This window comes from Aythya ferina (assembly GCF_964211825.1).
Source record: "Aythya ferina genome assembly, chromosome: W".
Classification (NCBI taxonomy): domain Eukaryota; kingdom Metazoa; phylum Chordata; class Aves; order Anseriformes; family Anatidae; genus Aythya; species Aythya ferina.
The window spans coordinates 8,809,818-9,098,175 of NC_140313.1; the positions used below are offsets into that span (position 1 = coordinate 8,809,818).

General features: G+C 44.8%; 1 protein-coding gene and 3 long non-coding RNA genes across 5 annotated transcripts; 3 read left to right on the forward strand and 1 right to left on the reverse strand.

The window, feature by feature from the left end:
* Positions 1–15,194: 15,194 nt before the first annotated feature.
* On the reverse strand, positions 15,195–128,936 carry LOC311426458. The gene is made up of 2 exons (XR_014686776.1): positions 128,821–128,936; positions 15,195–15,265 (listed from the first exon to the last, which is right to left on the reverse strand). It is a non-coding gene; the product is annotated as an uncharacterized lncRNA (long non-coding RNA).
* Positions 48,881–53,279, forward strand: LOC311426373. Its single transcript, XR_014686681.1, has 4 exons — positions 48,881–51,806; positions 51,978–52,068; positions 52,429–52,607; positions 53,036–53,279. It is a non-coding gene; the product is annotated as an uncharacterized lncRNA (long non-coding RNA).
* Positions 127,722–184,390, forward strand: LOC311426448. The gene is made up of 2 exons (XR_014686766.1): positions 127,722–128,568; positions 183,152–184,390. It is a non-coding gene; the product is annotated as an uncharacterized lncRNA (long non-coding RNA).
* Positions 184,391–190,324: 5,934 nt separating this feature from the next.
* Positions 190,325–275,785, forward strand: LOC311426332 (spindlin-Z). Of its 2 annotated transcripts, XM_084502778.1 has the most exons (7): positions 190,325–190,728; positions 230,505–230,545; positions 230,808–231,033; positions 244,260–244,308; positions 267,865–268,118; positions 268,778–269,011; positions 272,006–272,628. In XM_084502778.1, the coding sequence occupies exons 3-7, from the start codon at positions 230,982–230,984 to the stop codon at positions 272,203–272,205; spliced, it is 789 nt and encodes a 262-aa protein (XP_084358904.1). In that variant the 5' UTR covers positions 190,325–190,728; positions 230,505–230,545; positions 230,808–230,981; the 3' UTR covers positions 272,206–272,628. The 2 variants fall into 2 exon arrangements, with proteins under 2 accessions (XP_084358904.1, XP_084358903.1); XM_084502777.1 differs by lacking the exon at positions 230,505–230,545 and having other exon boundaries at positions 272,006–275,785.
* The last annotated feature ends 12,573 nt before the right edge of the window (positions 275,786–288,358 follow it).

A 288,358-nucleotide genomic window follows, 5' to 3' on the forward strand; every position in this document is an offset into this window, starting at 1 on the left:
GGTGAAGCCTCGACTGCAGAAGCTGGGAAGAGAGAGAGAGAGCATGAACAAGGTGGGGCAAGTCCAACCTGTCACAGTTGGGTGCGCTTCATGGCCTGCACCGAATGCGGTCAGTGAGCAGGGCAAACTGGTTTCCACTGCAATAGTTTGTCTGCATTGCCCTTGCAACTCTTTTTCTGCCTTCGGACCAGCTGCCCAGCTGTACTGAACGAATATCCCGCAACAGAACGCAGCGGTTGCTACCTTTGACAGCGCTCCCTCCCACAGCCAGGGAAATTGCCAGTGATAATCCAAAAGGCAAAGCCCATGCAGGCTGTCCCCAGGGCAACAGCACTGTGCTTGGCATTGCTCTTGCCTTTGTGGGCATTTCTGGTTTTGGATTACACTTTCCCAGGTCTGACCCTCTCCTGCAGAAGGGCTTTCTTCTCGAGGGAGCTGGTGGCTTGCCAAGGTGACAGCAAGGTGTGCAGGAGCCCACACCTCAGCCAGATCAAGTTCTGTCCTGCTGCCAGATTGGACTCTGCCCAGACTCACTGGAAAGCCACAGGACACGGTCGTGCGGGGGGGGGGGGGGGGGGGGGGAGAAAGAAGCGACATGCAACAGCATCTAGCCAGTCCGCAACAAGAGTGCTTACCGATCAAGCCCTCCCAGTTGTCCTCTACTTTTTTGTCCTGCCTCCCAGTGCTGAACAAGAGCATGTTGTTGCGACGCAGGCAGTGCAGCAGTTCCTCACAGTAATATGGGATGCCAGAGCTTCTTTGGATAAGGAACCTGGGCAGGAGCAGACCCAGCAGTGACCAACACCAGGGAAGTATGGTGCAACACAGTTCTGATGGGCGGGTGGCGAGTCACTCAGGCCTCACAGGGTAACCAGCCTCTTTGTCACAGCTACGGCTCACTTCAGAAGGGGGCGGTCCTCCCACTGGCTTGGGCGTTTGGGACCCCTGACCCTACACTGTTTGCTGGAGTCCAAGGGAAATGGTCGTGGGCAATGTCCAAAGCACAACACAGCAAGCCTGATCTTCCCTGTCCTCAGGAGCCCAGATCTGCTCTGGCAGCTGGCTGGACCCCTGCTCCTGGGAATCCCTACTGCAGCCTGGCTACATCGGTCAAAGCCTTTTTCACACCTCAGCCACGCTGAGGCTTGGGTACCCATCTCCCTCTGCTCTCCTCTCTCCTCTTCTCTCCCCTTTCCTCCCTGCCTTGCCCTCCCTCCTCTGCAACAGCAAAGGGCTGTCACTGCCCATGTGCTGCATCCTGGGAACTGCCTATTCTTAGCTCACACCTGCTGTGGTGAGTCTTAAGGAGAAACCCAGGTCCTTGCTGGAGTCAAGGATGCTGCCAGAAGGCCCCGTGCTTCCTTTCCTGCGGGGCGACTTCCTTCCGTGGCAGCATAGGTCCAACCCCTCCGGAAGAGCTCCATGGCCTGCAACATACCTTGCTAGATCCCTGGGGATGCTGACCACTCCAAGGTCCTGGCAGACTTTCTGCACCACAGCTGCAGGTTTCAGCTCTTCCAGATGAAGACAGCTGATTCTCTGGGACGTTGTGCTGTCTGCTGCAGCTTTGAAAAAGCTCTCTGTTCTCTTGTGGCCAGGAGCTAAGCTCATGACCATAAAGAGCGTGACGCTTTGGAGCACGGGCCACATGACAGTCCAGGAGTCAGGGTCGATGAAGTGGGCGTTGTCGATGACAAATATGCCAAATTCTCCTCCAAGGGTCTGAAAAAAGCAGATGGATCTGTGTGGAGTCTGGTGGATTCTCAAGCGTCCTCTAGGGGAGGAGATGTAGCCTCTCTCTCCGGAGACGGAGAATACTCAGAAGTCTCTCCCCAGCCGCTTCCCTCTTCAGAAGCTTACTGGCTTTTCATTTCTGCGAGACTTTAAGGCCTCCTCGAACATCACTTGCCCTTCTGAAGAAGGGAGCTTGGGCAAAGGAATGCAGAAGGCGTCAATCCTCCTCCAGGGCACATACCCTCCAACTTAACAGGAGGCGAGCTACGAGGCATATGGGGAGGTCGTGAGAGGGGCTTCTGGGAGGAGGGGCTCCTGGCCCTGAAGGGCAGTGACCCTGGCACATCGTCCTGCTGCCCACTCAGGCTGTTCTGATGTGGAGCCTGCAGCGGGCAGGGTTGTTTTCTTTCTCTGACCCAGGTAGAAGGAGGAACACTCACCTTCTGTAGCACTTTCCTACAAGTCTTCTGCAATTCCCTTTTCCTTTGAGTGTCACGCATCTTGCAAACCTTGACTGGGATGGCAAACTGGACAGGAAAGCAGAGTCAGAAAGAAACATCATCCTGCGACCAGGCATGCCTATCCACCAAGCTAGACGGCAGAGCAAAGCGCCTCTGCTTTAGCATGAGGTCAGCACAAGCCTCTCTTCACTGGCCTTTCCAGGGTGCTGACCAAGACACCTGGCACAGGCACAGGACATGAAGTCACCACAGACAAGGAGCCTCCCCGGACCCAGGAATCAGAACGAGGTGCTATGAGCGCTGCAACTCCCAGCCCAGCAGAACACCCAAACAACAACCAGACTACCTCAGGAGGCCTCCCTCTCGCTCTCACCTTGACGAGGCAGTAACTGCTCTCTTCTATCACCCCTTGGAGCTTGGCCTGCAGGGTGCGCTGCTGGTCCTCGCACGTTTCACCCGCCTGCAGTCCCAGGGCCCTGGCCACCAGCATAGGGATGGCAGAAAAGGACTGCCTCACGTTGGCCTCGGTCAGTTCCACGGTGACAACCCTGCGGTGCAAAAGCAAAAGGCACTTGAGCTGCAGAAAAGGCCCCCAGTAGTCCACGCCTGCCAAGACAGGAGAGTTAGAGACTCACGCCGCCTGGTTCTTACTGCAAAGGAACGCAGGGTGCACAGTCCCGCGGGTGGGGGCGGAGGGCCAGACACAGGGCAGAGGCATCGCAGTCTTCCACGAACGTCAGGGGACGGGCACGGGAAGGGTCTCAAAAAACCCACTTACCTGTGCCCAGTGGCCTGGCCCAGAAAGGCCAGCTCAGTAAGTAAGTGGCTCTTTCCAGAGCCCAAAATGCCTGTGTACGCCAGGATGTGCGGCTGTCCCAAAGTCTCGTAGGCCTTCAAGCTGCATTCAAAGAGGTCAATCTCCACCTCCCGACCTGTGAAGACCAACCAGGAAACAAGCTGTTGCAGCATGCTGAAAAGCAGGGCGGCATTCCTTTTTGCTGGCACGGTGGCTTCCCTCCACCCATGTCAGCAAGCCTGCCTACACCCAGGCCTCCTTCCAAGCCCCTCATCTCAGCTTTGGCACCACTGCCTTCCTTAGAGCACTAACAGAGCCGCCTGCCCGCTGGACACACAGCGCAGCTCCTAGGAGCTCTTTCCCCTCTGCTTCTCCTCCCACAGGCAACGAGATTCAGCCAGCTGGACGCAGCTCCCCACACTGATCCAGCCCAAGACTGGAGGGCACACTTTGAGGCACTGCAGGCAGCTGCGCCCAAAAGGCATGCCAAACATCTCACTGCACCCTGAGCCCCAGAGCTCTTGCCAGCACCCTGTAGCTAAGGTGGCGTCTTCAGGCCTGTTGTGGTTTTGGCTGTGATACAGCTCCTTGTTTTCACAGGAGCTTGGAGTGTGCTGTGATGTGGTGGACTTGCCACCAAAGGAATGCCGAGAACACACTGAACTCTTGCCGAGCAGTGCTGGCACAGTGTCAAGGCCTCTGCAGTTTCTCATGCTGCCCCACCAGCCAGCAGGCTAGAGGAGGGAGGAAGGGAGCGAGCGGCTGTGTGGGGCTCAGCTGCCTACCGGGGTTAACCTCCAGCAAGGCGCACAGCTTTGGGCAAAGGGAAGCAGCTGGGGTTCTGAAGAGCGAGGACTTCTCTACCTACCCAGCAAGGGGCCATAGTCCGACCTCTCCTTGGTAAGACCCATGTCAAAGATGCTAGAAGCGGGAGAAGACAAAACATGAGTTTCACTTAGTTGGTCAGAAGCCAGGGAATATAGAGCCTGCTGTGTTAGGGGAGGAGACCCTCCGCAGATAACTGCTTTTCTTTCCAGCAGCATGCTGCCCGGAGCATGCTCCCCGCCCAACATTTGAGTGGACATGCCAGGACAGCTTCAAGCATGAAGAAGGCCAGCAGCCATGGCAGGACAGCAGAAGGTGTTGGGAGTCCCTCGCCAGAGGCCAAAACCAAAGAAAGCCCAGATGGGGCAAAGAAGCCAGGGTGTGCTGTTGGCTAGTAGACTGCTCTGCCACCCTGGACAAGCAAAAGAAGCCTCTTGGAAAGGAGGACCTGTGTCACTTAGTGGCTCAGGACACCAAGCACCTGGCACCTTTGGCTCTAGTCTCTTGATAGTTTTCAAGAGACAGCAACGTTAACATCCAAAAGGTCCTCGGAAGACACTCACCACTTGTTGGTGATCCCCACATATTGATAGATAGGGCCGGGATCTGTAACACCTTTCAACTTTGTCTTCGGCAACTCCTTGAAGAGGTAACTGGGCAGGCGAGAGGCCTTGTAGGTGTCTTCATCACAGGACACCAGCCTGGGGTAGTGCACCATCAAGCGGGCACCCAAATTCACTTTATGGCCAATCACTGCCATGGAGAGAGAACACATTGACATGGTTAGGAAAGCAGCCTTGCCCCACCCTTCAAGGCCAAGGGCTACTTCCCTTTGTTGTCCATAGGTGCATGTCCATTAGTGCACTGCACCAATAAGCACACAGAGCGAAGATCTTTTAATTAAATAATTCATTATATAACTCTGCAGAGTCAGGTGCTTGGCTATCTTCCGCAAAGCCAGCACACCTCTGACTTGAATCACCGTTACTTATACACAGCAAACTTGTGAAAGCTATCTCTTTGGGTACTTTTGATTGGCTATTACAGCTCGCCTAACTTATGTCTCCTGAGTTTGCACATTACAGAGAAAGAGTGGGGGACGGGGGAGCGGGGACACACCAAATCCCACATTAGCATACGTTAGCATTTTGATGGGTATGATTTTTAATACGTTTACGACCCTTAATGAGCAAAAGCTTACTACAGATTAGTCTGGAGCTGTTGTGCTCCTCCTTGTTTTCACCTTTTATCCCTTATGTCCCTTGCTTCTGCTAGCTCAAGGCTACCTGTCTCTCTGTTCCCTTATTCTCTCACCTAAAAGACTATACAAGCTATGGAAATACTACACAAGCTACAGGCCTCCATCTATTCTTCAAGGTTTCCTTGTTTTTTTCCCAGCTTTGGGACTACACCCTCAGGCACAGGTCAGCCCCGCAGCAGGGCAAGCGGACCCAGCGGGAACCGCAAATCTCTGAGCCCATTCTCCCACCTCAGGTCGAGACCCTTGACATCTGGGCCGCTCCTGGCAGGCTGTAGCATATGTGCTTGCCCCAGCCTTCCCATCTCTTCATGACTGACATGCTTAAGCACACCCACGCCAGCCTCCCACTCTTCAGACTAAGGTGCGGTACCTGTATGTTCGGCCCTCTCCGGATGGCCACAGGGGCCGCAGAACACCGTCCCGCTGGTGACCCCAATAGACATTGCCCTGGCACACAGGGAGAGAAGTGCAAATTCAGTGGCGCCCCAGGCGCAGTCCTGCTCGCCCCGCTCTGCCACTTCCCACGTCTCCCCTTGGTACCAACCAGGGGCACCTGCTGTCCCACAGCTGGTGTGTGCCTTGGGGACTTGGAGAGCTCGGGGCACCACACAGCCCACCCACAAGAGACGTGGGGAGGGTGCATGCAAGATGGCTTGGACCCTTCCCCTGAGGCCCGATGGCTGCGACCTGCAGCAGGCCACAGCCCCTCTCACTAGTGGAGGAAAGCAGGTGCTACCCACAGAGCACCTACAATGCCAGCGACTTTGAGATCAGGCCCGAGCCCTGTTCCTGGCAGGCTCTGCTTGGAGGGACTGCGCCTGGCTGCCATGAGCTAAGCCCAGGGGCCACCTGCTGCCTCTCAGGGTGCTGCCTCAATCCTGCCAGGGACAAAGGAGGCCAAGCCAGGAGGCCACGTCTCTTGCTGGTCAGCCCCCTTGTGCTGTCCCAGGCAGCACGCATGCCCTGCAACACCGCCATACACTCACTCAAGTTTCCTCAACGACGCAGAGCACGTGCTGAAGATCTGAAGAGCGCTTTCCGAGGCACGGGTGCTCTCGTGATGCAGCTTTGCTCCAGACATTCTGAACACACAGAGGAATGTGCAGCCCTGCAGAGGACAGATGCAACACATCTGGTTACAGTGCCTATGGCCAGCAGCTAATGCCGTTCCATTGCAGTCACCAGGGAGACCAGTACAGATGCAGGTCAACACAAAGCCACAGAGGACTGATCCCACCAGCAAGGCAGAGCTGCTCCTTAGTCCCTCTCCACTAAACAGACACAGGCCACCCTCTGGGGGTGGGATTGCTCCCCCACGCTCACCTTATCAAACAGAAGGCCTTTGTTGATTTCGCCCTTGTGAGGACTGACGATTGCTGAAATCATCCTGTTGGCATCACAGAGGCCCCTCCAAAGATCCAGTAAGTTGGCCTCTGCAGAAAACTGCAGCTGGATAAAGAGGCTGGTGACTGGCTCAGACCACAGGTGCAGTGGCATATCCACGTCCAGCTGGAAGTGAAGAGCACGACAGCTTTGCCAGCCTGTTCTCCCAGCAGTTCCTCTGGGCCCGTGCCACGTACCAAGGGAGAGCAGGCATGTTGGCAATACCAGGTACTACTGGAGGAAGAGTAAGTCCACTGCTCGGTGCCAATCGCAGGCCAGCCCGCGGCAGGCAGGTCATAGCACAGTCATAGCACTGTGACCATGACAGAGGGGAATGTTCCAGCAACACTCCATCCTGTGGCAAGTACGGACGCGAGGGGCGACCCTCTGGCACGTCCCGGGGACTTGAGCAGACTCGCCCCCTTGTCCTCACCTCGTGCCCACAGCATGTCCAGAACAAGAGTCATGGAACAGACAGAAGGAAGTCCACCTCCCGCCACCCGTGCCTCTTTGAGGAGCAGCACAAAATGGGCAGTTGCCTGGCACATGCAGCACCAGTAGCCCTGGCATCAGGTCCCCTGGGTTCCCACCCCAGGGTGCTTTTTCTTCCATTTGTCTGTTTTCACGAGAGCTCCACCCATGCAATGCACACCTTCTTCTGCCCTCCCAAAATGCAGCCTCCAGCAGCAGTGGCCTTACCTTCCTGAGAGCAGCTGCTGGTATGTGCTTGTTCATCTTTGCTGCCACTGTAGGATCACTGGACATGAGCAAAGCTGGCCTTTGGTGCCCTAAGGGAAGCAAACGCAGGCCTTCACTGGCAGGACGGGACTAGAAGGGGGTTGAAAGATGGGGCTGGCACTGGGCAAAGCAGAGCAAAGATTCTTTGGTGTTTCCTCCTGCTCTCCTCTGCAGCTGCTCGGCCAGAGCTGTCCCCTGGAAGGAGGGGGTGGCTGCAACAGCCTCAGCTGAAGCACAGGAGGGACAAAGGCACGAACGCTGACTGAAAGGTGGAAGAGGGCAGGGGGAGTTCCTCCCTGGAACTCTGAAGCAGGCAGGCCCCATTTTTCCAGCCAGTCACAGAACAGGATGAAGCAGGGACTCACTTATCCTTTCCAAACGCCACATCTTCGTGTGTTGGTCAAACTGGCCCGCAGCATCTTGGCGTTCTGATCCAGACATGTGCTCCATCCTCTGAAGCTGCAGACACGCAGAACAAAAGTACTGCCACTGGCCTCCCCAAGGAGCCCCGGGAGACACAGCCTGCCCCTTCACTTTCACTTTCCAGAGAAGGGCAGAACCTCTTGGTGCAGCAAACCCACCTCTCTGGATTTTCAGCTGGGACAGAAGTGCCTCCTCAGAAGGACCAGAGCCACGCAGGCATCACCCAAGCATGCCCCAGCTCTCAAGGACAGCTGCGCGACCCACGGGGGACATTGCTGGTGGGGCCCACACCCTTCCCATGCTTCCCTCGGCCCCTCACACCAAGCAAGCACTACCCAGAGTTACCCCTGAGATGGAAGTGCGACTACTTCAGCTCTCTACCAACCCTTATAGCTACAACTCTCTCCACGTACAGCGCCTCAGCCTTCTAGCACCTGCCTCCTTCCCTCTCAGGTGTGGGTCTTCAGAGAGGCTCTAGAGGCCAACCCGTCCACCTACCTTCAGAGCCCATTTGCCACCAAGAAGCTTGGTCTGGATCTGTTCCTGCTCACACAGCTTCCAGCAGGTGGGTGAGACAATCTCTTCAGTTTTAACCGCAAGGTTTTGGGCCTCCATAACTTCATCCAGGGCCTGGCTGCAGATGAAGTACTGCTGATGGTACCTGTCTCCAGCAGCCAGTACGGTCATTTGCCCTGCGGAGGCCAATCAATGTGACCAGACACCAATTCACCCAAGGCAACAAAAATATTTACAAAGCTACATCTCTCTTCATAACTGTTTGTTGTTTACGGCTGAAACCAGTCCTGGGATAGGATATGCTACCTGGACCGAGCAAAGCCTTTGATATGGTCCCTCACCACATTCTTCTCTCTAAATTGCAGAGGTAGGGCTTTGAAGGATGGACTGTTGGGTGGATAAAGAATTGGTTGGCTGGTCGCGGCCAAAGGGTTGTGGCCAACGGCTCTATGTCTGGCCGGAGGCCGGTCACAAGTGGTATCCCTCAGGGGTCGGGCTCGGGACCGGTGCTCTTCAACATCCTTAGCAATGGCATAGACGACGGAATCGCGCAAGTTTGCAGATGACACCAAGCTGAGCGGTGCAGTCGATACAATAGAGGGAAGGGATGCCATAAGTGCAAGGCGTTGACCTTGGGCTGGGGCAATCCTAGGTATCTCTATAGGCTGGGAGAAGAAGAACTTCAGAGCAGCCCCGCGGAGAAGGACTTGGGGGTCCTGATGGACGAGAAGCTGGATGTGAGCCAGTAGCGCACGCTTGCAGCCCGGAAGGCCAACTAAGTCCTGGGCTGCATTAAAAAAGGGGTGACCAGCAGGGAGAGGGAGGAGATTCTCCCCCTCTACCCTGCTCTTGGGAGACCCCACCCGGAATACTGCGTGCAGGCCTGGGGCCCCCAGCACAAGAAGGATGTGGAGCTCTTGGAAAGGTCAGTCTCACCTCTGTCCCTGGAAAGCTGTTGGAACAGCTTGTTCCGGATGCCATCTCCAAGCCACTGGAAGAGAAGAAAGTTATGAGGAGTAGTCAGCATGGATTCACCAAGGGGAAATCGTGCTCGACCAACCTTGTAGCCTTCTATGATGGAATCACCAGCTGGGTTGATGGAGGGAGAGCAGTGGACGTCATCTACCTTGACTTTAGCAAGGCTTTTGACACTGTCTCCCACGACATCCTGCTAGCAAAGCTGAGAAAGTGTGGGATAGACAAGTGGACGGTAAGGTGGGTTGAGAACTGGCTGACTGGCCGAGCTCAGAGGGTGGCAATCGGTGGCGCAGAGTCCGGCTGGAGATCTGTGACTAGCGGTGTTCCCCAGGGGTCGGTGCTGGGTCCTGTCTTGTTCAACATCTTCATCGACGACCTTGATGAGGGAATAGTGTCCACCCTCCACAAGTACGCCGATGATACAAAGCTGGGAGGAGTGGCCGACACGCCAGAAGGCTGTGCTGCCATTCAGCGAGACCTGGGCGGGCTGGAGAGCTGGGCGGGAAGAAACCAAATGAAGTTTAACAAGAGCAAGTGTAGAGTTCTGCACCTGGGAAGGAACAACCGCATGTATCAGTACAGGCTGGGGGATGACCTGCTGGAGAGGAGCTCTGCGGAGAAGGACCTGCGGGTCCTGGTGGACGACAGGTTGACCACGAGCCAGCAGTGCGCCCTGGTGGCCAAGAAGGCCAATGGGATCCTGGCGTGCATTAAAAGGAGCGTGGCCAGCAGGTCAAGGGAGGTGATCCTCCCCCTCTACTCTGCCCTGGGCAGGCCTCACCTGGAGTACTGTGTCCACTTCTGGGCTCCCCGGTACAAAAAAAGACAGGGATCTCCTGGAAAGAGTCCAGCGGAGGGCAACAAAGATGATACGGAGCCTGGAGCATCTTCCCTATGAGCAAAGACTGAGAGACCTGGGTCTGTTCAGCCTTGAGAAGAGAAGACTGAGAGGAGATCTGTTGGTGTTTCCAAGGGGGAAAGCTGCACATCCCGTGCAGGGGATGGCAGGAAGGAATACAAAGCCTGTGCTCAGCCCTGACACATCACAACTGGGTTTCTGCTCAGCTCGGGAAGAAGCTTCTGGAAAACTAGGCAATGCCCTCCGAAGCTGCCCAAGCATGGTCCGCGGTGGCCTGCAGCCTGCTCCTGTTTGTAGGACACCCGCCATTGCAATCGCGAATAAAAATGCTCCTTCACTGAGATCCTCTCCTGAGCCTATGTTACTGGCTACAGAGTGTTTCTCACAAAACTGAGGGGTTGGCATGGATCCAGTAGCCTTCGGGGGAGCCCTGTTACCACTGCAGCAGAAAAGCATTCCCTACCGATTTCAGTGGTCTTCTGCTTTTAGGAAAGTGGTTCTTTAGAGATATGACAAGGAACTGAGACTGGTTACGAAGGGAGGATCAGTGCAAGGTAGGCACTCCGGTTTCGAGAATTGACCTGGTCACTCTGTGCACAGATCAAAGTAAGAAATACTAAGTATTGCCTTGGGGTTCAGGTAAGACTCTTGTGTGAAGTGTGATTGAGACATAATTTGTATGAAGTGAGTGTGGAATCCCAATCTGCTCCATAGCTCCTTGAGGGGTGTGGCAGGAGACGGATGAAGTGAGAGGTAGGAGGGAGAGATAGAAGTGAGAAAGGAAGAGTTCTGGGGAAAGCTGGTGTACGTCCGGTACCCCCTTGTACAGTAAAGTGCTTGGCAGTATGCCAGGGAATCTAGTTAACCCATAAATGTATGGTACCCCGTACGGGGTGTAGTGGGCTGCTGCAGGGAAAAGGTGACTCCAGCTCAGACACACACAACACACAAGGTCAGGTGCTTAGCAGTACACCCCCATTTTCTCGAACTGTAATGTTAGTGTGTGGTACCCTGCAGGAGGAAAAAATTTTGTAGCAGTACTCCGATGAGGGCTAGGAAAAATGGGAAATAAGGGTTCCAGGAGACAGGGAGATATCCCTGGGGCAGTGCCTAACGACAGTCCTTCTGGAGGAATGATAAGAAATTGGAAAAAAAATCCCCAAACCAGAAGAAATTATAGAAAATGATTAAGTACTGTGTATTAATTTGGACAAAGGAACCAATTGAGGAAACAGCAGTATTTTGGCCAAATATGGGTCTGATGAAAAATCAGGCTTTAAATTTATACATAAACGATAAGACTCCTTGTTTGGAGGAGGAGTCAAGTTATGCTCCTTGCTGGGTGCAGGGGGCAATTCAGTTTTTATTGAAAAAGGGTCAGGACCAGGAGAAAGAGGAGTCAGAGGGAAGAATGGGTCAATAGGAACCCTTGAATAAATTACCCCCTCCTTATAATCCTAATATTGCACCGGCAGCCGCAGCAGCTGCTGCAGGAAGGGAGCCAGGGACTGCAATTAACACTGTCCCTAGAGAAGGAGTACACTCTAGGCTCTGGCAAGATTTAGAACAATGTAAGAGAGACACCGAGGATTTCCCCTTCCCTGATACTAACAGTACTAACACTCCTATGTATCTTCTTAAGGAGTTCCCGGTGGGACAAGGACAAACATGTTATGTGAACTCCCCCCCCTTACCAGCAGAGAGGATAGGAGTTTTAAGAAGGAAATGAAGTCTTTAATGGAGGAGATGGGGAATGGAGGCTGCAGTTGGTCCGTGGCACTTTGTATCTGCCACTCCTTCATGGTCACTCTCTCCCCTGCTCTGGCATGGGGTCCCTCCCACGGGGTGCCATCCTTCCTGGGCTGGTCCATTGTGGACTTCTCCATAGGCGGCAGCTCTTCAAGAGCTGCTCCAGGTGTGGGTCTGTGTGGCAGGGTCCATCCATCAGGAGTGGGTTGCTCCGGCTTGGGTCTCCCACAGGCGGCAGCTCCCCCCCAATCACCTGCTCCACCATGGGCTCCTCCATGGGCTGCAGCACGGAACTCTGCTCCACCATAGTACCCATGTGCTGCAGGGGAACAGCCTGCTCCACCATGGGCCTCTCCACAGGCTTCTGGGGAACTTCTGCATCAGCGCCTGGAGCATCTTCTCCCCCTCCTTCTTCACTGACATTGGTGTCTTCAGGGCTGTTTCTCACTCCTCTCTCTTCCAGCTGCTGTTGCACAGTAGTTTTTTTCCTTTTCTTAAATATGCTGTTGTGGTTTATCCCGGCTGACAGCTAAGTACCACACAGCTGTACGCTTACCCTCCCCCCTGCATCTCTGTAATGGGGGAGAGAAATGGGAAAATAAAGCCTGTGGGTAAAGATAAAGACAGTTTGTTAGGACAGAAAATAAAGGAAAATAATAATGATAATAGTACTACTAATGTGCACAAAACAAGTCATATACAATGCAATTGCTCACCACCCGCTGACCGATGCCCATCCTATCCCCAAGCAGCCGGTCCCCCCACCCTGGCCAGCCACCCCATATTAATTGTTCAGCATGACGTCATATGGTATGGAATACCCCTTTGGCCAGTTTGGGTCAGCTGTCCTTGTTGTCCATTGTCCAGACCTTTTTGGGCCTTATAGTGCATTACTGCTACAGCTTTGGGCTTTTGCACTGCCTCCAATAACTAAAATTCTGGACCGTGCTTGATTGGTCCTCCAGATGTTGTCAGTAATCCTTGCTCTTTCCAGATGGCTCCATGGGCGTGCAAAACTCCAAAGGCATATTTAGAATCTGTGTAGACGTTGAGCGTCTTTCCTTCTGCTAATTCCAAGGCCCTAGTCAAAGTAATTAATTCAGCTTTCTGTGATGAGGTGTTATGTGGTAGTGGTTTTGCTTCTATAGTGTCCCAGGGGGTCATGACCTGCTTTACGCTGTCCCTTTTACATGAAGCTGCTGCCATCTGTAAAATACTCAAGATCTACATTAGTGATTGTTTCATCTTTAAAAGTCAGCTCGACTGGCATATGTGTGCTCAATAATACTCATACAGTCACGATGGATTTTTCCTGCCTCCTCGGTTGGAAGGGGCATAGCAAGGTTCAAGGTGCTGACCACAGATAGCTTTATGTCTCCTTGGTCTACTAATACAGCTTGATATTTAGCCTTTTGACTTGGAGATAGCCAGCAGTTTCCTTTGTCTTCCATCACAGCTAGAGCTGCATGTGGCACAAATACTGTCAAAGGTTGTCCCAGAGTTAGTTTTCTTGCTTCCTAAACTAGGAGTGCAGTCGCTGCTACTGCCCTCAAACAAGATGGACATCTTTTACTTGTTTCATCTAGCTGTTTGGAAAAGTAGGCCACAGGCCTCCTCCAGCTAATCAGCATTTGGGTCATTACCTCAGCTGCCACCCCCTTTCGTTCATGAACAAACAAGTGGAAAGGTTTTTCCATGTTTGGCAGCCTCAGGGCTGGTGCTGACATTAGGATCCTTTTTATATCATCAAATCCTTTTCATCACTCAGCAGTCCACTTCAACACATTTTCTGTCCCCTTTGTTGCTTCATACAACAGCTTTGCTATTAGTCCAAAATTTGGAATCCAGATTTGACAGAAGCCTGCCATCCCTAGGAATCCTCACACTTGCTTTTTTGTTCTGGGAACAGCAATTCAGCATATAGCTTCTTTTCACTCTGGACCTAATTCTTGTTGTCCTTGAGAAACATCAAAGCCCAGGTACCATACTTTCTGCTGGGTTATCTGAGCTTTTTTCTGGGGCACCCAGTATCCAGCTGTTCCCAGATAATTTAACAAGCTAATAGTCAACTGTAAACATATTTATTTGGTTGGGGCTCCTAGCAGCAACTCATCAATGTACTGTAATAAGGTCCCTTTATTCTTGCTTTGCCAGTTGTTTAAATCTGCCCCTAAGGAAGTCCCGAATAACGTGGGGCTATTCTTGAATCCTTGTGGTAGTACTGTCCAGCACATTTGAGTCTTTTTTCCCTGTTGTGGGATTTTCCCATTCAAAAAGCAAATATAGTCTGGCTATCAGGCTCTAGAGGTACACAAAAGAAGGCATCTTTAAGAACCAATACTGTGAAATAAGAATCTTTTTCACATAGCGTTGTTAGAAGGGTATATGGGTTTTACACTACAAGGTGGATGTCCTCGGTTATTTTGTTTATAGCTCTAAAATCTTGCACAAACCTGTATTCACTGCTATTTTATTTATTTATTTATTTTTTTTCTGGCAGTATTGGGGTGTTGAAGCTAGATTGGCATTCACGGATTAGTCTATAAGATAAGAAATTGTTTATCAGAGACTCCAGCCCCTTCCTTGCTGTAAGGCTAATTGGATATTGTGGCACCCGTACAGGTACAGCTCCTGGTTTAAGCTCAATTCAAACTGGAAGTGAGTTTTTCACTCTCCCAGGCTGTTTTCCTACCCATACAAAAAGAGTAACTGCATTCAACACCTCTGCAGGGATCTGTAGCCCTTCTTCTGCCTTTGGTTCTGTCAATAAATAAATTTGTACCTTCATTGCACCATGAACCTCGAGAGATTTTTTTGGCTTCGGTACTCTGTATTGAAACCCATATAGGATTAATTGTTGATATTGTTCTATTAATCGCTGACCCCTGCCAGCATTTGGGTCCCACTTGGGATCTTTCTTAACAGACATGTATTGTTTGTGAAGTACCGGATAGATTGTGAACCTGGATTACCCAGTCAATGGGGAAACAGGGGAGGGTCCCAGTTGTTGAGAAAAAAAAATATATAAATATATAAATATATATATATATATATATAAACCGTGTTATTAACCTAGTAGGTGCGCTCTCCTGCTTGTGGGGCGCCCGCCACTGCAGTCGCAAATAAAATTGCTACTTCACTGAGATTCTCGCCTGAGCCTAAGTTATTGGCTATGGAGTGTTTCTCACAATTTGGGGGCTCGTCTGGGATCCAGTCACCTACCGGGGAGCCCCACCGCCGCAGCAGCAGGAAAGCATGCCCCGCTGATTTCAACGGTCCTGTGCATCGACGGTGGCGGTTCTGTGGAGAGCTGACAGAGTATCTGTACTTAGGAGTATCATTCGATGACAGAGTATACGTAGATTCTATTGGGGTGCCTAGAGGAGTTTCCGATGAACAGAAAGCCAGGAATCAAATTGCTGCAGGGTTTGAGTCACTGTTCTGGTGGGTAACGATCGATAAGAATGTGGATTGGATTAATTATATTTATTCTAATCAGCGGAGAGTCATAAATTATACAAGGGATGCGATGAGAGGAATCGCTGAACAACTAGATGGCACCAGCAAAATGGCTTGGGAAAACAGAACATCATTAGATATGATGCTCGTGGAGGAAGGAGGTGGGGTGTGTGTGTGTGTGTATGTGTGTGTGAGATACTGAGCAACCATTGTTGCACTCTTACACCCAGCAATACTGCCCCAGATGGCTCAGTAACTAGAGCATTGCAAGGGCTTACCACCCTTGCCAGTGAATTGGCAGAAAAAGTAGGCATATTTACATCCTTGATCGTAGTTGTAGGAGTTTTGACAGCCATTGGTTGCTGCATTATCCCCCGTGTAAGAGGACTAGTACAGTGGTTAACTGAAACCGCACTATTGAAACAAATGACCATGGAGCCACCACCTTACTCAGATAAGGTGATAATGAGGAGATGGAAAGCAAAGAAAGCGAAGGAGAAGAAGAAATCTACCAAATTACACCTTAGAGAAAGGTTTTTCAAAAATCAACGGTTTATAAAGAAGAAAAGGGGGGAATTGTGGGAATAGAAATGTTGTTTTTGCAGAGTTCCATTGTTTAGAGGGAAGGAACAACGTGGTACTGAGATATGCTTACAGTGATAAGAAAGCTTAGCAGGCGACCTTGTAAAATGCAGACAACCAGACTTCTTAGGACAATTAGGTGAAAATCACGGTGTTAAGTCAGATAAGTGAAGAAACATTACCCCTTCAAGCAGTAAAAATGTCAAAAGAAATTTGAAATTTAACAGGCCAGCAAATGAAGGCCATGCATTGTTTGTGAAGCATCAGATAGATTGTGAACCTGGATTACCCCCTCAGTGGGGAAACAGGGGAGGGTCCTGTCATCAAAAAGCATATAAACTGTGTTTTAGAACTAGTAGGCACGCTTTCCTGCTTGTGGGGCGCCGCCATTGCAATCAATCGCGAGTAAATTACTACTTCACTGAGATCCTCGCCTGAGCCTAAGTTATTGGCTACGGAGTGTTTCTCGCAATTTGGGGGCTCGTCCGGGATCCAGTCACCTACCGGGGAGCCCCACCGCCGCAGCAGGAGGAAAGCATGCCCCGCTGATTTCAACGGTCCTGTGCATCGATGGTGGTGGTTCTGCGGAGAGCTGACAGAGGGCCCAAGACTGATTAAAGAGGTGGGATCCGTGAAGTAGTGGGGAAGGGAAGAAGGTAGGCATTCCGGGTTTTAAGAATTTATCCGGTAACTCTGTGCACAGACCAAGGTAATGATTCAAAGATCGAAGCCGAAATTCCTTTAAGTGGTATATTCTTTATTGCAGCGCTGGATGCACGGGGGATCTCTCCACCTATCGTGCATACCTAAAGCGGAAAGCAGTCTTGAATTTATACAATCAATCTATCAATATTCTACAAGCACCTATACATATGCATTACCTATCCCCGCCTTCCCTCGCTTCTTATGCTAATTAGCCTTTTGGCACCTTGCGCCTGCGTAGAGCCTTCCAAGAATTGTGGGCAGGGGTCTTTGGGACGTGGGCAGGGGTCTTTGGGAGGAAGACCCCGAGTCTTCCTCACAGTGTACTTTTCACCTTTGGTCAGGAATCTGCTGAATTGGCATGTTTCTTAATTGCGAGAGCTGGTTGTTGCCAATTCTTCCGTTTGTTGTATCTTTATAATGAATTCCAATGTCCAGTTTTGAGATTTATAGTCCTTACGTTTGTTTCTCTGTCCGTCTGCCGCTTCCTTATCATGAGTTCCAGTGTCTTGTTTCGAGATATACAGTCCATGTCTGGGGATTGTCCTTGCCTCCCCAATGCCTCCCCAATACCTCCTTAATCAATCCCCCCTTTTCTTTTCTCATGCAAATTCTTTTGCATCAGATACTTTCATTATTTACAGTAACACAACAAAGCAGGCATCTAAACAACATGCACACAAATATTCCTAATACTACTAATGCGATTAGAGCAATGAACACTTGTTTCAACCATTGAAAATTGGGCAACCAGGAGGTTAACTTATTCCATATTTCACTAAAACTCCACGAAAGATCATCTTTACTGATATCATGTAGGACCCTTGTCTGCTTCCATATTTCTTCCAGGTCGGTAGAGATCCTTCCACTCTGATCTACATACACACAACAACTTGTGTTTATTACTGTACAGACTCCCCCTTGAGCGGCCAGTAACAAGTCTAGGGCCATCCGATTTTGTAATACTACCTGTGATAAACTAGATATCTCTTCTTGTTGAGCCTTTATAGTATCCAGAGTTTTGTTTTCTAACTTCTCTATAATTGCAGAAATATTAACTATTGCCTTTTCCAATTCACTCCCTCCTAACCATGGGATAAACCATCAAACAAAACTATGAAAAGCGGTGTGTCTCTCTATCAATGGATTGTTAATTTTTTGTCTGATTCTCTGCATATGATTTCTCAAGTAACCTCGAGGCACTACATCATGTACTGTCATATTGGGGACTACCGCTCCAAGAGTGCAAGTTCCCTTCCAATTCTCAGGCAAGACCTTACAGGCTGTATCATTGCATAGCCAATACCACCCTTTTCCTTCTGGTACTGGCCAGCTGGTTGGATTTGCCCAACTGCTAGTCGTACTAATATCAATTGTTCAATTACAAGATGTCTGATTTCCCACATAAGTAGTATCCGTATTTATACAATGCTGTTTTCCTATACCCTTAGGTGGGTTACATCTTTGTACACATACATAATAGGATTCTAACGGCATGAAGCTACTCACTTCTAGTTCCAAAACTTCTTAATATTTTCGACCCCAAGATGTGTTTTCCCACAAATTAGTCCAAGATAAGTTTGCAGGCAAGGGAATCCCGATTAACGATACACCCTTATTCCCATGCTGTGGCAGATGGGTGCATACCCAACAGTTCGTCTTATTAGTTACTCGAGAAATTGTTTGTATTAAGGTCAGATGTAAGTTCTCATCCCAAGTTGCCCACCCCGAATCCGAGAACCGCACCCCTGCAATCATTAGGATCTGGAAAACCGTAATTTTGTTGGTCCAATTGGAGTGGTGGTCTATATTCTCGCCAGGACCTTCTTCACCCTTGAATTGTGGATCCAAGCTGCTTGCTTCTTAATCTTAATGGCGGTGTGTGGTGTCAGTAATACTTGGTATGGTCCCATCCACTTTCCTTCCATTTTTCCTGTAGGGGTTGTCCTGAAAAAGTCTTTATATATATATAATTCCCGAGCTTAAAGGGGTGGATTGGTTGATCCAACCCTCTAGCCCTGGTCCCTAAAACAAATTTATGTACTTTATTTAATTGTTTCTGAAGTTCAGTTATATAAGCATATAAATATTCTGATCCTAACTGCGTTAGGTCCTCTCCACTAAATAGAAATTGCTATGGCCTTCCATATAAGATTTTGAAGGGACTCAAATTCCCTTTTATTCTAGGTTTAACTCTAATTCCAAGTAATGCTAAAGGGAGGGATTGAGGCCATGACAAATTAGCTTCTTATCCAATTTTAGCTATTTATTGTTTAATTAAATGGTTCATTTTTTCTACCTGTCCATTTGCCTGTGGTCTATAAGGGGTATGCAGTTGCCAATCTATCTTTAGAATCTTACTTATCTGTTGTACCACTTGTGCACAAAAATGTGAAACTCTATCAGAAGACATTGCTCCTAGAATCCCAAAGCATGGTATTATTTCATTTAACAAGACTTTAACCACTTCTCTTGCTTTGTTTGTTCGACAGGGAAAGGCTTCAGGCCTTCCTGAAAACGTGTCAGTCAGAACCAGTAATAATGATACCCCCCTTTTCTAGGGAGTTCTGAAAAATCAATTTGCCACTGTTGCCCCGAATAATTTCCTTTACCGATTATTCCAAATTTTATTCTATCCTTGGTATTGGGGTTATTGTGTAAGCAAATGCTACATTGTTGAGTTACTTGTTTTATCATATCGTCCCACTAATGTCTGACTCAGGCTCTTATGCAGTGTGCCAGCTCCCCAATGCGTTTTATTGTGTTCTGTAAGAACTATGGGCCATGTTTTCATTTTACCTTTCAAATCTTCAATTAATTTTAAGTCTTCTTTTGTATAATTTGGATATAGTTTGGATTTTACCGTCTGGTATCAAAGACAATGCCTTCACCTCAGTTATTTCAGCTGCCTGCTTAGCCTCTGCCAATCGATTTCCAATTTCAAAATCGGTGTTCCCCTTTTGGTGTCCCTGACAATGCATGATAGCTACCTTTTCTGGTTGTTTTACAGCCTCTAACAATTTTAAAATTTCTTCAGCATACTTTGTGTTTTCACTGAGCGGTCAGCAATCCATGTTCTTTCCAAATTGCTCCATGAGCATGTACCACGCCGAATGTATATTTAGAATCTGTCCAAATATTTACCCTTTTTCCCGCTGCCAGTTCCAATGCTCTCGTGAGAGCAACTATCTCCGCCTTTTGAGCTGATGTTCCAGGGGGTAAAGGCTTAGACTCGATTACCTGCTGAGTAGTTGTTATAGCATATCCAGCTTTACGTTGTCTTTGCGTAACAAAACTGCTCCCATCCGTGAACCAAGTTTCTTCCGCATCTTCCATGGGCTCCTCCTTAAGGTCTGGTCGGCTGGAATACACAGTCTCTATAGTTTCTAAACAATCGTGAATCACAGGTTGTGCCGGAGCATCACTAAGAAAAGAGGCTAGATTCACAATATTAGTTATCACAATTTCCACGTTGTCCTGTTCTACCAATATTGCTTGATATTTCAAAATCATCAATTCTTGTTTAAGTTGTTTAAAGACTTTTTGTGCTTCTCCAGTCCAGACTAACTTTGACTGGTTAATCTTTATCAATTCACATAGAGGCTTTACCAATAGTCCATAATTATAAATCCAAAGGCGACACCAACCTGTCATTCCTAAAAAGGTTTGTAGCTCCTTTACCATTTGAGGTTCTGGAGTCTGGCAAACGACTTCCTTATGTTCAGTTCCTAGTTCTCGTTGTCCTTCCGAAATTTCAAATCCCAGATAGGTCACACTTTGTTGAGCCAGCTGGACTTTCTGTCAAGAGACTTGATATCCATTTAAACCCAGAAAATTAAGACGACTTATAGTCCATTGAATACAACTCCCTTTAGTCTCAGTAGCTATTAAGAGATCATCTACATATTGTAACAAAGCACCTTCAGTGTCCGGAGGCATCCATGTTTCGAGTTCCCTTGCTAATTGGTTTCCAAAAATAGTGGGGCTATTCTTGAATCCTTGAGGTAGTAATGTCCACGTAAGCTGCGTCTTTCTGCCTGAATCGGGATTTTCCCATTCAAAGGCAAATAGGTTTTGGCTTTCTGTGGCTAAGCCTAGGCAGAAGAAGGCGTCTTTTAAATCCAGTACGGTAAACCAGACTTGACTATTCTTTAATTTAGTCAGCAAAGTATAAGGGTTTGCCATTACTGGATGTATATCCTCAGTGATTTTATTTATGGCCCTCAAATCCTGAACTAGCCTATAGCTTTTTCATCTGCCTTTTTAATTGGCGATATGGGTGTATTGTATTCTGATTCGCATTCAATCAATAATCCATACTGTAAAAATTTATTATCTCTTTAATTCCTTTCCTATCTTCTATCCTCAAAGGATATTACTTAACCTTAACGGGTTTCTCTCCTGGCTTTAATTTAATAATTATTAAGGTCACATTTTTACCTCTTTCAGGGGTTTCAGTAGCCCAAACTCCTGGACATACTTGATCTATGATCTCTAAAGGTATTTCACTTTTAGGGCCAGTTTGTATTAGTGCCAAGCTTAACACATTTGTTAGTTGTTCTTCTCCTATACTTAATTCCATTTTCCCTTTTTCAAAGACAATTTCTGCTCCTACTTGCTCTAATAAATCTCTACCTAAGAGTGCCCATGAGGAGCTAGGCATATATAAAAATCTGTGTATGCCCCATTGTTTCCCTAACTTGTACTTCAAAGGTTCACAAAAATAAGCCTTTTCGGTTACACCTTGTCCTGGTTTCAGTTAGAACAGAGTTAATTTTCTTCCTAGTAGCTGGTGGAATGCTGTGTTTTGGCTTAGGATGAGAAGAGTGCTGATAACACCCTGATGTTTTAATTGTTAAAGAGCAGTGCCCATACCAAGCCAAGGACACCTCAGCCCCCCCCCCCGCCCCGTCCTGCCAACAGGCAGGCTGGGGGCGCAGCAAGAGCCGGGAGGGGACAGACCCAGGACAGGCGACCCAAACCAGCCAGAGGGGCATTCCATACCATCCGACGCCAGGCCAAACAATACATAGGGGTGGCTAGCCGGGGGGAGGGGGCCGGACCGCTCGGGGCCAGGCCGGGCATCGGTCAGCGGGCGGCGAGCAACCGCACCGTGCATCACTTGTTTGTACACACTACCAGTAGTGGTACTATTATCATCATTGTATTATTATTATTATTATTATTATTATTATTATTATTATTATTTTGTCTTATTAAACTGTCTTTATCTCAACTCACGGGCTTCACTTTCCATTTCTCTCCCCCGTCCCAGAGAGGGAGGGGGAGGGTGAGCAAACGGCTGTGTAGTGTTTAGCTGCCGGCCGGGTTAAACCACGACACATCTTTTACCCTAACATAATAATTCTGTGAAGGCATTAATGCTTGATTTAGAACTGAATATGTTGCCCCATATCAATAAGAAATTTCACTTCCATTCCTCCCCTAGCTTCATTATAACCAGTGGAGGATCCGCTAGGGTAGATTCCCCAGGTCCCCGTTATTCCTGTTGAAATCAGGGGTCGATTACCCTAGGAAAAGGCTAGTCAATTTGTCCTCCGAAGCCAGGTCCAAACCGTTTTGTTTTATTTATTTATTTATTTATTTATTTATTTTCATTACATTTCAGAGTTGGTCCAAAAATTCCATAGGGGTTTCTTTTAGACCTTGTTGGAAGCATATTCTCAATTCCCAATTCATCCAGGTTTTAGTATTTACTTAACCGTTCATAATTTTCAGGATGATTCGGGTCTTAGCGGGGGTCGGTCAGGGGAATGCAATTGTCCACAGTTCCCTGAGCGGTCCCATCGGCAATCTGAGCTCGCACATGAACTCAGGTTGTTTTAAGAATTAACTGCTTTTCTGTTTCTGTGACAACTCTCTCGGACCCATCATGGTCCCTTTGCCCTAAAGGGCTAACACCCGTGATTTTAAGATCTCTGCCTCGGGCAGAGGCAGAACTATTAACATTCCTACATCCTCTTTCCCTGCTCATTCAACTTCAAACACCTTTAACACTTTCAACAACCCTTTTAACACTTCCTTTATCTTTCTCCAGCCTGTACTTCTCTAATGCCAACATCAAAGGCTCAGTCAGGGGCCAACTTAATTCCGTACCTTTTCCCACCAAGATGCTGAAACATCAGTATACAACATTTCATCCTGTTCTGCTTCTCAAAAAAACAACATTAACTGTAACAAAATATTATAGTTTAAAGTTCCATTTAGGGGCCACTTTTCTCCACATTCCAGCTTATAAAGCGGCCACCACTGATTACGATATTTTATCAATGTTTTCCTGTTCACACTTCCACCGGCAGATCCTCCAATATCCTTCCAGTGACTTAAAACACATCCTAACACACTTTTCTTTAAAATTTCACTGCTTGTTTGCCCCCCCAGTTTCCAGTTTACACTTTCAGAATACACGTTACTTACAAAAGCATATCACAAAACGTATCACTCACAAAAATACGGGCACGCAATATCTTTCAGTAGCAATGTCACAAAACTACTATTACCAGCAATATTGCCAAAATCACAATAACAATAGTCAGAGTCAAATTCCACATGCGATAAGTCAGAAAACCGAACTGTGTAACACCGTAACGATATCTCTCTTATAACAATGCCACGAACCTACTATTACCACCAGAAAAATAGCCAAAATCACAGTAACAATAACCAAAGTTAAATACCATACTCCATGAGTCAGAAAACCGAAATAGACAACACAATTCCAGATGGACCTTAAAGCGAGCTCTTTCCTTAAGGTCCCCAAATATACTTATGGTGCTTACCACAAAGTATATACCAAACACTGCCTCGCAGAAGATCACCTTCTGACTTACAGACAGTTCCAGATACAGATGGACCCCAAGGTCCCCAGATATACTTGTGGTACTAACCACAAAGTATATACCAAATACTGTCCTGCAGAAGTCACCTTCCGACTTACTGGACAGTCCCAGATGACCGGTCTACCAGAAAACTAAACCAGAATAAAGAATATACTCACTTACAATGATGGGGTCCTTGTCTGCCTCCGCAGTGATCCGGTGAGTCGAGGAGTCCCTCCGGGAAATCCCGGGGGTACCCTAGGGAGTCCTGTTCCCAGCGGGTCCTGCGGTCCGGCAGAGAGGTCGTCCCATCTGGGGTGCCAGATTGATTCAAAGATCGAAGCCGAAATTCCTTTAAGTGGTATATTCTTTATTGCAGCGCTGGATGCACGGGGGATCTCTCCACCTATCGTGCATACCTAAAGCGGAAAGCAGTCTTGAATTTATACAATCAATCTATCAATATTCTACAAGCACCTATACATATGCATTACCTATCCCCGCCTTCCCTCGCTTCTTATGCTAATTAGCCTTTTGGCACCTTGCGCCTGCGTAGAGCCTTCCAAGAATTGTGGGCAGGGGTCTTTGGGACGTGGGCAGGGGTCTTTGGGAGGAAGACCCCGAGTCTTCCTCACAGTGTACTTTTCACCTTTGGTCAGGAATCTGCTGAATTGGCATGTTTCTTAATTGCGAGAGCTGGTTGTTGCCAATTCTTCCGTTTGTTGTATCTTTATAATGAATTCCAATGTCCAGTTTTGAGATTTATAGTCCTTACGTTTGTTTCTCGGTCCGTCTGCCGCTTCCTTATCATGAGTTCCAGTGTCTTGTTTCGAGATATACAGTCCATGTCTGGGGATTGTCCTTGCCTCCCCAATGCCTCCCCAATACCTCCTTAATCAGTAAGAAATGTTAAGTATTGCCTTGGGGGTCGGGTGAGATTCTGTGTGATGTGTGATTGAGACGTAGTTTTGTACGAAGCAAGTGTGGAGTCCTGATCCGCGGTTCCGTGGCTCCACGAGGGGCGCGGCCGGAGACGGACGAAGCGTAGAGATAAGGGAGAGAAAGGAAGAGTCTCGGGAAATTTGGTGTACGGTAATCCTTGCATGGGGAAGTGCTTGGAAATACACCAGGGAATCTGGTAAATTCATAGGTGTGTGGTAGCCCTTGCACGGGGAAGTGCTTGGCAGTACACCCCCATTTTCCAGAATCGGAACGTTAGTGTTGATTCGTGGAAGAACTCTACAACTCAAAGCCAATGATTTATACATGTAAAGTAGGTATGTGGTTTATTTCAGTGCCGGGCGCATGCGGAATAGCTCCCAAAGGCATGCGCACCTTAACACGGCAACTTGCTTTGGTTATATGCAGTAAAAAGTTACATATGCATGAAGTTTCCCAACATGCTTATACATATTCATAACCTGTCCCCGCGGTTTGTATTAAAATTAGCTCCAAGAAGTCATTTCCATAAACTCCTCCCATCTGCGCCTGCACAGTGCCTTCTGGTGGTGGTCGTCAGGGGGTCGTGAGGATGAACGCCAATAACTCCCCCCCTGCCTTTGCACAGACTCAGTTGCTCCTTGGCTCTTATCCAAACCACAAGGTTGGTCTCAGCTGGATTTTGAGACAGGTTCCCCATTTTTGTCAGGAAACATCTTCTGTGAGGGGCCCCGAGACTCCTTGTTTTGGTTAATTTGCACAGTAGTAAGCAAAGACACTCAGCAATATCTATTTTAATGCGATTAAGCAAGCCCCCATTCTTTCATTCCTGGCTTTAATAATTATGATTGTTTTATTTAGAAATCATTAATACGATTGTCCTGGTTTCAGTTAGAACAGAGTTAATTTTCTTCCTAGCAGCTGGTAGAATGCTATGTTTTGGCTTAGGATGAGAAGAATGCTGATAACACCCTGATGTTTTAATTGTTGTAGAGCAGTGCTTATACTAAGCCAAGGACATCTCAGCTTCTTGCTCTGTCCTGCCAACGGGCAGGCTGGGGGTTCAGTAAGAGCTGGGAGGGGACAGACCCAGGACAGGTGACCCAAACTAGCCAAAGGGGTATTCCATACTATCTGACGTCATGCTAAACAATATATAGGGGTGGCTAGCCGGGGGAGGGGGCCAGACTGCTCGGGGTTAGGCTGGGCATCGGTCAGCAGGTGGTGAGCAATTGCATTGTGCATCACTTGTTTGTACACATTATTAGTAGTAGTACTATTATCATCATTGTATTATTATTATTATTATTATTATTATTGTTATTGTTATTGTTATTGTTATTATTGCTATTATTATTTTCCTGTCTTATTAAACTGTCTTTATCTCAACTCATGGGCTTCACTTTCCATTTCTCTCCCCGTCCCAGAGGGTGAGTGAACGTCTGTGTGGTGTTGTCGTGGTTCCGCTCGAGTGGGCAGCCGAGCTCCACCACAGCCGCTCTCTCACTCCCCCTCCTCAAAGAGGAATGGGGAGAAAATATGTGAAAAGGGCTCAAGGATTGAGATAAGGATGAGAAAATCATGCAATAATTATTGTAACGGGCAAAACAGACTCGGCATAAGGAGATAGTAAGATTTACTGCCTACAACTAACAAGCGAGAGAAGTGAGAAAACAAAGGAAAAAAAAAAAACAAAAGCACCTTCCCCCCCATCCACCCTCTTCCACCTCCTCCCCCCCGAGCGGCGCAGGGGAACGGGGGAATGGGGGTTATGGTCAGTCTACAGCACTTCTTCTCTGCCGCTCCTTCTCGGTCACTCTCGTCCCCTGTGCTGTGGGGTCCCACCCACGGGATGCAGTCCTTGATGAACTGATCCGGCGTGGGCTTCCCACAGGCAGCAGCTCATCCAGAACTGCTCCAGATATGGGTCCGTACCACGGGGTCCATCCCTCAGGAGAAAACTGCTCCAACCTGGCTCCCCTACGGGCAGCAGCTCCTGCCGGGTCACCTGCTCCTGCGTGGGCTCCTCTCCACGGGCTACAGGTCCAGCCCGGAATCTGCTCCGGCAGGGGTCTTCCACAGGCGGCAGCCTCCGTCGGTGCAGGGCCACCTGCTCCACCGTGGTCTCCTCCACGGGCTGCAGCGTGGAACCCTGCTCCACCGTGGTACTCCATGGGCTGCAGGGGGACATCCTGCTTCACCATGGTCCTCACCACAGGCCGCAGGGGACTTCTGCTCCGGCGCCTGGAGCACCTCTCCCCCTCCCTCTACACTGACCTTGGCACCTGCAAGGCTGTTTCTCACTCCCTTGACTCTCCCGGCTGCTGTGTGGCGCAGCGTTTTTTCCCCTGTCTTAAATATGCTCTCACAGAGGCGCAAAACAACATCGCTTATTGGCTCAGCTCTGGAAAACAATGGGGCCCTTCCCAAACATGGGGCAGCTTCTAGATCTTTCTCACAGAAACCACTCCTATGGCCCCCTGCTACCAAAACCTTGCCACGTAAACCCACTACAGGTGTTTAGCTGCTGGCCGGGTTAAACCACGACAACGATCAAGCAAGCCCCCACTCTTTTATCCCTGGCTTCAGCCCCCCCTTTTCTAGAAGATTATTAAATTCTTTTACTCGCGGCAAAGATTCCCAACTTGGTACTGATCACTCAGTGCCATACCGTGAATGTGTGACAAAGAAGTCAGCATGGCTATCTGGTTGTTGTGGTTTAACACGGTCGGCAGCTAATCACCACACAGCCGTTCGCTCACCCTCCCCCCTCACTCTCTGGGATGGGGGAGAGAAACAGGAAAGTGAAGCCTGTGAATTGAGATAAAGATAGTTTATTAAGACAGGAAAATAATGATTCAAAGATCGAAGCCGAAATTCCTTTAAGTGGTATATTCTTTATTGCAGCGCTGGATGCACGGGGGATCTCTCCACCTATCGTGCATACCCAAAGCAAAAAGCAGTCTTGAATTTATACAATCAATCTATCAATATTCTACAAGCACCTATACATATGCATTACCTATCCCCGCCTTCCCTCGCTTCTTATGCTAATTAGCCTTTTGGCACCTTGCGCCTGCGTAGAGCCTCCCAAGAATTGTGGGCAGGGGTCTTTGGGACGTGGGCAGGGGTCTTTGGGAGGAAGACCCCGAGTCTTCCTCACAGTGTACTTTTCACCTTTGGTCAGGAATCTGCTGAATTGGCAGGTTTCTTAATTGCAAGAGCTGGTTGTTGCTAATTCTTCCATTTGTTGTATCTGTATAATGAATTCCAATGTCCAGTTTTGAGATTTATAGTCCTTACGTTTGTTTCTCTGTCCGTCTGCCGCTTCCTTATCATGAGTTCCAGTGTCTTGTTTCGAGATATACAGTCCATGTCTGGGGATTGTCCTTGCCTCCCCAATGCCTCCCCAATACCTCCTTAATCAATAATAATAACAATAATAATAATAACAATAATGATGATAATAGTACTACTATTTGAAGGTAGTAAGGAGCAAGGAGCACCTGGTATAGTCCTTCCCACTGTGGTTTCAAAGTTTTCTCTACAAGAGACTTACTTATCTCTCGGGCTTTGGCAGTTCTAGTGGGTACTGCCTCTGGCCAACCTGAAAAAGTATCCATTAATACCAAAAATACTGATACCCCCCTTTTCTTGGAAGTTCTGAAAAGTCAATCTGCCATTGTTGTCCAGGCCCATGGCCTTTCCCAATTTGGCCCAATTTCAGTTTGGGGGTATTTTTGGGGTTGGTCTGGAGGCAGAGGTCACATTGTCGGGTTACTTGTGTGACAGTAGCACATAAATTCCTAGCCATAATTTTCCCAATCAGATAGTTATATAGGAAATTTATTCCCCAATGAGTTTTCCAGTGTTCTTCCCTTACTAGTGACCATAGCAAATTAGAGGGGATGACTAATTTCCCTTTCCCTTCTTTGGTAATAGCCCATCCCTCTTGGTTATACTCGGTTATACTCTTCCTTTTGACTTTTGATTAATTTTCTGTCCTTTTTGTTATATACTGGCTTACCTTCAAGGGGAATCTGCCCATCTGGAATCAGGGCTCTGTCGCGTTAAGTGGTGAAGTCGATTAACCATTAGAGGTCCGGTCGGATTCAGGGTACTGAACTATCACAATTGCAGATTCACCAATAACGCATTAACCGCCCTTACTCTAGTCGTGTTCAGTGAGAACTATCACGGCTAGGAATGAATAATGGAGTTAAGTGCAATTTATTACAGAAACAGGTACACAGGTTCTTTGGATTGCTGGCGATAATTTACTGTCTGCAAAAGCAAGCTAGCATGCATGAAATACATAGGTGCACAGGCTGGAAATTAACACCTTAAAAGGCACAAAGACTCTATAGAGATTTCTAAGTTTCCGTGGAGACACATGGTATAACCAAGTGTTCAAATCTCACCCAAAGGCGTCCCAATGTGGGGGGAAGAGAGGCTCAGCCTGTTGACTGATCCCAGGAGTCAGGGGGTCCTCGGGATGGTGTATTCCCTCGGGATGGTGTATTCCCTGACTGTGGTATCTTCCCTAACATCCCCTCTCTCTTAGGCCAATTTATATTATTTTCTATCTTTTAGGTGGAGCTTGAGTGACTAGTCAAGCATATCTTAGTTATGATTGGTGAAAAGTTTTCCCGTCTCCATTTAAAGGTATAGGCTCCGAGAAATTCAGAGCGCATGCTCAGTGAGGGGAGGTCGCACCTTGGAGGTGGGTAGCTTTTGGGATGGAGGTGTGTTTTGGTATTATAATGATATTATAATGAGCAACATTACACTAGAGTACAGCATTAGTCAAAACATGACAGGTTGTTGGCTCAGGGTAGCAAAAAGTGTGGCTTATTGGTCTCGGTGTGCATAAGAACAATCAAGCAATCAAGTCCCCACCCAGTACAGAGCCTAGCCGTGGTGTCTCCACTCCACTCTACGCTCCATACTGTTCCTTAGAGCCAGCACACCAGGTTCCCCCAGCGTGATAGCATCTAAGGTTGGAAGCCTAGGGAGCACTCAGGTAATGCAGCTACGCCCTACCCTGAAAGCCTCTTCAATGCTGTACATTTTCTTTAAAATGTGAATGTTAGTTTTATTTTCCTAGTTACTTTAGGCAATTGCACCACAGGCTCCCTCAGTTGCTACCTCACCTTTTGCTGCTTCTTTTGCCTCTTTGTCCGCCAGATCATTTCCTTCCTCCAATTCTGAGCTCACCTTCTGGTATGCCTCAATGTGCATGATTGCTACCTTTTTAGGCAGCCGAACTGCTTCCAATAATCATTATTTCTTTTGCATGTTTGATGTTTTTCCCTTGCGAGTTCAACAGTCCTCTTTCTCTCCAGATGGCTCCATGTGCCTGTACAACCCCAAATGCATATCTTGAGTCCATATAGATGCTTATTTTCTTTCCTTTTGCTTTTTCTAAGGCATGGGTCAGAGCAATTATCTTGGCCTTTTGTGCAGAGGTATCTGTTGGCAAAGGTCCAGATTCTATTACCTCTTTGCAAGTGGTAACTGCATACCCAACATGTTGTTTTCCACTGATGACATAGCTGCTCCCGTCAGTGAACCAGATTTCCACATCATCAAAAGGAGTGTCCTTCAGATCTGGAGGGCTGGAGTAGGTAGCTTTGATGGTCTCCAAGCAGTCGTGGTGTACTGGTTCCCCTTTGGTTTCCACTGAGGAAAGAAGCTGGGTTGACAATGTTAGTTATCACTATTTCTACATCATCTACCGTGATAGCTTGGTATTTCAGGAACCTTTGTGGGGAAAGCCAGTGACCGCCTTTCACTTCTGGCACTGCGGACACTGTGTGAGACACTAGCACAGTTATTTTCTGGCCCAAGGGGAACTTGTGTGCTTCCTGGATATTTAGCACCACTGCTGCAACGGCTCTGAGGCATCCTGGCCATCCCTTGGCAGCAGCATCCAGCTGTTTAGAAAAATAAGCAACTGCCCTTTGATGTGGGCCCAGGTCCTTTGCTAGTATTCCCAGGGCAATCCCCTGTTTCTCATGGGAGAAGAGGAAGAATGGTTTATTCACATCTGGAAGTACCAGAGCTGGAGCTGACATGAGAGCCTTCTTTAGTTGGTCAAAGGCTCGCGTGGCCTCCTTTGTCCATTGGAGGTCCCTGTTCCCATTTGAAATGAGCACATACAGTGGTTTTACAAATGAACTGCAATTATAGATCCACAGTCTGCACCACCCCGTCATTCCCAAAAAGGTTTGCAGTTCTTTTATTGTCTCGGGTTTCAGGGTTTGACATATTGCTTCTTTAAGATCTTGCCCCAAGGTCCGTTGTCTGGCACTAACCTCATAACCCAGGTAGAGCTTTACCACCTGAGCCTTCTTCTTCGATACCCTGTACCCCTGGAGTCCCAGAAAGTTTAGGAGGCTTACCATCCAGGCCACACATGCTTCTTCTGTCTGGGTGGCTATTAGGAGGTAATCTACTTACTGCAACAGCCTTCCTTCTCCTGATGGGGCTTCCCAGTTCTCCAAGTCCTTTGCAAGTTGTTCTTTGAACAATGTTGGTGAGTTCTTAAAGCCCTGAGGCAACCTTGTCCATGTGAGCTGTGTTTTGTGCCCACTCTTAGGGCTTTCCCACTCAAATGCAAATATTTTCTGGCTGGCTTCATGGAGAGGGAGGCAAAAGAAGGCATCCTTCAGGTCTAAAACAGTAAACTAAGTTAGCTCTGGTGTTAAGCATGTTAATTAATTATCGGGCTAATTCCTTCTCTATCTTCCTTTTTCAAGGGGTACTGTTTAAATGCATTTTTCACCTTCCCTGGTACATTAGAAGAGCATACTCCAGAAAACACTTGACTTAGGATTTCCTCACTAATTTCCTCTTTGGTCTCAACTCAGGCACAGTACATCACAAATGTAGCACATATTAAGCAATGAGTGTTGCCTACATATTCATTCTTAATCAATCGCTCTCTAATTTCTAACCCCATGTCTCAGAAGGGCCTCCCTCAGCCACTTACCCTTAACACGACAAATGCTATGCAAACCTGTCCAATCATAGTATTGTACCAGTCCTAACTCCAACAATGATTTTCCCTCATTTCCATGCAAAGCAGGGCTTCTGGAGTGGGATAGGTGCAGGCCTTAGGTTGGCACCAGTCCTTTCTTTGTCTCCCTGAGACATTGCTCTTCTCTGGAGTTTAAGTTTTATCAGAACAGGATTTTTGGTGGTTTTGTCTGACAGCGAGTCAGAAGGACCTATGGTTCTCTTCCTGATAGAATAATAGAACAAAATTTGAAATATTTTATTATGTTTAGTTAGATAGAAGGAAGACTTGAAACTTTGTGTGTCTGATGCTACCTTACTCACTAATTAGTCAGCCTTTTCTGTAAGACCATAGAGAATTGTATCCCAGGACGAGGGAGGGGGGCAAGGTAACCCAGGCCTGGAGGATGTGCCTGTAAAGAATATCTGAGGAACTCATGGTATGCACATGTCCTTGGACGTGTAAATGACTTAGCTTAGTATGCATGGCTAAATTGGAACAAGATAAGAAAGAAGGAGATGGTCTGAGCATGTGCAGGAACTGGGTTCAAGTAGTGAACACAGTGGGGAAGACTACTGATAACTACCAGAGACCCACGAAAGACCACCAGTGGAAATGACTGTGTATGTGTCAGGGACATTTATATATTTTAATGACTTCCGGTAAATAGTATGAAGATGTTGATTACTTCTCGGAAATCTAATGAATATGTATGTTTTCATTATATACATGTATAACCCCTGTATCCTGAACAATTAGACATAAATCAGGTGGAGCGATCCCCTATGATTCCGGTGCCACAGTTAAAGAATGCCTGCTTTCTAAAACTCCAAATTGAGTTTTAAAGAGTTTCTTTGACTGACTTTTATGGTACCAGACACACATAAGCTGCTTGTCACTCCTAGTACATCCTGCAAAAGTGCTTAGGTGAGTGTTTACAGCTTTTGGTAGAAAGAAAGCAGTCACTTCCTAGCTTCTAGGTAGAACAGTTAACTCTTTCCTTGCAGAGCAAGTAATGCAGAGCAGGGCAGAGTGGTTAACCCTTTCCTCACAGTTCCCCCTTTTCTTGTGGCCATTCAGGCCTGTATCTCCTTCAATATGACAGCATAAGCACCTCAGCTGCTTGAGCACTATGTTTGGGAGAAATATGTTTTGTTATTTGCTATTAGTACCTTGTTATGGGTCACAACATCAGACCGTTATTCTCCTTCCTTCCAGTTCATAAGATGATCCATCTACAAAAGGAGTCAAGTCTGCAGTTGACGGGGTATAACTGTAAGGTTTGCTCTTACATTTTCTATATTTTGGGTTACCTCTATGCAGTCATGATGTGTTTCCCCTTCATCTGGTAATAGTAACAAGATAGCCAGGTTCAAGGTGTTGCATCTTCTCAAGAGGATGTTCTCTGCTGTCAGCCACAGAAATTCATACTTCTGGAGTCTCTGAAAACTCAACACTTGTGATGCACATTTAATTAACATCAGTTCAACATCATATGGGGTGTTTACAGTCAATGGATGTCCTAACACAATCTTCTGATGTTTTCCTCCCATCAACGCTGCTGAGGCTATTGTTCTAATACATCCCATCATCCCTTTAGTAACTGGATCCAATTAGCCTGAATAATAAGTCACTGGGTGTATTTGCTTTCCCAAAGTTTGAGCCAAGACCTCAGAGGCCATTCCTCTCTTTCAGTGGTTCTTCAGCGTCTGCTTTTGTCAAGGCCACCAATGGTATGGCTATTTCTTCAAAGGATGGTACCTAGGGTCTGTAAAATCCTACAGCTCCTAAAAATGCTCTAACCTGTTTCTTTGTTATAGGCCTAAGCATATCCTGAATGGCTTTTATTTGCTCATTAGATATTTTCCTGCCCTTTTCAGATAATACATATCCTATATATTCAACTTCTTCCTTAAAAATTGCCATTTAGCTGGGGAAACCCAGTGGCCACAAGATTTTCCCAATTTGAACTAGCAATTAGCAAATCAACATATTGAATCAGCACAGAATTATTTGGTAATTCAACACACTGCAAGTGTGTAACTAAAATATTTGAAAATATCATAGGCAATCCCACACTAGATTACCCTTGTGGTAATCTAGTCCATGTGATTTTTTGTCCCTCCCAAGTAAAGGCAAATATATATTGAGAATTCTCATGCATTGGAATATTAAAGAAAGCTGCACACAAATCAACTACAGAAAGATATTTCGCATCTGCTGGTATCAAGGTTATTATAGTCAATGGATCAGGGACTACTGGGTGGGGTATTACTGCCCATTCATTAATTGCCCTTAGGTCTATAAAAAACAACTTTCCTTCTGGGCCAGGTTTAGGTTTATTTACTGGCAATACTGGTGTGTTACAAGGAGATTCACAGGGGTTTAAAATTCACATTATTATTTTTGGAACATTTTCTACTGGAAGTTTTGAAGTTATACCTTCAGGGACACATACCAATTTTGCTTGCAATTTACACAATAAGACCCACCCCAAAAAATTTGCAGGAGCTGATTCAAATAACAAAAAGGAATGGTATGCTGACAGCAGACCTATTTGTACCATTACATCTATTTTTGAAACACTTCTCTGTTTTCCTTTTATACCTACTGCATTTACTTTTGTCCTATTACTTTTGAGCCCACTGGGAGATTGCTGAAGGGGGAATAAGTCATCCTGATATCAACTAAAAAAGAATAAACTTTATCTCCAATTTTTATATCTAATATTGGTTCTTGGGGTCTACCTGGGAGCTATATTTCTGTCTCAGTTTCTACTGCTAGCGTTTGGGGATCTGAAAACTGTCATGGCATATCTTCCTCATCTTGCCTTAAAACACAGAAATTTTGGTTTTGTTGATCATGGGGTGCTTTACTTGGCCCCGGTTTGATAACTTCAGATGGGTTCCACCTGTCTCTTAGGGGAAAACAGATACTAGCCCAGGACCAGGCAGGGCTCATTGAGAGGGCTTTAAACTAGATAAGAAGGGGGATGGGGACCAAATAAGGCCTGTTAGAGGTGTACCAGGGGGAACAATGTCAGGGCTGGGGGAGAAAGTAATGGCCCAACTGAAGTGCATCTAGACTAATGCACGCAGCATGGGCAGCAAACAGGAGGAGCTGGAAGCCATTGTGCAGCAAGCAGACTATGACTTGGTTACCATCACGGAGACGTGGTGGGACCACTCCCATGACTGGAGTGCTGCAATGACTGGCTATAGGCTCTTCAGAAGGGACAGGCAGCACAGAAGGGGTAGTGTTGTGGCACTCTATATTAGAAAGTGTTTTGATGTTGTGGAACTTGAGGCTGGGAATGATAAGGTTTAGTCCCTATTGGTTAGGATCAGCAAGAAGGCCAACAAGGCAAGCATTCTGGTGGAGGTCTGTTATAGACCGCCAAACCAGGATGAGGAGACTGATGAGGTATTCTACAAGCAGCTGGCAGAACTCATGCAATCGCCAGCACTTGTTCTCGTGGGGGACTTCAATTTCCCAGACATATCCTGGAAATACAATACAGCTCGGAGGAAGCAGTCTAGGTTTCTGGAGAGCGTGGAAGATAGCTTCCTGATGCAGCTGGTTAGTGAGCCTACCAGGGGAGGTGCTCCGCTAGACCTTCTGCTCACAAACAGAGAAGGACTGGTGGGAGATGCAGTGGTGTTGTGGTTTATCCCGGCCAGCAGATAAACACCACACCCTCCCCACTCCCTCTCTGGGATGGGGGAGAGAAACGGGAAAGTGAAGCCTGTGAGTTGAGATAAAGACAGTTTATTAAGACAGGAAAATAACAATAACTATACTACTACTACTACTACTACTACTAATAATAATAATGTGTACGAAACAAGTGATGCACAATGCAATTGCTCACCACCCGCTGACCGATGCCCAGCCTAACCCCGAGCAGCCGGCCCCCACCCCAGCTAGCCACCCCTATATATTGTTCAGCATGACGTCAGATGGTATGGAATACCCCTTTGGCTAGTCTGGGTCAGCTGTCCTGGGTCTGTCTCTTCCCAGCTTCTGCTGTACACCCAGCCTGCCCACTGGCAGGACAGAGCAAGAAGCTGATAAGTCTTTGGCTTAGTGTAAGCACTGCTCTGCAACAATTAAAACATCAGCATGTTATCAGCGCTCTTCTCATCCTAATCCAAGACATAGCACCCTACCAGCTACTAGGAGGAAAATTAACTCTGTCCTAACTGAAACCAGGACATACATGTATATCCACCCTTTATTCCATACCATTTATGTCATGCTCAAGTTACACTCTTTTCAATACATTCTAATTAATCACCATTTTCATCTAGGGTATATAGCAATCATGGTAGTGATGACATACAGTATTATGTAATAATTAACATGATACAATTCAACTCATGGGCTATTCTCACCCAGTATTAAATCCCCTTGAGGTACACACTGGACGTCCCCATTCTTTTGCATTACCCACCAAGTGCATCAAGGTCCCTGAGCAAAAGCAATTCCACGAATGGGTTTGCCTTTTCCTGAGGCAGGAGTAGCCCAGACTGTTTTACCCAGCATATTTCTTACATGCACTAAAGGAACTTTATCCCCATCTACAGTACGTAACAGGTTTGATTGGGCAGGTCCAGCTCGGTTGGCAGATCCCCTAGTATTGACTAACCAGGTGGCCTTTGCCAAATGCGTATCCCAATTTTTGAATGTCCCAGCGCCCATTGCTTTCAATGTAGTCTTTAACAGTCCATTGTATCGTTCAACTTTCCCGGAGGCTGGTGCATGATAGGGGATGTGATATACCCATTCAGTACCATGCTCTTTGGCCCAAGTGTCTATAAGGTTGTTTCGGAAATGAGTTCCATTGTCTGACTCTATTCTTTCTGGGGTGCCATGTCGCCATAGGACTTGCTTTTCAAGGCCCAGGATAGTGTTCCGGGTGGTGGCATGAGGCACAGGATATGTTTCCAGCCATCCGGTGGTTGCTTCCACCATTGTAAGTACGTGGTGCTTGCCGTTGCGAGTTTGAGGGAGTGTGATGTTGTGGTGGTTTTACCATGCTAGGCAGCTAAACACCACAACCGCTCTTCACTCCCCCCCCTTAGATGAGGAGGGGAAGAAGTAAAGTAAAGAACAACTCACGGGTTGAGATGTCCTGATGTTTCATGGGCCCATCGAGCTACAAACAGCTCACCCTTACGTCCCCAGTCCAGGTCCACCTGAGCCAATTCAGTTTTCGAAGCTTGATCCACTTCTTCATTGTTCTGATGTTCTTCAGTAGCGCGACTCTTGGGCATGTGGGCATCTACGTGACGTACTTTTACATCCAGGTTTTCTACCTGGGCAGCAATATCTTGCCACAGGGTAGCAGCCCAGATAGGTTTACCTAAGTTTATGGCTTTTACTTCTGCATACTGACTCGACTCGCCTTCCCCTACCATGGCCTACACAACTTGTCGTGTCGGACTCCACACAGCAGCTTTCAATTTCTGATGGCTCCCTACCACACAGCAGGATTCGTCAGTGAACAACACATACTGCTTTCTGTCTTCTGGCAACTCATTATATGGTGATGCCTCTTCAGCACGGGTTACCTCTTCTGTCGGCACTCCGAAATCTCTGCCTTCCGGCCAGTCCATAATCTCTTCCTGGATTCCTGGGCGATTGGGTTTTCCCATTCGAGCCCACTGTGTAATTAACTCTATCCACTTACTCCATGTAGCATCAGTTGCATGGTGTGTAGTGGGAATTTTCTCTTTGAACATCCAATGTAACACAGGTAGCCGTGGTGCCAAGAGGAGCTGTGCTTCTGTACCCACAACTTCTGAAGCACCTCATATGCCATGAGTATTTCTTTTTCAGTTGGGGTGTAATTGGCTTCTGATCCTCAATAGGCCCGGCTCCAGAAACCCAGAGGTCGACCTTGAGTTTCTTCTGGGGTTTTCTGCCAGAGGCTCCAGGTGAGGCCATGCTCCCCAGCTGCAGTGTAAAGTATGCTTTGCACAGCTGGTCTGGTATGGACAGGCCCAAGGGCTACTACACGAGCTATTTCTTGTTTGATTTGTTCAAAGGCCTGTTGTTGCTCAGGGCCCCACTCAAAATAGTTTATCTTTCGAGTCACTCGATATAGAGGACTCACAAGCTGACTATAGCCTGGCACATGCCTTCTCCAGAATCCCACAAGGCCTAGGAAAGCTTGTGTTTCTTTTTTGCTAGTTGGCAGAGACATTGCTGTTATTTTATTGATCACATCCATTGGAATATGGCGACATCCATCCTGCCATTTTACCCCCAAGAACTGGATTTCCTGTGCAGGCCCCTTGACCTTACTCTGTTTAATGGCAAAACCAGCTTTCAGGAGAATTTGGATTACTTTCTTCCCTTTCTCAAAAACTTCTTCTGCTGTGTTGCCCCACATGAGGATGTCATCAATGTACTGCAGGTGCTCAGGAGCTCCCCCTTGTTCCAGTGCAGACTGAATCAGTCCGTGGCAAATGGTAGGGCTGTGTTTCCACCCCTGGGGCAGTCGATTCCAGGTGTATTGGATGCCCCTCCAAGTGAAAGCAAACTGCAGCCTGCATGCTGCTGATAAAGGGATGGAGAAAAATGCATTAGCGATATCAACTGTGGCGTACCACTTGGCTGCCTTTGACTCTAGTTCATACTGAAGTTCTAGCATGTCCGGCACTGTAGCACTCAGTGGTGGTGTGACTTTGTTCAGGCCTCGATAGTCCACCGTTAACCTCCACTCGCCATTAGACTTTGACAACATTGGCCATATAGGACTATTAAAGGGTGAGTGAGTATTGATGATCACTCCTTGACTCTCCAGCCAGTGAACCAACTCATGGATGGGAATCAGGGAGTCTCGGTTGGTGCGATATTGCCGTCGGTGCACAGTTGTGGTAGCGATTGGCACTTGTTGTTCTTCGACCCTCAGCAACCCCACAACAGAAGGGTCTTCTGAGAGACTGGGCAAGGTAGACAACTTTTTAATGTCCTCTGTCTCTAAGGCTGCTATCCCAAAAGCCCACCAGAACCCTTTTGGGTCCTTGCAATATCCTCTTCTAAGATAGTCTATGCCAAGGATACATGGAGCATCCGGGTCAGTCACAATGCGGTGCTTTTCCCACTCATTCCCAGTCAGACTCACTTCAGACTCCAATACAGTCAACTGCTGAGATCCCCCCGTCACTCCACAAATACAGATGGGCTCTGGTCCTTTATATCTCGATGGCATTAGAGTACATTGTGCACCGGTGTCTACTAAAGCCTTATACTTCTGTGCGTCTGACGTGCCAGGCCATCGAATCCACACAGTCCAATAAACTCGATTGTCCCTTTCCTCCCCCTGGCTGGAGGCAGGGCCCCTCTAGTCCTGGTCAGAATCTTCGTTTCTGTGTTTAAAGGACTGCCTGCTGGAAGCTGGAGCAGCAAACTTCTCAGAGAACCTCTTTTTCCTGATTGTTTTCTTTTGCAACTCACGTACTCGTGCCTCTAGGGTTGTGGTCGATTTTCCATCCCATTTTCTCATGTCCTCTCCATGGTCATGTAGGTAAAACAACACGGTGTGTGTACCTACCATATCGTCTTCCTTGCATAGATGGACATTTACCCCTGATAACTGAGACACTGCTTTGTACAGGTGGGGAGGAAAATAATCTCTCTTTAAATTGGTGGACCACTTCAGAAAGTTTCTCCAAAGTATTCTGTTTTAGTTGATGGATGCTTTCAGAAAGTTTCTCCACAGCCGAGACACAGGCCTGTAAGGAAGAGGAGAGACTTTCTTCGTACTGCCGGAGTTGTTTAGCCACTTCATCACTGGGGGTTCCTCATCATCTTTCCAGGCCATTATTGCCAATGAGCTGGCATATGATGATTGTGCAAACTTCCACCAAATGGGTCATGTACACCTGACTTCATCTGGATCTGTGGTTATTTGTCCATTGTCTAGGTCCTCATAAATCACCTCCCATATAGCTAATTCCCTCAGGTACTGAATTCCCTTCTCCATAGTGGTCCACTTGCCTGGTAGACATACAAGTTCTTCCTTGAAGGGATACCTTTCCTTCACAGCTGACAAGAGATGCCTCCAGAGGTTGTAATATTGTGCTCCATCTCCAATTGCTTTGTCAATGTCTGCGTCTCTAGCAAGGGATCCCAGCCGCCTGGCTTCCCTGACCTCTAATTCCACACAATTGGCTCCAGTGTCCCAGCACCGGAGCAGCCAGGTGACAAGCTGCTCACCTATGCAGTGACCAAAATCTTTTTGCACATCTTTTCAGTCCCTATGGGTTAGGATCGGCGGGAAGGCCAACAAGGCAAGCATCCTGGTGGGGGTCTGTTATAGACCGCCAAACCAGGATGAGGAGACTGATGAGGAGTTCTACAGGCAGCTGACAAAAGTTGCAAAATCATCAGCGCTTGTTCTTGTGAGGGACTTCAACTTCCCAGACATATCCTGGAAGTACAACACAGCCCAGAGGAAGCAGTCTAGGAGGTTTCTGGAGAGCATGGAAGATAGCTTCCTGATGCAGCTGGTTAGTGAGCCTACCAGTGGAGGTGCCCCGCTAGACCTTCTCTTCACAAACAGAGAAGGACTGGTGGGAGATGTGGTGGCTGGGAACTGTCTTGGGCAGAGTGACCATGAAATGGTAGAGTTCTCTATTCTTGGAGAAGCCAGGAAGGGGACCAGTAAAAACGCTGTATTGGACTTCCGGAGGGCTGACTTTGAGCTGTTCAGGACACTGGTTGGTAGAGTCCCTTGGGAGGTGGTTCTGAATGGCAGAGGAGTCCAGGAAAGCTGGGTGTTCTTCAAGAAGGAAATCTTAATGGCTCAGGAGCGGTCTGTCCCCACATGCCCAAAGACAAGCAGGCGCAGAAGACAGGCCTGGCTAAACAGAGAATTGTGGCTTGAGATTAGGAGAAAAAAGAGGGTTTATAATCTTAGGAAAAGAGGGTGGGGCACTCGGGAGGACTATAAGGATGTTGCGAAGCTGTGCGGGGACAAAATTAGAAAGGCCAAAGCTCATCTAGAGCTCAATCTGGCTACTGCCGTTAAAGACAACAAAAAATGTTTTTACAAATACATCAACGCAAAACGGAGGACTAAGGAGAATCTCCATCCTTTACTGGATGCAGGGGAGAACTTAGTTACAAAAGATGAGGAAAAGGCTGAGGTGCTTAATGCCTTCTTTGCCTCAGTCTTTAGTGGCAAGACCAATTGTTCTCTGGGTACCCAGTCCCCTCAGCTGGTGGAAGGGGATGGGGAGCAGAATGTGGCCCTCACTATCCATGAGGAAATCGTTGGCGACCTGCTACGGCACTTGGATGTACGCAAGTCGATGGGGTTAGATGGTATCCACCCGAGGATACTGAGAGAACTGGCAGAGGAGCTGGCCAAGCCGTTTTCCATCATTTATCAACAGTCCTGGCTGTCAGGGGAGGTCCCAGTTGACTGGCGGCTAGCAGACGTGATGCCCATCTACAAGAAGGGCTGGAGAGTAGACCCGGGAAACTATAGGCCTGTCAGTTTGACCTCAGTGCCAGGGAAGCTCATGGAGCAGATTATCTTGAGAGTCATCACGCGGCACTTGCAGGGCAGGCAGGCAATCAGGCCCAGTCAGCATGGGTTTATGAAAGGCAGGTCCTGCTTGACGAGCCTGATCTCCTTCTATGACAAAGTGACGCGCTTAGTGGATGAGGGAAAGGCTGTGGATGTGGCCTACCTTGACTTCAGCAAGGCTTTTGACACCGTTTCCCACAGCATTCTCCTCAAGAAGCTGTCTGCTCGTGTCTTGGACTAGATTACACTTCGTTGGGTTAGAAACTGGCTGGGTAGCCGGGCCCAAAGAGTCGTGGTAAATGGAGTCAAATCCAGTTGGAGGCCGGTCACTAGGTGAGGCCACACCTCGAGTACTGTGTTCAGTTTTGGGCCCCTCGCTACAAGAAGGACATGGAGGTGCTTGAGCGAGTCCAGAGAAGGGCGACGAAGCTGGTGAGGGGTCTGGAGATCAAGTCTTATGAGAAGCGGCTGAGGGAGCTGGGCTTGTTCAGCCTGGAGAAAAGGAGGCTCAGGGGCGACCTTATTGCTCTCTACAGGTACCTTAAAGGAGGCTGTAGCGAGGTGGGGGTTGGTCTGTTCTCCCACGTGCCTGGTGACAGGACGAGGGGGAACGGGCTAAAGTTGCGCCAGGGTGTAGTGGGTTTACGTGGCAAGGTTTTGGTAGCAGGGGGCCATAGGAGTGGTTTCTGTGAGAAAGATCTAGAAGCTGCCCCATGTTTGGGAAGGGCCCCATTGTTTTCCAGAGCTGAGCCAATAAGCGATGTTGTTTTGCGCCTCTGTGAGAGCATATTTAAGACAGGGGAAAAAACGCTGCGCCACACAGCAGTTGGGAGGGAGAGAGCAGTGAGAAACGGCCTTGCAGATACCAAGGTCAGTGTAGAAGGAGGGGGAAGAGGTGCTCCAGGCGCCGGAGCAGAAGTCCCCTGCGGCCTGTGGTGAGGACCATGGTGAAGCAGGATGTCCCCCTGCAGCCCATGGAGTACCATGGTGGAGCAGGGTTCCACGCTGCAGCCCGTGGAGGAGACCACGGTGGAGCAGGTGGCCCTGCACCGACGGAGGCTGCAACCTGTGGAGGACCCCTGCCGGAGCAGATTCCGGGCCAGACCTGTAGCCCATGGAGAGGAGCCCACGCAGGAGCAGGTGACCTGGCAGGAGCTGCTGCCCGTAGGGGAGCCAGGTTGGAGCAGTTTTCTCCTGAGGGATGGACCCCGTGGTACGGACCCATATCTGGAGCAGTTCTGGAAGAGCTGCTGCCTGTGGGAAGCCCACGCCGGATCAGTTCATCAAGGACTGTATCCTGTGGGTGGGACCCCACAGCACAGGGGACGAGAGTGACCGAGAAGGAGCGGCAGAGAAGAAGTGCTGTAGACTGACCATAACCCCCATTCTCCTGTTCCCCTGCACCGCTTGGGGGGAGGAGGTGGAAGAGGGTGGATGGGGGGAAGGTGCTTTTGGTTTCTTTTCTTTGTTTCTCACTTCTCTAGCTTGTTAGTAATGAGCAATAAATCTTACTATCTTCTTATGCTGAGTCTGTTTTGCCCGTTACAATAATTATTGCATGATTTTCTCGTCCTTATCTCAACCCTTGAGCCCTTTTCACATATTTTCTCCCCATTTTTCTTTGAGGAGGGGGAGTGAGAGAGCGGCTGTGGTGGAGCTCGGCTGCCCAGTCGAGCGGAACCACGACACAGGGGTGTTTTAGGTTGGATATTAAGAAGAACTTCTTTACTGAGAGGGTTGTGAAGCATTGGAATGGGCTGCCCAGGGAAGTGGTGGAGTCACCATCCCTGGAGGTCTTTAAAAGATGTTTAGATGTTGAACTTAGTGATATGGTTTAGTGGAGGACTTGTTAGTGTTAGGTCAGAGGTTGGACTCAATGATCTTGAGGTCTCTTCCAACCTAGACGATTCTGTGGTTCTGTGATCTCGTAGCTCCCGCTGGTATAGGTTTCAGGTAACTACAGTTGATTTTTTGACATCCCCATCTTCCTCCTCCTGAATCCCTGATGTCCCAGCATCATCTTCTCTATACCTAGACCTAGCAGAAGTCTCTCTGCATTGTAAACGACCTGAATCTCTATACCATTTTTTCTCCTTGTCTGCAGTAGTAACTTGCACTGCTACAGCTCGTTTCTCTGACCCAGCCACAGGGTCTGCCACAGGGGTTGGAACAGCCTCTGCAGGGTCAACTTGCATTGCTACAGCTCGTTTCTCTGACCCAGCCACAGGAGCTGGAATGGCTGCAGGAGCTGGAACTGGAGTGGCTGCAGGAGCTGGAACTGGAGCAGCTGCTAACGAGCTGTAAAACTCAGTTTGGAAAACAGGCACAGCAGACTTGAGATTAAAGCAATCAACATTGTGACCAGCAACTATTAAGCAGGTCTAATACTTATACAAATTTTAGTTTAACACACTCTGGTCAGATCTGTTGTTATCTCAACCCTTCGAGCCCCATGTTGGGCGCCAAAAGGACTGTTGTGGTTTAACCCAGCCAGCAGCTAAACACCACACAGCCATTCGCTCACCCTCCCCCCTCACTCTCTGGGATGGGGGAGAGAAACGGGAAAGTGAACCCTGTGAGTTGAGATAAAGACAGTTTATTAAGACAGGAAAATAACAATAACTATAATAACAATAATAATGATAATAGTACTACTACTACTAATGTGTACAAAACAAGTGATGCACAATGCAATTGCTCACTACCCGCTGACCGATGCCCAGCCTAACCCCGAGCAGCCAGCCCCCACCCTGGCTTGCCACCCCTATATATTGTTCAGCATGATGTCAGATGGTATGGAATACCTCTTTGGCTAGTTTGGGTCAGCTGTCCTGGGTCTGTCCCCTCCCAGCTCTTACTGCACCCCCAGCCTGCTCACTGGCAGGACAAAGTGAGAAGCTGAAAAGTCCTTGGCTTAGTGTATGCACTGCTCTGCAACAATTAAAATGTCAGCATTTTATCAGCACTCTTCTCATCCTAATCCAAAACATAGCACCCAACTGCTTCTAGGAGGAAAATTAACTCTGTCCTAACTGAAACCAGGACAGGTGTTTGGGAGCTGTCTTGGGCAGAGTGCCCACGAAATGGTAGAGGTCTCTATTCTTGAATAGAGAGGTGAAGTCAGGCGGGGGATCAGTAAAACTGCTGATAAGAAGGGTCGTAAGGTGGACCCAGGGAACTACAGGCCTGTCAGCCTGACCTTGGTGCCAGGAAAAGTGATGGAACAAATCATATTAAGTGCAATCACACAATCACAAATGCAAAGCGTGTCAAGATTGGAGGAAGTACTGAGCATACAGATCAGGGCCGGGCGGAGCACTGCATCACAACCAGTGCCACAGAAAAAGAACAGAGAATCTTAGTGATCGGAGACTCCTTGCTGAGGGGCACTGAGGCTCCTATTTGTCGCCCAGATAACCTATCCAGAGAGGTGTTCTGTCTTCCTGGGGCACGTGTCAGAGAAGTTAGGAAGGCTCTGCCACAGCTCATTAAACCAGAGGACTACTATCCTCTTGTTGTCATTCAGGTTGGATCCCGGGAAGCTGCAACTAGAAAAATGAGGAATATTAAAAAGGACTTTGCCTCCCTGGAAAGGTTGTTGAAGGGATCAGGGGCACAGGTAGTGTTTTCTTCTGTCCTCCCTCTGGGTGACCAGGACCCAGAAAGAAGGAGGAGAACGGGACAGGTGAACGACTGGCTAAGGGGGTGGTGTCTGGACCAAGGATTTGGGTATTTGTCCTTAACAACAGGGATGGGCTTGTTAGGGACGTGAAGGTTGGGGGCAACTTGGGATGCAGCGACCATGAGATGTTGGAGTTCAAGATGGAACTTGGTGGAAAAAGTAAGGATTGCAACCCTGGACTTTCGGAGAGCCAACTTTGACCTCTTCCGGGACCTGCTTGGGCTAGGTTGCTAGATGGCAAGGGTGCATGTGAGAGCTGGGCTACATTTAAACAGCACTTCTTCCAAGCACAGGATCGGTGCATCCCTAAGAGTAGGAAATGGGGGAAGGGGGGCAGGAAACCTGCGTGGATGAGCAAGGAGATCATCGATAAGATCAAAAGGAAGAGGAAGGTTTATGAAATGTGGAAAAAGGGCCTGTCCTATTGGGAGGAGTATAGAAGCATTGTCAGGGCCTGCAGGGACGCGACAAGGAAGGCTAAAGCCCACCTAGAGATGAGGCTTGCAAAAGAGATAAAAGATAATAAGATGTGTTTTTTAAGTATGTAAACAGTAAAAGGAAGACTAGAGATAATGTGGGTCTCTTGCTGAATGAGGGGGGTGTCCTGGTAACGGGAGATGCTGAGAAGGTGGAGATACTGAATGGGTGCGTCTTGGTGGAGCAGAGACTACCGGCACACCCAGTGCTGTTTGCTTACCTCTATTCCTTTAATAAATTGTAAACTTTGATTATAGTCCTATTTTGAAGACTGAGCCATTTATAACACTTTCTTTGCTTCGGTCTTTGCTTCAAGGACTCCCCCCCGGAACTCATGGACCCTGGAAGGAGGAGAGAGGGTCTGGGAAATGGAGGGCTCCCCCCTGGTTGATGAGGGAGTGGTTCGGGAGCATCTGACTGAGATCAATGGACACAAATCCATGGGTCCCAATGCGATGCATCCACGTGTGCTAAGGGAGTTGGCAGAGGTGATTGCTGAACTGCTCTCTATCATCTTTGAAAGGTCCTGGAGAACAGGAGAGGTGCCTAAAGACTGGAGGATAGCCAATGTCACTCCGGTCTTCAAAAAGGGCAAGAACGAGGATCTGGGAAACTACAGGCCAGTCAGTCTCGCCTCTCTCCCTGGAAAGGTGTTGGAACAGCTTGTTCTGGATGCCATCTCCAAGCAATTGAAAAGAAGGTTATGAGGAGTAGTCAGCATGGATTCACTAAGGGGAAATCATGCTCGACCAACTTCGTTGCCTTCTATGATGGCATCATCAGCTGGGTAGATGAGGGGAGAGCAGTGGATGTCATCTACCTTGACTTTAGCAAGGCTTTTGACACTGTCTCCCACGACATCCTGCTAGCAAAGCTGAGAAAGTGTGGGATAGACAAGTGGACGGTAAGGCCGGTTGAGAACAGGCTGACTGGCCGAGCTCAGAGGGTGGCGATCGGTGGCGCAGAGTCTGTCTGGAGATCTGTGACTAGCGGTGTTCCCCAGGGGTCGGTGCTGGGTCCGGTCTTGTTCAACATCTTCATTGACGACCTTGATGAGGGAATAGTGTCCACCCTCCGCAAGTACGCCGATGATACAAAGCTGGGAGGAGTGGCCGACACGCCAGAAGGCTGTGCTGCCATTCAGCGAGACCTGGGCGGGCTGGAGAGCTGGGCGGGAAGAAACCAAATGAAGTTTAACAAGAGCAAGTGTAGAGTCCTGCACCTGGGAAGGAACAACCGCATGTATCAGTACAGGCTGGGGGATGACCTGCTGGAGAGGAGCTCTGCGGAGAAGGACCTGCGGGTCCTGGTGGACAACAGGTTGACCACGAGCCAGCAGTGTGCCCTGGTGGCCAAGAAGGCCAATGGGATCCTGGCGTGCATTAAAAGGAGCGTGGCCAGCAGGTCAAGGGAGGTGATCCTCCCCCTCTACTCTGCCCTGGGCAGGCCTCACCTGGAGTACTGTGTCCACTTCTGGGCTCCCCGGTACAAAAAAAGACAAGGATCTCCTGGAAAGAGTCCAGCGGAAGGCCACAAAGATGATACAGGGCCTGGAGCATCTTCCCTATGAGCAAAGACTGAGAGACCTGGGTCTGTTCAGCCTGGAGAAGAGAAGACTGAGGGGGGATCTCATCAATGTGTATAAATACCTGAAATGTGGGAGACAGAGGGATTTGGCCAACCTCTTTTCAGTGGTTTGTGGGGACAGGACAAGGAGTAATGGTCACAAGATAGAGCACAGGAAGTTCCGCACCAACATGCGAAAGAACTTCACGGTGTGGGTGACGGAGCACTGGAACAGGCTGCCCAGGGAGGTTGTGGAGTCTCCTTCTCTGGAGATGTTCAAGGCCCATCTGAACACCTACCTGGGCAGCCTGCTCTAAGGAACCTGCTTTGGCAGGGGGGTTGGACCCGATGATCAACAAAAAATATGAAATCACTCAAGGGTTGAGATAAGAATGGGGAGATCGCACAATAATTATTGTGATGGGCAAAACAGACTCAGCATAGGGAGACAGTAAGATTTATTGTCTATTACTAACAAGCTAGAGAAGTGAGAAACAAAGGAATGAAACCAAAAACACCTTACCCCCATCTACCCTCTTCTACCTCCTCCCCCCGAGCAGTGCAGGGGAATGGGGGAATGGGGGCTGCAGTCAGTCTATAGTACTTCATCTCCGCTGCTCCTTCTCAGTCACTCTCCCTATTCCAACGTGGGGTCCCTCCCACAGGATGCAGTCCTTCCCAAAGTGATCCTTCGTGGGCTTCCCACAGGCAGCAGCTCTTCAAGAACCACTCCAGATATGGGTCCGTACCCCGGGGTCCATCCATCAGGAGCACACTGCTCCAACCTGGGTCCCCCACGGGCAGCAGCTCCTGCCAGGTCACCTGCTCCTGCGTGGGCTCCTCTCCATGGGCTACAGGTCCGGACCGGAATCTGTTCCAGCAGGGGTCTTCCACAGGCCGCAGCCTCTGTCGGTGCAGGGCCACCTGCTCCACCGTGGTCACCTCCACAGGCTGCAGCATGGAACCCTGCTCCATTGTGGTACACCATAGTCTGCAGGGGGACAGCCTGCTTCACCATGGTCCTCACCACAGGCTGCAGGGGACTTCTGCTCCGGCGCCTGGAGCACCTCTTCCCCTCCTTCTTCACTGGCCTTGGTATCTGCAAGGCTGTTTCTCACTCCTCTCTCTCTCTCAGCTGCTGTTCCCCTTCAGTTTTTTTCCCCATCTTAAATATGCTCAAACAAAGGGGCAAACAGCATCGCTTATTGGCTTGGCTCTGGCCAGTGGTGGGGTCTTTTTCTAAATGGGGCAGCTTCTAGATTCTTCTCACAGAAGCTACCCCTATGACACCCCCACTACCAAAACCTTGCCACGTAAACCCACTACAGGTATTCCCTTTCATGGTAAAGTGCTTGACAGTACGCCAGGGAATCCGGTTAACCCAGAAGTGTACACCCATGCAGGGTAAAGTACTTGGGAGTACACCCCCATTTTCTAGAACTGGAACGTTAGTGTGTGGTACACTGCAGGAGGAAAAATTTCTGTAGCAGCACACTGACAAGGGCTACGAAAAATGGGAAATAAGGATTCCAGGAGACAGGGAGATATCCCTGGGGCAGTGCCTACTGACAATCTTTCAGGAAGAATGATAAGAAATTGGAAAAAAAATCCCCAAACCAGAGGAAATTATAAAAAGAATATGATTAAGTACTGTGTATTAATTTGGACAAAGGAACCAATTGAGGAAACAGCAGTATTTTGGCCAAATATGGGTCTGATGAAAAATCAGGCTTTAAATTTATACATAAACGATAAGACTCCTTGTTTGGAGGAGGAGTCAAGTTATGCTCCTTGCTGGGTGCAGGGGGCAATTCAGTTTTTATTGAAAAAGGGTCAGGACCAGGAGAAAGAGGAGTCAGAGGGAAGAATGGGTCAATAGGAACCCTTGAATAAATTACCCCCTCCTTATAATCCTAATATTGCACCGGCAGCCGCAGCAGCTGCTGCAGGAAGGGAGCCAGGGACTGCAATTAACACTGTCCCTAGAGAAGGAGTACACTCTAGGCTCTGGCAAGATTTAGAACAATGTAAGAGAGACACCGAGGATTTCCCCTTCCCTGATACTAACAGTACTAACACTCCTATGTATCTTCTTAAGGAGTTCCCGGTGGGACAAGGACAAAAATGTTATGTGAACTCCCCCCCCTTACCAGCAGAGAGGATAGGAGTTTTAAGAAGGAAATGAAGTCTTTAATGGAGGAGATGGGGAATGGAGGCTGCAGTTGGTCCGTGGCACTTTGTATCTGCCACTCCTTCATGGTCACTCTCTCCCCTGCTCTGGCATGGGGTCCCTCCCACGGGGTGCTGTCGTGGTTTAACCCGGCCGGCAGCTAAACACCACGCAGCCGTTCGCTCACCCTCCCCCTCCCTCTCTGGGACGGGGGAGAGAAATGGAAAGTGAAGCCCGTGAGTTGAGATAAAGACAGTTTAATAAGACAGGAAAATAATAATAACAAAAGTAATAATAACAATAATAATAATAATAATAATACAATGGTGATAATAGGAAAATAATAATAATAATATGTACAAACAAGTGATGCACAATGCAATTGCTCACCACCCGCTGACCGATGCCCAGCCTAACCCCGAGCAGTCCGGCCCCCTCCCCCCGGCTAGCCACCCCTATATATTGTTTAGCATGACGTCAGATGGTATGGAATACCCCTTTGGCTAGTTTGGGTCACCTGTCCTGGGTCTGTCCCCTCCCAGCTCTTACTGCACCCCCAGCCTGCCTGTTGGCAGGACAGAGCAAAAGGCTGAGATGTCCTTGGCTTGGTATAAGCACTGCTCTGCAACAATTAAAACATCAGGGTGTTATCAGCACTCTTCTCATCCTAAGCCAAAACACAGCATTCCACCAGCTACTAGGAAGAAAATTAATTCTGTTCTATCTGAAACTTCTGTTCTAACTGAAACCAGGACAGGTGCCATCCTTCCTGGGCTGGTCCATTGTGGACTTCTCCATAGGCGGCAGCTCTTCAAGAGCTGCTCCAGGTGTGGGTCTGTGTGACAAATTTGTCTGTGTGACAGATTTGTCTGTCTGACAAATAAATGAAGTCTTTAACTGACGACCCTACAGGACTAGTAGAATAGTTAGATCAGTTTCTAGGGCCTAATTTATACTGAGGCCAGACCAAACTTGCTTCTTGTCCCAATTTCACAATTTGCTGTTTGATTAAGTGGTTCATTTTTCTACTTGGCTACTCGACTGAGGGCAATATGTGGTATGAAGTTGCCAGTCTATACCCAAATGGCAGCTAATTTGTTGTACCACTTTTGCCCCTGTCAGAGGATATAGTTGCTGGAACTCAAAAACGTGGTATTATTTCTTGTAGTAATAGCTTAGTTACCTCCTGAGCCTTGGCTGTTCTGGTTTGAAATGCTTCTGGCCATCCTGAAAAGGTGTTAGTTAATACCAATAAATACCAGTACCCCCCTTTTCTTGGGAGTTCGATGAAATCAATCTGCCATTGTTGTCCAGGCCCATTACCTTTTCCAATTTGGCCCATTTTTGGCTTGGGAGTGTTCTTGGGATTAGTCTGGAGACAAAGATCACATTGCTGAGTTACCTGTATCCAAATTAGGCCCTATCAATTTTCTATTTAAAAACTCTTATGCTACTTCAGCTCCTCAGCATGCTTTATTATGTTCTCCAGTTACCATTCAATTTAATATGGTATCACCATTCTCCCATCATTTATTTACATTAAACCTGTAGGTAAGATTTTCCGTTTACATCTTAGAATATTCTACTTAATTTTCTAAAGCTTTTGTTAATGCCTGATTTTCTGTTCCTGGTACTAGTGCCAAAATTTGACTTTCAGATGCCCGTTCTGCCACCCCTTTGGCTCCTGCATCAGCCAATCTATTCCCCCTTTCAGTATCAGTATCCCCTGTTTGCTGTCCTTTAGTGTCAACTTTAATAGGCAGGTATACTACTCGGAGTAATTTCGGTATCTCTTCTGCATGTTTAATTGAGGAAGATAAAAGTCCTCTCTCCTTCCAAATTGCCCCATGTGTATGCACCACACCAAAGGCATATTTCAAATCTGTCCAAATGTTTGCCAGCTCAAAAGCTCTTATCAAGGTGATGATTTCCACCTTTTGGGCTGATGTTTGTTACCGCATATCCTGTGAGGCAGTGGCCAAGAAGTGACCGCATATCCTGTGAGGCAGGTGGCCAAGAAGGCCAATGGCATCCTGGCTTGTATAAGAAGCAGTGTGGCCAGCAGGGCTAGGGAAGTGATTGTCCCCCTGTACTCGGCTCTGGTGAGGCCGCACCTCGAGTACTGTGTTCAGTTTTGGGCCCCTCGCTACAAGAAGGACATGGAGGTGCTTGAGCGAGTCCAGAGAAGGGCGACGAAGCTGGTGAGGGGTCTGGAGAACAAGTCTTATGAGGAGCAGCTGAGGGAGCTGGGCTTGTTCAGCCTGGAGAAAAGGAGGCTCAGGGGCGACCTTATTGCTCTCTACAGGTACCTTAAAGGAGGCTGTAGCGAGGTGGGGGTTGGTCTGTTCTCCCATGTGCCTGGTGACAGGACGAGGGGGAACGGGCTAAAGTTGCGCCAGGGGAGTTTTAGGTTGGATGTTAGGAAGAACTTCTTTACCGAAAGGGTTGTTAGACATTGGAACACCATCCCTGGAGGTCTTTAAAAGACGTTTAGATGTAGAGCTTAGTGATATGGTTTAGTGGTTTAGTGGAGGACTTGTTAGTGTTAGGTCAGAGGTTGGACTAGGTGGTCTTGGAGGTCTCTTCCAACCTAGATGATTCTTTGTAATACCCTGTACATCTGCTAGCCCAGGCTCATGGCTATTGCTGTTATCAGTGTTCCGGGCTGGCCGCGAGGGACCGCGGAAACGACGATCTACCCCGGGCCGCACTGGGCCTTGAGGCCTTGTCATAGCCCAGTCCGAGCACTCCCTTCGGGGCTCCCACCGCGCGCCCAGCGGTGCCGCGCGGGGCACTAGGGGGCGCTGCGGCACCAGCTGCCTTGGCAGGCCCTGGCACGGCGGCCATCTCCGGCGGCGGTTTGAAAGGGTGACGGCGGCAAAGTGGGTTGTATATAGAGGCTGACAGAAAAGGATAATAGCTGTATTTGTCGCTCGGCTTCCTTTGTTTCCTGCCTTCCTCGTTGCGCTGAGCCCAGCTGGTAGCGTAGAGCGGGCCGGCCTGGTGGATCCCTTCCATTCGCTGCACCAGCGCTAGAGAGGTCGCCATTTTCATCTCCACCCTGCCTCAGACCCTCTCGGCCGGACTCGCCTCGCCGTGGAGGTAAGGCGCTCTGTCAGCGGCAGCAGGCAGTGTCTGGCGCTCAGCTGAGGCAGGAGAACCAGCCGGGAGCGCGAAAAGGGGCCTGCACCGCTCCTGCCCGTTGTCTGATCGCCCCGACATCACCAGGTTCCTCCACTGATTTCGTTTCCATCCTTCTTCACCCTTCCCCAGCGCTGCGGGGAGGGGGCACGGGGCTCACGAAAGAAGGGGAAGAAGGTGCCGAGGAGAGTCGAACAAGGAGAGGCAGCCCCAGTGGACAGCGGTGAGTGACGAGGACAGAGATTTGGATTCCCCCATCAGCCCAGTCGGGCGTTTTTACCGCTCCCTTCCTTTTACCTCCTTCCTTGTGCGCGCGGGGAGCAACCTTGCCGGCCTGCCCGCCATCAGGGGTGCTGCTGGAGTCGGGTCAGGTGGGGGGCTGCGGAGCAGGTAGCTGCAGCCAGAGGCAAGCTGGGCTGAATCGCGGGCACCAGAGCCAGTTGCTTTCTTCCCCCGGGCGGGGGGCTCGGGTTTCTGCTGTCTCCCTGCCCGTGGACCGAAGCGGAATAAAGAGGTCACCTGTCCCCGTGGAGTCTGCAGGCCGCCGGCTCCTTATTGAGGAGCCCATCGGTGTCTTCCGTAGTATGAGTCATCAGCTCTGCAACTGGGCAGTGGTGATCGAGAGCCCCCGGACGCAGCGCGCCGGGCTGGGCTGGACGAGCTCCCCGCGAACGGCGGCGGCAGGGCCGCCGAGGCCTGAGTGAGACGTTACAAGGAGAGAGCCCCCCCCTCCTTCCTGGCCGCCGCCAGCAGCGGGAGCAGGTAGGCTCTGTGTCAACATCACAGTGAGCGAGCGCACTCTCGAGGCAAAAAAAAAAAAAAGAGCGTTTTTTTTTTTTTTTTTTTTTTTTTTTTTTCCGGGGGTTGTAGATGTAAGAACAGACCGTGTTGAGGGAGGGCAGGTGGTGGCAGACCTGCGGGAGGTCAAGGCTATGTGGGGGCTCTGGGCTCAACTTGTACTGGACACAGGGTGTGGTGGCATACCGGGGATGCTGTGGTGCCTCCCTCACAAGCAGGGGGTGGGTGCCTGTGTTTATAACCTAATTTTGTACCCAAAGAACTAAACTCTTATTTTATCCTGGTGATTTGAAATGTGGGGCTTGTCTTGGATTAAGTGTTTGGTTTTTAGTCTTTTATGTAGTATATGTAACTTCGTGCTTTTACCAAAATTATAAATCTTTCTTTCTTAGGCCAGGAAAACGGCAGTTTCTGGGACTTCTAACTAAAGTCAAATGTGAAGTAGATCATAAATCTTCTGATTGTTTTTGAACTTCTATGAACTGAGTAATATTTTTATTGCCTTTTTTAAAATTACATTTTTTAGGAAGCGATTTAAACAAAACCCTAAACAGACTTTCTCACACCCATTCCAAATATCCCCCCTGTACTGTGACAACTGCTTAATAAATCCTAAAAAGTCAAAATGTTTGTAAAGTTGGTGTGTGTTTTAGTTTTATTACCTGCTTTTGTGTGTGTTGCAGGGGGTCTTATGTAATGCTCAGGAACTGACTTTTCTATTTAAATTTAAATCAGTGTATAAGGAAACCTTGGACATATAAGGTAACATATTAGTATTAGAGTTGACTGAAGTAATTGAGATTAGAATGTGTTATTGCACTCATAAGAAATGTTTAGTAACTGACATTTACTTATGTCATCTGATTTAATATTTAGCTCAGTAGAGGTATAGATGTGTTTCTGAAAGGTGCATTTTTCACTTCGCAAAAGCGTAGATACAACTTTGAAAAAATAAAATAAGTAAATTTCTATTGCAATGATTGATTTTTAGTTTGAAATTTAGTTTCTTCCATTAACTCGGGTAAGAAACTTGAATATGGATATATTTGCATGGATAACAAACATTAATTTGTTAGTGGGTAATATTTTCCGGAATATTTCTCTGGGGGAGAAATGTCAGTCTTGAGTATGTTATTCACTAGAGAAGAGCTGGGAATGATTAGGCAGGCAGCTATGCAAGAATATGAAAGAACCAACCCACCCCCTGACTGGGAGTAATTTCAATAGAGCAGAAATATCTGCTTGCAGACTGGGATAATAACAACCCACGACACAGAAATCATATGAGAAACTTAGGGTTAGAATGAGAAAGTACTCAGGGATGAGTCCTGAGGACCCGGTGACTTGTGGAAAACGGACTCCACAATCAGTAAGATTGTAAAGTAGGTATGTTTATGCACGGGGGGTAGTCCTGCCAAAGTTGTGCGCACCTGAAGCAGCAACTTGCCTTGGTTTTATGTAAGAAAGAGTTACATATGCACAAAGTTTCACAATACACCTATACATATTCATAACCTGTCCCCGCTTCATATTAAAATTAGTTCCAAGGAGTCATTTCCATAAACTCCTCCCATCTGCGCTTGCACAGTGTGTCCTGGTGGTAGTCATCGGGGGTCCTGGGGATGAAGGTTGATGACTCTTCCTCGTCACCGCTAGTTGACCTCTTGTCTCTGCGCAGACTCAGTTGCTCCTTGGCTCTTGTCCATCTGCAGGACCAGTTTCTACCAGTTTCTTAAGATAGGCTCACACTCTTATTAGGAGACTGACCTTGGTAAGGGGCCCAAGGCTTCTTGCTTTAATTAATTTGCACCATCCTAGTTTCATGCCGTCAGCACTCTATCTCTACTTGATAAGATTCCCCTAACTCCCTCTCTCAGTCCCCCCTTTTCTAAAAAGTTAGTAAATTCTTTTACTATTTCTAGATTCAATATAGTGTTTATCTATCACTCTTTCAAAATATGTTAGACTCCAGTTTCTGAGTTTGTTCTTTTCCACTCACTGTAGGAGTTTCCTGTACTCTTAAAACACCATAAGGTACATCGGATCACTACGCAAGGAACCATGGACAAAACCACAACCACGATTACTGTGATAAACAACTGTTTCATCCAGGTTAGGTTTGGCAACCAGGAAGTTAATTTTTCTACCAAGTCTGTAAATCTGATGATTTCCGCCTTTTGTGCTGATGTTTGTTACCGCATATCCTGTGAGGCAAAGTCCTTGGCGGACGAAGCTGCTGCCATCTATATACCAATCCTCCACATCTTCTAGGGTTGTATCCTTTAAGTCTGGTCAGCTGGAGTATACCATGTCTGTGGTCTTGCTGCAATCATGAATGGGTAATCTGGAAACTCTGTTACTAAGGAAAGAGGCTGGGTTCACAGTAATGGTGCCAAAAAAATGTAAACTAATAGTCTATTATACACATTCCTTTTCTTCTTCAGTAGCTATCAATTGTGTGTTGCAACAATGCCCCCTTTTCCCGAAGGGTTCTTTCAAGCTTCAAGATCACAGTTCCCGAATATGTTGGGGCTATTCTTGAACACCTGTGGTAACACTGTCCACGTAAGCTGAGTTTTCCGTCCTCTATTAGGATTTTCCCATTCAAAGACAAAGAGTTTCTGGCTTTCAGTTGCCACGGGCAGGCAGAAAAAATCTTTTAAATCCAGTACCATGAACCAAACTTGACTGTTTTTCTCAGTTTGTAATTTCAATCATTTTTCCCAATTTAAATTTCAAGCACTGCAAAAAAAACACCACGCATTTTCCTTTTGGCCAGTTGCTCCTATTACATTTACAGACTAATTAACACAGAGAAAGAAGCTCCCGTAACCAACAAAAATTTCAAGCCTCTCTCTTCGTTCCCTAGCTTTATTTCAACTAATGGACCTGCTAGGGTAGATGCTCCAGGTCCCCATCATTCCTGACTGTTGTAAGTTTATCCTGCAGCCTAAGACAATTTCTTTCTGATATCAGGGGCCGATTGCCCTAGAAAGAAGCTAGCCAATTGCCTCTGTTTTCTGAAGCCAGGTCCAATTTTTTTTTTCCATTACATTTCAAAGTTGGTCCAAAAATTCCATAGGGGTTTCTTTTGGACCTTGTTGGAACAGATTCTCAATTCCCAATTTAACCAGATTTTGGTATTTACATAACTGTTCATTATTTCCGGGGTGATTAGGGTCTCATGGGGGGGGTCGGTCAGGGGAATGCAATTGTCAACAGTTCCCTGAGCGGTCCCATCGGCAATCTGAGCTCACTCATAAACTCAGGTTGTTTTAAGAGTTAGCTGCTCTTCTGTTTCCATGACAACTCTCTCGGACCCATCATGGTCCCTCTGCCCCAAAGGGCTCACACCGGTGATTTTGAGATCTCAGCCTCAGGTTGAGGCAGAACTATTAACAGTCCTACATCCTCTTTCCTTGCTCATTCAACTTCAAACAGCTCTGTTAAATACTACATGCCACACAACCTTTAACACCTTCAACAATCCTTTTAACACTTCCTTTAACTTTCTCCAGCCTGTACCTTTCTAATGCCAACACCAAAGGCTCAGTCAGGGGCCAACTTAATTCCATACCTTTTTCCTCTAAAATGCTGTATACAACATTTCATCCAATTTTCTTTCTCTCCCCAAAAAGAACATTAATTGCAAGATAGTATTATAGTCGATTGATCCATAAAGTGGCCATTTAGCTTATGTAGTGGCCACCATTGATTGCAATACTTATTGCAATACTTAGTGAAAGTCCTCTTCCTTTCCATGCCCCCAGTTCTAACAATATCCTTCGAATGTGCCAATATGCACCCAAGGAGGCTTTCTTTAAAACGTCTTTGTTTTGGATATTACTCATTTCCTTGATTTCCTATTCCCTTTTATTTATTTATATTAGTTACTGTCCCTTGTTTCAGTTTCCACACAAACCTTTTTAATGCGGGTTTTTACCATATTTTCCTAATCTTCTTCCCAAATATCCCAATTCTCTGGGATTAAACTCTTCTTCCCACGTACAAACTTTACTATTTCAGATTCTTAATGAGCCCCGTTCCAATCATAAATCCACAGGACTTCGGGAAAACACCTTGTTATATATGGAGTGGTAATTCGTGTTGAGAAAATGGTTGATATTAATAAAGAAGGGGGAGATTTGGGAATGTGGCCATGGGGGTCAGAAAGCCCCGTGGTTGAGATAACATTAGACTTAAGAATGAGGCCATCAGGAATATAAAAGAGTTTAGAGGGAACAAAGAAGGGTGATTCAGGAGACTCCATGCAGTCTCGGGTTGCTTGTTCTCCAGCCATTAAGGCATGGATGTTTCTGGGTGTTTGCTGTTGTTGTTATATTCAAAGTTGTTTGACTAATGAAAAGTTGTTTTGAAAAGAACTGCTGTGGAGAGAAGGGTATAAGAGGGGAGCCTGTCCTCAAGATAAAGAAAAAAAAGAAGAAAAAAGGCAGCACAATGAAGTTACATCAATAAAGAAGCAGGAAAAAGAAGTGAAGAGGAACAGGCTAGCAGAACGGAGACCAGGACGGGAACAGGCACTTTGATTGCCTCATGAAGATAGGTTCGGCCAAACTCAGCAAACTGCTCAGAGAAGCTCGTACAGAAAGTCACTGGAAATAGTCGCACTGGAGCTGGAGAGAAGCTCGAGCTGAGAGAAGCGGAGTCGCGCACACAACTGCTTCTCGCTGGTAAGCAGTTGCACATTATGGGGAATCATACGTCCTTAGGAACAAAGACTGTCCTGGTAACTTTACAGCTTATTCTCTTTATTAACAATCAGACAGTTTATGATCCTGAAACATGGGACCAAACTGAGGTCAGGGTGTGGGACTCTGCAACTAAGAATGCCAAGTTTGCAGTGGGATTGCTCGGCACCTGGCGAGCAGTCTCTGAGGCCTTAAAGAGCCATGTGGGACCACAATCAGAAACATGTGGCTTGCCAGACAGTGAGGGAGCTGCGGGCTCGTCCACTGATCTGACTGCTACGCCATGGGCCCCTCTGCTGCTACAGCCATCGAAGGCTTTTGCTGTTACGCCCCCTGCTGACCTGGACGTGCTTTTTGACCTAGGCCCTATTGCCCTTGAAAAGGAGATAGATACGCTTTTCTTTGATCCGGGAAGAATGGGATACATAAGGCCTGAAGACTGAGCTGCTTGACAATTTAAAGCAAGACATATTGTTCAAAAGGAATGGAAAATGGAGACTTGTTTGTAATCAAGAAAAGGAATGGAAAACGGAGACTGTTAAGTCATGGAACTTAAAGGATTGTTTGTTACCTTTTCTGATTGTATAGGCATACTCGGGTTTAGTATGTAAAAGCAATGTTCTGTATATTTAGAATGTTTGATGTTCGTGTGTGCATGTTGGTGGAGTGTAGACTCCCCGCACACCCAGTGCTGTTTACTTGCCTTTTATACCTTTTATACCTTTTTTAAGTAAAAATATTACAAAATTCAGATTGAGTTGAGACTTCATTTATAACAACCTGAAGCACTCAGCCTTCTGTCTTCTAGACAAACATTACCACCTTTTTCACAAAATTTACATTTCAACAGGACCGAATTTCAAGCCGCATGCGAATTTTTCTCATACACTTTGTTAGTAAGCCCATACAAAACAAGGAATCACTCCGGTGTATCCTTCAGTATGGGGGTTTAAAAGGTATTGAGGCCTAAATAAATTCGCTCTCCCCCTTCTTGCCAAATTCCCATGGCTCAAGCCTGAACTACCAAAGAAGTTGTGAGAAACACTCCGTAGCCAATAAGTTAGGCTCAGGCGAGGATCTCAGTGAAGTAGTAATTTACTCGCGATTTCAATGGCGGGCGCCCCACAAGCAGGAGAGAGCGCATCTACTAGTTCCAAAACACAGTTTATATACCTTTTGATGGCAGGACCCTCCCCTGTTTCCCCACTGAGTGGGTAATCCAGGTTCTGTATATTTATAAAGTTAAAATCTAAGTGATTTAAATAAAAAAAAAAAACAAACACTTCTTTCTATCTTTCTTTTTACAGCCTGTACTTTCACCACAGTCTCAGTCAAGGGCCAACTTAATTCCATACATTTCTCCCTCCAGGATGCTAAAACAACATATCAGTATACCACATTTCATCCCATTTTCCTTCTTTCCTCCTTCTTCCACTCTGGATATTCCTATTCAAAGTGGCCAGCCTGGCCACACTTAAAACATCTTGTCAAAGCCTGTCCCTGCTAGGACTCAGGCCACAACACAGGCAGCCTTCTTTGCCTGCCATTCCTTCATCTCTCTTCTTCTCCATCCTGGCCCTGACTCCTGAAGATTTTCTTCCTCAGGTGTTATCAGCACTCTTCTCATCCTAAGCCAAAACACAGCATTCCACCAGCTACTAGGAAGAAAATTAATTCTGTTCTAACTGAAACCAGGACACTCAGAAATATTAATGAATAAATTGGCTACTACCACAAGTGATTTGACAAAATTAAAACAGCCCTTACAGTCATCCTTTTTAGCATTAGGGACTAGCCAATGGCAAGTGTCAAAAGTATTACTGAGAATGGAAGAGACTAGGGACCAAGACCATAGAGTAATAATTGATACACTCAGCATGGCTCAAGATAATGTATCTTTAGCACTCAGCTGTATACAAGCACAGTTATGGATGCAGGCAACAGCGGCTCTGATCATTAGAGAAGGGAGCAAAGGCGTCTTCCCGGTTGAAGTCCAAAAGTTTGTTTGGGATAATGTTACTGATTTTGAGAGGAAATATCAGTCCTGGTGGGCTCTAGTAAATTTTACCTATGATCCCATTGCTAATATGGCTATGGCCTTTGTGCTTACTATACGTAATGCTACAGTTTATGTTATTCATCCTATTATAGCACTGGGATTAAACCATGAGGAGATGGTGCTCTACCCTTCAGAGCATAGAGCATGGGCAAGGATGGTGAATGGGAAATGGCAAACTAAATCTGGAATCATGTGTTACCCGGGAACAATGAGGGTTCATCTGTGAAAGCAGTATGATTGATGCACAGGATGTATGTCTTGATATAGAACAAGGGGTCTGCCACTTTGAAATTCACCCAAATACTGGTCAAAAGACCATACTTGTATATATTGGGCACGGTTGTGTGTGTTTAAGAACGGTTTGCGCTCTTGTAGAAGTAGATGGAGAATTTCTCTCTCTCTAAAATCATTCTAACTTCTGTATTTGTAACTTTGTTAGGATTGTTGGATGTGATTTTCTGTATCTAGCACCGGTAGTATCCCACCAGCTGATCAAGGTGAATTATATGATGTATCATAAGTTATTACTAATACCTATTGGAATGAATCTTACGTTGGTAAGACAATTGGTTAAAACATCAAGACTTAAGATCCTAAAAGATATCCAGGAGAACAGTGAAAAGACCTTACTAACCATTCATTATGACACCAAGGAGATAAGTAGAGTTTTGCAAAGAGTGAAACAGGAGGGTGACCATCACTGGTGGAATACGTTCCTAGGATGGTACCCAGCAGCTACAGGGAACCTAAATACACTATGTCATTCAATTATCGTCTTGCTAATACTGGTTGGGGTAAGCTTGGTGCTATCACTCATGATGGAGAGAATTGAAACTGCAACCTTAGTGGGACTGTTCCGAGTGCTCCTGACTACCGAGACAACAGTAAGAACAGTTGAGAAAGGGTGGACTCGTACCTTGGTAAATCAGTTGGTACTGAGTACCTCAGTACCATCAGTTAACCCTGATACCAGAGAGACTGCATTAATAAAGACTTTTAAGGTTAAAACTGTTAAAACTATCTATTGTAAACCTTTAACTTCTCCTTAGAATAATTCTTAATGAATTAATAAGTAAAAGGGATTGAATTACACAGAATTGGAGTGTTTCCAGGGAACACTCTCTGGAAGTGGGAGAAAAAGAAAGGGGGGTGTTTAATCCCCACCAGAAGAATCCTTATTAGCTTGTGATTTTTATTGTTTTTCTTAATTATTATTTCTTAATTATTTTAGGGGTGTATATATAGAGAGAAATGATGTATTTTAAGTTTGTCTTAGTAATACCTATTCTCAATGGATTAGTGATAGGATGGAGGGAAAAATCAGCATTTCCAATTAGTCCAGAACATCTCTGGAGTTCTATCTCAAAATAATTGTTGGATTTGCACCCAGATGCCTAGAAAGACTGAAGAGGCCTTGTCCCTGATTGCTGTTTCCAGCAGCAACTGTGTCTGGATTCTCTAGATTTCTCAAAATGACGGATCGCACTCAGTCCCAGGAAGGAATAGATTTTGAAGTTGAGCTCCCTACACATAGTCCTGGCTACGATATACTGTGTTATCAAAGGTGCCTTTTAAACAACAATGATATAAAACTCGATATTACTGACCCTGGGTGTGTAAATATCCATGAAATAGGGAATAATCCATACTGTACTGAATATGGTAGCCACGGGAATGCTAATATACATAATGCACACCAGATACAACATGAGAATCCTGTAACCAGATAGCCTGTCCCAAATGGCAAGGGGTGGTGCTGGCTATATGACCATAAAACTAGGAAGGTGTTGCCCCTAGGATGGAAGGGAGCTTGCACCCTGGAGGCAATAATTCCAAATGTAACTATTACTGAAGATCCACAAAGCCAAAGCCCCTTGAGACCACATGCAGAATTAAGCAGACTTCAGATAATCCTCTAGTAAAATTCTCTATCATTCCATAGTTTTGCAAGGTGGTTTTAACCTTGCTTAAGGGTGAGTGAATTAGAAAACACTATTGTAAATATCTCAGCTATAATTGAAGAACTAGTAAATAACTTTGATAAATTTGCAAAAATAGTACTCTAGAATCAAATAGTATTAGATCGATTAATAACCTCATAAGGAGGAGCGTGCACTGTAATTAATACTAGTTGCTGTATATATGTAGATCAAATGGAATGAATTTGACTGATCTCAAAAATATTTGGGGAACAAACAAACAAACAAACAAACAACAAATAATATCCTACAAAGAGTAGCTCAAGATGACACTTCCTGGGGATTTAGAAACATATGGGAGAGAATTGGCTTGAACAACTATTTGTTGGTTTTGTAATAATAATGGCATTGTTATATATAACAATATATATAACAATATATCTGTCATCCCCCATGACATCCGAAGAAGAATATTGTGCCTTAATGTTGGAAAAACTCAAGAGTGCGGTATGTGAAGAGGTGCAAAAACAACAATAGGAGTAAGAAAAGAAGAGGGGGGAATTGTGAGAAACAAAGTTGTGTTTCTGAAGTAGAGAATTACTTTTCTGTATTCCAAGGTAGCTGTGTAGTCATAATAAGGAGAAATGCTAAGTAGGTAAGTGGACAGTAGAAGGCCTCACTGTTCCAAAATAAGGTGGAAGCTTGAGAAAAACAGGATGAGCAGTGTGAGAACAGTAAAACAAAGATCACAAGTTCTCAAAACATAAGAAAGGAGAAATTAAAGGGTAGAAAAAAAAAAGAAAAAATGTACATTTATGGTATAGAGGAGTGTCGAGTAGCTTGTGAACCTGTAGTAGTCAACCAAAGAGGAAACAGGGGAGGTGATCAGGCATCAGGTAATAGGGAATAAAAGGTTATGATTTGTTTACTGAAATGTGCTTCTGATTGACAGGACGCCCGTCATTGCAATCGTGAATAAAATAGCTTCACAGAAGATCCTGTCTGAAGAAAATTATTTGAGATTTTTCTCACATTCCCTTATCTGACTTGACTTTGTTATAAATTCCGAGTCAATTTAGCTTTATAAAATTTATTTATGGGGTTAATAAAAGGCAAGTAAACAGCACTGGGTGCGCGGGGAGTCTCTGCTCCACCAAGATGCACACCAGTTACATCAGGCAGCTGGTTTTTATGCTCCTAGGCTCCTACATATTCATTACTACTTCTAGAAAAGGCAGGGTTATTATAATTAGTTCCCGGAATCCAACCCCTCCCACTGGTGCATGCATATCAGTCTCTGGTGGTCCCTCTGGGGGTTTCTCGTGCTGAAGGCTCATAGTCTTCCTCCCAGGCTTTGTCCTTGTCCTTCTCCTTTGCCCATCTTGGCCAGATATTAGAGACTTGCGCAGCATCCCATGCAAGCTTTGTCTTTTAGTCATCCTTCAGCTTTCCCCTTCTCCTTAATCTCTTGGCCCTGATTGCATAGTTTCCCATGCAATAGTCACAATAGTTAGCAGTTATTCTGAAACCCCTTTGTTCTCTTATCCACGGATATCAGAGACTCAAGGTTTACCCTTCAAGCCCTCTATAGACACAAGTTGCTGGAACATTCCTTACAACTTGACACTGATTTTTGCCTAGTTGCACTAAAGAGTCTGGTTGTTTGCATTTTACAAGGTTGTCTGGTAAGCTTTCTTATCACTGCAAACATATCTCAACACCACATTCCTTCCTCTTAAACAATGTAACAACTCTTTGCAAAAAAAACAAAACCACTGTGTTACACCAGTGCTCAGCTCTCTGAGTGAAGATCATCTTAACCTGGTGTGGAGTAGTAACTATCAGAAGATACCCAAAGGTTAATTTCCTGCTCTCTTCCACCAGAATAGCAGTTTTGGCTACAGCCTGAACACATTCAGGCCATCCTCTGGAAACTGGGTCCAGCAGTTTAGACAAATAATCCACTGGCTGCCTCTTATCCCCCTACTCCTGTGTCAGTACTCCTAATGCTGCTCTCCGATCCACAGTAGCAGAGATAAAAAGGCTCATTTAATGCAGTAAGAGCTAAGACTGGTGCTGTGATTAAGCTCTGCTTCAATTTTTCTATTTCTTTTACTCTTCTGTCCATGCAAGTATATTAGGGTCCCCCTAGTCTCAGCTTAGGGTCCCCCTAGTCTCAGCTTAGTGTCCCCCAAAAGCGGCACTGTTATCCCAGTCCCTTCTACCCCCATCACCTTTAGGGTTTCATTAGTTACTTTAAGCCCTGATACTTTACAGGCCAGCAATGACCTAGCTGCCCCAGTGTGTTGGGTTTACATGGCAAGATTCTGGTAGCAGGGGGTTGCAGAGATGGCCCCTGTGAGAAGAATCCAGAAGCTGTCCCATGTTAGATAAGGGCCAGTTTCAGCCAGCTCCAAAGGGGCCCACTGCTGCCCAGAGCGGAGCCATGAGCAACACTGTTTGTGCCTCTGTGAGAGCATGTTATAAATGAAGTCTCAACTCAATCTGAATTTAGTAAAATTTATAAAAGGCAAGTAAACAGCGCTGGGTGCGCGGGGAGTCTGTGTTCTACCAACACGCACACACGAACATCAAACTTTATAAATATACAGAACATTGCTTTTACATACTAAACCCAAGTACGCCCGTACATATGTAAAATCAGAAAAGGTAAACATGGCAAAGTTTTCCAAATTCTGGCAAGTGTTTAACAAAAAATCCTTTAAGTCTACTACTATTAATGTCCATGACTGGGGGAGCATAGTTGGAGTTGGGAATCCTGGTTGAAGTGCTCCCAAGGCTTTTTCTGTTACTCCCCTGGGTGACCTGGATGTGCCTTTTGACCCAGGCCCTATTGCCCTTGAAAAGGAGATGGATATGCTTTTCTTCGATCCGGGAAGATTAGTATACATAAGGCCCGAAGGCTGAGTTGCTTGACAACTTAAAGCAAGACATTGTTCAAAAGGAATGGAAAATGGAGACTGTTGTTTGTAATCAAGAAAATGAATGGAAAATGGAGGCTGTTAAGTCATGGAACTTAAAGGATTGTCTGCTACCTTTTCTGATTGTACATATGTATAGGCATACTCGGGTTTAGTATGTAAAAGCAATGTTCTGTATATTTAGAAGGTTCAATGTTCATGTGTGCGTGTTGATAGAGCACAGACTCCCCACGCACCCAGTGCTGTTTACTTGCCCTTTTAGAAATATTACTAAATTCAGATTGAGCAGAGACTTCATTTATAAGAGACTGGGCCCCCACTCCCAGCAACCCCCCCCACACACACCATTCAGGACAGGGAGAGTGGATGTAGAAAGGTGCCCCTAGCTTGTTTCTTTGTTTCTCACCATTCCAGCCCATCAGCAACAGGTAATAAATTTTATTAATATCTCTATGCTAAGTCTGCTTTGCCCATGATTATAATTGCAGAGTCATCTCCCTGTCCTTATCTCAACCCTTGAGCCCTTTCTATTTATCAAGGGCTCTCAGTGGGACTAGCTTCCTGAGAAGCCCAGACTCCCCTATTCTGAAATTTATAACAGCAATCTCTCCTCCTTCTTCCACTCTGGATATTCCTATTTGAAGTGGCCGGCCTGTCCACACTTAAAACTTCTTCTCAAAGCCTGTCCCTGCTAGAATTTAGGCTGCAACAGAGGTAGCTTTCCCTGCCTGTCATTCCTTCATTTCTCTTACTCTCCCTTCCATCCTGGGCTTGACTTCCCCTGAAAGTTTTCTTCCTCTATCTCCAGCCCTCTGCCTCACTACCTGGACCACTGTGAACACCATTAGTTTTGCTCTCTGCATTTCCTTCTCATCTCCCCTCCTGTCATACACCTTCAGGGCCTCCCCCAGGAGGGTCTCCAATGACTATTCACTCCATCCTCCCACCTTCTGGAGCTTTTTCTGTGTATCTGGTCAGGCTTTAATCACACAATGAACTTTCAAGAGCCCTTGGGCTACTGGTGAGAGAGGGAGTTATGTATAGGCGTATTGTGAAACTTCATGCATATGTAACTCTTTCTTGCATATAACCAAGGAAAGTTGCTGTGTCAGGTGTGCACAACTTTGGCAGGACTACCCCCTGTGCTGCCCAGCGCTGAATAAACATAACTACTTTACAATCTTATTGATTGTGGAGTCCGTTTTCCGCAAGTTTGGAGAGCCAGGCAGGAGACACTCTGCTCAGCTGCAGGATCGACTGAGGAGCGGATGCCCCTAGGTGCACCCCGAGTATTTTCCTTGGTGGAGCCTCCACTCTCAGCCGCTCACCACAGGTGCAGACAAGGACCTCCTGAAGCTGTGGACAAACAGTATGCTTTACAGTACAGGAAGGGCCTGTAAGTCGTAAGTGTGGCCAGGGCAGCTGGTAAATCGCACAGAGACATCTGGCATGCAGCATAGTCCCTGTATGGGAGGAGGGTACCCTACAGGCTGACCGATAGAGCGGTCAAGGGGTATTTGCTGACCGATAGAATCAAGGGTGTGAGAAACACTCCGTAGCCAATAACTTAGGCTCAGGCGAGGATCTCAGTGAAGTAGTAATTTATTCGCGATTGCAATGGCGGGCGCCCCACAAGCAGGAGAGAGCGCATCTACTAGTTCCAAAACACAGTTTATATACCTTTTGATGGCAGGACCCTCCCCTGTTTCCCCACTGAGTGGGTAATCCAGATTCACAATCTATCTGATGCTTCACAAACAATGCATGGCCTTCAGTCGCTGGCCTGTTAAATTTCAAATTTCTTTTGACATTTTTACTGCTTGAAGTGGTAATGTTTCTTCACTTATCTGACTTGACTTGACACCATGATTTTCACCTAATTGTCCTAAGGAGTCTGATTGTCTGCATTTTACAAGGTCGCCTGCTAAACTTTCTTATCACTGTAAGCATATCTCAGTACCACATTCCCTCCTTCTAAACAATGTAACTCTGCAAAAACAACATTTCTATTCCCACAATTCCCCCCTTTTCTTTTTTTTATAAACTGTTGATTTTTGCAAAAACTCTTTTTATTTTTATTTATTTATTTATTGTAAGTGTAATTTGGTAAATATCTTCCTCTTCTTCACTTTCTTTGCTCTCCATTTCCTCTAATATCATTTTATCTGAGTAGGGTGGTGGATCTATGGTCATTTGTTTCAATAATGTGGTTTCAATTAACCGCTGGACAAGTCCCCTTACACAGGGGATAACGCAACAGCCAATAGCTGTCAAAACTCCTGCTACTATAATCAAGGATGTAAATATGGACATTACCATCCCTTTCCATTTACCAAACCAAGATTTCAACCATCCTGTGATGGAAGTGTCTGCTCCCGAATTTTCTGCTAATTCATTGGCAAGGGTGGTAAGCCCTTGCAATGCTCTTGTTACTGTGCCATCCGGGGCAGTATTGTTACGGATAAAAGTACAATGGTTGCCCAGCATCACGCATACACCACCCTTCTCCACAAGCATCATATCTAATGCTATCCTGTTTTCCCAAGCCATTTTGCTGATGGCATCTAGTTGTTCAGCGATTCCTCTCATCGCATCCTTGGTATAATTGATGAATCTCTGCTGATTATAATAGAAATAATTAATCCAATCCACATTTTTATTGATTGTTACCCACCAGAACAGTAACTCAAACCCTGCAGCAATTTAATTTCTGGCTTTATATTCATCCCGAACTCCTCTAGGTACCCCAACAGAATCTATGTATACTCTATCATCAAATGATATTCCTAAGCCTCCTTTACTTCTTCTGGGTATTTGTGATGTTTCTCTTTCAAATGCCAGGGTGAAGGGTATAACTGATTGAACAAGTGCACAAGTGCCTTCCCAATTAGATGGTAGGGTGGACCGTAAGATCTTCCCTCCACTGTACCACCAGAGATCTGCCCTGGGGATCTCTAGTCTTGAGCAGTTTCCCATCAAGTCCTTGGTAGCACAAGGCAAATTCTCCCAGATGCCAGGTAGCACTCACACCCTGCCGTGAGAGGCAAGCTGTATGGTTACCTATAGCTGTAGAGAATGCAGGGGGAACTGCGATATTGTTATCATGCAAGAAACAGCAAAGAGAGACTTACAGGCCTCATTTCCCCAGGCAGTCTTTTCTTGGTACAATGCAATCATACATCGCATCCCTTGGGAGTCTTTGGTCCACCCCCATGGGAAGGGCACTATCTGGGCAATCGGTCATCCCGAGGCACAAGCATAGCAGTAGCTATGATTGAGACTCTGGACAGTATATTTGACCCATTCTATCCAGGCATTCACGTCCCCATACCCTGTTTGAATCTCAAATGTTTGAACTGCCACATTTCAGAGGGCCTCCTGTTTACTCTCCTGTTTTCTCCTTGAGTTTCTCCCTTTCTCTGATGGCAATAGAGGATTGTTTCCATACAGCTATTCTCAATCTGGCTGTTGTGACTCTCCCAGTTATTTGTTCTTTCTGCTCAATTGTCATTGGGAATTTAAATCTCCACAAGCTAACACCTCACAAGCATCAAACGTGACGGCTTGTGGTACATAACCCTCTGTCACAGTCACCCATATTTTGATGGGGTATCCCGTTTTTGCTATTATCTGGTCATGCCTTTTCCAAGTTGCCAATGGAACGAGGCCTTCTCTGAGGCCTAGAATCACTAAAAACAAAATTAGTAATCGATTTTTCCCTGTCATTATTTTTAAACCTTAGGTTTCCAAATAATTATCGATACAAAAAAAAAATAAGATGTACACTACTACTATAACAACCCCCCCCCTTGGGAGCACTGCAGTTCGCTATAGGTCTGTCCTTTCTCTCAATCACAAGTCACACTTGTTAGTTACCTGTGAAAATAAAAGGTTAGTTTACAATTGTAAGCTCTTATCCTGCTCAGAGTCCACTACGAGATTTTTCTCTTCAATTTCAACTTCCAACAAGTCTTTTGTAGGAACAGCTTCCCAGGTACTAGCGTCGACAGATGCCTTCACTCGAGTATAGTGAGTCCAACCTTTTTCCGCAGTTCTTACGGCTGTTTCAGTGGTCAGTAATTGTCCTTCCCATTCAGGCCGGAGTTGACTCTTTCCAGGTCCGAATCAGGACCCATTTTCCTGGATGATGGTGGTGAATGGGGAATTCCAAAGGTGGGGTTTGAGCCAACAACCCACAGGTCCTGAGAGATGACAAAGAAGAAGACAACCCCAGAATACAGTTCTTAAGGAAACTCTCTTATTTTGAATTGTGGTACCTCATCCCTTCTGCCCAGATAGGGCAATCTGAACAGCGTCTCATATGGTGAAATTCCTATATCCTTTCTTGGTGCTGTTTAAACCTGTAGGAGTAAGCATTTTACCAAAGGAAGTTGGGTTTCTAACACTAGTTTAGTTAATTGCTTCTTTAATGTCTGATTCATTCGCTCCACCTTCCCAGAAGAGGAGGGGTGCCAGGGGCTGTGAAAATCCCACTCAATCTCTAAGGCCTGCTTTAACCCTTGCAGTAAAGCTTACACCCATCTAGTCACGTGGTCAATTAGGACAAACAAATAACTCAGTAAAGTTTACCTGTATACTTTGGAAAGGTCAAACCCCTGGCTCCCGTCCCCCTCTAGATGGGTTACAGAACACCTTTTTATTTACCTTTTGACATATGGTACATCCTCTACATATGTGCTTCCCTAAAGTGTATATTCCTACACAGACATACTTTCTTAGCACAACATCACACATTGCTTGCACCTCCTAATGACTCTTCTGATGTAAAACAGTTAATATTTGCCTCATTATCACTTTATTCAGCATTTCTCTCCCATCAGGGAGTATCGATTTTCCTTCAGACTTCATGGCTCCTGATTCCTTAAAAAAATCTTTCTTTTAAAACTTTTTAGTTCTTTCTTAATTTTCAACAATTCCCTGAATCCTCTCTGCATTTATTCTGTTTTCCTTCAGACATTAGATGCCTTAAATACCTGACTTCTCCTTCTCCATATTGTAATTTATTTATTTATTTATTTATTTATTAATACTCCCAAGCCCTGCTTTCCCAGAAAGTTGAATAGCTTGTTAGTAGCTTTCTTCACAACTCTTTTCTCCTGTCCTGACAATAGAAAACGATCCACATATTTGTTAACATTAATACCTCCTTGGGAGGTTGTAATTGCTCCAAAATCTTTTGTTATTTAAACTGACCCAAATAGATAGGTGGCCCTGTAAACCCCTGAGGTAAAATTGTCCACCTATATTGTTGCTTCCGCCCCCATTTAAGGGTCTTTCCAGTCAGAGGTGAATATACATGTATGTTTGCTCTCAGGGCCAGAGAGCACTCCATTAATAACACTGTTATTCCAGTCTAACAATTTACTATTTGAATGCCCAATTTAATCATCAAATCCCTTCCCAACAAATTAGTCCTTGCCTTGGGTACATACAATAATTACCCAGTGATCATTTTATCCCCTAGTCTCAGCTTGGTATCCCCCCCAAAGTGGCACTGTTATCCCAGCCCCACTTTTTAGGGTTTCATTAGTTAATTTAATCCCTGATACTTTACAGGTCAGTAATGACCTAGCTGTTCCCCAGTGTATTGGGTTTGATGGCAAGGTTCGGGGGCTGTGAGTAGGGGGGTGGGAAACTGCAGTGGCAGCCCCCGTGAGAAAAAAAACCCGGAAGCCTCCCCGTGGCAGATAAGGGACAATTTCATCTGGCCCTAAGGGGCCCACTGCTGCCCAGAGCCAAGCCATGAGCAATACAGTCCGTGCCTCTGTGAGAGCACATCCACGAAAACAAACAAACAAAGAAACAAACAAAAACCTGCTGCTCAACAGCAGTTGGGAGAGCGAGAAACCCCCCCGGAGACGCCAAAGTCAGTGCAGAAGGAGGGGGAGGAGGCGCTCCAGGCGCTGGAGCCGAAGCCCCCCTGCGGCCGCTGGAGAGGCCCCTGGTGGAGCAGGCTGTTCCCCCCCACCGTCCCCCTCCCCGATGCTTGGGAAACTGACCAAACACCACAGCAAATATGCAAATATACCAAAACTTCTAGACTGTTACTTAGATAATGCCTACATCCTCTTTCCCTGCTCATTCAACTTCAGACAGCTCTGTTAAATATTACATGCCACACCTTTAACACCTTCAGCAACCCTTTTAACACTTCCTTCATCTTTCTCCAGACTGTACTTTTCTAATACCAGCACCAAAGGCTCAGTCAGGGTCCAACTTAATTCCATACCTTTTCCCTCCAAGATACTGAAACAACATATCAATATAGCATATTTCATCCCATTTTCCTTCTTTCCTCCTTCTTCCACTCCAGATATTCCTATTCGAAGTGGCCAGCCTGGCCACACTTAAAACATCTTATCAAAGCCTGTCTCTGCTAGGACTCGGGCCACAACACAGGCAGCCTTCTTTGCCTGCCATTCCTTCATCTCTCTTCCTCTCCTTTCCATCCTGGCCCTGACTCCCCCTGAAGATTTTCTTCATCTTTCTCCAACCCTCTGCCTCACTACCCGCTGCACTGTCAATACCATTAGTTTCGCTCTCTGCTTTTCCTTCTCATCTCCCCTCCGGACACACACCTCCAGGGCCTCCCGCAGGAGGGTCCCCCAGTGACTGTTCACTACATCCCCCCACCTTCTGAAGCATTTTCTGCATATTTTTCCAGGCTTTAATCACACAATGAACTTTCAAGAGCCCTTGGGATACTGGGTCATCAGGTCTCATCCCCAAGTACTTTCTCATTCTGACCCCAAGTCTCTCATATGATTTCTGTGTTGCACACTATTATTATTCCAGCCAGGATTGGCAAGTGGGTATTTCTGCCCTGCCGGTATTACCCCTGGTCCTGGAGGATGATCTCTTTCCCATTCTTGTATAGCAGCTCTCCTCCTGATCATTCCCATCTCTTTCCCTGTAAACAACATACTTATAGGCATAATTCCCTTCCCCAAGAGTATAAGTCAGGTCCTAGGAACTGGTCTAATTGTTCAACTAGGCTGTTGGGGTCCTCGAATAAAGACTTCCTCTCCTTCTTAAAAGTCCTAACCTCTCTGCTGCTAAGGAGGGGGGGTAGATCAACTAAGAGGATACACCGTTAGTGTTAGTACTGTTAGTGCCAGGGAAGGCAAAATTCTCAATATATCTTCTACCTTGTTCTAATTCTTGACAGAGCCTAGAGTACGATCCTTCTTTAGGGACAGTGTTAACTACAGTCCCTGTCTCCCTTCCTGGAGTGACTGCTGCTGCCACGGGTACAATATTAGGATTATAGGGAGCATAACTTGGCTCCTTCTCCGAAAAAGGAAGCTTATTGTTTACACATAAACGTAAAGCCTGAATTTTCATCAGACCCGTATTTTGGCCAAAATACTGCTGTTTCCTTAATTGGTTCTTTTGTCCAGACTGATACACAATATTTAACCTTTTTTTTTTTTTTTTAATTATTTTTCTTTTACAATCCCTCTAATTTTGGGATTATGTTTCCAATTTCTTATCATTCTTCAGGAAGAACTATTGGTAGGCACTCTCCCAGGGATATCTCCCTGTCCCCTGGAACTCATATTTCCCATTTTTCCTAACCCTCACCAGTATGTGCTACAGAAATTTCCCTTCTGCAGTGTACCACACACCAACGTACTGAAAAATGGGGGTGTACTGCCAAGCACTTCCCCATGCAAGCATTACCGCACACCTATGAGTTTACCAGATTCCCTGGAACTCATATTTCCCATCTTTCCTAACCCTCGCCAGTATGTGCTGCAGAATTTTCCCTTCTGCAGTGTACCACACACCAACGTACTGAAAGATGGGGGTGTACCGCCAAGCACTTCCCCGTGCAAGCGTTACCGCACACCTATGAGTTTACCAGATTCCCTGTTGTACTTCCAAGCACTTCCCCGTGCAAGGATTACCGTACACCAGATTCCCCTGGTGTAGTGCCAGCACTTTCCCGTGCAAGGGCTTACCATACACCAGATCACCCGACCCCCAAGGCAATACTTAATATTTCTTACCTTGGTCTGTGCACAGAGTTACCGGATCGATTCTTAAAAACCCGGAGTGCCTACCTTCTTCCTTTCCCCACTACTTCACGGATCCTGCCTCTTTAACCAGTCTCGGGCCCTCTGTCAGCTTTCCGCAGAACCGCCACCGTCGATGCACAGGATCGCTGAAATCAGCGGGGCATGCCTTCCTGCTGCTGTGGCAGTAGGTGACTGGATCCCGGACGAGCCCCCAAATTGCGAGAAACACTCCGTAGCCAATAACTTAGGCTCAGGCGAGGATCTCAGTGAAGTAGTAATTTATTCACAATTGCAATGGCAGGCGCCCCACAAGCAGGAGAGAGTGCATCTACTAGTTCCAAAACACAGTTTATATACCTTTTGATGACAGGACCCTCCCCTGTTTCCCCACTGTCTATCTATCTGATGCTTCACAAACAATGCATGGCCTTCAGTTGCCGGCCTGTTAAATTTCAAATTTCTTTTGACATTTTTACTGCTTGAAGTGGTAATGTTTCTTCACTTATCTGACTTTACTTGACACCATGATTTTCACCTAATTGTCCTAAGGAGTCTGGTTGTCTGCATTTTACAAGGTCGCCTGCTAAGCTTTCTTATCACTGTAAGCATATCTCAGTACCACATTCCCTCCTTCTAAACAATGTAACTCTGCAAAAACAACATTTCTATTCCCACAAAGTGATTCTCCATTCTCCTGCTTTGATAATCAGTCAGCCCCCTCCCCCTCTCCAGTACTTGGGAAACTGACCAAACACCACTGTGAATATACCAAAACTTCTAAACTGTTACTTAGATAATGCTCCTGCCTTCTTCCTTGCCACACAAAAAAACGTTTAAGAACAAAAACAGGATTACAAGATGAACCGCCGGGCCCGTATATTGGGCACCACCAATCAACATCTGGATAAAACAGTACTTCCTTTCGGTCTGTCATGCACTTCATTCGTCTCCGGCCGCTCCCCTCGCGGAGAATATGGAACCGCGGATCGGAACTCCGCACTCGCTTCGCAACGACGCTGCGTCTCACTCACAGCACAATCACACAATCACACAGAAAGGCCCTTTGCACTTCTCGCTCATACCACAAGAATATATCAGTTAAAACAATAACCAAACTTGTTTGTATCCTCTCCGGCCGTGTTCCTCGTGGAGTAATTCACTTCACAACAATACTTTGTCTCAAACACATACACTTACACAAATGCTTTCAACATGAGATACCCAGATATCCACAAATAAGACATACAATTATTAACACTCCAATTAATATCCCTCCAGCAGCTGTAAATATTACCCAGATAACCTTGTCACAGTTGTGAGAGGCCCGCTTCCCCTTCTCCTGCTTCTTATACAGTCATTAGCAGGTCTGTCCTGGCTCCCAAAACTGGGATGCAGCTGTAACCTGGGATTTACTCGATCTACTCCCAAGATCGCTAGCGGCCTCTCTATTGGTCAGCAAATCCCCCTTGTGGGAATAGAAATGTTGTTTTTGCAGAGTTACATTCAGCGGTCCTGTGCATCGACGGTGGCGGTTCTGCGGAAAGCTGACAGAGGGCCCGAGACTGGTTAAAGAGGCAGGATCCGTGAAGTAGTGGGGAAAGGAAGAAGGTAGGCACTCCGGGTTTTTAAGAATCGATCCGGTAACTCTGTGCACAGACCAAGGTAAGAAATATTAAGTATTGCCTTGGGGGTCGGGTGATCTGGTGTATGGTAAGCCCTTGCACGGGGAAGTGCTGGCACTACACCAGGGGAATCTGGTGTACGGTAATCCTTGCACGGGGAAGTGCTTGGAAGTACACCAGGGAATCTGGTAAACTCAGGTGTGCGGTAACGCTGGCACGGGGAAGTGCTTGGCGGTACACCCCCATCTTTCAGTACGTTGGTGTGTGGTACACTGCAGAAGGGAAAATTCTGTAGCACATACTGGCGAGGGTTAGGAAAGATGGGAAGTACGAGTTCCAGGGAATCTGGTAAACTCATAGGTGTGCGGTAACGCTGGCACGGGGAAGTGCTTGGCGGTACACCCCCATTTTTCAGTACGTTGGTGTGTGGTACACTGCAGAAGGGAAATTTCTGTAGCACATACTGGTGAGGGTTAGGAAAAATGGGAAAATATGAGTTCCAGGGGACAGGGAGATATCCCTGGGGGAGTGCCTACTAATAGTTCTTCCTGAAAAATGATAAGAAATTGGAAACATAATCCCAAAATTAGAGGGATTGTAAAAGAAAAGTAATTAAAAAAAAAAAAAAAAAAACACAGGTTAAACATTGTGTATCAGTCTGGACGAAAGAATCAATTAAGGAAACAGCAGTATTTTGGCCAAAATACGGGTCTGATGAAAATTCAGGCTTTAAATTTATGTGTAAACAATAAGATTCCTTTTTCAGAGAAGGAGCCAAGTTATGCTCCCTATAATCTTAATATTGAACTGGTGGCAGCAGCAGTCACTCCGGGAAGGGAGACAGGGACTGTAATTAACACTGTCCCTAAAGAAGGATTGTACTCTAGGCTCTGGCAAGAATTAGAACAAGGTAGAAGATATGTTGAGAATTTTGCCTTCCCTGATACTAACAGTACTAACACTAACTGTGTATCCTCTTAGGTGAACTACCCCCTCCTCCTTACCAGCAGAGAGGTTAGGACTTTTTAAGAAGGAGAGGAAGTCTTTATTCAAGGACCCCAACAGCCTAGCTGAACAATTAGACCAGTTCCTACGACCTGATTTATACTCTTGGGGGAGGGAATTATGTCTATAAGTATGTTGTTTACAGGGAAAGAAATGGGAATGATCAGGAGGAGAGCTGCTATACAAGAATGGGAAAGAGCTCATCCTCCAGGACCAGGGGTAATACCGGCAGGGCAGAAATACCCACTTGCCAATCCTGGCTGGAATAATAATAGTGTGCAACACAGAAATCATATGAGAGACTTGGGGTCAGAATGAGAAAGTACTTGGGGATGAGACCTGATGACCCAGTATCCCAAGGGCTCTTGAAAGTTCATTGTGTGATTAAAGCCTGGAAAAATATGCAGAAAATGCTTCAGAAGGTGGGGGGATGTAGTGAACAGTCACTGGGGGACCCTCCTGCGGGAGGCCCTGGAGGTGTGTGTCCGGAGGGGAGATGAGAAGGAAAAGCAGAGAGCGAAACTAATGGTATTGACAGTGCAGCGGGTAGTGAGGCAGAGGGTTGGAGAAAGATGAAGAAAATCTTCAGGGGGAGTCAGGGCCAGGATGGAAAGGAGAGGAAGAGAGATGAAGGAATGGCAGGCAAAGAAGGCTGCCTGTGTTGTGGCCCGAGTCCTAGCAGAGACAGGCTTTGATAAGATGTTTTAAGTGTGGCCAGGCTGGCCACTTCGAATAGGAATATCTGGAGTGGAAGAAGGAGGAAAGAAGGAAAATGGGATGAAATATGCTATATTGATATGTTGTTTCAGTATCTTGGAGGGAAAAGGTATGGAATTAAGTTGGACCCTGACTGAGCCTTTGGTGCTGGTATTAGAAAAGTACAGTCTGGAGAAAGATGAAGGAAGTGTTAAAAGGGTTGCTGAAGGTGTTAAAGGTGTGGCATGTAATATTTAACAGAGCTGTCTGAAGTTGAATGAGCAGGGAAAGAGGATGTAGGCATTATCTAAGTAACAGTCTAGAAGTTTTGGTATATTTGCATATTTGCTGTGGTGTTTGGTCAGTTTCCCAAGCATCGGGGAGGGGGACGGTGGGGGGGAACAGCCTGCTCCACCAGGGGCCTCTCCAGCGGCCGCAGGGGGGCTTCGGCTCCAGCGCCTGGAGCGCCTCCTCCCCCTCCTTCTGCACTGACTTTGGCGTCTCCGGGGGGGTTTCTCGCTCTCCCAACTGCTGTTGAGCAGCAGGTTTTTGTTTGTTTCTTTGTTTGTTTGTTTTCGTGGATGTGCTCTCACAGAGGCACGGACTGTATTGCTCATGGCTTGGCTCTGGGCAGCAGTGGGCCCCTTAGGGCCAGATGAAATTGTCCCTTATCTGCCACGGGGAGGCTTCCGGGTTTTTTTTCTCACGGGGGCTGCCACTGCAGTTTCCCACCCCCCTACTCACAGCCCCCGAACCTTGCCATCAAACCCAATACACTGGGGAACAGCTAGGTCATTACTGACCTGTAAAGTATCAGGGATTAAATTAACTAATGAAACCCTAAAAAGTGGGGCTGGGATAACAGTGCCACTTTGGGGGGGATACCAAGCTGAGACTAGGGGATAAAATGATCACTGGGTAATTATTGTATGTACCCAAGGCAAGGACTAATTTGTTGGGAAGGGATTTGATGATTAAATTGGGCATTCAAATAGTAAATTGTTAGACTGGAATAACAGTGTTATTAATGGAGTGCTCTCTGGCCCTGAGAGCAAACATACATGTATATTCACCTCTGACTGGAAAGACCCTTAAATGGGGGCGGAAGCAACAATATAGGTGGACAATTTTACCTCAGGGGTTTACAGGGCCACCTATCTATTTGGGTCAGTTTAAATAACAAAAGATTTTGGAGCAATTACAACCTCCCAAGGAGGTATTAATGTTAACAAATATGTGGATCGTTTTCTATTGTCAGGACAGGAGAAAAGAGTTGTGAAGAAAGCTACTAACAAGCTATTCAACTTTCTGGGAAAGCAGGGCTTGGGAGTATTAATAAATAAATAAATAAATAAATAAATTACAATATGGAGAAGGAGAAGTCAGGTATTTAAGGCATCTAATGTCTGAAGGAAAACAGAATAAATGCAGAGAGGATTCAGGGAATTGTTGAAAATTAAGAAAGAACTAAAAAGTTTTAAAAGAAAGATTTTTTTAAGGAATCAGGAGCCATGAAGTCTGAAGGAAAATCGATACTCCCTGATGGGAGAGAAATGCTGAATAAAGTGATAATGAGGCAAATATTAACTGTTTTACATCAGAAGAGTCATTAGGAGGTGCAAGCAATGTGTGATGTTGTGCTAAGAAAGTATGTCTGTGTAGGAATATACACTTTAGGGAAGCACATATGTAGAGGATGTACCATATGTCAAAAGGTAAATAAAAAGGTGTTCTGTAACCCATCTAGAGGGGGACGGGAGCCAGGGGTTTGACCTTTCCAAAGTATACAGGTAAACTTTACTGAGTTATTTGTTTGTCCTAATTGACCACGTGACTAGATGGGTGTAAGCTTTACTGCAAGGGTTAAAGCAGGCCTTAGAGATTGAGTGGGATTTTCACAGCCCCTGGCACCCCTCCTCTTCTGGGAAGGTGGAGCGAATGAATCAGACATTAAAGAAGCAATTAACTAAACTAGTGTTAGAAACCCAACTTCCTTTGGTAAAATGCTTACTCCTACAGGTTTAAACAGCACCAAGAAAGGATATAGGAATTTCACCATATGAGACGCTGTTCAGATTGCCCTATCTGGGCAGAAGGGATGAGGTACCACAATTCAAAATAAGAGAGTTTCCTTAAGAACTGTATTCTGGGGTTGTCTTCTTCTTTGTCATCTCTCAGGACCTGTGGGTTGTTGGCTCAAACCCCACCTTTGGAATTCCCCATTCACCACCATCATCCAGGAAAATGGGTCCTGATTCGGACCTGGAAAGAGTCAACTCCGGCCTGAATGGGAAGGACAATTACTGACCACTGAAACAGCCGTAAGAACTGCGGAAAAAGGTTGGACTCACTATACTCGAGTGAAGGCATCTGTCGACGCTAGTACCTGGGAAGCTGTTCCTACAAAAGACTTGTTGGAAGTTGAAATTGAAGAGAAAAATCTCGTAGTGGACTCTGAGCAGGATAAGAGCTTACAATTGTAAACTAACCTTTTATTTTCACAGGTAACTAACAAGTGTGACTTGTGATTGAGAGAAAGGACAGACCTATAGCGAACTGCAGTGCTCCCAAGGGGGGGGGTTGTTATAGTAGTAGTGTACATCTTATTTTTTTTTTGTATCGATAATTATTTGGAAACCTAAGGTTTAAAAATAATGACAGGGAAAAATCGATTACTAATTTTGTTTTTAGTGATTCTAGGCCTCAGAGAAGGCCTCGTTCCATTGGCAACTTGGAAAAGGCATGACCAGATAATAGCAAAAACGGGATACCCCATCAAAATATGGGTGACTGTGACAGAGGGTTATGTACCACAAGCCGTCACGTTTGATGCTTGTGAGGTGTTAGCTTGTGGAGATTTAAATTCCCAATGACAATTGAGCAGAAAGAACAAATAACTGGGAGAGTCACAACAGCCAGATTGAGAATAGCTGTATGGAAACAATCCTCTATTGCCATCAGAGAAAGGGAGAAACTCAAGGAGAAAACAGGAGAGTAAACAGGAGGCCCTCTGAAATGTGGCAGTTCAAACATTTGAGATTCAAACAGGGTATGGGGACGTGAATGCCTGGATAGAATGGGTCAAATATACTGTCCAGAGTCTCAATCATAGCTACTGCTATGCTTGTGCCTCGGGATGACCGATTGCCCAGATAGTGCCCTTCCCATGGGGGTGGACCAAAGACTCCCAAGGGATGCGATGTATGATTGCATTGTACCAAGAAAAGACTGCCTGGGGAAATGAGGCCTGTAAGTCTCTCTTTGCTGTTTCTTGCATGATAACAATATCGCAGTTCCCCCTGCATTCTCTACAGCTATAGGTAACCATACAGCTTGCCTCTCACGGCAGGGTGTGAGTGCTACCTGGCATCTGGGAGAATTTGCCTTGTGCTACCAAGGACTTGATGGGAAACTGCTCAAGACTAGAGATCCCCAGGGCAGATCTCTGGTGGTACAGTGGAGGGAAGATCTTACGGTCCACCCTACCATCTAATTGGGAAGGCACTTGTGCACTTGTTCAATCAGTTATACCCTTCACCCTGGCATTTGAAAGAGAAACATCACAAATACCCAGAAGAAGTAAAGGAGGCTTAGGAATATCATTTGATGATAGAGTATACATAGATTCTGTTGGGGTACCTAGAGGAGTTCGGGATGAATATAAAGCCAGAAATTAAATTGCTGCAGGGTTTGAGTTACTGTTCTGGTGGGTAACAATCAATAAAAATGTGGATTGGATTAATTATTTCTATTATAATCAGCAGAGATTCATCAATTATACCAAGGATGCGATGAGAGGAATCGCTGAACAACTAGATGCCATCAGCAAAATGGCTTGGGAAAACAGGATAGCATTAGATATGATGCTTGTGGAGAAGGGTGGTGTATGCGTGATGCTGGGCAACCATTGTACTTTTATCCGTAACAATACTGCCCCGGATGGCACAGTAACAAGAGCATTGCAAGGGCTTACCACCCTTGCCAATGAATTAGCAGAAAATTCGGGAGCAGACACTTCCATCACAGGATGGTTGAAATCTTGGTTTGGTAAATGGAAAGGGATGGTAATGTCCATATTTACATCCTTGATTATAGTAGCAGGAGTTTTGACAGCTATTGGCTGTTGCGTTATCCCCTGTGTAAGGGGACTTGTCCAGCGGTTAATTGAAACCACATTATTGAAACAAATGACCATAGATCCACCACCCTACTCAGATAAAATGATATTAGAGGAAATGGAGAGCAAAGAAAGTGAAGAAGAGGAAGATATTTACCAAATTACACTTACAATAAATAAATAAATAAAAATAAAAAGAGTTTTTGCAAAAATCAACAGTTTATAAAAAAAAGAAAAGGGGGGAATTGTGGGAATAGAAATGTTGTTTTTGCAGAGTTACATTGTTTAGAAGGAGGGAATGTGGTACTGAGATATGCTTACAGTGATAAGAAAGTTTAGCAGGCGACCTTGTAAAATGCAGACAATCAGACTCCTTAGGACAATTAGGTGAAAATCATGGTGTCAAGTCAAGTCAGATAAGTGAAGAAACATTACCACTTCAAGCAGTAAAAATGTCAAAAGAAATTTGAAATTTAACAGGCCGGCGACTGAAGGCCATGCATTGTTTGTGAAGCATCAGATAGATTGTGAATCTGGATTACCCACTCAGTGGGGAAACAGGGGAGGGTCCTGCCATCAAAAGGTATATAAACTGTGTTTTGGAACTAGTAGATGCGCTCTCTCCTGCTTGTGGGGCGCCCGCCATTGCAATCGCGAATAAATTACTACTTCACTGAGATCCTCGCCTGAGCCTAAGTTATTGGCTACGGAGTGTTTCTCACACCCTTGATTCTATCGGTCAGCAAATACCCCTTGACCGCTCTATCGGTCAGCCTGTAGGGTACCCTCCTCCCATACAGGGACTATGCTGCATGCCAGATGTCTCTGTGCGATTTACCAGCTGCCCTGGCCACACTTACGACTTACAGGCCCTTCCTGTACTGTAAAGCATACTGTTTGTCCACAGCTTCAGGAGGTCCTTGTCTGCACCTGTGGTGAGCGGCTGAGAGTGGAGGCTCCACCAAGGAAAATACTCGGGGTGCACCTAGGGGCATCCGCTCCTCAGTCGATCCTGCAGCTGAGCAGAGTGTCTCCTGCCTGGCTCTCCAAACTTGCGGAAAACGGACTCCACAATCAATAAGATTGTAAAGTAGTTATGTTTATTCAGCGCTGGGCAGCACAGGGGGTAGTCCTGCCAAAGTTGTGCACACCTGACACAGCAACTTTCCTTGGTTATATGCAAGAAAGAGTTACATATGCATGAAGTTTCACAATACGCCTATACATAACTCCCTCTCTCACCAGTAGCCCAAGGGCTCTTGAAAGTTCATTGTGTGATTAAAGCCTGACCAGATACACAGAAAAAGCTCCAGAAGGTGGGAGGATGGAGTGAATAGTCATTGGAGACCCTCCTGGGGGAGGCCCTGAAGGTGTATGACAGGAGGGGAGATGAGAAGGAAATGCAGAGAGCAAAACTAATGGTGTTCACAGTGGTCCAGGTAGTGAGGCAGAGGGCTGGAGATAGAGGAAGAAAACTTTCAGGGGAAGTCAAGCCCAGGATGGAAGGGAGAGTAAGAGAAATGAAGGAATGACAGGCAGGGAAAGCTACCTCTGTTGCAGCCTAAATTCTAGCAGGGACAGGCTTTGAGAAGAAGTTTTAAGTGTGGACAGGCCGGCCACTTCAAATAGGAATATCCAGAGTGGAAGAAGGAGGAGAGATTGCTGTTATAAATTTCAGAATAGGGGAGTCTGGGCTTCTCAGGAAGCTAGTCCCACTGAGAGCCCTTGATAAATAGAAAGGGCTCAAGGGTTGAGATAAGGACAGGGAGATGACTCTGCAATTATAATCATGGGCAAAGCAGACTTAGCATAGAGATATTAATAAAATTTATTACCTGTTGCTGATGGGCTGGAATGGTGAGAAACAAAGAAACAAGCTAGGGGCACCTTTCTACATCCACTCTCCCTGTCCTGAATGGTGTGTGTGGGGGGGGTTGCTGGGAGTGGGGGCCCAGTCTCTTATAAATGAAGTCTCTGCTCAATCTGAATTTAGTAATATTTCTAAAAGGGCAAGTAAACAGCACTGGGTGCGTGGGGAGTCTGTGCTCTATCAACACGCACACATGAACATTGAACCTTCTAAATATACAGAACATTGCTTTTACATACTAAACCCGAGTATGCCTATACATATGTACAATCAGAAAAGGTAGCAGACAATCCTTTAAGTTCCATGACTTAACAGCCTCCATTTTCCATTCATTTTCTTGATTACAAACAACAGTCTCCATTTTCCATTCCTTTTGAACAATGTCTTGCTTTAAGTTGTCAAGCAACTCAGCCTTCGGGCCTTATGTATACTAATCTTCCCGGATCGAAGAAAAGCATATCCATCTCCTTTTCAAGGGCAATAGGGCCTGGGTCAAAAGGCACATCCAGGTCACCCAGGGGAGTAACAGAAAAAGCCTTGGGAGCACTTCAACCAGGATTCCCAACTCCAACTATGCTCCCCCAGTCATGGACATTAATAGTAGTAGACTTAAAGGATTTTTTGTTAAACACTTGCCAGAATTTGGAAAACTTTGCCATGTTTACCTTTTCTGATTTTACATATGTACGGGCGTACTTGGGTTTAGTATGTAAAAGCAATGTTCTGTATATTTATAAAGTTTGATGTTCGTGTGTGCGTGTTGGTAGAACACAGACTCCCCGCGCACCCAGCGCTGTTTACTTGCCTTTTATAAATTTTACTAAATTCAGATTGAGTTGAGACTTCATTTATAACATGCTCTCACAGAGGCACAAACAGTGTTGCTCATGGCTCCGCTCTGGGCAGCAGTGGGCCCCTTTGGAGCTGGCTGAAACTGGCCCTTATCTAACATGGGACAGCTTCTGGATTCTTCTCACAGGGGCCATCTCTGCAACCCCCTGCTACCAGAATCTTGCCATGTAAACCCAACACACTGGGGCAGCTAGGTCATTGCTGGCCTGTAAAGTATCAGGGCTTAAAGTAACTAATGAAACCCTAAAGGTGATGGGGGTAGAAGGGACTGGGATAACAGTGCCGCTTTTGGGGGACACTAAGCTGAGACTAGGGGGACCCTAAGCTGAGACTAGGGGGACCCTAATATACTTGCATGGACAGAAGAGTAAAAGAAATAGAAAAATTGAAGCAGAGCTTAATCACAGCACCAGTCTTAGCTCTTACTGCATTAAATGAGCCTTTTTATCTCTGCTACTGTGGATCGGAGAGCAGCATTAGGAGTACTGACACAGGAGTAGGGGGATAAGAGGCAGCCAGTGGATTATTTGTCTAAACTGCTGGACCCAGTTTCCAGAGGATGGCCTGAATGTGTTCAGGCTGTAGCCAAAACTGCTATTCTGGTGGAAGAGAGCAGGAAATTAACCTTTGGGTATCTTCTGATAGTTACTACTCCACACCAGGTTAAGATGATCTTCACTCAGAGAGCTGAGCACTGGTGTAACACAGTGGTTTTGTTTTTTTTGCAAAGAGTTGTTACATTGTTTAAGAGGAAGGAATGTGGTGTTGAGATATGTTTGCAGTGATAAGAAAGCTTACCAGACAACCTTGTAAAATGCAAACAACCAGACTCTTTAGTGCAACTAGGCAAAAATCAGTGTCAAGTTGTAAGGAATGTTCCAGCAACTTGTGTCTATAGAGGGCTTGAAGGGTAAACCTTGAGTCTCTGATATCCGTGGATAAGAGAACAAAGGGGTTTCAGAATAACTGCTAACTATTGTGACTATTGCATGGGAAACTATGCAATCAGGGCCAAGAGATTAAGGAGAAGGGGAAAGCTGAAGGATGACTAAAAGACAAAGCTTGCATGGGATGCTGCGCAAGTCTCTAATATCTGGCCAAGATGGGCAAAGGAGAAGGACAAGGACAAAGCCTGGGAGGAAGACTATGAGCCTTCAGCACGAGAAACCCCCAGAGGGACCACCAGAGACTGATATGCATGCACCAGTGGGAGGGGTTGGATTCCGGGAACTAATTATAATAACCCTGCCTTTTCTAGAAGTAGTAATGAATATGTAGGAGCCTAGGAGCATAAAAACCAGCTGCCTGATGTAACTGGTGTGCATCTTGGTGGAGCAGAGACTCCCCGCGCACCCAGTGCTGTTTACTTGCCTTTTATTAACCCCATAAATAAATTTTATAAAGCTAAATTGACTCGGAATTTATAACAAAGTCAAGTCAGATAAGGGAATGTGAGAAAAATCTCAAATAATTTTCTTCAGACAGGATCTTCTGTGAAGCTATTTTATTCACGATTGCAATGACGGGCGTCCTGTCAATCAGAAGCACATTTCAGTAAACAAATCATAACCTTTTATTCCCTATTACCTGATGCCTGATCACCTCCCCTGTTTCCTCTTTGGTTGACTACTACAGGTTCACAAGCTACTCGACACTCCTCTATACCATAAATGTACATTTTTTCTTTTTTTTTTCTACCCTTTAATTTCTCCTTTCTTATGTTTTGAGAACTTGTGATCTTTGTTTTACTGTTCTCACACTGCTCATCCTGTTTTTCTCAAGCTTCCACCTTATTTTGGAACAGTGAGGCCTTCTACTGTCCACTTACCTACTTAGCATTTCTCCTTATTATGACTACACAGCTACCTTGGAATACAGAAAAGTAATTCTCTACTTCAGAAACACAACTTTGTTTCTCACAATTCCCCCCTCTTCTTTTCTTACTCCTATTGTTGTTTTTGCACCTCTTCACATACCGCACTCTTGAGTTTTTCCAACATTAAGGCACAATATTCTTCTTCGGATGTCATGGGGGATGACAGATATATTGTTATATATATTGTTATATATAACAATGCCATTATTATTACAAAACCAACAAATAGTTGTTCAAGCCAATTCTCTCCCATATGTTTCTAAATCCCCAGGAAGTGTCATCTTGAGCTACTCTTTGTAGGATATTATTTGTTGTTTGTTTGTTTGTTTGTTTGTTCCCCAAATATTTTTGAGATCAGTCAAATTCATTCCATTTGATCTACATATATACAGCAACTAGTATTAATTACAGTGCACGCTCCTCCTTATGAGGTTATTAATCGATCTAATACTATTTGATTCTAGAGTACTATTTTTGCAAATTTATCAAAGTTATTTACTAGTTCTTCAATTATAGCTGAGATATTTACAATAGTGTTTTCTAATTCACTCACCCTTAAGCAAGGTTAAAACCACCTTGCAAAACTATGGAATGATAGAGAATTTTACTAGAGGATTATCTGAAGTCTGCTTAATTCTGCATGTGGTCTCAAGGGGCTTTGGCTTTGTGGATCTTCAGTAATAGTTACATTTGGAATTATTGCCTCCAGGGTGCAAGCTCCCTTCCATCCTAGGGGCAACACCTTCCTAGTTTTATGGTCATATAGCCAGCACCACCCCTTGCCATTTGGGACAGGCTATCTGGTTACAGGATTCTCATGTTGTATCTGGTGTGCATTATGTATATTAGCATTCCCGTGGCTACCATATTCAGTACAGTATGGATTATTCCCTATTTCATGGATATTTACACACCCAGGGTCAGTAATATCGAGTTTTATATCATTGTTGTTTAAAAGGCACCTTTGATAACACAGTATATCGTAGCCAGGACTATGTGTAGGGAGCTCAACTTCAAAATCTATTCCTTCCTGGGACTGAGTGCGATCCGTCATTTTGAGAAATCTAGAGAATCCAGACACAGTTGCTGCTGGAAACAGCAATCAGGGACAAGGCCTCTTCAGTCTTTCTAGGCATCTGGGTGCAAATCCAACAATTATTTTGAGATAGAACTCCAGAGATGTTCTGGACTAATTGGAAATGCTGATTTTTCCCTCCATCCTATCACTAATCCATTGAGAATAGGTATTACTAAGACAAACTTAAAATACATCATTTCTCTCTATATATACACCCCTAAAATAATTAAGAAATAATAATTAAGAAAAACAATAAAAATCACAAGCTAATAAGGATTCTTCTGGTGGGGATTAAACACCCCCCTTTCTTTTTCTCCCACTTCCAGAGAGTGTTCCCTGGAAACACTCCAATTCTGTGTAATTCAATCCCTTTTACTTATTAATTCATTAAGAATTATTCTAAGGAGAAGTTAAAGGTTTACAATAGATAGTTTTAACAGTTTTAACCTTAAAAGTCTTTATTAATGCAGTCTCTCTGGTATCAGGGTTAACTGATGGTACTGAGGTACTCAGTACCAACTGATTTACCAAGGTACGAGTCCACCCTTTCTCAACTGTTCTTACTGTTGTCTCGGTAGTCAGGAGCACTCGGAACAGTCCCACTAAGGTTGCAGTTTCAATTCTCTCCATCATGAGTGATAGCACCAAGCTTACCCCAACCAGTATTAGCAAGACGATAATTGAATGACATAGTGTATTTAGGTTCCCTGTAGCTGCTGGGTACCATCCTAGGAACGTATTCCACCAGTGATGGTCACCCTCCTGTTTCACTCTTTGCAAAACTCTACTTATCTCCTTGGTGTCATAATGAATGGTTAGTAAGGTCTTTTCACTGTTCTCCTGGATATCTTTTAGGATCTTAAGTCTTGATGTTTTAACCAATTGTCTTACCAACGTAAGATTCATTCCAATAGGTATTAGTAATAACTTATGATACATCATATAATTCACCTTGATCAGCTGGTGGGATACTACCGGTGCTAGATACAGAAAATCACATCCAACAATCCTAACAAAGTTACAAATACAGAAGTTAGAATGATTTTAGAGAGAGAGAAATTCTCCATCTACTTCTACAAGAGCGCAAACCGTTCTTAAACACACACAACCGTGCCCAATATATACAAGTATGGTCTTTTGACCAGTATTTGGGTGAATTTCAAAGTGGCAGACCCCTTGTTCTATATCAAGACATACATCCTGTGCATCAATCATACTGCTTTCACAGATGAACCCTCATTGTTCCCGGGTAACACATGATTCCAGATTTAGTTTGCCATTTCCCATTCACCATCCTTGCCCATGCTCTATGCTCTGAAGGGTAGAGCACCATCTCCTCATGGTTTAATCCCAGTGCTATAATAGGATGAATAACATAAACTGTAGCATTACGTATAGTAAGCACAAAGGCCATAGCCATATTAGCAATGGGATCATAGGTAAAATTTACTAGAGCCCACCAGGACTGATATTTCCTCTCAAAATCAGTAACATTATCCCAAACAAACTTTTGGACTTCAACCGGGAAGACGCCTTTGCTCCCTTCTCTAATGATCAGAGCCGCTGTTGCCTGCATCCATAACTGTGCTTGTATACAGCTGAGTGCTAAAGATACATTATCTTGAGCCATGCTGAGTGTATCAATTATTACTCTATGGTCTTGGTCCCTAGTCTCTTCCATTCTCAGTAATACTTTTGACACTTGCCATTGGCTAGTCCCTAATGCTAAAAAGGATGACTGTAAGGGCTGTTTTAATTTTGTCAAATCACTTGTGGTAGTAGCCAATTTATTCATTAATATTTCTGAGTGTCCTGGTTTCAGTTAGAACAGAATTAATTTTCTTCCTAGTAGCTGGTGGAATGCTGTGTTTTGGCTTAGGATGAGAAGAGTGCTGATAACACCCCGATGTTTTAATTGTTGCAGAGCAGTGCTTATACCAAGCCAAGGACATCTCAGCCTTTCGCTCTGTCCTGCCAACAGGCAGGCTGGGGGTGCAGTAAGAGCTGGGAGGGGACAGACCCAGGACAGGTGACCCAAACTAGCCAAAGGGGTATTCCATAGCATCTGACGTCATGCTAAACAATATATAGGGGTGTCTAGCTGGGGGGAGGGGGCCGGATTGCTCGGGGTTAGGCTGGGCATCGGTCAGCAGGTGGTGAGCAATTGCATTGTGCATCACTTGTTTGTACATATTATTATTACTTTCCTATTATCACCATTGTATCATTATTATTATTATTATTATTTTGTTATTATTATTTTCCTGTCTTATTAAACTGTCTTTATCTCAACTCACGGGCTTCACTTTCCATTTCTCTCCCCTGTCCCAGAGAGGGAGGGGGGAGGGTGAGCGAACGGCTGCGTGGTGTTTAGCTGCCGGCTGGGTTAAACCACGACACTGAGTCTATTCCATTTAGGACTCCCAAACCTGTACCTAGTATCCCAGTCACATCTCTCTTTCCTCTAAGGTACTTCCGTTTTTGTAACCATGCCATCCAACCATCGAATGATGTCTTTAGGAAAGGGGAGCACCTTGGTTGGATCCCCAAGATATTAGTCTGCATTTTTAATTCAACACTTTTAAGGGACCATTCCGGATTAAATAACAGTAGGTGTTGGCCTGTGTTTCTTACCACATATGGACCAATCTCTGTCCTGGTTTCAGTTAGAACAGAGTTGATTTTCTTCCTAGTAGCTGGTAGGGTGCTATGTTTTGGCTTAGGATGAGAAGAGTGCTGATAACACCCCGATGTTTTAATTGTTGCAGAGCAGTGCTTATACCAAGCTAAGGACATCTCAGCTTCTTGCTCTGTCCTGCCAACAGGCAGGCTGAGGGTGCAGTAAAAGCTGGGAGGGGACAGACCCAGGACAGCTGACCCAAACTAGCCAAAGGGGTATTCCATACCATCTGACGACATGCTGAACAATATATAGGGGTGGCTAGCCCGGGGAGGGGGCCGGACTGCTCGCGGTTAGGCTGGGCATCGGTCAGCGGGTGGTGAGCAATTGCATTGTGCATCACTTGTTTGTACACATTATTATTAGTAGTACTATTATCATCATTGTATTATTATTATTATTTTTATTTATTTTCCTGTCTTTATCTCAACTCACGGGCTTCACTTTCCATTTCTCTCCCCGTCCCAGAGAGGGAGGGGGAGGGTGAGTGAACGGCTGCGTGGTGTTTAGCTGCCAGCCGGGTTAAACCACAACACTCATAAACTTTATGCCCAGACTTAGCTGGTGCTTCGGTGGGTAGGGGGTTAGTTGAGGTAGTTAATTTGGTTGTAATATGGGGTGGAGTGGCCTTTTGAATTTATCTGAAATTGGAACGCCAACCTGCACCCTGGTCTCCCTCCACACCTCCCTGCCCACATACACCACACTAAGGTTGGTGATTCTAAGGTGAAATTCAACCAACAATCCCTCCTGGGTTGACACATTTCCCGAGTTTCCTTCCCACCCTTGGGTTTTATTGATATTTCAGAAACTGTTTGGTAGTTGGATCCATTAACTAGTCTACAACCTATTTTTATTTTTTGTCCTACTCTTCCATGAAGCTGTGGAAACCCTGTTTTATTATCCCAGCTCCATTCATTTTCTAAATAGACTTTTGTATCATGCATGACCAATGTTGACAGATTTAACTCCTTGGGTGCTGGATATCTATAATATCCATTGGCCTTTTTATATGCCTGAGTCTAAGGCCACACGTTCTGCCCCTCTTCCCCAAAGATATTCTCTGATCCTTGAATTACCAGTATGATCACCAGCCATTTGGTAACACAAATCATCCTGAGTATACTCATTTCGTGCTAGTGATCCTTAGTTTCAGCTCGTGGTCACCTGGTGTTATTTTCCAAGGGGTCTCTGGAGCTTTCTTCACTCGAGAATGGTGGATCCAAGCACTTTGTTCTCTGATCTTTATTGCAGTGTAGGTGGTAAGGAGTACTTGGTATGGTCCCTCCCACTGAGGCTCCAAAGTCTTTTCTGCAAGAGACTTAACATACACATAATCCCCAGGCTGTATATCATGCATAGGTCCATCCAACTCTCGACTCTGAGTTCCAGCCACATGTTTTTCTATTTCTCTGAGTTGTTTACTCAAGGCCACCATATAAGTAGTTAGTGTATCTTCCCCGATCTGGGAAGATATTCCCTTCTGGACCCCGTATGGTCTCCCGTACAGCATTTCAAAGGCAACAATGCTAACAGGAGAGCTTGGCGCCAGGGCAAGTTAGCTTCTTGCCCTAACCTTACAATTTGTTGTTTGATTAAATGGTTCATTTTCTCCACTTGACCACTCCACCACCAGTGTGGAGTTCCCAATCTATCCCCAAATGTCTACTAATTTGCGGTACTATTTTTGTGATAAAGTGTGGCCCTCTGTCTGAGGACATGGTGTCTGGAACTCCAAAACGTGGTATTATTTCCTGTAACAACACCTTGGTTACCTCTCAGGCTTTGGCAGTCCTGGTGGGGAAGGCCTTTGGCCATCCTGAATAAGTATCTGTTAATACTAGTAAATAACGATACCTCCCTTTTCTTGGGAGTTCTGAAAAGTCGAACTGCCACTGTTGGCCAGGCCAGTGGCCTTTCCCAATTTGACCCATCTTTGGCTTAGGGGTATTCTTGGGATTAGTCTGGAGGCAAAGGTCACATTGCCAAGTTACCTGGGTGATTGTGGCATATAAATTCCTAGCAATGATTTTCCCAATTAGATAGTTATATAAGGCCGCGGAGTGACATGGAGTGACGCGGTGTGACGCGGGACACGGTGTGACGCGGGACGCGGTATGACGTGGGACACAGTAAGACACAGAACAGAGACGCCAAGAGACGCGGAACAGAGACACAGAACAGAGATGTGGAGAGACGCAGGACGAGGTGTGACGTGGAACAGGGACCTGAGACGCAGGACATCGGTGATTGAGCCGGACCTCAAAACTTCCACAGGAGAACGGAGGAGTCGGTGAAGACGGGGGATGAGTAGTGCTGTGAGGCAAGTAGCACACAGTAGTGGGGTGGGGATCACAACCCTACAACTCATCCAGGGAAGCATTGGGGAAGAAGCAGCCTTCCAGCTTCTCTCTAGTATTCTCTCTAAGAGAGGAGTATCTTGCAATGTAAAGAAGATAAAGGACTTGGTGCATTGGGCCCAGAAGGAGGGTTTTCTGAAGAAAATTCCTCTAATGTTTAGCCCAGAAGAGCGGTGGGAGGTAGGAGATCGCTTATGGGATAAAGCCATTTCAAGTGGAAAGCTGGATAAAGAAGTGGGACGTGGCGGACAGTGATTAATGCACTGTGCGGTATGAAAGCCGAGCAGCAGGTGGTGATGGCGCAGAGAGACGCGGGACGCAGTGAGACGTGGGACACGGAGAGATGCAGAACAGAGACGCGGAGAGACGCAGGACGCGGTGAGACGCGAGACGTGGTGAGACGGGGGACATGGTGAGATGCAGAGAGACGCGGGATATGGTGAGACGTGGAGAGATGCAGAGAGATGTGGGACACACAGAGACACGGGATGCAGAGAGACGCAGGATGCGGAGAGACAAATCAAAAGAAAAAAAAAAAACTAGTACCTTTGAATATTGTATCAGACTCGCAGTATGCTGTAGGTGTTGCTCAGTGCATTGAGAGGGCACATTTGAGACATATCCAAAAGGAAAACTTGTTTCTAATATTTAAGGAGCTGTTATTTTTGGTAGAGCAGTGAGTGCACCTGTATTGTATTATTCACATGCAGAGTCACAGGAATTACATATCCTGGGAAGTGTAACAGCAACAGAATGTGTAAGGTTCAATTGCTCGTGAAAAAAACAAACCATGAAACAAATCATCAACGCCACACTTTCTCCTTGTTGAAATGCATCTCTTTGGTATAATTGTACAAAACTATAATAGCATCATTCCTTGTGCCAGAAGCCGCTCTGCTCGGCTGTGGGATCGACTGTGGAACGGACGCCCCTGGTGCACCCCGAACATTTTCCTCGGAGGGGTCTCCACTTTCAGCTGCTCACCGCAGGAGTAGACAAGGACCTCCTGAAGCCGCGGACAAATTATATTAAGTGATATTTTCTTGTGGTATGAATGCGAAGTGTAAGAGGCCTCTTTGTGTCACTGTGTGATTGTGCTATATGAATGAGATTTAGCATCGCTGTGAAGTCTCTAGCGCTTAGTGGCTTGTTGACTGATGTAGATTCTAGTAGGCACGCTACTTTACAATCGTAATTCTGCATGTGATTTTCACCCTGTTGCTTATTGTACCGTGCTTATTGCAATGTTTGTGATGATTGATAGAAAAATCTATAGAAAGCGTTTGGTTGGTTGGAAAAAAAAAAAAAAAAGGGAATAGTGGGAACTGTACAAACTTTCCTGGGTAATATTCAGTGGGTTCGGAACACTGTAGGGATTACTAATGACAACTTAGCTATACTATTACCTTTATTGCTAGGAAGAAACACAGAGCAGATTAAACTGACAAATGAGTAATGGCAGGCTCTTTCGCAAATAGTTTATAAGGTTGCAGCTGGCGCTGCTTACAGGCGTATAGCAAAAGTTGCACTCTCGTTACTAGTTAGCAATCGTGTCTCATCCGTTTGTGGTGCTTGGTCAGTGACAAAAAGAAAGGGGGTAGACAGGGGATTCATTACAAACATTGGAATTGTCAGCAGTTGTTTGGGCTTGTCGATGCTGGATGCAGGAGCCAATCAATATTGTCTCAGGCTCTCTGTATGTAGTCAACGTGGTAAAACGGATAGAGGATGCCTTGATACGGCAAACTAAGCGGGACAGATTGTTGTCATTATTTCTGCAGCTGTGAGATGCCATTCAGGGGAGAATTGCACCTTACTGTGTTATCCATACACGTAGCCATCAGTTCTCGACTGGGTTAGAGGAAGGTAATTCACAAGCAGACAAGTTGGTGAGTATAGTCACAACGGGGCCTCAGAGTGATTTTGCACATGTGCGAGTGTCGCATGAAATGTTCCATCAGAATGCAAAGGGTCTTCAGAGAATGCTTGGATTTACCTGGACAGAGGCGAAAGGAATAGTAAGAGCGTGCCCTTCTTGTAGTCACCATGGACCAGGGTTAGGTTTGGGTGTTAATCCACGGGGTATTAAAGCACTTGAGGTATGGCAAATGGATGTAACACGTGCCGGAATTTGGTACTAAAAGGTATGTGCATGTGAGTATTGATACCTTTTCAGGATTCATGTGGGAAAATGTGCAGGGGGGAGAAAAAGCACCCCATGTATGTAGACATCTGATGGTGTGTTTTGCCATTATGGGAGCGCCACAGCAAACCAAAATGGACAATGGTCCAGCATATGTTAGTGAAAAAGTTATAAAATTTATGAAAATGTGGGGAGTAAAGCATATCACAGGTATTCCATATTTTCCCACAGGCCAGGCGATTGTTGAGCAATCACATCAGGTTCTAAAGGAACAATTAATGAACTTAAAATAAGTTGTTGATGGTGATTCTAATGCTGCCAGCAGGGCTTGCGCTTGTGACCAAGATCAAGCCACGATGAAATCCGTGGGTGACATGGGCTAATCAGACTGGTATATCAGAATTTTGTCTGTCCATGGCAACGTCCACAGATCCATTCAGGACTTGCTTCATAGGTATACCTGTGTATGACCCTTCTGAGCTTGGCCAGTATGCTACCAACGATTGCCTCAGTGCCTCATCAGTAGCTGCATGTTCAGTGAAACTGATAAATTTGCTTAATGTCTCATTGCCCTGGGATCCAAAAGAGTTACAGTTACTTGGGTCTCAGAGGATCGGGAACACATCACAGAATTGGACTCAAACATGTTTTGTGTTTGGAAATTTACAGCAAAGATTAAATCCTTTTAAAAAACACAATCTAACAGGGTGGACAAATGTGACTTCAGAAGGGCCATACAGTTACAGAAATACAAATAACACCTGTGGTTACAATGACACTGCTAGGCAGGGTTTAGGGGCTTATGGCGCGGAGACAAGGGGTAACAACTATAGCGTTTGGAACAATCGTACAGCTATGGCCTTACCTCCTGATGTTTTTCTGATTTGCGGGGATAGGGCCTGGCAAGGTATCCCTGTAAATGCTATCAGATGTCCATGTTACTTAGATAAACTTACTATATTTGCTCCTAGCTTGTCGCAGTGGCGTGAGATCACCAGACATATATGGGCATTGCTTGCACCGGATTGCAATGATAATGTTGAATTGCTTGGTGTTGCAGCTAGAGTGGTATTGGCAATTTTCGTGCCAGGAGTGGCATCTGCGGCCACACGTAACAACTTAGAAAAATTGGCATGCTGGGCCAATTTTTGGATTGCTCAAAAAGAAAAAGGGGGAATTGTTGAGGAATTTTTGAAACATCAAGGAGGCCATGACTTGCTGTAGCTGAGCAAACCAAGCTACCAGGACGACTACGAGGAGTTGCCATAATGATGTTCCCTTATCACCCGACTGAGGAATTGAAAATATTGTTGCAAGCAGCTGGCACTTCCTTCAAGGACAAGATCTACATGACTGCTAATCACAAGGGGGTTGTTTTCTTTCAGGTGGGGTTGTTTTCTTGCAGTTGTTTTGTCTGAGTGCTTTAGACCAATAATCTTGTGTGAGACGCTATCCGCCCCTGCTAGATTGCTATAAGAATCAGGCTATTCGGGTAATAACAGAGCATGATCTAACCATATTGGTGCATGTCATGAATTTGGCCGTTCTTCCTGTGACATAAGGCGTCAATTCCCCAATGTGTTTTTCCATGTTCCTCCCTCACCAGTGACTACAATTAATTGGAGGGGATGACTAGCTTTTCTTCCTCAGTGATAGCCCATCCATCCTGATTATACTTTCCTTTTTGACCTTCTATTAGTTTCCTGTCCTTTTTGTTATATACAGACTTACCTTTGAGGGGAATTTGTCCGTCTGGGATCAGAGCTCCCTCAGTTGCTACCTCACCTTTTGCTGCTTCTTTTGCCTCTCCGTCCACCAGATCATTTCCTTCTTCCACTTCTGAGCTCATCTTCTGGTGTGCTCTAATATGCATAATTGCTACTTTTTCAGGCAGCTGAACTGCTTCCAATAGCCGCATGATTTCTTTTGCATGTTTAATATTCTTTCCTTGCAAGTTCAACAATCCTCTTTCTTTCCAGATGGCCCCATGTGCGTGCATAACCCCAAATTTGTATCTCAAGTCCGTGTAGATATTTACTTTCTTTCCTTCTGTTATTTCTAAGGCACGAGTCAGAGTTATTATGTCGGCCTTCTGTGCCAAGGTATTTGTTGGCAAAGGTCCAGATTCTATTACCTTTTTGGAACTGGTAACTGCATACGCAGCATGTTGTTTCCTATTAATAACGTAGCTGCTCCCATCAGTGAACCATGTTTCCACATCGTTCAAAGGGATATCCTTCAGATCTGGACAGCTGGAGTAGGTAGCTTCAATGGTCTCCAGGCAGTTGTGCTGTACTGGTTCTCCTTGGTTTCTGCTGAGGAAAGAGGCTGGATTGACAATGTTAGTTACCACTATTTCTACATCATCTTGTTCCACCATGATAGCCTGGTATTTCAAAAATCTTTGTGGGGAAAGCCAGTGGCCACCTTTCACTTCTAACACCGCAGATACTGTGTGAGATACTAGCAGTTATTTTCTGGTCCAAGGTAAACTTGTGCGCCTCCTGGATGTTTAATACCACTGCTGCAACGTCTCTGAGGCATTCCAGCCATCCCTTGGCGGTGGCATCCAATTGTTTAGAAAAATAAGCAACTGTGCTGCTATATGGGCCCAGTCTTGTGCTAATATTCCTAGAGCAATCTCCTGTTTTTCATGAGAAAAGAGGAAAAATGGTTTACTCACGTCTGGGAGTCCCAGAGCTGGAGCTGACATGAGAGCCTTCTTTAATTGATCAAAGGCTTGTGTGGCCTCCTTTGTCCACTGGAGGTCCCTGTTTCCATTGGTGATGAGCACATACAGTGGTTTCATGAGCAGGCCATAATTATAAATCCACAACCTGCACCACCCCATCATTCCCAGAAAAGTTCGCAATTCTTTTATTGTCTCAGGTTTTGGGGTTTGACATATCGCTTCTTTGTGGTCCTGCCCCAAAGTCTGCTGCCCCGCACTAACCTCATAACCCAGGTAGATCACTTTTTGCTTTACCACCTGAGCCTTCTTCTTTGAGACCCAGTACCCCTGGAGTCCCAGAAAGTTTAGGAGGCTTACCATCCAAGCCGTACAAGCTTCTTTTGTCTGGGTGGCTATTAGGATGTCATCTACGTATTGCAGCAACCTCCCTTTGCCGAGTGGAGTTTCCCATACTTCCAAATCCTTTGCAAGTTTTTCTCCAAATAGGGTGGGTGAGTTCTTAAAGCCTTGGGGCAGCCTTGTCCATGTGAGCTGCATTTTGTGCCAGCTTTTAGGGCTTTCCCATTCAAATGCAAAAAAAATCTGGCTGGCTTCATGGAGAGAGAGGGAAAAGAAGGCATACTTCAGGTTTAAAACTGTAAACCAAATTAGTTCTGGTGTTAAGCATGTTAATAAAGTATATGGATTTGCTACTAAAGAATAAAGATCCTCAGTTATTTTGTTAACAGCTCGTAGATCCTGTACAACTCTATATGATCCATCGGGTTTCAGAACAGGCAAAATGGGAGTGTTAAAGTCCAATTGACACTCTTTTAGCAGCCCTAAATGCAAAAGGTTCTCAATTATCGGGCTGATCCCTTCTCTATCTTCCATTTTTAGGGGGTATTGTTTAATTCTGACTGTCTGCTTCCCTTCCTTAAGCTTAATTTGTATTGGAGGTGCATTTTTAGCCTTCCCTTGTATGTCGGAAGCCCAAACTCAGGGGAATACCTGACTCAGAATTTCCTCATTAACTTCTTCTCCTACCTCGGTCATTGCTAACATTAGACTTAATGCCTCTACATATCTCTGATCATTTACCTCCAGACTAAAGTCCCCATTTTTAAATGAAATAGTTGCTTGTAATTTTTCCAATAAATCTCTTCCCAGGAGTGACTCTGGGGAATTAGGCATGTATAAAAATTTGTGAATACCCCATTGTTTCCCATATTTGTATTTCAATGGTTTACAGAAACAGGCCATTTCAGATTGGCCAGTTGCCCCTTTTACTACCACATAGCCATTTCCCACTGGGACTAATGTCTTATTCCAAACTGAATATGTTGCTCCTGTATCCACTTTATAACCAGTGGATCCGCTGGGGTAGATTCCCCCGGTCCCCCTCAGTCCCCTTTTACATGTGCAACTGTCTCACCCCTCTTCTGATCCTTTTTCCCATTAAGGGGCCATTTAGCTTCATCCTCTAGCTTATATAGGGGCCACCATTGATTAAAGTACTTGATGAGAGTACTTTTGCTCTCAGTACCCCCAGTCCCAACAATATCTCTCCAATGAACAAGCACACAGCCTAGGGGGGGTTTTCCCAAAAGGTTTCCCTGGTTATTTCCCATTTTATTACCCCTTTGGTCATACCCTTATTGCAAATGTCACACAACCACACAATCTCACAGCACAGTCTCACTCAGAGGCCTTTCACTCACACCACAAAAATACAGAATACAGAGCAGATATCAATGCTATCTGTCCTGGTTTCAGTTAGGACAGAGTTAATTTTCTTCCTATTAGCTGGTAGAATGCTATGTTTTGGCTTAGGATGAGAAGAGTGCTGATAACATACTGATGTTTTAATTGTTGCAAAGCAGTGCTTACATCAAGCCAAGGACATTTCAGCTTCTCACTCTGTCCTTCCAATGGGCAGGCTGGGGGTGCAGTAAGAGCTGGGAGGGGACAGACCCAGAACAGTCCATCCAGACTCTATCCCAGTCCAAACCATGACAAGGAGTCACATAGATTCATAAGTAAAAATTATATCTTTTAAAGCATTTTTTTTCATGATAAAGCAGTATTAACAATATTTTTCTTCCTTGTTCCAGTCTGATTTTTTTTTCTTTAGCAAATCATAGAGGCCTCACTAGAGTACTGACTCTAGGAATGTGTGACCTCCAAAAACCTGAAGTTTCTAACAAAACTTTTTTTTTTTTTTTTTTTTTTTTTTTTTTTGTCAGAAGATGCTAGAATACTTCACATCTCTGCTAATGTAAATTCTGGTACCTCCTTTCCATCATATACCTAAAAATGTAACCTCTTGACTTGGTCTTTGCCATTTCGAGTCAGGAATGCTAAGATTTACTTTCTGTAAGTGTTGGACAATAGCATTCATACTTTGGTGAACCATTTCCTCATTTGGGTCTCCAATTAGAATATCATCTGTATATTGTAAAACTGTTATTTCAGGTGGGAGGATGATTGATTCTTGTTCTTTAGCTAACATGGCATGAACAATTGTGGGGCTGTCTAAAACCTTGGGGTAGGTGATTAAATGTATGTCAAGTACATGTAAACTTTGTTTTGTCTTTCTCTTGTGTTGGGATCATAAAGAACATATCTTTTATATGTAACACTCCCATATATTACCACAAAAGTCAGTCAAAGAAATTTTCTAAGACTCAATTTGGAGTTTTAGAAAGCAGGTATTCTTTAATTGTGGCACTGGACGCACAGCGGATCACTCCACCTAGTGTGCGTGCCAAATTCTCCAAGCTACAGGGGTTATATACAATCAAAACATACATATTCATTGGATTTCCAAGAAATAATTAAAATATTCATACTGTTATAAATGAAGTCTCAACTCAATCTGAATTTAGTAATATTTATAAAAGGAATATTTATAAAAGGCAAGTAAACAGCGCTGGGTGTGCAGGGAGTCTATGCTCTACCAACAAGCACACACTAACATTGAACATTCTAAATATACAGAATATTGCTTTTACATACTAAACCCAAGTACACCCATACATATGTATGCCTATACATATGTACAATCAGAACAAACAATCCTTTAAGTCTATTACTATTAATGTCCATGTCTGGGGGAGCATAGTTGGAGTTGGGAATCCTGGTTGAAGTGCTCCCATATCTTCCATGATTTAAGAGTCTCCATTTTCCATTCCTTTTCTTGATTACAAATACCGGATAATTTCAGGGCTAGTCGTGGGAACAATATGTCTCACTTTAAGTTGTCAAGCAACTCGGCCTTCGGGCCTTATGTATCCTCTTCTTATTGGATTGAAGAAAAGCATATCTATCTCCTTTTCAAGGCCAATAGGGCCTAGGTCAAAAGGCACATCCAGGTCAGCAGGGGGCATAACAGCAAAGGTCTTTGATGGCTGTAGCAGCAGAGGGGCCCATGGCATAGCAGTCGGATCAGTGGACGAGCCCGCAGTTCCCTCACTATCTGGCAAGCCACATGTTTCTGATTGTGGTCCCACATGGCTCTTTAAGGCCTCAGAGACTGCTCGCCAGGTACCGAGCAATCCCACTGCAAACTTGGCATTCTTAGTTGCAGAGTCCCACACCCTGACCTCAGTTTGGTCCCATATTTCAGGATCATAAACTGTCTGATTGTTAATACAGAGAATGTTATATATGGAGTGGTAATTTGTGTCGAGAAAATGGTTGATATTAATAAAGAAGGGGGAGATTTGGGAGTGTGGCCATGGGGGTCGGAAAGCCCTGTGGTTGATGATAACATCAGACTCTTAGTGATGAGGCCATCAGGAATGTAAAAGAGTTTAGAGGGAACAAAGAAGGGTGATTCAGGAGACTCCATGCAGTCTCGGGTTGCTTGTTCTCCAGCCATTAAGGCATGGAAGTTGCTGGGTGTTTGCTGTTGTTATTATTTGCAAAGTTGTTTGACCAATGAAAAGTTGTTTTGAAAAGAACTGCTGTGGAGAGAAGGGTATAAGAGGGGAGCCTGCCCTCAAGATAAAAAAAAGGCAACATGATCTGATGAAGTTATGTCATTAGTAAAGAAGCAGAAAGAAGGAATGAAAAGAAACAGGCTAGCAGAACGGAGACCAGGACGGGAACAGGCACTTTGATCGCCTCATGAAGATAGGTTCGGCCAGACTCAGCAAACTCCCCAAGAAGCTCGTACTGAAAGTCACTGGAAATAGGCGCACTGGAGCTGGAAAGAAGCTCAAGCTGAGAGAAGCGGAGCTGTGCACACAACTTCCTCTCACTGGTAAGCAGTTGGGCATTATGGGAAATCATATGTCCTTAGGAACAAAGACTGTCCTGGTAACCTGGCTACAGCTTCCTTTAAAGTAGCTATAGAGAGCAATAAGGTTGCCCCTGAGCCTCCTCTTCTCCAGGCTGAACAAGACCAGCTTCCTCAGCCGCTCCTCGTAAGACTTGTTCTCCAGACCCCTCACCAGCTTCGCTGCCCTTCTCTGGACTCTTGAGCACCTCCATGTCCTTCTTGTAGTGAGGGGTCCAAAAGTGAACAAAGTACTCAAGGTGCGGCCTCACCAGAGCTGAGATGGGGCCGGATGGGATCCACCCGAGGATACTGAGAGAACTGGCAGAGGAGCTGGCCAAGACGCTTACCATCATTTATCAACAGTCCTGGCTATCGGGGGAGGTCCCAGTTGACTGGCGGCTAGCAAACATGACGCCCATCTACAAGAAGGGCCGTAGGGCAGACCCGGGCAACTATAGGCCTGTCAGTTTGACCTCAGTGCCAGGGAAGCTCATGGAGCAGATTATCTTGAGAGTCATCACGCGGCACTTGCAGGGCGAACAAGTGATCAGGCCCAGTCAGCATGGGTTTATGAAAGGCAGATCCTGCTTGACGAACCTGATCTCCTTCTATGACAAAGTGACGCGCTTGGTGGATGAGGGAAAGGCTGTGGATGTGGTCTACCTTGACTTCAATAAGGCTTTTGACACTGTTTCCCACAGCATTCTCCTCAAGAAACTGGCTGCTCTTGGCTTGGACTGGCGCACGCTTCGTTGGGTTAGAAACTGGCTGGGTAGCCGGGCCCAAAGAGTCGTGGTAAATGGAGTCAAATCCAGTTGGAGGCCGGTTACTAGTGGTGTTCCCCAGGGCTCGGTGCTGGGGCCAGTCCTCTTTAATATCTTCATCGATGATCTGGATGAGGGCATTGAGTGTACCCTCAGTAAGTTCGCAGATGACACCAAGTTAGGCGCATGTGTCGATCTGCTCGAGGGTAGGAAGGCTCTGCAGGAGGATCTGGATAGGCTGGACCGATGGGCTGAGGTCAACTGCATGAAGTTCAACAAGGCCAAGTGCCGGGTCCTGCACCTGGGGCGCAATAACCCCAAGCAGAGCTACAGACCGGGTGAGGAATGGTTGGAAAGCTGCCAGGCGGAGAAGGACCTGGGAGTATTGGTTGATAGTTGGCTGAATATGAGCCAGCAGTGTGCTCAGGTGGCCAAGAAGGCCAACAGCATCCTGGCTTGTATAAGAAGCAGTGTGGCCAGCAGGGCTAGGGAAGTGATCGTCCCCCCCGTACTCGGCTCTGGTGAGGCCACACCTCGAGTACTGTGTTCAGTTTTGGGCCCCTCGCTACAAGAAGGACATGGAGGTGCTTGAGAGAGTCCAGAGAAGGGCGACGAAGCTGGTGAGGGGTCTGGAGAACAAGCTGGGCTTGTTCAGTCTGGAGAAAAGGAGGCTCAGGGGCGACCTTATTGCTCTCTACAGGTACCTTAAAGGAGGCTGTAGCGAGGTGGGGGTTGGTCTGTTCTCCCACGTGCCTGGTGTCAGGATGAGGTGGAATGGGCTAAAGTTTTGCCAGGGGAGTTTTATTTTGGATGTTAGGAAGAACTTCTTTACCGAAAGGGTTTTTAAGACATTGGAACAGGCTGCCCAGGGAAGTGGTGGAGTCACCATCCCTGGAGGTCTTTAAAAGACGTTTAGATGTAGAGCTTAGGGATGTGGTTTAGCGGAGGGCTGTTAGTGTTCAGAGGTTGGACTCGATGATCTTGAGGCCTCTTCCAACCTAGAAATTCTGTGAATTCTGTGAATTCTGTGAGTACAGGGGGACAATCACTTCCCTAGTCCTGCTGGCCACACTGTTTTTTATACAAGCCAGGATGCTGTTGGCCTTCTTGGCCACCTGAGCACACTGCTGGCTTGTATTCAGCCGATGTAACTTGTAACTTCATTACTGTGTTAGCTTATAGTGATAAGATTTTATTTCTCTCTGCTAACATGTACTGTAAGTAAATATTTTTTACTTTTGAGAATTCAGTATTGAGTCTTGTCTTTCTCACTATATATGTTTGGAGGAGGGAAGTACAGATATTCTTGAGGAAGGAATGAGAAAGCAAGAAGTAGACAGGGGCAATGTTTGAAGATTGAGTCAGACTACCATAATGACCTGGAGAATGCAGGGGCAGGAGCAAGAAGCATAGCCTCCCCTCTCAACAAAACACTTAGGAATGCGAGTGAAAAGGGACTCTCTAGCAAGAACAGTGATGTTGTCCTATTAGTTGTGGTGGATTGACTTTGGCCAGCTGCCAGACACCCACCCAGCTGTGCTTTCACTCCTCAATAGGGAGGGGGGTTGAAAATAAGATGAAAAAGCTGGTGGATTGAGATAAAGACAAAGAGATCACTTGCCAGTTATAATCATGGGAAAAACATACTTGACTTGGGGAAAAAATAATTTATTAATATATATTATTGCCAATTAAACTAGATTTGGATAGTGAGAAACAAAAGACAAATTAATACACCTTCCCCCCACATGATTTTTCCCAGGTGCAACCTCTCTCCATCATTTCCAACCCCTCTCCCCTTCGTCCCTGCCTGAGAGTGGCACGGGGTGGGTAGGGAACAGTTTTTCTCTGCTGCTTCTTCCTTGCCACACTTTTCCCCTGCTCCAGAATGGGTCCTCTCCACGGGCTGCATGCTGGCCACGCTGTTTTTTATACAAGCCAGAATGCTGTTGGCCTTCTTGGCCACTTGAGCACACTGCTGGCTCATATTCAGCTGACTATCAACCAATACTCCCAGGTCCTTCTCTGCCAGGCAGCTTTCCAGGCTCTCCCAGCCTGTAACGCTGCTTGAGATTGTTGTGCCCCAGGTGCAGGACCTGGAACTTGGCCTTGTTGAACTTCATACAGTTGGCCTCAGCCCATCAGTCCAGCCTTTCCAGATCATCCTGCAAAGCCTTCCTACCCTCGAGCAGATTGACACACACACCTAACTTGGTGTCATCTGCAAACTTACTGAGGGTACACTCAATCCCCTCATCCAGATCATCGATGAAGATTTTAAAGAGAACTGGCCCTAGTACCTGAGCACTAGTGGACTCCACTAGTGACTGACCTCAAACTGGATTTAACTCCATTCACCAAGACTTTTTCGGTCCGGCTACCCAGCCAGTTTCTAACCCAACGAAGCATACACCAGTCCAAGCCACGAGCAGCCAGTTTCTTGAGGAGAATGCTGTGGGAAACAGTGTCAAAAGCCTTATTGAAGTCAAGGTAGACCACATCCACAGCCTTTCCCTCATCCACCAAGCGCGTCACTTTGTCATAGAAGGAGACCAGGTTCATCAAGCAGGACCTGCCTTTTATAAACCCATGCTGACTGGGCCTGATCACTTGTTCGCCCTGCAAGTGCCGCGTGATGACTCTCAAGATAATCTGCTCCATGAGCTTCCCTGGCACCGAAGTCAGACTGACAGGCACATAGCTTCCCGGGTCCACCCTCTGGCCCTTCTTGTAGATGGGAGTCATGTCTGCTAGCCACCAGTTGACTGGGACCTCCCCTGACAGCCAGGACTGTTGATAAATGATGGTAAGCGCCTTGGCCAGCTCCTCTGCCAGTTCTCTCAGTATCCTCAGGTGGATACCATCTAACCCCATCGACTTGCGTACATCCAAGTGCCGTAGCAGGTCGCCAACGATTTCCTCATGGATAGTGAGGGCCACATTCTGCTCCCCATCCCCTTCCACCAGCTGAGGGGACTGGGTACCCAGAGAACAATTGGTCTTGCCACTAAAGACTGAGGCAAAGAAGGCATTAAGCACCTCAGCCTTTTCCTCATCTTTTGTAACTAAGTTCTCCCCTGCATCCAGTAAAGGATGGAGATTCTCCTTAGTCCTCCGTTTTGCGTTGATGTATTTGTAAAAACATTTTTTGTTGTCTTTAACGGCAGTAGCCAGATTGAGCTCTAGATGAGCTTTGGCCTTTCTAATTTTGTCCCCGCACAGCTTCGCAACATCCTTATAGTCCTCCCGAGTGCCCCACCCTCTTTTCCTAAGATTATAAACCCTCTTTTTTCTCCTAATCTCAAGCCACAATTCTCTGTTTAGCCAGGCCTGTCTTCTGCGCCTGTGGGAATAGAAATGTTGTTTTTGCAGAGTTACATTGTTTAGAAGGAGGGAATGTGGTACTGAGATATGCTTACAGTGATAAGAAAGTTTAGCAGGCGACCTTGTAAAATGCAGACAACCAGACTTCTTAGGACAATTAGGTGAAAATCACGGTGTCAAGTCAAGTCAGATAAGTGAAGAAACATTACCACTTCAAGCAGTAAAAATGTCAAAAGAAATTTGAAATTTAACAGGCCAGCGACTGAAGGCCATGCATTGTTTGTGAAGCATCAGATAGATTGTGAATCTGGATTACCCACTCAGTGGGGAAACAGGGGAGGGTCCTGCCATCAAAAGGTATATAAACTGTGTTTTGGAACTAGTAGATGCGCTCTCTCCTGCTTGTGGGGCGCCCGCCATTGCAATCGCGAATAAATTACTACTTCACTGAGATCCTCGCCTGAGCCTAAGTTATTGGCTACGGAGTGTTTCTCACAATTTGGGGGCTCGTCCGGGATCCAGTCACCTACTGGGGAGCCCCACCGCTGCAGCAGCAGGAAGGCATGCCCCGCTGATTTCAGCGGTCCTGTGCATCGACGGTGGCGGTTCTGCGGAAAGCTGACAGAGGGCCCGAGACTGGTTAAAGAGGCAGGATCCGTGAAGTAGTGGGGAAAGGAAGAAGGTAGGCACTCCGGGTTTTTAAGAATCGATCCGGTAACTCTGTGCACAGACCAAGGTAAGAAATATTAAGTATTGCCTTGGGGGTCGGGTGATCTGGTGTATGGTAAGCCCTTGCACGGGGAAGTGCTGGCACTACACCAGGGGAATCTGGTGTACGGTAATCCTTGCACGGGGAAGTGCTTGGAAGTACACCAGGGAATCTGGTAAACTCAGGTGTGCGGTAACGCTGGCACGGGGAAGTGCTTGGCGGTACACCCCCATCTTTCAGTACGTTGGTGTGTGGTACACTGCAGAAGGGAAAATTCTGTAGCACATACTGGCGAGGGTTAGGAAAGATGGGAAGTACGAGTTCCAGGGAATCTGGTAAACTCATAGGTGTGCGGTAACGCTGGCACGGGGAAGTGCTTGGCGGTACACCCCCATTTTTCAGTACGTTGGTGTGCGGTACACTGCAGAAGGGAAATTTCTGTAGCACATACTGGCGAGGGTTAGGAAAAATGGGAAAATATGAGTTCCAGGGGACAGGGAGATATCCCTGGGGGAGTGCCTACTAATAGTTCTTCCTGAAAAATGATAAGAAATTGGAAACATAATCCCAAAATTAGAGGGATTGTAAAAGAAAAGTAATTAAAAAAAAAAAAAACACAGGTTAAACATTGTGTATCAGTCTGGACAAAAGAATCAATTAAGGAAACAGCAGTATTTTGGCCAAAATACGGGTCTGATGAAAATTCAGGCTTTAAATTTATGTGTAAACAATAAGATTCCTTTTTCAGAGAAGGAGCCAAGTTATGCTCCCTATAATCTTAATATTGAACTGGTGGCAGCAGCAGTCACTCCAGGAAGGGAGACAGGGACTGTAATTAACACTGTCCCTAAAGAAGTATTGTACTCTAGGCTCTGGCAAGAATTAGAACAAGGTAGAAGATATGTTGAGAATTTTGCCTTCCCTGATACTAACAGTACTAACACTAACTGTGTATCCTCTTAGGTGAACTACCCCCTCCTCCTTACCAGCAGAGAGGTTAGGACTTTTTAAGAAGGAGAGGAAGTCTTTATTCAAGGACCCCAACAGCCTAGCTGAACAATTAGACCAGTTCCTACGACCTGATTTATACTCTTGGGGGAGGGAATTATGTCTATAAGTATGTTGTTTACAGGGAAAGAAATGGGAATGATCAGGAGGAGAGCTGCTATACAAGAATGGGAAAGAGCTCATCCTCCAGGACCAGGGGTAATACCGGCAGGGCAGAAATACCCACTTGCCAATCCTGGCTGGAATAATAATAGTGTGCAACACAGAAATCATATGAGAGACTTGGGGTCAGAATGAGAAAGTACTTGGGGATGAGACCTGATGACCCAGTATCCCAAGGGCTCTTGAAAGTTCATTGTGTGATTAAAGCCTGGAAAAATATGCAGAAAATGCTTCAGAAGGTGGGGGGATGTAGTGAACAGTCACTGGGGGACCCTCCTGCGGGAGGCCCTGGAGGTGTGTGTCCGGAGGGGAGATGAGAAGGAAAAGCAGAGAGCGAAACTAATGGTATTGACAGTGCAGCGGGTAGTGAGGCAGAGGGTTGGAGAAAGAGGAAGAAAATCTTCAGGGGGAGTCAGGGCCAGGATGGAAAGGAGAGGAAGAGAGATGAAGGAATGGCAGGCAAAGAAGGCTGCCTGTGTTGTGGCCCGAGTCCTAGCAGAGACAGGCTTTGATAAGATGTTTTAAGTGTGGCCAGGCTGGCCACTTCGAATAGGAATATCTGGAGTGGAAGAAGGAGGAAAGAAGGAAAATGGGATGAAATATGCTATATTGATATGTTGTTTCAGTATCTTGGAGGGAAAAGGTATGGAATTAAGTTGGACCCTGACTGAGCCTTTGGTGCTGGTATTAGAAAAGTACAGTCTGGAGAAAGATGAAGGAAGTGTTAAAAGGGTTGCTGAAGGTGTTAAAGGTGTGGCATGTAATATTTAACAGAGCTGTCTGAAGTTGAATGAGCAGGGAAAGAGGATGTAGGCATTATCTAAGTAACAGTCTAGAAGTTTTGGTATATTTGCATATTTGCTGTGGTGTTTGGTCAGTTTCCCAAGCATCGGGGAGGGGGACGGTGGGGGGGAACAGCCTGCTCCACCAGGGGCCTCTCCAGCGGCCGCAGGGGGGCTTCGGCTCCAGCGCCTGGAGCGCCTCCTCCCCCTCCTTCTGCACTGACTTTGGTGTCTGCGGGGGGGTTTCTCGCTCTCCCAACTGCTGTTGAGCAGCAGGTTTTTGTTTGTTTCTTTGTTTGTTTGTTTTCGTGGATGTGCTCTCACAGAGGCACGGACTGTATTGCTCATGGCTTGGCTCTGGGCAGCAGTGGGCCCCTGTGGGGCCAGATGAAATTGTCCCTTATCTGCCACGGGGAGGTTTCTGGGTTTTTCTCACGGGGGCTGCCACTGCAGTTTCCCACCCCCCTACTCACAGCCCCCGAACCTTGCCATCAAACCCAATCCACTGGGGAACAGCTAGGTCATTACTGACCTGTAAAGTATCAGGGATTAAATTAACTAATGAAACCCTAAAAAGTGGGGCTGGGATAACAGTGCCACTTTGGGGGGGATACCAAGCTGAGACTAGGGGATAAAATGATCACTGGGTAATTATTGTATGTACCCAAGGCAAGGACTAATTTGTTGAGAAGGGATTTGATGATTAAATTGGGCATTCAAATAGTAAATTGTTAGACTGGAATAACAGTGTTATGAATGGAGTGCTCTCTGGCCCTGAGAGCAAACATACATGTATATTCACCTCTGACTGGAAAGACCCTTAAATGGGGGCGGAAGCAACAATATAGGTGGACAATTTTACCTCAGGGGTTTACAGGGACACCTATCTATTTGGGTCAGTTTAAATAACAAAAGATTTTGGAGCAATTACAACCTCCCAAGGAGGTATTAATGTTACAGATATGTGGATCGTTTTCTATTGTCAGGACAGGAGAAAAGAGTTGTGAAGAAAGCTACTAACAAGCTATTCAACTTTCTGGGAAAGCAGGGCTTGGGAGTATTAATAAATAAATAAATAAATAAATTACAATATGGAGAAAGAGAAGTCAGGTATTTAAGGCATCTAATGTCTGAAGGAAAACAGAATAAATGCAGAGAGGATTCAGGGAATTGTTGAAAATTAAGAAAGAACTAAAAAGTTTTAAAAGAAAGATTTTTTTAAGGAATCAGGAGCCATGAAGTCTGAAGGAAAATCGATACTCCCTGATGGGAGAGAAATGCTGAATAAAGTGATAATGAGGCAAATATTAACTGTTTTACATCAGAAGAGTCATTAGGAGGTGCAAGCAATGTGTGATGTTGTGCTAAGAAAGTATGTCTGTGTAGGAATATACACTTTAGGGAAGCACATATGTAGAGGATGTACCATATGTCAAAAGGTAAATAAAAAGGTGTTCTGTAACCCATCTAGAGGGGGACGGGAGCCAGGGGTTTGACCTTTCCAAAGTATACAGGTAAACTTTACTGAGTTATTTGTTTGTCCTAATTGACCACGTGACTAGATGGGTGTAAGCTTTACTGCAAGGGTTAAAGCAGGCCTTAGAGATTGAGTGGGATTTTCACAGCCCCTGGCACCCCTCCTCTTCTGGGAAGGTGGAGCGAATGAATCAGACATTAAAGAAGCAATTAACTAAACTAGTGTTAGAAACCCAACTTCCTTTGGTAAAATGCTTACTCCTACAGGTTTAAACAGCACCAAGAAAGGATATAGGAATTTCACCATATGAGATGCTGTTCAGATTGCCCTATCTGGGCAGAAGGGATGAGATACCACAATTCAAAATAAGAGAGTTTCCTTAAGAACTGCATTCTGGGGTTGTCCTCTTCTTTGTCATCTCTCAGGACCTGTGGGTTGTTGGCTCAAACCCCACCTTTGGAATTCCCCATTCACCACCATCATCCAGGAAACTGGGTCCTGATTCGGACCTGGAAAGAGTCAACTCCGGCCTGAATGGGAAGGACAATTACTGACCACTGAAACAGCCATAAGAACTGCGGAAAAAGGTTGGACTCACTATACTCGAGTGAAGGCATCTGTCGACGCTAGTACCTGGGAAGCTGTTCCTACAAAAGACTTGTTGGAAGTTGAAATTGAAGAGAAAAATCTCGTAGTGGACTCTGAGCAGGATAAGAGCTTACAATTGTAAACTAACCTTTTATTTTCACAGGTAACTAACAAGTGTGACTTGTGATTGAGAGAAAGGACAGACCTATAGCGAACTGCAGTGCTCCCAAGGGGGGGGGTTGTTATAGTAGTAGTGTACATCTTATTTTTTTTTTGTATCGATAATTATTTGGAAACCTAAGGTTTAAAAATAATGACAGGGAAAAATCGATTACTAATTTTGTTTTTAGTGATTCTAGGCCTCAGAGAAGGCCTCGTTCCATTGGCAACTTGGAAAAGGCATGACCAGATAATAGCAAAAACGGGATACCCCATCAAAATATGGGTGACTGTGACAGAGGGTTATGTACCACAAGCCGTCACATTTGATGCTTGTGAGGTGTTAGCTTGTGGAGATTTAAATGCCCAATGACAATTGAGCAGAAAGAACAAATAACTGGTTGAGACCCAACAGCCAGATTGAGAATAGCTGTATGGAAACAATCCTCTATTGCCATCAGAGAAAGGGAGAAACTCAAGGAGAAAACAGGAGAGTAAACAGGAGGCCCTCTGAAATGTGGCAGTTCAAACATTTGAGATTCAAACAGGGTATGGGGACGTGAATGCCTGGATAGAATGGGTCAAATATACTGTCCAGAGTCTCAACTGTAGCTACTGCTATGCTTGTGCCTCGGGATGACCGATTGCCCAGATAGTGCCCTTCCCATGGGGGTGGACCAAAGACTCCCAAGGGATGCGATGTATGATTGCATTGTACCAAGAAAAGACTGCCTGGGGAAATGAGGCCTGTAAGTCTCTCTTTGCTGTTTCTTGCATGATAACAATATCACAGTTCCCCCTGCATTCTCTACAGCTATAGGTAACCATACAGCTTGCCTCTCACGGCAGGGTGTGAGTGCTACCTGGCATCTGGGAGAATTTGCCTTGTGCTACCAAGGACTTGATGGGAAACTGCTCAAGACTAGAGATCCCCAGGGCAGATCTCTGGTGGTACGGTGGAGGGAAGATCTTACGGTCCACCCTACCATCTAATTGGGAAGGCACTTGTGCACTTGTTCAATCAGCTATACCCTTCACCCTGGCATTTGAAAGAGAAACATCACAAATACCCAGAAGAAGTAAAGGAGGCTTAGGAATATCATTTGATGATAGAGTATACATAGATTCTGTTGGGGTACCTAGAGGAGTTCGGGATGAATATAAAGCCAGAAATTAAATTGCTGCAGGGTTTGAGTTACTGTTCTGGTGGGTAACAATCAATAAAAATGTGGATTGGATTAATTATTTCTATTATAATCAGCAGAGATTCATCAATTATACCAAGGATGCGATGAGAGGAATCGCTGAACAACTAGATGCCATCAGCAAAATGGCTTGGGAAAACAGGATAGCATTAGATATGATGCTTGTGGAGAAGGGTGGTGTATGCGTGATGCTGGGCAACCATTGTACTTTTATCCGTAACAATACTGCCCCGGATGGCACAGTAACAAGAGCATTGCAAGGGCTTACCACCCTTGCCAATGAATTAGCAGAAAATTCGGGAGCAGACACTTCCATCACAGGATGGTTGAAATCTTGGTTTGGTAAATGGAAAGGGATGGTAATGTCCATATTTACATCCTTGATTATAGTAGCAGGAGTTTTGACAGCTATTGGCTGTTGCGTTATCCCCTGTGTAAGGGGACTTGTCCAGCGGTTAATTGAAACCACATTATTGAAACAAATGACCATAGATCCACCACCCTACTCAGATAAAATGATATTAGAGGAAATGGAGAGCAAAGAAAGTGAAGAAGAGGAAGATATTTACCAAATTACACTTAAAATAAATAAATAAATAAAAATAAAAAGAGTTTTTGCAAAAATCAACAGTTTATAAAAAAAAGAAAAGGGGGGAATTGTGGGAATAGAAATGTTGTTTTTGCAGAGTTACATTGTTTAGAAGGAGGGAATGTGGTACTGAGATATGCTTACAGTGATAAGAAAGTTTAGCAGGCGACCTTGTAAAATGCAGACAACCAGACTTCTTAGGACAATTAGGTGAAAATCACGGTGTCAAGTCAAGTCAGATAAGTGAAGAAACATTACCACTTCAAGCAGTAAAAATGTCAAAAGAAATTTGAAATTTAACAGGCCAGCGACTGAAGGCCATGCATTGTTTGTGAAGCATCAGATAGATTGTGAATCTGGATTACCCACTCAGTGGGGAAACAGGGGAGGGTCCTGCCATCAAAAGGTATATAAACTGTGTTTTGGAACTAGTAGATGCGCTCTCTCCTGCTTGTGGGGCGCCCGCCATTGCAATCGCGAATAAATTACTACTTCACTGAGATCCTCGCCTGAGCCTAAGTTATTGGCTACGGAGTGTTTCTCACACGCCTGCTTGTCTTTGGGCATGTGGGGACAGACCGCTCCTGAGCCATTAAGATTTCCTTCTTGAAGAACACCCAGCTTTCCTGGACTCCTCTGCCATTCAGAACCACCTCCCAAGGGACTCTACCAACCAGTGTCCTGAACAGCTCAAAGTCAGCCCTCCGGAAGTCCAATACAGCGTTTTTACTGGTCCCCTTCCTGGCTTCTCCAAGAATAGAGAACTCTACCATTTCATGGTCACTCTGCCCAAGACAGTTCCCAGCCACCACATCTCCCACCAGTCCTTCTCTGTTTGTGAAGAGAAGGTCTAGCGGGGCACCTCCACTGGTAGGCTCACTAACCAGCTGCATCAGGAAGCTATCTTCCATGCTCTCCAGAAACCTCCTAGACTGCTTCCTCTGGGCTGTGTTGTACTTCCAGGATATGTCTGGGAAGTTGAAGTCCCTCACAAGAACAAGTGCTGATGATTTTGCAACTTTTGTCAGCTGCCTGTAGAACTCCTCATCAGTCTCCTCATCCTGGTTTGGCGGTCTATAACAGACCCCCACCAGGATGCTTGCCTTGTTGGCCTTCTTGCTGATCCTAACCAATAGGGACTAAACCTTATCATTCCCAGCCTTGAGTTCCACAACATGAAAACACTTTCTAATATAGAATGCCACAACACTACCCCTTCTGTGCTGCCTGTCCCTTCTGAAGAGCCTATAGCCAGTCATTGCAGCACTCCAGTCATGGGAGTGGTCCCACCACGTTTCTGTGATGGCAACCAAGTCATAGTCTGCCTGCTGCACGATGGCTTCCAGCTCCTCTTGTTTGTTGCCCATGCTGCATGCATTAGTCTAGATGCACTTCAGTTGGGCCATTGCCCTCTTCCCGGGCCCTGACAGTGTTTTCTGACGGCTCATCTCTAATGAGCCTTATTGCATCCCCATCCCCCTTCTTACCTAGTTTAAAGCCCTCTCAATGAGCCTTGCCTGCTCCTGGCCTAGTATCTGTTTTCCCCTTAGAGATTGGTGGGACCAGTCTGCAGCTATCAGGCCGGGTGCTGAATAAAGCATCCCATGATCAAAAAACCACAAAATTTTTGTTTGCACCAGCCTCTGAGCCACGTGTTTATCAGGTGGGCTTTCCGGGTCCTCTCTGTACCCCTCCCGGCCACTGTATGGATGGAGGAAAACACCACCTGTACTCCCACTCCATCTACTAACCACCCCAGTCCCCTGAAGTCACATTTGATATCCTTCAGGCTTCTCTCAGAAATTTCATCACTGCCAGCCTGGACTATGAATAGAGGATAGTAATCAGAGGGGCAAACTAGGTTGGGAAGGTTTCTGGCAATGTCCCTGACCCAGGCCCCAGGGAGGCAGCAGACTTCTCTGTTCCCCTGAGAAGGGAGTCGCCTACAACGATTACCCTTCTTTCTTTCTTAGTGGAGGCAGTCTTGAGGCATGGAGTCGACTTCCTCGCCCTAGGCAACCTCCTGGGTGAACTTTCGACTACATCCTCACCCACCAGTCCCTCAAGCTCCAAGGCCTCAAACCTGTTGTGTAAGGGCACCTGGGAAGGCGAGGCTGGTAGTGAGGGGAGTCGCCTGAGACGCCAAGCAGGGACCTGTTTCCTTTCCTCCTCATCTCCTAGGTCCCCTCCCTCTGCCCAACAGCGACCGGGCAGGGGGTCCACCACTATTTGGGTTGTCTCACCCCAGTGCCTTTCTCTCAGGCCTTACAGGGAGTTGCTCCACCAGTTGCTCTCCTTCTCACACTCCCTGATAGCCCCACCTCCTCCTTGAGCGCTGCCACCAGGCTGACCAGGTCATCCACCTGCTCACACCTCACACACACGGTGTCTCTGCCACCCTCAGATGGCAACAACAGGCTCAGGCATTCCCTGCGTCCAGAGACCTGAACTGCTGCATTTTTGATCGGGCACTCCATCTGGGTGGCCACAGAATTTCTAGAAAGAGCTTTCTGCCTAGTGCAGACCAAGGTGATTTAGCTATAGGTAGACATCTGGTAGATGAGCTATTCTCCTGAGTGGGGAGGGATACTCTGCCCTGTCTGAGCGCGCCCTGCCCTCGCGAACTGCCGTGCCACACCCTGACTGCCCACACACCCTGACTGCCCATCTTGCCGTGCCACGCCCTGGTTGCTTGTGCTCCGTATGGACTGCCTTTGTACAGCCGGGGAGGGGGAGCTGCTGGCTCCTCCTATGCCTCATCAGCCTCCCTTGCGAGGGCTGCCGGGTCCTGGCAGCTCCCTTGTCTGCCTTGAGTGGCACCACTGAGACCCTAATCACCCTGGAAATTATGAACAGTTATGTAAATACCAAAATCTGATTAAATTAGGAATTGATAACTGGTTCCAAAAGCTATAAATCGTTCAAACCTGTATATTATCCAATAAGGTCCAAAAGAACCCCCTACGGAATTTTTGGACCAACTATGAAATATAATGAAAAAAAATATACCAACTTGGACCTGGCTTCAGAAGACAAATAGAGGCAATAGGCTAGCCTCTTTCTAGAGCAATCGTCCCCTGATAGCAGAAAGAAATTACAGAAATTGGAGGGACAATCCCTTTGTCTGAGAGGGATTTCACCTCACAGGGTATGCGGTAACAAACATCAGCTCAAAAGGCAGAAATCATCGCCTTGATAAGAGCTCTTGAGCTGGCAAAAGGGAAAAGAATTAACATTTGGACAGTGTCATGGTTTAACCCGGCTGGCAGCTAAACACCACGCAGCCGTTCGCTCACCCTCCCCCCTCCCTCTCTGGGACGGGGGAGAGAAATGGAAAGTGAAGCCCGTGAGTTGAGATAAAGACAGTTTAATAAGACAGGAAAATAATAATAATAATAATAATACAATGATGATAATAGTACTACTAATAATAATATGTACAAACAAGTGATGCACAATGCAATTGCTCACCACCCGCTGACCGATGCCCAGCTTAACCCCGAGCAGTCCGGCCCCCTCCCCCCGGCTAGCCACCCCTATATATTGTTTAGCATGACGTCAGATGGTATGGAATACCCCTTTGGCTAGTTCGGGTCACCTGTCCTGGGTCTGTCCCCTCCCAGCTCTTACTGCACCCCCAGCCTGCCTGTTGGCAGGACAGAGCAAAAGTCTGAGGTGTCCTTGGCTTGGTATAAGCACTGCTCTGCAACAATTAAAACATCGGGGTGTTATCAGCACTCTTCTCATCCTAAGCCAAAACACAGCATTCCACCAGCTACTAGGAAGAAAATTAATTCTGTTCTAACTGAAACCAGGACAGACAGATTTGAAATATGCCTTTGGTGTGGTGCGTGCACACACCAATTAGGAAGGAGAGAGGACTTTTATCTTCCTCAATTAAACATGCAGAAGAGATACCGAAATTACTCTGAGCAGTATATCTGCCTATTAAAGTTGACACTAAAGGACATCAAACAGGGGAAACTGATATTGGAAGAAGGAAATAGATTGGCTGATGCAGAAGCCAAAGGGGCAGCAGAACGGACATCTGAGAGTCAAATTTTGGCACTAGTACCAGGAACAGAAAACCAGGCATTAACAAAAGCCTTAGAAAATGAAGTAGAATATTCTAAGATCAATAAGCAATTAATTGAAGATGGAAATGGAAAATGTTACCTACAGGTTTAGCACAAATAAATGATGGGAGAATCGCGATACCGTACTATATTGTGTAGTAATTGGAGAACATAATAAAACATGCTGGGGAGCTGAAATTTTATAACAGTTTTTAGGTAGGACATGGATAGGACCTAATTTGTATATCATTGTCAGACAGGTATCGGAACAATGTGTCATATTGATTTGCGGAAATCAGACTCGGAACAGTTATAAATATAATAGTTATAAAGCTGGTATGTTCATTTGTTGCTGCGCACATATGCTGGATGCAAGGGAGATAGCTCCACCTAACTTGTGCACCAACGGTTACTGGCAGTGTGCTTATATTAGTGGGACAAATGCATATTCATTTAATTTCCCATAAGTCTCTTGCATATTCATCAGCTATCAGAAGAATCATTAACATAGTTTCCATCTCTATTCTTATGTGCACTGGAGTCCTTGGGTGGTCTGTCCTCTGGCATACTCTTGTGTTATTTTGGGGAAGGGAAGCTGTTAAAATATGTGGACAGTATCCTGATTGCCACCAAGACAAAGGACGCTTGCATGACTTGGATGGTGAGTCTGTTGAATTTTTTGGGGTTCCAGGGTGTTGCAGGAAGAACGGCCGAAAACACGACAGACACCAGTATGGTCAGATCATGCTCTCTCTTTATTACCCAAATAGCCTGACTTTTATAGCAAATTTAACAGGGGCGAATAGTGTCTCACACAAGATTATTGGTCAAAAGCACTCAAACAACTACAAGAAAACAACCCCACCTGCAAGAAAACAACCCCCTTGTGATTAGCAGTCACGTAGACCTTGTCCTTGAAGCCAGCTGCTGGCAACAATATTTTTTAAATTCCTCAATCAGGCGATGTGGGAACACTGTCATGGGAACTTCTCATAGTTGTCCTGGTAGCTTGGTTTGCTCAGCTGCAGCAAGTAATAGCCTCCTTGCTTTTTTTTAAAATTCTTCAACAATTCCCCCTTTTTCTTTTTGAGCAAACCAAGCCCGATGTAACAGTTTTGCAAGTAACCTTTTAACCACATTTATTACAATACAACATGCAATGATGATTAACACCACAACAAACAGAATCCTTAATCCCTCTTTGATTAATCCCAGTAACCATCTATGCATCATTTCAAACAAATCAGTGAGCCATTGATTGAAAGGATTGATATCATATTGAATCTTTCTCATGTGCTCTTTCAGGAAAGTAATGGATTTGTGAATTGACTTATTATGATCAGAAAGGTTTAAACAGCACATTCCCTCAAAGTCCTCACACCCATGCCTTTGAGCCAAAAGCAAGAAGTCAATAGCAGATCGATCCTGTAAGAGCACATGTCACAGACTATTTTGATCTGGTAACATCTCCTCAAGTATCTTTGTCGTGGCATTGGCTTGCTTCTCGGCCCAGCATGCCAATTTTTCTAAGTTGTTAAGTGCGGCCGCAGATGCCACTCCTGGCACGAAAATTGCCAATGCCACTCTAGCCGCAACACCAAGCAATTCAACATTATCATTGCAATCTGGTGTGAGCAATGCCCATTTATGTCTAGTGATCTCACGCCACTGCGACAAGCTAGGAGCAAATATAGTAAGTTTATCTAAGTAACATGGACCTCCGATAGCATTTACAGGGATACCTTGCCAGGCCCTATCCCCGCAAATCAGAAAAACATCAGGAGGTAAGGCCATAGCTGTACGATTGTTCCAAACGCTGTAGTTGTTACCCCTTGTCTCCGCGCCATACGCCCCTAAACCCTGCCTAGCAGTGTCATTGTAACCACAGGTGTTATTTGTATTTCTGTACCCGTATGGCCCTTTCCAAGTTCCTGTAGCAGGATCTCGGTAATTCATTCTTATTTGTGGTAACACATTTGGTGCTTCTCTATTTATTGTTTGAAAATGAATACTCGCAGGAGGCTCTTCTCGGTCACTAGTCAAACATAAGTGATTCAAGACAACCAATGCCTTGGACAATCGCTCATCGAAGTTCTTGATCTCTTTTAATCTCGCTAATTGTTCCTTTAAAACCTGATGTGATCGTTCAACCATCACTTGTCCCTTGGGAGAATATGGAACACCTGTGATATGCTTTACTCCCCACATTTTCATAAATTTTATAACCCTTTTGCTAGCATATGCTGGACCATTGTCCATCTTGATCTGCTGTGGCACTCTCATAATGGCAAAACACAACATCAGATGTCTACATACAAGGTGTGCTATTTCTCCCCCTGCACTGTTGCCCATATGAATCTTGAAAAAGTATCAATACTCACATTCACATATTTTTTGTACCAAATTCCGGCACATGCATTACATCCATTTGCCGTACCTGAAGTGCCTTAACACCTTGTGGATTAATATCCAAACCTAACCCTGGTCCATGATGATTGCAGGAAGGGCACGCTCTTACTATTCCTTTCGCCTCTGTCCAAGTAAATCCAAGCATTCTCTGAAGACCCTTTACATTCTGATGGAACATTTCATGCGACACTCGCACATGTGCAAAATCACTCTGAGGCCCCGTTGTGACTATACTCACCAACTTGTCTGCTTGTGAATTACCTTCCTCTAACCCAGTCGAGAACTGATGGCTACGTGTATGGATAACACAATAAGGTGCAATTCTCCCCTGAATGGCATCTCGCAGCTGCAGAAATAATGACAACAATCTGTCCCGCTTAGTTTGCCGTATCAAGGCATCCTCTATCCGTTTTACCACGTTAACTACATACAGAGAGTCTGAGATGAAATTAATTGGCTCCTGCATCCAGCACTGACAAGCCCAAACAACAGCAGACAATGCCAATGTTTGTAATGAATCCCCTGTCTCCCCCGGAATTATATATTTCTCCCAAATTCCATTCTCATACCACACACACACAGCCTTCCTACTTGCTGCACCTGCATCAGTGTATACAGTGCGATCCACCACTGGTCAGGACGAAAGCCGTGGTACTATCTGCCATTTATATGATCTTATAACTTGCCAGAGAGGCCCCTTTGGAGTTCGGGAATGTACCAATCCCGGGTAACCTAACACAGCTTCTTGTAGTGGTATGGATTGCTGTAAACACCATTCCAAATGATCCTGAGTCATTGGCAGACTAATATCTCCTGGTTCCTTCCCGCTGATCTCAATACTCCGAGAGCAACCCTCATGTACTAACTCTGCGATAGCTTCTGCCCGTGTTTGAACACTCATTTTTGTCTGAATCTGTAGGAAAATCCATTCCAGAACTCTAAATGCTGCCCTATCATTCCACCCTTGCCATCACCTGTTTCACTTATGCTATTCCTATTACCAGTGCTGTTAGTGTCAGTGGCATCCTCCTGATACTGTTTCTGTCTTTGTCTCCCTCTTTTCTTTTTGCCACTGACCAATCACCGCAAATGGATGAGACACATGATTGCTAATTAGGAAGGAGAGTGCAACTTGTGGTATGCTTGCAGAAGCAGTGCCGGCTGCAACCTTATAAACTATTTGCGAAAGAGCCTGCTGTTGGTCATTTGTTAGTGTAATCTGCGCTCCTGCCCTGCAATAAAGGTAGTAATATAGCTAAGTCGTTAGTAATCCGTACAATGTGGCAACCCCACTGAATATTATCCAGGAACATTTGTACATTTATCAAATTATGTAACAGCATAGTTATATCACCTATCTGGGGACAAATAGTAGAGTCTGATATTTTCCATCCCAAGTATAGCCATGGCTGTTTCTGTTGAACCTTCTCTGGGGCTATCTTCAACCCTTTAGCTTCCAATGTATCCCAAATAAGCTTTAAATCTGAATCCTGGAAGCATTCTGGCCTTCCAAACCGAATGTTATCCATATAATGGTAAATAATTACATCACACCACACTGTCCGAATTGGTTGTAGTGCCCAGGCCACATACAGTTGACATAATGTAGGGGAATTCCTCATCCCCTGCGGAAGCACTAGCCATTTATAGCGCTTTGCCGGGGCCTGTTTGTTAATGGAGGGTACCGTAAAAGCAAATCTCTGACAGTCCTGTGCCACCACATCTGGTTGCCTGGACTGATCAGCTCTCTGTACCCTTTCCAACATGTCCTCTACCGGTGCGGTTCTTGGCAGTGTAACTAAGATGTTTTGAGTTTTTGGGTTTGCATCATCAAATGCAAGCATTTTAAACACACTGCTTTTAGACTCCACTGTTATATCAGGATGATCAGGAATTGCTGCCCACAACTGATCGATAAATTTAGCATATGGTTCCCCAGGGGCTTGTTCTACTGATGCGAATGGAGGTGCTTTCTTTTCCCCTGGGAGACTAAGAAGAGCCCTCAGTGAGAGCTGCACAGCTGTTTGGTGAATAATCACAGGGAACTGCAACTGAATCTGGGTATTGAGATAAGGACCCATCCCCTTTAACATCTCTTCAGTAATCCCATACAGAGGGTCCCCCGGTTGACGCAGTCGACCTGCTTCCCCCTGTGCTAACTGCAACCATTCCCTTTCAAAAAATAACAATTGGGAAGGAGTTAACAATAAGCACACCGAGTTTTGACAGTCAAGTAGACACATTGGTTCTGCCTGGAAAATCCAATGAATTATCTGTCGAGCTGCCTGGGATTGTAAACCGTAGTCCTTAACTGTTTTTCAAGCTTGTTGTAAAAGCCTGCAATCATGCGACTGCCACAACCCGGTACCTTGCACAGGGTTGATAATAATAGGGCAGGCCAAGGATGTAGCATGTCTATGCCCTTCTATGATGGCATAACATATGACGTCGGAGCACCTGTCCCTCCTTGGTGCCGACGGTGGTGTAGTGACGGATAATGGAGTTGGCTCCTGTGGGGCAGACGAGAGATGAAGCTCCTCTGAATCCGTAATTTTTAAGTTCTTGAATTTCTCTAGCAGTTCTTGGAACAACTCCTCCAGTGAAGGTCGATTTTCGCAATCTGCTGCTGCACCTCTCATTGGCGAAGCATTCCGATTGGATTTATTGCTGCCTGGCAGCGGCACAGACACTGGCAGCACAGCTTCATCAAGATTTTCAGGCACGGGGGGTGGGGAGGGCAACCCCCACTCCCCATCAGCACTCTGCTCCGATAGTCCCTTAGTTATTTCTGCCGCTGATTCCTTTATTGAAGAGGTCATACCCTGAACCGGGGTGGGCACAGGAACTGATGAAAATGATCGTGCCGGCCGCATTCCTGAGGTCTCAGGTTTTATACTCGGTGTTCTGTCAGTCCCAGACGGTACTGACAAAGCCAGCTTCTGTTCGGTTTTCACCGAACAGAAAGAAATTTGCACAGCGCATTAATCACTGTGTGCCATGTCCCACTTACATCTTTATATAGCTTTCCACTTGAGATGGCGTTATCCCATAAGCGATCTCCTACGTGCCGCCACTCATCTGGGCTAAACATTAGAGGGATTTCCTTTGGAAAACCCTCCTTCTGAGCACCAAGGATTTGATCTTTTTTACATTTCAAGGTACACCTGTCTTAGAGAGAATACTAGAGAGAAGCTGGATAGCTGCTTCCTCCTCCATGGTTACATCAGACGAGCTGCAGGGTCGTGACCTCCACCCCTCTGCTATGTGCCAACTCGCCAAACGGTGGCGGTCGTCTGCCGTTTTCACTGACGCCTCCGATGTCCCATAGCAACTCGACCCCGGATGTCCCGTGTCTCACCGCAATACTTCACTTCTCCGCATCTCACCGCGACTACACTCCGCGTCTCACTGCGACAACACTCCGCGTCTCACCGCGATACTTCACTTCTCCGCGTCTCACCGCGACTCCACTCCGTGTCTCACCATGACAACACTCCGCATCTCACCGCAACAACACTCCACGTCTCACCGCGATATTTCACTTCTCCGCATCTCACCACGACTCCACTCCGTGTCTCACCGCGACAACAATCCGCGTCTCACCGCGTCTGTCCAGGTCTGTGCTCCAAGTCTCTCAGCTTCATGCATATTACCGCATCTCTGTTCCTAGTCTCTCTGCATCTCTCTGCGTCTCAGGTCTCTCAGCGTCTCTCATGTCTCTCAAGTCTCTCAGCGTCTCTCCGTGTCTCACCGGGTCTCAGCCCAGTTTCAAAAATCCCTCAACACCAGGAATACCGGGTATCCAAAAAGTAGGCTCAAGTGATGCAGTGCAAAGTGATATATCTGAGTTATGAAATCAGTGCGGGACAAAGGACTTTAGGGCAGGCCTGGAAAGAAGCAATATGCCAAACTCTGAGACCTCAAGCAGTAAAGGAATTATGAACATTCCTGGGAATGACTGGGTGGTGCTGACTATGGATCTACAACTATGGGTTGCTTGTTAAACCTCTATATGCACTAACAAACACCAAACAGAAATACCTCGAATGGGATAAGGAAATCACACAAGCCTTCGAGATGCTAAAAAAAGCCTTGATGTCGGCCCCAGCCCTAGGACTCCCAGATGTGAATAAGCCGTTTTTCTTTTTTTCCCATGAGAAGAAGGGGATTGCCCTAGGAATACTGGCACAAGATCTCAGCCCATATCAACGAGCAGTTGCCTACTTTTCCAAGCAGCTGGATGCAACTGCAAAAGGTTGGCCTGGATGTTTGCGAGTGGTTGCGGATGTAGTGTTAAACATCCAGGAAGCTTGAAAATTCACCCTGGGCCAGAAAATGACTATGTTGGTGTCCCATACAGTATCTGCGGTATTGGAAGCAAAAGGTGGACACTGACTTTCCCCACAGAGGTTCTTGAGATATCAGGTTATAATGGTAGAACAGGATGATGTAGAAATAGTAGTCACTAACATTGTCAATCCAGCCTCTTTCCTCAGTGGAAACCTAGGAGAACCAGTGCATCATGACTGTCTGGAAACCATCGAGGCAACATATTCAAGTCATTCGGACCTGAGAGACAGCCCTATGGAGAATACGGAAAACTGGTTCACTGATGGAAGCAGCTATGTCCCAAGCGTTAAAAGGCACGCTATGTCGTCACTACCAGTTGGAAGTGATAGAGTCAGGACCTTTGCCCATAAACACCTCGTCACAAAAGGCAGAAATATTTGCACTGACCCGTGCCTTGGAATTGGCCTGAGGCAAAGTTGTGAATATCTATACCGATTCGAGATATGCTTTTGGGGTTGTACATGCACATGGAGCAATCTGGAAAGAGAGAGGATTATTTAACTCACAAGGAAAAAATATCAAGCATTCAGAGGAGATCCTGAAACTATTGGAGGCAGTCCAGCTCCCTGAGAAACTGGTGATTATGTACATTAAGGCACACCAGAAAGTGAACTCAAAGTTGGAAAGAGGAAATGAGCTGGCAGACAGAGAGGCAAAACAGGTAGCCAAGGTAAAGGTAAGAACAGAAGGGACTTTGGTCCCGGATGGACGAATCTCTCTAGAAGATAAGCCAGAATACACTAAGGAAGATCAAAAGCTTATCGCAGATTTATAAGGATCATATAATAAAGAAGGGTGGGCTCACACCCCACAAGGGAAACTGATTATTCCCTCCTATTTAACATGGCCCCTGATAAGGGAAGAACATAGGAAGAGGCACTGGGGGGCAGAGGCCCTATATAAACATCTGATTAGAGACATTGTAGCTAGAAATTTATACACCACTGTGAGACAAGTGACTTGGCAGTGCAATCTTTGTCTCTAGACTAATCCCAAGAGCACCCCCAAACTGGAAATGGGCCAAATTGGGAAGGGCAATGGGCCTGGGCAACAATGGCAGATTGATTTTACAGAACTTCCAAGAAAAGGGGAAGGTATTGATATTTATTAGTATTAACTGATACCTTTTCAGGTTGGCCAGAGGCATTCTCCCCCAGGACAGCCAAGGTTCAGAAGGTAGTTAGGATATTATTACAAGAGATAATACCGCGTTTTGGGGTTCCAGCAACCATGTCTTCTGATAGAGGACCGCATTTTATCTCAAAAGTGGTAATCAGCTGCCATTTGGGCATAGACTGGCTACTTCATGCTCCATATTGCCCTCAGTTGAGTGGCCAAGTAGAAAAAATGAACCACTTAATTAAACAGCAGATTGTGAGGTTGGGGCAAGAAACTAGCTTGACCTGTCCTCAGTCCCTTCCCTTGGCTCTCTTGCGCATACGAACTAAGCCAAGAGCAAAGGAAGGACTAAGCCCTTTTGAGATCTTGTATGGGCAACCTTATGGAATATAGAAAGGAATGTCCATACAGGTTGGGGATGAAATCATGACCTCTTATATGGTGTTTTCCATATATAAGTATATATGTTCTATATAAGTATATAAGTATATAAGTTCTTCCTAATATCCAACCTAAACTTCCCCTGTCGCAACTTTAGTCAATTCCCCCTCGTCCTGTCACTGGGCACGTGGGAGAATGGATCAACCCCCACCTCACTACAGCCTCCTTTAAGATATCTATAGATATCTATAGAGTGCGATAAGGTTGCCCCTGAGCCTCCTCTTCTCCAGGCTGAACAATCCCAGCTTTCTCAGCCGCTCCTCATAAGACTTGTTCTCCAGACCCCTCACCAGCTTCGTTGCCCTTCTCTGGACTCGCTCGAGCACCTCCATGTCCTTGTAGTGAGGGGCCCAAAACTGAACACAGTATTCGAGGTGTGGCAGTCTCTTGCAGAAAAGACCCTAGAGCCACAATGGGAAGGACCATTCTAGGTAATCTTGACAACTTTTACTGCAATCAGAATTAAAGGGCAACCTGCCTGGATTCACCATTCTCGAGTTAAGAAAGCTCTTGTGTTAGGATGGGCGTCAAAACCAGCTGGGGGATTACGGCTACAATTACAGTGCTCATAGGACTGCAAGATGCCCCACAGGACTATGAAAAATGGAAAAAAAAAAACACAAGTTGAGGCAGAAAGTAGAAAATGGAGAGTATTTCTTTCAGGGACCAGGGGATAAAAATAAGTTAGTAGCAATGGAGGAAAAGAATTTCCTAAAGTAGATAGAAAAAGGGGGACTGAAGTAAGAAATGGATGCTAAAGGGATTTCTATAGATACTGTAAACTAATCAAGACAGACAGAAGGGCTCTGGAAAATAAGGAATTTCTATATGTTATAAATTCTGAGTCAATTTAGCTTTATGGCATTCCTTGGGAATACGGCATTCCGTATAACATCTCATAAGGTGAGATACCTGTTTCACTATGGGGCATAGTCCTAATATTCAATAATGCCAATGGCAAACATCTTATCCAAGACAGTTGAGTTTCAATCATTAATTTAGCCAAATGTTGTTTTAATCGTTTGATTAATTCTCTCAACTCGCCCTGAACTTTGTGGATGCCATGGAGTATGGTATTCCCATTTAATGCCTAGGGCTGTGGTTAAGTCCCATAACACCTTAGATGTGAAATGTGTCCCCTGGTCAGAGTCAATACTCCCTACTAACCCAAAAAGTGGTATTATATTTTCCATCAAAATTTTAGCTACCTTAGCGGCAGTTGCTCTCGCCACAGGGTAGGCCTCTACCCAATGGGTTAGTTGATCCACTATCACCAACAAATATTTATATCGTCCTATTTTTGGTAGCTTGATGAAATCAACCTGTACTCTTTCGAATGGCCTATATGCGATCCTCCGTCCCCCAGTAGGTGCTTGCCTCATACTTTTCTTATTTATTTTCTGACATGTTAGACACTCTTGAGTAATTTTCTGAACAATCTCATATATCCCAAGATGCCCATAAAATTTTAAAAACTGATCACTCAAAGCTCGAGTTCCCCAATGGGTTTGCAAATGCATCTGAAATAGCAGCTTCTTTGCTTGACTCTTAGGCAGTATCTCTCTGCCATCTGGCAGGATCCACTTTTCTCCCTCCTGCTCAAAAGATTGTAATAATTTTTCCAAAGTTTGTTCAAACAGGTTAGGAGACTCAGCAAACCCCCGTGGTAGTACTGTCCATCATAGCTGCTGGGTCCTTTTGCTGGGTCCTCTCATTCAAAAGCAAAATAATCCCTAGATTTTTCTTCTAATGGACATGCCCAAAAAGCATCCTTCAGGTCTATTATACTATACCAAATATGTTGTGGGGTCAAATGATTTAATAGAGTATAAGGATTTGCCACTACTGGGAATTTAGTCACCATTCTTCAATTTACAGCTCTTAGATCTTGGACCAATCGGTGTGTCCCATTAGCTTTCTTTATGGGTAATATAGACGTATTATGGGGGGACATACGTGGTTCTAAAGTCCCTCCTTGTAATAGCCGGTCTATGACTGGTTTTAATCCCTTCCTTTCTTCTAAAGGAATGGGATACTGTTCTACTCTTATAGGTTTCTGGAGTTCTGTTATTTCTACCATTAGGGGTTCCATTTCCAACTTTCCCAATTCCCCTTCCTTATACCATACTCGGGGATCTATATCGCCCTTATCTTCTTTTGTTAATGTATCTAACCGGATTTTCCCATTCTCCCCTACAAGCTTTAAGCCCATTTTGATAATCAAATCCCTCCCCAATAGCTTATATTCTGCTTCTGGAACAAGCAAGAGATCATTAAGACCCACATAGGTCTCAGATTCCACCTCAATGCTTTCTAGTATTGACACAGGGAAGGACTCCCCTTTTGTCCCTACCACAGACATTTGCTTTTTCCCTTTTTGAGTCCCCTTGGTATATTCTGAATAGTCACTCTTTTGGCCCCTGTATCTACCAGAAACCGAACTTCTTCTTGTGGGGACCTATTAATAACTTTATCAAGGGCTCTGTAGATGTTTGGGTCCCCAGAAGGTATAGCCCCTGACACACCTAATCTTATTTAAACATTTTCTAAGGTTGGTTATGTGGAGGAGGCAAATTATCAAGGGGCTCCCTCTCCTCCTTATCTTCTTCATCCTCCTTTTTGTAATTAAATTAAATATATGAGTGGCGGGTGATTCTGTTAGTCCCAACCAGGCTGCAGCATACTTGTTCTCTTCCGGATTCACGGGTATTCTACTACTAACATACATGTTCAATGCCTGACAGACCCAGTCCTCCGTGGACCCAAATATTGGCCAAAATACATGGAGTCTTAAGGGTTCTTTTGGCCATTTAACCATACAAAATTAAATCATTCTCGCCTTATGTTTAGTGCTTCTAAAACTATCACAATATCTTAACATTAGCCCTAAGGGACTATCCGGTGGAATATCTGGTAATTTTTCCCCCTTTTTAAACCAGAGGCCCCTCCTTGAACCTCCCGAGTCTAAGGATCTGCTTTGTCCCTGACCCATTCCTGGAACTTCTTTTTGTAATAAATGTCTAAGTCCCAAATAGGATTACAATCAAAGTTTACAATTTATTAAAGGAATAGAGGTAAGCAAACAGCGCTGGGTGCACTGGGAGTCTCTGCTCCACCAAGAACACACACCAGTTACATCAGGCGGCTGTTTTTTATGCTCCTAGGCTAATACATATTCATTACTACTTCTGGAAAAGTCGGGGTTATTATAATTAGTTCCCGGAATCTGAACCCTCATTCTGGCGCATGCGTATGTCTCTGGTGGTCCCTCTGGGGGTTTCTCGTGCTGAAAGCTTGTAGTCTTCCTCCCAGGCTTTGTCCTTGTCCTTCTCCTTTGTCCATCTTGGCCGGATATCAGAGACTTGTGCAGCGTTCCCTGCAAGCTTTGTCTTTTAGTTGTCCTTTGGCTTTCCCCTTCTCCTTAATCTCTTCGCCAGATATCAGAGACTTGCGTAGTGTCCCATGCAATAGTCATAATAGTTAGCAGCTATTCTGAAACTCCTTTGTTCTCTTATCCTCTATTGACACGAATTGCTGGACCATTCTTTTGCAAGATACAAGAACTATATACATTAACGACTCTGTTTTTCTTAGACTTGTGGTTATACAAGGGTATGTAAGACAGAAGGTCACATTTCATCATATCATGCAGCCTTAGCATTGTTCGATATTGACATGAATCAGATGAACACATTTCACATTTTTATACAAAAAAGTTCCGAAACTCCTGGCTGTGCCTGTATCTAAACATGTCTTGTAAGTGTTATCCCACCCACGAACACTTAGAACGATCACTTCGGTCCTTCACCGGCTGAGTCCCTTGCGTGATACCGGAACTGTGGTTAGAAGACCTCCGCACTCGCTTTGGAACTGAGTTCCGTCTCAATCACACCCTTACACACAGTCACACAACCGAATCCACCCAAACGAACGGCATACTCATGAAATGATAAATCTTCGTTTGGATCTTTGTGCGCAGAATTAAGGGTTTAAACCAGAGGAGGGGAGAGCTCTTTCTTCTTTACTTGCCTCTTATGTTCGTAATCTGTACTGATCCTGACAAAGGGCCACAACGAAACAAGGGTGGGGGCACCTCCCTTAGCCGTTCACAGCCTCGGGACCCAAGAGGATCACGTCAGGGTCACCAAATTGTTATAAATTCCGAGTCAATTTAGCTTTATAAGATTTATTTATGGGGTCAATAAAAGGCAGGTAAACAGCGCTGGGTGCACCGGGAGTCTCTGCTCCACCAAGGCACACACAAGTTAAATCAGGTGGCTGGTTTTTATGCTCCTAGGCTCCTACATATTCATTACTACTTCTAGAAAAGGCAGGGTTATTATAATTAGTTCCTGGAATCCGAACCCTCCCACTGGTGCATGTGTATCAGTCTCCTGTGGTCCCTCTGGGTGTTTCTCGTGCTGAAGGCTCGTAGTCTTCCTCCCAGGCTTTTTCTTTGTCCTTCTCCTTTGTCCATCTTGGCTGGATGTCAGAGACTTGTGTAGTGTCCCATGCAATAGTGACAATAGTTAGCAGTCATTCTGACCCCCCCCAGATATCAGAGACTCAAGGTTTACCCTTCAAGCCCTCTATTGACACGAATTGCTGAAACATTCCTTACATATAGGTATTGTGAACTAATCCGGACAGGACTGAGACAATGGAAATGATTTCCCAGAACTCATTGTAATAAAGATCACCGTTTCAGGGAGAGGTTATGAGTATGTATAGGCAATCCCTTACCTGTGTAACCCCTTCTGTATAAATGCAAGATGAACTACTGTGGTGGTGTAGTGGGTTTACGTGGCAAGGTTTTGGTAGCAGGGGGCTATAGGGGTGGTTTCTGTGAGAAAGATCTAGAAGCTGTCCCATGTTTGGGAAGGGCCCCATTGTTTTCCAGATCTGAGCCAATAAGCGATGTTGTTTTGCGCCTCTGTGAGAGCATATTTAAGACAGGGAAAAAAACGCTGCGCCACACAGCAGCCGGGAGTGAGAAACAGCCTGCACGTGCCAAGGTCAGTGTAGAAGGAGGGGGAGAGGTGCTCCAGGCGCCGGAGCAGAAGTCCCCTGCGGCCTGTGGTGAGGACCATGGTGAAGCAGGATGTCCCCCTGCAGCCCATGGAGTACCACGATGGAGCAGGGTTCCATGCTGCAGCCCGTGGAGGAGACCACGGTGGAGCAGGTGGCCCTGCACCGACGGAGGCTGCCACCTGTGGAAGACCCCTGCCGGAGCAGATTCCAGGCCAGACCTGTAGCCCATGGAGAGGAGCCCACGCAGGAGCAGGTGACCTGGCAAGAGCTGCTGCCCGTAGGGGAGCCAGGTTGGAGCAGTTTTCTCCTGAGGGATGGACCCCGTGGTACAGACCCATATCTGGAGCAGTTCTGGAAGAGCTGCTGCCTGTGGGAAGCCCACGCCGGATCAGTTCATCAAGGACTGCATCCCGTGGGTGGGACCCCACAGCACAGGGGACGAGAGTGACCGAGAAGGAGCGGCAGAGAAGAAGTGCTGTAGACTGACCATAACCCCCATTCCCCCGTTCCCCTGCGCCGCTCGGGGGGGAGGAGGTGGAAGAGGGTGGATGGGGGGAAGGTGCTTTTGTTTTTTTTTTCCTTTGTTTTCTCACTTCTCTCGCTTGTTAGTTGTAGGCAATAAATCTTACTATCTCCTTATGCCGAGTCTGTTTTGCCGGTTACAATAATTATTGCGTGATTTTCTCGTCCTTATCTCAATCCTTGAGCCCTTTTCACATATTTTCTCCCCATTCCTCTTTGAGGAGGGGGAGTGAGAGAGCGGCTGTGGTGGAGCTCGGCTGCCCACTCGAGCGGAACCACGACAGGTGGGTGCGCACGATTGTGGTGGGACTACCCCCTGTGCTGCTCAGTGCTGAATAAACATGCCTACTTTACAGCCTTACAGGTTGTGGAGTCTCTTTTCTGCAAGTCACTAGGAGGAAAATTAACTCTAACCTAGCTGAAACCAGGACACTCAGGGTAGCAAATGTGCAGCTTGTCGGCCTCAGTGTGCACAAGAACAATCAAGTTCCCATCTTGTCACAGAGCCTAGCTGTGGTGTCTCCACTCCGCTCTACACTCCGTACAGAATCACAGAATCACAGAATTTCCTAGGTTGGAAGAGACCTCAAGGTCATCGAGTCCAACCTCCAACCTAACGCTAACAGCCCTCCACTAAACCATATCCCTAAGCTCTACATCTAAACGTCTTTTGAAGACTTCCAGGGATGGTGACTCCACCACTTCCCTGGGCAGCCTGTTCCAGTGCCTCACAACCCTTTCAGTGAAGAAGTTCTTCCTAATATCTAACCTAAAACTCCCCTGGCTCAACTTAAGCCCATTCCCCCTTGTCCTGTCACCAGGCACGTGGGAGAACAGGCCAACCCCCACCTCGCTACAGCCTCCCTTGAGGTACCTAAAAAGAGCGATAAGGTCGCCCCTGAGCCTCCTCTTCTCCAGGCTGAACAAGCCCAGCTCCCTCAGCCGCTCCTCGTAGGACTTGTTCTCCAGGCCCCTCACCAGCTTCGTCGCCCTTCTCTGCACCCGCTCAAGCACCTCGATGTCCTTCTTGTAGCGAGGGGCCCAAAACTGAACACAGTACTCGAGGTGCGGCCTCACCAGAGCTGAGTACAGGGGGACGATCACCTCCCTAGCCCTGCTGGTCACACTGTTCCTGATACAAGCCAGGATGCCGTTGGCCTTCTTGGCCACCTGAGCACACTGCTGGCTCATATTCAGCCGACTATCAACCATCACTCCCAGGTCCTTCTCTGCCTGGCAGCTTTCCAACCATTCCTCTCCCAGCCTGTAGCTCTGCTTGGGGTTATTGCGCCCCAGGTGCAGGACCCGGCACTTGGCCTTGTTAAACTTCATGCAGTTGACCTCAGCCCATCGGTGCAGCCTATCCAGATCCTCCTGCAGAGCTTTCCTACCCTCAAGCAGATTGACACACGCACCTAACTTGGTGTCATCTGCGAACTTACTGAGGGTGCACTCGATGCCCTCGTCCAGATCATCGATGAAGATATTAAAGAGGACCGGCCCCAGCACCGAGCCCTGGGGGACGCCACTAGTGACTGGCCTCCAACTGGACTTGGCTCCATTCACCACGACTCTTTGGGCCCGGCTATCCAGCCAGTTTCTAACCCAACGAAGCGTGCGCCAGTCCAAGCCAAGAGCAGCCAGTTTCTTGAGGAGAATGCTGTAGGAAACAGTGTCAAAAGCCTTGCTGAAGTCAAGGTAGACCACATCCACAGCCTTTCCCTCATCCACCCAGCGTACTGTTCCTTAGAGTCAGCACACCGGGTTCCCCCAGTGCGATAGGAAAAGGAAAGACCCATTGCAGGGAGGGTGGAGCTGAGTAAGGCAGCCCGGTCTGCTCCCTTCATAACAACTGTTGAGGGATTTTTGAAACAGCAAAGATCCCGTGGCTTGCTGCAGCTGAGCAAACCAAGCTACCAGGACAACTATGAGAAGTTCCCATGACAGTGTTCCTACATCGCCCGATTGAGGAATTTAGAAAAATATTGTTACCAGCAGCTGGCTTCAAGGACAAGGTCTACGTGACTGCTAATCACAAGGGGGATGTTTTCTTGCAGGTGGGGTTGTTTTCTTGTAGTTGTTTGAGTGCTTTTGACCAATAATCTTGTGTGAGACACTATCCACCCCTGTTAAGTTCACTATAAAAGCTAGGCTATTTGGGTAATAAAGAGAGAGCATGATCTGACCATACTGGTGTCTGTCATGCTTTCGGCCATTCTTCCTGCAACAAACAACTAGTCCAAATAAGAAAAGGTAATGGGTGATAGTAGTAGGAGACTCTCTTCTGAGAGGTACAGAGGCACCCATCTGCTGACATGATCCACTCTTGAGAGAAGTCTGCTGCTTACCAGGGGCTCGTGTCAGCGATGTTACCAAGAGATTGCCAAGCCTTGTACAGCCTAAGGACTATTATCCACTGCTGCTCTTTCACATAGGCACCAGTGATGCAACCAGGAGCAATCTGAGGCGCGTCAAGAGGGATTACAGAGCCCTGGGAGCAGCAGTAAAGGACTCAGGAGCGCAGGTAGTTTTTTCATCAGACCTCCTGGTCAAAGGGAAGGGGATTGAAAGGGCCAGTTGAATCTGGCAAATCAACAGATGGATGCAGGACTGGTGTCACAGACAGGGGTTCATCTATTTAGACCATGGGACTCTCTACGGAAAAGCTGGTCTTCTGGAAGCTGATGGGGTCCACCTATCAGAGAAGGGGAAGAGCATCTTTGGTCATAGGCTTGCTGAGCTGGTGAGGAGGGCTTTAAACAAGAGTTGCTGGAGGAGGGGAACCTCAATCTCTCCTGCTCCCAATTTGACACCAGTGTCAGTCAATGATTGTTGATTGAGATGGCCAGAGCCTGGAGGAGGGTTTTGGATCATCAGCAGAGCACCTGAAGAGCAGCACAAAGGAATTCCAACCAGTAAGGCAGCTTCATCAGGGGCTCAATTTAAATGTCTCTACGCTAATGCACATAGAACGGGGAATAAATAAGAGGAGTTAGAAATGTAGGCACGTCTGCAGGGCCATGACATCATTGGTATTGCAGAGACGTGATGGGATGGCTCTCATGACTGGAGTGTTGGAATAGAAGGATACAAGCTCTTTAGGAAAGAGGAAGGGAAGATGAGGAGGGGGCATTGCCCTTTTATGTCAATGAGTAGCTGGAGTGCATGGAGCTCTGCCTGGGGATGGATGAGGAGCTGACAGAGAGTTTATGGGTTAGGATTACAGGGAAGGCAGGGACAGGTGAAAGTAGTGGGGGTCTGCTACAGGCCACCTGATCAGGAAGACCAAGCAGATGAGGTCCTCTATAGACAGACAGCAACAGCCTCATGTTCACATGCCCTGGTCCTCATGGGGGACTTCAACCACTCTGACATCTATTGGAGGGACAGCACAGCAGGGTATAGGCAATCCAGGAGGTTCCTGGAATGCATTGATGACAACTTCATTCTCCAAGTGATAGAAGAGCCAACGAGGAGAGGTGCTATGCTGGACCTCATTCTCACAAACAGGGAGGGACTGATGGGGAATGTGAAACTCAAGGGTAGCTTTGGCTGCAGTGACCATGAAATGGTGCAGTTTGGGATCCAAAGGGCAGCAAGCTTGTTACCCTGGATTTGGGAGAGCAGACTTTGCCCTCTTCAGGGATCTGCTTAGTAGAGTACCATGGGGCAAAGCTCTGGAGGGAAGAGGGGCCCAAGAAAGCTGGATATTCCAGGATCACCTCCTCAAAGTTCAGAAGCAAAGGATCCTAACAAATAGGAAGAAGATAAGAGGCAAGCTGCCTCAGTTCTAGTATCGACTCCAGCAACATATGTGGAGTCAGTGACAATGTTGATAAGACAACTCCATTTTTCAAAAACTGACTACGGCTGCTAATTCTACAATTTGTGGTGATCCTTTCACAACATGTACATCGGACTGCCACCAACCATCAGTGTCTCTCCATATTATAACTGAGTTCCCTGTTAGTCCAGATCCATCCATAAATACAGTAAGAGCATCTAGAGGGACAGGACTACATTTTGGGATGTCTTGAAGTGGCAATGGGGACTGCAGAAATTTGTAACCAGGGGTGTGAATGGAAACTGTACCTGTGAAGCCTTCCAGAGCTGTTTGGAAAAAGAGCAAGGACTGTAACAGCCATTGTAACATCTGCATGGGTAAAGGTAATATTAATGGTGATGGATCTTGACTGCTCAGCGCCAGCAACCTCTGTCTACCCTTTATGATTAATAATGCTAACAATTTGATTTTAGTAGATATGGTCTTTCCAAATTGATGAAGTAAAAAGACCCATTCAATAATTCTGAGTGGGTCTTGCACAGAGCTGTGCAACTCTTCTTCCCACTGGAATATGAGGCCATATGGTTGAAAAAATGAATCCAAGATTATTAGTTGGAATGGGTAGTCTGGGTGGTAGCGCTGAGCTTTTCTGGTTGATATTGCTGTGGCCATCTTTTGAAGGGCAGTCAGAGCCCCTGGACATAGCGACTGGGCAGATCCCAAAGCCAGATCCCCCTTCAATAGGGAAAAGAGGGTGTGTAAGTGATCCCTAATAGGGGATGAACCCAGTTTATGGTGCCTAGCAATTTTTGCATATCATTCAAAGTTTTTATATTCTGGGAGATCTTTAAATTCTGTGGGACTACACTTTGCTCCAAGATACGCCATCCCAGATAGTGCCACAGGGCAGATTTCTGCACCTTTTCAGGGGCTATAACCAAATTGAATATAGTGAGGCTGGAGACCACAATTTGCAACGTCTCCTGAATTTCAGACTCTGTCTTTGTGGCCATGAGAATAAATAATGTAATGGTATATGAGCGCCCAGGGATCTTGCTCCCTAGTGGGGCTGAGGGGCCTTGCCACAGACCATTGACAAATCATAGGGTTATTTTTCATTCCCTGCGGGAGCACCATACAGCAATATCGGGCACAAGGCTCAAAAACATCAGTGGAGGGCACTGAGAACGCAAAACGCAGTGCATCAGCAGGGTCTAGGGGAATAGTGAATAAACAATCTTTTAAATCTATAATTGTTAGATGCCAGTTCATGGCAATCATTGTGGGCGAGGGCAAGCCATGCTGTAAGGCCCCCATATTTTCCATTGCAGCATTAATCTGATGGAGGTCATGCAATAGTCTCCATTTGCTGCTTTTCTTCTGAATGACAAACACTGGTGAATTCCAGGGGCTAGTTGTTGGTACAATGTGCCTCACCAACCAGTTTTTCAATAACAAGTTTGCAGAGGTGATGCAGCTTTTCCAACGCCAGGGGCCCTTAATGGATCACCTGCTGGCTGTCCCAGATATTCCAATGCCTTTTGTTCGCAAAGCTGCTGCCACTGCCCATGCCAGAGCATATATTGGGTGGATGTGAGGGACATCTGGGATAATGTTTTACAGTCAAAATGTCATAGATTGTAACTCCTCATGATGGATCCTAACAGATTTGTGGTGTAAGGAGAGGAGAGTCCAAACTCGAGCACTCCTCTTCGCAATTCTTTAACCACCGTGAAGTTCAAAACCTCCCAGCACGGTTGTTGATTGACGTCATAGATTACTGGGTAAACACCACAAGTTTGCAGTTTGGTCAACATCTGTACATCCCCCGCCTTTTCAGCCTCTCTACGGACCTCCTGCCACACATGATGCAGATCAGGGGGAAACTTGTCCGTCTCCTTTTCTGGATCAATTGGTCCCGGATTAAAGGGGTCATCATCATCATCCCATTCCTCCTCCTTCCTCAAGTCCGCAGCTGCCACTACTGGGGGAGGGGGAGGCGTCACAGGGGGTGTCACAGGGGATGGGGGAGGCGGTGCAGTCACGGGATGGGACTTCTGGGGAATGGTCCCACTTCATGTTGGCTCCTTGGCACTGACTTGTTTTTTCAACGCTTCAAACACTACTCTCCAGGGTCCAAGGAGTCCAGCTGCCACTGCGTCAAATCTTGTGTCTGCATCCCATAACTTAACTCTGGCCTCATCCCATTTCTTGGGGATATAAATATTAGCTGAGTCTATTCCGGAGGTTTCTGCTGCAACCCACCTCAAGAGGCGCTTGAGATTGTTACCCTCTATCATCACATTATTTTTCTTTAGTATTAGCTTGAACATCCTATGCACTGCTTTCTCTTCCGCGGAAATATTAGCACCCATTGTTCCTCATTGCTCACCTCTGTCCTGCAGAGATGATGAGTGTGACATCACTCTCTTGTTTCCTTTCAGCAGCTGTGCTTTCCTGCTTCCTTTCAGCAGCTTTGAAGTTCCACAGGGCTTGCCACTGGTTTGGTCATTTCTTGGCTCCTCTATTCTGGTCCCTGATTGGGCGCCATTTGTGGCAATGAATGCACAGACTGATGCAAGTTGCAAGCGAAGGAAAGAAAAACCTTTTTATTGTCTCTACCTCTGCTCTTTTATATTTGTCCCGAGATAGCACAATACCATAGAAACCTCCTAGCGACAGAATACAGCCTACGTGCACTTTGTTACTTTCTCACTGCCCGAGGTTGGCAATCTCACGGTAGCACTTATATTACAAAAAACAGCCTTTTGATGCTTTCCCAAGTTCCTCAATCATCACGTTCCCAGGGCTTTCTGTCGACCAAAGCGACAAGACTTCATTGCCTATCCAAGTTTATATACACCTCTAGCCCCACAGACTGCATCAGTTGACAAGGCAAGACTGACCGATGTCACCTACCTGGACTTCTTCAAGGCCTCTGACACACTCTCACATGACATCCTGTTCTCCAAATTGGAGAGATGGATTTGATGTGTGGACTATTCAGTGGATAGGGAATTATCTTGAAGGTCTCACACAGAGAGTCGTGATCAGTGAATCTATGTCCAAGTGGAGGCTGGTGATGAGCGATGTACCGCAGGGGGTCTGTCCTCAGACCAGTACTGTTTAATATCTTTATCAATGACATAGTCAGTGGGATCGAATGCACCCTCAACAAGTTTGCAGATGATACCAGGCTGAGTGGTGTGGTTGATACCAAAGAAGGAAGGGATGCCATTCAAAGGGACCTGGACAAGCTTGAGAAGTGGGCCCATGTGAACCTAATGAAGTTCAACAAGTCTAAATGCAGGGTGCTGCACCTGGGCTGGGGCAGTCCCAGACATGAGTACAGACTAGGAGAATAGTTCATTGAGAGCAGCCCTGCAGAAAAGGACTTGGGAGTTCTGGTGGATGAAAAGCTTGACGTGAGTTGGCAGTGTGCGCTTGCAGCCCAGACGGCCAACTGCATCCTGGGCTGCATTAAAAGAGAAGTGGCTAGCAGGTCGAGGGAGGTGATTGTCCCCCTCTACTCTGCCCTTGTGAGGCCCCACTTGGAGTACTGCATCCAGGTCTGGAGCCCCCAGCACAAGAAGGATGTCAATCTGTTAGAATGGGTCCAGAGGAAGGCCACGAAGATGATCAAGGGGCTAGAACGCCTCTCCTACAAAGAAAGGCTGAGAGAGCTGGGGCTGTTCAGCCTGAAGAAAAGAAGTCTCCACTGTGACCTCATTGCAGCCTTTCAGTCCTTAAAGGTGTCTTATAAAAAGGATGGAGAAGGACTTGGGTAGATAATTACAGGACAAGGGGGAATAATTTTAAACTAAAAGAGGGGAAATTTAGATTAGAGATTAGAAAGAAGTTTTTTAGTCAGAGGGTAGTGAGGCACTGGAACAGGTTGCCCAGAGGGGTTGTGGGTGCCCCATCCCTGGAGGTGCTCAAGACCAGGTTAGATGAGGCCCTGAGCAACCTGATCTAGTGGGTGGCATCCCTGCCCATGGCAGGCAGGTTGGAACTAGATGATCCTTGAGGTCCCTTCTAACCCGGGCCATTGTATGATTCTATGAAGATGGAGTTCTCTGGCATTGAGAGGGTCAGGACAAATGTATTTCAAACATTCTATCAGTTTTTTCAGGATTTCACACTTATTCAGAGGTGAAGTTAAAAACCATCGGAGGGGACAACCGTCATAGGTACCTGCCCATAACACATTCTGCAGACCTAGCAATAGGAGTATGTTGGTTACCCATAGAGGGTAACTCTACTGTTACTGTGCCAGCACTGCTCAGCAGTAGGCAAATATTTGGTGTGATACTGATGCTGTTCTAGCTACAAGTGCAGAGCACAGCACTGTATGGGCCAATGCAGGGAAAGTTAACTCCATCCTAGTCAGACTCAATACAGCATCAAAGTTTGTGGATGGAGTAGAAATAACCACATTTTCTATTACCAGTGTTGGTTTAAATGTAGTGTGTTTTGCCATAATTGGATTAGCTGCAGTATCGGTAGACAGAGGTGGATTTGCAGCAGTCCCTGTCATGGAAGTTGGATTAACCTTGGTTCCAGTTTCCAGAATTGGTTGATTCACAGTGCCTATTGTTGGATTTGGATAAACCACAGGGGCTGTTGCAGGAGCTGGATTAGCTGCAGTGCCTGTCAGCAGATTTGGATTAGGCACAGTGTCTTTTACCAGAGTTAAAGAAGCCTCACTGTTTGACGCTGGAGTTGCATTAGCCACAGTGACTTGCTGGAGTTGGATTAGCCTCAGTGTCTGTTGCTGGAGTTGAATTATCCATTGTGTCCGATGCCAGAGTTGGATCAGACACAGTGCCTGTGTGGTGGTTTTACTTGGGTGGGTGGCCAAGCTCCACCACAGCCGCTCTCTCACTCCCCCTCCTCAAAGAGGAATGGGGAGAATGTTGCAGGAAGTACGGCCGAAAACACGACAGACACCAGTATGGTCAGATCATGCTCTCTCTTTATTACCCAAATAGCCTGACTTTTATAGCAAACTTAAGAGGGGCGGATAGTGTCTCACACAAGATTATTGGTCAAAAGCACTCAGACAAACAACTGCAAGAAAATAACTCCACCTGCAAGAAAACAACCCCCTTGTGATTAGCAGTCACATAGATCTCGTCCTTGAAGCCAGCTGCTGGCAACGATTTTTTTTTTTAATTCCTCAATCAGGCGATGTGGGAACATTGTCATGGGAACTTCTCAAAGTCATCCTGGTAGCTTGGTTTGCTCAGCTGAAGCAAGTCATGGCCTCCTTGCTGTTTCAAAAATCCCTCAACAGGAGAAAATGCGATGAAAGGGGCTCAAGGGTTGAGATAAGGATGAGGAGATCACACAATAATTATCATGATGGGCAAAACAGACTCAGCATAGGGAGATAGTAAGATTTATTGACTATTACTAACAAGCTAGAGAAGCGAGAAACAAAGGAAAGAAAACAAAAACACCTTCCGCCCCATTCACCCTCTTCCACCTCCTCCCCCTGAGTGGTGCAGGGGAACAGGGGAATGGGTGTTATGGTCAGTCTATAGCGCTTCTTCTCTGTCTCTCCTTCTTGATCACTCTCGTCCCCTGTGCTGTGGGGTCCCTCCCACGGGATGCAGTCCTTCCTGAACTGATCCTGCATGGGCTTCCCACAGGCAGCAGCTCTTCAAGAACTGCTCTAGATAGGGGTCCGTACCATGGGGTCCATTCCTCAGGAGCACACTGCTCCAACCTGGGTCCCCTACGGGCAGCAGCTCTTGCCAGGTCACCTGCTCCTGCGTGGGCTCCTCTCCACAGGCTACAGGTCCAGCCCGGAATCTGTTCCAGCAGGGGTCTTCCACAGGCCTCAGCCTCCGTCGGTGCAGGTCCACCTGCTCCACCGTGGTCTCCTCCACGGGCTGCAGCGTGGAACCCTGCTCCACCGTGGTACTCCATGGGCTGCAGGGGGACATCCTGCTTCACCATGGTCCTCACCACAGGCCGCAGGGGACTTCTGCTCCGGCGCCTGGAGCACCTCTCCCCCTCCTTCTATACTGACCTTGGCGTCTGCAAGGCTGTTTCTCACTCCTCTCACTCTCCCAGCTGCTGTGTGGGGCAGCCTTTTTTTTTTTCCCCTGTCTTAAATCTGCTTTTACAGAGATGCAAACAACATCGCTTATTGGCTCAGCTCTGGTCAGCAGCGGGGCACTTACTTAACATGGTGCAGCTTCTAGATTCTTCTCACAGAAGCCACCCCTATGGCCCCCTGCTATCAAAACCTTGCCATGTAAAGCCACTAGAGCCTGTTGTTGGATTTTGATTAGGTACAGTGCCTCTTGCTGGAGTTACATTAGCTACAGTGTCTGTCACCATATTTGGATTACTTGCAATGCCTTTTGTGGAAGTTGGATTAACACAGTGCCTGTTGCTCAAATTGGATTAGTCAGTGCCTGTTGCCATAGTTGGATTAATTGCAGTTCCTTTCACCTGAGCGGGATTAACTACAGTGTCTGTTGCAAGAGCTGTACCGTAGTGCTGTTGTGAGAGTTGCATTAGCCATAGTTTCTGGTGCAGGAGTTGGATTAGCCACAATGCATGTTGCCAGAGTTGGATGAGTCACAGTGACAGTTGTTAGTTACAGTGCCTGTAGCGGGATTTAAATTAGTCACGATCACTAATGCTGTAGTTGGATTAGGTGCAGTGCCTGTCACCAGAGTTAAGTTAGCCGCAGTTAAATGATTCACAGTGCTTGTTGCTGAATTTGAATTAGCCCCAGTGCCTTTTGCAGGACATAGATTACATGCAGTGCCTGTTGCTGGACTTGGATTAGACACAGTGTCTGCTGCCAGAGTTCAGTTATCCTCAGTATCTGTTTTGGGAGTTGGATTAGCTGCAGTGCCTTTTGCAAGAGTTGGATTAGCCACAGTATCTGTCGCTGGAATTGGATCAGATGCAGTGCTTGTGGATGGAGCTGTATTAGCTGCAGTGTCTTTTGACAGAGTTACATTATCTGAAGTGCCTGTTGTAGGAGTTGGAATTATCTGCAGTGCCTGTTGCTGGATTTTGAGTAGCCCCAGTGCCTGGTGTTAAAATATAATTAGCCACAGTTTCTGTCTCAGAAGTTGGATTAGCCACTGTGTGAATCAGCACAAACAGGCAGCAAGAACAACCACAGACCCACAGCTAAAATGCAAAGAGTAGATTTATTCTTGTTACCTCACCAACTGGGGGATCCCCAGAGCAACACCTGAGTAGAGGCACATGAGCGAGGATGCAGGAACAGTTAAACAGGGTCCATGCTAGAAGATAATCAGCCTGCTGTTTACACCTGTTGTGAGAAAAATCTCAATAATTTTCTTAAGACAGGATCTTCTGTGAAGCCATTTTATTCGCGATTGCAGTGGCGGGCATCCTGGAAGCAGGAGCGCACAGTAAAAGTTTATCATAACCTTATATTCCCTATTACCTGACACCTGATTTCTCCCATTTCCTCATTGGCTGAGAACTTGTGGTGGTTTTACCATGCTAGGCAGCTAAACACCACAACCGCTCTCTCACTCCCCCTCCTTAGATGAGGAGGGGAAGAAGTAAAGTAAAGAACAACTCATGGGTTGAGATAAGGATAATTGAATTAAAGGGAAAAAAATATATATTATTATTATTAAGGAAAGATTATTATTAACTAAACAATTTAACTAAAGGGAAAAAAAAAGGGAAAGGGGAAAAGGGAGGGGGAAAGGGAAAAAAGGGAGGAAAAACAAACAAACAAAACAAATAAAGGCTATGTGGAAGTGCAGAGGAAAGAAATTACTCTCTACTTCCCACAAATGAGCGATGCTTGACCACGTCCTTGAAGCAGGGCCTCAACGTGCGTAGCCGGTGTTTGGGAGGAAGACCGACGTTTTCACAACGAGAGCCCAGCCTTCCCCTCTTCTTCCTGTTTCCACCTTTTATTGCTGAGTGTGACATCATACGGTATGGAATATCCCTTTGGTTGGTTGAAGTCAGCTGCTCTGGTGATGTTTCTCTTCTCACTTTTTTGCCCACCCCCTAGGAGGGTTAGAGAGAGTCCTGATGCTGTGCCAGCGCTGCTCGGCAGTGACACAACACTGGTGTGATACCACTGCTGTTCTAGCTACAAGTGCAAAGCACAGCACTGTATGGGCTGCTGCAGGGAAAGTTAACATCCCAGCCAGACCCAGTACAGTACAAGTTCACAACCTACTCGATGCACTTCTATAACATATATGTACAATTTTATTTGCCCTGCTGTTAATTTCTCCTTTTCCCTTTTTTTCCTTCTTCTCTTGTGACTAGAGGGCCCGTGATTTTTGTTTTTACTGATTTCGTACTGCTCATCCTGTTTTTCTTATCTATCCTCCTTATTTTGGGACAGTGGGACCTTCCCCTTATCTACTTAACATACTCCCCACTGCTATATAACTGTCATGCCTGCACAATCACTTTTGAATACACAAGGTTAGTGGAATTTTCCACTGCAAAAACACAACTTTGTTTCTCACATCACCCAAAATCTGCCCCTGGCAGAAAGCACCAGGGGAGATTTGAGTTTGACCTCCAGGGTTTTGGAGCTGAGGATACAGAGGATTCATAACCTGCTGTAATCCAAATGAAAAATAGATATTGGCAGCATATGAAGGGGTTCGAACTGCTTTGGAAGTGGTTGGTAATGAAGCACAACTCCTCTTGGCAACCCGATTGCTGGTGCTGGACTGTATGTTCAAAGGAAGGGTCCCCTCTACACATCATGCAACTGATGTGACGTGGAGTAAGCCATATGCCCTGTTCACTGATGGGTCCTATCATATTGTGGGAAAGTATCAGAGGTGAAAGGCTGCTCTATGGATACCTCTACAACAAGTCACAGAAACTGATGAAGGAGAAGCTGAATAGAGCCAATTTTCAAAAGTGAAAGCCATTCAGCTGGCTTTAGATATTGCTGAATGAGAAAAGTGGCCAGTTCTCTGTCTTTATACTGATTCATGGATGGTGGCAAATGCCCTGAGGGGGGGTGGCTACAGCAAAGGAAGCACAGCAACTGGCATAACAGAGGTAAACCCATCTGGGCTGTCGCACTGTGGCAAGATATTGCTGCCCAGGTAGAAAACCTGGTTGTAAAATTACACCACATAGATGCTCACATGCCCAAGATTTAGGCCACCGAAGAACATCAAAGGGCTACAAATATGGTGAAGGGCCTAGAGGGGAAGACATATGAAGAGCAGCTGATGTCACTTGGTTTGTTCAGCCTGGAAAAGAGGAGGCTGAGGGGAGACCTCATCGCAGTCTACAGCTTCCTCGTGAAGGAGAATGCAGGGGCAGGCGCCGATCTATTCTCTTTAGTCACCAGTGATAGGATCCGAGGGAATGGAGTCAAGCTGAGACAGGGGAGGTTCAGGCTGGATATTAGGAAGAGGTTCTTCACCGAGAGGGTGGTCATATACTGGAACAGGCTCCCCAGGGACATAGTCATGCCACCAAGCCTGTCAGAGTTTAAGAAGCATTTGGACTATGCTCTTAGTCATATGATCTGAATTTTTGGGTAGACCTGTGTGGAGCAAGGAGCTGGACTCAATCCTTGTGGGTCCCTTCCAGAATCACAGAATCACAGAATTTCTAGGTTGGAAGAGACCTCAAGATCATCAAGGCCAACCTCTGACCTAACACTAACAGTCCCCTCTAAACCATATCCCTAAGCTCTACATCTAAACGTCTTTTAAAGACTTCCAGGGATGGTGACTCCACCACTTCCCTGGGCAGCCTGTTCCAATGTCTAACAACCCTTTTGGTAAAGAAGTTCTTCCTAACATCCAACCTAAAACTTTAGCCCATTCCCCCTCGTCCTGTCACCAGGCACATGGGAGAACAGGCCAACCCCCACCTCACTACAGCCTCCTTTAAGGTATCTGTAAAGAGCAATAAGGTCGCCACTGAGCCTCCTCTTCTCCAGGCTGAACAAGCCCAGCTACCTTAGCTGCTCCTCGTAGGACTTGTTCTCCAGAAGAACAGTCTTCCAGCTCGGGATATTCTATGATTGTATGATCAAAACAACCAGCAGGTAGATCAGGATACATATAGATGGGCTCATGACTGAGGGGTGGATTTGATCACAGACATTATTGCACAGATTATCCATGAATGTGAAACGTGCTGCAATCAAGCAAGCCAAGAGGTTAAAGCCTCTTTGGTATGGAGGACGATGGCTGAAATATCAATACAGGGACTCCTGGCAGATTGATTATATTGATACTGAGTCAGAAAGGCATATTGTTCTCTCCCTGATAGAATAATAGAGCCAAATATTTAATGTTTTATGAACAGATAGGCCAAACCTTTACTATTTTTAGTTAGATAGAAGGAAGTTGAGAAACCTTATATCTCTGGTGTTACCTTACTCACTAATTAGTCAGCTTTATCTGTAAGACCATACAGAATTGTATGACAGAAGGGTGTGGGGGGGGGCATGATGACATCCTGGAAGATGTGTCCAGGAAATATCCAGGGAAATAAAGTGTCCAGCAGGACTAGCAAAGTGATTGTCCCTCTGTACTCAGCTCTGGTGAGGCCACACCTCAAGTACTGTGTTCAGTTTTGGGCCCCTCACTATGATAAAGACATTGAGGTGCTGGAGCATGTCCAAAGAAGGGCAATGAAGCTGGTGAACTGTCTAGAGAAAAAGTCTTATGAGGTGCAACTGAGGGAGCTGGGGTTGTTTAGCCTGCAGAAAAGGAGGCTCAGGGAAGACCTTACTGCATTCTACAATTACCTTGAAGGAGGCTACAGTGAGGTGGGGATCAGTCTCTTTTCCCAAGTACCAAGTGCTAAGACAGGAGGAAATGGCCTGAAGTTGCACCAGGGGAGGTTTAGGTTGGATATTAGGAAAAATTTCCTCACTGAAAGGGTTATGAAGTTTTGGAACAGGCTGCCCAGAGAAGTGGTTGAGTCACTATCCCTGGAGGTCTTCAAAAAACATGTAGATGTAGAGCTTCGTGATATGGCTTAATGGTAGACTCGGCAGTGTTAGGTTAAGGGTGGAACTGGATGATCTTAGAGGTCTTTTCCAACCTCAGTAATTGTGTGATTCTGTGTGTGATTCTAGCTGAAACCAGGATAATATCCATTCCTTATTCCATACCATCTATGTTATGCTATGCGTTCTGCACTTTCTAATACATTCCAATTAATGACCACTTTTCCTGTCCATATTTATATATATACAATATATGCACACATGCAGATATCATTTTATTAGTCAATGGGCCATCCCTCTAAAATGTCCATTGAATTTGTTTAGTTCATGACTTTGGGCTCTATCTGTCATAACAGTCTTTAAGGGCAGAAGAGATCATGTGTGGTATTGGATTGTCACATGCTGAAGCCAGTTCTATCACCGCTGTACTTGTCCAATTCTATCAAAACTCATTTATCATTATCTGGGTGACTCTTACTATAATTCCATTAACATAACATATAGTAACCATAGTAGTGATGTCCATCATACAATTCAGCTCATGGGCTATTCTCACCCAATATTAAATCCCCTTAAGGTACAGATCGAACTTCCCCATCCTTCTGCATTACCCACCAAGTGTACCCAGGCCCCTGGGCAAAAGCAGTCCTATGGATGGGTTTGCCTTTGACCAAGGCAGGAATAACTCAGACCGTCTTCCCCAGCATGTTTTTTACGTGCACTACAGGGACTTTGTCCCCTTCTACTATATGTAAGAGTTTTGATGGGGCAGGAACAGATCAATTTGACAGATCCCTCAGTTTTGACTAACCAGGTTGCCTTTGCCAAATGTGTATCCCAATGTTTGAATGTCCCAGCACCCATTACATTCAGTGTAGTCTTTAACAGTCCATTGTATCGTTCAACTTTCCCGGAGGCTGATGCATGATAGGGGATGTGATACACTCACTCAATACCATGTTCTTTGGCCCAAGTGTTTTGGTTGTTTTGGAAATTAGTCCCATTGTCTGACTCTATTCTTTCTGGGGTGCCATGTAGGACTTGCTTTTCAAGGCCCAGGATAGTGTTCCGGGTGGTGGCATGGGGCACAGGATATGTTTCCAGCCATCCGGTGGTTGCTTCCACCATTGTAAGTACGTGGCGCTTGCCATTGCGGGTTTGAGGGAGTGTGATGTAATTAATCTGCCAGGCCTCTCCATATTTATATTTCAGCTATTGTCCTCCACACCAAAGAGGCTTTAAGTGTTTGGCTTGCTTGCTTGCTTGCTTGCAGCACATGTTTCACAGTCATGAATAACCTGTGCTACAGCGTCCATGGTCAGGTCCATCCCTCAATCATGAGCCCACCTGTATGTTGCATCTCTACCTTGATGGCCTGAGGTGTCATGGGCCCATCAGGCTATAAATAATTCACCCTTTTGTTGCAGGTCCAGGTCCACCTGAGCCACTTCAGTCTTACCAGCCTGATCCACCTGCAGGTTGTTCTGATGTTCTTCAGTAGCCCGATTCTTGGGCACATGAGCATCTACATGACATACTTTAACAACCAGGTTCTCTACCAGGGCAGCAATATCTTGCCACAGTTCAGCAGCTCAGATGGGTTTACCTCTATGCTGCCAGTTGTTTTGCTTCCATTGCTGTAACCACCCCCACAGGGCATTTGCTACCATCCATGACTCAGTATAAAGACAGAGAACTGGCACTTTTCTCATTCAGCAATATCTAAAGCCAGCTGGATGGCCTTCTGTTAATTGGCTTGATTCACTTTCTCCTTCAGCAGTTTTGGCAACCTCTTGTGTAGGACTCCATACAGCAGCCTTCCACCTCCGAGGCTTTCCCATAATACGACAGGACCCATCATTGAACAGGGCATATTTCTTCTCATTTCTGGTAGCTTGTTATACATTGGGGCTTCTTCAGCACGTCACGTGATATTCCAAAATATTTGCCTTCTGGCCAGTCCACAATCACTTCTAGGATTCCTGGGCAACTGGGAGCCCAGTGTGAGATTAGTGCAACCCACTTACTCCACGTAGCATTAGTTGCATGCTGTGTAGACAAGCCCTTCCTTTGAACATCCAGCCCAGTACCGGCAGTTGGGGTGCCAAGAGGAGCTGTTCTTCAGTACCAACCACTTCCAAAGCAGCTCAAAACCCTTCATAAGCTGCCCATCTCTCATTTTCAGTTGGAGTATAGCAGGCTTTGGGTCATCTGTACCGTATCCACGACTCCAAAACCCTAGGTGGCAACCTCGAGTCTCTCGTGGTACTTTCTGCAAGAGCCTCCAGGTGGGGCCATTCTCCCTGGCTACAGTGTAGCGCACTTTTTTAAAAAAATCTCTTGGACCCAAACTGGCCAAACGGCTACTGCATGAACTACCTCTCGTTTAATTTGTTCAAAGGCTTGTGGTTGCTCGGGGCCCCATTTGAAACTGTTCTTCTTCCGGGTCTCTTGATAGACAGGGCTTATAATCAGACTGTAATTGGAATGTGCATTCTCCCATGACACCTAAGAAAGCTTGTGCTTTGTTTTTGCTAGTTGGTGGAGACATACCTGTTTATTTGTTGATCACAGCCTTTGGGACCTGAAGACATCCATTTTGCCATTTTATTCCTAGAAACTGGATCTCCTGTGCAGGCCCTTTGACATTTTGTTTTATAGCAAACACAGCCTTCAGAAGGATTTGGACTATTTTCTTCCCCTTCTCAAAAGCTTCCTCTGCTGTGTCACCACACACAATGATGTCACTGATGTACTGCAGGTGTTCAGGAGCTTCCCCCTGTTCCAGCGCAGACTGGATCAGTCCATGGCAAATGGTAGGGCTGTGTTTCCACCCCTGGAGCAGTCAATTCCAGGTGTATTGGACAAGTGAAAGCAAACTGTGGCCTGCATGCTGCTGCCAAAGGGATGGAGAAAAATGCATTAGCCATATAAATTGTGGCATACCAATTGGCTGCCTTTGATTCCAGTACGTATTGGAGTTCTAACATGTCTGGCACTGTGGCGTGACTTCATTCAGGCCACAATAGTTCACTGTTAGTCTCCACTCACCATTAGACTTTCGCACTGGCCATATGGGACTATTAAAAGGTGAATGAGTCTTGCTGATCACTCCTTGGCTCTCCAATTGACGAATTAGCTTATGGATGGGAATCAGGGAGTCTCGGTTGTTGCGATATTGCCGCCGGTGCACAGTTGTGGTAGTGATTGGCACTTGCTGTTCTTTGACCCTCAGCAACCCTACAACAGAAGGGTCCTCCAAGAGACCGGGCAAGGTAGATAATTGTTTAATGTCCTCTGTCTCCAAGGCAGCTATGCCAAAAACCCACTTTCTTCATACTGCTATAGTTGGCTAGCTAATTCATGCGCTGTGAGTTCCAGGTCATTACTACCAGTGAGCTGGCATATGATGATGGTGTACTCCATACAAACTTCCATCACATGGGTCACTATGGAATAATTGCCTGAGGTGACTTAAAAATTATACTTAAATTCATATTTTAAAGAAAAGGTACAGCACTGAAGAAGCTTCCTGGGTGGAGTGTAGCTGTATTCCATAGAAGTTCCCTAGACTTCCAACCTTAGATGTTGACCACACCAGGGGAACTTGGTGTGCTGACTCTAAGAGGAACTATATGGAGGGTAGAGTGGAGTGGAGACACCGTGGCTGGGCTCCGTGATAAGATGGGAACTCGAAGGTACATCAGAACCTATAAACTGCACATTTTCTACCCTGGGCCAACAGCCTGCCATGTTTTTGACAAAATGCTGTCCTTTTGGTGAACTTTGTCAATTATAATATTGTTATAATACCAAAACACACCTCCATCCCAAAGGCTACCTGCCTCCAAGGTGTAACCACACCTCACTGAGCTTGCGCTTTAAATTTTTTCTAGTCTATACCTTTAAAAGCAAAGCGAGAAAATTTAGCACCAATCGTAACAAAGGTATGCATGACTAGAGTCACTCAAGCTCCACCTAAATGATAGAAAATGATATAAATTACCTTAAGGGACAGAGGATATGAAAGAAGATACTATCATGTAAGGAAAGATACCTTCTGACTTCTGGGATCAGTTGAGGGGCTGAGCCTCTCTTTCCCCCCACTGGGACACCTGTGGGTAAGATTTGAACACTTGGTTATGCCAAGTGTCTCCCCAGGAAACTTAGAAAACTCTATAGAGTCACTTTATATCTTTTAACACATTTGTAGCCAAGCTGTGTTACTCATACCTTTGGTATTCGTATGTGCTTTGCAGACAGTGAATTTATCACTGGCAATCCAAATAACCAGTGTATCTGTTGCTTTAATAAATTGCACTGCTCACTAAATCTGAGTGTGGTAGTTCTCACTGAATGTGACTGAACTCTTTAAGTGTGTCTGTGGTAGTTCATGGAATGTGACTACAGAGACTGTGTATTATGTTATTTGTGCATCCATAATCATGATAGTTCAGTATCCTAAGCGCGACCAGACTTATAATGACTAATTGGGCATCACTCCCAATTACTTTAACCTTTAACATAACAGTCACATGCACTGGAGTTTGGATCATCTGGATCTTTGGATATCTGTTCATTGTCTAGGACATCATAAATCTCTGCCAGCACAGCTAATTCCCTCAGATACTGGATACACCTGTCCATGGTGGCCCACTTGCCTGGTTGACATAAAGCATCTTCCTTGAAGGGATACCTTTCCTTCACTCCTGACAGGAGATGCCTCCAGAGGGTGAAGACTTGTGCTCCTTTTCCAATTGATTTGTCAATGCCCACTTCCCTAGCAATGGATTCCAGCTGCTTTAAACAGCACTTCTTCCAAGGTCAGGTTCTGTGCATCCCTAAGAGTAGGAAATCCAGGAAGGGGGGCAGGAGACCTGCGTGGATGAGCAAGGAACTCATCCACAAGATCAAAAGGGAAAAGGTCTATGAAATGTGGAAAAGGGGCCTGTCCTCTTGGGAGGAGTATAGAAGCATTGTCAGGGCCTGCAGGGACATGACGAGGAAGGCTAAAGCAAACCTGGAGATGAAGCTGGCAAAGGAGATAAAGGATAATAAGAAGGGTTTTTTTAAGTATGTAAACAGTAAAAGGAAGACTAGAGATAATGTGGGTCCCCTGCTGAATGAGGCTGTCCTGGTAATGGGGGATGATGAGAAGGCGGAGATACTGAATGCCTTCTTTCCTTCGGTCTTTACCTCAAAGACTCCTCACCATGGCCTCCTGGACCCTGGTGGGAGGAGAGAGAATCTGGGAAATGGAAAGCTCCCCTCTGGTTGAGGAGGGAGTGGTTCAGGAGCATCTGAGTGGGATCAATGCACACAAATCCATGGGCCCCAATGGGATGCATCAACGTGTGCTAAGGGAGTTAGCGGAGGTGATCACCGAACCACTATCATCTTTGAAAGGTCCTGGAGAACAGAAGAGGTGCCTGAAGACTGGAGGATAGCCAATGTCACTCTGGTCTTCAAAAAGGGCAAGAAGGAGGATCCGGGAAACTACAGGCCAGTCAGTCTCACCTCTGTCCCTGGAAAGCTGTTGGAACAGCTTGTTCTGGATGCCATCTCCAAGCCACTGGAAGAGAAGAAGGTTATGAGGAGAAGTCAGCATGGATTCACCAAGGGGAAATCGTGCTGGAACAACCTCGTTGCCTTCTATGATGGCATCACCAGCTGGGTTGATGGAGGGAGAGCAGTGGATGTCATCTACCTTGACTTTAGCAAGGCTTTTGACACTGTCTCCCACGACATCCTGCTAGCAAAGCTGAGAAAGTGTGGGATAGACAAGTGGACGGTAAGGTGGGATGAGAACTGGCTGACTGGCCGAGCTCAGAGGGTGGCGATCGGTGGTGCAGAGTCTGTCTGGAGACCTGTGACTAGCGGTGTTCCCCAGGGGTCGGTGCTGGGTCCGGTCTTGTTCAACATCTTCATCGACGACCTTGATGAGGGAATAGTGTCCACCCTCCGCAAGTACGCTGATGATACAAAGCTGGGAGGAGTGGCCGACACGCCAGAAGGCTGTGCTGCCATTCAGCGAGACCTGGGCGGGCTGGAGAGCTGGGCGGGAAGAAACCAAATGAAGTTTAACAAGAGCAAGTGTAGAGTCCTGCACCTGGGAAGGAACAACCGCATGTATCAGTACAGGCTGGGGGATGACCTGCTGGAGAGGAGCTCTGCGGAGAAGGACCTGGGGGTCCTGGTGGACGACAGGTTGACCATGAGCCAGCAGTGCGCCCTGGTGGCCAAGAAGGCCAATGGGATCCTGGCGTGCATTAAAAAGAGTGTGGCCAGCAGGTCAAGGGAGGTGATCCTCCCCCTCTACTCTGCCCTGGGCAGGCCTCACCTGGAGTACTGTGTCCAGGGATCTCCTGGAAAGAGTCCAGCGGAGGGCAACAAAGATGATACGGGGCCTGGAGCATCTTCCCTATGAGCAAAGACTGAGACACCTGGGTCTGTTCAGCCTTGAGAAGACTGAGAGGGGATCTTATCAATGTTTACAAATATCTTCAGCGTGGGAGACAGAGGGATTTGGCCAACCTCTTTGCAGTGGTTTGTGGGGACAGGACAAGGGGCAAGGGCCACAAAATGGAGCACAGGAAATTCTGCACCAATATGTGAAAGAACAGCTTCACGGTGCGGGTGACTGAGCACTGGAACAGGCTGCCCAGGGAGGTTGTGGAGTCTCCTTCTCTGGAGATATTCAAGGCCCATCTAGATGCCTACCTGGGCAGCCTGCTCTAGGGAACCTGTTTTGGCAGGGGGGTTGGACCCGATGATCTCTTGAGGTCCCTTCCAACCCCTACAATTCTGTGATTCTGTGGTTGGCTTCCTTGCTCTCTAATTCCAGAGTATTGGCCAGATATCACAATATCAGAGCAGCTGATACCGAGTCAGAAGGGCAGATGGTTCTCTCCCTGACAGAATAATAGAGCCAAATTTGAAATGTTTTATGAACAGATAGGCCAAACTTTTACTATGTTTAGTTAGATAGAAGGAAGTTTAGAAACTCTGGTGTTACCTTACTCACTAATTAGTCAGCTTTATCTGTAAGACCATACAGAACTGTATCTCAGAATGGGGTGGGGACAAGATGACCCAGGCCTGGATGATGTGTCTAAAAAGATTAGGTGAAGTACTCATGGCATGCATATGTCCTTGGATGTGTAAATGACTTAGCTTAGTATGCATGCCTAAGTTGAAACAATAAAATAAGAAAGAACATGATGGCCTGAGCATGCACAAGGTTCGCTGGTTCAACCAGGGAACATAGTGAGGAAGATTACCAATGACCACCAGAGACCCCCAAAAGACCACCACTAGAAACAATTGTGTATGCCTCAGGGACATTTACATACTTTAATGAGTTTCTGGAAATACTATGAATATGTTATTTCTTGGAAATCCAATGAATATGTAAGTTTTGATTGTACATGTATATAACCCCTGTAGCTTGAACAATTAGGCACGCATACTAGGTGGAGCGATCCCCTGTGCGTCTGGCACTGCAATTAAAGAATCCCTGCTTTCTAAATGGAGTTTAAAATGGAGTTTTAGAGAGTTTCTTTGACCGACTTTTACGGTAACAATTTTGTCACCCCAGATGGGACTCAGCTCTTGATCCTCGATAGTTCCTGGGGTCGTGGAACCTCAGCTGGCACTGAGAGATTCTTGGAGAGGACCTCAATACCTGGACCAAAGACCTCCTGAATGAAGACCACTATTTCATAAATATAAAAGCATTCCTTTGGAAAATTTGGTTACTGTAAAACACAGCAAAAGCTATGCAGGGTTTGGTTTAAGACCCTGGCTGGAGTTAGAGTCCCCATTTCATTAGAAAAAGGGCTTAGATTCCCCATTTGGTTAGGAAAAGGGCTTACAGTTCCCATTTGGTTCGGAAAAAAAGGGTTAGAGTTCCCAGCTTGGCTAACTGTCTTGATTTGATTTCTGAATTTTGGTTTGGTTATAAGAATTTGGGTATTAGAATTATGGAATTGTTTCTGTTTACCGGGATTATTTATATGTTTTACTATAGCATATAGTAAGATCATGTAGTCATCTTGCTACTCATATTTAATATGGGTGGGGGATCGTCTAAGGGATCCATCCTGAAAAATGCACCTTTGGAGTGTATCTTGAAATATTGGAAACAGATTGCTGGACCCCCAGGTTGGGTTGCAACAAGGGAAAATTTGATTAAATACTGTAATCAGTGGTGGCCGCTGTATAAACTGGATGATAGGAAAAATGGCTGTTGTGGTTTAACCCAGCCGGCAGCTAAACACCACACAGCTGTTCGCTCACCCTCCCCCCTCCCTCTCTGGGATGGGGGAGAGAAATGGGAAAGTGAAGCCTGTGAGTTGAGATAAAGACAGCTTATTAAGACAGGAAAATAATAATAATAATAATAATAATAATAATGATGATAATAGTACTACTAATAATAATGTGTACAAAACAAGTGATGCACAATGCAATTGCTCACCACCCACTGACTGATGCCCAGCCTATCCCCAAGCAGCCAGCACCCCCACCCCAGCTAGCCACCCCTACATATTGTTCAGCATGACGTCAGATGGTATGGAATACCCCTTTGGCTAGTTTGGATCACCTGTCCTGGGTCTGTCCCCTCCCAGCTCCTGCTGCACCCCCAGCCTGCCCGTTGGCAAGACAGAGCAAGAAGCTGAAATGTCCTTGGCTTGGTGTAAGCACTGCTCTGCAACAATTAAAACATCGGGGTGTTATCAGCACTCTTCTCATCCTAATCCAAAACATAGCACCCTACCAGATACTAGGAGGAAAATTAACTCTATTCTAGCTGAAACCAGGACAATGGTCTACAAATGATACTTTGGATTATAATACTCTGTTACAATTAATGTTGTTTTTAAGGAAGGAAGAAAAAAGGGATGAAGGAGTGTATGCTGATATGTTCTTTACTTTGAGGCAGTATCCTGAGTGGCAAAAGGTGTGGAATCAATTTGGCCCCCGGCTTAGCCTTTGGTGCTGGCCTTAGAATGGACAGGTGGAAGAAAGATAAAAAGGAGGTGTTTAAAAGGTGTTGTTCAGCATGTAGCATTGGAGAGAGATGTTTGTAGTTGAATGAGCAGGAAGAGGATGCAGAAATATTAGTAGCTCCAGGGTTGAGACAGAGATCTCAGAATCATGAGTGTGAGCTCTGTGGGTGGAGGGATTGGATGATGAGCCCCAGAAAGTTGTTATGGGAACGATGCCAGTGTCAGGGAAAAGTCCAGCTGGCAGGGAACTCTGTTTAAAATTATGCTGGGGGAAGATGCAACTGAAATAGAGTGTTACATAGATACAAAGAAACAGAAAGGAATGTGAATAAGGTTGATTCAACTTGATTTTGAGAACTATGAATTGTTCGCCTTTGAATGGGAGAACCCCAAGATGGTGTAAGGAATGTTCCAGCAATTTGTGTCAATAGAGGGCTTGAAGGGTAATCCTTGAGTCTCTGATATCCGGGGATAAGAGAACAAATGGGTTTCAGAATAACTGGTAACTATTGTGACTATTGCATGGGACACTACACAAGTCTCTGGCATCTGGCCAAGATGGACAAAGGAGAAGGACAAGGACAAAGCCTGGGAGGAAGACTACAAGCCTTCAGCATGAGAGACCCCCAGAGGGACCACCGGAGACTGATACGCATGTGCCAGTGGGAGGGTTTGGATTCCGGAAACTAATTATAATAACCCTGCCTTTTCTAGAAGTAGTAATGAATATGTATTAGCCTAGGAGCATAAAAACCAGCCCCCTGATGTAATGTGTGTGTATGCTGGAAGAACCCAGACTCCCCGCACACCCAGCGCTGTTTACTTGCCTTTTATTAACCCCATAAATAAACCTTATAAAGCTAAATTGACTTGGAATTTATAACAATGGAAAGGAAAACTCAGTGTACCTGGACAGTATTACCACAAGGATTTAAAAATAGTCTGATGATCTTTGGAAATCAGCTAGCAAAAGAATTAGAATTACGGAGACAAGACAACAAAACGGGAATAATACTATAATATGATGATGATATACTGCTAGCTGGCAACTCCCAGGATGAATGCCTGGAACTGACAATTAGCCTATTAAATTTCCGTGGACTCAGTGGGTATTGAGTGTTGAAGGAGAAGGCTCAAATTGCACAAGATATTGTAACATATTTAGGTTTTGAAATTTTAAAGGTACAGCGACGGTTAAGTATTAAAAGGAAGGAAGCTATTTGCCAGCTTCCAGAAGGTTGAAATAGGAGTTTTCCCGGGAATGGTGGGATGGTAAAGCATATGGATACCTAATTATGGACGGATGATGAAACCTTTATATGAACTGTTGAAGTTATCCAAGGGCATTGGTTCACTAGACCAATGAAAGACAGAGTCAGCTTAAAAGAGCCTTGATGAAAGCCCTGGCTTTATGGCTGTAGGAATAGAAATGTTGTTTTTGCAGATTTACATTGTTTAGAGGAAAGGAATGTGGTATTGAGATATGCTTACAGTGATAAGAAAGCTTATCAGGCAACCTTGTAAAATGCAGACAACTGGATTCCTTAGGACAATTAGGTGAAAATCATGGTGTTAAGTCAACACAGATAAGTGAAGAAACATTACCACTTTAAACAGTAAAAATGTCAAAAAAATTTGAAATTTAACAGGCCGGCAACTAAAGGCCATGCACTGTCTGTGAAGCATCAGATAGATTGTGAACCTGGATTACCCCCTCATTGGGGAAACAGGGGAGGATCTTGTCATCAAAAAGTATATAAACCATTTTTTGGAACTAGTAGGTGTGCTCTCTTGCTTGCGGGGGCCTCGCCATTGCAATTGCGAATAAATTACTACTTCACTGAGATCCTCGCCTGAGCCTAAGTTATTGGCTACGGAGTGTTTCTCACAATTTGGGGGCTCGTCCGGGATCCAGTCACCTACTGGGGAGCCCCACCGCCACAGCAGCAGGAAGGCATGCCCTGCTGATTTCAGCGGTCCTGTGCATCGACAGGGGTGGTTCTGCGGAGAGCTGACAGAGGACCCAAGACTGATTAAAGAGGCAGGATCTGGGAAGTAGTAGAGAAAACAGGAGGCCCTCTGAAATGTGGCAGTTCAAACATTTGAGATTCAAACAGGGTATGGGGATGTGAATGCCTGGATAGAATGGGTCAAATATACCGTCCAGAGTCTCAACCGCAGCTACTGCTATGCTTGTGCCTCGGGATGACCGATTGCCCAGATAGTGCCCTTCCCATGGGGGTGGACCAAGGATTCCCAGGGGATGCAATGTATGATTACATTGTACCAAAAATGACTGCCTGGGGAAGTGAGGCCTGTAAGTCTCTCTTTGCTGTTCCTTGCGTGATAGCAATATCGCGGTTCCCCCTGCATTCTCTACAGCTATAGGTAACCATACAGCTTGCCTCTCATGGCAGGGTGTGAATGCTACCCAGCATCTGGGAGAATTTTCTTTGTGCATGAGGACCTTGAATGTTTCCAAGGACTTGATGGGAAACTTTTCAAGACTTGAGATCCCCAGGGCAGATCTCTGGTGGTATGGTGGAGGGAAGATCTTACGGTCCACCCTACCATATAATTGGGAAGGCACTTGTGCACTTGTTCGATTATCTATACCCTTCACCCTGGCATTTGAAAGAGAAACATCACAAATACCCAGAAGAAGTTAAAGAAGCTTAGGAGTATCATTCGATGACAGAGTATACGTAGATTCTATTGGGGTGCCTAGAGGAGTTTCCGATGAACAGAAAGACAGGAATCAAATTGCTGCAGGGTTTGAGTCACTGTTCTGGTGGGTAACGATCAATAAGAATGTGGATTGGATTAATTATATTTATTCTAATCAGCAGAGAGTCATAAATTATACAAGGGATGCGATGAGAGGAATTGCCGAACAACTAGATGCCACCAGCAAAATGGCTTGGGAAAGCAGGATAGCATTAGATATGATGCTCGTGGAGAAAGGAGGTGTGTGTGTGTGATACTGGACAACCATTGTTGCACTTTTATACCCAACAAACCTGCCCCAGATGGCTCAGTAACTAGAGCATTGCAAGGGCTTACCACCCTTGCCAGTTAATTGGCAGAAAACTTAGTAACAGACACTTCCACCACCGTACTGTTGGAATCTTGGTTTGGTAAATGGAAAGGGATGGTAGTGTCCATATTTACATCCTTGATCATAGTAGCAGGAGTTTTGACAGCCATTGGTTGTTGCATTATCCCCTGTGTAAGAGGACTAGTACAGTGGTCAATTGAAACTGCACTACTGAAACAAATGACCATGGATCCAACACCTTACTCAGATAAGAGGATGATATTAGAGGAAATGGAAAGCAAAGAAAGTGAAGAAGAGGAAGATATCTACTAAATTAGACCTTAGAGAAAAGTTTTGCAAAAATGAACAATTTATAAAGAAGAAAAGGGGGGAATTGTGGGAATAAAAATGTTGTTTTTGCACAGTTACTTTGTTTAGAGGGAAGGAACGTGGTACTGAGATATGCTTGCAGTGCTAAGAAAGCTTAGCAGGCGACCTTGTAAAATGCAGTCAACCAGAATCCTTAGAGGAATTAGGCGGAAATCACTGTGTAACAAACATTACCACCTCAGAGAGTAAAAAAGTTAAAAGAAATTTTACTTATAACAGGCTGGCAACTGAAAGCCGTGTATTGTCTGTGAAGCACCGGATAGATTGTGAACCTGGATCGCCCAGTCAATGGGGAAACAGGGGAGGGTCCCAGTCCTTGAGAAAAAAAAAGTATATAAACTGTGTTATGGAACTAATAGGCACGCTCCTCTTTGTGGGACGCCCGCCATTGCAATCGCAAATAAAAACACTACTTCACTGTGACCCTCTCCTGAGCCTATGTTGTTGGCTACAGAGTGTTTCCCACACCACCATATTCAGGAAACAACTATCCTGTGATTTTCAATCTTGAAAGACCCCTTTCAAGAAAAGGGGACACTGTTACAATAGGCAAATGATAGCCACTGGTGAAGAAAAGGAATATGGACTATTAGTTTACTAAATGTTTTTTTGGCACTAATTGTTGAGGGATTTTTGAAACAGAAAAGATCCCATGGGGAGTAAAGCATATCACGGGTGTTCCATATTCTCCCACGGGCCAAGTGATGGTTGAACGATCACATCAGGTTTTAAAGGAACAATTAGCGAGATTAAAAGAGATCAAGAACTTCGATGAGCGATTGTCCAAGGCATTGGTTGTCTTGAATCACTTATGTTTGACTAGTGACCGAGAAGAGCCTCCTGCAAGTATTCATTTTCTAACAATAAATAGAGCAGCACCAAATGTGTTACCACAAATAAGAATGAATTACCGAGATCCTGCTACAGGAACTTGGAAAGGGCCATACGGGTACAGAAATACAAATAACACCTGTGGTTACAATGACACTGCTAGGCAGGGTTTAGGGGCTTATGGCACGGAGACAAGGGGTAACAACTACAGCGTTTGGAACAATCGTACAGCTATGGCCTTACCTCCTGATGTTTTTCTGATTTGCGGGGATAGGGCCTGGCAAGGTATCCCTGTAAATGCTATCGGAGGTCCATGTTACTTAGATAAACTTACTATATTTGCTCCTAGCTTGTCGCAGTGGCGTGAGATCACCAGACATAAATGGGCATTGCTCACACCAGATTGCAATGATAATGTTGAATTGCTTGGTGTTGCGGCTAGAGTGGCATTGGCAATTTTCGTGCCAGGAGTGGCATCTGCGGCCGCACTTAACAACTTAGAAAAATTGGCATGCTGGGCCGAGAAGCAAGCCAATGCCACGACAAAGATACTTGAGGAGATGTTACCAGATCAAAATAGTCTGTGACATGTGCTCTTACAGGATCGATCTGCTATTGACTTCTTGCTTTTGGCTCAAAGGCATGGGTGTGAGGACTTTGAGGGAATGTGCTGTTTAAACCTTTCTGATCATAATAAGTCAATTCACAAATCCATTACTTTCCTGAAAGAGCACATGAGAAAGATTCAATATGATATCAATCCTTTCAATCAATGGCTCACTGATTTGTTTGAAATGATGCATAGATGGTTACTGGGATTAATCAAAGAGGGATTAAGGATTCTGTTTGTTGTGGTGTTAATCATCATTGCATGTTGTATTGTAATAAATGTGGTTAAAAGGTTACTTGCAAAACTGTTACATCGGGTTTGGTTTGCTCAAAAAGAAAAAGGGGGAATTGTTGAAGAATTTTAAAAAAAAGCAAGGAGGCTATTACTTGCTGCAGCTGAGCAAACCAAGCTACCAGGACAACTATGAGAAGTTCCCATGACAGTGTTCCCACATCGCCTGATTGAGGAATTTAAAAAATATTGTTGCCAGCAGCTGGCTTCAAGGACAAGGTCTACGTGACTGCTAATCACAAGGGGGTTGTTTTCTTGCAGGCGGGGTTGTTTTTGTGCAGTTGTTTGTCTGAGTGCTTTTGACCAATAATCTTGTGTGAGACACTATCCTCCCCTGTTAAATTTGCTATAAAAGTCAGGCTATTTGGGTAATAAAGAGAGAGCATGATCTGACCATACTGGTGTCTGTCGTGTTTTCGGCCGTTCTTCCTGCAACAACTAATACTGTGAACCCAGCCTCTTTCCCTACTAACAGAGTTTCCAGATTACCCTTTCATGATTGCATATTCCATCTGACCAGACTTAAAGAATATAGATGGCAGCAGCTTTGTCCGCCAGGGACTTCGCCTCACAGGATATGCGGTAACAAACATCAGTCCAAAAGGTGGAAATCATTGCCTTGATAAGAGCTTTTGATCTGGAAAACATTTGGACGGATTTGAAATATGCCTTTGGTTTGGTGTATGCACACGGGGCAATTTGGAAGGAGAGAGGACTTTTATCTTCCTTAATTAAACATGCAGAAAAGATACTGGAATTACTCCAAACGGTATACCTGCCTACTAAAGTTGAAATGAAAAGACATTAAGCAGGACATACTGATACTGAAAGCGGAAATAGATTGGCTACCTCAGAAGCCAAAGGGGTGGCAGAATGGGCATCTGAGAGTCAAATTTTGGCACTAGTACCAGGAACAGAAAACCAGGCATTAACAAAAGCTTTAGAAAATTAAGGAGAATATTCTAAGATGTAAATGAAAAATGTTACTGTCCTGGTTTCAGTTAGAACAGAGTTAATTTTCTTCCTAGTAGCTGGTAGAATGCTATGTTTTGGCTTAGGATGAGAAGAGTGCTGATAATACCCCGATGTTTTAATTGTTGTAGAGCAGTGCTTATACCAAGCCAAGGACATCTCAGCTTCTTGCTCTGTCCTGCCAACGGGCAGGCTGGGGGTGCAGTAAGAGCTGGGAGGGGATAGACCCAGGACAGGTGACCCAAACTAGCCAAAGGGGTATTCCATACCATCTGACGTCATGCTAAACAATATATAGGGGTGGCTAGCTGGGGGAGGGGGCCGGACTGCTCGGGGTTAGGCTGGGCATCGGTCAGCAGGTGGTGAGCAATTGCATTGTGCATCACTTGTTTTGTACACATTATTATTAGTAGTACTATTATCATCATTGTATTATTGTTATTGTTATTGTTATTGTTATTGTTATTTTCCTGTCTTATTAAACTGTCTTTATCTCAACTCACAGGCTTCACTTTCCATTTCTCTCCCCTGTCCCAGAGAGGGAGGGGGGAGGGTGAGCGAATGGCTGCGTGGTGTTTAGCTGCCAGCCAGGTTAAACCACGACAGTCTTTTTGGCGCCCAACATGGGGCTCGAAAGGGTTGAGATAATGGCAGATCTGACCAGAGTGTGTTAAACTAAAATTGGTATAAGTATTAGACCTGCTTAATAGTCACTTGTCATAATGCTGATTGCTTTAATCTCAACTCTGCTGCGCCTGTTTTCCAAATTGAGTATTATAGCACATTATTTTCCGTATTTGCTCTCTGTCATGTTGTTTATCCTCTCCGGACCCTGGTTTCAGACCATTATGGTACTGTGTGTTGTAACAGTGGCTTATGAGACGATGAAATATCTGGTCATGACTCTAACCTGGTATTTGTACTCAGTAACATCGTCAACTCTATACTTTGGAAACTGTATTGTGGAAACTATTAGCAATTATACCTGTTGCTTTTTTTCATTAGGGAGTCAATCTGTGGAGGGGAAAGGGGAAGATCACTCTCCCTTTCTCCTTCACCACCCCTGTATCCTCCTGGATCACTATGCCTTCCTCCTTCACCACCCTCTTACCCTCCGAGGTTGTTACAATAGCTCTCCAAGATATTGAATATCCTTGGGATACTCAGACCAGCATAGTCTTGTTGTTCTGCCTCCTGAATGCGCTTCAGATTCTGCTTAAAGTTAAACAACTACTTAGGAAGCTCATCCGGAGATCTGCCCAGAGGCAGTATAGTTGTGGGTGGCAAGGAGTATGGGAGGATATGGGCAGGCATCTAGAGCAGTTGGCACCCCCAGTGTTTTGGAAATTCACCCCTGAACAACTCCAAAATAGTGCAAGTTGTTGCCCCTGTAGAGAAGGTGAAAAAATGGTATAGAGATTCAGGTCTTTTAGAACGCAGAGAGTCTTCTGCCAAATCTAGGTATAGAGACGACGCCGACGCTGGGCCATCAGGAATTCAGGAGGAGGTAGATGAGGATGCCGAAAAATCAACAGTAACTACCTGAAACCTATACCAGCATGAAGTACGAGATGTGCGAAAAGATTTTGGTCGTTGTATATGTGAGCAGCTTGTCACCTGGCTGCTCCAGTGCTGGGACACTGGAGCCAATTGTGTGGAATTAGACGGCAGGGAAGCCAGGCGGCTGGGATCCCTTGCTCGAGACGCCAGCATTGACAAAGCAATTGCAGATGGAGCACAATCTCACAGCCTCTGGAGGCATCTTCTCTCAGCTGTGAGGGAAAGGTATCCCTTCAAGGAAGAACTTTTATGTCTACCTGGCAAGTGGACCACTATGGAGAAGGGAATCCAGTACCTGAGAGAATTAGCTGTACGGGAAGTGATTTATGAGGATCCAGACCTCAGACAAACATCCAAAGATCCAGATGAAGTCAGGTGTACACGACCCATGTGGCGGAAATTTGTACGGAGTGCACCATCATCATATGCCAGCTCATTGGCAATAATGGCCTGGAAAGAGGATGAGGAACCCACAGTGGATGAAGCGGCTAAACAACTCCGGCAGTACGAAGAAAGTCTCTCCTCTTCCTTACAGCCCTGTGTCTCAGCTGTGGAGAAACTTTCTGAAAAGGTTCACCAACTTGAAGAGAGATTATTCTCCTCCGCACCTGTACAAAGCAGTGTCTCAGCTATCAGGGGTAGGCATTCATCCACACAAGGAAGACGATATGGTGGGTACTCACCCCGTGACACCCTGTGGTTTTATTTACGAGACCATGGAGAGGACATGAGAAAATGGGATGGAAAATCTACCGCGACCCTAGAGGCACGGGTACGTGAGTTGCAAAAAAAAACAGGATTAGGGGGGTCCTGCCTCCAGCCAGGGGGAGGAAAGGGACAATCGAGTTTATTGGACTGTGTGGATTCGATGGCCTGGCACGTCAGACGCACAGAAGTATAAGGCTTTAGTAGACACCGGTGCACAATGTACTCTAATGCCATCGAGATATAAAGGACCAGAGCCCATCTGTATTTATGGAGTGACGGGGGGATCTCAGCAGTTGACTGTATTGGAGTCTGAAGTGAGTCTGACTGGGAATGAGTGGCAAAAGCACCGTATTGTGACTGGCCCGGATGCTCCATGTATCCTTGGCATAGACTATCTTAGAAGAGGATATTTCAAGGACCAAAAAGGGTTCCGGTGGGCTTTTGGTATAGCTGCCTTAGAGACAGAGGGCATTAAACAATTATCTACCTTGCCCAGTCTCTCAGAGGACCCCTCTGTTGTGGGGTTGCTGAGGGTCAAAGAACAGCAAGTGCCAATCGCTACCACAACTGTGCACCGGCGGAAATATCGCACCAACCGAGACTCCCTGATTCCCATCCATAAGCTAATTCGTCAATTGGAGAGCCAAGGAGTGATCAGCAAGACTCATTCACCTTTCAATAGTCCCATATGGCCAGTGCGAAAGTCTAATGGTGAGTGGAGACTAACAGTGGACTATCGAAGCCTGAACGAAGTCACGCCACCACTGAGTGCTGCAGTGCCGGACATGCTGGAACTTCAGTATGAACTTGAATCGAAGGCAGCCAAGTGGTATGCCACGATTGATATCGCTAATGCATTTTTCTCCATCCCTCTAGCAGCAGAGTGCAGGCCACAATTTGCCTTCACTTGGAGGGGAGTCCAATATACTTGGAATCGGCTGCCCCAGGGGTGGAAACACAGCCCTACCATTTGCCATGGACTGATCCAATGTGCGCTGGAACAGGGGGAAGCTCCTGAACACCTGCAGTACATCGATGACATTATTGTGTGGGGTGACACAGCAGAGGAAGTTTTCGAGAAAGGAAAGAAAATAGTCCAAATCCTTCTTAAAGCTGGTTTTGCCATAAAACAAAATAAAGTTAAAGGACCTGCACGAGAGATCCAGTTTTTAGGAATAAAATGGCAAGATGGACGTCGTCAAATCCCAATGGATGTGATCAACAAAATAACAGCTATGTCTCCACCAACTAGCAAAAAAGAAACACAGACTTTCCTAGGTGTCGTGGGGTTTTGGAGAATGCACATCCCAAATTACAGTCTGATTGTAAACCCGCTCTACCAAGTAATCCGTAAGAAGAATGAGTTTGAATGGGGCCCTGAGCAATGACAAGCCTTTGAACAAATCAAGCAGGAAATAGTTCATGCAGTAGCCCTTGGGCCAGTTCGAACAGGACCAGATGGAAAGAATGTGCTCTACACTGCAGCCGGGAGAACGGCCCAACCTGGAGCCTCTGGCAGAAAGAACCTGGGGAAACTCGAGGTCGGCCCCTGGGGTTTTGGAGTCAGGGATACAGAGGATCTGAGGCCCACTATACTCCAACTGAAAAGGAGATATTGGCAGCATATGAAGGAGCTCGATCTGCTTCGGAGGTGGTAGGTACTGAAGCGCAGCTCCTCCTAGCACCCAGATTGCCAGTACTAGGCTGGATGTTCAAAGGAAGGGTCTCCTCTACGCATCATGCAACTGATGCTACATGGAGCAAGTGGGTTGCACTGATTACTCAGCGGGCTCGAATAGGAAACCCCAGTCGCCCAGGAATCTTGGAAGTGATTATGGACTGGCCAGAAGGCAAATACTTTGGGATATCATCAGAGGAGGAGGTGGTCTGTGCTGAAGAAGCCCCACTGTGCAACCAGTTACCAGAGAATGAGAAGAAATATGCCCTGTTCACTGATGGGTCCTGTTCTATTGTGGGGAAGCATCAGAGATGAAAGGCTACTGTACGGAGTCCTACACGACAAGTTGCAGAAGCTGCTGAGGGAGAAGGTGAATCGAGTCAGTTTGCAGAAGTGAAGGCCGTTCAGCAGGCTTTAGACATTGCTGAATGAGAAAAATGGCCAGTTCTCTATCTCTACACCGATTCATGGATGGTAGCAAATGCCCTGTGGGGATGGTTACAGCAATGGAAGCAAAACAACTGGCAGCACAGGGGCAAACCCATCTGGGCTGCTGCACTGTGGCAAGATATTGCTGCTCGGGTAGAGAACCTGGCTGTGAAAGTACGCCACGTAGATGCTCATGTGCCCAAGAATCGGGCTACTGAAGAACATCAAAACAACCAGCAGGTGGATCAGGCTGCTAAGATTGAAGTAGCTCAGGTGGACCTGGATTGGCAGCATAAAGGTGAATTATTTATAGCCCGATGGGCCCATGACACCTCAGGCCATCAAGGTAGAGATGCAACATACAGATGGGCTCGTGATCGAGGGGTGGACCTGACCATGGACGCTATAGCACAGGTTATTCATGACTGTGAAACATGTGCTGCAATTAAGCAAGCCAAACAGTCAAAGCCTCTTTGGTATGGAGGACGATGGCTGAAATATCAATATGGAGAGGCCTGGCAGATTGATTACATCACACTCCCTCAAACCCGCAATGGCAAGTGCCATGTACTTACAATGGTGGAAGCAACCACCGGATGGCTGGAAACATATCCTGTGCCTCATGCCACCGCCCGGAACACTATCCTGGGCCTTGAAAAGCAAGTCCTATGGTGACATGGCACCCCAGAAAGAATAGAGTCAGACAATGGAACTCATTTCCGAAACAACCTTATAGACACTTGGGCCAAAGAACATGGTATTGAGTGGGTGTATCACATCCCCTATCATGCACCAGCCTCCGGGAAAGTTGAACGATACAACGGACTGTTAAAGACTACATTGAAAGCAATGGGCGCTGGGACATTCAAAAATTGGGATACGCATTTGGCAAAGGCCACCTGGTTAGTCAATACTAGGGGATCTGCCAACCGAGCTGGACCTGCCCAATCAAACTTGTTACGTACTGTAGATGGGGATAAAGTCCCTGTAGTGCATGTAAGAAATATGCTGGGTAAAACAGTCTGGGCTACTCCTGCCACAGGAAAAGGGAAACCCATTCGTGGAATTGTTTTCACTCAGGGACCTGGATACACTTGGTGGGTGATGCAAAAGAACGGAGAGGTCCGGTGTGTACCTCAAGGAGATTTAATACTGGGTGAGAATAGCCCATGAATTGAATTGTATCATGTTAATTGTTATATAATACTGTATGTCATCACTACCATGACTACTATATACCCTACATGAAAATGATGATTAATTAGAATGTATGGAAAAGAGTGTAACCTGAGCATGACATAAATGGTATGGAATAAGGGATGGATAGATGTTCTGGTTTCAGTTAGAACAGAGTTAATTTTCTTCCTAGTAGCTGGTAGAATGCTATGTTTTGGCTTAGGATGAGAAGAGTGCTGATAACACCCCGATGTTTTAATTGTTGCAGAGCAGCGCTTATACCAAGCCAAGGACATCTCAGCGTCTTGCTCTGTCCTGCCAACGGGCAGGCTGGGGGTGCAGCAGGAGCTGGGAGGGGACAGACCCAGGACAGGTGACCCAAACTAGCCAAAGGGGTATTCCATACCATCTGACGTCATGCTAAACAATATGTAGGGGTGGCTAGCCAGGGGAGGCGGCCGGACTGCTCGGGGTTAGGCTGGGCATCGGCCAGCGGGTGGTGAGCAATTGCATTGTGCATCACTTGTTTGTACATATTAGTAGTAGTACTATTATCATCATTGTATTATTATTATTATTATTATTATTATTATTATTATTATTATTATTATTATTTTCCTGTCTTATTAAACTGTCTTTATCTCAACTCACGGGCTTCACTTTCCATTTCTCTCCCCTGTCCCAGAGAGGGAGGTGGGAGGGTGAGCGAATGGCTGCGTGGTGTTTAGCTGCCGGCCGGGTTAAACCATGACAGTTACCTACAGGTTTAACATAAATAAATGATGGGAGAATTGTGATATCATATTATACTGAATGGTAACTGGAGAACATAATAAAGCATGCTGGGGAGCTGAAGTAGCAGGTATAAAAGTAATCAAGTTCCAAACAGTGGTAAATTATTTTTTCCTTTGAACTCCCAAGAAAAGGGAGTTCAGCATTTATTGATATTAACTGACACCTTTTAAGGATGGCCAGAAGCATTCCTGACTAGAACAGCCAAGGTTTGGGAGGTAACTAAGATACAAGAAATAATACCATGTTTTTGAGTTCCAGCAACTATATCCTCTGACAGGGGCAAAAGTGGTACAACAAATACCACATATCGCCCTCAGTTGAGTGGCCAAGTAGAAAAAATGAACCACTTAATCAAACAGCAAATTGTGAAATTGGAACAGGAAGCAAGTTTGGTCTGGCCTCAGTCTCTTCCTTTAGCCCTTTTGCATATACCAAGGGCAAAGGAAGGGCTAAGCTCCTTTGAAATCTTATATGGACAACCCTATACAATACAAAGAGGAATATCCATGCAAGTAGGGGATGAAATCATGACCTCCTATATGGTGATCTTAGGTAAACAGTTTAATGAAATTGGAAAGCATGTGAGTGGGACTCCGGGTAGAGGGTTAGATGGACCAGTGCACAATAGACAACCTGGAGATTATGTATATGTAAAGTGTCTTGCACAGAAGACCTTGGAACCTCAGTGGGAAGGACCGTTCTAGGTCACAGCAATCAGAATCAAGGAGCAGAACCCTTAAATTGGAAGGGTCATTGTATCTGGGGCTATCTTAGCCCTTGAGGGGGTATATTCACTGAACCACCTCCAGGAATAGTCCGGAACTTATGGAGACAAACACATACTGTTTTGAATAACCCCCTTGTGATGAGACCCACGGGATTCCATAGTTTTGTAAGGTGGTTGATTCCATCCCTGGGAATAAGTGAGTTAGAAAAAGCTGTTGTAAATATCTCAACCACATTAGAAATTACTGAAAATGCCACAGCTGATGTTCTTTCGGCATTACAAGAAGAAATTTCCTCCCTACATAAAGTAGTGCTTCAAAATAGGATGGGATTAGATATACTTTTAGCCAAGGAGGGAGGATTGTGTACAGTCATAAACCAAACTTGCTGTGTATATGTTAACAAACTAAAACAGATTGAGACTGACCTGGAGAACATTTGGGAAAAGAATAAAATTTTGCATGCAGTAGCTCAGGATGATACATCCTGGGGATTTACAGACTTGGTAGAAAAATTAACGTCCTGGTTGCCAAACCTAACCTGGATGAAACAGTTGTTTATCACAATAATCGTGGTCATGGTTTTGTCCACGGTTCTTTGTGTAGTGGTCCGATGTACCTTATGGTGCTTTAAGAGTACAGGAAACTCCTACAGTGAGTGGAAAAAGAACCAACTCAGAAACTGGAATCTAACATATTTTGAAAGAGTGATAGATAAACACTATATTGAACATAGAAATAGTAAAAGAATTTACTAACTTTTTAGAAAAGGGGGGACTGAGAGAGGGAGTTAGGAGAATCTTATCAAGTAGAGATAGAGTGCTGAAGGCATTAAACTAGGATGCTACTTAGTACTATGGTGCACTGTGCAAATTAACTAAAGCAAGAAGCCTTGGGCCCCTTACCAAGGTCAGTCTCCTAATAAGAGTGTGAGCCTATCTTAGGAAACTGGTAGAAACTGGTCCTGTGGATGGACAAGAGCCAAGGAGCAACTGAGTCTGCGCAGAGACAAGAGGTCAACTAGCGGTGACGAGGAAGAGTCATCAACCTTCATCCCCAGGACCCCCAACGACCACCACCAGAATACACTGTGCAAGTGCAGATGGGAGGAGTTTATGGAAATGGCTCCTTGGAACTAATTTTAATATGAAGCGGGGACAGGTTATGAATATGTATAGGCGTATTGTGAAACTTCATGCATATGTAACTCTTTGCTGCATATAACCATGGCAAATTGCCGTGTCAGGCGTGCACAATTTTGGCGGGACTACCCCCCGTGCTGCCCAACGCTGAATAAACATACCTACTTTATAATCTTATTGACTGTGGAATCCGTTTTCCGCAAGTCAGTGTCACACTCAGGTCCCATGTACTTTAGTATATAGGTATTCTCATCACCACTGTTCCCTGTCCTTTAATAGTTTTATAGATAGGTACTTCTTTTCATTCTATAGGCCTCTTCCCAAAATGTCCATAAGAACTTTTGATGATTTCAGCTTCATCTGCCAAAGTGGTAACTCAGGACAGGTGGAGTTGGATTTCTGGATGCCAGCACCAGCTTAGCTTGAGACATTGCTGAACTTGCCTGGTTCCTTGCGAAGCTGACCTGTCATTGGTTCTGCAGTGTCTTTTTACAACACATAGCTTAGATTAAAGATTAGTTTTCTCCCAGTGTTAAATCTCCTTGAGGCATGCATCTAATATCCCCATCCTTTTGCATCACCTACCAGGTATATCCCGGTCCTTGAGCGATGACAATCCTATGAGTGGGTTTGCTTTTTCCCAAGGCAGGAGCAACCCACAGCGCCTTCCCCATCTACTTCCCTACATGCACTACAGGGACTTTGGCTCCTCCCACAGTGTGTAGGGGTTTTGTTTCAGCAGAACCAGGATGGGTGTTAGATGCCCTGTTGTTAACTAGCCAAGTGGCTTCTGGTAGATTTATGTCCCATTTTTTCCATGTCCCAGCATCCAGTTCTCTTAACATAGTCTTTAAAAGTCCATTGTACCTCTCAACATTTCCAGAGGCTTGTGGGTGATAGGGGATGTGATACACCCACTCAATGCCATGCCTCTTGGCCCAGGAGGTGACAAGATTGTTTGGGAAATGACTCCCATTGTCAGACTCAATTCTCTTTGGTGTACCATGACACCACAAAACTTGCCTTTACAGGCCCAAAATGGTGTTTTGGGCAATGGGTTTTACTGGGTATGTTTCCAGCCACCCAGTAGTTGTTTCTACCATGCTGGTCCATACTGTATGTAACATTTGCCTTGGTGGATATGGAGTAATTGCCTAAAATAACTGGGAAAAATAAACTAATATTCGCATTTTAAAGAAAACGTACAGCATTGAAGAAGCTTTCAGGGTGGAGAGTAGCTGTATTACCCAAGCGTTCCCTAGGCTTCCAGCCTTAGATGCTATCGCACTAGGGGAACCTGGTATGCTAACTCTAAGGAACAGCATGGAGTGTAGAGCAGAGTGGAGACACTGCGACTAGGCTCTGTGGCAAGATGGGGACTTGATTGTTCTTGTGCACACTGAGACCAATAAGCTGCACATTTGTTACCCTGAGCCAAGGACCTGTCATGTTTTGACAAAATGCTGTACTCTAGTGAACTTTGCTCATTATAATATCATTATAATACCAAAACACACGTCCGTCCCAAAAGCTACCCGCCTCCAAGGTGAGACCACCCCTCACTGAGCATGCGCTCTGAATTTCTCGGAGCCTATACCTTTAAACGGAGACGGGAAAACTTTTCACCAATCGTAACCGAGATATGTATGACTAGAGTCACAGATTCACAGATTTCACAGAATTTCTAGGTTGGAAGAGACCTCAAGATCATCGAGTCCAACCTCTGACCTAACGCTAGCAGTCCCCACTAAACCATATCCCTAAGCTCTACATCTAAACGTCTTTTGAAGACTTCCAGGGATAGTGACTCCACCACTTCCCTGGGCAGCCTGTTCCAATGCCTCGAGTCACTCAAGCTCCACCCAAAATATAGAAAATAATATAAATTGGCTTAAGGGAGAGAGGGTGTCAGGGAAGATATCATCACGAGGAAAGATACCATCACAAGGAAAGATACCATCACGAGGACCTTCTGACTTCTGGGATCAGTCAACAGGCTGAGCCTCTCTTACCCCCCACCCCCCCACCCCCCATTGGGACACCATGGGGTAAGATTTGAACACTTGGTTATACCGGGTGTCTCTTTGGAAACTTAGAAATCTCTAGAGTCTTTGTGCCTTTTAAGGTGTTAATAGCCAGGCTGTGTACCTGTGCATTTCATGCATGCTAGCTTGCTTTTGCAGACAGTGAATTTATCGCCAGCAATCCAAACCTATGTACCTGTTGTTGTAATAAATTGCACTTAATTGCATTGTTCCTAGCCTTGATAGTTCTCATTGAATGCAACTAGAGTGAGGGTGTGTTACATTATTGGTGAATCCGTGACTGTGATAGTTCAGTAACCTGAATCCAACCAGACCCATAATGGTTAATCGGCTGCACCCCTTAACGTGACAGTGGGTTTGTGGGAGTGGTCCAATATAGTCAATTTGCCAGGCCTCACCATATTGAAATCCTAGCCACCTCCCCCTATTCCAGGGAGACTTTACCCTCATAGCTCGCTTGATCGCAGCACAGGTTTCACACTCATGGGTGACCTGTGTGATGGCCTCAATGATCAGGTCCACACCTTGATCATGAGCCCAGCTTTCAGGACAATTTGAATTATTTTCTTCCCTTTCTCAAAAACGTCTGTTGTGTTACCCCACACGAAGATGTCATCAATGTACTGCAGGTGTTCCGGAGCTTCCCCCCATTCCAGTGCAGACTGGATCAGTCCATGGCAAATGCTAGGGCCATGTTTCTACCCCTGGGGCAGCTGATTCCAGGTGTACTGGATGCCCCTCCAAGTGAAAGCAACTGTGGCCTGCATGCAGCTGCCAAAAGGATGGAAAAAAATGCATCAACTGTATCAGTTCTGGTATACCACTTGGCTACCTTTGATTCCAGTTCGTATCAAAGTTCTAGCATGTCAGGTACTGCAGCACTCAGCGGTGGCATGACTATATTCAAGCCATGACAGTCTACTGTTAGCCTCGACTCTTCATTAGACTTTCACACTGGCCATATGGGTCTATTAAATGGTGAACGAGTCTTGCTGATTACTCCTTGGCTCTCCAGTCAGTGAACCAGCTAATGTATGGGAATCACATACCAATTCTCAAGGATGGGAATCACAGGGTCTTGGTTGATTGGCCCAACACTATATGGGGCGCTGCGAGGAAAGTTAGCTCCATCCCAGCCAGATCCAGTACAACAGTGTATGAATTTGTGGATTTGTTCAGCAGAGACTGAGGATGGAATCTGATTTAGTAAGAAATTTTTCCTGTAGTTGTTTTTCTCATCTTTCAGCTGAGGCCAATAGCATTTTAAGTTCCTGTTGTGGTTTAACCCAGCCGGCAGCTAAACACCACACAGCCGTTCGCTCACCCTCCCCCCTCCCTCTCTGGGATGGGGGAGAGAAACGGAAAGTGATGCCCATGAGTTGAGATAAAGACGGTTTAATAAGACAGGAAAATAATAATAACAATAATAATAATAACAATAATAATAATAATAACAATAATGATGATAATAGTACTACTACTAATAATGTGTACAAAACAAGTGATGCACAATGCAATTGCTCACCACCCACTGACTGATGCCCAGCCTATCTCCGAGAAGCCAGCACCCCCACCCCAGCTAGCCACCCCTACATATTGTTCAGCATGACGTCAGATGGTATGGAATACCCCTTTGGCTAGTTTGGATCACCTGTCCTGGGTCTGTCCCCTCCCAGCTCCTGCTGCACCCCCAGCCTGCCCGTTGGCAGGACAGAGCAAGACGCTGAGATGTCCTTGGCTTGGTATAAGCGCTGCTCTGCAACAATTAAAACATCGGGGTGTTATCAGCACTCTTCTCATCCTAAGCCAAAACACAGCATTCTACCAGCTACTAGGAAGAAAATTAACTCTGTTCTAACTGAAACCAGAACATCTATCCATCCCTTATTCCATACCATTTATGTCATGCTCAGGTTACACTCTTTTCCATACATTCTAATTAATCATCATTTTCATGTAGGGTATATAGTAGTTTCGGAAATGAGTTCCATTGTCTGACTCTATTCTTTCTGGGGTGCCATGTCGCCATAGGACTTGCTTTTCAAGGCCCAGGATAGTGTTCCGGGCGGTGGCATGAGGCACAGGATATGTTTCCAGCCATCCGGTGGTTGCTTCCACCATTGTAAGTACGTGGCGCTTGCCATTGCAGGTTTGAGGGAGTGTGATGTAATCAATCTGCCAGGCCTCTCCATATTGATATTTCAGCCATCGTCCTCCATACCAAAGAGGCTTTGACCATTTGGCTTGCTTGATTGCAGCACATGTTTTACAGTCATGAATAACCTGTGCTATAGCGTCCATGGTCAGGTCCACCCCTCGATCACGAGCCCATCTGTATGTTGCATCTCTACCTTGATGGCCTGAGGTGTCATGGGCCCATCGGGCTATAAATAATTCACCTTTATGCTGCCAATCCAGGTCCACCTGAGCTACTTCAATCTTAGCAGCCTGATCCACCTGCTGGTTGTTTTGATGTTCTTCAGTAGCCCGATTCTTGGGCACATGAGCATCTACGTGGCGTACTTTCACAGCCAGGTTCTCTACCCGAGCAGCAATATCTTGCCACAGTGCAGCAGCCCAGATGGGTTTGCCCCTGTGCTGCCAGTTGTTTTGCTTCCATTGCTGTAACCATCCCCACAGGGCATTTGCTACCATCCATGAATCGGTGTAGAGATAGAGAACTGGCCATTTTTCTCGTTCAGCAATGTCTAAAGCCTGCTGAACGGCCTTCACTTCTGCAAACTGACTCGATTCACCTTCTCCCTCAGCAGCTTCTGCAACTCGTCGTGTAGGACTCCGTACAGTAGCCTTTCATCTCTGATGCTTCCCCACAATAGAACAGGACCCATCAGTGAACAGGGCATATTTCTTCTCATTCTCTGGTAACTGGTTGCACAGTGGGGCTTCTTCAGCACAGACCACCTCCTCCTCTGATGATATCCCAACCCAGACGTTTCCACCCCTGGGGCAGCCGATTCCAAGTATATTGGACTCCCCTCCAAGTGAAGGCAAACTGCAGCCTGCACTCTGCTGCTAGAGGGATGGAGAAAAATGCATTAGCGATATCAATCGTGGCATACCACTTGGCTGCCTTCGATTCAAGTTCCTACTGAAGTTCCAGCATGTCCGGCACTGCAGCACTCAGTGGTGGCGTGACTTCGTTCAGGCTTCGATAGTCCACTGTTAGTCTCCACTCACCATTAGACTTTCGCACTGGCCATATGGGACTATCAAAAGGTGAATGAGTCTTGCTGACCACTCCTTGGCTCTCCAATTGACGAATTAGCTTATGGATGGGAATCAGGGAGTCTCGGTTGGTGCGATATTGCCGCCGGTGCACAGTTGTGGTAGCGATTGGCACTTGCTGTTCTTTGACCCTCAGCAACCCTGCAACCCCACAACAGAGGGATCCTCTGAGAGACCGGGCAAGGTAGACAATTGTTTAATGTCCTCTGTCTCTAAGGAAGCTATGCCAAAAGCCCACCAGAACCCTTTTTGGTCCTTGAAATATCCTCTTCTAAGATAGTCTATGCCAAGGATACATGGAGCATCCGGGCCAGTCACAATGCGGTGCTTTTGCCACTCATTCCCAGTCAGACTCACTTCAGACTCCAATACAGTCAACTGCTGAGATCCCCCCGTCACTCCATAAATACAGATGGGCTCTGGTCCTTTATATCTCGATGGCATTAGAGTACATTGTGCACCGGTGTCTACTAAAGCCTTATACTTCTGTGTGTCTGACGTGCCAGGCCATCGAATCCACACAGTCCAATAAACTCGATTGTCCCTTTCCTCCCCCTGGCTGGAGGCAGGACCCCCCTAATCCTGGTCAGAATCTTCTTCATTTCTGTGTTTGAAGGACTGCCCGCTGGAAGTTGGAGCAGCAAACTTTTCAAAGAATCCCCTTTTCCCGATTGTTTTTTTTTGCAACTCACGTACCCGTGCCTCTAGGGTCGCGGTAGATTTTCCATCCCATTTTCTCATGTCCTCTCCATGGTCTCATAAATAAAACCACAGGGTGTCACGGGGTGAGTACCCACCATATCGTCTTCCTTGTGTGGATGAACGCCTACCCCTGATAGCTGAGACACTGCTTTGTACAGGTGCGGAGGAGAATAATCTCTCTTCAAGTTGGTGAACCTTTTCAGAAAGTTTCTCCACAGCTGAGACACAGGGCTGTAAGGAAGAGGAGAGACTTTCTTCGTACTGCCGGAGTTGTTTAGCCGCTTCATCCACTGTGGGTTCCTCATCCTCTTTCCAGGCCATTATTGCCAATGAGCTGGCATATGATGATGGTGCACTCCGTACAAATTTCCGCCACATTGGTCGTGTGCACCTGACTTCATCTTTGGATGTTTGTCTGAGGTCTGGGTCCTCATAAATCACTTCCCGTACAGCTAATTCTCTCAGGTACTGGATTCCCTTCTCCATATAGTGGTCCACTTGCCTGGTAGACATAAAAGTTCTTCCTTGAAGGGATACCTTTCCCTCACAGCTTAGAGGAGACGCCTCCAGAGGCTGTGAGATTGTGCTCCATCTCCAACTGCTTTGTCAATGCCTGCGTCTCTAGCAAGGGATCCCAGCCGCCTGGCTTCCCTGCCGTCTAATTCCACACAATTGGCTCCAGTGTCCCAGCACTGGAGCAGCCAGGTGACAAGCTGCTCACCTATGCAGCGACCAAAATCTTTTCGCACATCTTGTAGTTCATGCTGGTATAGGTTTCAGGTAGTTACTGTTGATTTTTCGGCATCCTCATCTTCCTCCTCCTGAATCCCTGATGGCCCAGCATCATCATCTCTATACCTAGACTTAGCAGAAGACTCTCTGCATTTTAAACGACCTGAATCTCTATACCATTTTTCCACCTTGTCTACAGGGGCAACTTGCACTGCTACAGCTTGTTTCTCTGATCCAGCTACAGGGTCTGCCACAGGGGTTGGAATACACTCTGCAGGGTCAACTTGCATTGCTACAGCTCGTTTCTCTGACCCAGCCACAGGGACTAGAGCGGCTGCAGGAGTTGGAACTGGAGCCGCTGCAGAAACTGGAGCAGCTGCAGGGTCCATCGTAGGATTTGGAGTGGCCGCAGGATCTGTCACTAAGTTGATAGTAGCATCAATTGCAGCTCGATAGGCATGAGCCAGGCCCCAACACGTTACAATGATTTGTGTTACTTTGGAACTGCCAGAATCGTGACACCTTTTTCTCAAGCATTCTGCCAGTTTTTGAGGATTTTGCAGTTGTTCAGGGGTGAATTTCCAAAACACTGGGGGTGCCAACTGCTCTAGATGCCTGCCCATATCCTCCCATACTCCCTGCCACCCACAACTATCCTGCCTCAGGACAGATCTCCGGATGAGCTTCCTAAGCAGTTGTTTAACTTTAAGCAAAACCTGAAGCGCATTCAGGAGGCAGAACAACAAGACCATGCTGGTCTGGGTATCCCAAGGATATTCAACATCTTGGAGAGCTATTGTAACAAGCTCGGAGGATAAGAGGGCGGTGAAGGAGAAAGGGAGAGTGAACTAGTAAGAAAAAATATCTTCCCCTTTCCCCTCCACGGACTGGCTCCCTGATGAAAAAAGGCAATAGGTAGAATTGCTAATAGTTTCCGAGATACGATTTCCAAAGTATAGAGTCGACAACATTGCTGAGTACAAATACCAAGTTAGAGTCATGACCAGAAATTTCATTCTTATAAGCCACTGTTACAACACACAGTACCATAATGATCTTAAACTAGGGCCTGGAGAGAATAAACAACATGACAGAGAGCACATACGGAAAATAACGAGTTATAATACTCAATTTGGAAAACAGGCACAGCAGACTTGAGATTAAAGCAATCAGCATTATGACAAGTAACTATTAAGCAGGTCTAATACTTATACCAATTTTAGTTTAACACACTCTGGTCAGATCTGCCATTATCTCAACCCTTTTGAGCCCCACGTTGGGCGCCAAAAAGGACTGTTATTGTTTAACCTAGCCAGCAGCTAAACACCACACAGCTGTTCGCTCACCCTCCCCCCTCCCTCTCTGGGATGGGGGAGAGAAATGGGAAAGTGAAGCCTGTGAGTTGAGATAAAGACAGCTTATTAAGACAGGAAAATAATAATAATAATAACAATAATGATGATAATAGTACTACTACTAATAATGTGTACAAAACAAGTGATGCACAATGCAATTGCTCACCACCCGCTGACTGATGCCCAGCCTATCCCCGAGAAGCCAGCACCCCCACCCCAGCTAACCACCCCTACATATTGTTCAGCATGACGTCAGATGGTATGGAATACCCCTTTGGCTAGTTTGGATCACCTGTCCTGGGTCTGTCCCCTCCCAGCTCCTGCTGCACCCCTAGCCTGCCCGTTGGCAAGACAGAGCAAGAAGCTGAGATGTCCTTGGCTTGGTGTAAGCACTACTCTGCAACAATTAAAACATAGGGGTGTTATCAGCACTCTTCTCATCCTAAGCCAAAACATAGCACTCTACCATTTCTTACAGGACAATTATCTGTCCTAATTGATACCAGGACAGTTCCCTATTTTCTGTCCCTAGCTTCTCTCAGTTTTCCTTTTTAAAGGCCAGTGATGTTTTCAGCTCTTCATTTTATGATTTTAATGCAGCATATTCTACATCTGCAATTCTTTTAGGGGGAGGGGATTCTTTATTTTCCTTTTTCATGCAAGATAAGCAAGCCCCTGATACTGCACAAGCAATTTCTTTGCCTTTACATTTCCAGAATTTTTGCTCACTTCTACATTGTTCTATCCACTCTATCACTTTGTCCTCATGTTTCCAAAAAATTTGTGCCCATTCTATTCCTGCTTTGAATGGTGCACACCTATATTTTTGCATCAGTTTATCTGTGGCAATCCTGCTGACTACTCCAAATTTACTGTCGTGTTAAAGAGGACTGATTGGAGTCGAATATTTGTCTGTTTCAGAGCCCTGTTAAGGGCTTTCACTGAGACAGTTTCTCAGAGTTGATCTTATTAAATTAGGCAACAGACATAACAGATTCAGAATTGCCATTGATAAATACACTTACTGCAATAGTACTAATATATGATATATGGGCAGGGAGAAATTTAATGAAATATAACAAGGGCAAGTGTATAGTCCTGCATCTGGACAAGAACAACCCCAGACACCAGTACAGGTTGGGGACTGCCCTGCTGGAAAGCAGTGAAGGGGACCTGGAGGTCCTGGTGGACAGCCAGATGACCACGAGCCAGCACTGTGCCCTTGTGGCCAAGAAGGCTAATAGCATCCTGGGGTGTATCAGAAGGGGTGTGGTTAGTAGGTCGAGAGAAGTTCTCCTCCCCCTCTACTCTGCCCTAGTGAGACCACATCTAGAATATTACATCCAGTTCTGGGCCCCTCAGTTCAAGAGGGACAGGAAACTGCTTGAAACAATCCAGCTCCAGGATGGAGTCAGGCTATTCTTGGTTACACCCAATGACAAAACAAGGGGCAATGGGTGCAAGCTGGAACATTGGAGGTTCTGCTTAAATATGAGACAACTTTTTTATAGTGAGGGTGACAGAACACTGGAACAGGCTGCCCAGGGGGTTGTGGAGTCACCTTTCTTTCAAAACCTACCTGGACACATTCCTGTGTGACATGATTTAGGTGTTCCTGCTCTGGCAGGGGGATTGGACTAGATGATCTTTTAAGGTCCCTTCCAATCCCCAATATTCTGTGATTCTGTGAAATGCTATCTCAGGTGTTATAAATGAGGTCTCAACTCAATCTGAATTATGTAATATTTATAAAACAAATATTTCTAAAAGGTATAAAAGGCAAGTAAACAGCGCTGGGTGTGCAGGGAGTCTACACTCCACCAACATGCACACACGAACATCAAACATTTTAAATATACAGAACATTGCTTTACATACTAAACACAAGTATGCCTATACATATGTACAATCCGGAAAGGTAACGAACAATCCTTTAAGTTCCTTTTGAACAATATGTCTCGCTTTAAGTTGTCAAGCAACTCGGTCTTCAGGCCTTATGTATCCCGTTCTTCCGGGATCGAAGAAAAGCATATCCATCTCCTTTTCAAGGCCAATAGGCCTGGGTCAAAAGTCACGTCCAGGTCAGCAGGGGGCGTAACAGCAAAAGCCTTCGATGGCTGTAGCAGCAGAGGGGCCCATGGCGTTGCAGTCAGATCAGTAAAGGGGCCCACAGCTCCCTCACTATCTGGAAAACCACATGCTTCTGACTGTGGTCCCACATGGTTCTTTAAGGCCTCAGAGACTGCTCGCCAGGTGCCGAGCAATCCCACTGCAAACTTGGCATTTTTAGTTGCAGAGTCCCACACCTTGACCTCAGTTTGGTCCCATACTTCAGGATCATAAACTGTCCAATTGTTAATCACACAGAATCACAGAATTTCTAGGTTGGAAGAAACCTCAAGATCATCGAGTCCAACCTCTGACCTAATGCTAGCAGTCCCCACTAAACCATATCCCTAAGCTCTACATCTAAACGTCTTTTGAAGACTTCCAGGGGTGGTGACCACCACTTCCCTGGGCAGCCTGTTCCAATGCCTAACAAACCTTTCAGTAAAGAAGTTCTTCCTAACATCTAACCTAAAACTCCCCTGGTGCAACTTAAGCCCATTCCCCCTCGTCCTGTCACCAGGCACGTGGGAGAACAGACCAACCCCCACCTCGCTACAGCTTTTTTTTTTTTTTTTTTTTTTTTTAAAAAAAAAATACATCCCGGGTTTATTCCTCGCCCAGGGGTGGCTTTTCAATATGAAAAAAAAAGAAAAGCTTAAAAAGGGTTTAAAAAAAAAAAAAAAAAGAAAAGAAAAAAATGGGATGGATTCGGGGGGAAAAGGGACACGGAGGGGACAGGAGAGCCCTCAGCCAGGGACACGGCGGGGACGGGGCCGCCCTGGAAACCCCCTGCAGCCTGGGCAGTGGTTTTGGGGAAAGAAGGGGGCAAATTGGTTGCCCAGGGGGGGGCTGCAATAATTTAGTGGTGCCGTCACCCCCCCCCGGTGAGGGGGGGATGCGGGGACAACGAGGGGGACACGGAGGGGCCGGTGGCTTGGCGGTGACGCAGGCCTTCGGGTGACGGTGCCAATGGCGATGATGATGATGATGCTGGTGAGGGATGAAGGTTTTGGAGGAACGAGGGGGCTCTGGGGGCCACCTGATGGCTGAAGATGAGGATGATGAGGCCGAAGGCTGCTCCAGAGAGGGCTCCAAAGCCAGGGGCTCCCTGTGGGCAACGATGAAGGCTGAAGGTCTCCGAGGATGACGACGACGACGGCGGCCGAGGGCTTGGCGGTGACAACGGTGAAGGAAGATAAGCTGTAAAGTTAATAAGGAGAATAAGCTGTAAGGTTACCAGGACAGTCTTTGTTCCTAAGGACGTATGATTCCCCATAATGCACAGCTGCTTACCAGCGAGAGGCAGTTGTGTGCATGGGTCCGCTTCTCTCAGCTCGAGCCCGTCCTGGTCTCCATTCTGCCAGCCTGTTCCTCTTCACTTCTTTTTCCTGCTTCTTTATTGATGTAACTTCATCATGCTGCCTTTTTTATCTTGAGGGCAGGCTCCCCTCTTATACCCTTCTCTCCACAGCAGTTCTTTTCAAAACAACTTTTCATTGGTCAAACAACTTTGAATGTAACAACAACAGCAAACACACAGAAACCTCCATGTCTTAATGGCTGGAGAACAAGAGAACCAGCTGGAGAACAAACAACCAGAGACTGCATAGAGTCTCCTGAATCACCCTTCTTTGTTCCATCTATACTCTTTTACATTCCTGATGGCCTCATCCTTAAGAGTCTAATGTTATCTCAACCATGGGGCTTTCCAACCCCCATGGCCACATTCCCAAATCTCCTCCTTCTTTATTAATATCAACCATTTTCTCGACACGAATTACCACTCCATATATAACACAGGTATTCCTCACCAAAGGGTGAAGGTGCAGAACTTACCAAAAAGGTGTCCCTGTCTTGGTGGAGGAGAAGGAGCACAGCCTATCGACTGCCTCTTCTAGGTTTCAAATTTCTTCTTTCTCCCTCATGCTCTTCTTTTTTTCTAACACTAACTTTTAACACTGTTATAAATGAGGTCTCAAGTCAATCTGAATTTTGTAATATTTATAAAACAAATATTTCTAAAAGGTATAAAAGCTATAAAAGGTATAAAAGGCAAGTAAACAGCGCTGGGTGTGCGGGGAGTCTACGCTCCACCAACATGCACACACACGCATCAAACTTTCTAAATACATGTATACAGAACATTGCTTTATATAATAACCTGAGTATGCCTATACATACATACAATCAGGATAGGTAACAAACAATCCTTTAAGTTCCGTAACTTAACAGTCTCCATTTTCCTGATTACAAACAACAGCCTCCATTTTCCATAATTCCAGGGTTAGTCGTGTGAACAATATGTCTCACTTTAAGTTGGCCCATGGCGTTGCAGTCAGATCAGTAAAGGAGCCCACAGCTCCCTCACTATCTGGAAAACCACATGCTTCTGACTGTGGTCCCACATGGTTCTTTAAGGCCTCAGAGACTGCTCGCCAGGTGCCAAGCAATCCCACTGCAAACTTGGCATTTTTAGTTGCAGAGTCCCACACCCTGACCTCAGTTTGGTCCCATACTTCAGGCTCATAAACTGTCCGATTGTTAATAAGGAGAATAAGCTGTAAAGTTACCAGGACAGTCTTTGTTCCTAAGGACGTATGATTCCCCATAATGTGCAACTGCTTACCAGTGAGAGGCAGTTGTGTGCACGGGTCCGCTTCTCTCAGCTCAAGCTTCTCTCCAGCTCCAGTGCGCCTATTTCCAGCGACGAGCTTCTCTGAGCAGTTTGCTGAGTTTGGCCGAACCTATCTTCATGATGTGAGAAACACTCCGTAGCCAATAACTTAGGCTCAGGCGAGGATCTCAGTGAAGTAGTAATTTATTCGCGATTGCAATGGCGGGCGCCCCACAAGCAGGAGAGAGCGCATCTACTAGTTCCAAAACACAGTTTATATACCTTTTGATGGCAGGACCCTCCCCTGTTTCCCCACTGAGTGGGTAATCCAGGTTCACAATCTATCTGATGCTTCACAAACAATGCATGGCCTTCAGTTGCCGGCCTGTTAAATTTCAAATTTCTTTTGACATTTTTACTGCTTGAAGTGGTAATGTTTCTTCACTTATCTGACTTGACTTGACACTGTGATTTTCACCTAATTGTCCTAAGGAGTCTGATTGTCTGCATTTTACAAGGTCGCCTGCTAAACTTTCTTATCACTGTAAGCATATCTCAGTACCACATTCCCTCCTTCTAAACAATGTAACTCTGCAAAAACAACATTTCTATTCCCACAATTCCCCTCTTTTCTTTTTTTTAATAAACTGTTGATTTTTGCAAAAACTCTTTTTATTTTTATTTATTTATTTATTTTAAGTGTAATTTGGGAAATATCTACCTCTTCTTCACTTTCTTTGCTCTCCATTTCCTCTAATATCATCAGTTTATCTGAGTAGGGTGGTGGATCTATGGTCATTTGTTTCAATAATGCGGTTTCAATTAACCGCTGGACAAGTCCCCTTACACAGGGCATAATGCAACAGCCAATAGCTGTCAAAACTCCTGCTACTACAATCAAGGATGTAAATATGGACATAATATCCCTTTCCATTTACCAAACCAAGATTTCAACCATCCTGTGATGGAAGCGTCTGCTCCCGAATTTTCTGCCAATTCATTGGCAAGGGTGGCAAGCCCTTGCAATGCTCTTGTTACTGTGCCATCCGGGGCAGTATTGTTAGGGATAAAAGTACAACAACGGTTGCCCAGCATCACGCATACACCACCCTTTCTCCATGAACATCATATCTAATGCTATCCTGCTTTCCCAAGCCATTTTGCTGGTGGCATCTAGTTGTTCGGCAATTCCTCTCATCGCATCCCTTGTATAATTTATGACTCTCTGCTGATTAGAATAAATATAATTAATCCAATCCACATTCTTATTGATCGTTACCCACCAGAACAGTGACTCAAACCCTGCAGCAATTTGATTCCTGTCTTTCTGTTCATCGGAAACTCCTCTAGGCACCCCAATAGAATCTACGTATACTCTGTCATCGAATGATACTCCTAAGCTTCTTTAACTTCTTCTGGGTATTTGTGATGTTTCTCTTTCAAATGCCAGGGTGAAGGGTATAGATAATCGAACAAGCGCACAAGTGCCTCTCCAATTATATGGTAGGGTGGACCGTAAGATCTTCCCTCCACCATACCACCAGAGATCTGCCCTGGGGATCTCAAGTCTTGAGCAGTTTCCCATCAAATCCTTGGTAGCACAAGGCAAATTCTCCCAGATGCCAGGTAGCACTCACACCCTGCCGTGAGAGGCAAGCTGTATGGTTACCTATAGCTGTAGAGAATGCAGGGGGAACCCTGATATTGTTATCATGCAAGAAACAGCAAAGAGAGACTTACAGGCCTTGTTTCCCCAGGCAGTCTTTTCTTGGTACAATGCAATCATACATCGCATCCCTTGGGAGTCTTTGGTCCACCCCCATGGGAAGGGCACTATCTGGGCAATCGGTCATCCCGAGGCAAAAGCATAGCAGTAGCTACGGTTGAGACTCTGGACAGTATATTTGACCCATTCTATCCAGGCATTCACATCCCCATACCCTGTTTGAATCTCAAATGTTTGAACTGCCACATTTCAGAGGGCCTCCTGTTTTCTCTCCTGTTTTCTCCTTGAGTTTCTCCCTTTCTCTGATGGCAATAGAGGATTGTTTCCATACAGCTATTCTCAATCTGGCTGTTGGGTCTCAACCAGTTATTTGTTCTTTCTGCTCAATTGTCATTGGGCATTTAAATCTCCACAAGCTAACATCTCACAAGCATCAAACGTGACAGCTTGTGGTACGTAACCCTCTGTCACAGTCACCCATATTTTGATGGGGTATCCCGTTTTTGCTATTATCTGGTCATGCCTTTTCCAAGTTACCAATTGAACAAGGCCTTCTCTGAGGCCTAGAATCACTAAAAACAAAATTAGTAATCGATTTTTCCCTGTCATTATTTTTAAACCTTAGGTTTCCAAATAATTATCGATACAAAAATAAGATGTACACTACTACTATAACAACCCCCCCCTCGGGAGCACTGCAGTTCGCTATAGGTCTGTCCTTTCTCTCAATCACAAGTCACACTCGTTAGTTACCTGTGAAAATAAAGGGTTAGTTTACAATTGTAAGCTCTTATCCTGCTCAGAGTCCACTATGAGATTTTTCTCTTCAATTTCAACTTCCAACAAGTCTTTTGTAGGAACAGCTTCCCAGGTACTAGCGTCGACAGATGCCTTCACTGGAGTATAGTGAGTCCAACCTTTTTCCGCAGTTCTTACGGCTGTTTCAGTGGTCAGTAATTGTCCTTCCCATTCAGGCCGGAGTTGACTCTTTCCAGGTCCAAATCAGGACCCCGTTTCCTGGGTGATGGTGGTGAATGGGGAATTCCAAAGGTGGGGTTTGAGCCAACAACCCACAGGTCCTGAGAGATGACAAAGAAGAGGACAACCCCAGAATACAGTTCTTAAGAAAACTCTCTTGTTTTGAATTGTGGTATCTCATCCCTTCTGCCCAGATAGGGCAATCTGAACAGCATCTCATATGGTGAAATTCCTATATCCTTTCTTGGTGCTGTTTAAACCTATAGGAGTAAGCATTTTACCCAAGGAAGTTGGGTTTCTAACACTAGTTTAGTTAATTGCTTCTTTAATGTCTGATTCATTTGCTCCACCTTCCCAGAAGAGGAGGGGTGCCAGGGGCTGTGAAAATCCCACTCAATCTCTAAGGCCTGATTTAACCCTTGCAGTAAAGCTTACACCCATCCAGTCACGTGGTCAATTAGGACAAACAAGTAACTCAGTAAAGTTTACCTGTATACTTTGGAAAGGTCAAACCCCTGGCTCCCGTCCCCCTCTAGATGGGTTACAGAAGACCTTTTTATTTACCTTTTGACATATGGTACATCCTCTACATACGTGCTTCCCTAAAGTGTATATTCCTACACAGACATACTTTCTTAGCACAACATCTGTGTTGGGTCTGTCTGAGCTGGAGTCACCTTTTCCCTGCAGCAGCCCACACAGTGCTGTACTCTGCACTCGTAGCTGGAACAGCACTGATATCACTCCAGCGTTGTGTCTATTGCTGCATAGTGCTGGCACAGCATCAGGACTCCTTCCAAGCCCCCAAGAGCCAGCAGACTGGGGGTGGGCAAGTGATGGGGAGGGGACATTGCTGGGGCAGCTGACCTAAACCAACCAAAGGGATATTCCATAACACCTGATGTCACACTCAGCAATAAAAGGGGGGGCTCTCGTGGGGGAGGGGGCTGTTCCTCCTGAACAACCACTACGCGTTTTGAGGCCCTGCTTCCCAGGACGTGGCCGAACACCGCTCGCTGATGGGAAGTAGAGAATAATTTTTCCTCTCTCTGTGCTTCCACGCGGACTGATTGCTTCTTTTGTCTCTGTTTTTTTTTCCCCTCCCATTCCCTTTCCCTTTAATTAAACCTTTCTTATCTCAAACCTCGAGTTCTCTGTGTTGTATTTTCTCCCCCTTCCTCTTTGAGGAGAGGGGGAGTGAGAGAGCGGTTGTGGTGGAGCTCGGCTGCCCACCTGAGTAAAACCACCACAGTCCTTTTTGGCGCCCAACGTGGGGCTCAAGGAATTTGAGATAAGGATGATAGTTAGTAGAAGTAACGGGCAAAAATATGTGCAGGATGATTGTTAGGAATGTATAAGTTGTGAAGAATTTAAGAAAGCAGTAACTGTGAGATGTTAGTGTGGTGAAGGGACGAGGGGTGGTGTGTATGTAAAATGTCCACCTTGTCCGTGCTGTGATGATGTTATGTTTATTTTGGTGTGGTGAATTCTTTTTCGTTTTGATTTAAGTGAATTTTGTGAAGGTTGTTGTGATAATTGTAAAGTAAGAGTATATTATGAGTAATCTTAAATATGCTTTTAACAGAGGCGAGGGGTGGAATGTAGTGGGTTTACGTGGCAAGGTTTTGGTAGCAGGGAGCCGTAGGGGTGGTTTCTGTGAGAAAGATCTAGAAGCTGCCCCATGTTTGGGAAGGGCCCCATTGTTTTCCAGATCCGAGCCAATAAGCGATGTTGTTTTGCGCCTCTGTGAGAGCATATTTAAGACAGGGAAAAAAACGCTGCGCCACACAGCAGCCGGGAGAGTCAAGGGAGTGAGCAACAGCACCAAGGTCAGTGTAGAGGGAGGGGGAGAGGTGCTCCAGGCGCTGGAGCAGAAGTCCCCTGCGGCCTGTGGTGAGGACCATGGTGAAGCAGGATGTCCCCCTGCAGCCCATGGAGTACCACGGTGGAGCAGGGTTCCATGCTGCAGCCCGTGGAGGAGACCACGGTGGAGCAGGTGGCCCTGCACCGACGGAGGCTGCGGCCTGTGGAAGACCCCTGCCGGAGCAGATTCCGGGCCAGACCTGTAGCCCGTGGAGAGGAGCCCACGCAGGAGCAGGTGACCTGGCAGGAGCTGCTGCCCGTAGGGGAGCCAGGTTGGAGCAGTTTTCTCCTGAGGGATGGACCCCGTGGTACGGACCCATATCTGGAGCAGTTCTGGAAGAGCTGCTGCCTGTGGGAAGCCCACGCCGGATCAGTTCATCAAGGACTGCATCCCGTGGGAGGGACCCCACAGCACAGGGGACGAGAGTGACCAAGAAGGAGCGGCAGAGAAGAAGTGCTGTAGACTGTCCATAACCCCCATTCCCCTGTTCCCCTGCGCTGCTCGGGGGGAGGAGGTGGAAGAGGGTGGATGGGGGGGAAGGTGCTTTTGGTTTGCTTTTTCCTTTGTTTTCTCACTTCTCTCGCTTGTTAGTAATAGGCAATAAATCTTACTATCTCCTTATGCCGAGTCTGTTTTGCCCGTTACAATAATTATTGCGTGATTTTCTTGTCCTTATCTCAACCCTTGAGCCCTTTTCACATATTTTCACCCCATTCCTCTTTGAGGAGGGGGAGTGAGAGAGCAGCTGTGGTGGAGCTCGGCTGCCCACTCGAGCGGAACCACAACACCCCATCACTTTTTAGGGTTTCATTAGTTAATTTAATCCCTGATACTTTACAAGTCAGTAATGACGTAGCTGTTCCCCAGTGTACTGGGTTTGATGGCAAGGTTCGGGGGCTGTGAGTAGGGGGGTGGGAAAGTGCAGTGGCAGCCCCCGTGAGAAAAAACCCGGAAGCCTCCCCGTGGCAGATAAGGGACAATTTCATCCGGCCCCAAAGGGGCCCACTGCTGCCCAGAGCCAAGCCATGAGCAATACAGTCCGTGTCTCTGTGAGAGCACATCCACGAAAACAAACAAACAAAGAAACAAACAAAAACCTGCTTCTCAACAGCAGTTGAGAGAGCGAGAAACCCCCCCGCAGACACCATAGTCAGTGCAGAAGGAGGGGGAGGAGGCGCTCCAGGCGCTGGAGCCGAAGCCCCCCTGCGGCCGCTGGAGAGGCCCCTGGTGGAGCAGGCTGTTCCCCCCTCCCCGATGCTTGGGAAACTGACCAAACACCACAGCAAATATGCAAATATACCCAAACTTCTAGACTGTTACTTAGATAATGCCTACATCCTCTTTCCCTGCTCATTCAACTTCAAACAGCTCTGTTAAATATTACATGCCACACCTTTAACACCTTCAGCAACCCTTTTAACACTTCCTTCATCTTTCTCCAGCCTGTACTTTTCTAATACCAGCACCAAAGGCTCAGTCAGGGTCCAACTTAATTCCATACCTTTTCCCTCCAAGATACTGAAACAACATATCAATATAGCATATTTCATCCCATTTTCCTTCTTTCCTCCTTCTTCCACTCTGGATATTCCTATTCGAAGTGGCCAGCCTGGCCACACTTAAAACATCTTATCAAAGCCTGTCCCTGCTAGGATTCAGGCCACAACACAGGCAGCCTTCTTTGCCTGCCATTCCTTCATCTCTCTTCCTCTCCTTTCCATCCTGGCCCTGACTCCCCCTGAAGATTTTCTTCCTCTTTCTCCAACCCTCTGCCTCACTACCCGCTGCACTGTCAATACCATTAGTTTCGATCTCTCTTTTTTTTTTTTTTTTTTTTCCTTCTTTTCTCCCCTCCGGACACACACCTCCAGGGCCTCCCGCAGGAGGGTCCCCCAGTGACTGTTCACTACATCCCCCCACCTTCTGGAGCATTTTCTGCATATCTTGCCAGGCTTTAATCACACAATGAACTTTCAAGAGCCCTTGGGATACCGGGTCCTCGGGACTCATCCCCGAGTACTTTCTCATTCTGACCCCAAGTCTCTCATATGACTTCTGTGTTGCACACTATCCTTACTCCAGCCAGGATTGGCAAGTGGGTATTTCTGCCCTGCCGGTAGTACCCCTGGTCCTGGAGGATGATCTCTTTCCCATTCTTGTATAGCAGCTCTCCTCCTGATCATTCCCATCTCTTTCCCTGTAAACAACATACTTATAGGCATAATTCCCTCCCCCAAGAGTATAAGTCAGGTCGTAGGAACTGGTCTAATTGTTCAGCTAGGCTGTTGGGGTCCTCGAATAAAGACTTCCTCTCCTTCTTAAAAGTCCTAACCTCTCTGCTGGTAAGGAGGAGGGGGTAGTTCACCTAAGAGGATACACTGTTAGTGTTAGTACTGTTAGTATCAGGGAAGGCAAAATTCTCAATATATCTTCTACCTTGTTCTAATTCTTGCCAGAGCCTAGAGTACGATCCTTCTTTAGGGACAGTGTTAACTACAGTCCCTGTCTCCCTTCCTGGAGTGACTGCTGCTGCCACGGGTACAATATTAGGATTATAGGGAGCATAACTTGGCTCCTTCTCTGAAAAAGGAAGCTTATTGTTTACACATAAACGTAAAGCCTGAATTTTCATCAGACCCGTATTTTGGCCAAAATACTGCTGTTTCCTTAATTGGTTCTTTTGTCCAGACTGATACACAATATTTAACCTTTTTTTTTTTTTTTTAATTATTTTTCTTTTACAATCCCTCTAATTTTGGGATTATGTTTCCAATTTCTTATCATTCTTCAGGAAGAACTATTGGTAGGCACTCTCCCAGGGATATCTCCCTGTCCCCTGGAACTCATATTTTCCCATTTTTCCTAACCCTCGCCAGTATGTGCTGCAGAAATTTCCCTTCTGCAGTGTACCACACACCAACGTACTGAAAAATGGGGGTGTACCGCCAAGCACTTCCCCGTGCAAGCGTTACCGCACACCTATGAGTTTACCAGATTCCCTGGAACTCGTATTTCCCATCTTTCCTAACCCTCGCCAGTATGTGCTACAGAATTTTCCCTTCTGCAGTGTACCACACACCAACGTACTGAAAGATGGGGGTGTACCGCCAAGCACTTCCCTGTGCCAGAGTTACCGCACACCTGAGTTTACCAGATTCCCTGGTGTACTTCCAAGCACTTCCCCGTGCCAGAGTTACCGCACACCTGAGTTTACCAGATTCCCTGGTGTACTTCCAAGCACTTCCCCGTGCAAGGATTACCGTACACCAGATTCCCCTGGTGTAGTGCCAGCACTTCCCCGTGCAAGGACTTACCATACACCAGATCACCCGACCCCCAAGGCAATACTTAATATTTCTTACCTTGGTCTGTGCACAGAGTTACCGGATCGATTCTTAAAAACCCGGAGTGCCTACCTTCTTCCTTTCCCCACTACTTCACGGATCCTGCCTCTTTAATCAGTCTTGGGTCCTCTGTCAGCTCTCCGCAGAACCACCCCTGTCGATGGGACCGCCGAAATCAGCAGGGCATGCCTTCCTGCTGCTGTGGCAGTGAGGCTCCCCAGTAGGTGACTGGATCCCGGACGAGCCCCCAAATTGCGAGAAACACTCCGTAGCCAATAACTTAGGCTCAGGCGAGGATCTCAGTGAAGTAGTAATTTATTCGCGATTGCAATGGCGGGCACCCCACAAGCAGGAGAGAGCGCATCTACTAGTTCCAAAACACAGTTTATATACCTTATGATGGCAGGACCCTCCCCTGTTTCCCCACTGAGTGGGTAATCCAGGTTCACAATCTATCTGATGCTTCACAAACAATGCATGGCCTTCATTTGCCGGCCTGTTAAATTTCAAATTTCTTTTGACATTTTTACTGCTTGAAGTGGTAATGTTTCTTCACTTATCTGACTTGACTTGACACTGTGATTTTCACCTAATTGTCCTAAGGAGTCTGATTGTCTGCATTTTACAAGGTCGCCTGCTAAACTTTCTTATCACTGTAAGCATATCTCAGTACCACATTCCCTCCTTCTAAACAATGTAACTCTGCAAAAACAACATTTCTATTCCCACAATGAGGCGATCAAAGTGCCTGTTCCCGTCCTGGTCTCCATTCTGCCAGCCTGTTCCTCTTCACTCCTTTTTCCTGCTTCTTTATTGATGACATAACTTCATTCTATCATGTTGCTTTTTTTTTTTTTTTTTTTCCCCTCGAGGACAGGCTCCCCTCTTATACCCTTCTTCCTACAGCAGTTCTTTTCAAAACAACTTTTCATTGGTCAAACAACTTTGAATATAACAACAACAGCAAACACCCAGAAGCTTCCATGCCTTAACGGCTGCAAGCAACCCGAGACTGCATGGAGTCTCCTGAATCACCCTTCTTTGTTCCCTCTAAACTCTTTTACATTCCTGATGGCCTCGTCGTTAAGAGTCTAATGTTATCTCAATCATGGGGTTTTCCAACCCCCATGGCCACATTCCTAAATCTCCCCCTTCTTTATTAATATCTACCATTTTCTTGACACGAATTACCTCTCCATATATAACACAAATATGTTCATAGAAATTAAATATGTTGGTCAGAAGTCACTATCTCTACTGGCAGAAGGAAGGAATACCTGATACAGCTGGGGTTTAATTTAGTAATAATTGGAACATTTCACTTAAAAGCCAGGCTTGATGCACCACTTCCTGTAATATGCAAGAATTTGCTTAAAGAAAGAAAATTGTAATTTAGATCACCTGAATTTGAAAATTATTGCTGTTTTATTGAAGTTGATCAGAGATAGATGGTTGGTTCCTCTCAGCATGATAAATTTCATTGATGTTGTAACCATGTCAGAGGGCAAACACATTGGAAGGAGGCCTCTGTTTCTGTTGACTTTAAATAATTCCTGTGTTAGCTTCATGGTAGCTTGCTTAGAAAAGACAAATTGGTCGGGTAGCCAGATAATCTGAAGCAGATAACTGTTCCGTTAAGGTGAAATTAAAGCAAAAGTGGCTGACTGATCCCAATATTTAAAGATTTCAACTGAAGATCATGCTTAGAGGTGCTATCATTCTTCTTTCAAATCCAGATCCCAGAAAGCCCTGTCCACTTGAATTCTGAGAGTTCTTAACTCGATCATCCAGTTGAGAAGACTGTGATTTTTTTTACAGTAGTTAAGGCTGATTCTGTTTAAGCTGGGAGGATGTCAGAATAGCAAAAGTTTCTGGGATCAGAGGAAACCTGGTTCTTACCCAAGGCTACTTAATAGCATTCAAAGTTTCTAGAAGAGTTCAGCCATTCTATTCCCAATCAAACTAGGTAGTACTTCAAAGCTGAAGTTTTTGTCTATGTTGTAACAGAAAATGTCATGTATCACGCTACTTTTACTTTTAATTAAATACCCATTTGATTTGTTAAGGCAAACTGTGCCTCAGCTATTCACTTGTTTTTATTTTTGAATCAATTATTTGATTTGGTAGAGGATAACATAATATTATTGATGTTTTCCATTTTGTTCTTTGTCAGTTTAAAGCTATGAATAGTTCTTGACGTTACATCCTTGAATGATGTAAGAAAATGTGATAGACTGATTTGGTGAAAGTGCATCTTATTTTTATCATTTTGTCTAGATCTTTATTTGCATTCCTAGCAGGATACTTTTTTGTTCTTATGATGGTGAGGAAACATTAGACTGCCTCTGGCTCCCAAGGCCTGTTTAGGGATGTGCTGCTGCGTGCTGCTGCCTACTGCCGTAACCAGGGAGAGGTACCGCTGCTATGAAGCTGTCTTAGTTTCAGCTAGGATAGAGTTAATTTTCCTCCTAGTAGCTGGTAGAGTGCTATGTTTTGGATTAGGATGAGAAGACCACTGATAACATGCTGATGTTTTAATTATTGCAGATCAGTGCTTACACCAAGCCAAGGACTTTTCAGCTCCTCGCTCTGTCCTGCCAGTGGGCAAGCTAGGGGTGCAGCAGGAGCTGGGAAGGGACAGACCCAGGACAGCTGACCCAAACTGGCCAAAGGGGTATTCCATACCATCTGACGTCATGCTGAACAATATATAGGGGTGGCTAGCTGGGGTGGGGGATGCTGGCTGCTCGGGGTTAGGCTGGGCATCAGTCAGCGGGTGGTGAGCAATTGCATTGTGCATCACTTGTTTCGTACACATTATTAATAGTAATACTGTTATCATTATTATTATTATTTTCCTGTCTTAATAAACTGTCTTTATCTCAACCCACAGGGTTCACTTTCCTGTTTCTCTCCTCCATCCCAGAGAGGGAAGGGGGAGGGTGAGCGAACGGCTGTGTGATGTTTAGCTGCCGGCCGGGTTAAACCACAACAGAAGCACTTGCCACCCTCGCGGGGAAACCCTAGGCACCCCACGGCAGGGAAGAGGGGAGGGGAAAAGGCGGATGCTCACCGTCCCAGGGCCTGGTAGCCTCCATTTTGAGAGCCATCAGACAGACGCCTGCCATCTAGCTACGGACCAGCCCACACCACACTTCGTTATAACTGCCAGCAGGATAGGGGGAGACGGCAGTAGAAGAGGAAGGTGAGGGCGCTTGTGTAATAGTGAGTGGTGGTGGACTGGGTGGAGGATTGCTTGCGCTCCTGTCGCAGTTCGGAATTCACAGTGCGCCTGCGCATTGACGGAGAGGAGGGCGGTGTCCGGCCCTGTGTTTTGAACGGCTCAATGCGGTGAACTCACAATTTGGCAGGAAGGTGAGGAGGCCTCTATTCTGGAGGTAGAGCTTGTGTAGAGAGAGGGGGATCCAAATGTGGCAGAGGCAAGCAGGAGGCAGCAACACTGACGGCGGAGGAGGGCAAACGAGACGAGGAGAGCAGCTGTTCCCGCTACTGCCGCAGAGAAGCTGAGTGGCCTGGCGAGGCAGGAGGGCTGCTGAGGCTGCAATTCCGGCAGTCCTGGTCTGCTCGCCTGGCAGTCCCGACCTCCTATTCCCCCGGCAGGTAAGTGAGTGGTGAACGCTAGTGGGGGGAGAGCGCGTGGCCCGTGGCGTGGCATGGCTTGGCCTGGCCTGGCCTAGCCTAGCAATGCCTAGTAATGGGCAGAGCCAGAGGGAGTCGCTGTGAGATGAGCTGGAGCCACCATTCCTAGCTTTCCCTCCCCTGAGGCTGATGTTATTTATATACTTGCAGTGTTCAGGCTCTGTTACCCTTCCTTCTTCGGCGCCCGCCTCGGCGGCCCGCCCGGAAACCGCGGGAAGTGGGCGAGAGTGGGGCTGCGGGGCTCTCGGGCTTATGTTGCCGTCTCTCTCTCTTCTCTTCCCCCTTAGTGCCCCGGCTCTTTAGCAACCCCCGCCCTTTCGGTCTTCGGAGGGACTGCTGTCCTCTGGCACGGTGTCTGTGTATCCATCCCCATCCCCCGCCGGAGGGGAAGGATTTCGGCTGCATATCTTTCCCCCCTTCCCTCTACGGAGCTATTGTATTGTGGGCTGGGGCCCACCGAGGGTCTCTCAACCTCTCTGTCGATAGCGCACGTTGGGGGAGGGAGGCATGCCTCCGCCCTTCCCCCCTTCCCGTCGCGAAAAAACAAGGCGAAGGGGGTGTGAGGGTGGCGGCGGGGCTCGGCTGCGTCACAGCGGCTAGAAGGTGTAGCTGGGAAAGTCGCCGCCGTGCTAACGCGCTGGGCTGGCTGCGCTGGGACTGCACGCACCGCTACCTGGGGCACCCAGGGCGTATGTGTATGCGCGCGCTCCGCTTGGGCTTTGCGGGATTCCTTTGTCTGCTGCTGCCTCTGCTTTCTCCCCCTCCTTTCTTTCCCCTTTCTCCCAGACTCTAAGCGCTGCTGCAGGTTTGTAGATACTGGACCAACACTTACAACATGGCTGACGCTTTGCCCTGGTTCTCCATTAGGCTCTCCTTCTCTGTCTCTGCCGCTTAGTCTCTCCTCCATTAAGGGTTTTGTTTCTTCGCCCTCATCTGCTGTCAAAAAAAAAAAAAAAAAAAAAAAAGGAGGAAAAACAATGCACCGTCCTTATTGCGTGCGTGGTGGGATTTCAAGGGTAAGGATCCTCGCTTTGAAAGCTTTCTCCTTTCGTTTTGTTGTAAACAACAAAACGAAAGTTAAAATCAGAATGGAGTTGGGAACCTGGCAAGGCCTGGAAGGTGGGCTGGTGGGGGAGAATTAGCTGAGTCCTGCTGAAAGAGGATAGAGTGGAATTCTTTTATCTTTCTTTTTTTGATGTGTGTGTGATGTGCCAAATATACTGGCTGAGATGAAATACCACCGTATTACACTTGCAGAATGATCTAGTGCTGTTTCTTTAACTTTAGGATGTAGTTCAGAATAAGGTATCAACTCAGCACAGTTGAAAAAAAAATTGAGCTAATCATGTTAGAATAGACACTGTGTAGGTAAGAGCAGTAGCTTTTTTTTTTTTTTTTGGGGGGGGCGGCGGGGAGGGTGGTGGTGTCTTGGCTTTTCCTGTATCTCCTTGTCAATATCTTAAATAGCTCACAGCTCATAGTAGACAAAACTGGAATTAACACTTGCTGTGTCTCTTTGCATTGCTGGTTTTCTGTCACAGATTACTTTGCCCTAGTGATGACGATAGCGCAAAATAGGTGCCTTTTTCTGTTAAAAGGAATACTTTTTTTTTTTTCTTTAAAAGACAAAGCATTGTGAACTGAAGTGTGATACTGAACTGCAAGACATTGTGTTTCTGACCTAATACAAGGCAAATGTTCAGTTCAGCACCACCAACCTGTTATTCAGAGCACCTCCTGGTCTCAATGAAAATATCTTTGTGAAATATCTTTGTGTATATATAATATGTTTATAAATATTTTATAATTTACTATATATTAAATGTGTGTGTGTGTGTATATATATATAAAATGTAAATGGTATAAAGCCCAAATAACATTCAAATGTTGATTTGGGGGGGGGTTGTAGATCTAGATTTTAACTGAAGGATGAATGCTCAAGGTGCAAAGAATGTGTTGCTTTCTAGATGTGTTACTGTAACTCATAGTAAATGTTTTATTTTCAAAGATTGTATTTAAAAAACAGTCTTTATTCAAAGCACATACCAATTGATAGTCATGACTATCAATCTGAGCAGTGTCCTAAAGTAATGTTTTAACTCTTCATTGTCAACTTTGCTTTGGAAGCTTCTAGTGGAGAAGCATTGATATAGCATAATCATTGTTTTTACTGATATAGAAGTAAGTAGTTACCTAATTCTAGCATTTAAGTGTAGTATCATATATGAATACTCTTAGTTTTTTAATTTGTGACTGTTTTTTCTTCAATTTTTTCCATTCCCATTAACAATTCTCGATTACCTGGAGGAGAAAATAAATGATAATATTGAGTTTGCAACAACATAAAACTTGAATGGAGTCATCCAAATTACATTTTAGAATGTGCATCTGTGTCACAGATCCCGAGCTATCTGTAATACTTCTAGATAGTGAAGTCTGAGGGAGTGTCTGTAATCTGATATATTAGTGGATTTGTGCAGCAGTCTTTTTACTTTCAACGAACTATCCAACAAGGTAATACTGGTAAAACAAACAAACAAAAAAAACCCAACACAATAGAATAGTTTGATACTTTGTCATTCATTATGATAGTGACCAAATGTTGAAATTATTGCTAACTTTCTTATTAAAAGCGTGAAATGATGAGATATGCAGTTTCTCCCTCTGAATAGTCTTTTTGATGCTTAAGCAAGTTATCTTGCATGCAGAACTAAAAATAAACAATTAGACAAAAACATACAATTCACCACCAAGAATCCATTTAAATAATGGGTTTAAAGTGGAAATATTTCACTTTGAAATAGTCATGATGGGTTTTTATTCTAGTATACTGTAATTTTCTTGCTAGAGTTTATTTTTTTGGTAAAGTTCAGCTCTACACGCGAGAAAAATCTCAGTTTTCTTCAGACAGGATCTTCTGTGAAGCTATTTTATTCGCGATTGCAATGGTGGGTGTCCTGCCAATTAGGAGCGCATTATAGTAAACAAATAACCTTTTATTCCCTACTATCCGATGCCAGATCACCTCCCATGTTTCCTCATTGGCTGAGTATTACAGGTTCACAAGCTACTCAATAATCCTCTATACCATATATTTACAATTTTTCTTTTTTTCAACCCTTTAATTTCTCCCTTTTCCTTTTTTTTCCCCTTATGTTTTGAGAGCCTGTGATCTTTGTTTTACTGTTCCCACACTGCTCATCCTGTTTTTCTCAGTCTTCTACCTTATTTTGGAACAGTGAGGCCTTCTACTGTCCATTTATCTACTTAGCATTTCTTCTTGTTATGACTACACAACTACCTTGGAATACAGAAAATTAGTTCTCTACTGCAAAAACATAACTTAGTTTCTTGCATACATTATTAGCTTTATAAATATTTCTTGTTTATAGCATCTTTGCTATAACTTGTGATTGTGTTCCTTTGAATGATACTTAGAAGGTTTTTCTTCCTGCCTTGGTTATCTAGATGAGTTTGTCAAAAACCAATATTGTTGGTCTTCCTTTGGGTCCCATGGGGAGTTGATCTAGTTGAAGAATCTGCAAAATCTTTGTACCTTTGGTGCCAAGTAGTGAAGACACTCCAATATTTTGGTCCTTGTGGGTAATTTTAGGCTATGCTTAGCCAAATCAAAAACTATAGTTATTATTAACATTGTCTCTTTCAAAATTGTTTGCTTGCTCATATTGTGAAATGAGGTGGGGGATTGGGGGAAGACTTCAAGAAATGTACAGGCTCTGTGATAGACATGCTGAGAGATGTTAGAAATAAATTGATTACTTCTTACGAGAAATATTTTTCAGTAAAACTGATCACGGAACAAATCATGACTGAATGTAGTACTAAATATTTGTGAAATTTCCAACTAAAATATGAAGTCCTGAAGGTAGCAAACATTTTTGGTCCATCTTATACGTTAATATTTTCCTATATTTTTCTTATGAAAAATGTTCTTCTATTGACTTATCTGTAGCTTTCATTGCTAACTGTTGCCAAGTTGAACTCTGATATGTTAAGATTTGTAAATATCATACTGATACAATAGGCCTTTTAAAGCTGTTTAAATGTAATGCATTATTTGCTTAAGTTTTGACAAATGAAACAGCTTTCAATAAGATTGTGTTCTCTGAAGGAGAGTAACAACCAGTCTTTTTAGATATTGAAGTCTGCTGTTGTAAACTTCTTGTGCTTTGCCCCCCCCCAATTGTTTGTTAATATGGTAACTCATTTTCTGTTTGGGTGGTCAGATAGCTTGTTTCTAATAGGTGCTAGGGTTTTTGTTTGTTTTCATTGTATTAGTACTCTTTGGAATTTGGTAAGCTTATAGTTTGAAGGCAAATAGTGACCTTTCTTGATGTTGCTTTTCCTAATTGCTACTTTTTCCATATCAAGATGAGGCCCACTTGCTATCCAAAGCAAATGCTGCCTACATGTCATCATACCATGTGACATAAAGGAATGGGGAATGCGACCTTTCTTATATGAACATCCAGACTGTTTCCATATACATCTCCATGACAAAGACAGGTGTTGAGTTTCTTGAAAAAGTGTAGTTAATCTGTATTTTATCTGTGAACAGTGAAAAACAGGCCTGGGATCACTGAAGTAGTTTTCAAATAATAATGAAATTATTTAATTAAATGACATACAGTAATTATTATTTTTACCATGTGAGAGTGGTTGGATTTAACTTAATCTAAAATGTGAATTTGGTTATTGGCTTTGTTGTGCAGAATTTAGGAGGTGAATTGATTTAGCTATTGGAGAGGTTGAGGAGAATATCTTTTTATATTTATTTTATGTAATGTAGGTTGTAAAATTGCTATAAGTCCATGTTATGTGATGTTTGACTTGCTTTACTTGGTAACTATATATTTCAGCAGTTTGTGGATCCATTACAAATTGTTGCTATTAACCATGGTGACTATATTAGACTTAAATGTTACCTAATTTCATTCTAATATGTGCAGTTATGTTATAATAGTTATTAATAATAGTTATTAATTAACTGTTATGTTTTCTTTATAGACAGATCTCCAAGAAAATACCATTATAAAAGATGAGTTACTGACAATATGCTGTAAACACTTGCAAGTAGGTTTTTATAGTTCTGTCTTCCCCATTAGCTTTTAGTGTTGATTTTTTTTTTTACTTTATTTTTTTAATATTAGTGTTGAATGCTCTTGTGCTATTCAAGTTCTGTGCTTCTATATAGTGGTGAAAGTAGATCTTAATTTCAAGAGTGGAATCTGTGGATTTCAACAACTTAATACATCCTTAACAGATGAGCTGCTGAACTTTAGACCTTCAGTTGCAGGTGGTAGTTTGGATAGAGGAGAACTCTATATTTTTGTTTTTTCATTAATATTCCAACTGTTTTTATATTGATGACTTATAGTAGCCTTTTATAGGGAGAACATTTATATCATGGTGATCAGCTGTTGAATCTACTTGCCATCTTTGGAGTTAACAAATCAAATTGATTGAAATCCCCTCCCCCAAATCACTAAACTTTTCTTGCCCACAACATGTCTGTCTTTTTTTCTTGCTATCCTTTTTCAAATGCTGTGTCAAATATAATGTACTATACTGAATTTTAGTAGATGTCTCTTATATGCATAGAAAACTACCTATCATACTGATGAGTGTTGTGCCTATGTTCCTTATGTTTGGAGAGTAGACTTTTTTTATTCATTTTTCTGGGAGTGATACAAATAATGAAAATAGGCTTTGAAGATGTAGGTTGTCTGACCTGTATTTTACTCAAAACAGTCAGTTATGTCTGTATGATTCTGGACCTGTTCAGTCAAAATATATGCTGACAGGAATATCTTTTCAAAAAAAAAAAAAGGCTAATCAGAAAATTCTGCCTGTCTGTAGAATATTGCCCAGGCTTATTGGTGTTGGAATAGTGAGTGACTGTAAATCAGCAGGGGATTGCTGAGACTGGGTGTGAGCAGGAATGTGATTTAATTAACATGCAGGAATGTGAATTGATTAACATGCATATCTTGCTTATCTGGCCAAAGTACAGGACAGTTGTTGGAGATTTGCAGTTGAACAATGGGCCCGGGAACTACAACAAATAAGCGGTGTGTGGGGTGAGGCAGGAGCCTCACAACCTGATGTTTCAAGTAAAGCCGGGAAAGCAACCTGTCTCTGTACTGAAAGTTGGTCTCACCTCCCCCTTCCTCTTGATCAAACAGTGCAACAAGCCTTGCTGAGAGCTAGTCACATGATAAATGACTCGGTCCCACCTCACCAGGAGTGTAAATCTAGTATTCAGAATCCTTTTTTTTTTGGGGGGAGGTATAGAGGATGAGAACTCCAATTATCAGGTGGGTTGACAGGCCTGGACCTCTCTCCTTCCCAAGCAGGGGTGCCTCTTGGTAAGACTTTCTTTCGCCTCTGACTGTCAGATGTTACCTGGGAAAATGTTGATAACTAAAGTGCTATACTATTAACTTCAGCTCAATTATTGCAGTAAGTGAATTTATCAGTGGCAATTCTGAATCTGTGATATCTGTCACCTTAATAAATTACCTATCTTTACAGCTTTGTGAAACTGTCTCAGTGAAAGTCCTTGGCAGGGCTCTGAAACAGGCAAACATTGACTCTAATAAGTGGCTATACCGATAATCCTTTAAACATAAACCGTTGGCCAAGTCTGGGACTAGGAATTGATCCAGCCGCACCTAGGTTCCTCTCTGAGTAGGAGTTTAGAAAGCAAGGGGGTTCTTTCTGAACCTCGTGACTCAATGGGAGGGCCTCCCTCATCCATATACCCTTAACACAACAGTATAAAATAATAGTGTCATGTGGCACAAATACTCTTAAAAAATCTGGCTCTTAAATACTTTTAGAGTTAGGGAGTACACAGGTGTTTGACATATTTGGAAACTGGAAAGTATTGGGCCCTTATGGGGTAGGGGGAGCATCCACAAAGGCTAGCCTTAGATCCCAGAGGTTCATGTCTTAATCACTGAAGGAAGAAGGTAAAGGCTTCTTTAGAAGTGAATATGAATAGAAATCTTTCTTGGTCCACTGACTGCTGAGGGCACCTCAGGTTACATCTCTTCTTATCTTCTGTTCCACAATCTCATTAGTAGAAATATACTTTATTGTTATGTGTCAGCCACAAGACAAAGAGCAAGCAACCTCTTTTCTGATTCGTGCACTGTCTTAACAGTTTGATTGTTTAAAGTTGGTTGGGGGTGGGGGGTTCACTTCTACCCTCAGTTATAGCTGTGTTGGCTTGTATAGAGAGGACAATGAGGCAAACGTTACTTAATATGTCTAGGGGTGTAGCTGTATTAATAATGGATGAAAAGTACATTTTAAAACGATAACAACTTGAGACAGGATTTTTTGCTGTGAATGAACATCCTATCTGAGGCCTCTGTCCATGCTTATAGGAGACTGTTCAGATGGGGGTATCTAGTTGAAATACGAAGCAGGGATAGGTGGGTTGGCCCTGGCTGGCAGACAGAGTCTTACCCAGCTGCTGTTCCCCCCACCCACCCCAGCGTGATGGAGGGGAGAAAATAGGAAGAATAGGAGCAAGAAAGCTTGTAAAGACAGAGTGAACACTTAACAATTATTGTCATGGGCAGAACAGACTTAACTTGGGGTGTTTTAACTTATGGAAATACTTTTTCTTCTCTCTTTTTTCCAGGCTCAACCTCATTCCAAACTCCTACCCTTGTGTTGCTGCTTTCTTCTCACACTTTTTCTCTGCTCTGGCATAGGTTCTCCACAGGCTGTACACCTTTCAGAAATATTTGCACTGGTGTGGGTCTTCTATGGGCTGCAGTTCCTTCAGGAATATTTGCTCTGCTATGCAACTCTTCCTCTTTTGACCTTGGTGTTCACTCTGTTTTCTACTCCTTCTTGTTCTCTCTTCCTCTGGTATTTTCTCCCACTTTTAAAATATATTTTTATATTCTTCAAGACAGAAGTACCTCCATAATTTCCTGTTTTTTTTTTTTTTTTTTTTTTTCTCTATTTGGGCTGCATGTACAATAAATAGAATAATTTAGATGCAGAAATTTTTGGTAAGAGTTTAAGAAATGAATGCACATCTTATGTAGGATAAGCAAGGTATGGTAGGGAAAAGAGATTCCGAGATGGTCTTGATTCTTAGTCTTGACTTCCTTTTTGGCCGCCATTTTTTTTTTTTTTTTTTTTTTTTTTACCTTTTTGTTAATATAGGACAAGAAGAATTAAATGTTTGATGGAGGCATTTTGCTTGTTTGTAGAGGCAGTTCATATACTCACTCATGTAGCTGTTCTCTGAAAGTATATTTTTCCACGGTGGAAAATATAGCCCACATGTGGGCTACAGCCCAGTCCTAAATTTATCTGTAGTCAGACAATCAGTCCTTAATGTGCACCGTGAAATCTCCTCAACATAGCTGTTGTTCCAAGATGATAGTCTGGGCTGTTTTTCATTCTTTGTCTGCTACCAGCTCAGAGCAGATTTCTGCAGGTTTGCTATCAGGCAAAGTCGTTGTGGCCAGTGATTCACATAAAATTTGCCAAAACTAGGGTAAAGCTCATTGAAATGAGCTAGAACTTCATAAATGACCTATCAAGTGGCCTAAGTTTATATGTCACAATACCAAAACGTCTATCTGGAAGTATGTTATTACTCCATCATTGTTAAATTTTAAAGTATTTTTGCTTCATAAGGCTCATTTGCAATGGTAACAAAAGCTTTTCTGAATTTTGGGAAGGAAAGTGTGTAACCTATTAGAACAGAAGTGTTTTTCTTAAATACAGTGAGGTATGGCAGGGGGAACTTTATCAGAATAGGTGTCTGGCAATTGTATATGGCTAATAATCTGTAGTTCCCTGCAAAATCTGCTAACATATGTTTTTTTTTCTGGTATTCTGTATAAAATCCAAACTTTTAAAAACTCCTGATTTTTATAATGCTTGTGTTTATTACAACAGTAAATCTTTTACAAAAAGTAACTAGCAAGTTTGGGAAATGCCAGTATAGCTTCTAATAGTATTGACTGGTTTTGGTGGTTGATAGGCGCTGAATAAATAGGAAGATGCAGTGAGTTAATTCCTTAAATTATTAGCAGGAAGGAAAACTTATTTGGTAACCTTGTACCATATGTGAATTAAACAGCGATGCATCTCTTGGGTTGATCTTAAAAAGGATAAAGTAGCTTTGTTTCTTTGATAAGCTACCCTTCTTCAAATCAAAAACATGGCTGGCTTTAGCCCATTTAAGGAAGCCGTAGTGTAAGAAACAAAGAAACTATAAATGCACACTGAGAGGTCGTTTTCATTAGGAAGGTTAGTTTTTTTCAGTTGTTGATGATTCTTGTAGGTGGAACTTCTTGCATGGTCTCCTGGGAAGTTCTTATGAACCATACTTGGCATATCCTTGGATTAGCTTTCATTCAAATTCTATTAGTGATTTAAAAGATAAAATATAGATATGCTAACAAAATTTGAAAGAAGCATTTTTGGGCTGTATGCTTGAAAATAATTGGGAAGTACAGAAAGATAGTAAACAGAAAACACAAAACTTGGAAAATGTGGCTTAGCTATAATCAACCTTCTATCAAGAAAACAGCTTAAAGTAGATGATCATTTTGAGGACTCTTTGAAGCCTACTTATCTGTGATGCTATTTCGTTATAGATACTATAGGGAGGGGGAGTGCACTTGATATGTTTCTGAAGCCTTCAGCATACAGAATACTTCAGGAATAATTGGAAAAGCTGTAGACTGATGTAGATGTTTTTATGAAAAGTGTTGCTTTTTTGTACGAGTTACTAGCATTTCTGGAAAAAAGTTAATAAAATACTGATAAAATTCAAATACAACTTGAGAATTTAGTTAAGGTATATTGTTTTGCATAACCATTTTTAAAGAATGGTTTAAGGTTATATAGATCATGTTGTTTACCGCTGAGGAAAGTCTTCTCCTTTCACTTTTCTCCAAAAAAGCTAAGATATCATTTTTCTAATTCTGTATGAAGAGAATTGAATGGTGTGATCACCTCATCTTGCTTCTGAGGGCCAGGATTAGCATACTTCATTAGGGGGACTATCTACGTAATGGCAGAACTAAGTGTTAAGGCTACTAATGGAGGAAACAAAAATCCACCAAGTTGTCAGTGAAGCCGTAACTTAACTTCCCAGGACACTGGCAATTAAGGGAATAGAAAGGAGAGAGGTTTTTCTACCAACTCTTATTCATCTTTTTTATGTCACTGTAGGAGGGATGTTTGCTGGATTCGTCCATAACTTTACCAATACAGGAAAAACATCCCTTTAATGCTTCTCACAGCAACAAGATTATGTTAAATCACAATGTTAACTTTCCTTAATGATTATACTGTTCAATGTATTGTTCACAGCTGGAATCTTCTGCACCTAGGAGGATGTTGATGATGCCTGAAGCATTTTCAATACCAGTAGCTTTTGTTATCACAGGCTGTCTGCTATACACAGGAAGAAGTCATGTCTCAAAAGTCATGTCTCAAACTTGAAGAAAGACGCTATTAGAAATGAGAAAACACTAAAAGAACCATTTCTCTGAGAGCTTGAGCTGCAGAAAACAGGGTAGAAACTAACGTGTAGTTAGTAGTTGCATGTTTACAGTACATACTGTTTCATCAAAGCAACGAGTGAATGGTAAGCAGGTCTGAAAGAATATGCAGTAAAAGACAAAAATGTCTTTTTATACATAAACAAGAAAAGGAGGACTGAAGAGAATCTCCATCCTTTACTGGATGCAGGGGGAAACGAGATAGGAAATGAGGAGAAGGATGACGTACTTAATGTCTTCTTTGCCTCAGTCTTTAGTAGTAAGGCTAATTGATCTTGGGGTACCTAGCCCTCTGAGCTGGAAGACAGAGACAGGGAGCAAAATGAAGCCCTTCCAAGGGGAAATTGTTAGCAATCTACTACACCACTTGAACACACCCAAATCTATGGGGCCAGATGGGATCCACCGAAGGGTGCTGAAGGAACTGGCAGAAGTGCTCACCAGGCCGCTTTCCATCATTTATCAGCAGTCCTGGCTAACTGGGAATGTCCCAGTTGACTGGAGGTTGATGAATGTGATGCCAATCTGCAAGAAAGGTAGGAAGTAGGATCTGGGGAATTACAGGCCTGTCAGTCTGACCCCAGTGCCAGGGAAGGTCATGGAGCAGATCATCTTGAATGCCATCATGCGGTATGTATAGGGCAACCAGGTGATCAGACCCAGTCAGCACAGGTTTCTAAAAGGTAGGTCCTGCTTGACTGACTTGATCTCCTATGACAAGGTGACCCGCTTAGTGGATGAGGGAATGGCTGTGGATATTGTTTACTTGGACTTTTTACACAAAGCTTTTTACACTGCTTCCCACAGCATTCCCCTGGAAAAACAGGCAGCTCATGGATGGACGGGTGTAATGTTTGCTGTTTAAAAAGCTGTCTGGGTGGCCAGGCACAAAGGGTTGTTGTGAATGAAGTTAAATCCAATTGTTGTCTGGTCACAAATGACGTTCCCCAGGGCTCAGTATTGGGTCCAGTTTTGTTTAGTATCTTTATTGATCATCTTGATGAGGGGATTTAATAAGTTTGTGGACAACCCTTAATAAGGTTGACACCCTTTAACAAGTTTAATAAGTGGACAATACCAAGTTAGGCTTGAGTGTTGATCTGGTGGAGAGTAGAATCATAGAATATCCTGAGTTGGAAGGGACCCTTAAGGATCATCAAATCTTGACACCGCACAGGTCTACCCAAAAGTTCAGACCATGTGACTAAGTGCACAGTCCAATCTCTTCTTAAATTCAGACAGGCTCGGTGCAGTGACCACTTCCCTGGGGAGCCTGTTCCAGTGTGCAACCACCCTCTCTGTGAAGAACCCCCTCCTGACGTCAAGCCTAAATTTCCCCTGCCTCAGCTTAACCCCGTTCCCGCGGGTCCTGTCACTAGTGTTAATGGAGAAAAGGTCTCCTGCCTCTCGACACCCCCTTACGAGGAAGTTGTAGACTGTGATGAGGTCTCCCCTCAGCCTCCTCTTCTCCAGGCTGAACAGGCCCAGTGACCTCAGCCGTTCTTCGTACGTCTTCCCCTCCAGGCCTTTCACCATCTTCGTAGCCCTCCTCTGGACACTCTCCAACAGTTTCATGTCCTTTTTATACTGTGGTGCCCAGAACTGCACACAGTACTCGAGGTGAGGCCACACCAGCGCAGAGTAGAGCGGGACAATCACCTCCCTTGACCTACTAGCGATGCCGTGCTTGATGCACCCCAGGACACGGTTGGCCCTCCTGGCTGCCAGGGCACACTGCTGGCTCATATTCAACTTGCTGTCTACCACGACCCCCAGATCCCTCTCTTCTAGGCTGCTCTCCAGCGTCTCATCGCCCAGTCTGTACGTGCAGCCAGGGTTTCCCCTTCCCAGGTGCAGGACCCGGCACTTGCTCTTATTGAACTTCATGCGGTTGGTGATCGCCCAGCTCTCCAACCTATCCAGATCCCTCTGCAAGGCCTTTCCACCCTCATTCGAGTCCACAACTCCTCCAAGTTTGGTGTCATCAGCAAACTTGCTCAAAATACCTTCTATTCCTACATCCAGATCGTTTATAAAAATATTGAAAAGTACCGGCCCTAAAATGGAGCCTTGAGGGACCCCACTGGTGACCGCCCGCCAGCCTGACGCAGCCCCATTTACCATAACCCTTTGGGCCCTGCCCGTTAGCCAATAGCTCACCCATCGTATGATGTTTTTATTTAGCTGTATGGTGGACATTTTGTCCAGTAGGATCCTATGGGAAACCGTGTCAAAAGCCTTGCTGAAGTCCAAAAAAATCACATCAGCTGGTTTCCCTTGGTCCACCATACGGGTGATCTTATCATAAAAGGAAATCAGGTTAGTTAGGCAGGACCTACCCTTCACAAACCCATGCTGGCTGGGACCAATGACTGCTTTGTCCCCCAGGTGCGCCTCAATAAGTTCGAGAACCATCTTCTCCATGATTTTACCAGGCACTGACGTGAGACTGACAGGCCTGTAATTGCTAGGGTCTTCTTTCTGACCCTTCTTGAAAATCGGCACAACATTTGCCAGCTTCCAGTCTACCGGGACCTCTCCAAATTCCCAGGATCGATGAAAAATAATTGAGAGAGGTTCCGCGATGACGTCCGCCAGCTCTTTCAGCACCCGGGGATGAATCCCATCCGGACCCATGGACTTGTAGGGATCCAGGTGGAGTAGCAAATCCCGCACACGTTCAGGGTCGGTTGGGAGTTTGTCATCCCCACCGTCCCGGTCCTCCAGCTCAGGGCACCCTGGGTCCCGAAGCCCATCATCGGCATTGAAGACAGAGGCAAAGAAGGCGTTGAGCGTCTCTGCTTTGCCTATGTCATTGTCTGTGAGGAGACCTTCCCTATCAAGGAGCGGCCCTATGTATTCTTTAGTTCTCCTTTTTCCATTCACATATCTAAAAAAAACCTTTTTATTTTCTCTCACAGACACAGCCAGCTTCAACTCTAGGTGTGCTTTGGCCACACGAACTTTCTTCCTACAAACACGAACAGCATCCCTGTATTCTTTCCATGACACCTGGCCCTCCTTCCAGTAGCGAAACACTCTGTTTCCACCTAATCTCCATTAGAATGTTCCTGATCAGCCACGCCGGCCTCCTGCCCCGCCTGCCTGACTTGCGATATTTAGGAATTGCCTGATCTTGTGCTTCTAGGAGGCATTGCTTAAAGAATGACCAGCACTGGTGGACATCGAGGCCTTCAAGAGCAGTTTCCCAGGGGACCTTGCTGACTAGTTCCCTGAGCAGCCTGAAGTCCGCTTTCCCCATATCTAGGGATGAGGTTTTGGTGGCACTTTTCCTTCTGTCACCGTAAATTTTGAACTCAACCACTTCATGGTCGCTATGACCGAGGCGGCCACCAATCACCACATCTCCCACCAGACCCTCTCTGTTTTCTAGCAACAGGTCTAGGAGGGCACCTTTCCTAGTTGGCTCCGTTAGCACCTGCACCAAGAAGTTATCATCTAGGTGCTTCATGAACCTCCTGGATTTGCTCGTGTCAGCCGTGTGGCACTCCCAGTTAACGTCTGGCAAGTTGAAGTCCCCCATAAGGACAAGGGGAGTTAATCTCGAGGCCTCTCTTAGTTCTGTAAAGAATAATTTATCGGCGCTATCGTCCTGGCCAGGCGGTCTGTAATAGACTCCCACAACGACATCCCCTTTATTTGTTCATCCCTTGATCCTTACCCAGAGGCGCTCAACTTTGCCATTGCCGACCTGAAGTTCCACACAGTCCAGCCCCTGCTTCACATACATCGCCACCCCACCACCTCGCCTACCCTGCCTGTCCCTCCTGAAGAGCCTGTAACCATCTATCGCAACACCCCAGTCACAGGACTCATCCCACCAGGTTTCGCTTATGCCGATGATGTTGTAGTTGCGGGACTGGGAAGGCTATGCAGAGGGATCTGTATAGGCAAGATAGATGGGTCATGTACAGTTGTATGGCATTCAACAAGGCTAAATGTCAGGTGCTATGCTTGGGTCATAAAAACCCCATGCAGCAGTATAAGCTTTGGGAAGAGTGGCTGGAAAGCTGCCATGCAGAAAAGGACTTGGGGGTGTTAGTCAACAGCCGGCTAAACATGAGCCAGCAGTGTGGCCAAGAAGGCTAATGTCATCCTGGCCTGCATCAGAAATAGTGTGACCAGCAAGACTAGGGAAGTGATTATCCCCTTCTACTTGGTACTGGTGAGACTGCACCTTGAGTACTGTGTTCAGTTTTGGGTCCCTCACTACAAGAAAGATACTGAGTTGTTGGAAGGTGTTCGGAGAAGAGCAGTGAAGCTGGTGAAGGGACTAGAAACCAAGAGGTCCGAGGGAACTAGGGTTGTTTAGTCTGGAGAAAAGGAGGCTGAGGAGAGATCTTGTTATTCTCTGCAACTACCTGAAAGGACGTCATAGTGAGGTGGATATCGGTCTCTTTTCTTAGATGACAAGTGATAGAATGCAAGGATGCAGCAGGGGAGGTTTGGATTAGATGTCAGAAAGAAATTCTTCCTGGAAGGAGTGATTAGGCACTGGAACAGGCTGCCTGGGGAAGTGGTGGAGTTGCCATCCCTGAATTTATTTAAGAGATGTGTGGATGTGGCGCTTAAGGACGTGGTTTAGTGGTGGACTTGGTAGTGTTAGGTGATGGCTAGACTTGATGATCTAAAGGGTCTTTTCCCACCTAAATAATTCTATGACAGTATTGCTTCTCCATAGAAGGGAGACTGTGTCTATGTTTATTCCTCTTTCACAAAAACAAACAACCCCCCCAAAAAAAACAACAACAACAAAACAAACACACCACTGCTGTGTACTTGTGTGGTAGTTTTACTCGGGTGGGCAGCCGAGCTCCACCACAACCATGCTCTCACTCCCCCTCTCCTCAAAGAGGAAGGGGGAGAAAATACAACACAGAACTCGAGGTTTGAGATGGGAAAGGGAATGGGGAAAAAAAGAAACAAAAGAAACAATAAGTCCGCGCGGAAGCACAGAGAGAAAGAAATAAATTATTCTCTACTTCCCATCAATGAGCAATGTTCGGCTATGTCCTGGGAAGCAGGGCCTCAAAACGCATAGTGGTTGTTCAGGAGGAACAGACCCTCCCCCACGAGAGCCCCCCCTTTTTATTGCTGAGTGTGACATCATGTGTTATGGAATATCCCTTTGACTGGTTTAGGTCAGCTGCCCTGGCAATGTCCCCTCCCCATCACTTGCCCACCCCCAGCCTGCTGGCTCTTGGGGGCTTGGAAGGAGTCCTGATGCTGTGCCAGCACTATGCAGCAATAGCAATAGACACAACGCTGGAGTGATACCAGTGCTGTTCCAGCTATGAGTGTAGAGCATAGCACTGTGTGGGCTGCTGCAGGGAAAGGTGACTCCATCCCAGACAGACCCAACACAACTTGGGACAGGAATTAATTTCCTTTTTGCAGTCTACAACTGATGGTGTTGATGAATTTACTGGCTTTAACTACAAGATAGGAAAACTTGTTTGCTCTTTCTCTAGAAATGTTGGTGATTATTCATTTTGTAGATCTTGAAACTGTCAATTGCTTAATGTATGTGAAGCAATTATATACTGATATTTTAACTTGTTTTCAGCTGTACTAGGTGAAGTTATTTGTGGTTGTAGAGCCTGTTTTTTCACCTTTCAGATTCATAAGGTAAAATGCTCACATGAATAGGTATAGTTCTTTCTCTTTTGCTGTAAACAGTTGTGTATGCATGGAGGATACATGTACTTTCATTCTAATCATTTTTTGTTTTCATTGGTTTTCTTACTGTGTGTTAGCTGCTGAACAGGGAGGAAAACCAACCATTTTCTGTTGCATATTCACTTATCAAGGGGAGAAAGGCTGACATGGTTAGGGCTAATAAAGTGTTTTTTAGGTTACTGGGCAGAACTTTGTTTCTCAATAGTCTTAATTCATTTTAGTCCATTTACAGAACTTGCTGGTAAAACTATTTGTTTTTAAATGGAATCAAATTTTAAAAAATCTCATGTTATGACTTTTATTTTGTTCTTAAAAATGGTTAGTAATATAAGATTAAATAATAATTAAAGATAAACTATAAGTTGTTGGGTTTCACCTACTGCAATGAAAAGACTTGCTCTGGCTTAAAGTACAAAGGAAATAATTTGACAGTAGTTTGGAAATTTAATTGTTATGAGAGATCACCAGGTGGAAGGAAAGAAGGGACCACTAATTCTAAAACTGGGAAGAAGCATATTTCCTCTAACAGAATTGATACACCAGTGTCTAGGAGCTGGTCAAAATCTGGATTGCTCCAAAATTAAGGATGAAAAATGGTATCCTATTTCAAAGTTATTGCAGCATGCTAGGGTGGATGCTATAGCAGGTAGGAAATACTTCTAGCTTCTAAGGAAGGCATTGTAGAATCCTTTGGTATGGGGAGAAAACAAAAATAGAGCTGTGAGTCTGTCCATGGTTCTGGTTATGCTGGAAGATACTTTGTATTTATTTATTTTTTTCTGTTTGCAATTGCTTTCAAATGCCCAAGATGAGATGTTAAGACTTGCATTTCTCATTATAGATGTATGTTTTAAACTATTCAGAGTGATGATCGGAGGGCTGGAACACCACCTCTCCTATAAAGACAGGCTGAGAGAGTTGGGGTTGTTCAGCCTGGAGAAGAGAAGGCTCTAGGGAGACCTTATAGCAGTCTGAGTACTTAAAGGGGACCTACAAGGAAGTGTGAGAGGGATGCTTTATTAGGGAGTATAGTGACAGGACAAAGGGGTAACAGCTTTAAACTAAAAGAGTGGAGATTTAGGTTAGATGTGAGGAAGACATTCATTTCTCTTTGGGTGGTGAGGCACTGGAACAGGTTGCCCAGAGAGGTTGTGGATGCCCCATCCCTGGAAGTGTTCAAGGCCAGGTTGGATGGGGCTTTGAGCAACCTGGTCTAGTGGGAGGTATACCTCCCTATGGCAGGGGGGTTGGAACTGAATGATCCCTAACGTTCCTTGCACCCCAAACCATTCTCTGATTCTATGATCTTGCCACAGTGCAGCAGCCCAGATGGGTTTCACAGAATCACAGAATGGTTGATGTTGAAAGGGATGTTTGATTTTCCCAGAGACTAGTGCATGAAATGGGATGTGATATACCCATTCAATGTAGTGTTCTTTGGCCCAGATGTCTATGAGGTTGTTTAGGAAATGAGTCCCGTTGTCTGATTCAGTTCTTTCTGGGGTGTTATGTCACCATAAGATTTGCTTTTCAAGGTCTGGGATAGTGTTTTGGGTGGTGGTATAGGATATATTTACAGCCATATGATGATTGTTTCCGCCATTGTATGTAGTGCTTGTTGTTGCGGGTTTTTGGGAGTGTGATGTAATCAATCTGCCAGGCCTTCTCCCTGTATTTATATTTCAGCTATCGTCTACCATACCATAGAGACTTTAACCGCTTGGCTTGCTTGACTGCAGCGCACGTTTAGCATGCATGGATAATCTGTGCAATACTGTCCACAGTCAAGTCTACCCCTTGATCACAAGCCCATCAATATTTTCCATCTCTTCCTTGATGCCCTGAGGTGTTGGTCCACTGAACTATAAATAATTCACCCTTATGTTGCCAGCCCAGATCCACCTGAGCTACTTAGAATCAAAGAACAGGTTGGGTTGGAAGGGGCCTTAAAGATCATCTAGGTCCAACCCCCCTGCCATGGGCAGGGATGCCACCCACTAGACCAAGTTGCCCAGGGCCTTGTCCAACTTAGTCTTGAATACCTCCAGGGATGGGGCATCCACAACCTCTCTGGGCAACCCGTTCTGGTGCCTCACCACCCTCTGAGTGAAAAACTTTCTCCTAATATCTAACCTGAATCTCCCCTGTTAGTTTAAAACCATTCCCCCTTGTCCTATCATTGTCTGCCTGAGAAAGAATTTGCTTTCCATCTTTTTTTTTTTTTTTTTTTATAAGCCCTCTTCTAGTACTGAAAAGCTGCAGTGAGGACTCCCTGGAGCTTTCTCTTCTTTAGGCTGAACATCCTCAGCTCTCTATCTCTGTATAGGAGAGAAGGATTATAGGTCAGGATTATAGGGAAGGCAGGGACAGGGGACATTATAGTGAATGCCCCCTGTCCCTGCTCTCCCTGTAATCCTGACCCTTAAACTGTCAGCTCCTCAGCCATCCCCAGGCAGAGCTCCATGCACTCCAGCTGCTTGTTGACATAAAGGACAATGCCCCTCCTAATCTCCCCTGTCTGTCCTTCCCAGAGAGCCTGTATACTTCCATACTAACAGTCCAGTCATGGGAGCTGTCCCATCGTGTCTCTGTAATGCCAACGAGGTCATAGTCCTGCAGGCGTGCGTAGTCTCTAACTCCTCCCGTTTATTCCCCATGCTACCTGTATTAGCATATGTGGTGATTTTACTACAACATCGCTTATTGGCTCGGATCTGGAAAACAATGGGGCCCTTCCCAAACATGGGGCAGCTTCTAGATCTTTCTCACAGAAACCACCCCTACGGCTCCCTGCTACCAAAACCTTGCCACGTAAACCCACTACATTCCACCCCTCGCCTCTGTTAAAAGCATATTTAAGATTACTCATAATATACTCTTACTTTACAATTATCACAACAACCTTCACAAAATTCACTTAAATCAAAACAAAAAAGAATTCACCACACCAAAATAAACATAACATCATCACAGCACCGACAAGGTGGACATTTTACATACACACCACCCCTCGTCCCTTCACCACACTAACATCTCACAGTTACTGCTTTCTTAAATTCTTCACAACTTATACATTCCTAACAATCATCCTGCACATATTTTTGCCCGTTACTTCTACTATCATCCTTATCTCAAATTCCTTGAGCCCCACGTTGGGCGCCAAAAAGGACTGTGGTGGTTTTACTCAGGTGGGCAGCCGAGCTCCACCACAACCGCTCTCTCACTCCCCCTCTCCTCAAAGAGGAAGGGGGAGAAAATACAACACAGAGAACTCGAGGTTTGAGATGAGAAAAGTTTAATTAAAGGGAAAGGGAATGGGGAGGAAAAAAAAAAGAAACAAAAGAAACAATGAGTCCGTGCGGAAGCACAGAGAGAGGGGAAAAAAATTATTCTCTACTTCCCATCAACGAGCAGTGTTTGGCCATGTCCTGGGAAGCAGGGCCTCAAAACGCGTAGTGGTTGTTCAGGAGGAACAGCCCCCTCCCCCACGAGAGCCCCCATTTTATTGCTGAGTGTGACATCAGGTGTTATGGAATATCCCTTTGGTTGGTTTAGGTCAGCTGCCCTGGCAATGTCCCCTCCCCATCGCTTGCACACCCCCAGCCTGCTGGCTCTTGGGGGCTTGGAAGGAGTCCTGATGCTGTGCCAGTACTATGCAGCAATAGACACAACGCTGCAGTGATATCAGTGCTGTTCCAGCTACGAGTGCAGAGCACAGCACTGTGTGGGCTGCTGCAGGGAAAAGGTGACTCCAGCTCAGACAGACCCTGTTTATTCCCCATGCTACCTGTGTTAGCATAGAGTTTGGCCTTCCTTTGTGCTGTTTATCAGGTGCTCTCCTGATGACCCATGACCCTTCTCCAGGCTCTGGGCATCTATCACTGACACTGGCATCAAGCTGGGAGGAGCAGGATGGATTGAGGTTCCCCTCCTCCAGCAACTCTTGTTTAAAGCCCTCCTCACCAGCTCAGCAAGCCTATGACCAAAGATGCTCTTCCCCTTCTCTGATAGGTGGACCCCATCAGCTCCCAGCAGACCAGCTTTTCCGTAGAGAGTCCCATGGTCTAAATAGATGAACCCCTGTCTGTGACACCAGTCCTGCATCCATCTGTTGATTTGCCAGATTCAACTGGCCCTTTCAATCCCCTTCCCTTTGACCAGGAGGTCTGATGAAAAAACTACCTGTGCTCCTGAGTCCTTTACTGCTGCTCCCAGGGCTCTGTAATCCCTCTTGACGCGCCTCAGATTGCTCCTGGTTGCATCACTGGTGCCTATATGAAAGAGCAGCAGTGGATAATAGTCCTTAGGCCGTACAAGGCTTGGCAATCTCTTGGTAACATCGCTGACACGAGCCCCTGGTAAGCAGCAGACTTCTCTCAAGAGTGGATCATGTCAGCAGATGGGTGCCTCTGTACCTCTCAGAAGAGAGTCTCCTACTACTATCACCCGTTACCTTTTCTTATTTGGACTAGTTGTTACGCAGGGAGCAGACCGGGCTGCCTTACTCAGCTCCACCCTCCCTGCAATGGGTCTTTCCTTTTCAGTCTGCAGAGGGGTGAAGAGGTTCTGTAAAGGCACCTAAGACTTTGGGGGAAGACTCTTCCTCCTGCTGGTCCTTTTTGTTGACAGCTGCTATTCTCCACTGTGGTGGTTTTACTGTGCTGGGCAGCTAAACCCCACAACCACTCTCTCACTCTCCCTCCTTTAGATGAGGAGGGGGAGAAGTAAAGCAAAGAACAACTCACGGGTTGAGATAAGGATAATTTAATTAAAGGGAAATAATAATTAAATAAAGATTATTATGAACTAAACAATTTAACTAAGGGGAAATAAAAAGGGAAAGGGGAAAAGGGAGGGGAAAAGCGAAAAATAAAAAGAAGGGAGGAAAACAAACAAATAAAATAAATGAAGGCTATATGGAAGTGCAGAGGAAAGAAATTACTCTCTACTTCCCACAAATGAGCGATGATTGACCACGTCCTTGAAGCAAGGCCTCAACGCACGTAGCCGGTGTTCGAGAGGAGGACCAACGTTTTCCCAACGAGAGCCCACCCCTCCCCTCTTCTTCCTGTTTCCACCTTTTATTGCTGAGTGTGACATCACATGGTATGGAATATCCCTTTGATTGGTTTAGGTCAGCTGCCCTAGTGATGTTTCTCTCCTCACTTTTTGCCCACCCCCTAGGAGGGTTAGAGAAAGGCCCGATGCTGTGCCACTGCTGCTCAGCAGTAGACACAACACTGCTGTGATAACACTGCTGTTCCAGCTACAAGTACAGAGTACGGCACTGTATGGGCTGCTGCCGGGAAAGTTAACATTCTAGCCAGACCCAGTACAACCTCCACCCCTTATTCCATAACATTTGTGTCACACTCAGATCCCCATATTTTAGCATACAAGCATTCTCATCATTATTCCTTGTCCTTTAACAGGACAAGGATTTAACAGGACAGGATTAATAGGCAGATGTATCTTTTCATTCCATAGGTTTTTCTTGGAAAATGTTCATAAGAACTGTTGATGATTAGGTCTTCATCTGCCAAAGTGGCCACTCAAGGCAGGCGGAGTTGGATGTCTGGACACCAGCACCAGCTTAGCTCAAGTCCTTGTTGCACTGCCCGGCTCGTTGCAAAGTTGACCTGTCGTTGATCCTACAGCATCTTCCTACAACATACAACTTAGATTACAGATTAGTTTTCTCCCAATGTCAAATCTCCTTGAGGCACACACTTGATATCCCCATTCTTTTGCATGACCCAGCAGGTATACCCTGGTCCTTGGGCAAAGACAATCCCACTAGTGGGTTTGCCTTTTCCCGAGGCAGGAGCAACCCACACTGCCTTCCCCATCCAGCTTCCTACGTGCACTACGGGAACTTTAGCTCCTTTCACAGTGTGTAGGGGTTTTGTTTCGGCAGGACCAGCACGGCTGTCAGACCCCCTATTGTTAACTAGCCAAGTGGCTTCTGGTAGATTTATATCCCAATGTTTCCATGTCCCAGCACCCAATGCTCATAGCATAGTTTTTAACAGTCCATTGTACCTCTCAACCTTCCCAGAGGCTTGTGGGTGATAAGGGATGTGATACACCCACTCAGTGCCATGTCTCTTGGCCCAGGAAGTGACCAAATTGTTTCAGAACTGACTCCCATTGTCAGATTCAATTCTCTCTGGTGTACCATGACGCCGCAATACTTGTCTTTCCAGGCCCAAGACAGTGTTTCGGGCCGTGGCATGGTTTACTGGATATGTTTCCAGCCACCCAGTAGTTGCTTCTACCATGGTAAATATGTAACATGTGCCTTGGCGTGGGAGTGGTCCAATGTAGTCAATCTGCCAAGCCTCACCATATTGAAACCCTAGCCACCTCCCCCTATTCCAGGGAGACTTTACCCTCATGGCTCGTTTGATTGCAGCACAGGTCTCACGCTCATGGGTAACCTGTGTGATGGCCTCAATGGTTAGGTCCACCCCTCGATCACGAGCCCATCTGTATGTGGCATCCCTCCCCAGATGTCCTGATGCTTCATGGGTCCATCAAGCTACAAACAGCTCACCCTTACGTCCCCAGTCCAGGTCCACCTGAGCTACTTCAATTTTCGAAGCTCGATCTACTTCTTCATTGTTCTAATGTTCTTCGGTGGCACGATTCTTGTGCTCACAGTGGCATGTGAGCATCTCCATGATGTATTTTTACAGCCAGATTTTCTACCCAGGCAGCAATATCTTGCCACAGGGTAGCAGCCCAGATAGGCTTACCTCTGCGCTGCCAGTTGCTCTCTTTCCATTGTCGCAGCCACCCCCACAGAGCATTTGCCACCATCCAATCAGTGTAGAGATACAGTACTGGCCATTTTTCTCTTTCAGCAATTTCTAGGGCCAGTTGTATAACTTTCACTTCTGAATACTGACTCAACTCACCTTCCCCTTCCATGGCCTCCACAACTTGTCGTATGGGACTACACACAGCAGCTTTCCATGTCCGATGGCTCCCTACCACACGGCAGGATCCGTCAGTAAACAACGCATACTGCTTTCTGTCTTCTGGCAACTCATTGTATGGTGGTGCCTCTTCAGCACGGGTTACCTCTTCTGTTGGCACTCCGAAATCTCTGCCTTCCGGCCAGTCCATAATCTCTTCCAGGATTCCTGGGCGATTGGGTTTTCCCATTTGAGCCCGCTGTGTAATTAACGCTATCCACTTACTCCATGTAGCATCAGTTGCATGGTGTGTAGTGGGAATTTTCTCTTTGAACATCCAATGTAACACAGGTAGCCGCGGTGCCAAGAGGAGCTGTGCTTCTGTACCCACAACTTCTGAAGCAGCTCGAACACCCTCATATGCCGTGAGTATTTCTTTTTCAGTTGGGGTGTAATTGGCTTCTGATCCTCGATAGCCCCGACTCCAGAAGCCCAGAGGTCGACCTCGAGTTTCTTCTGGGGTTTTCTGCCAAAGGCTCCAGGTGAGGCTATGCTCCCCAGCTGCAGTGTACAGTATGTTACAGTATGTTTTGCACAGCTGGTCCAGTACGGACAGGCCCAAGGGCTATTGCACGAGCTATTTCTTGTTTGATTTGTTCAAATGCGTGTTGTTGCTCAGGGCCCCACTCAAAATAGTTTCTCTTTCGAGTCACTTCATATAGAGGACTCACAAGCTGACTATAGCCTGGCACATGCATTCTCCAGAATCCCACGAGGCCTAGGAAAGCTTGTGTTTCTTTTTAGCTAGTTGGCGGAGATACTGCTGTTATTTTATTGATCACATCCATTGGAATGTGGCAACGTCCATCCTGCCATTTTACCCCCAAGAACTGGATTTCCTGTGCAGGCCCCTTGAACTTACTCTGTTTAATGGCAAAACCAGCTTTCAGGAGAATTTGGATTACTTTCTTCCCTTTCTCAAAAACTTCTTCTGCTGTGTTGCCCCACACGAGGATGTCGTCAATGTACTGAAGGTGCTCAGGAGCTCCCCCTTGCTCCAGTGCAGACTGGATCAGTTCATGGCAAATGGTAGGGCTGTGTTTCCACCCCTGGGGCAGCCGATTCCAGGTGTATTGGATGCCCCTCCAAGTGAAAGCAAACTGCGGCCTGCATGCTGCTGCCAAAGGGATGGAGAAAAATGCATTAGCAATATCAACTGTGGCATACCACTTGGCTGCCTTTGACTCTAGTTCATACTGGAGTTCTAGCATGTCCGGCACTGCAGCACTCAGCGGTGGCGTGACTTCATTCAGGCCCCGATAGTCCACTGTTAGCCTCCACTCGCCATTAGACTTTTGTACTGGCCATATAGGACTATTAAAGGGTGAGCGAGTCTTGCTGATTACTCCTTGACTCTCCAGTCGGTGAACCAACTCATGGATGGGAATCAGGGAGTCTCGGTTGATGCGATATTGCCGTCGGTGCACCGTTGTAGTAGCAATTGGTACCTGTTGTTCTTCAACCTTCAGCAATCCTACAACAGAAGGGTCTTCTGAAAGGCCAGGCAGGGTAGACAGCTGCCTAATCTTCTTTGTGCTCAAAGCAGCTATGCCAAAAGCCCACCGATATCCTTTTGGATCCTTGAAGTACCCTCTCTTGAGGTAGTCTATGCCAAGGATGCACGGAGCCTCTGGGCCAGTCACAATGGGATGCTTTTGCCACTCATTCCCAGTTAGACTCACTTCAGCTTCCAGTACAGATAGCTGTTGGGATCTCCCTGTCACTCCAGAGATACAGGTGAGTTCTGTCCCTTGGTAGCCTGATGGCATTAAGGTACATTGTGCGCCAGTGTCCACTAGAGCTTTGTATTCTTGTGGTTCTGATGTGCCAGGCCATCGGATCCACACAGTCCATTAAATCCGGTTATCCCTCTCCTCTACCTGGCCAGAGGCAGGGCCCCTCTAGTCCTGGCTGGAGCGTCTGCCACTTAATTCTTGCAAATGAGAGGCAGAGGTCCCTTCATCATGGTCAAGAATAACATCAGCTCTTCTACTGCCTCTGGGTTACTGCCCAATAGAAACTGGAGCAGCATTTCTCTTAGGAGCCCCTCTTCTTGCTCCTGTATTTCCATTCAGTTCATGTACCAGAGCAGCTAGGGTTGAAGTAGGTACACCATCCCATTTCCTCATATCTTCCCCATGGTCACGCAGATAAAACCACAAGGTGCCACGTGGTGTGCATCTTGGGTACTCTCTCTCTTGAGCAGGAAAATGCTGATTCTTAGTGGCTGAAGTATCACTCCGTCTAAATGAGGGGGAATATACTTGTTCCACGAGCTGGTCCAGTCCTTTAGACAGTTTCTCCACAGCTGAGACACAGGACTGTAGCGGAGCAGAGAGATTGTCTTCGTATTTTTGAAGCTAGCAGGACAGATTATACACTGTTGGTCCCATCCCCTCATCCCAGTTAATTACTGCCAGCGTACTGGCATGTGCTGATGGTGCACTCCGCACAAATTTACGCCACATGGATGTTGCGCACTGGACTTCATCGGGGTCTTGAGGTGTCTGGGCATTGTCCAAATCACTATAAATCATCTCCCACACAGCTAATTCCCGCAGATGCAGGAGACCTTTATCCATAGTGGTCCACTTGCCTATGTGATATACAATATCTTCCTTATGGGGATATCTTTCTTTGATAGCTGCCAGGAGTCGTCTCCAGAGGCTGAGGGCCTGTGCTCCTCTCCCGATTACTTTATCAATTACCATTTCTCTAGAGAGGGATTCCAGCTGCTTGGCTTCATTGCCTTCTAATTGTAGGCTATTGGCCCCAGCATCCCAGCATCGAAGCAGCCAGGTGAGGATGTGTTCACCTGGGTGTTGAGCATAATCCTTTCGTATTTTTCGCAACTCACTCAGGGATAAGGATCGAGTGGTTTCTGATTCCTTTATGATTTCCATCTCTTCTTCCTGCCGTTTTTGTGATGGCTCTGCTTTAGAGGTGCCTGCTATTTCCTCTTCTCCCTCCTTCTTAGGAGAGGCTTCTTCCCTTACTAAACAAGCTGACCTCCGTTTCCATTGTTTTGACTTGACTATGGGGGCGACTGATACCATAGTCGGTTGGTCCTCTGGGTCAGCCACAGCATGTGTTACTTGGTCATCAGATTCAGAGACTTCCTCCCTCTCTTCAAGGTGCTGGATGATGTTAAAGAGTGTTTGATAGAAGTAAGCCAGGACCCAGCACAATGCTGCAAGCTGTCATTCTCCGGCATTATCAGGGTCAGGACATACAACTCTGTCGTGGTTTAACCCGGCTGGCAGCTAAATACCACGCAGCCGTTCGCTCACCCTCCCCCCTCCCTCTCTGGGACGGGGGAGAGAAATGGAAAGTGAAGCCCGTGAGTTGAGATAAAGACAGTTTAATAAGACAGGAAAATAATAATAACAAAATAATAATAACAATAATAATAATAATGTTACAATGGTGATAATAGGAAAGTAATAATAATATGTACAAACAAGTGATGCACAATGCAATTGCTCACCACCCGCTGACTGATGCCCAGCCTAACCCCGAGCAGTCCGGCCCCCTCCCCCCGGCTAGCCACCCCTATATATTATTTAGCATGACGTCAGATGGTATGGAATACCCCTTTGGCTAGTTTGGGTCACCTGTCCTGGGTCTGTCCCCTCCCAGCTCTTACTGCACCCCCAGCCTGCCTGTTGGCAGGACAGAGCAAAAAGCTGAGATGTCCTTGGCTTGGTATAAACACTGCTCTGCAACAATTAAAACATCGGGGTGTTATCAGCACTCTTCTCATCCTAAGCCAAAACACAGCATTCCACCAGCTACTAGGAAGAAAATTAATTCTGTTCTAACTGAAACCAGGACACCTATCCACCCCTTATTCCATACCATTTATGTCATGCTCAGGTTACACTCTTTTCCATGCATTCTAATTAGTCACCTAAAGTAGTCATAGTAGTGATAACATACAGTATTATATAGTAATTAACATGGTACAATTCAGTTCATGGGCTATTCTCACCCAGTATTAAATCTCCTTGAGGTACACACCGGACCTCTCCGTTCTTTTGCATCACCCACCAAGTGTATCCAGGTCCCTGAGTGAAAACAATTCCACGAATAGGTTTGCCTTTTCCTGAGGCAGGAGTAGCCCAGACTGTTTTACCCAGCATATTTCTTACATGCACTACAGGAACTTTATCCCCATCTACAGTACGTAACAAGTTTGATTGGGCAGGTCCAGCTCGGTTGGCAGATCCCCTAGTATTGACTAACCAGGTGGCCTTTGCCAAATGCGTATCCCAATTTTTGAATGTCCCAGCGCCCATTGCTTTCAATGTAGTCTTTAACAGTCCGTTGTATCGTTCAACTTTCCCGGAGGCTGGTGCATGATAGGGGATGTGATACACCCACTCAATACCATGTTCTTTGGCCCAAGTATCTATAAGGTTGTTTCGGAAATGAGTTCCATTGTCTGACTCTATTCTTTCTGGGGTGCCATGTCGCCATAGGACTTGCTTTTCAAGGCCCAGGATAGTGTTCCGGGCGGTGGCATGAGGCACAGGATATGTTTCCAGCCATCCGGTGGTTGCTTCCACCATTGTAAGTACGTGGCGCTTGCCATTGCAGGTTTGAGGGAGTGTGATGTAATCAATCTGCCAGGCCTCTCCATATTGATATTTCAGCCATCGTCCTCCATACCAAAGAGGCTTTGACCGTTTGGCTTGCTTGCTTGCAGCACATGTTTCACAGTCATGAATAACCTGTGCTATAGCGTCCATGGTCAGGTCCACCCCTCGATCACGAGCCCATCTGTATGTTGCATCTCTACCTTGATGGCCTGAGGTGTCATGGGCCCATCGGGCTATAAATAATTCACCTTTATGCTGCCAATCCAGGTCCACCTGAGCTACTTCAATCTTAGCAGCCTGATCCACCTGCTGGTTGTTTTGATGTTCTTCAGTAGCCCGATTCTTGGGCACATGAGCATCTACGTGACGTACTTTCACAGCCAGGTTCTCTACCCGAGCAGCAATGTCTTGCCACAAAGCAGCAGCCCAGATGGGTTTGCTCCTACGCTGCCAATTGTTTTGCTTCCATTGCTGTAACCATCCCCACAGGGCATTTGCTACCATCCATGAATCGGTGTAGAGATAGAGAACTGGCCATTTTTCTCATTCAGCAATGTCTAAAGCCAGCTGAATGGCTTTCACTTCTGCAAACTGACTCGATTCACCTTCTCCCTCAGCAGCTTCTGCAACTCGTCGTGTAGGGCTCCGTACAGCAGCCTTCCATCTCCGATGCTTCCCCACAATACGACAGGACCCATCAGTGAACAGGGCATATTTCTTTTCATTCTCTGGTAACTGGTTGCACAGTGGGGCTTCTTCAGCACGACCCACCTCCTCCTCGGATGATATCCCAAAGTATTTGCCTTCTGGCCAGTCCATAATCACTTCCAATATTCCTGGGCGACTGGGGTTTCCTATTCGAGCCCGCTGAGTAATCAGTGCAACCCACTTGCTCCACGTAGCATCAGTTGCATGATGCGTAGAAGGGACCCTTCCCTTGAACATCCAGCCTAGTACTGGCAATCGGGGTGCTAGGAGGAGCTGCGCTTCAGTACCGACCACCTCCGAAGCAGATCGAACTCCTTCATATGCTGCCAATATCTCCTTTTCAGTTGGAGTATAGCGGGCCTCAGATCCTCTGTATCCCCGACTCCAAAACCCCAGGGGCCGACCTCGAGTTTCCCCAGGTTCTTTCTGCCAGAGGCTCCAGGTGGGGCCGTTCTCCCCGGCTGCAGTATAGAGCACATTCTTTACATCTGGTCCTGTTCGAACTGGCCCAAGGGCTACTGCATGGACTATTTCCTGCTTGATTTGTTCAAAGGCTTGTCGTTGTTCAGGGCCCCATTCAAACTCATTCTTCTTACGGGTTACTTGGTAGAGCGGGTTTACAATCAGACTGTAATTTGGGATGTGCATTCTCCAAAACCCCACAACACCTAGGAAAGTCTGTGTTTCTTTTTTGTTAGTTGGTGGAGACATAGCTGTTATTTTGTTGATCACATCCATTGGGATTTGACGACGCCCATCTTGCCATTTTATTCCTAAAAACTGGATCTCTCGTGCAGGTCCTTTGACTTTATTTTGTTTTATGGCAAAACCGGCTTTCAGAAGGATTTGGACTATTTTCTTCCCTTTCTCAAAAACTTCCTCTGCTGTGTCACCCCACACAATAATGTCATCGATGTACTGCAGGTGTTCAGGAGCTTCCCCCTGCTCTAGCGCAGACTGGATCAGCCCATGGCAAATGGTAGGGCTGTGTTTCCACCCCTGGGGCAGCCGATTCCAAGTATATTGGACTCCCCTCCAAGTGAAGGCAAATTGTGGCCTGCACTCTGCTGCTAGAGGGATGGAGAAAAATGCATTAGCGATATCAATTGTGGCGTACCACTTGGCTGCCTTCGATTCAAGTTCATACTGAAGTTCCAGCATGTCCGGCACTGCAGCACTCAGTGGTGGCGTGACTTCGTTCAGGCCACGATAGTCCACTGTTAGTCTCCACTCGCCATTAGACTTTCGCACTGGCCATATGGGACTATTGAAAGGTGAATGAGTCTTGCTGATCACTCCTTGGTTCTCCAATTGACGAATTAGCTTATGGATGGGAATCAGGGAGTCTCGGTTGGTGCGATATTTCCGCCGGTGCACAGTTGTGGTAGCGATTGGCACTTGCTGTTCTTTGACCCTCAGCAACCCCACAACAGAGGGGTCCTCTGAGAGACCAGGCAAGGTAGATAATTGTTTAATGCCCTCTGTCTCTAAGGCAGCTATACCAAAAGCCCACCGGAACCCTTTTGGGTCCTTGAAATATCCTCTTCTAAGATAGTCTATGCCAAGGATACATGGAGCATCCGGGCCAGTCACAATGCGGTGCTTTTCCCACTCATTCCCAGTCAGACTCACTTCAGCCTCCAATACAGTCAACTGCTGAGATCCGCCTGTCACTCCACAAATATAGATGGGCTCTGGTCCTTTATATCTCGATGGCATTATAGTACATTGTGCACCGGTGTCTACTAAAGCCTTATACTTCTGTGCGTCTGACGTGCCAGGCCATCGAATCCACACAGTCCAATAAACTCGATTGTCCCTTTCCTCCCCCTGGCTGGAGGCAGGACCCCCCTAATCCTGGTCAGAATCTTCTTCATTTCTGTGTTTGAAGGACTGTCTGCTGGAAGTTGGAGCAGCAAACTTTTCAGAGAATCCCTTTTTCCTGATTGTTTTCTTTTGCAACTCACGTACCCGTGCCTCTAGGGTCGCAGTAGATTTTCCATCCCATTTTCTCATGTCCTCTCCATGGTCTCGTAAGTAAAACCACAGGGTGGCACGGGGTGAGTACCCACCATATCGTCTTCCTTGTGTGGATGAACGCCTACCCCTGATAGCTGAGACACTGCTTTGTACAGGTGCGGAGGAGAATAATCTCTCTTCAAGTTGGTGAACCTTTTCAGAAAGTTTCTCCCAAGTGTTCTCTTTTGGTCGGTGGACACTGGTTTGTTCAGGTGGGGAGGATGATAGATTCTCTTCAAGTTGGTGAACCTTTTCAGAAAGTTTCTCCACAGCCGAGATGCAGGCCTGTAAGGAAGAAGAGAGACTTTCTTCGTACTGCCGAAGTTGTTTAGCCGCTTCATCCACTGTGGGTTCCTCATCCTCTTTCCAGGCCATTATTGCCAATGAGCTGGCATATGATGATGGTGCACTCCGTACAAACTTCCGCCACATGGGTCGTGTACACCTGACTTCATCTGGATCTTTGGATGTTTGTCTGAGGTCTGGATCCTCATAAATCACTTCCCGTACGGCTAATTCCCTCAGGTACTGGATTCCCTTCTCCATAGTGGTCCACTTGCCTGGTAGACATAAAAGTTCTTCCTTGAAGGGATACCTTTCCCTCACAGCTGAGAGGAGACGCCTCCAGAGGCTGTGAGATTGTGCTCCATCTGCAATTGCTTTGTCAATGCCTGCGTCTCTAGCAAGGGATCCCAGTCGCTTGGCTTCCCTGCCGTCTAATTCCACACAATTGGCTCCAGAGTCCCAGCATCGGAGCAGCCAGGTGACAAGCTGCTCACCTATACAGCGACCAAAATCTTTTCGCACATCTCGTAACTCACGCTCGTTTAGGCTTCGGGTAGTTACTGTTGATTTTTCGGCATCCTCATCTTCCTCCTCCCGAATCCTTGATGGCCCAGCGTCGTCGTCGTCTCCGTTGTCTCTATACCTAGATTTGGCAGAAGACTCTCTGCGTTCTAAACGACCTGAATCTCTATACCATTTTTTCACCTTCTCTACAGGGGCAGCTTGCACTGCTACTGCTCGTTTCTCTGACCTTGTTACAGGGTCTGCCACAGAGGTTGGAATACTCTCTGCAGGGTCGACTTGCACTGCTACTGCTCGTTTCTCTGACCCCGTTACAGGGTCTGCCACAGGGGTTGGAATACCCTCTGCAGGGTCAACTTGCACTGCTACAGCTCTTTTCTCTGACCCAGCCACAGGAGCTGGAGCGGCTGCAGGAGCTGGAGCAGCTGCAGGAACCGGAGCTGGAGTGGCTGCAGGAACTGGAGTTGGAGCAGTTTGCGGAGCTGGGACTGGAGTAGCAGCAGGAGCTGGGACTGGAGCGGCTGCAGGAGCTGGGACTGGAGCAGCTGCAGGAGCTGGGACTGGAGCATCTGCAGGAACTGGGACTGGAGTAGCTGCAGGAGCTGGAACAGGAGCATCTGCAGGAACTGGGACTGGAGCATCTGCAGGAGCTGGGACTGGAGTGGCTGCAGGAGCTGGAACTGGAGTGGCTGCAGGAGCTGGAACTGGAGCATCTGCAGGAACTGGGACTGGAGTGGCTGCAGGAGCTGGGATTGGAGCGGCTGCAGAGTCCACCGTAGGGGTCACAGTGGCCGTTGGATCTGTCACAGGGCTTGGAGTGGCCGCAGGGTCTGTCACTAAGTATATAGCAGTATCAATGGCAGCTCGATAGGCATGAGCCAGGCCCCAGCATGTTACAATGATTTGTGTTACTTTGGAACTGCCAGAATCATGACACCTTTTTCTCAAGCATTCTGCCAGTTTTTGAGGATTTTGCAGTTGTTCAGGGGTGAATTTCCAAAACACTGGGGGTGCCAACTGCTCTAGATGCCTGCCCATATCCTCCCATACTCCCTGCCACCCACAACTATACTGCCTCAGGACAGATCTCCGGATGAGCTTCCTAAGTAGTTGTTTAACTTTAAGCAGAACCTGAAGTGCATTCAGGAGGCAGAACAACAGGACTATGCTGGTCTGAGTATCCCAAGGATATTCAATATCTTGGAGAGCTATTGTAGCAAGCTCGGAGGGTAAGAGGGTGGTGAAGGAGGAAGGCATAGTGATCCAGGAGGATACAGGGGTGGTGAAGGAGAAAGGGAGAGTAATCAAGTAAGAAAAAATATCTTCCCCTTTCCCCTCCACAGATTGACTCCCTAATGGAAAAAAACAATAGGTATAATTGCTAATAGTTTCCAAGATACAGTTTCCAAAATACAGAGTCGACGATGTTACTGAGTACAAATACCAAGTTAGAGTCATGACCAGATATCTCATCGTCTCATAAGCCATTGCTACAACACTCAGTACCATAATGATCTGAAACCAGGGCCCGGAGAGGATAAACAACATGACAGAGAGCAAATACGGAAAATAACGTACTATAATACTCAATTTGGAAAACAGGTGCAGCAGAGTTGAGATTAAAGCAATCAGCATTATGACAAGTGACTATTAAGCAGGTCTAATACTTATACCAATTTTAGTTTAACACACTGTGGTCAGATCTGCCGTTATCTCAACCTTTCGAGCCCCACGTTGGGCGCCAAAAAGACTGTCGTGGTTTAACCCGGCCGGCAGCTAAATACCATGCAGCCATTCGCTCACCCTCCCCCCTCCCTCTCTGGGACGGGGGAGAGAAATGGAAAGTGAAGCTTGTGAGTTGAGATAAAGACAGTTTAATAAGACAGGAAAATAATAATAACAAAATAATAATAACAATAATAATAATAATGTTACAATGGTGATAATAGGAAAGTAATAATAATATGTACAAACAAGTGATGCACAATGCAATTGCTCACCACCCGCTGACCAATGCCCAGCCTAACCCCGAGCAGTCCGGCCCCCTCCCCCCGGCTAGCCACCCTTATATATTGTTTAGCATGTCGTCAGATGGTATGGAATACCCCTTTGGCTAGTTTGGGTCACCTGTCCTGGGTCTGTCCCCTCCCAGCTCTTACTGCACCCCCAGCCTGCCTGTTGGCAGGGCAGAGCGAAAGGCTGAGATGTCCTTGGCTTGGTATAAGCACTGCTCTGCAACAATTAAAACATCAGGGTGTTATCAGCACTCTTCTCATCCTAAGCCAAAACACAGCATTCCACCAGCTACTAGGAAGAAAATTAATTCTGTTCTAACTGAAACCAGGACAAACTCTCAAACATTCTACCAGGGTTTTAGGATTTTACACTTGTTCAGGGGTAAAGTTCAAAACTATTGGAGGAGACACCCGTGACAGGTACCTGCCAACATCATCCCACACACCTTGCCACCTTCCACAAGACTGTTTCGAGACAGATTCCCAGGTAAGCTTTCTAAACAATCGACTAATCTTAGAAAGAAGAGGAAACCCATTATTCAGAATTAGAAATAGCAATATATGGGTTATACATGGATGTTCAAAATACTCCCAAGCTTTTGTAATTAGCCCACTATGAAAGAAGGAAGAGGTACCATTCCTGATATTATTCATAAACTGACATCCAGATGAGGAAAGGAAGGCAGTGTAGTTCTGAATATTCTCTAAAAGATAGTTTCCCTAGACCCAAATGATAACAGTGCAGAGCCTGAATTCCAGAGTAAACTCAAGGTCAGTGCTTGACAGCACAGCGAATTAAAAAAAGTGAACACAGATTGTAGCACTTTGTCAGATCGGATATATAGGAGAAAGGAGAATATGACATGGATTGCATGACATATGATCAAAGCTATTATTAACAGGACAATGGACATGGTTACTAGCAAGCAAGTGTGTTAGTTGTATGCGTTTAATCAATTCTATTGTTATCTCAACCCTTCGAGCCCCACGTTGGGCGCCAAAAAGGACTGTGGTGGTTTTACCATGCTGGGCAGCTAAACCCCACAACCGCTCTCTCACTCTCCCTCCTTTAGATGAGGAGGGGGAGAAGTAAAGCAAAGAACAACTCACGGGTTGAGATAAGGTTAATTTAATTAAAGGAAAATAATAATAATTAAATAAAGATTATTATGAACTAAACAATTTAACTAAGGGGAAATAAAAAGGGAAAGGGGAAAAGGGAGGGGAAAAGCGAAAAATAAAAAGAAGGGAGGAAAACAAACAAAATAAATGAAGGCTATATGGAAGTGCAGAGGAAAGAAATTACTCTCTACTTCCCACAAATGAGCGATGATTGACCATGTCCTTGAAGCAAGGCCTCAACGCACGTAGCCGGTGTTCGAGAGGAGGACCAACGTTTTCCCAACGAGAGCCCACCCCTCCCCTCTTCTTCCTGTTTCCACCTTTTATTGCTGAGTGTGACATCACATGGTATGGAATATCCCTTTGATTGGTTTAGGTCAGCTGCCCTAGTGATGTTTCTCTCCTCACTTTTTGCCCACCCCCTAGGAGGGTTAGAGAAAGGCCCGATGCTGTGCCACTGCTGCTCAGCAGTAGACACAACACTGCTGTGATAACACTGCTGTTCCAGCTACAAGTACAGAGTACGGCACTGTATGGGCTGCTGCCGGGAAAGTTAACATTCCAGCCAGACCCAGTACATCCACTGTTATTGATCCCCCTCCCTTCTGTGAGCCTCAGTGAGGGAGTTTTGGGCTGTTTGGCCCAAAACAGTACCGGTCTCATGACAGACCCCTGAGGGACACCATTTGTCAATGCATCCACATGGATATAGAGCCGTTGTAAGATTTTAAACCAAAAAGGATACTGGGCTGGGAGGGCTGAGGGATTCTGTGTTGTGGTTTAATCTGGCAGGCAGCTAAACACCATGCAGTTTTCTTTGTTCCTCCCCCAATGCGGGTTTGGGCAGAGAATGGGGGGGTGGAAAATGATGAAAAGGGTTGAGAAAAGACAGTTTAATAGCACAGAAGAGGAAGAAGAAAAAAAAAAGAATATATGAAGGTAGTGATGCAGAACACCACCAGCTGAGCCATGCCTAGTCTGCCAAGGAACAGAGGCTGCCTCATCACCTCCCCCAGTTTTATTGTTCAGCATGATGTCTTATTGTACGGAATATTCCCTTGGCCAGTTTGGGTCAGCTGTCCTGGTTCTTTCCACTCCCAATTTCTTAGGTGAGGTGCCCAGTCTCCTCATTGGCAGGGTGATATGAGAAGCTTAAAAGTTCTTGAAGTAGTATAAGCACTGTTCTGCAACAACTAAAACATGACATTATTGTCATCGTGAATCCACAACACAGCACCATACTAGCTACTAGGAAGAAAATGAAATCTATCCCAACTGAAACCAGGATAGTATCCACCCCTTATTCTCTATCATTTGCATTATGCTTGGGTCCTACGCTTTCGACTACATCCCAATTAATTATCGTCTGCTTTTCCCGTCTTTTGATATATGTATACAGATATAATTCCCTTAGACTATGGGCCATACCTATAGAATGTCCAGTGAGTTTGTTTACTCCCTGACTTTGGGCTCCATCTATCATCATGGTTCTTCAGGGTAGGTGAGATGGGTTGTGGTGTTGGATTGCTGCATGCTGAAGCCAGCTCTAGTTACGTCATCACTGCACTTTTCTGGTTCTGTAAAAATTAATTTTAAGTTAATCTGGGTGACTCGTACTGTAATACCATTGATATAGCAGATCGAATCATAGAATCATTAGGGTTGTAAAAGACCTCCAAGCTTATCTGGTCCAACCATCCCACTACCACCAATATCACCCACTAAATCATGACCTTAAGCACCATGCCCAATCTTTCCTTAAACGCCCCCAGGGGCTCCACCACCTCCCTGGGTAACCCATTCCAATGCCTGACTACTCTTTCTGAGAAAAAATGTCTACTAATTTCCAACCTAAACCTCCCCTGGTGCAACTTGAGGTCGTTCCTTCTTGTCCTATCACTAGTTATCTGCAAGAAGAGACTGACCCCCCAGCTTCCCCACAACTTCCTTTCTGGTAGTTGTAGAAAAAAGCAATAAGGTCTACCCTGAGCCTTCTCTTCAGACTAAAGAAACCCAGGTCCCTCAGCTGCTCCTCATAGGACTTGTGTTCCAGACCCTTCACCAGCTTTGTAGCCCTTCTCTGGATACATTCCAGGGCCTCGATGTCCTGGTGTTCTGGGCACGCTGCTGGCTCATGTTCAGGCGAACATCGACCAACGCCCTCAGATCCTTTTCCTCTGCACAGCTTTTGAGCTACTCTGCCCCAAGCCTATAGTGTTGCATGGGGTTGTTGTGGCCAAAGTGCAGGACCTGGCAATTAGCCATGTTGAACCTCATCTCATTGGCCTCTGCCCATCGATTCAACCTGTCCAGGTCCCTCTGCAGGGCCTTCCACCCTCCCACAGATCGACGCCTCCCCCCAACTTGGTGTCATGTGACAACTTAGTGAGGGTGCACTCAGTTCCATTGTACCAATCATCAATGAAGATATTAAAGATGATGGGCCCCAATACCGACCCCTGGGGAACACCACTCATGACTGGTCGCCAGCTGGGTTTCACTCTATTCACCGCCACTAGTCTCTGGTCCTCGTCGTCCAGCCAATTTTTAACCCAGCAAAGAGTGTACCTGCCCAAGCCATGGGCTGCCAGCTTTTCCAGGAGAATACTGTGGAAGACCGTGTCAACGGCTTTGCTCAAGTCTAAGTAGACTACGTGAACAGCCTTTCCCTCATCCACCATGCGGGTCACCCAGTCATAGAAGGAGATGAGGTTGGTCAGGCAGGACTTCCTTTTTGTGAACCTATGCTGACTGGACCTCATCCCCTGATTGTCCTGCACATGCTGTGTGATTGCATTCAAAATGACCTGTCCCATCACCTTTCCTGGCCCTGAGGTCATGATGACAGACCTGTAGTTCCCCAGGTCTTCCTTACGACCCTTCTTATAGATAGGCATCACATTAGCAAGTCTACAGTCATCCAGAACCTCTCTGGATGACCATGACTGCTGATAGATGATGTAAAGCAGCTCGGCAATCACATCCACCAACTCCCTCAGCACCCTCGGTTGGATAACAAGGTTGAACAATTGAAGTGCAATGTGCTATACGTGGGTTGGGGCAATCCCAGACATGAGAACAGACTGGGAAAAGAATTCATTGAGAGCAGCCCTGCAGAGAAGAACTTGGGGGTTCTGGTGGATGAAAAGCTGGACATGAGCCAGCAGTGAGCTCTTGCAGCCTAGAAGGCCAACTGCATCCTGGGCTGAATCAAAAGAGGAGTGGCCAGCAGGTCAAGGGAGGTGATTGTCCCCCTCTACTCTGTCCTTGAGAAGACCCACTTGGAGTACTGCATCCAGGTCTGGAGCCCCCAGCACAAGAAGGATGTGGATCTGTTAGAACGGGTCCAGAGGAGGGTCACAAAGATGATCAAGGGGCTGGAGCACCTCTCCTATGAAGAAAGGCTGAGAGAGCTGGGGCTGTTCAGCCTAAAGAAGAGAAGGCTCCAGGATGACCTCATTGCAACATTTCAGTAATTAAAGGTGGCTTATAGAAAAAGATGGAGAGAGACTTTACTCAGGCAGAAAATGACAGGACAAGGGGGAATAACTTTAAACTAAAAGAGGGGAGATTTTGATTAGAGGTTAGGAGAAAATTCTTCACTCAGAGGGTGGTGAGGCACTGGAATAGGTTGCCCAGGGAAGTTTATGCCCCATCCTTGGAAGTGTTCAAGGCCAGGTTGGATGGGGCTTTGAGTAACTTGGTCTAGTGTGTGGCATCCCTGGCCATGGTCAGGGGGTTGGACCTCGATGATCTTTGAGGTTCCTTCCAACCCAAGCCATTCTATGATTCTATGAAATTCTTATGACCGTGAATGTCTAAAATGTTAGTTTTAGAAATTTAGAAATATCTTCTAAATATCACTAAATCTTTTGAAAACCTTCAAATTAAATACTTGCTTAAACTAGAAACGCCAGAAACTCTCATTTTATTTTCTTTTTGTCTCTATTGCTCTTTATTCCTAGTAATGTTTCTCTACATTGCTCTAATACTCCTAGGAGTTAGTGTATGTGATTCACAGAAGAATTAGCAAAGCGTCAAAGTGTTAGTAAATGAGATTTTCAGCATACCTCAGCTCGTACCATACCATAAAGCATATCCTTGTATATTCATTCCTTTGGTAAGGCATGAACACCTTTTCCCACAGCTGGGTCAGTAGTTAGGGGCATTCCTCTGTTTTTGACCCTTTTGTCAAAATTGACAGCAGGTTCCAAAGCTGCTGTTTTTTGTTGTTGTTGTTGTTGTTTTTTTTTTTTTTTTTTTTTTTTTTTTTTTTGTTGCAGGAAGAACGGCCGAAAACACGACAGACACCAGTATGGTCAGATCATGCTCTCTCTTTATTACCCGAATAGCCTGACTTTTATAGTAAATTTAACAGGGGCGGATAGTGTCTCACACAAGATTATTGGTCAAAAGCACTCAGACAAACAACTGCAAGAAAACAACCCTCTTGTGATTAGCAGTCACGTAGATCTCGTCCTTGAAGCCAGCTGCTGGCAACAATTTTTTTTTTTTAAATTCCTCAATCAGGCGATGTGGGAACATTGTCATGGGAACTTCTCGTAGTTGCCCTGGTAGCTTGGTTTACTCAGCTGAAGCAAGTCATGGCCTCCTTGCTGTTTCAAAAATCCCTCAACAGTTTTTGTTCTTTAAAAAAGTGAAAGGGAGAAGGCCACCACTGACTGACAAATTACAAAGAATATGTTTACAGCAATCGGATTTCTTAAGGAAACTAGGCTAAAAGGATGAACTGACCTAGCCTGTCGTTTTAGCTATGTGCAGCATTGAAATTAATGGATTAATTAGGAGAAATGTTTGCAGTCCAGAAACATTAGTCTGAAATAGTTGATCTGTAATTCTTCAACTTTTTAGGTGATAACAAATGTCTGTAACTTAATTCTTGGAAAAGACTTTAAAACATCCTTGCATCTCTCTCTAATCTAGACGAATGTGATGATTAAACGATTTAGATTCCTGAAACTGTGTTGCAAATCACTGATGATATCTTGTAGATCTTCTATAAACTAATTACTTAACATATCTGTAAGAGAAGTAATTCTGCTATGTGGGTGTGAAGCTTTTGTTGTTGTTGAGAAAAAACAAACAAACAAACAAAAACAAACAAAAAAACCCCTTCCATTTGTTAGAACAAATGGAAGTAGGTGGCTTCTGCTTTACCTCTGGTCAAGGTAATTCAGTTTCTTCTACTTTTAGGTGGGGTTTCTAAAGTAGTAGTCATTCTTCCCTGTACTAAGGTAAGTGATTTTTAAGAACTTTTTTTCTTTGTGTGTCTGTGGATGACTTTGATCTGATATGGAACTTGCACTTTGAATGTGAGGAAAAGTATCAGCCTTAATATTTGGCTGTCTTCTTGCATACCTGCCCTCTGATTGCAGAATGTGTCCAGAATAACAATACAAAGGGACTTCTTATGGAGCATGAACAAACAAATATCTTAAATTCAGTATCTGTCTTAACTGAGTCTCAAATCAGGCTATGCTTTGTTTTGTTTTTCAGAGTAACATAATTGAAAGTGCTTCTCCTATATTTGAGGAAGAACAAATTGCTGTTTGGATGGTGGATTAATAAGTAGTTGTCGTATTACAAGAGTAAGAAGATATTTGGGGATTTGGGAAGAACTGGATTTTCACCCTAGTTCAGCAGCTTTGCTGCTCACTTAAACACAGATGAATGAAGACCCCATTTGGAAAATCACCAGGTCAGCGGTCCAGAGCTGATGCAGGTGAGGTGTTATGGAATTTGTTTTCATTGTTTGTTGATTGGTTTTTAGTAGGTAAAATATATTCTTAATATATAAGAAAATCTATAAAATAATGGCTTTATGAAGCTGTTACTGTTTCCTTATGTTTTTTTTTTTTCTTTTTTTTTTTTTTCTGCTTGTTTTTAAAGATAAGACTTATACTTTTATTATAGAAACTGTGGAATTGAAAGGATATACACAAATTTTAATTAAGCTGTACAGACTTACATATAAGAAATTGTACTGGTTTTGGCTGGGATAGAGTTTATTTTCTTCATAGTAGCTCATATGATGTTATATTTTGTAGTTGTGACCAAAATGGTGTTGATAACGTATAAGTGTTTAAGCTATTGCTTAACAACACTTATGCAGCATCAAGGCCTTTTCTGCTTCTCATGCTGCCCTGTCAGCAAAGAAGGCTGGGGTTGCACAAGAAGTTGGGAGGGCACACAGCCAGGACAGCTGACCCAAACTTACCAAAGAGTTATTCCATACCATCTCATGTCATGCTCAGCAATAAAATCTGTGGGAAAGAAGGAGGAAGGGGGGGATGTTCAGAGTTGTGGTGTTTGTCTTCCGAGAAACTGTTACGCATGATGAAGCCCTGCTTTCCTGGAAATGGCTAAACATCTACCTGCCAAAGGGAAACAGTGAATTAATTCCTTATTTTGCTTTGCTTGCAAGTGCAGCTTTTGCTGTACCTGTCTATCTCAACTCACGAGTTTTCTCTTTTGATTTACCTTTGTGAATCTCTTCCCCATCCCACTATGTGTGTGTGTGGGGGAGTGAGCAAGTAGCTGTGGTGCTTAGCTCACTACCAGGGTTAATCTACAACTGAAATGCTTGTTAGTAGTTTATAATATCAAAGGCTTAGTATAACTGGAAGTTAATTAAAATTCTACAAAGGAGCTTGTGATATGACTAGAGTAACATTTTGCTCATCCTAGAAGTGCTTGAAAATAAACAGTAATGTATTCACCGTACATATTCACCACTGGAGGCCAGTAACTAGCAGAGTACCCCAGGGGTCAATACTGGGTCCAGTCCTGTTCAACGTCTTCATTAATGATCAGGATGATGGGGCAGAGTATATCCTCATCAAGTTTGCTGATGACACAGAACAAAGGGGAGTGCCTGATATGGCAGAGGGTTGTGCTGTCATCCAGACTGACCTTGACAAGATGGAGAAATGGGCTGACGGGAACCTCATGCAGTTGAACAAGGGGGAATGCAAAGTCCTGCACCTGGGGAGGAACAACCAGTACGTGCGGGGGGAGGGGTGTGTTACCCAGCTGGAAAACAGCCTGGCGGAAAAGGACCTGGGTGTCCTAGTGGACACCAAGTTGAACATGAGACAGCAACATGTCTGTCCTGGTTTCAGTTAGAACAGAGTTAATTTTCTTCCTAGCAGCTGGTAGAATGCTATGTTTTGGCTTAGGATGAGAAGAGTGCTGATAACACCCCGATGTTTTAATTGTTGCAGAGCAGTGCTTATACTAAGCCAAGGACATCTCAGCGTCTTGCTCTGTCCTGCCAACAGGCAGGCTGGGGGTGCAGTAAGAGCTGGGAGGGGACAGACCCAGGACAGGTGACCCAAACTAGCCAAAGGGGTATTCCATACCATCTGACGTCATGCTAAACAATATATAGGGGTGGCTAGCCGGGGGAGGGGGCCAGACTGCTCGGGGTTAGGCTGGGCATCGGTCAGCGGGTGGTGAGCAATTGCATTGTGCATCACTTGTTTTGTACACATTATTAGTAGTAGTACTATTATCATCATTGTATTATTATTATTATTATTGTTATTATTGTTATTATTATTTTCCTGTCTTATTAAACTGTCTTTATCTCAACTCACAAGCTTCACTTTCCATTTCTCTCCCCTGTCCCAGAAAGGGAGGGGAGAGGGTGAGCAAATGGCTGCGTGGTGTTTAGCTGCCGGCGGGGCTAAACCACAACAGTCTTTTTGGCGCCCAACGTGGGGCACGAAAGGTTGAGATAACGGCAGATCTGACCAGAGTGTGTTAAACTAAAATTGGTATAAGTATTAGACCTGCTTAATAGTTACTTGTCATAATGCTGATTGCTTTAATCTCAACTCTGCTGCGCCTGTTTTCCAAATTGAGTATTATAGCACATTATTTTCCGTATTTGCTCTCTGTCATGTTGTTTATCCTCTCCGGACCCTGGTTTCAGACCATTATGGTACTGTGTGTTGTAACAGTGGCTTATGAGACGATGAAATATCTGGTCATGACTCTAACCTGGTATTTGTACTCAGTAACATCGTCAACTCTATACTTTGGAAACTGTATTGTGGAAACTATTAGCAATTATACCTGTTGCCTTTTTTCATTAGGGAGTCAATCTGTGGAGGGGAAAGGGGAAGATATTTTTTCTTACTTGATCACTCTCCCTTTCTCCTTCACCACCCTCTTATCCTCCTTGATCACTCTCCCTTCCTCCTTCACCACCCTCTTATCATCTGAGCTTGTTACAATAGCTCTCCAAGATATTGAATATCCTTGGGATACTCAGACCAGCATAGTCTTGTTGTTCTGCCTCCTGAATGCACTTCAGGTTCTGCTTAAAGTTAAACAACCAGCAGGTGGATCAGGCTGCTAAGATTGAAGTAGCTCAGGTGGACCTGGATTGGCAGCATAAAGGTGAATTATTTATAGCCCGATGGGCCCATGACACCTCAGGCCATCAAGGTAGAGATGCAACATACAGATGGGCTCGTGATCGAGGGGTGGACCTGACCATGGACGCTATAGCACAGGTTATTCATGACTGTGAAACATGTGCTGCAAGCAAGCAAGCCAAACGGTCAAAGCCTCTTTGGTATGGAGGACGATGGCTGAAATATCAATATGGAGAGGCCTGGCAGATTGATTACATCACACTCCCTCAAACTCACAATGGCAAGCGCCACGTACTTACAATGGTGGAAGCAATCACCGGATGGCTGGAAACATATCCTGTGCCCCATGCCACCGCCCGGAACACTAACCTGGGCCTTGAAAAGCAAGTCCTATGGCGACATGGCACCCCAGAAAGAATAGAGTCAGACAATGGAACTCATTTCCGAAACAACCTTATAGACACTTGGGCCAAAGAGCATGGTATTGAGTGGGTGTATCACATCCCCTATCATGCACCAGCCTCCGGGAAAGTTGAACGATACAACGGACTGTTATAGACTACATTGAAAGCAATGGGCGCTGGGACATTCAAAAATTGGGATACGCATTTGGCAAAGGCCACCTGGTTAGTCAATACTAGGGGATCTGCCAACCGAGCTGGACCTGCCCAATCAAACTTGTTACGTACTGTAGATGGGGATAAAATTCCTGTAGTGCATGTAAGAAATATGCTGGGTAAAACAGTCTGGGCTACTCCTGCCTCAGGAAAAGGGAAACCCATTCGTGGAATTGTTTTCGCTCAGGGACCTGGATACACTTGGTGGGTGATGCAAAAGAACGGAGAGGTCCGGTGTGTACCTCAAGGAGATTTAATACTGGGTGAGAATAGCCCATGAATTGAATTGTACCATGTTAATTACTATATAATACTGTATGTTATCACTACTATGACTACTGTAGGTGACTAATTAGAATGTATGGAAAAGAGTGTAACCTGAGCATGACATAAATGGTATGGAATAAGGGGTGGATAGGTGTCCTGGTTTCAGTTAGAACAGAATTAATTTTCTTCCTAGTAGCTGGTGGAATGCTGTGTTTTGGCTTAGGATGAGAAGAGTGCTGATAACACCCCGATGTTTTAATTGTTGCAGAGCAGCGCTTATACCAAGCCAAGGACATCTCAGCGTCTTGCTCTGTCCTGCCAACGGGCAGGCTGGGGGTGCAGCAGGAGCTGGGAGGGGACAGACCCAGGACAGGTGACCCAAACTAGCCAAAGGGGTATTCCATACCATCTGACGTCATGCTAAACAATATATAGGGGTGGCTAGCCGGGGGAGGGGGCCGGACTGCTCGGGGTTAGGCTGGGCATCGGTCAGCGGGTGGTGAGCAATTGCATTGTGCATCACTTGTTTGTACACATTATTAGTAGTAGTACTATTATCATCATTGTATTATTATTATTATTATTATTATTATTGTTATTGTTATTGTTATTGTTATTATTATTTTCCTGTCTTATTAAACTGTCTTTATCTCAACTCACAAGCTTCACTTTCCATTTCTCTCCCCTGTCCCAGAAAGGGAGGGGGAGGGTGAGCGAACGGCTGCGTGGTGTTTAGCTGCCGGTGGGGTTAAACCATGACAATGTCCTTGCCACAAAGAAGGCTAACGGTAGCCTGGTCTGCATGAGGCAAAGTATTGCCAGCGGGTCAACAGAGGTGCTCCTTCCCCTCTCCTCAGCACTTATGAGGCCACACCTGGAGCCCTATGTCCAGTTCTTGGCCCCCCAGACATAGACATCCTGGAAGGAGTCCAGTGTAGGGCCATGAGGATGAATAATGAACTGGAGCATCTCTCCTATGAGAGGCTGAGAGAGCTGGGACTGATCAGTCTGGAGAAGAGGAGGCTCGGGGTGGGGGTAATCTCATCAATGTGTATAAATACCTGAAGGGACGGTGCAAAGAGACAGACTTTTCATTGGTTCCCCCATGCCAGGACAAGAAGCAATGGGCACAAACTGAGACATAGGAGGTTCCATCTGAACATCAAGAAGCGCTTCTTTTCTGTGTGGGTGACTGAGCACTTGAACAGATTGCCTACAGGGGTTGTGGAGTCTTCCTCCTTGGAGATCTTAGATCTTCAAAAACCATCTGGACATGGTCCAGGGCAGCCTTCACTAGGTGTCCCTGCTTGAGCAGGGGTGTTGGATTAGATGACCTCTAGAGGTCCCTTTCAACCTCGACCATTCTGTGATATAACTCGCTGTAAACTATTTAATCTTTTTATAAAAGCTAATCAGGTAATAATTGTGAGAGCATCTCTCACAATAACTTCAAGATTTTTCTAAATGTACATAAAGATCATTGCTACATTGTATGCTCCGTAAATTGAAATAATTAGTCAAAGATTTTTAAATAATTATTAATTTGAAGAAACTGAAAATAGGAGTAACCACTCATAGATCATAGAATCATAAAATGTCTTGGGTTGGAAGGAACCTCAAAGATCATCGAGGTCCAACCCCCTGACCATGGCCAGGGATGCCACACACTAGATCAGGTTGCCCAAGGACTCATCTAACCTGGTCTTGAGCACCTCCATGATGGCGCATCCACAACTTCTCTGGGCAACCTATTCCAGTGCCTCACCACCCTCTGAGTGAAGAATTTTCTCCTAACCTCTAATCAAAATCTCCCCTCTTTTAGTTTAAAGTTATTCCCCCTTGTCCTGTCATTTTCTGCCTGAGTAAAGTCTCTCTCCATCTTTTTCTATAAGCCACCTTTAATTACTGAAATGTTGCAATGAGGTCATCCTGGAGCCTTCTCTTCTTTAGGCTGAACAGCCCCAGCTCTCTCAGCCTTTCTTCATAGGAGAGGTGCTCCAGCCCCTTGATCATCTTTGTGACCCTCCTCTGGACCCGTTCTAACAGATCCACATCCTTCTTGTGCTGGGGGCTCCAGACCTGGATGCAGTACTCCAAGTGGGTCTTCTCAAGGACAGAGTAGAGGGGGACAATCACCTCCCTTGACCTGCTGGCCACTCCTCTTTTGATTCAGCCCAGGATGCAGTTGGCCTTCTAGGCTGCAAGAGCTCACTGCTGGCTCATGTCCAGCTTTTCATCCACCAGAACCCCCAAGTTCTTCTCTGCAGGGCTGCTCTCAATGAATTCTTTTCCCAGTCTGTTCTCATGTCTGGGATTGTCCTAACCAAGGTGCATAACTCTGTACTTGGACTTGTTGAAACTCATTAGGTTCACATGGGCCCACTTCTCAAGGTTTTCTAGGTCCCTTTGGATGGCATCCCTTCCTTCTTTGGTATCAACCACACCACTCAGCTTGGTGTCATCTGCAAATGTGAGACATTGCCATTGACCACCACTCTCTGGGTGCGACCTTCAAGCCAACTCTTTATCCACTGGATGGTCCACCCATCAAATCCATCTCTCTCCAATTTGGAGACCAGGATGTTATGTGGGACCGTGTCAAAGGCCTTGCAGAAGTCCAGGTAGATGACATTGGTCGGTCTTCCCTTTTCAACTGATGCAGTCACTCCATTGTAGAAAGCCCCTGGATTGGTCAGACACGCTTCGCCCTTGGTGAAGCCATGCTGGCTGTCTCAGATCAGCTCTTTGTCTTGCATGTGCCTTGACATTGCTTCCAGGAGTATCTGTTCCATGATCTTGCCAGGCAGAGAAGTGAGGCTCACAGGTCCGTAGTTCCCTAGGTCCTCCTTTCTAGCCTTTTTAAAAATGGGAGTTACTCCCTTTTTCCAGTCACCAGGGACTTCTCTTGACTGCCAGGACTTTTCAAATATAATGGAGAGAGGCTTGCCAACTACATCAGCCAATTCCTTCAGGACCCTGGGATGCATGTCATCAGGTCCCATAGACTTGTAGTTGTTTAGTTTCATCAGGAGGTCTCGAAACTGCTCTTCACTCAGTCCTTTATGACTTGTTAAATGTAGTGGGTTTACGTGGCAAGCTCTTGGTAGTGGGGGGCTGCAGGGTGGTTTCTGTGAGAAGAATCCAGAAGCTGCCCCATCTCATGTTAGATAAGGGACAGTTTCAGACGGTTCCAAAGGGACCTGCCGCTGCCCAGAGCTGAGCCAATAAGCGATGCTATTTGTGCCTCTGTGAGAGCATTTTTAAGAAAGGGAAAAAACCTGCTGCAACAACAGCAGCTGGGAGAGTGAAGAGTGAGAAACAGCCCTGCAGACACCAAGGTCAGTGAAGAAGGACGGGGGAGGAGGTGTTCCAGGTCCCAGAGCTGAAGTTCCCTTGGCCTGTGGAGCAGGTTGTCCCCCTGCAGCCGGTGGTGTACCACAGTGGAGCAGGTTTCCACGCTGCAGCCTATGGAGGAGCCCACAGTGGAGCAGGTGGATCTGACTTGAAGGAGGCTACAGCCTTTGGAGGACCCCCACTGGAGCAGACTCCAGGCCAGACCTGTAGCCCATGGAGAGGAGCCCATACGGAAGCAGATGATCTGGCAGGAGCTGCCACCCGTGGGGGACCCATGTTGGAGCAGTTTGCTCCTGAGGGATGGACCCTGTAGTACTGACCCATATTTGGAGCAGTTCTTGAAGAGCTTCTGCCTGTAGGAAGCACACACTAGATCAGTTCAGGAAAGATTACATCCCGTGGGAAGGGCCCCATGTGGGGTCTCCAAAGTGCTACAGACTGACTGCAGCCTCCATTCTGCCATTCCCCTGTACCGCTCAGGAGGAGAAGGAGGACATAGAAGCGGGTGGATGGGGGGGGGGGAAGGTTGTTTTAGTTTGTTTTCTTTGTTTCACACTTCTCTAGCTTGTTAGCAATAGGTAATAAATTTCTCTAATCTTCCTGTGGTGAGTCTGTTTTGCCTGTGACGATAATTGTTGACTGATCACCCTGTCCTTATCTCAGCCCTTGAGCCTTTCTCATCATATTTTCTCCCCCTTTCCCTTTGAGGAGGGGGGAGTGAGAGAGCGGTTGTGATGGAGTTCAGGTGCCCAGCAGAGTAAAACCACCACAGTCCTCCTTGATACCACCAGAATATTTGTGGGAGAATTTCTTTTGTAAGAGAAAAGAAAGGAGGCTTTGACACAGTACTTAATATCAGTATGGTCGACTTCTAAGCATTAGCTGGGTACTGCAAGAGTTCAAAGAATTTAGACATTAAAAGTTACCTTTACAAACCTAGAATAATTTTGTCTAATCATTTGTAACATACAATGAACAAGAACATTACAGCAGATTTGAGGTGTCATAATATGGATTTTATGTAGAGAGTGAATTTTCTGACTGAAACTAGGTAATTTTACTTTACATGTTGAATAGAAAATTTCATTATTTGTCCTCTTGACTTAAAAAGCAACAAACCAGGGTTATTTTAGATGGTCACACTTTCCATTGCTATGTCATTACAGTTTATCCTATAATTTGCACCTTCATTTTGTTCCATGAAAAATCATAATTGACACTCAGATTTCTTTAGATGCCTTTTTTGCTTTTTAATATCTATACACAACAATTAATATTTAGGCCTTTACTTTTTTCTTTATGAGGTTTGTTTAATTGTAACTGAGGAGTCCTTAATTTATGCTCCTGGCTGATTAATATATCACTTTCTTTTTGATACACGCCTCCAAGTCATACACATTTGGTCACTCTCAACCCTCGACATAGTCTTTGCCTAGGCTTGGGTGCCACCAGCTTCCAACCTCTGGATATATGTTCTTGAAGAAAACAATTTCTGACCTTCTTGCTGTGGTTGCTTCTTCTTCTGATCATATTTCATAGGCTGTGGGTAGTTGGCCTTTATTGATTTTTGAAAAAAATTATGCAATGATGGAATTATCTGCTGTATGTTTCTTAGTTATGGATGTATATTAGGAAGGAATGTACCAGGTAGCTATCATTAGGAGACTGAACAGCCCACTCTATAATGTTGAGTGGGCTATCAAAAGCAAAACTAGGTGAAGTGACAGAGAGCTAGAATTAGAAATCCAGATTGGAAAGCAGTTTAAGTGATAACTCTTCTTTTAGAAGGAGATTTTAGTTACGTACCAGTGAAGGGATGTTGTTCCTCAGTTGCATGTTAATAAATTTGTTAGGGAAGAACTACTTCAAGTCCAGAAATTTGTCACTAAATCTTACCTATTCTATACATTAGAATTAATTGTGTGTCAGTGATGTTTGTGAACTTTTATAGACTTTTAAAGTGTTTGGGGTTTTGTTTCTTGGTTCTAATCAGGACTGTTAAGGATTTATCCTACTGGTGTTGAGATTTTCAGTTGAAAGCAAATACTTCATGTGATTACTGGATTGACAATATAATGGATTTGAAAATTATTAATGACATTAACAATGGGGCGAGTATGACATTTGCTAACTTTTCCATATTGTTAAAACAAAAATAACACAAAGTCTTGTATGTTAATGGTAAGTAACTTTTAAACAAGATTTGCTGTGTTTTTAAAGAATCGTTGATGCAAATATTGTTTCATATATTTTGATGCTTCTCATTAATTTCCTTTTTTAAAGATTGGGGCCACGTCCCAGAAACTACATGAGCAGATAGTTATTTTCATGAGAATTATATACTTTCACTACAAAATAATTTGATAAAAATCTTGTCTATAAAATTGTCATAATTTTGGAGAAGAATATATATAAAGTTGGTATATTTTCTCCTATTCATTTTCCCTCCTAAAGATATGGTAAAAGCACGCAAATCACTTCTTCATTTATATTTCATCTATGGATCATGTAAAATTGTAGAATTATGGGACTCTAGATGACTTTGGCAATCATGCTCAGGCTGCAAAAAATCTGTAGGTATAGATGATCCAGTGGTTGTGTTAGCTGTTCATATGGCCTAACATGATTACTGTTACTGAATTAAATGCTTTACCAAAGCTTTTTGCAATTGAGTTTAATTTCATTCAATAGTAAAGACTTAGATGCAGTGGCTGCTTTGAAAAGGCTAGTTTTCCTCTGTTCTGTCTTCCTGCTTACAAAGGGAAAGGCTGTTATTTGCTGTCAACTAGGTGTAAGAGGAGAAAAATACATTTAATTAAAATATCCAGATTTTTGAAGTCTGCCTCTACTGGGAAACAGACAATAATTCCATCTTGAGAAACAAAGGATAACACCGAAGATGGAAAAATGAAGGAAAACCAAACTTGTTTCTTATTTATTTATAACAGTAGAGTGCATGCCTGCAGCCTCAATAATTTTGTTAAAATATAGAGCAGCTTTCTGAGATATAATTTGAGTAGCTGCTCCATGCATGGCATTGTATCTGTGCTTCTAATTATTACATGGCACTTTCCAATAATAAGTGAATCCAGATTTTTTTCATTAACATAATCTAATATAATTGTAAGTTAAGTTGTGATTATTCTTGTGTTTATATTTATATTTGGCCTTTTTGAGTATACTGATTAATTGTTTCATGCTGTAGAAGTGTAAGATATGGTCCTTTACAGTCCTTCCTAGTTGTTATCGGTATTGTCCTTGTTGAATTAAGAAAAGAGATCCCACTCCTAGATGCAACTTGCTTAAAATTGTGGTGAAATCTTTTGGCAGAGTTGGGAATTTATTTTACTGCTGTACTCCTGGTCTTCTTTCACAAACTCTTTAAGTTCACATTGGGCAATTTTAGGTGTGAATAAACACGTCTGTGGAATTCTTAGGTCCCTCAAAATAATTTTAAAAAAGCCAGCAGATCAAGAATAATTCTTATGTGATTATATGGTGTTTCTGTAGCAGATTTTAAAATGTCCAGCTTTTGCTACCTCTCATAAAGAGAGTGGATATTCTGAGAAATAAGATGCTGAGGTGTGTTTTGAAGAGCCCATCTAATTTTGATGGACTGGATGGAGATTGCCATCTGATATGACAAAAATAAAAATATTGCTAGTAGCTTTCTCTTATCCTTCTTCCTATTCTCTTCTCCTCCCCCCCCCCTCAGTTGAAACATATACTCTCTTTAGTGTCCACATCCTCAAAGGATGTTTATTTTATTTCTGTCTCGTCTTACCCTTTTTCTTTCTCTGTGAGAGTAAGGTAGAAGCATTTAGAAACATGGCTCCTAGTTTTGTAGTTGAATTTAATGGTCTATTTTAAGGCTCCATCAGGCAAAATTAATTCAGGCTCAAAAAACACAGACCAACTGACAAGTAAATGCTTTTGTTCTTGACTGGGTGTTAGAGTTTGTACTGACTTTTTATTATGAAAAATATTTATTTTTGTAGTCATAAAAGATTGAGACAAACATTTTCTCTTTCTTCAGATCTATCAAATTTTGAGTCTCGCTGTTTATTACAAACAAGCATAAAACAAATACAATCACTATTTATGATTTTTTTTTTGTCTTTTTGTTGTTTTTTCTTGTTGTGTGGCACTCACCCCATACAACTTAGTTGTATAGTTTATTTTGAATGTTGTTTAAAACATGGAATTTAATGGAGTGTTCTAGTTAGAACAATAGCATTTGTCATTCCATAGTCAGAAGAAGGTAAAGGATGTGAACTTGAATCCGTTCAGTGACATTCATGTTACATAGAACTGGATAACTCTCCATTATTAGGTCTAGTCAGACTTTTTGTGATATCTTTTTTTTTTTTTAAATTTTAATTTTTAGCTAATAGTTCCTATAAACAGCCCTCATAAAGGGAAATTCTATTTACTTGGTCTTTTAATAGTCAAAAATTGCAAATAGGATCTTTACTGTAGCTATTAGCATAGAAGGCCTCATTTCTGAAAACTTAAAATTCCACCTGCCATTAAAACTGGAGATACATCTTTCCATGGATTCAGTACAAGCTTGAGTGTTGGAAACATAAAGTGTAGTCTTATTTTAATTCTGCCATTTCTGTCACATGATTTACATCCTCTTTATTTCTCCATCTGAAAATCCAAAGATTAAAATATTTATGAAAACTTTTAAGGTTAATGGCATTTTCAGTGCTTGACTCATGTGACATTACTAGTAATATGAAAGTTAATTTTCAAAATACATATGCTCAAGCTATGCTTGGAACATGCACATAATGTTAAAGAATTCGTTTCTTTGGATCTGTAGAGAAACTCAATTAAGTATTTCTCCATAGGTGTGAATTTAAGCATCCATAGATGAAATTCTGAACATGTTTCTATATGAGGTGTTTTTTTTTATTATTATTATTATTATTGGCAGACATAAGTCCAACACTCTTTGACTGGGTTCTTTTAGATATTCCATATGTAGAGAGCTTAATGTTTAATACTAACTGTTGTCGTTTAACCCCAGTAGGCAGCTAACCATCACACAGTTGCTTGCTCCCTTCCACCCCTTCCCCAGTTGGATGAGGGGAAGAGAATCAGAAGGTCAAAATTGAGAAAACTTGTCTGTTAAGATAAAGACAGTTTAATAAGGAAACAAACAAACAAACAAAACCCACAAAGGAACAAAAAACAAGTGATGCAAAATGCAATTGTTCATCACCAGCTGACCAATGCCCAGCCAGACCCCGAACAATGGCAGCACCCCCCTGGCTAACTCCCCCCAGTTTTATTGTTGAGCATGACATCATATGGTATGGAATATCCCTTTGGCCAGTTTGGGTCAGTTGTCCTGGCTGTGTCCCTCCCAGCTTCTTGTGCATCCATCCCTAGCCTACTTGCTGGCAGGGCAATGTGAGTAACGGAAAAGACCTTGACTCAGTGTAAGAACTGCTTAGCATCAGTGTGTTAACACTATTTTCATTACAAATTCAAAACATAGTACCAAATGAGCTACTAGGAAGAAAATTAACTCTATCTTAACCAAACCAGCACACCAACTTTACTTTTTTGAAGTTATTTGACACTACACGGGACTTTGATTTAGCAGAATGAAATAGCAGTTTACTTCAATCACAGTACAAATAAAAATTATGCTTAGCAGAGTATAGTAGTTGCAATATGCAGTTGAATCATAATACAAATGCCATTCTTGTTGCTGGTCTTCATCATGACTCTGGCCGTCCCCAGTTGCTAGGAAGGAATACATGGGTTGAAACTGGCTTAAGCCTGTTGCTCTCTTCAAAGTTCTTTCTGTTTTTTTTTTTTTTTTTTTTTTTTTTTTTTTTTTTTGTACAGTTTTTATACTCTATGTTCTATACTGAGTTTTTTATACTCAGTTTGGCTGAGCCACATATAGCCCTACCCATTCTGGTCTGGCTAACTCTGGAAGACATGTATTTGCACGTATTTATTTATTTTAATTAAGCAGGGGACAGTTACACAGCCAATTGATTCCCTCAACTATTGTAGCTATTTATCTAGAACAAAGACTATCTCCCATCTCTTTTGTGTTTTATTTTTTTTAAAACACTTGTGGTCAGTCACTCTACTTCTTTACTTAGGCAGTGAATATGTACTCATGAAGTTATCCCCTCAGAACCTTCTTCCATTCTAGGAGTTCATTGATCAATCACAACATGAAGTGTTTAAGTTTTTTACATTTTGACTTCAAAAAGAGAACTTTTCTGTAAGATATCTTTTTGGCATTGTGTATAAACACATTTTATTTTTCAATAATTTCATTATTTATATTGTAGGTCATGCAGGAGTCTCTGCCAGCATGATGAAGAAAAGAACTTCCCACAAGTAAGTTGCTAATATTTTTACTAAAGAATAGTTCTCAATAACTGGAATTTCCATTCTAGAAATATATCTGTATTGTTCCAGTCACTTTGCTCTTGAAAATCATGTGGAGTAGTATTCAGCCAGTGTATGTGTGTAGAGTCAGACTTAAATTCTTTTGGGAGGGAGGTGGGAAAGGATACACCATTGGTGGAGTTCTAAATATTGTTTTGAATGTTACTCTGAGAGAAATTATCCTGTGAATACAATTTTGTAATTTACTCTGGAATTCAGATGCAAGAGACTGCAAGCCAGAAATTGAGTACGTGTACTCTAGGATTTGTTACAGCTTTAGTTTTCGAAAAGGATTTTTCACTTTTTTTTTTTTTTTTAATAAAGAACAAACTGAAGCACTTCTTATAGAAGGCTGCTATTTGTGTGTGAAGGATACTTGCTTATCCTATACATTCATGGCACGTATTATTCTCTCTACTACATTTTGAAATAGTAGCAGCTAAATGATGAGTATGAGAATACAGAGGTAATAGCTTGGACATGTTTGACATTAGTGTCTAACAGCTAGATGTTGCAACTGGCTCAATGTCTAGTTGGAGAACTAAAAATAAGCTGGGGAAAGGTGAAATATTAAGATACTGCTACTTATATTTTAATTATGAATTACTATAGTGGTGCTATACGACATGCATCAATACAAAGCAATTTGTCTGGCAGGAATATCTTCTATGATTAACATATTTGAATTAGTATTGTTTCCCAGACACAACACATAATGCTCTGCTGTAATCCCTTTCACCAACTCTTCACTATTCACTCTTGTCTATCTCTTTACAAGGCAAAGATAAACATTTATTTGTTTAGAGACAGGTAGAGTTGGTTAAAACTTAATTTCTCTTGTTCTTTTTCAACCGCTCAGAGAAAGGAGTGTATGATGGGAAGACTATCAGAGGTGGGTTGCCTTTTGTACTTGAGGGTGGCTAGATTTGTCTTTATTGCTCTGTTGATATACACTTATTCAAATAGCTAAATAGGTTGTATATTTGTTAGCATAAAGGCTTTTATTGGGGCATATTAATTTGTGATCCTATGTCACATGATTTTGAGGCATTTAACTTAAGCACCCAACTGAGTTTTATGTTAATTTAGCCTAATCTGTTTTAGAATTGTTTAGTAAAGGTTTTGTTTTGTACCAAACCAAGATGACTTTTTGTGTGCTGCTCACTGACTTCTCTAAGAATGAGAGACTAGTATAGAGTTGTTTATACTTGATATTCATTACTTAAATTTTTGAAATGAACAGGTAACAGTAAGTAGTGCTGTAGACATGTTTATACTAAACAAGTGGGATATGAATGCCTATGTAAAAATGTATGCCGATGCTACTCTGAGCTGTTGTAGCCAACCATGAATTAGTAATGCATACTTTATAGTTGATTTAGTTATGATGACTCTTACATTGCTCATTTAAAGGAAAAAGAGGAACAAGTCTACTGGCATTTGAAGGCCATAGGGCCTTCAAAAACTTCTAAACTAGGTTCAGAAAGTTCACAGGGAAGGGAGGAGCCAAGTGGATGGAACAGGGGAACTCAGGAAGTGATGAAATGAGCTGTGTGGATTAGTTTTCTGAACTCTTCTTAACTAATATGTTAGTTAACCATTGACTCTTTTACTGACTCTTTTGGAAGGGGTTCCCATGGTTATAGGTCAGCTGCAAAAGATCAGTTCTTATGTGAGCTCTGTCAATGTCAATAGGTAGTGATGAATATGAAGCTGTCAGATCAGTCAGTAGTCTCTTAGCTTTTATCCTTTCAACTACCACTGAATTTATCCCTTGTGAATTTCACACTTATTGTGGCAAGTTGTACTTGGCTAAGGGCCAAACTCCCATCCATCTGTTCACTTCCCCTCCTCAGCAGGGCAGGGGTGGAAAATAGGATGACAAAGCTCATGGGTCAAGATAAAAAGGAGGTTGCTTACCAATTACCGTTGCAGGCAAAAGAGGCTTGAGTTAGTTAGGGAAAATTGAGTTAGGGAAAATTATTTTATTGCCAATTAAAATGGATTTGAATTGTAAGAAACAAACATTAAAATAATACCTTTCCTTTCCCATGATCAACTTCACTCCAGACTCCTCTACCCTCTCTTCCTCCTCAAAGCAGCACAGGGAATTGGGGAGGGGTATTTATAGCCAGTACATAAGGATTGCTCTCTGCTATTCCTTCCCCCCATACTTTTCCCCTGCACTGGCATGGGTTCTCTACAGGCCACAGTTCCTGTCAGGAAATACCCGACTGCTCCAGCATGAGTCCTCTATGGACTACAGTGTAGATATCTGCTCTGGTGCCATAGAACACCTCCTTTCTGAAACTTGGTGTTCTCTTTGCTCTCTCCCTCTCTCTCCCCCCTCCCCACCCCCCTCGCATGCTCCCGCTCTCTCCCTACACCCCTCCCCCTTCTCTGCCTGTCCAGCCTTTTTTGCGCTTTCTTTTATGTTTTCACAAAGGCGCCACCAACTTTGCTGATTGGCTCAACTTTGGCTTGTGGTGGAGATGTTGCCAAGCCAGCTGGAACCAGTTGCATCTGTGACAGGGCAGCCACTGACCTCTTCTCACTTGAGGCCATCCCAGTGTCCTAAGAAAATGAATTTCAGAAGTGAATAATGGTTTTTGAAGGAGTACAGAAACTAATTTAAAACTGCTCCCTCAAGTAATGTGTCTCATATCGAGGAAAAAACATTTATAAAAATTATCTGATCACACAATCCCCCTATCAGTGATATTATTGATAGTCTATAGTATTGAGACAGGGAACGAGATAAAGGATGTTGATTCCTAGGTCTTAGCTAGCACAATTGTATGTTAACAACCCCAAAGATAAGGGAGTAAAAGACTGTGTGCATAGATAATGGAACCAGAAAGAACTGGCTTGACTGCTGATGTCTGTCAAAGAAAGTAAGGGTCAGGAATTTAGAAGACTCCTGGCCTTCATCAAGAGACCACCAGAGTACACAGGATGACTACCCTAGGACTCCAGTATGCATGCGAATAGGGGCAGTGTTATATATGGAACTTAGTTCCAAAGTGAGTGCGGAGGTCTTCTAACCACGGTTTCAATCTCCTGTGAGGGACTCGGCCGGTGAAGGACCAAAACGATTGCTCTAGGAATTCGTGGGTGGGTTAACCACTTGCAAGACACCTCTAGACACAGGCACAGCCAGGGATTTGGAACCTCTTTAAGGGTTCCAGGGATTCGGAACTTATTTGAAACTTCCAGGGATTCGGCCAGGGATTCAGAACCTCTTTGAGGGTTCCAGGGATTTGGAACTTATTTGAAGGTTCCAGGATGGGTCAGGTGAAAAGGGACCGATAACATGAACTTTGAAGATTGAGTCTACTCCTGGAGATTTGAAAGTTAGGCTTAAAAGAACTTGAAGTATATCGGAGCATAGCTACCCCCGTTGGATGCTAATTGTAGTGATCGAAATAATAGGAGGGAAATATACCTAGAGGATTGGTTATCTACTTTGATCAATTGAATTTGATGTGTGTGATGCTGCTAGTGATGATGATTATTATACACCCTGTGAAACAATGAGTTGGGTGAAATATTCTAGATATGGGATTCCAACCATTGCTAAAAACTTGTTTATAAATCTTGCAGAGAATATTGTGAAGGCATTCTCTTGTGGTTCAATTGGCCTTGGCCAAATACGAAGACAAGACACGAATTAATGATATTAAAAAAGAAGAGGAGGGATTGTTATATATGGAGTGGTAATTCGTGTCGAGAACATGGTTGATATTAATAAAGAAGGGGGAGATGTGGGAGTGTGGCCATGGGGGTCAGAAAGCCCCGTGGTTGGGATAACATTAGACTCGGCCATCAGGATGAGGCCATCAGGAATGTAAAAGAGTTTAGAGGGAACAAAGAAGGGTGATTCAGGAGACTCCATGCAGTCTCGGGTTGCTTGCAGCCGTTAAGGCATGGAAGCTTCTGGGTGTTTGCTGTTGTTGTTATATTCAAAGTTGTTTGACCAATGAAAAGTTGTTTTGAAAAGAACTGCTGTAGGAAGAAGGGTATAAGAGGGGAGCCTGTCCTCGAGGGGAAAAAAAAAAAAAAAAAAAAGCAACATGATAGAATGAAGTTATGTCATCAATAAAGAAGCAGAAAGAAGGAATGAAAAGAAACAGGCTGGCAGAATGGAGACCAGGACGGGAACAGGCACTTTGATCGCCTCATGAAGATAGGTTCGGCCAAACTCAGCAAACCACTCAAAGAAGCTCGTACAGAAAGTCACTGGGAATAGGCGCATCGGAGCTGGGAATAAGCTCAAGCTGAGAGAAGCAGACCTGCGCACACAACTGCCCCTCCCTGGTAAGGAGTTGCGCATTATGGGGAATCATACGTCCTTAGGAACAAAGACTGTCCTGGTAACCTTACGCTTATTCTCCTTATTAACAATTGGACAGTTTATGATCCTGAAATATGGGACCAAACTGAGGTCAAGGTGTGGGACTGTAACTAAAAATGACAAGGTTGCGGTGGGATTGCTCAGCACCTGGCAAGCAATCTCTGAGGCCTTAAAGAGGCCTGTGGGACCACAGTCAGAAGCATGTGGTTTGCCAGATAGTGAGGGGGCTGCGGGCTCCTTTACTGACCCGACTGCTACGCCATGGGCCCCTCTGCTTCCACAGCCATCGAAGGCCTTTGCTGTTACGCCCCCTGGTGACCTGGACGTGCCTTTTGACCCAGGCCCTATTGGCCTTGAAAAGGAGATGGATATGCTTTTCTTCGATCCCGGAAGAACGGGATACATAAGGCCTGAAGACCGAGTTGCTTGACAACTTAAAGCAAGACATATTGTTCAAAAGGAATGGAAAATGGAGACTTGTTTGTAATCAAGAAAAGGAATGGAAAATGGAGACTGTTAAGTCATGGAACTTGGAGGATTGTTTGTTACCTTTCCTGATTGTACGTATGTATAGGCATACTTGTGTTTAGTATGTAAAGCAATGTTCTGTATATTTAGAATGTTCAAAGTTCTCGTGTGCATGTTGGTGGAGCGTAGACTCCCCGCACACCCAGTGCTGTTTACTTGCCTTTTATACCTTTTAGAAATATTTGTTTTATAAATATTACAAAATTCAGGTTGAGTTGAGACCTCATTTATAACAGCGACCTAGCCCCTGTCTATTCAGCTGTGGGAGCCGCTGAGATGTAGGACTCTCTAGGCATGCCCCGGGAGATTCTCAGAGGGACTCCTCACCTCAGCTGGCTCACCACGGGGACAGACAAATACCATCTTTTGTAAAGGTATTCTTTTTAGAATTTTGCTTGGTTGGTATAGTGTTGGTTTGGAAGGTACCTGTAAAGCATAGAAGACGTTATATGTTGGGGTGCTGTATTACTAGTCACTGGGATACCATGTGATCTAGTTAGTACTTTGTTTTGTGGATGTAGTATGGGACCAATTGTAGAACATCTACAAAACAAAGTACTACTAGATCACACGGACTCCCAGTGACTAGTAGTATGGGACCAATTGTAGAACTAGTCACTGGGAGTCCATGTTGTGAGAAACACTCCGTAGCCAATAAGTTAGGCTCAGGCGAGGATCTCAGTGAAGTAGTAATTTATTCGCGATTGCAAAGGCGGGCACCCCACAAGCAGGAGAGCGCATCTACTAGTTCCAAAACACAGCCACGGAACCGCGGATCAGGACTCCACACTCGCTTCGTACAGAAGTACGCCTCACTCACACATCACGCAGAGTCTCACCCGACCCCCAAGGCAATACTTAATATTTCTTACCTTGGTCTGTGCACAGACTTACCGGATCAATTCTTAAAAACCTGGAGTGCCTACCTTCTTCCCTTCCCCACTGCTTCACGGATCCTGCCTCTTTAACCAGTCTCGGGCCCTCTGTCAGCTTTCCGCAGAACCGCCACCGTCGATGCACAGGACTGCTGAAATCAGCGGGGCATGCCTTCTTGCTGCTGCGGCGGTGGGGCTCCCCAGTAGGTGACTGGATCACGGACGAGCCCCCAAATTGCGAGAAACACTCCATAGCCAATAACTTAGGCTCAGGCGAGGATCTCAGTGAAGTAGTAATTTATTCGCGACTGCAGTGGCGGGCGCCCCACAAGCAGGAGAGCACACCTACTAGTTCCAAAACACAGTTTATATACTTTTTGATGACAGGACCCTCCCCTGTTTCCCCAATGAGGGGGTAATCCAGGTTCACAATCTATCTGATGCTTCACAAACAATGCATGGCCTTCAGTAGCCAGCCTGTCAAATTTCAATTTCCTTTTGCCATTTTTACTGTTTGAAGTGGTAATGTTTCTTCACTTATCTGACTTGATTTAACACCGTGATTTTCACCTAATTGTCCTAAGGAGTCTGGTTGTCTGCATTTTACAAGGTCACCTGCTTAAGCTTTCTTATCACTGTAAGCATATCTCAGTACCACATTCCTTCCTTCTAAACAATGTAACTCTGCAAAAACAACATTTCTATTCCTACAATGTGATTTAGTCAGTACTTTGTTTTCGTTTTAGATTTGTTTTGGCACTTTTTCTCTGCATGTGTTCTTGACATTGAATAACAGAAAACACTTAACATTCACAATTTATACTGTGAAATCTGTTGTAATAAGTGATACTATTTGTAGTAGTGATTGCTGTTTTGTCTTGCTTGAGTCAAAGGTGTAAGGGGCCTCTTCGTGTGATTGCGTGATTGTGCTGTGTGAGTGAGACGCAGCATCGCTGCGAAGCGAGTGCAGAGTCCTGATGATCCGTGATTCTGCTATTCTGTGAGGAATATGACTGGAGACGGATGAAGTGTAAGAGATTGAGAAAAGGCATCATAATGGGAAGAATTTTGAGTACTATTTATAAAAAGACCCCTCTTGGTAGTATCTTGGCCCATTGGAAGGACATTGGTGGGCCACCTGGAGGAAATGTTAATCGTAAGACCTTAATTAAGTATTGTAACCAATGGTGGACTCAATAGAGAGTAAAAAAAAAATCAGGATCTGGACCGGGGAGACATTGATCTAATGATGGGGGAGATGATTGAGATGATGGAATCAGAAAACCAGCTAATTCTTAAAACAGCCTGAGTTCATGTGCAAGCTCAGATTGCCATTTGGACTGCTTTGTAGATGATTGCATTCCTCTGACTGACCCCCACTGAGATCCTAATCACCCTGGAAATTATGAACGGTTATGTAAATACCAAAATCTGATTAAATTGGGAATTGAGAACTGGTTCCAAAAGCTATAAATCTATAAATCATCCAAACATATGTAGTATCCAACAAGGTCCAAAGAAAAACCCCTACCAAATACAATACCAACTTTGAAATGCAATGGAAAAAAAAAAAAACAAACACTATTTGGACCTGGCTTCAGAAGACAAATAGAGGCAAATGGCTAGCCTCTTTCTAGGGCAATCGGCCCCTGATATCAAGAATTACAGAAATAGCAAGAAATTACAGAAATTGGAGGGATTGGAGGACAAGACTTGGGAGACCCAGAAAGGTTATTGAATGCAGCGTGGAAAGCAATTAGGAATAGGGAAGATGCAAAGGACAGAAGTTATCTAAGGTAATAGCCACAGCAAACAGTGACTGCACTACAACAGAAAGAGAGAAGGAGGGGGGCAAAAGGGGAATTGAAAAAGTTAAAGAAAAGACTTTAGGAGGGTTTACAGGACAGAACCAGTGTGCATACTGCAAGAAGGAAGGACATTTGGGGAATAAAAAAAAAAAAATAAAAAAAATAATTAAAAAACAAAACAAAACAAAACAAAAAAAAAAACAAAAGAGGATTGCCTTAGGTTGCACTTTAAATTTACAACAGTCAGAACAGGAATGACGGAGACCTGGGGCATCTACCCTAGCAGGTCCACTGGTTGAAATAAAGCTAGGGAATGAAGAGAGAGGCTTGGATTTTTTTGTTGCTTACGGGAGCTTCTTTCTCTGTGTTAATTCAAAATTTGATTCTGGAAAGACGCTGAGTCTATAAATGTAATAGGAGCAACTGGCCAACAGGAAAAGGCATTTTTGCAATCCTTGAAATTTAAATTGGGAAAAATAATTGTAATACATCAATTTTATTACTTATCAAATTTGCCAAGGCCCTTATTGGGAAGGGACTTCATAGAAAAATTGGATGCAAAAATTTATTTTGAACAAGGGAAAATGGAAATAAAAGTAACATATTAAACTCGTAAGTCTATCCCTGGCGAGTCCAGAGAAAGCTCCAGACAGGACTCGCTGAATGGATGTAATTATGAACCAAGTGTATCTGGGAGTTTGTGCTACAGGAATACCCGGGGGAGCAAAGAATATAGTAACTGAAAAAAAAATTGATTTAAAGGAAAATGCTCCCAAGGTATGCCAAAAGCAATACCCACTAAAGGTGGAAGACAGAAGGGGAATGGAAGGAATAATTAATAACTTTCTTAAATATGGACTATTAGTAGAATGTGAGTCAGAATATAACACTCCATATAGGCCCAGTTAGAAAGGCAGATGGAACCTATCGTATAGTCCAGGACTTAAGGGCCATCAATAGGGTCACAAAAGATTTATACCCTGTAGTAGCCAACCCCTATAAACTTTTGACAAAATTAGAAAACGGTCAAGTTTGGTTCATGGTACTAGATTTAAAGGATGCCTTTTCCTGCCTGCCCATGGTGACTGAAAGCCAGAAACTCTTTGCCTTTGAATGGGAAAATCCCAATACATGAAGAAAAACTCAGCTTACTTGGACTGTGTTAGCCTGTGATCTTGAAGCTTGGAAAACCCCTTCAGGAAAAGGGGACACTGCTGCAATACATAGATGACCTGTTGATAGCTACCGAAGAAGAAAAGGAGTGCGTGGAATGGACTATTAGTTCACTTTTTTTTTTTTCGGCACTAATACCGTGAACCCAGACTTTCCTTAGTAACAGAGTTTCCAGATCACCCCTTCATGATTGCATCAAGACCATGGACACGGTATACTCCAGCTGACCAGACTTAAAGGAAACACCCCTAGAAGATGCAGAGGATTGTTACATAGATGGCAGCAGCTTCGTCTGCCAGGGAATTTACCTCACAGGGTATGTGGTAAGAAACATCAGCCCAAAAGGTGGAAATCATTGCCTTGATAAGAGCTCTTGAGCTGGCAAAAGGGAAAAGAATTAACATTTGGACAGATTTGAAATATGCCTTTGGTGTGGTGCATGCACACGGGGCAATTCAGAAGGAGAGAGGACTCTTATCATCCTCAATTAAACATGCAGAAGAGATACTGAAGTTACTCCAAGCGGTATACCTGCCTACTAAAGTTGCCATTATGCACTGTAAAGGACATCAAACAGGGGAAACTGATATTGGAAGAAGGAAATAGATTGGCTGATGCAGAAGCCAAAGGGGAGGCAGAACGGGCATCTGAGAGTCAAATTTTGGCACTAGTACCAGGAACAGAAAACCAGGCATTAACAAAAGCCTTAGAAGATGAAGTAGAATATTCTAAGATAGATAAGCAATTAATTGAAGACGTAAAGGGAAAATGTTACCTACAGGTTTAGCACAAATAAATGATGAGAGAATTGTGGTACTGTATTACACGGTCTGTTCTGAAAGTAGTAGGACTGGCTTTTTCCTGGGCGAATGGGCGGACGAGAGGCGGTCTGCGCGCGCAGGATCGGTGGAGGGGGATATTGGGAACGCTGGGAAAAATCGGCAGTCAGCTGTTGAAGAGAGCAGGTTGCTTGTACTGTGAACACCTGTCGAAACGCCTCGTCACGGAGAATCATGGAGCGTTTACTGGAGCAGCGATACGCGATCAAATTTTGTGTAAAGTTTGGTAAAACGGGCAAAGAGACTCACGACATGATTAAGGAGGCCTACGGTGATGCTGCCATGGGTAGATCAAGTGTTTTTGAGTGGCACAAGCTGTTCCAAGAAGGTAGGGAAAGAGTGGAAGACGACGACCGCTCTGGACGCCCTTCAAACAGCAAGACCAACGAAAATGTGTCGCGAGTGAAAAATTTACTGAACTGTGATCGCAGGATGAGTATCAGAATGATTGCTGATGACTTGAGCATTCCTCAAACCCAATCTTTTGAGACGGTGAAAGAAAACTTAGCCATGAGGAAAGTGTGTGCGAAGTTTGTGCCGCTAGTGTTGTCAGAGGAGCAAAAGGCCAACCGGAAAGCGATCTGCCAGGATCTTCTTCATCATGTGAATGAGGAGCCCAACTTTTTGGACAATGTAGTGACCGGTGACGAGACGTGGGTGTTTGAATACGACCCGGAAAGTAAGCGGCAGAGCACAGAATGGCACACCCCTGCTTCCCCACGCCCCAAGAAAGCACGAATGAGCAAATCCAAGCAAAAGTCCATGCTCATTTGCTTTTTTGATCGACATGGAGTCATCCACAAAGAGTTTGTACCACCCGGACAAACAGTTAATGCATTTTTTTACGTGGAAGTCCTCACAAGACTGCGAAAACGCATTGCTCGTGTCTGCCCAGCCATCATCAACAATTGGCGGCTGCACCATGACAACGCGCCGAGCCACACAGCGTTCCGCGTAGTGGAGTATCTTGCTCAGCACAAGGTGGCAACGCTGCCTCAGCCCCCCTACAGCCCCGACTTGGCCCCGCCAGACTTTTTTCTGTTCCCGAGAATAAAATCGACACTCAAGGGGAAGCATCACACATCGGTAGAGGCGCTTCAAGAGGCCGTGACGAGGGAGCTAAACAGCATTCCGGTCCAGGTGTTCCTGGAGGCGTACGAAAACTGGAAAACTCGTTGGCAGCAGTGTGTAGATGCGGAAGGGTGCTACTTTGAAAAATTCTAATTGTTTGTTCTATTCTCATGAATATTTTTTTTTTTTAAACGAGTCTTACTACTTTCAGAACAGACCATGTATATTGGGTGGTAATTGGAGAACATAATAAAACATGCTGGGGAGCTGAAATTTTATAACAGTTTTTAAGTAGGACATGGATAGGACCTAATTTGTATACCATTGTCAGACAGGTGTCATATGTCTTAAAAATTACCCACAGACAGGAATCAAACCCCAAATGGGAACAATAGAGAAGGGAAATGTTCCTGGGAAACAGTGGCAAATAGATTTTTTCAGACTCCCAAGAAAAGGGAGGTTTAGATGCTATTGGTACTAACAGACACCTTTTCCAGATGGCTAGAAGCATTCCCATGTAGAACTAACAAAGCCAGAGAAGTGTCCAAAGTATTGTTGAATTAAATTATACTGAGCTTTGGTGTACCTTCAGTAACGTCATCTGAAAGGGGACCACACTTCACTGCAGAACTGACCCAACACGTCAGCAAAGTGCTGGGGATTGATTATCAACTACGCACTCTATATAGGCCACAGGTGAGTGGCCAAGTGGAAAAAAAAAAAAAAAAAGAATCATTTGATAAAACAATACATTGCTAAAATCTGTCAAGAAATCAACATATTGGTATCAGGCGCTACCCATGGCACTTCCTAGAATTAGAACTAGGTCTAGGACCAAGGAAAAACGAAGCCCCTTTGAGATACTCTATGGCAGGCCTTATAAATCAATAAGAATGTTTTAGGAACTAGACCTTTTATTAGCCTCCCAAGGGGAAGTATGCACTTTAATAAATATTAGTTGCTGTATGTATGTAAATGAAGCAGGATGAATTGAGACTGATCTCAAAAAAGTATTTGGAAAAGACCAAGATCTTACATAAGGTAGTTCAAGATGACACTTCCTGGGGTTTTTGAGAATTATGGAACAAACTGACCTCTTGATTACTGTAATATATGGCATAATAATTCGTGTCAAGAAAATAGTTGATATTAATAAAGAAGGGGGAGATGTGGGATTGTGGCCATGGGGGTCGGAAAGCCCTGTGGTTGATGGTAACATCAGACTCTTAACGATGAGGCCATCAGGAATGTAAAAGAGTTTAGAGGGAACAAAGAAGGGTGATTCAGGAGACTCCATGCAATCTGGGGTTGCTTGTTCTCCAGCCATTAAGGCATGGAAGTTGCTGGGTGTTTGCTGTTGTTGTTATATGCAAAGTTGTTTGACCAATGAAAAGTTGTTTTTGAAACGGACTACTGTGGGGTGAAGGGTATAAGAGGGGAGCCTGTCCTTGTTATAAAAGCCAGAAGTCGTTTGTACTTATCAAAACAGAATTTATTAAAGCAAGTGGTCAAGCAGGCAAAACAGCGCTGGGCAGCTGGGGAGTCTCTTGCTCCACCAACGGTGTGCCTTACCCCTGCCAGGGTCCACTTTTATTGTCTAGTGGTCCCGGGTTGAGTGGCACATCCTGGTTCCTTCTGCGGTTGCGGAAACAGTTGCTAGGGGGTCCTCACGGGCTCTCTGATGGTCATGGGGATGAAGGTCATAGTCTTCCTCTGCGTTGCAGATTGATTGTCCTTTCCTTATTTGGGCATTTCAGTTACTGCAATTGTTACCTTGCAGCAGGTAGTTATCACAATTGTTGGCTCAACAGGATGTGGCGGTTGGAGATAGTCAAGTTACAGAGGTTAAACAGCTTATCCGGTTACCCCCACCGGTTTGATAGACAAATTCTTTATACAGTCTTTATTACATCCTCAAGAAAAAAAAAAAAGAAAAAGAAAAAGACAACACGATATAATGAAGTTATGAAAGAAGGAATGAAAAGGAACAGGCTACCAGAACAGGGACCAGGACAAGAATAGGGACATTGATCACCTCATGAAGTGAGGTTTGGCCTCACAAACTCATAGGTTTGGCCAAGCTCAGCAAACTGCTCAAAGAAGCTCGTACTGAAAGTCGCTGGGAATAGGCACATCGGAGCTGGGAAGAAGCTCAAGCTGAGAGAAGCGGACCCACGCACACAACTGCCCCTCGCTGGTAAGCAGTTGTGCATTATGGGGAATCATACATCTTTAGAAACAAAGACTGTCCTGGTAATCTTACAGCTTATTCTCCTTATTAACAATTGGACAGTTTATGATCCTGAAATATGGGACCAAACTGAGGTCAAGGTGTGGGACTCTGCAACTAAAAATGGCAAAGTTGCAGTGGGATTGCTCAGCACCTGGCGAGCAATCTCTGAGGCCTTAAAGAGCCATGTGGGGCCACAGTCAGAAACATGTGGTTTCCAAACAGTGAGGGAGCTGTGGGCTTGTTTACTGATCCTTCTGCTACACCACTGGCCCCTCTGCTGCTACAGCCATCAAAGACCTTTGCTGTTACGCCCCTTGGTGACCTGAACGTGCCTTTTGACCCAGGCCCTATTGGCCTTGAAAAGGAGATGGATATGTTTTTCTTCAATCCGAGAAGAAGAGGATACATAAGGCCCGATGTGGGGTTATTCTGGGTTGTGCCTGCGTGCACGAGGGGAAGTGTTTGGGGGTGCCTGCGAGCACAGTGGGAGGGGTCCTGGGTTCCTGGGTGGGAGGCTTTGACACTATATAAGATAATGTCACGCAGCAATAAGTTGGCTTACGGCACAGAACGCTGGTTGTTGTGTCCGTTTGTCCCGGGGCTTTCGGTCGGGTTATCTGACATTTGGTGACCCCGACGTGATACAATTCTCAACGTGAAACCGGTTGGCGCGAGTTAGGCGTGGTGCGTACGTGCTAGGTACGCGGGTGGCCATGGGGCCTGGAGTCGATGAGATGGTGAGTACTGTTAAATCCTTGGCCAAGGAAGTAGGGATAACACTACGAAAGAAGGACGTACAGTCCCTCTTGTTCTGGGTGACATGCTGGAATCTGGCAGTCTCCTGTCCATTGCCTGAGACAGACCGTTTTAGAAATGGTGGGACGGGATTTATTTGATAGCGCCTGCATCGGGAACAAAGAGGCGCTGACTTTATTTCCGACGTATGGGTCGGTGCGAGTGGTTTTGGAAAAGGTAGCCAACGTGACATGCCTGTGGGCTGCTGTGCACCGCACGCCTTTGTCTGATGGGGATGGTGAGGATAAGCGGGCTCCTATGGAGCTGCCAGTAAATAACAATCTAAAGGAGGGGTCAGGGCAGGCGAAGGAGGAGGCTCTATCGGGAGATGAAAATAATGTGGAGCAGGAGAAAGAAGAAGGTGGGAACCCCCTTGTGGCCCCCCTGCGAGTTCGGTTAGATCATGAAAAAATAGCAGTGCCTAGTGCTCCCCCGGCAGAAGGGAACGCGGTACATACTTCATCGGACGGGTCCTTTTGGGGGGTAAATAAGAAGGGCTCCCTTATCCTATTCCCTGCCAGGGGTCCTGAAGGGGTAGGGGTGGCATCCGGGCAGGCGCCGGTGTTTTCGGGCTCCCTCCGGCTGCCGCTGTATGCCCCTCCGGCGTTTGACCCTGGAAAGCGGGAGGGGGTGCAAGCGCGGGTGGAGTCTTTTTTGGAGAAGCCCCTACCATCGTCCGTGTGTCGCGTTCCTGTTCCGTCGGGTGCTGCGCCCCAAGAGAGAGAATGAGTGGATAGTGAGAGTTCAACAGATGAGGAGTCTTGGGATCCTAGACAGGCTACTTCGCGACAGCCGATGCACATCCGTGAGGAGGTGCAGAAGGCAAGGGAAAAATGGATTATCAGTGCGCGAGAATGTCTTCTCTCGGGTTGTGAAATAACACCAAGTCCTGTGCGGATAGGGTGCTTTCCTGTTTTCGCGGGGTCTCAGGGACATCAGTGGCAGCCGGTAGACTATAAGATGCTGCTACAGTTAAAAAAGGCTGTACAGGAGGGTGGATTCTCTAGCCCACAGACACAGGTTTTGTTGGATGCGGTGGCTTTGCAAGGGCCCCTGATGTTTGACTGGCGGCAGGTTGCCCGAGCCTGCCTGACGGCAGCGCAGGTACCCATATTTGAGTCTTTGCTGGAAGAGGAAGGCGAAGCCTTAATGGCTCGTGCATGGGCGAACCCCCAGGATCCTTTACATGGTTTGCCTGGGGAAGCGTTGTTGGGACGAGGGCGGTGGAATACTCCGCAGGAACAATTATTGCTGCTGCAACCTATGCTTATTGCCGCCGCCGATTTGGGCTGCAGAGCATTAGAGCGGATGAATGCTGTAGTCAGCCCGACTCCCAGTTATCTGCATATTCAGCAAAAACCTGAGGAACATTTTGGGCGCTTTGCAGACAGGGTGCAGACAGCTGTGGCAAGCAGTAATTTACCACTGGAAGTGCAAGATGTTTTTTTGAGGGAATGCTTAAGAACGGGAGCTCTGCCTGAATTCAAGGCCACTCTTGCAGCACTTCCAGCTTCAGCAAGCGCGGGCAAGCTTATCGCTCGTGTCTGTGCGTTTGGCAAGGCTCAGGAAATGCAACCTCTTGCTGCTGCCCTCAGTGAGCAGATGATGGGAGTCACGTCTGCCCTCCAGGCGTTTGCCCTCCAGATGTATCCTGGTGGTTGTTTTCACTGCGGACAGCGTGGTCACGTAGCTCGTGAATGTCCCAAGAAAAGGGAACCTGTGGTCGAAAACAGCCATGTTCATTGTTGGGTGTGTGGGCGGTCTGGCCACTGCGCTCGGGAGTGCTCACAACGCAAAGGGGAAGTGAAAGAGTGTCGTGGTTCCGCTCAAGTGGGCAGCCGAACTCCACCACAGCCACTCTCTCACTCCCCCTCCTCAAAGAGGAATGGGGAGAAAATATGTGAAAAGGGCTCAAGGATTGAGATAAGGACGAGAAAATCACGCAATAATTATTGTAACGGGCAAAACAGACTCAGCATAAGAAGATAGTAAGATTTATTGCTCATTACTAACAAGCTAGAGAAGTGAGAAACAAAGGAAAGAAACCAAAAGCACCTTCCCCCCCATCCACCCTCTTCCATCTCCTCCCCCCGAGTGGTGCAGGGGAACGGGGGAATGGGGGTTATGGTCAGTCTACAGCACTTCTTCTCTGCCACTCCTTCTCGGTCACTCTCGTCCCCTGTGCTGTGGGGTCCCACCCACGGGATGCAGTCCTTGATGAACTGATCCGGCGTGGGCTTCCCACAGGCAGCAGCTCTTCCAGAACTGCTCCGGATATGGGTCCGTACCACGGGGTCCATCCCTCAGGAGAAAACTGCTCCAACCTGGCTCCCCTACGGGCAGCAGCTCCTGCCAAGTCACCTGCTCCTGCGTGGTCTCCTCTCCACGGGCTACAGGTCTGGCCCGGAATCTGCTCCGGCAGGGGTCTTCCACAGGCCACAGCCTCCGTCGGTGCAGGGCCACCTGCTCCACCGTGGTCTCCTCCACGGGCTGCAGCATGGAACCCTGCTCCACCGTGGTACTCCATGGGCTGCAGGGGGACATCCTGCTTCACCATGGTCCTCACCACAGGCCGCAGGGGACTTCTGCTCCGGCGCCTGGAGCACCTCTCCCCCTCCTTCTACACTGACCTTGGCACCTGCAAGGCTGTTTTCTCACTCCCTTGACTCTCCCGGCTGCTGTGTGGCGCAGCGTTTTTTTCCCTGTCTTAAATATGCTCTCACAGAGGCGCAAAACAACATCACTTATTGGCTCAGCTCTGGAAAACGATGGGGCCCTTCCCAAACATGTGGCAGCTTCTAGATCTTTCTCACAGAAACCACCCCTATGGCCCCCTGCTACCAAAACCTTGTCACGTAAACCCACTACAAAGAGGAAAAAAGGGGGGGGGGCAGTCGGGAAACGCCAACGCTGGGACGAAAAGGGACCCGCCGTCTCGGCCACAAGCGTGGGTCCCAACCCCCATCGAGCAGGGGTGGACAAGTCCGCTGTCCAGTCTCGGGCCAGAAAACAATTGGTACAGGGAGCTATTATTATTCTACATCAGGGCCAGCTGCAGCACCTACTGCTTTTTGGCTACGTGTCTGTGCCCCACGTTGCGTTTCCACAATGGGATGAACTCCTTGCCCTCGCTATAGAGTGGGCTTGAACGAAGCAACTCCTGCTTGTCCTTGCCTTGTGCCCTGCAGTGTACAGGGGCTACTGGCAGGAGTATGCTGTGGGCTACCGGACCGCTCCGCTATTTCCAACGCCATACACTTACAACCTACGGTCTGCTGAGCCAGTACCCAATGGGACACTTTGTGGGTTGTTCCTGCCTGCTGCTTGCCAGGGAAGGAAGCTGACTACCATCCGTATCAATGCCACCGTGCAGGCAGGTATCAATCTGACACATGAAACACACTTGTCATCGGACGGCACCACGCATGCGACGGAGGACGGAAAAGAAGCCGTTCTGCCGGGGACGCAATTGTGCGGAAGACAAAATAAAAGAAGAGCAGCGTGACGCAGAACAGAATTGGCTGGGGGCAACTTTCGAGGGGCTAGGCTTTCATCTAGAAGGATGGCTTAAATCACTTTTGCAAACAATATTGCTACCAGTAATAGTATTCATTGTGATAGGGCTAGTATATGCATGTATAAAAGCAAAAACAGCTAAAAGCAGTATAATGAATTGCAGCCTGCTGACCATTCTCACCAAAAATCATGAAGGGTTCCCATTATCACCACCTGTTCCTGGGACGGATACTCGTCCCTAAGTAGTTATGATTAAATCACGCTTAGCGTAACGGGTTAAAGGGGGTGCACTACTGCATAAAGAGGGGGGAGATGTGGGGTTATTCTGGGTTGTGTCTGCGTGCACGAGGGGAAGTGTTTGGGGGTGCCTGCGAGCACAGTGGGAGGGGTCCTGGGTTCCTGGGTGGGAGGCTTTGACACTATATAAGATAATGTCACGCAGCAATAAGTTGGCTTACGGCACAGAACGCTGGTCGTTGTGTCTGTTTGTCCTGGGGCTTTCGGTTGGGTTATCCGACAGCCCAAAGGCCGAGTTGTTTGACAACTTAAAGTGAGACATACATGTATTGTTCCCACGACTAGCCCTGGAATTCTCCGGTGTTTGTAATCAAGAAAAGGAATGGAAAATGGAGACTGTTATAAGTCATGGAGGACATTGATAGTAATAGACTTAAAGGATTGTTTGTTGCCTTTTCTGATTGTACATATGTAGAGGATGTATAGGCATACTCGGGTTTAGTATGTAAAAGCAACGTTCTGTATATTTAGAATGTTCGAAGTTCTCGTGTGCGTGTTGGTGGAGCGTAGACTCCCTGCACACCCAGCGCTGTTTACTTGCCCTTTTATAAATATTACTAAATTCAGATTGAGTTGAGACTTCATTTATAACATTACACAACTTATCTTGGCTTAAGCAATTGTTTATAGGAACATGTATCTTCCTTATAGTAGTATTCTTAACTTGTATATTAGTAGAGTGTACATTTTCGTGCTGCATAAAAGGACTAGGTGATTATGAAATTTGGAAGTGTAACAAAATCAAGCACCTTGTAGAAACTGGTAGGAATTTTATGAAAACTTTGAATCAAGGAGTGTTATAAGCAAAAGAATTTGCCTAGGATAAAGCAAAGGGGGGACTTCAGACAGGGAACAAGATAAAGGATGTTGATTCCTAGGTCTTAGCTAGCACAATTGTATGTTAACAACCCCAAAGATAAGGGAGTAAAAGACTGTGCATAGATAATGGAACCAGAAAGAACTGGCTTGACTGCTGATGTCTGTCAAAGAAAGTAAGGGTCAGGAATTTAGAAGACTTCATCAAGAAGTCTTCTTCAAGATTTAGAAGCCTTCAAGAGACCACCAGAGTACACAGGATGACTACCCTAGGACTCCAGTATGCATGTGAATAGGGGCAGGAACCTACATTAATGATTCTTCCAGAGAATGAAATGAATATGTATTTGTCCCACTAATATAAACACACTGCCAGTAACCCTTAGTGTGTGTGTATTAGGCGGAGCGTTCCCCCTCCCACCTGGTGCCATAATGAAGAATACCTGCTTAATAACTTTGGTTATTGAGTTTTCATTGTGTCAGTTTGATCACAGTTCTAATTTGAGCCCTATTTTAAATATATTTTCTACTTCACACTGTGAAAGACAGAAATTGTACTGGCCATTGTTATTCTGCCTCATTTGTACTATTTTTGAGATTTCTTTGAACTGTCTATGAAATATCTAGTCCTGCTAATGAAACTTTTTCATGTAATTAGGTTTACTTATCAACTTAATGCCTTCAAGATAAGTAAGAGGATCTGAAACATACTGCAATTGAAGGGCCATTTAAAATGAGGATGTATCTGATGCATCAAGAACTATTTTTAGAAATTGCTATTATCTGTTTTTCCTGACTGTGTTTTACATACATAGGTGTTATATATGGAGTGGTAATTCGTGTCGAGAAAATGGTTGATATTGATAAAGAAGGGGGAGATTTGGGAATGTGGCCATGGGGGTCAGAAAGCCCCGTGGTTGAGATAACATTAGACTCTTAAGGATGAAGCCATCAGGAATATAAAAGAGTTTAGAGGGAACAAAGAAGGGTGATTCAGGAGACTCCATGCAGTCTCAGGGTTTCTTGTTCTCCAGCCATTAAGGCATGGAGGTTTCTGGGTGTTTGCTGTTGTTGTTACATTCAAAGTTGTTTGACCAATGAAAAGTTGTTTTGAAAAGAACTGCTGTGGAGAGAAGGGTATAAGAGGGGAGCCTGCCCTCAAGATAAAAAAAAAAAGAAAAAAGGAAGGCAACACGATGAAGTTATGTCATCAATAAAGAAGCAGGAAAAAGGAGTGAAGAGGAACAGGCTGGCAGAATGGAGACCAGGACGGGAACAGGCACTTTGATCGCCTCATGAAGATAGGTTCGGCCAAACTCAGCAAACTGCTCAGAGAAGCTCGTACAGAAAGTCGCTGGAAATAGGTGCACTGGAGCTGGAGAGAAGCTCGAGCTGAGAGAAGCAGACCTGTGCACACAACTGCCTCTCACTGGTAAGCAGTTGCGCATTATGGGGAATCATACGTCCTTAGGAACAAAGACTGTCCTGGTAACCTTACAGCTTATTCTCCTTATTAACAATTGGACAGTTTATGATCCTGAAATATGGGACCAAACTGAGGTCAAGGTGTGGGACTCTGTAACTAAAAATGACAAGGTTGCGGTGGGATTGCTCAGCACCTGGCAAGCAATCTCTGAGGCCTTAAAGAGGCCTGTGGGACCACAGTCAGAAGCATGTGGTTTGCCAGATAGTGAGGGAGCTGTGGGCTCCTTTACTGATCCGACTGCTATGCCATCGGCCCCTCTGCTTCCACAGCCATCGAAGGCTTTTGCTGTTACGCCCCCTGTTGACCTGAACATGCCTTTTGACCCAGGCCTATTGGTCTTGAAAAGGAGATGGATATGCTTTTCTTCGATCCCGGGAAGAACGGGATACATAAGGCCTGAAGACCGAGTTGCTTGACAACTTAAAGCGAGACATATCGCTCAAAAGGAATGGAAAATGGAGACTGTTAAGTCATGGAACTTAAAGGATTGTTTGTTACCTTTCCTGATTGTACGTATGTATAGGCATACTCGGGTTTAGTATGTAAAGCAATGTTCTGTATATTAAGAATGTTTGATGTTCGTGTGTGCATTTTGGTGGAGTGTAGACTCCCCACACACCCAGTGCTTGCCTTTTATACCTTTTAGAAATATTTGTTTTATAAATATTACATAATTCAGATTGAGTTGAGACCTCATTTATAACATAGGGAAATTTAAATATTGAATGTCTAGGGAATTCAAATATTATCTCAGTCTTTAAGAACAAACCTTTGTGGAATTTTAAAGATATTTCCAGTAAAACAGAAAGAAAATATTTACTTGGGTCTTCTGATTATAGCATCTCAAAAGGTTATTGTGCTAGTTTCAGCTGAGATAGAGTTAATTTTCTTCTTAGTAGCTGGTATGGTGCTGTGTTTTGGATTTAGGATGAGAATAATGTTGATAACACAGGGATGTTTTAGTTGTTGCAGAGCAGTGCTTACAGTAAGTGAAGGATTTTCAACTTCTCATACCGCCCTGCCAGGGAGGAGGCTGGGGGTGCCCAAGAAGCTGGAAGGGGACAGAACCAGGACAGCTGACCCAAACTAGCCAAAGTGATATTGCATACCATATGACATGATGCTGAGCGATAAAAACTGGGGGGAGTTGGCTGGGGGAGGGCTGCTGTTGCTCAGGGTCTTGCTGGGCATCAATCAGCTGGTAGTGAGCAATTGCATTGTGCATCATTTGTTTTGTGTATGCTTTTTTGTTGTTATTGTGTGGGTTTTTTCTTTCCTTTCCTTTTTTTTTTTTTTTTAAATTTCTTATTAAACCGTCCTTATCTCAACCCACACGTTTTTGCACTTTTCAATTCTTCCCCCCATCCCACTGTGGGGTACAGAAGAGAGTGTGCAAACAGCTGTGTGATGTTTAGCTGCCTGCCAGGTTAAACCACAAATTATGTACATTTGTATTACTCTGCACATCAGAAAACAAAACAAAACAAAACAAAAAAACAAAAAACACACATTATTGAGAAAAAATGGTTTAAGAGTTGCTATTGTCTTATTTGAAAGCATACTGATAGCTATTATTTGTTGTGAGTTAGAAACGTATGTATTCTTTCTTAGCACATGTTCACGTGCAAGCAAAAGTAGTTTTTCTTTGACAATTTATTCATTAGAAAAGAATTTATTGCAATATAAGCGACTACAAATTAGAGTGAATATTTGTTCAGTAGTACAGCTGTCACACAAAGAATAACTTGAACTGTGAGTATACCTAACTGCTGTTTGACTTGTAACTGCATTTACAATGTTTTTTGCTTTCTCCAAGGTACTTTAAAAGGTAATTACCAGTTTGAACTTAGTTATGTAGTCTTTTTCCATGATATTTTTAAAAAATATGGAAGCTTTTCACTTAATTGTGCAAATTTAAATGTTATGATTATGCTTTATAGGCATAAAGTAAAAATGCATAGTTAAGCATGAACATAAACATGAATTTAAACATGAACATTATTTTACCTTTTTCAATTTTAACTTTTTAGCTTCAGTAGTAGTTAAGTTTTATCCTGTTAGGATGCTTTAAAATGGAATATTTAGAAAAAAAAGTAAGATTTGATCAAAAACTAGAATTTGAGCATGTGTTCAAGTTTCTGTAAAATTAGAACTGACTTTGCAGGGGAGTGCCTCTTAAGTGGAATAGAAGTTAGCATTTCTATAATAATCAGTTATCCAAGTTAGGAGTATGAACTGCAGGGTGACATCCTTGATGAGGATTAAATCATCACAAAAGTGAAATTTGACAAAAGATAATGTGGAACTCTGCTAAGATCTTCATGAAGAATGAAAATTTGGAGGTGGGGCAAACTGCTGAAGGAATTGTACATCTTATTTTTAATAGAATTATGATTACATTTTCAGCATTAATAATTTTATGTACTGTTTTTCATTATTCTTTAAGACTGGTTATGAGATTTTACTTGTATGATTGCTGTTTGTCTCTTTTGGAACTCTATCATACATGGACTGCTCTATGAGCTTTCATTGTTCGTGGAGACATTTCTCTTTGGTCACTGTCACTAATCTAAGGGTGGATGTTGTTTTCTGCAACTGATTTTTCATTTTTTAGAAATTGCATGACTAGTATGTTTTAAAGTATATTTTACTGCCATTTAATTAACTAATCCAGAAAATTATTTTGGAATTAGCTAACATTCATGAAAATTTTAATCAGGCAACCTTCAAAATATCATTTTAGGAATTAATATGTATATCATAACAGGCTAAAATAAATAAATATAATATACATTTATCACCAATGTACTGTTGTAAAAAACACTTATGTTTTTTTATTTGAAACTGTTTTGTTTTTTAATCTGAGTAGAATAAAACTTGTGTAATAATGTTTTAGTGGTTTGAAACTGTGAAATAGCTTACATGACTTTATCTGAACAACTGATATTCACTAGCGGAAATCTTTCCATGCAAGTTGCATTAAAAAACTGAGGAAATGCAAAAAGTATATTTAATCTGTTTTCTACTTTAAGGGCTATCCCTTTTATTACTTTTACCTTTGCATATAATTATTCTTGTGTAGTACTAAAAAGGAATGTTAGAAGAATATTGTCACTACAATATGTCTTTAAAAACACTTGAAGTCAAAGATACCTGTAAGTGCAGAGGGAAGTGAAATTTCTTTCAGGTGACAACACAGGTTAGGGAAAACAAATGCCTTGAAGAATTTTAATCAACCATCACTAAAGTTTCCACTAACTTATTCCTCCTGTGGTAAGGGAATTATGTTTACTGTTCCGCAGAGAGCAACGAAGTAGCAAAGCTATAGTACTGTCAGGTAACATTGCTCTTTGAGACCTGATTTAGGGTTTTAACAAATGAGTTTTGATGTTCATTGTTGCACTAGGTAAAATAGTTCTTTTGGCTTAAGCAAGCTAGGTTTGGAAACTGATATTATGAAAGCAACCTTATACAAAATGTTGAAAGTGTTTTGTTACTTTTCAATGTTTTTTTTTTTTTTTCTTTTTCCAGTACAATAGAATATGCTTTATACCCTAATTTGAAAAATGTGCACTAAACTGTATGTATTAGAATTTATTGCATCTTTATAATTTTAATTTAATTAATATATAATAATATATTGCCTTCTTAAAGCATACAGAGTAGAATTTTGAGTATGTACTTGTTTAATACTATGTTTGTATCTGTGTACAGAAAGCATAGAAACAATGTGGGACCAAGCAAACCTATTTCTCAGCCACGAAGAAACATTGTAGGCTGCAGAATACAGCATGGCTGGAAAGAAGGGAGTGGACCCGTAACACAGTGGAAGGGCACAGTTCTTGATCAAGTTCCTGTAAATCCCTCTCTCTATCTTATAAAGTATGATGGATTTGATTGTGTGTATGGATTAGAACTGCACAAAGATGAAAGAGTTTCAGCACTTGAAGTCCTTCCAGACAGAGTTGGTAAGAGGTTATTCCTATATATGCATATATTGTAATTTAATATTAAATGTTCTCCACTAATCTCTCCTGACTTTCCCTGAAGATAACATCAGAATATTTAAATTTTATTAAATCACATTTTGTCACTTTGCAGATAATCCAAATTTTCACAAAGTTCAAGTTTACCCTAGTAATTACTCGTTTATGAATGGAGTAAGATCTTGTTTTTCCTGACTGCAAAGAGATCAGTAGTAGTCTCTAGAATGGGGTTAGGGGTGACCAAACCCAACACTTTCATTAATAATTTCATAGAGCTGCTCTGTGATTAGCCTCTCTTCCTCCTCTCCCCTCCCCCCACAATACAGATATTGAAAATACAGACATTATTTATTGCTATGGCCTATATTGGTCTCCCTTTACCTTGCATTATAACAGTTTGTTTAATCTGGACCGGGAGGTGTACAGTGCTGGAAAATGTTAATAAGTTTTAACATGTTAAAATAATTCCTAAAGTTCTGCAGATTTTTATTCTTCAACTATCTGGAATAGACAGTATTTGATTTATATGTGAATTGACTAACTTTCAAACAAATTTATTAATGAATCTGGATAAATATTATTTTTGACAAAGACTTACATCTGTATTTTTTCAATGGATTTATGAACTTATGTCATTTCAGCTTCATCTCGAATTAGCGATGCCCACCTGGCAGACACAATGATTGGCAAAGCTGTGGAACATATGTTTGAGACAGAGGATGGCTCAAAAGATGAATGGAGGGGGATGGTCTTGGCTCGAGCTCCTATTATGAACACATGGTTTTATATTACCTATGAGAAAGATCCTGTCTTGTACATGTACCAGCTCTTAGATGATTATAAAGAAGGTGACCTTCGCATTATGCCTGATTCCAGTGAGTAGGACAGTTACTTACTTCTTTTAGAAAGTGGCATCTCTCTTTGTGTTGTTGTTTGGCTTATGGTTTATTTATGGAAAAGAGAGATGACAAACAAGGGTCTTGTTTGTTACTCCCTTTTTTACATTTTCTTAAAAGTATCAAAACTATAGCACAACAGAAAATACACATGTATTAACTCTTGAAATATTTCACTTGAATCAGTGGTGAAGTATGCAATAAATACAGGAAAATACTGTTCTGTAGTCATGCCTAATTCTGATGGATGTACATACTTTTGTGGAAGAGAGAACGTTTGGAGTTTTTTAACTGGAAACTGACAAACTAGAAGCCTTCCACTGTTGTTTTCTTATAAAAGTGTCACAGCTCCTTGACAGGCTCTGGATTTGGATTTCTAAAGCAGTTCTTCTAAGGATAATGTTTTGGGGATAACTAAAATAGGCAGATTAATTTAGTTTGAGTGGGCATCTTCAGTTTGGAAAGTTATTGAGTAGTTCTTTAGAGGAAAGAACTTTTGAGAACTCATTTTCTCTCACGTTTAAACACAGTAACAGGAAAAATGTTTCAATAGGTCAGGAGGGATATTTTTTCTTCCCTTCTTGAAGTGAAAATTATTGGTGATATTCCTATTAATATAGAAGGATTTTCACATAATCAATATCGTTCAAGAGATTTGGATAGCCAGTATATATATATATATATATATATATATATAAAATAAAAAATAAAAAAATTGTCAAAAATATTGTACTCTCCCTGCACCTAAAAAGCACTTCTCTGACAGAGAGGCAATTTTAGCTTTAAAGTGAATTAATAATTAGATAATTAGCGTTTGGTTATGCAATGCACTACATAAATACTAGTTAAAATTAATTCATCGAGTTTGAGACTGTCTTCCTTCAGATCTAGCACTGATGATAAATAGTCTTACGGCTGAGTGAACAGGTGGCACTTACTTGCGTAGCCTCTGTAGTAATCTTACATCTTTAGATTTATTTTTTTTCAGTCTACCAAAAAATAATATATCTGTGGCTTGAAAAAAGTGTATATGTATTTTGTACATGCTCACATTTAAACTGGATTGTGGGATGTCTTAAATTATCCTCATGAACATATTGATTACTTACATCTGAAGTCTTATGTGTTGTGAATGGTTTGTTGTGTTTTCCTTAAAAGTTCTGTTTAATTAGTTTTTACAGTAGTGATTACTATATTAGAAAAGCAGGTGTCTAACATAAATTCTTATGAATTTAATGAGTTAGAAAACAAAATTACCTTTTAAGCTATAAGAACAGCAAACAACATTAATAGCAAAAGCAGTACAAAAATCTATGATATTACTTAGAGATCATGCTCAAAAGTTTAAGAAGGATAGTAACAGCAAGTTATGCAAGTATTTATTTTTGCTACATTACCATATATTTAATTGGGGAAGGATGAAACTCTTCCTCACTAATATCAGGTTTTGTATACCCATTTTGTATACAACATTCTAAATTTCCACCTTAAAAAATATTTACTCTTCCTAATGCAAAGTTCTCATTGTTAGTGAGGCTCAGTGTATTTTCTTCTCAGAAACTGACATGTTGAAAGAATAAAAGAAAAAGTGAAAATTATCATGCAGTTTTATAAGAAACAGAAAAGCTATCTTGCTTGAGTTAGAATTTCTGATGGTAGGAAAACAAACATACATTCAATAACTATTGAATGGGGAACTGATAATGAGTTCATGTGAAGGGAATGAAAGAAGGTAATTACGTAATAAACATGGGTTTTTTCTTTTTCTTTTGAGGATTTGTAGTGAGCAAGCTACAACCCTCATCATATCAGAGCAACAACTACAACCTAACACTGTACTACCATCTTACAGGTGATTATACACAGTTATAAAAAAAGATGCATTCTGTCCAGTATTTCATCATGGGCAACCAAAGGCAGGCTATTGTCTTTCAGTTCACAGCTTCTCAATCTAGTACTTAAGCACTAAATATCTGAGTCATAAATTTTCCTTGTATTTTGAACAGTGAGCAGATTTGCAACACAAAAATAATATATCTGTGGCTTGAAAAAAGTGAGCCACAAATTAAAAAAACTTTCTTTAGGAATAAGATGGTCACAAATAAAGCAAGCTCTTTCAAAGCAGGCATCTCCAAGTAATGTGTTCTCTGTGTAAAACCTTAACAAGGATTGTAAGGTATTTCTGCTTTTAATAGTTCTGCTTTGTTTTCTTATAAGGGAATAAAATAAGGGAAAAGGCCTATATGCTTTCCACATTTAAGAATTAATTGTTTTTCATGTGCTCTTTTTTCCCTTCATGCTCATCATGAGGTTATCTACTATTTACTTCTGTTTTCAAGACACTCCAAAGTATGAACTCCCTTCCCTGAATCTGGATCTTTTTCAGATAATGTGAATTGTGTCCTTAAAGATTTTGCTAGAAAAGCAAATAATGTTGTTAGACTTCAGCAACAGCATCCATTCCAGTGTGAAATCAAAAGCCCCTTTTAACAGCCTTATTGATTAAGGAGTTTACACTTAACTTAGAAGATGTGGTTTTATTGCACTGGCATGCTTGCATTGGCATTTTGAATAAAGCATGTGGGGAGAGGGACGCCTAGCATGCCTGCCTTTTTGTTAGAGACTCAGTGTCTTGTTCTGCTGGGGGTTTAAATTTAATTATCTACAAATATATTCTGTAACTAGCGTGTAAACCTTCATGTCAAAAAAATTACTTTTCTAACCAAATGAAGTGCTGTTTCTGACTTCATAAAATTGAAGATAGCATTACCTTAAAGAAAAAAATAATAATTCTGTGACTGTACTTTCTAGAAGCATGGCAGTAGTTAGGTGTTTGTCTGAACAACTTGTTTTAGACATACTCTGCATTTTAAACTTGTGATTATTTCTCATAACTTTTAAAGACTGCAGTTTTCTCTATTGAAAATAAATCTATAAATGTCTACCAAAGTACGCTGTATTTTTGTGTTACAGATGATTCACCTCCTGCAGAACGGGAACCAGGAGAAGTTGTGGACAGCCTGGTAGGCAAACAAGTGGAATATGCCAAAGAAGATGGATCAAAAAGGACTGGCATGGTCATTCATCAAGTAGAAGCCAAACCATCTGTCTATTTCATCAAGTTTGATGATGATTTCCATATTTATGTCTATGATTTGGTGAAGACATCCTAGACATCAACATGAACTTTTGCCAAATTTGTAGAACTATTAAATGTAAAATTTGTAGACACAAAGACTTGACTGCTTTTCAGTTAAATGAAAGCTTAAATGTCCCTGTGAAGCCACAGTCTCTGTCATCAAAACTGTTGTGTACTGAATGATAAAAACATTTATGTGAACGTGATACGTTTTGCATAAGAACTCCTTTTCTTGAAGGAAGTCAATATATTTGGGTGGGAGGGAGTTAAAAGCAAAGAACAGCTGCAAAATCAAGCTGTATAAAGTCAATCTAGTATTGTAATCTATTTTTTTTTCATAGATTTTAACTTTCTTCAACGTTGCACTCACCTGTTCAGCTGCCACATGGAAGTGTAGTTTGCTATTTTCGATATACCTTCTTTTGTAACATTAAATTTAATTTCTTGGCTACTGGCAGTCCTTTGTTTTCCAGGTTGATACAGAAGTGACTTTCCTGAAAGGTTTGAATGGTTTGTGCAGCAGTAAGGAGTGCCTAACACAAGTAACATCAATCTACTGTGTTTCTACACTTTATTTAACATTAAGCTTTTTAAGAATTTGTGGTACATGGAAATACTTGTGCGTTTTTAGTAGTCACAGAGCAGTTGAATATCAGTTGTTTGACTTAAGCACCTTTCAGTGTAAACGCTTTAAAGTATAAAAATATATTTAATCTGTATAACCAGTTAATTAGAAAATGCAGGTTAATGGCCCAGTTTTTACAAGTTGTAGGAACCAGTAAAATAGACACAAAAAAAGCTGCCTTCAATCCTAAATGTTGTACTTTGTTTTGTTATACACATTTCTTAGCAAAACCCAAGTGTTTGGTGCCACAAGTTTAACAGTATATATACTACTTAAGAAGACTTTAGACTATGCATTGGCAATCTCTAGTTTCTCATTTAATATCAGAACCTAGCAAACTGGATATTTGTGTGTGGATTTAGAAGCCTAAGAGTAATTAATCTTTTACATGGTAAATACAATCATGGGGGTGGGGGTGGGGCCCTTTTACATTGAAGACCTCCTTTAGAGAAGGAGAAGCGTTTGTTGCCTTCTGCTCAGTCTGCTATATTTCTTTCCTTTGCTTTTTTTTTTTTCTTTTAATTTTCTTTTGTTCTTAACCATCTTGGTTCAAGAAGGCATGTTCCCAATGTATTGTTTTTCTGGCTTTTCCATGTAAGAAGTGACCAGACAAATCTACAGCTTAAACCCATTGTTGCCTTTGGTGGTATACTTGCTTAGAGGTATGCTATTAACGTGAATTTCATTCTATGAACACTAGAATTCTGCATGCCAGTGGTATACTATCTAATGGAAGCTATAGGCAGTCTCAGTGGTTCAGTCATCTGCATTAGATTGTGGATGTAAATAGCAGCCCACAACAGACAAATCCTTCCACAGTTTTAATCTTGCAAGTTGGTTCTAAATCAAGGTTATGTTGTTGTTGTTTAAGTGTAGCAGCTTTTAAAAGCTACAGAGCTGCAACAAGGATAAGCACAGCAGCAAAATTATCATGCTTACATTAAAGCAGAGCTCTACAAGGTTCAAAGTACAGCTTCACAGAAACACAGTACATGAGGACAGTCAACACTGTTGATGGAAAGAAGGAATACATAGGTATCCAACTTTATGCAGTTAGTGGAAGGATGCAGGAGAAGTGCTGTTACTCAGAGATCTGACCTTTATTGTGGGTATCCTTGATACCAAGAACTAAGTGGTTTAAGACCCCTTCTGTCCTTTTCTTTGCCTGATTTCATATTTTAGCCTTAAGGCCTGTGCCTCATTATGCTGTTTAATGGTAATACCATATAAATATACCTTAATCCTTTGTCCCTTGCTACTATATTGCATTCTGTACAGTATTTCATCATGGGCAACCAAAGGCAGACTATTGTCTTTCAGTTCACAGCTTCTCAATCTAGTACTTAAGCACTAAGTACCTAAGTCATAAATTTTTCCTTGTATTTTGAACAGTGAGCAGATTTGCAACACAGTGCTTTCATCCTGCAGATCTGTTATGTGCTTTCTATTGACTCTTACGAGTCCTGCATGTAAATCTTAAAGCTGAGCCTGGCTCCGTGAGCCCCAGTTGATATTTGTGGCACAAGAATGAGTGAGTGTATTGATTATACACAAGATACATGAATAACTTAGTACAGTGAATTTTGGGCTATACTTCTAAGGAATACAAGGTTTGTTTTGAAATAGCTGAGGTTTACTGGAACACTTTTAGCATTAAGCTTACGTGTGGGTTTTATGCAAGACACTAATACAACACTTATTTTGCTAATTAGAATATAATCTCTAAACTGTCAAATTTATGGCAGTTTTTAGATGTCATTGTCTGTTGCATGATTTATTCTTTTAATCTTTTTTCTTAATTTTGTTATTGTTGTTAGGTTGTGATTTTTTTGTTGTTTTGTTTATTTTCTATAGCTTAAACCACCTTTTTGTAGCTTGAGATTAATTCCACTCCCTGCCATCTGCTTGGGCTTTGTTTTAGGCTCATGTTTCAGATCTGCATGCAGTGCTTTCATTAACCTGGTTGTTGGTCCCTTGTTCTAGGGGTTCTAATATGTTGGTCCCTTGTTCTAGGGGTGCAACATTACTTTCCAAATTTATCATAGGGCTTGTGATGGCACAAGACATGGATCTTTGTATAAAAGTTATTGGCCTCTCTCATTTACCTGCTGTAGTATTGTTATGTATTGTGTGCGTGATGTCAAGCTGCCAATTAAAACTTTTAAAAAGGAAAAAAAAAAAAAACTTAAAACCAGGCCATCTTTTTTTTTTTTGCATGCTTAGAATGTTAGAACGTTCAATGTAACAAACTGAATTTGCATGTTATAATGTTTAGGTTTGGGTTTTGTTCTTTTTTTGTGTGTGTGTTCAGTTTTTTGTGAATTTGCTTATTGTGCTGTTTTAATGGTTGTTAGTAGGATTAAATGCGCTGGTGAAGCGAGCATGGTGCCAACAGAAGGTAATTTTCCAGTTGTATGTGTCATACAGCATTTGAAGGGACCATGTATTCTGTTCAAGAACAAATAAAATCACAACTGATTAGTAAAACACTACATTTTTTCTTTTGAATGCCAAACCCTAAAATAAGTTGGACTGCATGAAGACTGAAATACTTTGGGGAAAATCCTATTTATTGCAATAGGCATAAGCCTTCTTTAAATGAATTATTTAAAAGGGGAGGCGTTATCTTCAGACAGAATATATTACAGATGATTCAGGGAAAAATTATTATAAAAGCAGTTTTGGGTTCCTTAAAAATGCTGTGCTTTTTGTATTTTACATCTTTCATTAGTGCAATTTGGATGGTTCTTGGTATGTGTATAGTTCAGAGGTCTTTGTATTCACATTTTAAAATTAGGTAATGACTTCATCTTTAGAGCTCGATTTCATTATTTTTATTTTATTTCGAACAATGTAGACAGTTCCCTGTTTTCTGCATTTAGAAGTATGAACACTTTAAATCTGTTACTTAATTCTGTAAGTAATTTTTATAATTATGATGTAACTCTATCCTTAAAACGTTTAAAATAAATCCTTTATGTGCAACTCATGACTGTAAATTTTGTTCTCATGAGCAAAATGTAGTGATGTGACTTCAGACTGTGAAAAAGCAGTTTCTTCATTTAAAAAAAATAAATTTAAAACAACTTAGTATTTCAATGTTGAGCCAGTATAACACTTTCCCCTATGAAATAAGTTTGCTTGCTTAGCCAATTTATTTTTCTTTGTCAAGTAAGTAGGAACACTGATAAGATAGAATTCAACTGAGGTAAAGCATAATGTTTAAACTGTATTTCACCAAAGGCAGAAAGATTCCTCTTCAGGTGGTTATGTAAGTGTGAGGGAGCCTCTATTTCCAGAATGCACTATAGCTCAAACTGTTAGCAGTAGTTCAGCAGTGGGGTACAGTAGAAGTGTTTGTCAGTGTTTAAGTGATACTGTTACCATAAAAGTCAGTCAAAGAAACTCTCTAAGGCTCAATTTGGAGTTTTAAAAAGCAGGCATTCTTTAATTGCGGTGCTGGAAGCACAGGGGATCACTCCACCTAATGTGCATGCCGAATTGTTCAAGCTACAGGGGTTATATACAATCAAAACATACATATTCATTGGATTTCCAAGAAATATTTAACATATTCATGCTATTTACTGGAATTCATTAAAATATATAAACGTCTCTGACATACGTGTCTGATTCCACTGGTGTTCTTTTGGGGGGTCTCTGGTGGTTGTCAGTAGTCTTCCTCACTATGTTCGCTGGATTGCACAAGAACCCAGTTCTTGCACGTGCTCAGATCATCAGATTATTTCTTATCTTGTTTAAATTTAGGCATGCATAATAAGCTAAGTCATTTATGTATCCAAGGATCTATGTATACCATGAGTTCCTCACCTATTCTTTTCAGACACATCCTCCAGGCCTGGGTTACCTTGTTCCATTCCCCTATACTGAGATACAATTATGTATGGTCTTACAGATAAGGCTGACTAATTAGTGAGTAAAGTAGCATCAGACATACAAAGTTTCTAGTCTTCCTTCTATCTAACTAAACACAGAAGAGATTTGGGCTGTCTGTTCATAAAACATTGCAGATTTGGTTCTATTATTCTACCAGGGAGAGAACCACATGTCCTTCTGACTCAGTATCAATCCCTTTTCTTTTGAGGGTTTGTAGTGAGCAAACTACAACCATCATCATATTAGAGCAACAACTACAACCTAACACTGTACCATCTTACAGATGATTATACACACAGTTATAGAAAGATGATCAAAATAATTCTTGTATTCAAGACTAATGTCCTTTCTAGTAGATTAGCTTTGAACAGCAGATGCAGATACATTGTACCAATACATATATGCAAATTAAAAATCAGTAGCGTAATTATTACAACTAAAATTCTCTTCACCCATAATTTTAAATCAGGAAACCAGGATGTCATCCAATTCCATATTTTAAAAATTCCAAATGATGTGTCATTCTGTTGAACCTCGTAGGATTTTGGTCTGCTTCCAAATTTCATTCAAGTCTGTCATCATTTTTCCTGTCTGATCCACATACCACACACCTACTTGTATTAAGGACTGTACATACGCCTCCCTTGCGAGGCTAAAAGCATATCCATAGGCACTCTGTCCTGTAATGAAATTTCTGCTAATCTCTCGTTATAAAGCCAATATTGCATCAGTGGTCTGATTCACAATTTTTCTATTATAAATGTTTACAATAACCTTCTCTAATTCACTAACACCTATTATCCCTTTTTTGTCTGAGCCAAAATTTCTGACCCAAAGTCCTCAATATTGTTATATTAGGTACTACTGCTCCCAAGGTACAAATTTCTAACCAGTTATAGGGCAATGCTTTCCTAGATGTCTTTCCACAGATCTAGAACCACCCCTTTCCTCTGGGAACAGGCCATGAGGATAGCTTCCCATGTACTATGGGAATAGAGTTTTCTATAGTGCAATTACAATTGGTCATATGTCCTACAAATATATTTTCCCATTTGCAGTCTAACATCAGTTCTTTTAGGAGGGTTACATCTTTGAAAATATGGTAAGGTTCAATAAGGTTCCTGAGAATCTATATTGTCTATTTCCCATTCCTGAGTCTCTACTTCAATGGATACATTAAAGGGGGGGGGGGGGTCCCAGTCCATAACTTCCTCCAACTCACATTAGTGGAAATTGGGATAACAACCAAGGTTACCCCCACACACACCAACTTTTTGGCATGTTAAAGGAAGTGTGCACAGACCCAACAAGCAGTTTGATTTGCTATTTTCATAGTCCCTTCTATCCGCTCAAAATGAGTATTTTGGTCCCATGGGTTTGCTGATTCAATTAATTTGCTTATTGTACTTATCCCCACTGTATACATCCAAACTATGTCCATGAGATTGTTACTGTAAAAGTTGGTCAAAGAAACTCTCTAAGACTCAATTTGGAATTTTAGAAAGCAGGCATTCTTTAATTGTGGCGCTGGATGCACAGGGGATCACTCCATCTAGTGTGTGCCGAATTGTCCAGGCTACAGGGGTCATATACAATCAAAACATATATATTTGTTCGCTTTCCAAAAAAAAATTAACGTATTCACACTATTTCCCAGAACTTGTTAAAGTATGTGTGCACAATTGTTTCTACCGATGGTCTTTCATGTTCTTCCGATGTTTGTGGATAGGTCAATAGTCAATTTAGGCATGCATACTAAGCTAAGTCATTTACACAACATATGCGTACCATGAGTTTACATTTACACATACAAAGTTTCTAAACTTCCTTCTATCTAACTAAACGTAGTATTTGTCTCTATTATTCTATCAGAGAGAGATCCATATGTCTTTCTGACTCGGTATCAAGATTCTGTTCTATGGATTTTTCTAATTATTGTCTTAAGTGGTGCGGTTGCTTCTATCTACCATGATGCTGACGTCACCTTAATCTGAGAATAATGCATCCAAGGTCCTTTTCCTGCTAATGTAACTGCAGTATATGCGGTTAACAAGAATTGAAACAGTCCCTTCCACTTTTCTTCAGAAGTCCAGGATTTGACAACTCTAGGCTGGAATGTGTGTGCTGGGGAATCAAGACCTAAAGATTTATTCAACATTACGTATTCATTCAATTCTTGAAAAACTCTCCCAAGAACAATTAGTTAATTTCTCATATCATTGTCCCCTTGCACTCGCATTTCTCCTGGCAATCCGTGTATTTGGTATGGTCGTCCGTACAACAGCTCGTACAGACTGAAATGTTGTCCACAAGACTGGGGCCTGTAGGGAGTATACAGATCCCAGCTAATGCCTAATAGTCTGCTTATTTCCGTAACTACCGTGACTATGAAATGTGGACCTCTATCTGATGATATTCCCAAAGGTATTCCAAATACTGGAATTTTCTCTTTTAACAAAGCTTTTACTACTTTTCTTGCCTTATTTGTATGACACGGAAAAACCTCAGGCCAACCTGTATATGTGTCCACGAGGACTAACAAATACTTTAGCCACCCTTTTTATTGGCAATTCAGTAAAGTCTATTTGCCAATACTCTCCAGGTGTCTGCCCCTCAGTACTTTTTCTAAATTGAATATTATTGTTTTTGGATAATTCCTACAACATATTTCACGCTTTTCAGTGACTGAGCCAATAGTCTCTACCATATTCCTGCTAATAACTGACTTCTGTAAATGCTTTATCAAGTTTTCTGTTTCCCCAGTGCACAGCATTATGTTCTTCTTTCACTAGACTATTCATAAAGGAATGGGGTACCACTGTGAGAAACAATCTGCAGCCAATAACACAGGCTCAGGTGAGGATCTCAGTGAAGTAGCATTTTTATTTGTGACTGCAGTGATGGGTGTCCTGCAAGCAGGAGTGCGCAGCAGTAGTGTATCATAACCTTATATCCCTATTACCCAATGCTTAATTCCTCCCGTTTCCTCATTGGCTGAATACTACAGGTTCACAAACTACTCGATGCTTGTTACTATACCATATATGTACAATTTTATTTGACCAACTGTTAATTTTTCCTTTTCCCCCCTTTTTTTCTTCGTCTCTTGTGACTCGAAGGATCTATGATTTTTGTATTTTTTGCTGTTCCGCAACAGCTTGTCTTGTTTTTCTTAGCCATCCTCCTTATTTTGGGACAGCGGGACCTTCCACTGTCCCCTTATCTGCTTAACATACCACCCACTGTTATGCCGCTGTTCTGCCTGTGCAATCACTTTTGAATATGCAAGGTTGGTGGAATTTTCCACTGTAAAAACACAACTTTATTTCTCACAGTTCCCCCCTCTTCTCTTGTTACTCCTATTGTTGTTGTTTTTACTCCTCTTCACATCCCCCACTATTGAGCTTTTCCAACATTAGGGCGCAGTATTTTTCTTCGGATGTCATAGGGGATGACAGATACACAATGACGTTATTACTAGAATACTAACAAATAGTTGCTTGAGCCAATCCCATCCAGGCAACCATGAGGTCATTTTTTCCCAAATGTCTTTAAATCCCCAGGAAAAGTCATATTTGGCCACCTCATGTAAGATCTTGGTTTTCTCCCAAATATTTTTGAGTTTCAGTTCGCCCCGTTTGGTCTACATACATAGAGCAACTGGCAATAATTATAGTGCAAACCCCTCCTTGCAAGGCCAGTAATAAATCCAGTACCATTAGATTCTGGAATACCATCTTTGACAAACTTGTCACCTCCTCTTGCAATGCTCGGATTGCATCTGGACTGTTATTGTCTAATTCTTTGACTATGGCTGATATATTCACAATAGATTTTTCTAATTCACTCACACCTAACCAAGGGATAAAACACCTCACAAAACTGTGAAACACCATTCCTCTCTCCACTAGAGGATTAATTGAAGTCCTCTTGATTCTGAGTAGGTGGGTCCCAAGGAGGCCTGGGCTTTGGCTGTGCATATCCTCAATAATGGTTATGCTAGGAATTATTGCCCCCAGGGTGCAAGCTCCCTTCCAGCCTAGGGGCAACACTTTCCTGGTCCTATTACCACATAGCCAATATCACCCTTTGCCATTCAGGACTGGCCATCCGGTTATCGAATTATTCTCACTCTGTTTTTGGTGTGCATTATACATATTAGCACTTCCATAATTACCTTATTTGGTACAATATGGATAATCCTCTACCCCACCGGTAACATTTCCACACCCAGGGTCAGTATTATTGCCTCTTGATTTTCCATCAGTACGAAGAATGATATACATACTAATATAAAAAACAGAATCCCCTGGGGACACTCTAACTCTATGTAATCCAACCCTTTCCACAATTACACGTGGTATTCATTAATTTTTCCTAAGGAGAAGTTAAAAGTTAGTTTACAATTATGATTCACATCTCCTAATTTTTAAAGGTTCTTTTGTAGGAACAGTCTCCCAGGTCTCAGGGTCAGCTGATGCCTTCACCTGGATGTAATGAGTCCACCCTTTCTCAGCTGTTCTTACTGTCATCTCAGTAGTCAGGAGTACTTGGAACGGTCCGTCACACTCAGGTTGTAGCTTCAATTCCCTCCATGTTTGTATCAGAAACCAGTCTCCTGCTTGGAATGGATGGATCCGCACTTCCAAGTTACTTCCTTGATCAGGGTCAACATTTTCAATGATTACATACCTGGAAATTATCTGTTCTGGAATTACCTTAGCTACCACACTCACAGTAGCATATACTGAAGGGAAAACTTTCACCCACCATGACAAGTGATGGACTTTTAAACTTTAATTAAACTTTAATCTTGCTTATTATAAATAGGGTTTTTCTGGAGATAAACTCTTTTCTATGGCACTATAGCTAGTACTTCCTTTTCCATGCCTCTTTCTGCAGCCTGTTCTGTGGCTAAATCAGACAGCTTTATTTATTCTTTCTTGGGTGGTTCACCCCGATTCGTGAGCTTTACAATGCTACAGCAACAGGGATTTGTATGCTTTCAAGTAAACTCAAAATTTCTTACTTATGCTTTATGTCTGTCCCTTGTGCAAACAGTAGTACTCTCTCTTTCCAAATGGTTCCATGCACATGGACTACTCTGGAGGCATATTTTGAATCAGTCGAAATGTTTACACATTTACCTTTGCTTAACTTGCAAAACTTGAGTAAGGGCAATTAATTCGGCCTTCCGGGCTGATGTGCTGGCAGGTAAAGTTTGAGCTTCCACTACTGTCTCAATAGCATATCCAGATACTCTTTAAAACTGCTCCCATCCGTATACAGTTCCCAATCTGTGTCTTGCCAAGGGGTATCCTTCAGGTCGGGTCTACTTGAATAGACAGCCTCAATTGTTTATCTTCATGTAAACATGGTCTATCAGTCCCATACTGTAGTTACCATGTCCGGAACATGAACAGTTATTTTTTTGTCTCATGGTGAGCTTCTGGGCCTCTTGTATTAACAATACTGTAGCAGCCACTGCTCTCAAGTATCCAGGCCATCGCTGACTTATGCCGCTGCTTGCTTATATTCCCCCAAGTGCTGGGTTAGGACACCAAGGGCTACAGCCTGCCTTTCACAGGTGAACAGTTCAACAGACTTTTCTAAATTAGGCAGCCCTAAAGCCAGGGCTTTCATCAAGGCTCCTTTAAGTAGACTCCAACTTCCATTAGTCCACTGAAGGGAGCCGTTGGATAACAACAATTCATATAAAGGTTTCATCATCAGTCTGTAATTAAGAATCCACATGCTGTACTATCCCACCATTTCCAGGAAAGCTCTTAATTCATGAACATTTTGAGGTTCTGGGAGTTGGGAAATAGCTTCCTTCCTTTCAGTACTTCACTGTCTCTAAGTACTCCTTCGACACTGGATACCCACTGAGTCCAAGGAAATTTAATAGACTAATTGTCAGCTCCAGACATTCTTCCCGGGATTTGCCAGCTAGCAGTATATCATCAACATATTGTACCATTATTCCCTTTTTGTTGTCTTGTCTCCATAATTCCATTTTTTTTGCTAGCTGATCTCCAAAGATGGTCAGACTATTTTTAAATAGTCTTTTTAAATATTTTTAAATACTTTGTGGTAATACTGTCCAGGTACACTGAATTTTCCTTCCCATCTCGTGTGGTTTAACCTGGCCAGCAGCTCAGCATCACACAGCCGTTCGCTCAAACTCCCCCCTTCCTCACTGGGATGGGGGAGAGAATCAGAAAAAAAAAAAAGAAAGCCTGTGGGTTAAGATAAAGACAGTTTATTAGAACAGGAAAGAAAGGAAAATAATAATGATAATAGTACTACTAATAATGTGTACAAAACAAGTGATGCACAATGCAATTGCTCACCACATGCTGACCGATGCCCAGCCTGTCCCCAAGCAGCTGGTCCCCCCACCACGGCCAGCCACCCCATATTAATTGTTCAGCATGACATCATATGTTATGGAATACCCCTTTGGCCAGTTTGGGTCAGCTGTCCTGGGTCTGTCCCCTCCCAGCTCCTGATGCACCCCAGCCTGCCTGCTTGCAGGACAGTGTGCGAAGCTGAAATGTCCTTGGCTTAGTGTAAGCGCTGCTCTGCAACAACTAAAACATCAGTGTGTTGTCAACATTATTCTCATCCTAAATCCAAAACACAGCACCCTACCAGCTACTAGGAAGAAAATTAACTCTATCTGAGTCAAAACCAGGACAAAAGGCAATACTTTCAGTATTAAGTTGGATACAGAAAAAAAGCATCTTTTAAATCTAAAAGTGTAAAATATCCCTGTTCTTCAGTGAGAGTAGTTAATAACGTATATGGTTTTGCTACCCCAGGGTGAATATCTTGGACAATTTGATTCACTGTTCTCAGATCCTGGACTAACCTATAAGATTTCACATGAGCTTTCTTAATGGGTAAAATTGGAGTGTTATACTTAGATTCACACTCTCTCAACACCCCATATTCTAAAAATGTCCATATAATAGGAACTAGCCCAAGTTTAGCTTCTAATTTTAAGGGATACTGTTTCAATCTTAACAGTGCTGATCCTGATTTAAAGTCTATACTTATGGGTTCAACCTTTTTTGATCTTTCTGGTATTTCTACTGTCCAAGCAGTAGGAATCACTGCGTCCTCAACTTAAACCAGGATTTTTCCTTCTCCTTGTTCAGTCTCCTTTAATAAAAATATTGAAGCTTGGACAAATTTAGATTCAGGCATTAATACCTCTACCTCACCATTTTTAGATTTTATGTCAGCTTCTAATGTTTCTTGGCAGGTACAAAACTGATGCTTGTGAGGTGTTAGCTTGTGGAGATTTAAATGCCCAATGACAACTGAGCAGAGAGAACAAATAACTGGGAGAGACCCAACAGCCAGATTGAGAATAGCTGTATGGAAACAATCCTCTATTGCCATCAGAGAAAAGGAGAAACTCAAGGAGAAAACAGGAGAAACCAGGAGGCCCTCTTTGGAATGCGGCAGTTCAAACATTTGAGATTCAAACAGGGTATGGGGATGTGAATGCCTGGATAGAATGGGTCAAATATACTGTCCAGAGTCTCAGCCATAGCAATTGCTATGCTTGTGCCTTGGGACAACCAATTGCCCAGATAGTGCCCTTCCCATGGGGTGGACCAAGGATTCCCAGGGGATGTATGATTGCATTGTACCAAGAAAAGACTGCCTGGGGAAATGAGGCCTGTAAGTCTCTCTTTGCTGTTCCTTGTGTGATAGCAACATCGCGGTTCCCCCTGCATTCTCTACAGCTATAGGTAACCATACAGCTTGCCTCTCACGGCAGGGTGTGAGTGCTACCTGGCATCTGGGAGAATTTGCCTTGTGCTACCAAGGATTTGATGGGAAACTGCTCAAGACTTGAGATCCCCAGGGCAGATCTCTGGTGGTATGGTGGAGGGAAGATCTTACGGTCCACCCTACCATATAATTGGAGAGGCACTTGTGCGCTTGTTCGATTATCTATACCCTTCACCCTGGCATTTGAAAGAGAAACATCACAAATACCCAGAAGAAGTTAAAGAAGCTTAGGAGTATCATTCGATGACAGAGTATACGTAGATTCTATTGGGGTGCCTAGAGGAGTTTCCGATGAACAGAAAGCCAGGAATCAAATTGCTGCAGGGTTTGAGTCACTGTTCTGGTGGGTAACGATCAATAAGAATGTGGATTGGATTAATTATATTTATTCTAATCAGCGGAGAGTCATAAATTATACAATGGATGCGATGAGAGGAATTGCCGAACAACTAGATGCCACCAGCAAAATGGCTTGGGAAAAAAGAACATCATTAGATATGATGTTCGCGGAGAAAGGAGGGGTGTGTGTGTGATACTGGGCAACCACTGTTGCACTTTTATACCCAACAAACCTGCCCCAGATGGCTCAGTAACTAGAGCACTGCAAGTGCTTACCACCCTTGCCAGTGAATTGGCAGAAAACTTAGTAACAGACACTTCCACCACTGTACTGTTGGAATCTTGGTTTGGTAAATGTAAAGAGATGGTAGTGTCCATATTTACATCCTTGATCGTAGTAGCAGGAGTTTTGACAGCCGTTGGTTGTTGCACTATCCCTTGTGTAAGAGGACTATTACAATGCTTAATTGAAACTGCACTATTGAAACAAAATGACCATGGATCCAACACCTTACTCAGATTAGAGGAGATGGAAAGCAAAGAAAGTGAAGAAGAGGAAGATATCTACCAAATTACACCTTAGAGAAAAGTTTTTGCAAAAATCAACAGTTTATAAAGAAGAAAAGGGGGGAATTGTGGGAATAGAAATGTTTTTACACGGAGTTACTTTGATTAGAGGGAAGCAATGTGGTACTGAGATATGCTTACAGTGATAAGAAAGCTTAGCAGGCGACCTTGTAAAATGCAGACAACCAGACTCCTTAGAACAATTAGGTGAAAATCACGGTGTTAAGTCAGGTCAGATAAGTGAAGAAACATTACCACTTCAAACAGTAAAAATGGCAAAAGGAAATTGAAATTTGACAGGCTGGCTACTGAAGGCCATGAATTGTTTGTGAAGCATCAGATAGATTGTGAACCTGGATTACCCACTCAGTGGGGAAACAGGGGAGGGTCTTGTCATCAAAAGTATATAAACTGTGTTTTGGAATTAGTAGGCATGCTCCTGCTTGTGGGGCACCTGCCATTGCAATCGCGAATAAATTACTACTTCACTGAGATCCTCGCCTGAGCCTAAGTTACTGGCTACGGAGTGTTTTTCACAGTAAGCCCACACAAAACAAGGAATCACTCCTGTGTATCCGTCAGTATGGGGGTTTAAAAGGTATTGAGGCCTAAATAAATTCACTCTCCCCCTTCTTGACAAATTCCCATGGCTCAAGCCTGAACCAACAAAGAAGTGATTCTCCATTCTACTGCTTTGATAATCAGTCAGCCCCCCTCCCCCAATACTTGGGAAACTGACCAAACACCACTGAGAATATACCAAAACTTCTAAACTGTTACTTAGATAATGCTCCTGCCTTTCTCCTTGTCACACAAAAAAACATGTAAGAACAAAAAAATAGGATTACAAGATGCACTGCCAAGCCCATATATTGGGCATCACCAGTCAACACTTGGATAAGACAGCACTTCTTTTTGGTCTGTTATGTGCTTTGTTCTTCTCCAGCCACTCCCCTCGCAGAGAATACGGAACCGTGGATCGGAACTCCACACTCGCATTGCAGCAATGCTGCGTCTCACTCACAGCACAATCACGCAATCATACAGAGAGACCCCTTGCACTTCTTGCTCATACCACAAGAATATCACTTAAAACAATAACCAAACTTGTTTGTATCGTCTCCGGCCTTGTTCCTCGTGGAGTAATTCACTTCACAACAATACTTTGTCTCAAACACATACACTTACACAAATGCTTTCAACATGAGATACCCAGACATCCACAAATAAGACATACAATTATTAACACTCCAATTAATATCCCTCCAGCAGCTGCAAATATTACCCAGATAACCTTGTCACAATTGTGAGAGGCCCGCTTCCCCTTCTCCTGCTTCTTATACAGTCATTAGCAGGTCTGTCCTGGCTCCCAAAACTGGGATGCAGCGGTAACCTGGGATTTGCTCGATCTACTCTCAAGGTCGCTAGCGGCCTCTCTATTGGTCAGCAAATCCCCCTTGATTCTATCAGTCAGCAAATACCCCTTGACCGCTCTATTGGTCAGCCTGTAGGGTACCCTCCTCCCATACGGGGGCTATGCTGCACGCCAGATGTCTCTGCGCGATTTACCAGCTGCCCCAGCCACGCGTATGACTTACAGGCCCTTCCTGTTCTGTAAATCATACCATTTGTCCACAGCTTCAGGAGATCTTTGTCTGCTCCCGATGTGAGCGGCTGAGAGTGGAGGCTCCTCCGAGTAAAATACTCAAAATGCACCTAGGGGCGTCCGCTCCACAATCGACCTCGCAGCCCAGCAGTTTCCTCGAATCATTTGGCTCACCAAATGATTCGAGGAAACTGACTCCACAATCAGTAAGATTGTAAAGTAGGTATGCTTATTCAGCGCTGGGCAGCATGGGGGTTAGTCCTGCCAAAGTTGTGCGCACCTGACGCAGCAACTTGCCATGGTTGTATGCAGGAAAGTGTTACATATGCATGAAGTTTCACAATACGCCTATACATATTCATAACCTGTCCCCGCTTCATATTAAAATTAGTTCCAAGGTGCCATTTCCATAAACTCCTCCCATCTGTGCTTGCACAGTGTGTCCTGGTGGTGGTCGTTGGGGGTCCTGGGGATGAAGGTTGATGACTCTTCCTCCTCACTGCTAGTTGACCTCTTGTCTTTGCGCAGACTCAGTTGCTTCTTGGCTCTTGTCTATCCGCAGGACCAGTTTCTACCAGTTTCTTAAGATAGGCTCACACTCTTATTAGGAGACTGACCTTGGTAAGGGGCCCAAGGCTTCTTGCTTTAGTTAATTTGCACAATGCACCATAGTTAGCAAAGACACTAAGTAGCATCCTAGTTTAATGCCATCAGCGCTCTATCACTACTTGATAAGATTCTCCTAACTCCCTGTCTCAACTGAATAAGTAACTCCTGTATCAAACAAACATTCTATTTCAGTTTCATCTTCCCCCAGACAATTTTAACCACAGGTTCTGCTGGGGAAGTTTCTTCTGGTCCCCTTCACTGTCTAGCCTCTTGGCAAATAGACTTTACTGAATTGCCAAGAAAAGGGGTGGCTAAAGTACTGCTTAGTCCTTGTGGACACATACACAGGTTGGCTTTTCCATGTTGTAACAATAAGGCAAGTAAAGTAGTAAAAGCATTGTTAAAAAAGAAAATTTCGAGATTTGAAATACCTTTGGGAATGTCATCAGACAGAGGTCCACATTCCATAGTCATGGTAGTTTCCATAGTCATGGTAGTTACGGAAATTAGCAGACTATTAAACTAACAAATACTTTAGAAATTACTTTAGTTTGCCTTTTGTCCTGGTTTCAAATAGAATAGAGTTAATTTTCCTCCTAGTAGCTGGTAGGGTGCTGTGTTTTGGATTTAGGATGAGATAACACACTGATATTTTAGTTGTTGCAGAACAGTGCTTACACCAAGTCAAGGACTTTTCAGCTTCTCACACTGTCCTGCAAGCAGGCAGGCTGGGGT

Coding starts and splice junctions, on each gene's coding strand:
- LOC311426332 (XM_084502777.1), top strand. CDS start 230,982: ATGAAGACCCCATTTGGAAAATCACCAGGTCAGCGGTCCAGAGCTGAT. Junction 231,034..244,259: donor GCGGTCCAGAGCTGATGCAG/GTGAGGTGTTAT, acceptor TTTATATTGTAG/GTCATGCAGGAGTCTCTGCC. Junction 269,012..272,005: donor TCGCATTATGCCTGATTCCA/GTGAGTAGGACA, acceptor TTTGTGTTACAG/ATGATTCACCTCCTGCAGAA.